A 288,358-nucleotide genomic window follows, 5' to 3' on the forward strand; every position below is an offset into this window, starting at 1 on the left:
TTTTGAACATGGGCTATAGCCCATACCGTACGGCATACTATAGCACGCCGTTTTTCATCATTTTTGAGGATTTGAAAAACAAAAACAAAAAAAACATGGGTTATAGCCCATCGTTTTTTGAAATTTTGAAAAAAATAAAAAACCTTGTTTTTCATCATTTTTGAACATGGGCTATAGCCCATATCGTACGGATAACTATAGCACGCCGTTTTTCATCATTTTTGAGGATTTGAAAAAAAAAACAAAAAAAAAAACATGGGTTATAGCCCATCGTTTTTTGAAATTTTGAAAAAAATAAAAAACCTTGTTTTTCATCATTTTTGAACATGGGCTATAGCCCATATCGTACGGATAACTATAGCACGCCGTTTTTCATCATTTTTGAGGATTTGAAAAAAAAAAAAAAAAAAAAAACATGGGTTATAGCCCATCGTTTTTTGAAATTTTGAAAAAAAACAATTAACCTTGTTTTTCTTCATTTTTGAACATGGGCTATAGCCCATACCGTATGGCATACTATAGCACGCCGTTTTTCATCATTTTTGAGGATTTGAAAAAAAAAAAAAAAAAAAAAAACATGGGTTATAGCCCATCGTTTTTTGAAATTTTGAAAAGAAAAATAACCTCGTTTTTCATCATTTTTGAACATGGGCTATAGCCCACACCGTACGGCATACTATAGCACGCCGTTTTTCATCATTTTTGAGGATTTGAAAAAAATGAAAAAAAAAAAAACATGGGTTATAGCCCATCGTTTTTTGAAATTTTGAAAAAAAAAAAGAAACTCGTTTTTCATCATTTTTGAACATGGGCTATAGCCCATACCATATGGCATACTATAGCACGCCGTTTTTCATCGTTTTTGAGGATTTGAAAAAAAAAAAAAAAAAAAAAAAAAACATGGGTTATAGCCCATCGTTTTTTTAAATGTTGAAAAAAAAAAAAACTCGTTTTTCATCATTTTTGAACATGGGCTATAGCCCATACCGTACGGCATACTATAGCACGCCGTTTTTCATCATTTTTGAGGATTTGAAAAAAATTATTAAAAAAAAACATGGGTTATAGCCCATCGTTTTTTGAAATTTTGAAAAAAAAAATTACCTTGTTTTTCTTCATTTTTGAACATGGGCTATAGCCCATACCGTATGGCATACTATAGCACGCCGTTTTTCATCCTTTTTGAGGATTTGAAAAAAATGAAGACAAAAAAAAAAAACATGGGTTATAGCCCATAGTTTTTTGATTTTTTTTATTGTATAGCAGTGGCTCACAGCCTCAGCCTGATGACCTCAAAAGTCTCATATCTCCCCTGAGCCATAGGCAGTTGCTTTGGCTTAGTGGTTAAGATGTTGTCCTTCAGTCCAGGTGACCTGTGTTCGATTCCTGGGTGTTACACTCTGATGAACGTGATTCTATGTTCAACTCTTGATTCTTTCAACTTTACTATCTGAAGGCTAACATACAAAAGATCGCTTCAACAGTACAAAGAGGCAGATGTTACTGAGTGATGGTGTAGTAGGGGTTATTCCGCACAGAGAGTTCATTTTCAAATCCCACTCTTCCTAAAGTTTAATGCTAGTTATTGAGCTTCATTTACTGCTATTCTAGCAGTGGCTCACAGCCTCAGCCTGATTACCTCAAAACTCTAATTGTCGTAGTGGTTAAGATGTTGGCTTTCCACGTGGGAGACCAGGGTTCGATTCCCGGCTGTTACACTATCATATAAAAGAAGACCTCAACAGCGCTAAGAAGCATCTGATTAATATGATTCTGTGTTATTTAAACTTTACTAACTGAAGGCTAACGAACAAAAGATCACTTCAAAATGACCAGGAGACTTTGCCTGAGAGTGTCTGACTGATGGTGCAATGGTCTAATCATCAGGCTTTCAGTACAGACATTCCATGTTCAAGTCCTGTTCCTCCTACAGCTCAATGCTGCAGTAATGCTGCAGTAATTTGAACTTTTCAAGGCTTGAATGAAAAATAAAAACTCAAAAGCACCAGGAGACATCTGCTGAATGCCCAAAGGTGCCTTGGCGTAATGGTGTGGAGCGCTTGACCCGTTGCCTCTGCTACAGGCAGTTGGCAGGTTCAAGTCCCATGTCATGACATCAAGGTGCTGGAGGACCATCGGGAGAGGGTGCTCTCTCCCCCTGTTTCCTGAGATGTAACGGTTGGGGCTTATGTCTGAAAGAACCCTGTCCAGCTAACCTTTTACCATGAAAATGTCCAATTTAACATACTCTTACCACCTCTCAGTTTGCCCTTTTCCAACTGGCCTGGAAGCCAGACATAAAAGAGGGACTTTCCAACCAAGTTTTGGCCCAGTATGCAAATGCACAGACTATTCTTTCTGTCAGATGATGGGCCAAATTGCTATTTTATTTTTAAACATTTGACCTAATTCTTATCTGTAAAATTTTAGGTGGACAGGGTTCTTTCAAACATAACCCCCAACTGCTACTTTTCAGGAAACAGGGGGAGAGAGCACCGTCTCCCGATGGTCCTCACTAGTACCTTGCATGGGACTTGAACCTGCAGGCAGGTGGTAGCAGAGGCTACCGATCAAGCACACCACACCATTGAGCTAAGGCACCTTGGGGCAATCAGCAGATGTCTCCTGGTGCTTATGAGTTTTTATTTTTTATTCTAGCCTTGAAAAGTTCAAATTACTGCAGCATTGGTTGAGTATTAGTTTTGAACCAGTAACCTTTGGATTATGAACCTCAGATTTATCTTTTGAGCCACATCGGCATGTAAGGTATAATCGGGAACTTATATTTAACCAGCCGTTTAGAATTTAGATGGACAGTGAAAATGTTCTTCAGGAGAATTGAACCCGGAATGTTCTGCTTATAAACCCAAGGTTTATCTACGGTGCCACACTGGCATGTGAGGTACAATCGGGAACTTATATTTAACCATCCGTTTAGAATTTAGATGGACAGTTCTGTTTATAAACGTCTAAAACAAGTCTAAAAATAGACGTGTTTTAGACGTCTGTTTTGAGGATATAAAAAAAAAAAAAAAAAACATGGGTTATAGCCCATCGTTTTTTGAAACTTTGAAAAAAAAAAAAAACTCGTTTTTCATCATTTTTGAACATGGGCTATAGCCCATACCGTACGGCATACTATAGCACGCCGTTTTTCATCATTTTTGAGGATTTGAAAAAAAAAAAAAAAAAAAACATGGGTTATAGCCCATCGTTTTTTGAAATTTTGAAAAAAATAAAAAACCTTGTTTTTCATCATTTTTGAACATGGGCTATAGCCCATATCGTACGGATAACTATAGCACGCCGTTTTTCATCATTTTTGAGGATTTGAAAAAAAAAACAAAAAAAAAAACATGGGTTATAGCCCATCGTTTTTTGAAATTTTGAAAAAAATAAAAAACCTTGTTTTTCATCATTTTTGAACATGGGCTATAGCCCATATCGTACGGATAACTATAGCACGCCGTTTTTCATCATTTTTGAGGATTTGAAAAAAAAAACAAAAAAAAAAACATGGGTTATAGCCCATCGTTTTTTGAAATTTTGAAAAAAAACAATTAACCTTGTTTTTCTTCATTTTTGAACATGGGCTATAGCCCATACCGTATGGCATACTATAGCACGCCGTTTTTCATCATTTTTGAGGATTTGAAAAAAAAAAAAAAAAAAAAACATGGGTTATAGCCCATCGTTTTTTGAAATTTTGAAGAAAAAAAAAAGAACTCGTTTTTCATCATTTTTGAACATGGGCTATAGCCCATACCATACGGCATACTATAGCACGCCGTTTTTCATCGTTTTTGAGGATTTGAAAAAAAACAAAAACAAAAACAAAAAAAACATGGGTTATAGCCCATCGTTTTTTGAAATTTTGAAAAAAAAAATAACCTCGTTTTTCATCATTTTTGAACATGGGCTATAGCCCATACCGTACGGCATACTATAGCACGCCGTTTTTCATCATTTTTGAGGATTTGAAAAAAAAAAAAAAAAAAAAACATGGGTTATAGCCCATCGTTTTTTGAAATTTTGAAAAAAAAAAAGAAACTCGTTTTTCATCATTTTTGAACATGGGCTATAGCCCATACCATATGGCATACTATAGCACGCCGTTTTTCATCGTTTTTGAGGATTTGGAAAAAAAAAAAAAAAAAAAAAAAAACATGGGTTATAGCCCATCGTTTTTTTAAATGTTGAAAAGAAAAAAAACTCGTTTTTCATCATTTTTGAACATGGGCTATAGCCCATACCGTACGGCATACTATAGCACGCCGTTTTTCATCATTTTTGAGGATTTGAAAAAAATTATTAAAAAAAAACATGGGTTATAGCCCATCGTTTTTTGAAATTTTGAAAAAAAAATTTACCTTGTTTTTCTTCATTTTTGAACATGGGCTATAGCCCATACCGTATGGCATACTATAGCACGCCGTTTTTCATCCTTTTTGAGGATTTGAAAAAAATGAAAAAAAAAAAAAAAAACATGGGTTATAGCCCATCGTTTTTTTATTTTTTTTATTGTATAGCAGTGGCTCACAGCCTCAGCCTGATGACCTCAAAAGTCTCATATCTCCCCTGAGCCATAGGCAGTTGCTTTGGCTTAGTGGTTAAGATGTTGTCCTTCAGTCCAGGTGACCTGTGTTCGATTCCTGGGTGTTACACTCTGATGAACGTGATTCTATGTTCAACTCTTGATTCTTTCAACTTTACTATCTGAAGGCTAACATACAAAAGATCGCTTCAACAGTACAAAGAGGCAGATGTTACTGAGTGATGGTGTAGTAGGGGTTATTCCGCACAGAGAGTTCATTTTCAAATCCCACTCTTCCTAAAGTTTAATGCTAGTTATTGAGCTTCATTTACTGCTATTCTAGCAGTGGCTCACAGCCTCAGCCTGATTACCTCAAAACTCTAATTGTCGTAGTGGTTAAGATGTTGGCTTTCCACGTGGGAGACCAGGGTTCGATTCCCGGCTGTTACACTATCATATAAAAGAAGACCTCAACAGCGCTAAGAAGCATCTGATTAATATGATTCTGTGTTATTTAAACTTTACTAACTGAAGGCTAACGAACAAAAGATCACTTCAAAATGACCAGGAGACTTTGCCTGAGAGTGTCTGACTGATGGTGCAATGGTCTAATCATCAGGCTTTCAGTACAGACATTCCATGTTCAAGTCCTGTTCCTCCTACAGCTCAATGCTGCAGTAATTTGAACTTTTCAAGGCTTGAATGAAAAATAAAAACTCAAAAGCACCAGGAGACATCTGCTGAATGCCCAAAGGTGCCTTGGCGTAATGGTGTGGAGCGCTTGACCCGTTGCCTCTGCTACAGGCAGTTGGCAGGTTCAAGTCCCATGTCATGACATCAAGGTGCTGGAGGACCATCGGGAGAGGGTGCTCTCTCCACCTGTTTCCTGAGATGTAACGGTTGGGGCTTATGTCTGAAAGAACCCTGTCCAGCTAACCTTTTACCATGAAAATGTCCAATTTAACATACTCTTACCACCTCTCAGTTTGCCCTTTTCCAACTGGCCTGGAAGCCAGACATAAAAGAGGGACTTTCCAACCAAGTTTTGGCCCAGTATGCAAATGCACAGACTATTCTTTCTGTCAGATGATGGGCCAAATTGCTATTTTATTTTTAAACATTTGACCTAATTCTTATCTGTAAAATTTTAGGTGGACAGGGTTCTTTCAAACATAACCCCCAACTGCTACTTTTCAGGAAACAGGGGGAGAGAGCACCGTCTCCCGATGGTCCTCACTAGTACCTTGCATGGGACTTGAACCTGCAGGCAGGTGGTAGCAGAGGCTACGGATCAAGCACACCACACCATTGAGCTAAGGCACCTTGGGGCAATCAGCAGATGTCTCCTGGTGCTTATGAGTTTTTATTTTTTATTCTAGCCTTGAAAAGTTCAAATTACTGCAGCATTGGTTGAGTATTAGTTTTGAACCAGTAACCTTTGGATTATGAACCTCAGATTTATCTTTTGAGCCACATCGGCATGTAAGTTATAATCGGGAACTTATATTTAACCAGCCGTTTAGAATTTAGATGGACAGTGAAAATGTTCTTCAGGAGAATTGAACCCGGAATGTTCTGCTTATAAACCCAAGGTTTATCTACGGTGCCACACTGGCATGTGAGGTACAATCGGGAACTTATATTTAACCATCCGTTTAGAATTTAGATGGACAGTTCTGTTTATAAACGTCTAAAACAAGTCTAAAAATAGACGTGTTTTAGACGTCTGTTTTGAGGATATGAAAAAAAACAAAAAAAAACATGGGTTATAGCCCATCGTTTTTTGAAACTTTGAAAAAAAAAAAAAACTCGTTTTTCATCATTTTTGAACATGGGCTATAGCCCATACCGTACGGCATACTATAGCACGCCGTTTTTCATCATTTTTGAGGATTTGAAAAAAAAACAAAAAAAAAACATGGGTTATAGCCCATCGTTTTTTGAAATTTTGAAAAAAAAAAAAAACCTTGTTTTTCATCATTTTTGAACATGGGCTATAGCCCATATCGTACGGATAACTATAGCACGCCGTTTTTCATCATTTTTGAGGATTTGAAAAAAAAAAAAAAAAAAAAAAACATGGGTTATAGCCCATCGTTTTTTGAAATTCTGAAAAAAAAAAAATTAACCTTGTTTTTCTTCATTTTTGAACATGGGCTATAGCCCATACCGTATGGCATACTATAGCACGCCGTTTTTCATCATTTTTGAACATGGGCTATAGCCCTTACCATACGGCATACTATAGCACGCCGTTTTTCATCGTTTTTGAGGATAAAAAAAACAAAAAACAAAAAAAACATGGGTTATAGCCCATCGTTTTTTTAAATTTTGAAAAAAAAAATAACCTCGTTTTTCATCATTTTTGAACATGGGCTATAGCCCATACCGTACGGCATACTATAGCACGCCGTTTTTCATCGTTTTTGAGGATAAAAAAAACAAAAAACAAAAAAAACATGGGTTATAGCCCATCGTTTTTTTAAATTTTGAAAAAAAAAATTACCTCGTTTTTCATCATTTTTGAACATGGGCTATAGCCCATATCGTACGGATAACTATAGCACGCCGTTTTTCATCATTTTTGAGGATTTGAAAAAAAAAAAAAAAAAAAAAACATGGGTTATAGCCCATCGTTTTTTGAAATTTTGAAAAGAAAAAATTTACCTTGTTTTTCTTCATTTTTGAACATGGGCTATAGCCCATACCGTATGGCATACTATAGCACGCCGTTTTTCATCATTTTTGAGGATTTGAAAAAAAAAAAAAAAAAAAAAACATGGGTTATAGCCCATCGTTTTTTGAAATTTTGAAGAAGAAAAAAAATAACTCGTTTTTCATCATTTTTGAACATGGGCTATAGCCCATACCATACGGCATACTATAGCACGCCGTTTTTCATCGTTTTTGAGGATTTGAAAAAAAAAAAAAAAAAAAAAACATGGGTTATAGCCCATCGTTTTTTGAAATTTTGAAGAAAAAAAAAAGAACTCGTTTTTCATCATTTTTGAACATGGGCTATAGCCCTTACCATACGGCATACTATAGCACGCCGTTTTTCATCGTTTTTGAGGATAAAAAAAACAAAAAACAAAAAAAACATGGGTTATAGCCCATCGTTTTTTTAAATTTTGAAAAAAAAAATAACCTCGTTTTTCATCATTTTTGAACATGGGCTATAGCCCATACCGTACGGCATACTATAGCACGCCGTTTTTCATCGTTTTTGAGGATAAAAAAAACAAAAAACAAAAAAAACATGGGTTATAGCCCATCGTTTTTTAAAATTTTGAAAAAAAAAATTACCTCGTTTTTCATCATTTTTGAACATGGGCTATAGCCCATATCGTACGGATAACTATAGCACGCCGTTTTTCATCATTTTTGAGGATTTGAAAAAAAAAAAAAAAAAAAAAACATGGGTTATAGCCCATCGTTTTTTGAAATTTTGAAAAGAAAAAATTTACCTTGTTTTTCTTCATTTTTGAACATGGGCTATAGCCCATACCGTATGGCATACTATAGCACGCCGTTTTTCATCATTTTTGAGGATTTGAAAAAAAAAAAAAAAAAAAAAACATGGGTTATAGCCCATCGTTTTTTGAAATTTTGAAGAAGAAAAAAAAGAACTCGTTTTTCATCATTTTTGAACATGGGCTATAGCCCATACCATACGGCATACTATAGCACGCCGTTTTTCATCGTTTTTGAGGATTTGAAAAAAAAAACAAAAAAAAAACATGGGTTATAGCCCATCGTTTTTTGAAATTTTGAAAAAAAAAATAACCTCGTTTTTCATCATTTTTGAACATGGGCTATAGCCCATACCGTACGGCATACTATAGCACGCCGTTTTTCATCATTTTTGAGGATTTGAAAAAAATGAAAAAAAAAAAAACATGGGTTATAGCCCATCGTTTTTTGAAATTTTGAAAAAAGAAAAAGAAACTCGTTTTTCATCATTTTTGAACATGGGCTATAGCCCATACCATACGGCATACTATAGCACGCCGTTTTTCATCATTTTTGAGGATTTGAAAAAAATGAAAAAAAAAAAAACATGGGTTATAGCCCATCGTTTTTTGAAATTTTGAAAAAAGAAAAAGAAACTCGTTTTTCATCATTTTTGAACATGGGCTATAGCCCATACCATACGGCATACTATAGCACGCCGTTTTTCATCGTTTTTGAGGATTTGAAAAAAAAAACAAAAAAAAAAACATGGGTTATAGCCCATCGTTTTTTGAAATTTTGAAAAAAGAAAAAGAAACTCGTTTTTCATCATTTTTGAACATGGGCTATAGCCCATACCATACGGCATACTATAGCACGCCGTTTTTCATCATTTTTGAGGATTTGAAAAAAATGAAAAAAAAAAAAACATGGGTTATAGCCCATCGTTTTTTGAAATGTTGAAAAAAAAAATAACCTCGTTTTTCATCATTTTTGAACATGGGCTATAGCCCATACCGTACGGCATACTATAGCACGCCGTTTTTCATCATTTTTGAGGATTTGAAAAAAAAAAAAAAAAAAAAAACATGGGTTATAGCCCATCGTTTTTTGAAATTTTGAAAAAAGAAAAAGAAACTCGTTTTTCATCATTTTTGAACATGGGCTATAGCCCATACCATACGGCATACTATAGCACGCCGTTTTTCATCGTTTTTGAGGATTTGAAAAAAAAAACAAAAAAAAAAAAAACATGGGTTATAGCCCATCGTTTTTTGAAATGTTGAAAAAAAAAAAAAACTCGTTTTTCATCATTTTTGAACATGGGCTATAGCCCATACCGTACGGCATACTATAGCACGCCGTTTTTCATCATTTTTGAGGATTTGAAAAAAATGAAAAAAAAAAAACATGGGTTATAGCCCATCGTTTTTTGAAATTTTGAAAAAAAAAAAAATTAACCTTGTTTTTCTTCATTTTTGAACATGGGCTATAGCCCATACCATACGGCATACTATAGCACGCCGTTTTTCATCGTTTTTGAGGATTTGAAAAAAAAAAAAAACAAAAAAACATGGGTTATAGCCCATCGTTTTTTGAAATGTTGAAAAAAAAAATAACCTCGTTTTTCATCATTTTTGAACATGGGCTATAGCCCATACCGTACGGCATACTATAGCACGCCGTTTTTCATCATTTTTGAGGATTTGAAAAAAAAAAAAAAAAAAAAAACATGGGTTATAGCCCATCGTTTTTTGAAATTTTGAAAAAAGAAAAAGAAACTCGTTTTTCATCATTTTTGAACATGGGCTATAGCCCATACCATACGGCATACTATAGCACGCCGTTTTTCATCGTTTTTGAGGATTTGAAAAAAAAAACAAAAAAAAACAAAACATGGGTTATAGCCCATCGTTTTTTGAAATGTTGAAAAAAAAAAAAAAACTCGTTTTTCATCATTTTTGAACATGGGCTATAGCCCATACCGTACGGCATACTATAGCACGCCGTTTTTCATCATTTTTGAGGATTTGAAAAAAATGAAAAAAAAAAAACATGGGTTATAGCCCATCGTTTTTTGAAATTTTGAAAAAAAAAAAATTAACCTTGTTTTTCTTCATTTTTGAACATGGGCTATAGCCCATACCATACGGCATACTATAGCACGCCGTTTTTCATCGTTTTTGAGGATTTGAAAAAAAAAAAAAAAAAAAAAACATGGGTTATAGCCCATCGTTTTTTGAAATGTTGAAAAAAAAATAACCTCGTTTTTCATCATTTTTGAACATGGGCTATAGCCCATACCGTACGGCATACTATAGCACGCCGTTTTTCATCATTTTTGAGGATTTGAAAAAAAAAAAAAAAAAAAACATGGGTTATAGCCCATAGTTTTTTGAAATTTTGAAAAAAAAAATAACCTCGTTTTTCATCATTTTTGAACATGGGCTATAGCCCATACCGTACGGCATACTATAGCACGCCGTTTTTCATCATTTTTGAGGATTTGAAAAAAAAGAAAAAAAAAAAAACATGGGTTATAGCCCATCGTTTTTTGAAATTTTGAAAAAAAAAAATTAACCTTGTTTTTCTTCATTTTTGAACATGGGCTATAGCCCATATCGTACGGCATACTATAGCACGCCGTTTTTCATCATTTTTGAGGATTTGAAAAAAAAAAAAAAAAAAAAACATGGGTTATAGCCCATCGTTTTTTGAAATTTTGAAAAAAAAAAAAAATAACCTTGTTTTTCTTCATTTTTGAACATGGGCTATAGCCCATACCATACGGCATACTATAGCACGCGGTTTTTCATCGTTTTTGAGGATTTGAAAAAAAAAAACAAAAAAAAACATGGGTTATAGCCCATCGTTTTTTGAAATTTTGAAAAAAGAAAAAGAAACTCGTTTTTCATCATTTTTGAACATGGGCTATAGCCCATACCATACGGCATACTATAGCACGCCGTTTTTCATCGTTTTTGAGGATTTGAAAAAAAAAACAAAAAAAAACAAAACATGGGTTATAGCCCATCGTTTTTTGAAATGTTGAAAAAAAAAAAAAACTCGTTTTTCATCATTTTTGAACATGGGCTATAGCCCATACCGTACGGCATACTATAGCACGCCGTTTTTCATCATTTTTGAGGATTTGAAAAAAATGAAAAAAAAAAAACATGGGTTATAGCCCATCGTTTTTTGAAATTTTGAAAAAAAAAAAAATTAACCTTGTTTTTCTTCATTTTTGAACATGGGCTATAGCCCATACCATACGGCATACTATAGCACGCCGTTTTTCATCGTTTTTGAGGATTAAAAAAAAAAAAAAAAAAAAAAAACATGGGTTATAGCCCATCGTTTTTTGAAATGTTGAAAAAAAAATAACCTCGTTTTTCATCATTTTTGAACATGGGCTATAGCCCATACCGTACGGCATACTATAGCACGCCGTTTTTCATCATTTTTGAGGATTTGAAAAAAAAAAACAAAAAAAAACATGGGTTATAGCCCATAGTTTTTTGAAATTTTGAAAAAAAAAATAACCTCGTTTTTCATCATTTTTGAACATGGGCTATAGCCCATACCGTACGGCATACTATAGCACGCCGTTTTTCATCATTTTTGAGGATTTGAAAAAAAAAAAAAAAAAAAAACATGGGTTATAGCCCATCGTTTTTTGAAATTTTGAAAAAAAAAATTAACCTTGTTTTTCTTCATTTTTGAACATGGGCTATAGCCCATATCGTACGGCATACTATAGCACGCCGTTTTTCATCATTTTTGAGGATTTGAAAAAAAAAACAAAAAAAAAACATGGGTTATAGCCCATCGTTTTTTGAAATTTTGAAAAAAAAAAAAAATAACCTTGTTTTTCTTCATTTTTGAACATGGGCTATAGCCCATACCATACGGCATACTATAGCACGCCGTTTTTCATCGTTTTTGAGGATTTGAAAAAAAAAAAAAAAAAAAAAACATGGGTTATAGCCCATCGTTTTTTGAAATGTTGAAAAAAAAAATAACCTCGTTTTTCATCATTTTTGAACATGGGCTATAGCCCATACCGTACGGCATACTATAGCACGCCGTTTTTCATCATTTTTGAGGATTTGAAAAAAAAAAACAAAAAAAAAACATGGGTTATAGCCCATCGTTTTTTGAAATTTTGAAAAAAAAAATAACCTCGTTTTTCATCATTTTTGAACATGGGCTATAGCCCATACCGTACGGCATACTATAGCACGCCGTTTTTCATCATTTTTGAGGATTTGAAAAAAATGAAAAAAAAAAAAACATGGGTTATAGCCCATCGTTTTTTGAAATTTTGAAAAAAAAAAATTAACCTTGTTTTTCTTCATTTTTGAACATGGGCTATAGCCCATATCGTACGGATAACTATAGCACGCCGTTTTTCATCATTTTTGAGGATTTAAAAAAAAACAAAAAAAATAAACATGGGTTATAGCCCATCGTTTTTTGAAATTTTGAAAAAAGAAAAAGAAACTCGTTTTTCATCATTTTTGAACATGGGCTATAGCCCATACCATACGGCATACTATAGCACGCCGTTTTTCATCATTTTTGAGGATTTGAAAAAAATGAAAAAAAAAAAACATGGGTTATAGCCCATCGTTTTTTGAAATGTTGAAAAAAAAAATAACCTCGTTTTTCATCATTTTTGAACATGGGCCATAGCCCATACCGTACGGCATACTATAGCACGCCGTTTTTCATCATTTTTGAGGATTTGAAAAAAAAAAAAAAAAAAAAAACATGGGTTATAGCCCATCGTTTTTTGAAATTTTGAAAAAAAAAATAACCTCGTTTTTCATCATTTTTGAACATGGGCTATAGCCCATACCGTACGGCATACTATAGCACGCCGTTTTTCATCATTTTTGAGGATTTGAAAAAAATGAAAAAAAAAAAAGGGTTATAGCCCATCGTTTTTTGAAATTTTGAAAAAAAAAAATTAACCTTGTTTTTCTTCATTTTTGAACATGGGCTATAGCCCATATCGTACGGATAACTATAGCACGCCGTTTTTCATCATTTTTGAGGATTAAAAAAAAAAAAAAAAAAAAAAACATGGGTTATAGCCCATCGTTTTTTGAAATTTTGAAAAAAGAAAAAGAAACTCGTTTTTCATCATTTTTGAACATGGGCTATAGCCCATACCATACGGCATGCTATAGCACGCCGTTTTTCATCATTTTTGAGGATTTGAAAAAAATGAAAAAAAAAAAAACATGGGTTATAGCCCATCGTTTTTTGAAATTTTGAAAAAAGAAAAAGAAACTCGTTTTTCATCATTTTTGAACATGGGCTATAGCCCATACCATACGGCATACTATAGCACGCAGTTTTTCATCGTTTTTGAGGATTTAAAAAAAAAAAAAACAAAAAAAAACATGGGTTATAGCCCATCGTTTTTTGAAATGTTGAAAAAAAAAATAACCTCGTTTTTCATCATTTTTGAACATGGGCTATAGCCCATACCGTACGGCATACTATAGCACGCCGTTTTTCATCATTTTTGAGGATTTGAAAAAAATGAAAAAAAAAAAAACATGGGTTATAGCCCATCGTTTTTTGAAATTTTGAAAAAAAAAAAAAACTCGTTTTTCATCATTTTTGAACATGGGCTATAGCCCATACCATACGGCATACTATAGCACGCCGTTTTTCATCGTTTTTGAGGATTTGAAAAAAAAAAAAAAAAAAAAAACATGGGTTATAGCCCATCGTTTTTTGAAATTTTGAAAAAAAAAATAACCTCGTTTTTCATCATTTTTGAACATGGGCTATAGCCCATACCGTACGGCATACTATAGCACGCCGTTTTTCATCATTTTTGAGGATTTGAAAAAAATGAAAAAAAAAAAAACATGGGTTATAGCCCATCGTTTTTTGAAATTTTGAAAAAAAAAAATTAACCTTGTTTTTCTTCATTTTTGAACATGGGCTATAGCCCATATCGTACGGATAACTATAGCACGCCGTTTTTCATCATTTTTGAGGATTTAAAAAAAAACAAAAAAAAAAAACATGGGTTATAGCCCATCGTTTTTTGAAATTTTGAAAAAAGAAAAAGAAACTCGTTTTTCATCATTTTTGAACATGGGCTATAGCCCATACCATACGGCATACTATAGCACGCCGTTTTTCATCATTTTTGAGGATTTGAAAAAAATGAAAAAAAAAAAAACATGGGTTATAGCCCATCGTTTTTTGAAATGTTGAAAAAAAAATAACCTCGTTTTTCATCATTTTTGAACATGGGCCATAGCCCATACCGTACGGCATACTATAGCACGCCGTTTTTCATCATTTTTGAGAATTTGAAAAAAAAAAAAAAAAAAAAAACATGGGTTATAGCCCATCGTTTTTTGAAATTTTGAAAAAAAAAATAACCTCGTTTTTCATCATTTTTGAACATGGGCTATAGCCCATACCGTACGGCATACTATAGCACGCCGTTTTTCATCATTTTTGAGGATTTGAAAAAAATGAAAAAAATAAAAACATGGGTTATAGCCCATCGTTTTTTGAAATTTTGAAAAAAAAAAATTAACCTTGTTTTTCTTCATTTTTGAACATGGGCTATAGCCCATATCGTACGGATAACTATAGCACGCCGTTTTTCATCATTTTTGAGGATTAAAAAAAAAAAAAAAAAAAAAAACATGGGTTATAGCCCATCGTTTTTTGAAATTTTGAAAAAAGAAAAAGAAACTCGTTTTTCATCATTTTTGAACATGGGCTATAGCCCATACCATACGGCATGCTATAGCACGCCGTTTTTCATCATTTTTGAGGATTTGAAAAAAAACAAAAAAAAAAAAACATGGGTTATAGCCCATCGTTTTTTGAAATTTTGAAAAAAGAAAAAGAAACTCGTTTTTCATCATTTTTGAACATGGGCTATAGCCCATACCATACGGCATACTATAGCACGCAGTTTTTCATCGTTTTTGAGGATTTGAAAAAAAAAAAAAAAAAAAAAAACATGGGTTATAGCCCATCGTTTTTTGAAATGTTGAAAAAAAAAATAACCTCGTTTTTCATCATTTTTGAACATGGGCTATAGCCCATACCGTACGGCATACTATAGCACGCCGTTTTTCATCATTTTTGAGGATTTGAAAAAAATGAAAAAAAAAAAAACATGGGTTATAGCCCATCGTTTTTTGAAATTTTGAAAAAAAAAAAAAACTCGTTTTTCATCATTTTTGAACATGGGCTATAGCCCATACCATACGGCATACTATAGCACGCCGTTTTTCATCGTTTTTGAGGATTTGAAAAAAAAAAAAAAAAAAAAAACATGGGTTATAGCCCATCGTTTTTTGAAATTTTGAAAAAAAAATTAACCTCGTTTTTCATCATTTTTGAACATGGGCTATAGCCCATACCGTACGGCATACTATAGCACGCCGTTTTTCATCATTTTTGAGGATTTGAAAAAAATGAAAAAAAAAAAAACATGGGTTATAGCCCATCGTTTTTTGAAATTTTGAAAAAAAAAAATTAACCTTGTTTTTCTTCATTTTTGAACATGGGCTATAGCCCATATCGTACGGATAACTATAGCACGCCGTTTTTCATCATTTTTGAGGATTTAAAAAAAAACAAAAAAAAAAAACATGGGTTATAGCCCATCGTTTTTTGAAATTTTGAAAAAAGAAAAAGAAACTCGTTTTTCATCATTTTTGAACATGGGCTATAGCCCATACCATACGGCATACTATAGCACGCCGTTTTTCATCATTTTTGAGGATTTGAAAAAAATGAAAAAAAAAAAAACATGGGTTATAGCCCATCGTTTTTTGAAATGTTGAAAAAAAAAATAACCTCGTTTTTCATCATTTTTGAACATGGGCCATAGCCCATACCGTACGGCATACTATAGCACGCCGTTTTTCATCATTTTTGAGGATTTGAAAAAAAAAAAAAAAAAAAAAACATGGGTTATAGCCCATCGTTTTTTGAAATTTTGAAAAAAAAAATAACCTCGTTTTTCATCATTTTTGAACATGGGCTATAGCCCATACCGTACGGCATACTATAGCACGCCGTTTTTCATCATTTTTGAGGATTTGAAAAAAATGAAAAAAAAAAAAACATGGGTTATAGCCCATCGTTTTTTGAAATTTTGAAAAAAAAAAATTAACCTTGTTTTTCTTCATTTTTGAACATGGGCTATAGCCCATATCGTACGGATAACTATAGCACGCCGTTTTTCATCATTTTTGAGGATTAAAAAAAAAAAAAAAAAAAAAAACATGGGTTATAGCCCATCGTTTTTTGAAATTTTGAAAAAAGAAAAAGAAACTCGTTTTTCATCATTTTTGAACATGGGCTATAGCCCATACCATACGGCATGCTATAGCACGCCGTTTTTCATCATTTTTGAGGATTTGAAAAAAATGAAAAAAAAAAAAACATGGGTTATAGCCCATCGTTTTTTGAAATTTTGAAAAAAGAAAAAGAAACTCGTTTTTCATCATTTTTGAACATGGGCTATAGCCCATACCATACGGCATACTATAGCACGCAGTTTTTCATCGTTTTTGAGGATTTGAAAAAAAAAAAAAAAAAACAAAACATGGGTTATAGCCCATCGTTTTTTGAAATGTTGAAAAAAAAAATAACCTCGTTTTTCATCATTTTTGAACATGGGCTATAGCCCATACCGTACGGCATACTATAGCACGCCGTTTTTCATCATTTTTGAGGATTTGAAAAAAATGAAAAAAAAAAAAACATGGGTTATAGCCCATCGTTTTTTGAAATTTTGAAAAAAAAAAAAAACTCGTTTTTCATCATTTTTGAACATGGGCTATAGCCCATACCATACGGCATACTATAGCACGCAGTTTTTCATCGTTTTTGAGGATTTGAAAAAAAAAAAACAAAAAAAAACATGGGTTATAGCCCATCGTTTTTTGAAAATTTGAAAAAAAAAATAACCTCGTTTTTCATCATTTTTGAACATGGGCTATAGCCCATACCGTACGGCATACTATAGCACGCCGTTTTTCATCATTTTTGAGGATTTGAAAAAAATGAAAAAAAAAAAAACATGGGTTATAGCCCATCGTTTTTTGAAATTTTGAAAAAAAAAAATTAACCTTGTTTTTCTTCATTTTTGAACATGGGCTATAGCCCATATCGTACGGATAACTATAGCACGCCGTTTTTCATCATTTTTGAGGATTTAAAAAAAAAAAAAAAAAAAAAACATGGGTTATAGCCCATCGTTTTTTGAAATTTTGAAAAAAGAAAAAGAAACTCGTTTTTCATCATTTTTGAACATGGGCTATAGCCCATACCATACGGCATACTATAGCACGCCGTTTTTCATCATCTTTGAGGATTTGAAAAAAATGAAAAAAAAAAAAACATGGGTTATAGCCCATCGTTTTTTGAAATGTTGAAAAAAAAAATAACCTCGTTTTTCATCATTTTTGAACATGGGCCATAGCCCATACCGTACGGCATACTATAGCACGCCGTTTTTCATCATTTTTGAGGATTTGAAAAAAAAAACAAAAAAAAAAACATGGGTTATAGCCCATCGTTTTTTGAAATTTTGAAAAAAAAAATAACCTCGTTTTTCATCATTTTTGAACATGGGCTATAGCCCATACCGTACGGCATACTATAGCACGCCGTTTTTCATCATTTTTGAGGATTTGAAAAAAATGAAAAAAAAAAAAACATGGGTTATAGCCCATCGTTTTTTGAAATTTTGAAAAAAAAAAATTAACCTTGTTTTTCTTCATTTTTGAACATGGGCTATAGCCCATATCGTACGGATAACTATAGCACGCCGTTTTTCATCATTTTTGAGGATTAAAAAAAAAAAAAAAAAAAAAAACATGGGTTATAGCCCATCGTTTTTTGAAATTTTGAAAAAAGAAAAAGAAACTCGTTTTTCATCATTTTTGAACATGGGCTATAGCCCATACCATACGGCATGCTATAGCACGCCGTTTTTCATCATTTTTGAGGATTTGAAAAAAATGAAAAAAAAAAAAACATGGGTTATAGCCCATCGTTTTTTGAAATTTTGAAAAAAGAAAAAGAAACTCGTTTTTCATCATTTTTGAACATGGGCTATAGCCCATACCATACGGCATACTATAGCACGCAGTTTTTCATCGTTTTTGAGGATTTGAAAAAAAAAAAAAAAAAAAAAAACATGGGTTATAGCCCATCGTTTTTTGAAATGTTGAAAAAAAAAATAACCTCGTTTTTCATCATTTTTGAACATGGGCTATAGCCCATACCGTACGGCATACTATAGCACGCCGTTTTTCATCATTTTTGAGGATTTGAAAAAAATGAAAAAAAAAAAAACATGGGTTATAGCCCATCGTTTTTTGAAATTTTGAAAAAAAAAAAAAACTCGTTTTTCATCATTTTTGAACATGGGCTATAGCCCATACCATACGGCATACTATAGCACGCCGTTTTTCATCGTTTTTGAGGATTTGAAAAAAAAAAAAAACAAAAAAACATGGGTTATAGCCCATCGTTTTTTGAAATTTTGAAAAAAAAAATAACCTCGTTTTTCATCATTTTTGAACATGGGCTATAGCCCATACCGTACGGCATACTATAGCACGCCGTTTTTCATCATTTTTGAGGATTTGAAAAAAATGAAAAAAAAAAAAACATGGGTTATAGCCCATCGTTTTTTGAAATTTTGAAAAAAAAAAATTAACCTTGTTTTTCTTCATTTTTGAACATGGGCTATAGCCCATATCGTACGGATAACTATAGCACGCCGTTTTTCATCATTTTTGAGGATTTAAAAAAAAAAAAAAAAAAAAAACATGGGTTATAGCCCATCGTTTTTTGAAATTTTGAAAAAAGAAAAAGAAACTCGTTTTTCATCATTTTTGAACATGGGCTATAGCCCATACCATACGGCATACTATAGCACGCCGTTTTTCATCATCTTTGAGGATTTGAAAAAAATGAAAAAAAAAAAAACATGGGTTATAGCCCATCGTTTTTTGAAATGTTGAAAAAAAAAATAACCTCGTTTTTCATCATTTTTGAACATGGGCCATAGCCCATACCGTACGGCATACTATAGCACGCCGTTTTTCATCATTTTTGAGGATTTGAAAAAAAAAACAAAAAAAAAAACATGGGTTATAGCCCATCGTTTTTTGAAATTTTGAAAAAAAAAATAACCTCGTTTTTCATCATTTTTGAACATGGGCTATAGCCCATACCGTACGGCATACTATAGCACGCCGTTTTTCATCATTTTTGAGGATTTGAAAAAAATGAAAAAAAAAAAAACATGGGTTATAGCCCATCGTTTTTTGAAATTTTGAAAAAAAAAAATTAACCTTGTTTTTCTTCATTTTTGAACATGGGCTATAGCCCATATCGTACGGATAACTATAGCACGCCGTTTTTCATCATTTTTGAGGATTAAAAAAAAAAAAAAAAAAAAAAACATGGGTTATAGCCCATCGTTTTTTGAAATTTTGAAAAAAGAAAAAGAAACTCGTTTTTCATCATTTTTGAACATGGGCTATAGCCCATACCATACGGCATGCTATAGCACGCCGTTTTTCATCATTTTTGAGGATTTGAAAAAAATGAAAAAAAAAAAAACATGGGTTATAGCCCATCGTTTTTTGAAATTTTGAAAAAAGAAAAAGAAACTCGTTTTTCATCATTTTTGAACATGGGCTATAGCCCATACCATACGGCATACTATAGCACGCAGTTTTTCATCGTTTTTGAGGATTTGAAAAAAAAAAAAAAAAAAAAAAACATGGGTTATAGCCCATCGTTTTTTGAAATGTTGAAAAAAAAAATAACCTCGTTTTTCATCATTTTTGAACATGGGCTATAGCCCATACCGTACGGCATACTATAGCACGCCGTTTTTCATCATTTTTGAGGATTTGAAAAAAATGAAAAAAAAAAAAACATGGGTTATAGCCCATCGTTTTTTGAAATTTTGAAAAAAAAAAAAAACTCGTTTTTCATCATTTTTGAACATGGGCTATAGCCCATACCATACGGCATACTATAGCACGCCGTTTTTCATCGTTTTTGAGGATTTGAAAAAAAAAAAAAACAAAAAAACATGGGTTATAGCCCATCGTTTTTTGAAATTTTGAAAAAAAAAATAACCTCGTTTTTCATCATTTTTGAACATGGGCTATAGCCCATACCGTACGGCATACTATAGCACGCCGTTTTTCATCATTTTTGAGGATTTGAAAAAAATGAAAAAAAAAAAAACATGGGTTATAGCCCATCGTTTTTTGAAATTTTGAAAAAAAAAAATTAACCTTGTTTTTCTTCATTTTTGAACATGGGCTATAGCCCATATCGTACGGATAACTATAGCACGCCGTTTTTCATCATTTTTGAGGATTTAAAAAAAAACATGGGTTATAGCCCATCGTTTTTTGAAATTTTGAAAAAAAAAATAACCTCGTTTTTCATCATTTTTGAACATGGGCTATAGCCCATACCGTACGGCATACTATAGCACGCCGTTTTTCATCATTTTTGAGGATTTGAAAAAAATGAAAAAAAAAAAAACATGGGTTATAGCCCATCGTTTTTTGAAATTTTGAAAAAAAAAAATTAACCTTGTTTTTCTTCATTTTTGAACATGGGCTATAGCCCATATCCTACGGATAACTATAGCACGCCGTTTTTCATCATTTTTGAGGATTAAAAAAAAAAAAAAAAAAAAAAACATGGGTTATAGCCCATCGTTTTTTGAAATTTTGAAAAAAGAAAAAGAAACTCGTTTTTCATCATTTTTGAACATGGGCTATAGCCCATACCATACGGCATGCTATAGCACGCCGTTTTTCATCATTTTTGAGGATTTGAAAAAAATGAAAAAAAAAAAAACATGGGTTATAGCCCATCGTTTTTTGAAATTTTGATAAAAGAAAAAGAAACTCGTTTTTCATCATTTTTGAACATGGGCTATAGCCCATACCATACGGCATACTATAGCACGCAGTTTTTCATCGTTTTTAAGGATTTGAAAAAAAAAAAAAAAAAAAAAAACATGGGTTATAGCCCATCGTTTTTTGAAATGTTGAAAAAAAAAATAACCTCGTTTTTCATCATTTTTGAACATGGGCTATAGCCCATACCGTACGGCATACTATAGCACGCCGTTTTTCATCATTTTTGAGGATTTGAAAAAAATGAAAAAAAAAAAAACATGGGTTATAGCCCATCGTTTTTTGAAATTTTGAAAAAAAAAAATTAACCTTGTTTTTCTTCATTTTTGAACATGGGCTATAGCCCATATCCTACGGATAACTATAGCACGCCGTTTTTCATCATTTTTGAGGATTAAAAAAAAAAAAAAAAAAAAAAACATGGGTTATAGCCCATCGTTTTTTGAAATTTTGAAAAAAGAAAAAGAAACTCGTTTTTCATCATTTTTGAACATGGGCTATAGCCCATACCATACGGCATGCTATAGCACGCCGTTTTTCATCATTTTTGAGGATTTGAAAAAAATGAAAAAAAAAAAAACATGGGTTATAGCCCATCGTTTTTTGAAATTTTGATAAAAGAAAAAGAAACTCGTTTTTCATCATTTTTGAACATGGGCTATAGCCCATACCATACGGCATACTATAGCACGCAGTTTTTCATCGTTTTTAAGGATTTGAAAAAAAAAAAAAAAAAAAAAAACATGGGTTATAGCCCATCGTTTTTTGAAATGTTGAAAAAAAAAATAACCTCGTTTTTCATCATTTTTGAACATGGGCTATAGCCCATACCGTACGGCATACTATAGCACGCCGTTTTTCATCATTTTTGAGGATTTGAAAAAAATGAAAAAAAAAAAAACATGGGTTATAGCCCATCGTTTTTTGAAATTTTGAAAAAAAAAAAAAACTCGTTTTTCATCATTTTTGAACATGGGCTATAGCCCATACCATACGGCATACTATAGCACGCCGTTTTTCATCGTTTTTGAGGATTTGAAAAAAAAAAAAAAAAAAAAAACATGGGTTATAGCCCATCGTTTTTTGAAATTTTGAAAAAAAAAATAACCTCGTTTTTCATCATTTTTGAACATGGGCTATAGCCCATACCGTACGGCATACTATAGCACGCCGTTTTTCATCATTTTTGAGGATTTGAAAAAAATGAAAAAAAAAAAAACATGGGTTATAGCCCATCGTTTTTTGAAATTTTGAAAAAAAAAAATTAACCTTGTTTTTCTTCATTTTTGAACATGGGCTATAGCCCATATCGTACGGATAACTATAGCACGCCGTTTTTCATCATTTTTGAGGATTTAAAAAAAAAAAAAAAAAAAAACATGGGTTATAGCCCATCGTTTTTTGAAATTTTGAAAAAAGAAAAAGAAACTCGTTTTTCATCATTTTTGAACATGGGCTATAGCCCATACCATACGGCATACTATAGCACGCCGTTTTTCATCATTTTTGAGGATTTGAAAAAAATGAAAAAAAAAAAAACATGGGTTATAGCCCATCGTTTTTTGAAATGTTGAAAAAAAAAATAACCTCGTTTTTCATCATTTTTGAACATGGGCCATAGCCCATACCGTACGGCATACTATAGCACGCCGTTTTTCATCATTTTTGAGGATTTGAAAAAAAAAAAAAAAAAAAAAAACATGGGTTATAGCCCATCGTTTTTTGAAATTTTGAAAAAAAAAATAACCTCGTTTTTCATCATTTTTGAACATGGGCTATAGCCCATACCGTACGGCATACTATAGCACGCCGTTTTTCATCATTTTTGAGGATTTGAAAAAAATGAAAAAAAAAAAAACATGGGTTATAGCCCATCGTTTTTTGAAATTTTGAAAAAAAAAAATTAACCTTGTTTTTCTTCATTTTTGAACATGGGCTATAGCCCATATCGTACGGATAACTATAGCACGCCGTTTTTCATCATTTTTGAGGATTAAAAAAAAAAAAAAAAAAAAAAAACATGGGTTATAGCCCATCGTTTTTTGAAATTTTGAAAAAAGAAAAAGAAACTCGTTTTTCATCATTTTTGAACATGGGCTATAGCCCATACCATACGGCATGCTATAGCACGCCGTTTTTCATCATTTTTGAGGATTTGAAAAAAATGAAAAAAAAAAAAACATGGGTTATAGCCCATCGTTTTTTGAAATTTTGAAAAAAGAAAAAGAAACTCGTTTTTCATCATTTTTGAACATGGGCTATAGCCCATACCATACGGCATACTATAGCACGCAGTTTTTCATCGTTTTTGAGGATTTGAAAAAAAAAAAAAAAAAAAAAAACATGGGTTATAGCCCATCGTTTTTTGAAATGTTGAAAAAAAAAATAACCTCGTTTTTCATCATTTTTGAACATGGGCTATAGCCCATACCGTACGGCATACTATAGCACGCCGTTTTTCATCATTTTTGAGGATTTGAAAAAAATGAAAAAAAAAAAAACATGGGTTATAGCCCATCGTTTTTTGAAATTTTGAAAAAAAAGAAAAACTCGTTTTTCATCATTTTTGAACATGGGCTATAGCCCATACCATACGGCATACTATAGCACGCCGTTTTTCATCGTTTTTGAGGATTTGAAAAAAAAAAAAAAAAAAAAAACATGGGTTATAGCCCATCGTTTTTTGAAATTTTGAAAAAAAAAATAACCTCGTTTTTCATCATTTTTGAACATGGGCTATAGCCCATACCGTACGGCATACTATAGCACGCCGTTTTTCATCATTTTTGAGGATTTGAAAAAATTTAAAAAAAAAAACATGGGTTATAGCCCATCGTTTTTTGAAATTTTGAAAAAAAAAATTAACCTTGTTTTTCTTCATTTTTGAACATGGGCTATAGCCCATACCGTATGGCATACTATAGCACGCCGTTTTTCATCCTTTTTGAGGATTTAAAAAAAATGAAAAAAAAAAAAACATGGGTTATAGCCCATCGTTTTTTGAAATTTTGATAAAAGAAAAAGAAACTCGTTTTTCATCATTTTTGAACATGGGCTATAGCCCATATCCTACGGATAACTATAGCACGCCGTTTTTCATCATTTTTGAGGATTAAAAAAAAAAAAAAAAAAAAAAACATGGGTTATAGCCCATCGTTTTTTGAAATTTTGAAAAAAGAAAAAGAAACTCGTTTTTCATCATTTTTGAACATGGGCTATAGCCCATACCATACGGCATGCTATAGCACGCCGTTTTTCATCATTTTTGAGGATTTGAAAAAAATGAAAAAAAAAAAAACATGGGTTATAGCCCATCGTTTTTTGAAATTTTGATAAAAGAAAAAGAAACTCGTTTTTCATCATTTTTGAACATGGGCTATAGCCCATACCATACGGCATACTATAGCACGCAGTTTTTCATCGTTTTTGAGGATTTGAAAAAAAAAAAAAAAAAAAAAAACATGGGTTATAGCCCATCGTTTTTTGAAATGTTGAAAAAAAAAATAACCTCGTTTTTCATCATTTTTGAACATGGGCTATAGCCCATACCGTACGGCATACTATAGCACGCCGTTTTTCATCATTTTTGAGGATTTGAAAAAAATGAAAAAAAAAAAAACATGGGTTATAGCCCATCGTTTTTTGAAATTTTGAAAAAAAAAAAAAACTCGTTTTTCATCATTTTTGAACATGGGCTATAGCCCATACCATACGGCATACTATAGCACGCCGTTTTTCATCGTTTTTGAGGATTTGAAAAAAAAAAAAACAAAAAAAACATGGGTTATAGCCCATCGTTTTTTGAAATTTTGAAAAAAAAAATAACCTCGTTTTTCATCATTTTTGAACATGGGCTATAGCCCATACCGTACGGCATACTATAGCACGCCGTTTTTCATCATTTTTGAGGATTTGAAAAAAATGAAAAAAAAAAAAACATGGGTTATAGCCCATCGTTTTTTGAAATTTTGAAAAAAAAAAATTAACCTTGTTTTTCTTCATTTTTGAACATGGGCTATAGCCCATATCGTACGGATAACTATAGCACGCCGTTTTTCATCATTTTTGAGGATTTAAAAAAAAAAAAAAAAAAAAACATGGGTTATAGCCCATCGTTTTTTGAAATTTTGAAAAAAGAAAAAGAAACTCGTTTTTCATCATTTTTGAACATGGGCTATAGCCCATACCATACGGCATACTATAGCACGCCGTTTTTCATCATTTTTGAGGATTTGAAAAAAATGAAAAAAAAAAAAACATGGGTTATAGCCCATCGTTTTTTGAAATGTTGAAAAAAAAAATAACCTCGTTTTTCATCATTTTTGAACATGGGCCATAGCCCATACCGTACGGCATACTATAGCACGCCGTTTTTCATCATTTTTGAGGATTTGAAAAAAAAAAAAAAAAAAAAAACATGGGTTATAGCCCATCGTTTTTTGAAATTTTGAAAAAAAAAATAACCTCGTTTTTCATCATTTTTGAACATGGGCTATAGCCCATACCGTACGGCATACTATAGCACGCCGTTTTTCATCATTTTTGAGGATTTGAAAAAAATGGAAAAAAAAAAAACATGGGTTATAGCCCATCGTTTTTTGAAATTTTGAAAAAAAAAAATTAACCTTGTTTTTCTTCATTTTTGAACATGGGCTATAGCCCATATCGTACGGATAACTATAGCACGCCGTTTTTCATCATTTTTGAGGATTAAAAAAAAAAAAAAAAAAAAAAAACATGGGTTATAGCCCATCGTTTTTTGAAATTTTGAAAAAAGAAAAAGAAACTCGTTTTTCATCATTTTTGAACATGGGCTATAGCCCATACCATACGGCATGCTATAGCACGCCGTTTTTCATCATTTTTGAGGATTTGAAAAAAATGAAAAAAAAAAAAACATGGGTTATAGCCCATCGTTTTTTGAAATTTTGAAAAAAGAAAAAGAAACTCGTTTTTCATCATTTTTGAACATGGGCTATAGCCCATACCATACGGCATACTATAGCACGCAGTTTTTCATCGTTTTTGAGGATTTGAAAAAAAAAAAAAAAAAAAAAAACATGGGTTATAGCCCATCGTTTTTTGAAATGTTGAAAAAAAAAATAACCTCGTTTTTCATCATTTTTGAACATGGGCTATAGCCCATACCGTACGGCATACTATAGCACGCCGTTTTTCATCATTTTTGAGGATTTGAAAAAAATGAAAAAAAAAAAAACATGGGTTATAGCCCATCGTTTTTTGAAATTTTGAAAAAAAAGAAAAACTCGTTTTTCATCATTTTTGAACATGGGCTATAGCCCATACCATACGGCATACTATAGCACGCCGTTTTTCATCGTTTTTGAGGATTTGAAAAAAAAAAAAAAAAAAAAAACATGGGTTATAGCCCATCGTTTTTTGAAATTTTGAAAAAAAAAATAACCTCGTTTTTCATCATTTTTGAACATGGGCTATAGCCCATACCGTACGGCATACTATAGCACGCCGTTTTTCATCATTTTTGAGGATTTGAAAAAAAATTAAAAAAAAAACATGGGTTATAGCCCATCGTTTTTTGAAATTTTGAAAAAAAAAATTAACCTTGTTTTTCTTCATTTTTGAACATGGGCTATAGCCCATACCGTATGGCATACTATAGCACGCCGTTTTTCATCCTTTTTGAGGATTTAAAAAAAAACAAAAAAAAAAAAACATGGGTTATAGCCCATCGTTTTTTGAAATTTTGGAAAAAAAAAATTAACCTTGTTTTTCTTCATTTTTGAACATGGGCTATAGCCCATACCGTATGGCATACTATAGCACGCCGTTTTTCATCCTTTTTGAGGATTTGAAAAAAATGAAGAAAAAAAAAAAAACATGGGTTATAGCCCATCGTTTTTTGATTTTTTTTATTGTATAGCAGTGGCTCACAGCCTCAGCCTGATGACCTCAAAAGTCTCATATCTCCCCTGAGCCATAGGCAGTTGCTTTGGCTTAGTGGTTAAGATGTTGTCCTTCAGTCCAGGTGACCTGTGTTCGATTCCTGGGTGTTACACTCTGATGAACGTGATTCTATGTTCAACTCTTGATTCTTTCAACTTTACTATCTGAAGGCTAACATACAAAAGATCGCTTCAACAGTACAAAGAGGCAGATGTTACTGAGTGATGGTGTAGTAGGGGTTATTCCGCACAGAGAGTTCATTTTCAAATCCCACTCTTCCTAAAGTTTAATGCTAGTTATTGAGCTTCATTTACTGCTATTCTAGCAGTGGCTCACAGCCTCAGCCTGATTACCTCAAAACTCTAATTGTCGTAGTGGTTAAGATGTTGGCTTTCCACGTGGGAGACCAGGGTTCGATTCCCGGCTGTTACACTATCATATAAAAGAAGACCTCAACAGCGCTAAGAAGCATCTGATTAATATGATTCTGTGTTATTTAAACTTTACTAACTGAAGGCTAACGAACAAAAGATCACTTCAAAATGACCAGGAGACTTAGCCTGAGAGTGTCTGACTGATGGTGCAATGGTCTAATCATCAGGCTTTCAGTACAGACATTCCATGTTCAAGTCCTGTTCCTCCTACAGCTCAATGCTGCAGTAATTTGAACTTTTCAAGGCTTGAATGAAAAATAAAAACTCAAAAGCACCAGGAGACATCTGCTGAATGCCCAAAGGTGCCTTGGCGTAATGGTGTGGAGCGCTTGACCCGTTGCCTCTGCTACAGGCAGTTGGCAGGTTCAAGTCCCATGTCATGACATCAAGGTGCTGGAGGACCATCGGGAGAGGGTGCTCTCTCCCCCTGTTTCCTGAGATGTAACGGTTGGGGCTTATGTCTGAAAGAACCCTGTCCAGCTAACCTTTTACCATGAAAATGTCCAATTTAACATACTCTTACCACCTCTCAGTTTGCCCTTTTCCAACTGGCCTGGAAGCCAGACATAAAAGAGGGACTTTCCAACCAAGTTTTGGCCCAGTATGCAAATGCACAGACTATTCTTTCTGTCAGATGATGGGCCAAATTGCTATTTTATTTTTAAACATTTGACCTAATTCTTATCTGTAAAATTTTAGGTGGACAGGGTTCTTTCAAACATAACCCCCAACTGCTACTTTTCAGGAAACAGGGGGAGAGAGCACCGTCTCCCGATGGTCCTCACTAGTACCTTGCATGGGACTTGAACCTGCAGGCAGGTGGTAGCAGAGGCTACCGATCAAGCACACCACACCATTGAGCTAAGGCACCTTGGGGCAGTCAGCAGATGTCTCCTGGTGCTTATGAGTTTTTATTTTTTATTCTAGCCTTGAAAAGTTCAAATTACTGCAGCATTGGTTGAGTATTAGTTTTGAACCAGTAACCTTTGGATTATGAACCTCAGATTTATCTTTTGAGCCACATCGGCATGTAAGGTATAATCGGGAACTTATATTTAACCAGCCGTTTAGAATTTAGATGGACAGTGAAAATGTTCTTCAGGAGAATTGAACCCGGAATGTTCTGCTTATAAACCCAAGGTTTATCTACGGTGCCACACTGGCATGTGAGGTACAATCGGGAACTTATATTTAACCATCCGTTTAGAATTTAGATGGACAGTTCTGTTTATAAACGTCTAAAACAAGTCTAAAAATAGACGTGTTTTAGACGTCTGTTTTGAGGATATGAAAAAAAAAAAAAAAAACATGGGTTATAGCCCATCGTTTTTTGAAACTTTGAAGAAAAAAAAAAGAATCGTTTTTCAACATTTTTGAACATGGGCTATAGCCCATACCGTACGGCATACTATAGCACGCCGTTTTTCATCATTTTTGAGGATTTGAAAAAAAAACAAAAAAAAACATGGGTTATAGCCCATCGTTTTTTGAAATTTTGAAAAAAATAAAAAACCTTGTTTTTCATCATTTTTGAACATGGGCTATAGCCCATATCGTACGGATAACTATAGCACGCCGTTTTTCATCATTTTTGAGGATTTGAAAAAAAAAAAAAAAAAAAAAAAACATGGGTTATAGCCCATCGTTTTTTGAAATTTTGAAAAAAGAAATAACCTCGTTTTTCATCATTTTTGAACATGGGCTATAGCCCATACCGTACGGCATACTATAGCACGCCGTTTTTCATCATTTTTGAGGATTTAAAAAAAAGGAAAAAAAAAAAAACATGGGTTATAGCCCATCGTTTTTTGAAATTTTGGAAAAAAAAAAGAAACTCGTTTTTCATCATTTTTGAACATGGGCTATAGCCCATACCATACGGCATACTATAGCACGCCGTTTTTCATCGTTTTTGAGGATTTGAAAAAAAAAAAAAAAACATGGGTTATAGCCCATCGTTTTTTTAAATGTTGAAAAAAAAATAACCTCGTTTTTCATCATTTTTGAACATGGGCTATAGCCCATACCGTACGGCATACTATAGCACGCCGTTTTTCATCATTTTTGAGGATTTGAAAAAAATGAAAAAAAAAAAACATGGGTTATAGCCCATCGTTTTTTGAAATTTTGAAAAAAAAAATTAACCTTGTTTTTCTTCATTTTTGAACATGGGCTATAGCCCATACCGTATGGCATACTATAGCACGCCGTTTTTCATCCTTTTTGAGGATTTGAAAAAAAAAAAAAAAAAAAAAACATGGGTTATAGCCCATCGTTTTTTGAAACTTTGAAGAAAAAAAAAAGAATCGTTTTTCAACATTTTTGAACATGGGCTATAGCCCATACCGTACGGCATACTATAGCACGCCGTTTTTCATCATTTTTGAGGATTTGAAAAAAAAACAAAAAAAAAACATGGGTTATAGCCCATCGTTTTTTGAAATTTTGAAAAAAAAAAAAAAACTTGTTTTTCATCATTTTTGAACATGGGCTATAGCCCATATCGTACGGATAACTATAGCACGCCGTTTTTCATCATTTTTGAGGATTTGAAAAAAAAGAAAAAAGAAAAAAACATGGGTTATAGCCCATCGTTTTTTGAAATTCTGAAAAAAAAAAATTAACCTTGTTTTTCTTCATTTTTGAACATGGGCTATAGCCCATACCGTATGGCATACTATAGCACGCCGTTTTTCATCATTTTTGAGGATTTGAAAAAAAAAACAAAAAAAAAAACATGGGTTATAGCCCATCGTTTTTTGAAATTTTGAAGAAAAAAAAAAGAACTCGTTTTTCATCATTTTTGAACATGGGCTATAGCCCTTACCATACGGCATACTATAGCACGCCGTTTTTCATCGTTTTTGAGGATAAAAAAAACAAAAAACAAAAAAAACATGGGTTATAGCCCATCGTTTTTTTAAATTTTGAAAAAAAAAAAAACCTCGTTTTTCATCATTTTTGAACATGGGCTATAGCCCATAATACCGTACGGCATACTATAGCACGCCGTTTTTCATCATTTTTGAGGATTAAAAAAAAAAAAAACATGGGTTATAGCCATCGTTTTTGAAATTTTGAAGAAAAAAAAAAGAACTCGTTTTTCATCATTTTTGAACATGGGCTATAGCCCTTACCATACGGCATACTATAGCACGCCGTTTTTCATCGTTTTTGAGGATAAAAAAAACAAAAAACAAAAAAAACATGGGTTATAGCCCATCGTTTTTTGAAATTTTGAAAAAAAAAAAAAAAACTCGTTTTTCATCATTTTTGAACATGGGCTATAGCCCATACCATACGGCATACTATAGCACGCCGTTTTTCATCGTTTTGAGGATTTGAAAAAAAAAAAAAAAAAAAAAACATGGGTTATAGCCCATCGTTTTTTGAAATGTTGAAAAAAAAAAAAACCTCGTTTTTCATCATTTTTGAACATGGGCTATAGCCCATACCGTACGGCATACTATAGCACGCCGTTTTTCATCATTTTTGAGGATTTGAAAAAAATGAAAAAAAAAAAAACATGGGTTATAGCCCATCGTTTTTTTATTTTTTTTTATTGTATAGCAGTGGCTCACAGCCTCAGCCTGATGACCTCAAAAGTCTCATATCTCCCCTGAGCCATAGGCAGTTGCTTTGGCTTAGTGGTTAAGATGTTGTCCTTCAGTCCAGGTGACCTGTGTTCGATTCCTGGGTGTTACACTCTGATGAACGTGATTCTATGTTCAACTCTTGATTCTTTCAACTTTACTATCTGAAGGCTAACATACAAAAGATCGCTTCAACAGTACAAAGAGGCAGATGTTACTGAGTGATGGTGTAGTAGGGGTTATTCCGCACAGAGAGTTCATTTTCAAATCCCACTCTTCCTAAAGTTTAATGCTAGTTATTGAGCTTCATTTACTGCTATTCTAGCAGTGGCTCACAGCCTCAGCCTGATTACCTCAAAACTCTAATTGTCGTAGTGGTTAAGATGTTGGCTTTCCACGTGGGAGACCAGGGTTCGATTCCCGGCTGTTACACTATCATATAAAAGAAGACCTCAACAGCGCTAAGAAGCATCTGATTAATATGATTCTGTGTTATTTAAACTTTACTAACTGAAGGCTAACGAACAAAAGATCACTTCAAAATGACCAGGAGACTTTGCCTGAGAGTGTCTGACTGATGGTGCAATGTTCTAATCATCAGGCTTTCAGTACAGACATTCCATGTTCAAGTCCTGTTCCTCCTACAGCTCAATGCTGCAGTAATTTGAACTTTTCAAGGCTTGAATGAAAAAAAAAAACTCAAAAGCACCAGGAGACATCTGCTGAATGCCCAAAGGTGCCTTGGCGTAATGGTGTGGAGCGCTTGACCCGTTGCCTCTGCTACAGGCAGTTGGCAGGTTCAAGTCCCATGTCATGACATCAAGGTGCTGGAGGACCATCGGGAGAGGGTGCTCTCTCCCCCTGTTTCCTGAGATGTAACGTTTGGGGCTTATGTCTGAAAGAACCCTGTCCAGCTAACCTTTTACCATGAAAATGTCCAATTTAACATACTCTTACCACCTCTCAGTTTGCCCTTTTCCAACTGGCCTGGAAGCCAGACATAAAAGAGGGACTTTCCAACCAAGTTTTGGCCCAGTATGCAAATGCACAGACTATTCTTTCTGTCAGATGATGGGCCAAATTGCTATTTTATTTTTAAACGTTTGACCTAATTCTTATCTGTAAAATTTTAGGTGGACAGGGTTCTTTCAAACATAACCCCCAACTGCTACTTTTCAGGAAACAGGGGGAGAGAGCACCGTCTCCCGATGGTCCTCACTAGTACCTTGCATGGGACTTGAACCTGCAGGCAGGTGGTAGCAGAGGCTACCGATCAAGCACACCACACCATTGAGCTAAGGCACCTTGGGGCAATCAGCAGATGTCTCCTGGTGCTTATGAGTTTTTATTTTTTATTCTAGCCTTGAAAAGTTCAAATTACTGCAGCATTGGTTGAGTATTAGTTTTGAACCAGTAACCTTTGGATTATGAACCTCAGATTTATCTTTTGAGCCACATCGGCATGTAAGGTATAATCGGGAACTTATATTTAACCAGCCGTTTAGAATTTAGATGGACAGTGAAAATGTTCTTCAGGAGAATTGAACCCGGAATGTTCTGCTTATAAACCCAAGGTTTATCTACGGTGCCACACTGGCATGTGAGGTACAATCGGGAACTTATATTTAACCATCCGTTTAGAATTTAGATGGACAGTTCTGTTTATAAACGTCTAAAACAAGTCTAAAAATAGACGTGTTTTAGACGTCTGTTTTGAGGATATGAAAAAAAAAAAAAAAAACATGGGTTATAGCCCATCGTTTTTTGAAACTTTGAAAAAAAAAAAAAACTCGTTTTTCATCATTTTTGAACATGGGCTATAGCCCATACCGTACGGCATACTATAGCACGCCGTTTTTCATCATTTTTGAGGATTTGAAAAAAAAAAAAAAAAAAAAAAAACATGGGTTATAGCCCATCGTTTTTTGAAACTTTGAAGAAAAAAAAAAGAATCGTTTTTCAACATTTTTGAACATGGGCTATAGCCCATACCGTACGGCATACTATAGCACGCCGTTTTTCATCATTTTTGAGGATTTGAAAAAAAAACAAAAAAAAAACATGGGTTATAGCCCATCGTTTTTTGAAATTTTGAAAAAAAACCTTGTTTTTCATCATTTTTGAACATGGGCTATAGCCCATATCGTACAGATAACTATAGCACGCCGTTTTTCATCATTTTTGAGGATTTGAAAAAAAAAAAAAAAAAAAAAACATGGGTTATAGCCCATCGTTTTTTGAAATTTTGAAAAAAAAAAAATTAACCTTGTTTTTCTTCATTTTTGAACATGGGCTATAGCCCATACCGTATGGCATACTATAGCACGCCGTTTTTCATCATTTTTGAGGATTAAAAAAAAAAAAAAAAAAAAAAAACATGGGTTATAGCCCATCGTTTTTTGAAATTTTGAAGAATAAAAAAAGAACTCGTTTTTCATCATTTTTGAACATGGGCTATAGCCCTTACCATACGGCATACTATAGCATGCCGTTTTTCATCGTTTTTGAGGATTAAAAAAAAAAAAAAAAAAAAAAACATGGGTTATAGCCCATCGTTTTTTGAAATTTTGGAAAAAAAAAAAACCTCGTTTTTCATCATTTTTGAACATGGACTATAGCCCATACCGTACGGCATACTATAGCACGCCGTTTTTCATCATTTTTGAGGATTTAAAAAAAAATGAAAAAAAAAAAAACATGGGTTATAGCCCATCGTTTTTTGATTTTTTTTTATTGTATAGCAGTGGCTCACAGCCTCAGCCTGATGACCTCAAAAGTCTCATATCTCCCCTGAGCCATAGGCAGTTGCTTTGGCTTAGTGGTTAAGATGTTGTCCTTCAGTCCAGGTGACCTGTGTTCGATTCCTGGGTGTTACACTCTGATGAACGTGATTCTATGTTCAACTCTTGATTCTTTCAACTTTACTATCTGAAGGCTAACATACAAAAGATCGCTTCAACAGTACAAAGATGCAGATGTTACTGAGTGATGGTGTAGTAGGGGTTATTCCGCACAGAGAGTTCATTTTCAAATCCCACTCTTCCTAAAGTTTAATGCTAGTTATTGAGCTTCATTTACTGCTATTCTAGCAGTGGCTCACAGCCTCAGCCTGATTACCTCAAAACTCTAATTGTCGTAGTGGTTAAGATGTTGGCTTTCCACGTGGGAGACCAGGGTTCGATTCCCGGCTGTTACACTATCATATAAAAGAAGACCTCAACAGCGCTAAGAAGCATCTGATTAATATGATTCTGTGTTATTTAAACTTTACTAACTGAAGGCTAACGAACAAAAGATCACTTCAAAATGACCAGGAGACTTTGCCTGAGAGTGTCTGACTGATGGTGCAATGGTCTAATCATCAGGCTTTCAGTACAGACATTCCATGTTCAAGTCCTGTTCCTCCTACAGCTCAATGCTGCAGTAATTTGAACTTTTCAAGGCTTGAATGAAAAATAAAAACTCAAAAGCACCAGGAGACATCTGCTGAATGCCCAAAGGTGCCTTGGCGTAATGGTGTGGAGCGCTTGACCCGTTGCCTCTGCTACAGGCAGTTGGCAGGTTCAAGTCCCATGTCATGACATCAAGGTGCTGGAGGACCATCGGGAGAGGGTGCTCTCTCCCCCTGTTTCCTGAGATGTAACGGTTGGGGCTTATGTCTGAAAGAACCCTGTCCAGCTAACCTTTTACCATGAAAATGTCCAATTTAACATACTCTTACCACCTCTCAGTTTGCCCTTTTCCAACTGGCCTGGAAGCCAGACATAAAAGAGGGACTTTCCAACCAAGTTTTGGCCCAGTATGCAAATGCACAGACTATTCTTTCTGTCAGATGATGGGCCAAATTGCTATTTTATTTTTAAACGTTTGACCTAATTCTTATCTGTAAAATTTTAGGTGGACAGGGTTCTTTCAAACATAACCCCCAACTGCTACTTTTCAGGAAACAGGGGGAGAGAGCACCGTCTCCCGATGGTCCTCACTAGTACCTTGCATGGGACTTGAACCTGCAGGCAGGTGGTAGCAGAGGCTACCGATCAAGCACACCACACCATTGAGCTAAGGCACCTTGGGGCAATCAGCAGATGTCTCCTGGTGCTTATGAGTTTTTATTTTTTATTCTAGCCTTGAAAAGTTCAAATTACTGCAGCATTGGTTGAGTATTAGTTTTGAACCAGTAACCTTTGGATTATGAACCTCAGATTTATCTTTTGAGCCACATCGGCATGTAAGGTATAATCGGGAACTTATATTTAACCAGCCGTTTAGAATTTAGATGGACAGTGAAAATGTTCTTCAGGAGAATTGAACCCGGAATGTTCTGCTTATAAACCCAAGGTTTATCTACGGTGCCACACTGGCATGTGAGGTACAATCGGGAACTTATATTTAACCATCCGTTTAGAATTTAGATGGACAGTTCTGTTTATAAACGTCTAAAACAAGTCTAAAAATAGACGTGTTTTAGACGTCTGTTTTGAGGATATGAAAAGAAAAAAAAAAAAAACATGGGTTATAGCCCATCGTTTTTTGAAACTTTGAAAAAAAAAAAAAACTCGTTTTTCATCATTTTTGAACATGGGCTATAGCCCATACCGTACGGCATACTATAGCACGCCGTTTTTCATCATTTTTGAGGATTTGAAAAAAAAAAAAAAAAAAAAAACATGGGTTATAGCCCATCGTTTTTTGAAACTTTGAAGAAAAAAAAAAGAATCGTTTTTCAACATTTTTGAACATGGGCTATAGCCCATACCGTACGGCATACTATAGCACGCCGTTTTTCATCATTTTTGAGGATTTGAAAAAAAAACAAAAAAAAAACATGGGTTATAGCCCATCGTTTTTTGAAATTTTGAAAAAAAAAAAAAAACTTGTTTTTCATCATTTTTGAACATGGGCTATAGCCCATATCGTACGGATAACTATAGCACGCCGTTTTTCATCATTTTTGAGGATTTGAAAAAAAAGAAAAAAGAAAAAAACATGGGTTATAGCCCATCGTTTTTTGAAATTCTGAAAAAAAAAAAATTAACCTTGTTTTTCTTCATTTTTGAACATGGGCTATAGCCCATACCGTATGGCATACTATAGCACGCCGTTTTTCATCATTTTTGAGGATTTGAAAAAAAAAACAAAAAAAAAAACATGGGTTATAGCCCATCGTTTTTTGAAATTTTGAAGAAAAAAAAAAGAACTCGTTTTTCATCATTTTTGAACATGGGCTATAGCCCTTACCATACGGCATACTATAGCACGCCGTTTTTCATCGTTTTTGAGGATAAAAAAAACAAAAAACAAAAAAAACATGGGTTATAGCCCATCGTTTTTTTAAATTTTGAAAAAAAAAATAACCTCGTTTTTCATCATTTTTGAACATGGGCTATAGCCCATACCGTACGGCATACTATAGCACGCCGTTTTTCATCATTTTTGAGGATTTGAAAAAAAAAAAAAAAAAAAAAACATGGGTTATAGCCCATCGTTTTTTGAAATTTTGAAGAAAAAAAAAAGAACTCGTTTTTCATCATTTTTGAACATGGGCTATAGCCCTTACCATACGGCATACTATAGCACGCCGTTTTTCATCGTTTTTGAGGATAAAAAAAACAAAAAACAAAAAAAACATGGGTTATAGCCCATCGTTTTTTGAAATTTTGAAAAAAAAAAAAAAACTCGTTTTTCATCATTTTTGAACATGGGCTATAGCCCATACCATACGGCATACTATAGCACGCCGTTTTTCATCGTTTTTGAGGATTTGAAAAAAAAAAAAAAAAAAAAAACATGGGTTATAGCCCATCGTTTTTTGAAATGTTGAAAAAAAAAATAACCTCGTTTTTCATCATTTTTGAACATGGGCTATAGCCCATACCGTACGGCATACTATAGCACGCCGTTTTTCATCATTTTTGAGGATTTGAAAAAAATGAAAAAAAAAAAAACATGGGTTATAGCCCATCGTTTTTTGATTTTTTTTTATTGTATAGCAGTGGCTCACAGCCTCAGCCTGATGACCTCAAAAGTCTCATATCTCCCCTGAGCCATAGGCAGTTGCTTTGGCTTAGTGGTTAAGATGTTGTCCTTCAGTCCAGGTGACCTGTGTTCGATTCCTGGGTGTTACACTCTGATGAACGTGATTCTATGTTCAACTCTTGATTCTTTCAACTTTACTATCTGAAGGCTAACATACAAAAGATCGCTTCAACAGTACAAAGAGGCAGATGTTACTGAGTGATGGTGTAGTAGGGGTTATTCCGCACAGAGAGTTCATTTTCAAATCCCACTCTTCCTAAAGTTTAATGCTAGTTATTGAGCTTCATTTACTGCTATTCTAGCAGTGGCTCACAGCCTCAGCCTGATTACCTCAAAACTCTAATTGTCGTAGTGGTTAAGATGTTGGCTTTCCACGTGGGAGACCAGGGTTCGATTCCCGGCTGTTACACTATCATATAAAAGAAGACCTCAACAGCGCTAAGAAGCATCTGATTAATATGATTCTGTGTTATTTAAACTTTACTAACTGAAGGCTAACGAACAAAAGATCACTTCAAAATGACCAGGAGACTTTGCCTGAGAGTGTCTGACTGATGGTGCAATGTTCTAATCATCAGGCTTTCAGTACAGACATTCCATGTTCAAGTCCTGTTCCTCCTACAGCTCAATGCTGCAGTAATTTGAACTTTTCAAGGCTTGAATGAAAAAAAAAAACTCAAAAGCACCAGGAGACATCTGCTGAATGCCCAAAGGTGCCTTGGCGTAATGGTGTGGAGCGCTTGACCCGTTGCCTCTGCTACAGGCAGTTGGCAGGTTCAAGTCCCATGTCATGACATCAAGGTGCTGGAGGACCATCGGGAGAGGGTGCTCTCTCCCCCTGTTTCCTGAGATGTAACGTTTGGGGCTTATGTCTGAAAGAACCCTGTCCAGCTAACCTTTTACCATGAAAATGTCCAATTTAACATACTCTTACCACCTCTCAGTTTGCCCTTTTCCAACTGGCCTGGAAGCCAGACATAAAAGAGGGACTTTCCAACCAAGTTTTGGCCCAGTATGCAAATGCACAGACTATTCTTTCTGTCAGATGATGGGCCAAATTGCTATTTTATTTTTAAACGTTTGACCTAATTCTTATCTGTAAAATTTTAGGTGGACAGGGTTCTTTCAAACATAACCCCCAACTGCTACTTTTCAGGAAACAGGGGGAGAGAGCACCGTCTCCCGATGGTCCTCACTAGTACCTTGCATGGGACTTGAACCTGCAGGCAGGTGGTAGCAGAGGCTACCGATCAAGCACACCACACCATTGAGCTAAGGCACCTTGGGGCAATCAGCAGATGTCTCCTGGTGCTTATGAGTTTTTATTTTTTATTCTAGCCTTGAAAAGTTCAAATTACTGCAGCATTGGTTGAGTATTAGTTTTGAACCAGTAACCTTTGGATTATGAACCTCAGATTTATCTTTTGAGCCACATCGGCATGTAAGGTATAATCGGGAACTTATATTTAACCAGCCGTTTAGAATTTAGATGGACAGTGAAAATGTTCTTCAGGAGAATTGAACCCGGAATGTTCTGCTTATAAACCCAAGGTTTATCTACGGTGCCACACTGGCATGTGAGGTACAATCGGGAACTTATATTTAACCATCCGTTTAGAATTTAGATGGACAGTTCTGTTTATAAACGTCTAAAACAAGTCTAAAAATAGACGTGTTTTAGACGTCTGTTTTGAGGATATGAAAAAAAAAAAAAAAAACATGGGTTATAGCCCATCGTTTTTTGAAACTTTGAAAAAAAAAAAAAACTCGTTTTTCATCATTTTTGAACATGGGCTATAGCCCATACCGTACGGCATACTATAGCACGCCGTTTTTCATCATTTTTGAGGATTTGAAAAAAAAAAAAAAAAAAAAAAAAACATGGGTTATAGCCCATCGTTTTTTGAAACTTTGAAGAAAAAAAAAAGAATCGTTTTTCAACATTTTTGAACATGGGCTATAGCCCATACCGTACGGCATACTATAGCACGCCGTTTTTCATCATTTTTGAGGATTTGAAAAAAAAACAAAAAAAAAACATGGGTTATAGCCCATCGTTTTTTGAAACTTTGAAAAAAAAAAAAAACTCGTTTTTCATCATTTTTGAACATGGGCTATAGCCCATACCGTACGGCATACTATAGCACGCCGTTTTTCATCATTTTTGAGGATTTGAAAAAAAAAAAAAAAAAAAAAAAAACATGGGTTATAGCCCATCGTTTTTTGAAACTTTGAAGAAAAAAAAAAGAATCGTTTTTCAACATTTTTGAACATGGGCTATAGCCCATACCGTACGGCATACTATAGCACGCCGTTTTTCATCATTTTTGAGGATTTGAAAAAAAAACAAAAAAAAAACATGGGTTATAGCCCATCGTTTTTTGAAATTTTGAAAAAAAAAAAAAAACCTTGTTTTTCATCATTTTTGAACATGGGCTATAGCCCATATCGTACAGATAACTATAGCACGCCGTTTTTCATCATTTTTGAGGATTTGAAAAAAGAAAAAAAAAAAAAAACATGGGTTATAGCCCATCGTTTTTTGAAATTTTGAAAAAAAAAAAATTAACCTTGTTTTTCTTCATTTTTGAACATGGGCTATAGCCCATACCGTATGGCATACTATAGCACGCCGTTTTTCATCATTTTTGAGGATTTAAAAAAAAAAAAAAAAAAAAAACATGGGTTATAGCCCATCGTTTTTTGAAATTTTGAAGAATAAAAAAAGAACTCGTTTTTCATCATTTTTGAACATGGGCTATAGCCCTTACCATACGGCATACTATAGCATGCCGTTTTTCATCGTTTTTGAGGATTAAAAAAAAAAAACAAAAAAAAAACATGGGTTATAGCCCATCGTTTTTTGAAATTTTGGAAAAAAAAATAACCTCGTTTTTCATCATTTTTGAACATGGACTATAGCCCATACCGTACGGCATACTATAGCACGCCGTTTTTCATCATTTTTGAGGATTTTAAAAAAATGAAAAAAAAAAAAACATGGGTTATAGCCCATCGTTTTTTGATTTTTTTTTATTGTATAGCAGTGGCTCACAGCCTCAGCCTGATGACCTCAAAAGTCTCATATCTCCCCTGAGCCATAGGCAGTTGCTTTGGCTTAGTGGTTAAGATGTTGTCCTTCAGTCCAGGTGACCTGTGTTCGATTCCTGGGTGTTACACTCTGATGAACGTGATTCTATGTTCAACTCTTGATTCTTTCAACTTTACTATCTGAAGGCTAACATACAAAAGATCGCTTCAACAGTACAAAGATGCAGATGTTACTGAGTGATGGTGTAGTAGGGGTTATTCCGCACAGAGAGTTCATTTTCAAATCCCACTCTTCCTAAAGTTTAATGCTAGTTATTGAGCTTCATTTACTGCTATTCTAGCAGTGGCTCACAGCCTCAGCCTGATTACCTCAAAACTCTAATTGTCGTAGTGGTTAAGATGTTGGCTTTCCACGTGGGAGACCAGGGTTCGATTCCCGGCTGTTACACTATCATATAAAAGAAGACCTCAACAGCGCTAAGAAGCATCTGATTAATATGATTCTGTGTTATTTAAACTTTACTAACTGAAGGCTAACGAACAAAAGATCACTTCAAAATGACCAGGAGACTTTGCCTGAGAGTGTCTGACTGATGGTGCAATGGTCTAATCATCAGGCTTTCAGTACAGACATTCCATGTTCAAGTCCTGTTCCTCCTACAGCTCAATGCTGCAGTAATTTGAACTTTTCAAGGCTTGAATGAAAAATAAAAACTCAAAAGCACCAGGAGACATCTGCTGAATGCCCAAAGGTGCCTTGGCGTAATGGTGTGGAGCGCTTGACCCGTTGCCTCTGCTACAGGCAGTTGGCAGGTTCAAGTCCCATGTCATGACATCAAGGTGCTGGAGGACCATCGGGAGAGGGTGCTCTCTCCCCCTGTTTCCTGAGATGTAACGGTTGGGGCTTATGTCTGAAAGAACCCTGTCCAGCTAACCTTTTACCATGAAAATGTCCAATTTAACATACTCTTACCACCTCTCAGTTTGCCCTTTTCCAACTGGCCTGGAAGCCAGACATAAAAGAGGGACTTTCCAACCAAGTTTTGGCCCAGTATGCAAATGCACAGACTATTCTTTCTGTCAGATGATGGGCCAAATTGCTATTTTATTTTTAAACGTTTGACCTAATTCTTATCTGTAAAATTTTAGGTGGACAGGGTTCTTTCAAACATAACCCCCAACTGCTACTTTTCAGGAAACAGGGGGAGAGAGCACCGTCTCCCGATGGTCCTCACTAGTACCTTGCATGGGACTTGAACCTGCAGGCAGGTGGTAGCAGAGGCTACCGATCAAGCACACCACACCATTGAGCTAAGGCACCTTGGGGCAATCAGCAGATGTCTCCTGGTGCTTATGAGTTTTTATTTTTTATTCTAGCCTTGAAAAGTTCAAATTACTATTATTATTACTACTATTATTTTTAATCCTCGTTTTTCATCATTTTGGACCATGGGCTATAGCCCATATCGTACGGCATACTATAGCACGCCGTTTTTCATCATTTTTGCCATTGAGCCCCATTGTAAATTTGAAAGCACTATATTTCTAAAACTATGAAACATTTCAAAGATTCCTTTTCAGGCAAACATGTCCACCGTAAGATGAACCTAAGTAGGCTAGAATGGGGTTGCTAGGTGTAAGTATGTAGGACTAGTAGCATGCCAAAGTTTGTGCTACTGCCATAGAGAATGCATTGTGTTGCGGAGGATGAGAGGAATGCTCTCATAAAAAAAAAATATATATTTTAATAATGTTTTTCATCATTTTGGACCATGGGCTATAGCCCATATCGTACGGCATAATATAGCACGCCGTTTTTCATCATTTTTGAGGATTTGAAAAAAATAAAAAAATAAAATAAACGATGGGTTATAGCCCATCGTTTTTTGAAGAAAAAAAAATCCTCGTTTTTCATCATTTTGGACCATGGGCTATAGCCCATATCGTACGGCATACTATAGCACGCCGTTTTTCTACATTTTTGAGGATTTGAAGAAAACATTTAAAATTAAAAAACGATGGGTTATAACCCATCGTTTTTTGAATTTTTGATTATTTTTTTTATCCTCGTTTTTCATCATATTGGACCATGGGCTATAGCCCATATCGTACGGCATACTATATCACGCCGTTTTTCATAATTGGGTTGCTAGGTGTAAGTATGTAGGACTAGTAGCATGCCAAATTTTGTGCTATTGCCATAGAGAATGCATTGGGCGTTTAAGTTAAACTAGAAAGCAGTTCCCTGCAGAAACTGCGTGGGCTCGCCAAAAGACGCAATGTATATAATGTACAGTAGAAAATGTATTAAGCTGAAGGAAAAGTTTAAAAAATAATGTATAAAAATCGTTAAAAAGAATAAGCATAAATAACTGCATTTTTTATCCTCGTTTTTCATCATTTTGGACCATGGGCTATAGCCCATATCGTACGGCATACTATAGCACGCCGTTTTTCATCATTTTTGAGGATTTGAAAAAAATAAAATAATAAAATAAAATAAACGATGGCCCATCGTTTTTTGAAGAAAAAAAACCCCTCGTTTTTCATCATTTTGGACCATGGGCTATAGCCCATATCGTACGGCATACTATAGCACGCCGTTTTTCTACATTTTTGAGGATTTGAAGAAAAAATTTAAAATTAAAAAACGATGGGTTATAACCCATCGTTTTTTGAATTTTTGATTATTTTTTTTATCCTCGTTTTTCATCATATTGGACCATGGGCTATAGCCCATATCGTACGGCATACTATAGCACGCCGTTTTTCATAATTTTTGAGGATTTGAAAAAAAAAAAAAAAAAAAAAAAACGATGGGTTATAGCCCATCGTTTTTTTAATTTATTTTTTTTCATCATTTTGGACCATATCGTACGGCATACTATAGCACGCCGTTTTTCATCATTTTTGCCATTGAGCCCCATTGTAAATTTGAAAGCACTATATTTCTAAAACTATGAAACATTTCAAAGATTCCTTTTCAGGCAAACATGTCCACCGTAAGATGAACCTAAGTAGGCTAGAATGGGGTTGCTAGGTGTAAGTATGTAGGACTAGTAGCATGCCAAATTTTGTGCTATTGCCATAGAGAATGCATTGGGCGTTTAAGTTAAACTAGAAAGCAGTTCCCTGCAGAAACTGCGTGGGCTCGCCAAAAGACGCAATGTATATAATGTACAGTAGAAAATGTATTAAGCTGAAGGAAAAGTTTAAAAAATAATGTATAAAAATCGTTAAAAAGAATAAGCATAAATAACTGCATAAAGCGGAATAAAGTATGTGGAAGTAGTACGATGCCCAAAAAGTGGCAGAATAAAGTAAGTAAAGTATTACTGTCTACTAATGATTTGTAATGTATGAATAATGCTTTACAATGTATTCTTGATGAATTAAGAAAAGGTAAAAAAGAAAAAGAAAAAAAAGAGTAAATCCAATGGAGTATACATATAAAGCATTCATGAGATTAACAGAAATAGCATACTTTTACATGTAAAAAGAAGGTTCAAATAGCATATAGGCCTATCTTTAAAAGCATAAACACAATGATTATTGATAATGGTCTAAGATTTTTCTTTAAATGTAAAAAAAATAATAATATTAAGTTCTTTATTAAAAGTTTTTCTTTTTAAAGTTTAAAAAAAAGTTAAAGTTTTTAATTTTTAAATGTTTTAAATGTTTTAAATGTTTTTAATTTTTTATTCCCAATTTTTTTCAATTTTTTTCATTTTTTTAATTTTTAGACGTTTTTTAGATGATTTAGTTTCAAAAATGATGAAAACGGCGTGCTATAGTATGCTGTACGGTATGGGCTAGAGCCCATGGTCAAAAATGATGAAAAACAAGGATGTTATTTTTTAAAAAAATCAAAAAACGATGGGCTATAACCCATGTTTTTTTTTTTTTTCATTTGTTTCAAATCCTCAAAAATGATGAAAAACGGCGTGCTATAGTATGCCGTACGGTAGGGGCTATAGCCCATGTTCAAAAATGATGAAAAACGAGGTAAAAGAAAAATTCAAAATTCAAAAAACGATGGGCTATAACCCATGTTTTTTTTTTTTTTTTTCATTTGTTTCAAATCCTCAAAAATGATGAAAAACGGCGTGCTATAGTATGCTGTACGGTATGGGCTATATATAGCCCATGGTCAAAAATGATGAAAAACGAGGATTAAAAAAAATTCAAACATTCAAAAAACGATGGGCTATAACCCATGTTTTTTTTTTTTTAGATTTTTTTCAAATCCTCAAAAATGATGAAAAACGGCGTGCTATAGTATGCCGTACGGTAGGGGCTATAGCCCATGTTCAAAAATGATGAAAAACGAGGTTAATTTTTTTTTCTAATATTCTAAAAACGATGGGCTATAACCCATGTTTTTTTTATTTTTTTTCCTTTATTTTTTAAATCCTCAAAAATGATGAAAAACGGCGTGCTACAATATGCCGTAAGATATGGGCTATTAGACGAGCGTCTAAAAATGGAATAAAAAACGTCTAAAAATAGACGTCTAAAACACGTCTAAAAATATACGTGTTTTAGACGTCTATTTTTAGGCGTTTTCTAGACATCTATTTTTAGACGTTTTTTATCCCATTTTTAGACGCACGTCTAATAGCCGGCTATTGCTCAGTGGGATGGTCAAAAATGATGAAAAATAAAGATTTAAAAAGAAATCTGAAAATCAAAAAAGGATGGGCTATAACCCATGTATTTTTAATTTTTTTTTTTTTTTCAAATCCTCAAAAATGATGAAAAACGGCGTGCTATAGTATGCCGTACGGGAGGGGCTATAGCCCATGTTCAAAAATGCTGAAAAATGAGGTTAAAAGAAAATTCAAAAATTCAAAAAACGATGGGCTATAACCCATGTTTTGTTTTTGTTTTTTTTTAATCCTCAAAAATTATGAAAAACGGCGTGCTATAGTATGCCGTACGGTAGGGGCTATAGCCCATGTTAAAAAATGATGAAAAACGAGGATAAAAAAAAAATTCAAAAATTCAAAGAACGATGGGCTATAACCCATGTGTTTTTGTTTTTTTCATTTTTTTCAAATCCTCAAAAATGATGAAAAACGGCGTGCTATAGTATGCCGTACGGTATGGGCTATATATAGCCCATGGTCAAAAATGATGAAAAACGAGGATAAAAAAAAATTCAAACATTCAAAAAACGATGGGCTATAACCCATGTTTTTTTTTTTTTAGATTTTTTTCAAATCCTCAAAAATGATGAAAAACGGCGTGCTATAGTATGCCGTACGGTAGGGGCTATAGCCCATGTTCAAAAATGATGAAAAACGAGGTTAATTTTTTTTTCTAAAATTCTAAAAACGATGGGCTATAACCCATGTTTTTTTTTATTTTTTTTCCTTTATTTTTTAAATCCTCAAAAATGATGAAAAACGGCGTGCTACAATATGCCGTAAGATATGGGCTATTAGACGAGCGTCTAAAAATGGAATAAAAACGTCTAAAAATAGACGTCTAAAACACGTCTAAAAATATACGTGTTTTAGACGTCTATTTTTAGGCGTTTTCTAGACATCTATTTTTAGACGTTTTTTATCCCATTTTTAGACGCACGTCTAATAGCCGGCTATTGCTCAGTGGGATGGTCAAAAATGATGAAAAATAAAGATTTAAAAAGAAATCTGAAAATCAAAAAAGGATGGGCTATAACCCATGTATTTTTTTTTTTTTTTTTTTTTCAAATCCTCAAAAATGATGAAAAACGGCGTGCTATAGTATGCCGTACGGTAGGGGCTATAGCCCATGTTCAAAAATGCTGAAAAATGAGGTTAAAAGAAAATTCAAAAATTCAAAAAACGATGGGCTATAACCCATGTTTTGTTTTTGTTTTTTTTTAATCCTCAAAAATTATGAAAAACGGCGTGCTATAGTATGCCGTACGGTAGGGGCTATAGCCCATGTTAAAAAATAATGAAAAACGAGGATAAAAAAAAAAATCTAAAATTCAAAGAACGATGGGCTATAACCCATGTTTTTTTGTTTTTTTCATTTTTTTCAAATCCTCAAAAATGATGAAAAACGGCGTGCTATAGTATGCCGTACGGTAGGGGCTATAGCCCATGTTCAAAAATGATGAAAAACGAGGTAAAAAATATATTCAAAATTCAAAAAACAATGGGCTATAACCCATGTTTTTTTTTCTTTTTTTCAAAACCTCAAAAATTATGAAAAACGGCGTGCTATAGTATGCTGTACGGTATGGGCTATAGCCCATGGTAAGAAATGTGGAAAAACGAGGTAATTATTTTTTTCAAAAATTAAAAAAAACGATGGGTTATAACGCATGTTTTTTTAATTTTAGATTTTTTTCAAATCCTCAAAAATGATGAAAAACGGCGTGCTATATAGTATGCCGTACGGTAGGGCTATAGCCCATGTTCAAAAATGTGAAAAACGATGTTAATTTTTTTTTCAAAAATTCAAAAAATGATGGTTTTCTTCTTTTTTTTTTCAAATCCTCAAAAAATGATGAAAAACGGCATGCTACAGTATGCCGTAAGATATGGGCTATTAGACGAGCGTCTAAAAATGGGATAAAAAAACGTCAAAAAATAGACGTCTAAAACACGTCTAAAAATAGACGTGTTTTAGACGTCTATTTTTAGACGTTTTTTAGACATCTATTTTTAGACGTTTTTCATCCCATTTTTAGACGCACGTCTAATAGCCGGCTATTGCTCAGTGGGATGGTCAAAATTTATGAAAAACGAGTATTCAAAACTATGGGCTATAACCCATCGTTTTCATTTTTTTCCCCATTTTTTTCAAATCCTCAAAAATGATGAAAAACGGCGTGCTATAGTATGCTGTACGCCACGGTATGGGCTATATCCCATGGTCAAAAATGATGAAAAACGAGGATAAAAAAAAAAATAAAAAAAATAAAAAAACGATGGGCTATAATAACCCATCGTTTTTTTTTAAATGTTCAACAGCAGTAGATAGAGAAGATGAAGAGCTCTATGTTCAACAGCAGTAGACAGGGAAGATGAAGAGCTCTATGTTCAACAGCAGTAGACAGGGAAGATGAAGAGCTCTATGTTCAACAGCAGTAGACAGGGAAGATGAAGAGCTCTATGTTCAACAGCAGTAGACAGGGAAGATGAAGAGCTCTATGTTCAACAGCAGTAGACAGGGAAGATGAAGAGCTCTATGTTCAACAGCAGTAGATAGAGAAGATGAAGAGCACTATGTTCAACAGCAGTAGACAGGGAAGATGAAGAGCTCTATATATTTTGTTGTGATTTTACATTGAAAGAAAAGGGGATGTTGTGATATGTGCTTTGATTTATAACAGCCACTAGATGGAAATTATGATGACTATACTACTGCTACAGTACACCAGTGGTTCCCAAACTTTTTCATGTCAAGGACCCCCAAATTGACACTAATTAGCTTGCGGACACCCATTACAAAACATATGCCAGGGACCCCCCATACGAGAAGATTTTTTTTATGGCTCTAGCAGTGATTCTCAACCTGTTTAATTTCAAGGACCCCCAGTTTGACATGCATATAGTCTACGGACCCCGATTTAATGGCATATCTATTGGGTCCCCCAATTTATATTTCCAAATCAATGTTAATTTAACTCTGAGAGTACAAATGGAACCAACGGGTCCATTTGGTTCCATTTGTACACTGAGTTATACAGACGCATAAGGGTCCATTTGGTTACTAACTATCAATTAGCTGGGGACCCCCTGGAACTCCCTCAAGGACCCCTGGGGATCCCCAGACCCCACTTAGTCATCTAGATGGAAAGAATTGATCAAAATTCATCAATTAAATCATAACTACTAACAATGTAAATATAAGCAGTATAGAAAATCAAGGGCAGAGAAGAAAGAAACACAGTGGTACAATTATAACTCAACATATTGTTTTAATATTTTACATCCAGGTATGCCATTACCAGGCAGTTAACTATTAATATATCTTCCATGAGGGGGAATCGAACTCTGCAGTCTCCAAATCCCCTACAAAGAAAAGTGAAAAATTCTGATTGGGTGAAAAGGATGGCAAAACTGCCTGGCAACAAAGTCAAGGCTTTTTTCATTGGCTGTCACTCAACCCAGGAGGTAACGAGCCATGTAGTACAGGAAATCTATGGAAAATACAGGATCAACCTCAAACTAATTGCAAAAAAAAACCAAACTCAGTTGATTTTGTATCTTCAATATATCCTGAATAACAGAAAGGTTGCCTGGAATTGTCTGAGGGGAAAGTTTAGAAAATGGCCTGTACAGTATGGCCACCATTGATGTCCAATATAAGGCAAATATTTTCTAGATTTCCTTTAGCTTTAAGTAGAATGTGACATGTCAAACTAGAGGGTTTTCATGATGCTGAATCCATTCCACATTAGTTGGGCTAAAAACAGCCATAGTCGTCATCACAAATGTGATGGATCAGTACATTTGCACGTGACTATGGCCAAATGTAGCCCAATGAGTGTTTTTATGCAAAACTAATGCTAAAACTAAGATTGTTACGGCTCTAGCAGTTACACGGTTAAGCCAGAATTGCTCTTTTTGGCGGAAGAAGAAAGGAGAAGAAAGATCTGGGCGTCTAAAATAAGGGACCAATAGGCCCTTCGGGCTTGGTCCATTAAAAAACAAATAGGGAACAGTGGCAGTGCATTATGACGCGCTGTGAGCTTGTTGCTCTGCCATTTTTTTAAAACTTTTTTACAACTCTCTTATATGTGAAGTGGGGGATTCGTTTATGAAAAAACTAAACGTTGAAATATGAAGATATGAGGTTTCTGCCCAACAACATATATGCGGTAACCGTAAAATAATCTATGTGGTATGAGAAGAAGAAGAAGAAGAATGAATTGTCATGTTTGCAATATCATCCAGGCAACAGAACAGCAAAGGAACACACTAAATTGCTTTGGTGGCAGATTTTAATTTGGAATCTGACACTTCATAGTCACTACGACACAAGAGAATCTCAAATGATAAACAACCAACACTCTGACAAAATATACACACAGCAACAGACGCACTGAAAAGCTCAGTTTAAAAGAAGGAAACAAACACAAACAACAATGCCAAGACTTTTAAAACGTGACCCTCTGTATGCCAATAGAAGTGTGATAAAGTTCCACCATACAACATCATTATAAGCATCATGAACAATGACAAAGTTATGCTCCATCGTACAACGGCAACACAAATGCAAAATAGCCAATTTATAGCCGCGTCACAAACGTGACACGTTGTGAGGTTATAGATCAGGTATTTTTGGACCACGACACAGTTGTACGACAGATTAGATATTTGACTTAAAAGGGTATTTTAATTTAAAACGTTGCTGGGGGTCATTTTCACGTCTATCTGACTTTTGCGTGCACCAATACCGAAACCAGCCTATTAAACTGGAGAGCAGTATGTAAACTAACTACCGTACAGTACATTTACTTAAACCTAGAACACTATTAACATATTTTTTGTTACACCATCACTAAACACGGGTACCCAATGTAAAATATCCCATAAAAAATATTTCAGTACAGCAATACATGGCAACTTGAGCAACTCTTCTTTAATATTTCATCATGACTTTTCACAAAAATAAATGAATAGATATCATGGGGGGGGGGGGGGGGGGGGGGGTTGGGCTATCATAGGGGGGCATCTGTGAAAATTATTTTAAAGAAAAAAACAGAAATTAATTTGGGAACTTTTCCTTTGGTCCACCCATTCCTAGGACATGTGAGAATGGTCCAGTGAAAGAAAAATAAAATCCATTGTGGGTGCATGGGATTTCTCTCTATCACATTATCACTAAACATAAACACCTGCCTGGAGAAAAAAAACAGCAATGTGAGCAGGGAAACAAACCTACATTCTATATGTCGTCACTGAGCATCATGAAGGTACTGAAAGACCCACCCACCTCAGACATTAGCAACATTATAAAAAGTACAAAAATATAATCGGCGTGAAAATCACGCGTGTTTAGTGTTCTAGGGAGTACTGTTCTTTCTTTCTTTTTATAAAAAACTTTTACTGGATTATTTCCAATATTCAGTAGTACTTTTACTTCTACTCCACTACAACTCAAAGGCAAATATTGTACATTAACTGCACTGCATTTATTTGAAAACCTTTGTTACTACTGTATCTATTTTGTAGATTTTGATTATTATTATAAAACCACTTCAGCTCTATATACATTTTGGCAGCTCTACAAGCTCACAATGATGACGATGTGACGCATTGTAGGCTTGTAGAGCTGCTATTTTCAAAAGATTTGTATACATTTGAAAACTTGTGTAAGGGACATTTTGCATAATGAGCACTTTCTACTTTTGATACTAAGTACATTTTGATACCAACACTTTTGTACTTTTACTCAAGTAAATTCTTAATGTTTTACTTGTAACGGAGTATTTCTAAATTTCTGCATTGATACATACAAAAAATGTGAGCACCTTTTCAACCACTGTCTGGAGTGCACACAAAAGCCAGAGTAGATGTGAAAATGACCCCAGAAGTTTTGTTTATAAAGTGAAATATCCCTTAAAGTTGATTGAGTGTGAACATATGGGACGCATTGTGCATTCTTCAGTAATCATTTGAAGTGTGACGTAAAATGTTGTAAATAGCCCTGTCAAATTCACAAGTACCGGTACGAAAAATACCATGGTGCCAATTCTGAACATCAATGAGCTAGAAACACTCTTAAAGGGACCTATTGTTCATCAGGGACGTGCACACATAGACATCAAAGGGGGCTTCAGCCCCTGCCCATTTACCCGTCTGTAAAACAGCTGTCTTTTCCAGCCCACGAACGCAGCATCTCCTATGGTGAAAGAAATGCAAATGCCACTCCTTTCCTTTCCATGCCATACTGGAATGGCAGCATTCAGGATAATTGCTTTCCCCCCCCCCCACGAAGTCTCCTGAACTTGAATGCAGCATTTTGCGTTGAACAAATTTGTTTAGAAATCCATGTCGTACACCGCATCTCCAGTAGATAAAGATTGGGTTTGAGCCCTGAAAATAGCTATTTTCATTTAGCTAAATCTTATGGGATTTCAGCCACTCTAATACTCTCTGCACGTCCCTGTTGTTCATATTCAGCAGATACCGTGATGACATAAAAGAATGACGGACCAGTTTGTATATATTTTCTATATAACCAATTGTCATACTACCAGTTTGTTGATCATATAGCGAATGAAAAACTGACGATGTCGGGACGAAATGTTTCATCATTTTTTTGAGTGGTGCAACCACTCCAAGGAACAGCAATGTCCCTATGTTTAGAGTACCTTGTCCCTATGTTTAGAGTACCAACAGGGGGCCCTGTTGCACCACTCACTTCAGACCCCGGTCTGATTTTTGAGTGGTGCAACCACTCCCTTACGGAGCTGTGTGTGGGTGCCTGGGTGGGTATGAGCACGAAAAGGGTGGGTATGAGCACGAAAACAGCATGGTTGTTTTTCACCACCTGTGCGCAACCTAACACACACACAAACACACGCACATATTAACTGTATATATTATGATGATTTCGGGTGTGCCAGGACAGTACAGTGACAATACAGCACAGTAGAGGGTACAGTAGAGGGACCCCGACACGGTAACCCTGTCATTTCTCAACCGTTTCGGACATGGGGCGGCTCGCCGGAATCGGCCTGGCCCCCTGGGTGCGTTCCTGTGGGTCTAGATGTTCCGGGGACCCCCCCAGGGACTCCCCGGGGACCCCCAGAGACACCCACATGGTAACTCTCATTTCTCTACCGTTTCGGATGTGGGGCGGCTCGCACCCTGGCTGTGGTCCTGTGGGTCTGGAACTTCCGGAGACCCCCCGGGGACCCCCACACGGAGTTGCACCACTCACTTCACACGGGTGTGATTTTATTTCTTCAGACAAAACTCACAAAGGCAACACAAAACAACAATTCCACAGAAAACTGCGACAAAAAAACTGCGAACAAAAACTTCAATTGGTTCTTCATTATTGAAAAAAACACATGAAGTGAAATTATAGCTCACAATCAAGTAAAAACATATAAACAAAAAAACATTGATTGTTCCTTTTTTTTAGATTAACCACAGCACACCTTGGCAAGTAGTCACAAATGATTCCAGAGTCCAGACACCACCAGGCACCTATGAATTTCCAATGAGCAACAATACAATAGCAGGTATACATTTATAATGTACTGCACTGTGGTTACAGTATCATGTCAGTATTGTGGTCAGTATCACGTCAGTATCATGGTCATTAACATGGTCAGTATCATGTCAGTATCATGGTCAGAATAATGTCAGTATCATGGTCAGTACCATGGACCAGACAGTGGCCTTCAATGGTGGGGTTCAATCCCCGGCCGGGTCATACCAAATACTATAAAAAGGGGACCCAATGGCCCTTTTCGAAACCAGTCCCTTAACTTGAAGTGCTCTCGGGAGGTTCCCTCGTCAGGAAGTGCCCCTCCAGCTGAATCAAGTTACCTTGATTAGTGTGCTAAGTATAAAAATACACTCGCCCTCCTTGTGCAGAAACAGCAAACAAAAAGGACATGTCATAATATACATCCATGGTGTTTATAAATCATTGTGTTAAAAGTTATTTTGTTTGTGTAGTTTCATTTATAGTTTTTCACAGTGGGGTAAATAAAGAGTGAACATCAGTTGGAGCGTTGTCTATTCTGCATCAGATGAATATTGTTTAGGAGCAGTTTATTTATCATTTATTTGTGGTGGTACTCACATTTGTAGGTCGCTGTTTCCATGCGAACACAGAGCAGGGCTGCACAAGGCAATGGAGTCTAGATCGGCACAGACTCGCTCTTGAGGGCTTTATAAGCCACTTCCACTTAAGGCTGCTTGGTTTCGGACAACACCTAATATGGCGCAGCCTCGCATGAACGCGTAAGGGACAAGTGTTTCAAAAAGAGGGAATGCCTCCGTGCTTGGCATCAATGGGTTGGATTGGGGCGTCAAATCAACTAATCAAATGATTCCTTGGCTGTGGCTCACCGCTCAAAGACATGGGTAAAATACGGAGAACAAATTTCACTGCGGTAACGTGTGTGACAAATCGTATGACTTCGGTCAGTATCGTGGTCAGTATCACGTCAGTATCATGGTCAGTAAATTCTTTCAACATGTACAACAAAAAACAAAAATAACTTGAAAACAGCGAAAACACATATAAATCTCTATACGGTTTAAAGGACAACTTTAGTTTTTTTCAACCAAGGTTCATGTTTTAGGTTGTTATTAGAGAAACTAAAAGGTGAGTGTTAATTTTCTTTCATTTGCTGCTTTCTTTCGTTTTAGGGATTTTAGCTCTTTTTGACAGGGGGGCGGGGGCATTAGAGCATGGGGATAAATATGTATTTTTTTTACCAAATTTGATGGTGATTTATTTATTTATTATTTACTATAGTCCTAATAAACCCCAGGAAATTACATCTGGCCACAGAAGATAACAGGATCTACTGAATGTGAAGGTAGCCTACTGGGGGAAGGCTTATACTGTGTGTATAGGCTCAATATGTCAGTTTGTCACATTCAATAGATCCTGTGATCTTTTGTGGTCAGATGTAATTTCTTGGGGTTTATTAGGACTATAGTAAATAATAAAATAATAAATCGCCATAATATTTTGTAAAACATTACATATTTAGCCCCAAGCTCGAATGCCCCCCTGTCAGAAACTGCTAAAATCCCCAAAACGAAAGAAAGCAGCAAATGAAAGAAAATTAACACTCACCTTTTACTTTCTCTAATAACAACCTAAAACATGAACCTTGGTTGAAAAAAACTAAAGTTGTCCTTTAAGCAGTTCACTTTCAATTCTTTGGTTTAAATGAATATCAATGTTGGCGTATCTTATTATATCCCAATAGTTCATTTTTAAATATGTTTAGTCCATATTATCATAATTATTTATTTTCCAGCTTCTCTGGGTTAAGCCTACTTTATGCTCCACTGAACATTTATTAGAAAATAATGGATTTTCAGATTAACTATGCATGTTTCGATGAGGCCATACATTACCTTTAGATTTTGGACCTTTTTAACCACACTAAATTGAAAGTGAACATAATCATAGCCGCTTGTTGTCACAGTGGTCCTCAACCTTCTCGGTGTGTGACAAATTACACACGCAGGTCACACTTTTTCACTTCCTGTTGACATTCATCCTATTTCACCATGGGCTCTCTGCACTCTACCTAAAGAGCAGCGACTGCACCATTAAGCCATTAGTACATAAAGCATACCCCGTTGACATTCATCCTATTTCACCATGGGCTCTCGGCACTCTACCTAAAGAGCAGCGACTGCACCATTAAGCCATTAGTACATAAAGCATTCCCTGCAAAATAATTGTCATGATCGTGTATTTGTATATTGTAAAAAATATATTCTGCATGTCATAAATCACATCATATACTCACGGCAACCATAAGTTGTCTCTGGCCGAGAACCACTGCCTCACCATACGTCAGTATAAAAGTCTTTACTATCTGAAAGCACAGTGCCAAGGCAGACTCACAGCTTCACAGAGGGGGCTGGGTGGACAGTATGGAATGGAACTGCATGTGGACCAGTGGTGGAACGTAACTTAACCCATAGACCTGAGTCTGATTGATTTAAAAAACATCTACAAGATGTAGATCTGCAATTTTTCAATGGCTAAAGTATAACATAATCCTTCAAACACCAAAAGAGGTTCCCCGTCCAAAATGGGTTAAGTTTACTTGACTTTACTACTGTACTTAAGTACCATTTTGAGGTATTTGTACTTTACTTGAGTATTTCTGATTTCCAATTACGTCTACTCCAAATGTCGTACTTTAACTCCACTACATTTCCTTGAAAACTTTAGTTACTACTTACTTTGTGGATTTTGATTATTATTACAAAACATACACTTCGGTCCTACATTCAATGTCTTTAACTTTTGTACTTTTACCCAAGTGCATTTAGAATTCCGGACTTTTTTATTTCTACATTGCAGTATTGATACTTTTTCTGAAGTAACAAATGTGAGTACTTTTTCCACCACTGACTGGGACTATGATGATTGTATGTATACAGGCAGGTAAACATGAAGCACGCACACGCACACGCACACGCACACGCACACGCACACGCACACGCACACACACACACACACACACACACACACAAACTGTGTGTGGCATTAACATCAGCATCAACTGACATGGCTCTTCAAATGATGCCATGAAGATATCTAAAAATTATATTATTTCCATTCTTTCCCCACCCACCTCAAAATAGTTCCTGACAAACAACACAACACACAGGACCAATCAAACTCAAGTTAACGCGGTCTGTTATTGTCCGAGTCTTTGTTCAAATTTCCTTTTAAGTACAAAGAAGATCCGTTTCGCAGACAGTATCTTCTGATACTTGCTCACCTTCTGTGTTTAAATCCGTCTTCTTTCCTACAACAAACCGTTACAAACAGAGCAATTCTGTTCATGTCTATTATATAGAAACACAACAAAGTGCAAGATCGTCACTCAGTTCACGTATTTGGGTGTCATCCCAGTACCGTGGGCCTGCCCGCGTCCCCCTCCCTGAGACAGGGACCCCCACCCGTCCCCCTCCCTGAGACAGGGACCCCCACCGGTCCGTTCGAGGCAGAGCAGCGCGCTTCCCTCTGCTGTCCTTTCTCCTGTTGCTTCCCTCCATTCGTTCTTCTTTGTTCCTGATGGGTTGAGTCACATCGGTCGGGCCACGGCCTCACAGAGCGGACACTTTGACGATGCTGACGCCAGCCGAGCTAGCGGTGGTGCGGACACTCGGCGTCGTCGCGGGGCATCCTCCCGGGGGACGCGGGGGTCTCCGTTGGGGGGGCTCGTGGAGGCCGTCGCCTTCAGGGCTTAAGGCGGGGGGAGTTGGGAGGCTGATTATGGCCGTGGTGATCTGTCTGCCCTTGCAGTTGATCCGGCTGACGTCATCGGTCTTCAAGTTGAGACTGGAGCGACTGGGGTATGGGGGGGGGAGAGAGAGAGAGAGAGAGAGAGAGTATGCAATGGAATATCACAGATGATTCTGGGTATTAAACTCTTTTAATTTAGTATCATTCAGTGGTGTAAACTAAAGTAACTAAGTGCATTTACTGTACTTAAGTACAATTTTGAGGTATTGTTTATTTCTTTTGCCAATTTTCAGAACTTTTACTTCTACTACACTCATCTCAGAGGCAAATATTGTACTTTTACTCCACTGCAATTATTTGAAAACTTTACTTTACTAGTTACTTTGAAGATTTTGATTACCATTACAAAACATGCATTACCCACTTCAGCCCTATAATATATAATAGGGCTGTACATTTCGGCCATTTGAAAATAGCCGATCTACAACAAGCTCACATTATTCCAAGGAAACATGGCGCTTCCATGGGCAGAGGGAGAGCTAAGGGCGGCACACTGAACTGGGGGTCCTTGCAATTAAAATGAAAGGTGTAAGAACCACTGCCTTAATTATAGGTTGTCTTTTCACCTGGCAGTTCGCGACGGCAGCTCACCACACTGTATGTGGATGGCACTCAGCTCCTGCAGGGGACCCGGCTGGGCGGTGGCGGCTCCGGGGCGGCCTGCAGGGGGCAGCGCCGTCGCCGCGCTGCTGGTGTCGGGCAGAGCCACGGTGCTCTTGACCCGCTGGGTACAGCAGCAGCAGCAGGTGGCGCCAAAGGAGCTGTCCTGGCTGGACACGGAGGGGCTCTCCGTGTACCTCTGCAGGGACGTCTCCAGACAGTTCTGCTCATAGTATATCTGCTCGTCAACAAACTCATGGGCCTGGAGAAGGACACACACACACACACACACACACACGCACACACGCACGCACGCACGCACGCACGCACGCAGGCAGACAGACAGACAGACAGACAGACAGACAGACAGACAGACAGACAGACAGACTTGAAATTGAGTGATTTCTATTAACTCCTGTCTATAAATAAAGTTATTATCTGCAGTGAAAAGTGGGCCTAAATGGACCGTGTTGTAAGTACATAAAATAAATACATTAATAAAATTAGTAAATGAATAAACCGTTACAATGACTGCGATTGACAGTTCAAGTGGACTCACGGTTGTCTTCTCCAGACAGTGCAGTAGGTGGTGGTGTTGGCATTCTATCAGCGATATGGTCCTACCCAGCTTCTGTTCATCCACCTCTGTACCCTGCACGCACACACACACACACACGCACACACGCAAGCACACACACACACACACACACACACACACACACACACACACACACACACACACACACACACACACACACACACACACACACACACACACACACACACACACACACACACACACACACGCAAAAGCACAGGTGCACATACGACAATTTAGCCACTATATGTCTTAGGCCTATTAAAAGATGACATTAATGGTGTAGTCCCACAGTCATGGAAGGCATTCCATGGTGAAGAACATGAATCATTGTACATATTATAAGCCTTCTCCTCAGTGGGTGGCCGTGGCTGAGTGGGTGGAGAGCCCTTCTGGTCACCAGTGGTTTGTGTCAGTGTCCCTGAGCAAGGTACCTAAACTTCTAACGGCTCCCCAGGTGCCGTAATAATGACACCTACTGCTCCTAAAAGTTAAAAACTTTTTCGTGGACCCCCAAATCAACATTTATTAGGCCACGGACCCCCCCCCCCCCCCCCCCCGCCATTTGAAAACATATGCCAGTGACCCCGATAAGGGATTTTTTACGGCTCTAGCAGTGATTCCGAAACATATTTATTTCATGGACCCCCAGTTTCACATTATGCTACGAACCCCCAATTTAATGGCATTTCTATCTCTGGTACCACAAAACTATTCAAGAGACTATGACTAAAACTACAATAAAAATGTGCTGCCAAAACTCCAATCCAATCTAATTTGCTGCCCCCAATCCAACCCTTGATGCTGAGTACCAAGTAGGGAGGCACTGGGTCTCACTTTTCAGAGCCTTTGCTTTGGTATTACCTGGCTTTGGTATTACCAGCAGCTATAAGCAATAATATGTCAAAAAACATGTGGTATTCAGACAGCCAGCAATGGGTAAAACGCTCCCACATCTGTGACACATCTAGGGGCCACAATCTGCATTCAAAGATTTTCCTATAAGCTTGGTCATTGGTCGATTTGCCTGTCTGCTTCCCGATTGGTTAGTCATTGAGACCAGCTTTTTCCCCGACCAATGACAAAGCTTCTAGGAACATCTATGAATGCAGATTGCGGCCCCTAGGTGTGTCACAGAGACTACATTTGTTTGGGGAGTGTTTTACCCATTGTTGGCTGTCTGAATACCAACAAAATAAAAGGTCATTAAAGTTTTTACATATATTGCTTATAGCAGCTTTAAGTCATCATTATCAGTAATGTCTACGGCCCCGGGCCAATGAATAGTCCATTCAGTAACCTCAGCAGTATGCTCAGTGACTGCCTGACTGTACTAGATGCTGCAAAGAACATTTTAATTCCTTTTTCTCAGCTTTAATGAATAGAGATCCATATACACTCACTCAAGTCTGAGATTGGTTCTTTAAATCTGATTGCTTATTTTGTGCATTGGGCATGTCACATTTTTGGGATAATGCCATCGTTATCCGCCTTGCTTTGTGCAATTTGCACAAGTTTACAAAGCAATTTCCCCTTGCTGAAGCATTCATTTGTAAGGGAAATGACACACTACAGTTTTAAATTCAGTAACTCGAAACATTGAGGCTTTGTACGGTCGAGGATTTGTTTTTGATGTGGAGATTGTGGGGAAATATTAAAATAGAAACTGATCGCTGTATACTATACAAGAATTATCTGAATTTAAGATTTTTCAAAAATAGCAGACCTACAAGCTTGTAGATCTTTTGTTTTTCAATAGCTAAATTATAACAAACACCAAAAGGGGTTCCCGGCTTCCCGCTCAGAATGGATTAAACTGGCATACCGATTGTGGGCATGTCATTACAGTAGGTAAACAGTACTGCTAGCACTAAGCACTGTTAGTGTATTTGAGTTATTATTAGGGCTGTCAAATGATACAAGTTTTTCTTTATCCGATTTAATCACAGCTTAAATATATGCCCCTTTCTTGTGGGAAAGACACTCTCTAGCTCTCTCTCTCTCCATGTCTCTGTCTTTCACCCCGTTATTGTGCTGTGATTTGAGCCTCTATATGTAAATTGTGCAGCCATTTATGGCAATAACCAACTTGTGCTTTCCTCCATCCACATAGGGCTAGCTTCTCTTTCATCTCGTTTCGATCTATCAGCCATCAGATACCAGAGCGATGACTATAGTGCAAAGTGGATGGGATGTATGGGGCGGGTCATCTAAGCATTGTAATTGAGTTACAAATTTAATCTAATTAATTTTTCAAATTGATTTATTATTATTATTATTATTATATTTTCACAATCTGATACAACGCCGGCTAGCCTACTTTCTAATGTTTTGATAATTTGCGCGACAGATGTATGCATGACGGTATAGAGTTTCAACTAGTGTATTGAAGAAGAAGATGATCAGGTAATATAATTGTGAAAAATAACAATAACTAAAATGATTGAAACAAAGAATTAGTGAATTGTTTGCTAGCGTGCTGCTTGTTTATGTTATGGTTATACATACTGTACAACTTTGTCATAAAAAAATAACTTGCACAAGTAAATTGCATTAAACAGTTCTGTGGGGTGGGTCTTTGCGCAACCGCTCCGTCATTTAGATATATGCCGTCTATCTGTGGCATATCTGTTGGATCGGCTGTTCTGGACAAACAGATCTCCATATACGCCTATTTGAATTGAGCAAATTTGGCTGAGGGACTGCCATTGGATTTTTTTGTTTTTTCATGTCATTATGAAAGCAGGGAATCATAGCTTAAAATTGACATTGGTTGTTCAGTTTGACCCACCAGTTTTAGGAGATATGGCTTATAGACTTGTCTTGCAGAAAATGGCGAGTTTAGAAAACAGGCTTGAAAGGTTCACTTCTGTGGACGGTAAGATTACACCTATGTTTAAGCATTTATTCCATATTTACATGTCAATTTCAGCTCTCACATTTATTTCAGACATGCTCTAGTATATATGTGAAGAGTCTGCCTGTGCTATTAAGTCATTTTGGATAAAAAAAATAGTTTTTTCCTCTGGTTAAAAGCTAGAGTTTGTGCGATGGCAGGCTCTCAGTCAAATCTGGTCACATAATTATGGTCGGATCGGATGCAAGTCAGGAACAATGCAAGTTGCATGAACGCAATGCACACAAACTGAACTCAGCAGGTTTTCCTTTATTGTCTCCACCAGGCCGAAGGCATGTGGGGAGAGTATGTTTTGCACTCCGTCCGTCCGTTTGTGTGTCCGTCCGTCCGTCCGTCCGTCCGTCCGTGTGTCCGTGAACAGCTAATCTCGGCCACCGTTAACCCGGTCGATGCCATATTTTGCACACACACTCCCTGGATGCCAACGATGAACCTCTGCCCCAAACTTTCCAGAACGGCCTGTTATAGCGCCACCAGGAGGCCGCTTTGTGCAAAACAAGTTTTTGCACAGTACACCTACAGATTTTGTCCAAACATCACGCAAATTGGTACACAGTCTCTCTAGAGCCATTCAACGAAACGGGTCTTTCAGATTTATCACACTCCATCCTGATTGGTTAAGATTGGCTTCCAAAGTTCACAGGAGTGCTCAGTTTCAAACAAAATGCTGCAAATCATGAACACATCGCGTGATTTCCGTGAAATTGTGCACCCACATTCCCACTAGGCCGAGGACGAAATGCCACATGAACAATTTCAACTCAGCCTCAAGGTGGCGCTATAACTGGCCGAAAAGTGTTTTTACCTCTAACTGCACGGATCTGTGGATAACCTGGTGGAGACCTGTGCCTGGAAGGGCACTTTTTCTAGTTTGTTGTCGTTTGCTGTGAAGGTCTGCCATTGGGGAGAATTCCTCACAAAAAAAAGCTTGTGTTTTCGGAGAGTGGGTCTTTTGATGTACTGCATGATTGATTTAGTACGTATGACCCTGTCCCAGCTGTCCCTGACGTTTCAATGTAGCAAGAGAATCAATCCAGACAACTTTTTTCTCTTCTTTTTCTCTTCCAGAATCAACTTTACTGATCACGGTTTCACAGGGTATACTTTATTTTATTTTGTATTTATGTTGTTGCGATCTCTCAAGTTTGATTTACCCTGTCAATGTGCACAAGAAACGGTTGTTAAACAAAATGTGCTTAAGTGATGTGCTGCAACCTACTTGCTCTACTGGTTGCCAATGATTATTATTATATTAATGATGAATGATGAAGTATTAATATATAGCATGTCTAGAGCATGAATACAGGATACACTGTACAGATAGATGCAGCATACACATACCCTGTTCCTAATCACTGTACTGTATGTTAATACCTATACTACCTATTGACTTTATTTATTTGTATTCTTCTGTCTGTCTGTCTGCATGTCTGTCTGTATGTCTGTCTATATTGCTTTGTTGCATTGTGTGCTTTCACAGTCAATCCTATCTATCTATCTATCTATCTATCTATCTATCTATCTATCTATCTATCTATCTCTCTCTCTCTCTCTCTCTCTCTCTCTCTCTCTCTCTCTCTCTCTCTCTCTCTCTCTCTCTCTCTCTCTCTCTCTCTCTCTCTCTCTCTCTCTCTCTCTCTCTCTCTCTCTCTCTCTCTCTCTCTCTCTCTCTCTCTCTCTCTCTCTCTCTCTCTCTCTCTCTCTCTCTCTCTATCTATCTATCGTACCATTACTCCCTTTAGTAAAACACTACTAATCCTCTATGGTCCTTAAGTCTAACAAGGCTAATAGTTAAAGTGACCTTCTGCACTAAGGGTAAGTGGTACCTCTTTATCGTAATACCTGACAGAGTCTGTAGCTAGATTAAAAAAATCAATGTTGGCGTTTCCCAGATTTCCCCCGGAATGTTCTCTACGAGTGAGCCAGTCATTTTTGACACAAAACAGACCCACTCAGGAGAGTACCGAGCGAGTGACAGCGCTGGTGACACCAGTGTGATTTGATGTGCCAGCACTGCCAGCCTCATCATCACATACACTGACAGCCAGGCTCTGGGTCTCTCAGCGCTCTACAGATGGCATGTATATGGTAATTCTAATCAATCCCAGACATCCATGAGCTTTCAGTACCGGACTGGATTAGATCTGAATGGATTTGTATGTATTTTTTACTGACTGTGTGAGAGAGAGTGGTGATCCCGTGGTGATGTGTTATGTGAGGGTTAAGCCAATGCATATTAAGAGTAAATAGAAATCTGAATACTCGAGAGAGTGAACGGCAAACGGAAAGAGCCGTAGGTAATCCACGGCATAATGAAAAAGAACTGCATCTACAAAGTGTGGAGAAGAGATGAAACGTATACCTGTATAGTGTATACTTTGCTTCCTCAAGAGGACGGACAGAGTTTGGTTAATGGAGTCTTGGGGACGGTGTGTATATACTTTTCCAATTTCACATAGATTACTTATCTAAATATTACAAGAGAAAACCTGCTCGTCATGAGCAACACTGCTGCACACTTCCATGGACACGATCACACGCCACGGAGCACGGCCAGCCCTCCGGGGACCTCGCAAAAAAACACCCTCCGATCCCGCACAAATGTGTGCGCCTGACCCACGCAAAGACTTGCGTGTAATACCCACATTTAATACATTTACCCCAAAACACACACCTAGCCTCGCATTAGCCCCCGCACTGCATGTTGGGAAGGACACAGCTTAATGTAGGGGTCACCGATTGCTGTGCAACATCCCCCTCATGTTCTCACCACCCAGTTCGGCTACACCACACACACTAACCTACACAACTGTCCACACGCAACACAGGGCCCTTAGCTCACATGCCCATCCCCACGCAGCAAAACACAGCTGTGATAGGCCAGCCACCCACTCACATGCACTACATCTCAGCGCCACAACACGAAGAGTTGGATGCCACAAATAGTTGGATGCCACTCTTCTTCCTACAAAGCCATGCCAAAACAAAAGACACCTCTCGGCTATCGTACGGCAAACGCCATCGCGTTTCCCAGTCCCACCACCACGGACTCAGAGCCACCTCGCATCAGTGCCACTGCAGACACATGGGTGTGTGTGTGTGTGTGTGTGTGTGTGTTTAGTTTGATTTCAGCAGCACTAATCAAAATAATACAAAACAAGTTAACAACACATATTAATAATAACCCATCCGTTACTACAGTGGAGTCTGTCAACTCCCGCAATTTCCTTCTTGCCATATTGCGCTGTAGCGCAACTCTTGGATGCGCCGCCCAAAGGGCAGAGAAATTCTAGTATATATATTTTTTCTTTTAAGTTCCCCAGCTATTTTGCAACAGTGGCCAGCTAATCATGCCAGTCACCAGAAAAAGCAACAATCTCACACTGAGGTTGACTCTCTTTCTCTCTTTCGCCAGACATGCAGGGATCTCATTTAGCAGAATCTTACACTGACAAAGTAGTGCTGTACTGTACATGAAGCTCTTTATCTCATCCCCAGACTTTTTTTTTGTTGCCCTGGGTGAGGGAAGTTATTAAAAGGACAGCAAGTGCAATAACTGGTATCAGTTATAACTTAACAGCCCTTGGGCTGATATGGCAGTAACTATATCCGATCACCACAAGTGCCACTGAGTGCTGAACTATCACCATGAGTGACCTGGCTGTGGGACTAGGAGGGACTCGGCATGTCAAACAAGTCAGCGTTGATTGTGACCATATGGCCAGGCTGGTATGTATGTGTGAACAAGCCTTCAGTTGGATGACCTCAGGCAATTACAAATGCCCAATCTTTTTTAGTTACTAGGGGTGCAAAAGTAATTGGCACTATTTGATTGAAATTATTATACAAAATATTTTTTTGGGGGTCCTTGACATGAACATGTTTGAGAACGACTGTTTTTCAGAAAACTATCAGGATTTAGAAGGCATTTGTAGAATGGTCCTCAGGTCTAAATGGGTTAAATATGTGTAATGGTGACAGCCCTATAGCTGTGTCTCACCGTGAGCTCCAGGAGGTCGTTGAGCACTCCGCTGCGTTTGCTCTGGAGGAAGGCGTTGGAGCTGCCCGTCTTGGCCACTCGTATCCTGCACAGTCTGGCTTTCTGCGCATGCAACAGGAGGAAGAAGAAGAAGTAGCGTCAGCCTATGTAGCAGTGGTGGTGTACACGAGTATTCACTATTAAGTGTTTGAAATATTATAATGTACTGTATGCCGGTAATAACAGTGGTTTTCAACAATTTTGATACCTGCAGGGCCCACTATTTATTCTGCACTTTAGCCACGGACCATGAGGTTTAGTCTCTCAGACCCAAAACTAAAGATTTGTTTTGTTTTTGTCCACATTTCCATGCTGAATTAAGGAGAGATAAGAGGCAAACGTTGCTCAAAATAACAATTCTTCTACATTTTCTAATTGTGTAGATTCTTGAAAATTAAGTAATAACAATAATTTAACCCCTAGGAGCATACAATGAAACCAAAGGTTTCATTTTACACTCTCAAGAGTTAAATATCTATAAGGGTCCATTTGGTTTCCAACTCTCCATCATTTAGCTGGTGACCACCTGGGACCCCCTCAAGGACGACTGGTGGTCCCCGGACCACTGGTTGAAAACCACTGGTAATAAGAATGACATATATACTTGTCAGGTTCAGGCTCTGTATTACACTGAATGAATGAATGAATGAATGAGTACAAGCCCCACATATCAGGGCTACATAGTCTTAGTGATACAAGCTGATCACCTGATCACCAATCACATCGATATGCTAAACCCCGTAACACATACAAATGACATACGTACGTAGTACATTTTTTTTTTAATGAGCAGACCTACAAGCACACAACGCATCACTCACACAGCAACGGGCTGTGACCTTCACCTATTTTCAGTATATGGAATAGCGCCAAAGTGATTAATTCATAATGTAATTTTGTAAAGTTTGGGTTCTCAAATTCTGCCCGAACCGATCCAACGTTTTCGGGCCGGGTCTAAAATGTATGTAAATTACTCAGCCGGGCTAGGCGTGCGTGTGTGTGCGCGTGCGTGTGTGCGTGTGTGCATGCGTGTGCGTGTGTGTGTGCGTGTGTGCATGCAAGTGTGTGTGCTTGCGTGTCTTGGGGGTGTTAGGTGGACAGTGGACACAGAGAATTCATATATTTGTTTACTAATGCCTTATTTATCAGCACTAACTAAGTCGGTAGTCGTTGCCAGGGCAATCTTTCTGCTGCAGAAGGACACCTCTTAACAACATGGATCATACCTTCCCTAACCTGGGCATCCCACGGCAGGCAATTTGTGGTGAAGGAGAGATTTGGTGTAGACAGTAAAAACGTGGTCAAAGTCTACAGTTGTAACTCAAAGTTTAAGTGGTTAACTAACAGACACAGAACCTTTCAGACAAGTGCATTGCAGAAGATCCAGAGAATCTCTCAGTCACTAACCAACCGCCTGATGAGAGCCACATGGGGTCCACGATGAAATGCAGGAGTGACGCAAAAAGTCACGTTTCAGTAACAAAATATTAGGGACTTTAAGCAACGACGGCTACGGCAGTCCGCTCCGGCAACCGGAAATGGATCAGTGCTCGATAGATAAACCTGCTTGCCGTCGCAGCCGTTCCTAGTACGGCAGAACCTACACTTATGTCATCACCATGTTTATTGAAATAAACTGTCATACATGCACACCGATTGCTCCATCATCACCTCTCTCTTGTGCTGTGTAATGTGTTGGCCTGCTCTGAATGAAGAAATAACACTAATTCCATATGTCATAACTGTTTTAGAATAACACAAATTGCTCCCGCACCTTCCTCTTTCCACTGCTGATCATGTCCAGCGCATGTAAGAAGCAGGTTATCGGCAAGTCAGCTGACGCAAGAGAGCTGTCGCTTTTAGTTTTTCTCTTATGTCTGTGTTTATGTTTGACACGTGCTGCCTAGACGCGTTGTCACCATGGGAACCAAAAAGCCATGGGAACCCGTCGCCGACGGCTGTCTGCATAATGATTTTGACTGCTACGGCCATTGCGTCATAGCAACCGTACTTCCGCCTAGCGGAGCCGTGCTGAAAACCGTCATTGCTTAACGGCCTGAAAGTCCCCATTGGCCCGTCAGCGACTGAGACGGCCGAGCAGACGCTAATGGATGGTGCTCATTCTTGCCCAATGGAAGGCTGAGGATTTAATGACAATAATGTACCTGTCAGCCAAATATGAAAATGACTTTAATTTCACAGTCTATAGGCTAACATTTGTCAACGGTGTTCCGATCTATACCATTAAAAAAAAACGGGGTTGAAATATGTACTTTGAGTGCAACTTTTTTGCATTTATGTGACCATCAATTTTGGCTAGGAACGATGCGGAACAATCACGAGAGGGAGGGATGGAGCGAGAGAGAGAGATAGAGAGATAAAAAGGGAACAAAGCAAGCAAGAGATAAAAAGGGAACAAAGAGAATGGGAGAGAGATAGATAGCTTGATAAGTGAATAACTGCGTAGGTCAGGATAAACTCCTCTTTGGACCCTATTGTGCTCAACAGCAGCTGCAAACAATTAACAATTGCATTTCAAGGGACGGGAGACAAACAGAGCAATGCCTGCTTCTGGTTTCCGGATTCTTCTGGTTCTGTAAATTGTCATTCAGTGAGAAAATGCCTTTCTTTGAGGCAGTGAAACGATGATGATGATGATACCAACATAATAACTGCTGGGTGTGTGTGGGTGTGAGTGCAGGACAAAGGTAAAAGAAAACGTGTTTGTAGGTGTGTGTGTGTGCGTGCACACGCGCGTGTAGCCCCTGACCACTCCTCTCTCCCTCTGAGCAGTTGACGATGTGATTGAAAGCGTGCAGGTCTCTGCGCACGTGAGTTTCTGTAGACATATACTCTACCATATTGATCAAAGGCCCGATAATGGGGAAAAATTACTCTAGCCTTCGCATTCTTCCATTTTGACTTCCTATTCTGTTAACTGAATTAGGCACTTTAAAGATGGAGAGCCGTGAATCCACCCCCCCCAAAAAAAACATGATTATCAGGTACAGTGATTATAATAGGAGGAAGATGTTTTTCAATAAAGTGTACAGAAAGTGTTAAAATTATGTTTTTATGTGGCCACACCCACCGGTTCATTAACTATGCCTGGTTTTCACCTTAGCACCACCCACCTGAACTTAAGCCTCACACACAGCTGTTGTTGAATGATAATGTGGAGGGGTTATGATGTCACTAAAATGGTGTTATTTCAATTGGGCCTTTGACTTTCAGGAAGAAACCAAAAATACACAGGGAAGACATATTTGAATATTATAACTACACATGGGGGTCTATTAGAGTAATGTTAACTCCATAGACGCATGCAAAACAGAAAAAGGCACTCCATCTTTAAGTTAATTCTAAAGTTGGATCTTCGATTTTTGGTGGTGCTGTGTTGCCAGGTCTGTGTGTCGATCAGCGGGATAACTGCGGTTGAAACGCTGAAGGTTTCTCCAAGAGAGAAATCAGATTTTTTTTTGTGTTTCAGCAAATCTACATAGAAACAATTCTACCAAATGACATTTAACACAGCTTTGGTGTAGCCACGCCAACTGGTGACGTCACAAGTATTCCCATGCCCATTGGTGTCACCACGTCTAATCCTCCAGTGCCATCTCCAGTTACCCATGTATCGAAGCAGAGGACGCTGGGAAATAACGTGATCTAAAAAGAAAATCTAAGCCGGTTTAGTCTAATATTATAGGATTTATACATTTATTTATTTATTTTTCTGTGTTTACATATCCGGAGCCATAAAACTAAATATTCTGTGGGTCTTGAAAGATTAGCCTTTCAAACGTGAAGCGATTTAACGCGCCTATAGTTCATTTCCAATGAGACCTGCGTTTCTGCGCGGAGCACTGGGGAGTAGTTGCGGTGCAACAATGCAAGCGTATTTACGTATGGAGGAAAGCCCCACTGTGATTGGCCAGTAGTCGAACAGCCACAGAGCTTGGTTGAAAACGCAGAGGTAAAGACAGTCACATATCACGGCCACAAACCACAGGCGTGAACGGCACTTCCACAATCTCTGCAAGCTGTGCGCTCCATGGGCACACAATTGTGGGTGTGGAATTATCTCAAATGTAATAATAGATAACAAATATTATTGGGACCACTACAGATAATTGTAGATGAATATTTCAAATAGAGGAACTCATATTATAGGCACTCCCTCTCTCTCTCCCCCCTCTCTCTCTCTCTAATTGCCTATACAATTTCCCTCCAGCCATGCTAGGTTTTGACCCAGTCTCGATTATTTCCGCTGTAAACCTGCCATTTCTCTCTTTATGTGTGTCCCGTTACCACTGTGACCTCAGCAGTGGTGGAAAGTAAGTACTGTACTTAATTATTTGGATGCCCGCTAGGTGGCAGCATAAGCACACCTAATCTGTGCCATCCGTCCACTCTCACTCTACGCTCCTCCGTTTCATTTCCGGGTTATCAGCGAGGTGGGGGCTGTTGTTGCTTGAAGACAGGTTTCTGAACTGCCCACAGCCTTGAGACAGAGTAGTTTCTGAACTTCCCACAACCTCGAGACAGAGTGGTTTCTGAACTGCCCACAACCCTCCTATGAGACACAGAGTGGTTTCTGAACTGCCCTCCTATGAGACACAGAGTGGTTTCTGAACTGCCCTCCTATGAGACACAGAGTGGTTTCTGAACTGCAAACAGCCCTCCTATGAGACACAGAGTGGTTTCTGAACTGCAAACAGCCCTCCTATGAGACACAGAGTGGTTTCTGAACTGCAAACAGCCCTCCTATGAGACACAGAGTTGTTTCTGAACTGCCCACAACCTCGAGACAGAGTGGTTTCTGAACTGCCCTCCTATGAGACACATAGTGGTTCCTGAACTGCCCACAGCCCTCCTATGATACATAGTGGTATCTGAACTGCCAACAGCCTACCTATGAGACACAGACTGGTTTCTGAACTGCCCACGGCCCTCCTATGATGAGACACAGAGTTGTTTCTGAACTGCCCACAGCCATTCTATGAGATACAGAGTGGTTTCTGAACTGTCCACAGCCCTCTTATGAGACATAGACGGAGTAGAAAGTACTGGTGCTGTGCTGTCATGAACATTAGTGAGGACCAATTATATGAAGATAGGTTGAAAAGACACACTGAGTAGACTTCCTGCTGCAGGTATCTCCTCCTCAGGTGATCCAGGAGGTTATCACCAAGCAGGCGGGTGATATTTACAGAGACAAACATGAAGATCATGTGCCTAATAATCCTCTCCCCAACCTAAATCTATTCAGAACAGTAAGCCTATAACTCAAAACATTATTTTCACCCCAGAAAATTACCCTTTTGCTCATGGGGATCAGAACAATGACAAATATTTGTAACTAGAATTTCATCCCAGAGTTACTTTGCCGCGCACTATGGGAAGAAGGAAATTGCGGGAGTTGACTCCACATGTAGTAACGGATGGGTTATTAGTTATGATTATGTGTCGTTATTAGTGTAGTGTAGTGTAGTCAACACGTTATGGCTCATACTCACTGCCCGGTATTTGCTCCGATTATGCTGTCGGGGAGCATTTTTGGCGCTGGCCGAGATCGTGATCTACCTTTTGGGCACCGCTTAACTCAACCTTTTTTGTCCCAGGGCACACTTTTCATAGCCTAAAAATCTGGGGGCACACCTAGATATACGGTTTGTGTACACTGTATATATACCGGTGTGTATATATAGTAAATATATATAGTACATATATATAATATATATATATATATATAAATATATAGAATATTAGTGGTCCATGACATGAAAATGTTTGAGAACCACTGCTCTAAAACAACATTGGACAATGATGTTTGACAGTTTCTGACTTGATCTGGCCTGTTAACATTTTCATAGACCTGGTTGCTTGTTTCCCTCTCAGTCAATGTGGCAACCCTGGTCAGAGCCGTGTTGACTGTTCTGTATGATGATTTAGCTTAGCACACAACAGCTAGGAGGATGCAGCAGGCTGATGCCGACATGTTTAACAGTATTTTGCGCAATTTATGTCCCAGAATTTATGGATATGGACTTATGGCTCCATCGCTGCCTCTTTCTTTAGTAGAAGTAGAAATTTAACGTGTTGCTGACTGTTTATCGTCCCTCTCACACGCGCGCGCGCGCGCGCGCGCACACACACACACACACACACACACACACACACACACACACACACACACACACACACACACACACACACACAGCTGACGTCTTCTCCCACCGACGTCAGCTGTTCATTTATCTCCTTATTCATACACGCTTTGAGCTGAGAGAAGCTATAAAGCGCCTTTTAAATATGACAATGCTGTATGGTTTGACAGCTTAAATCCGCGCGGCAGTGTTGTGTGTGTGTGGGACACGGGGTAGTGTTGTGTGTGTGTGTGTGTGTGTGTGTGTGTGTGTGTGTGTGTGCGTGCAATCAGAAGTACTGGCAATAGCGAAATAACAAATGCGATCTGTCTAATCGTAGTAGTTAGGAACAAACCAAGTAGTTTCTAAGCACAATGTTAATGTAACTAAGACATTCGCTGAGCGACCTATAATTTAAATACAGAGATTTAGAAGGAATAAGCGAAATGGTGAGGCGACTATAGGTAAGGTTTCTCTGCGGAGACGGAGGGAGATCCATAGGGGAGATCACATTACAGCAGCCAAAGAGGAGGGGGGGGGGGGGTTTGCGAACTGTTTTTCATGGGCACATCTTTTCATTGGCACGAATATAGATATCCTTATTCGTGCGCACGAATATAGATATCCTTATTCGTGCACGCACACACACACACACACACACACACACACACACACTGGCTATGACTCATTCCTCTTCATATACCCGCAGTAACCTTGAACTTGTAGGCCTGATGAAGAGCAGGTGTGTGTGATAATGTGGTCAGTTTGCAGGATAGGACTACATTAATATCACATCTAATTGAGGTTCCTGTGCTTTCTATTCTCTGACTGCGAGAGACTGAGACAGATAGATGAGGAGACCTTGTTGTACACCAGAGTCCCCAGGTGGCTGCCTAATTGTAATGGGAGCCCCGAGCAGCCCGCCATTATGGCATAACGAAGACGGATGAGGAGAGGTGGAGGAGGAACGAGAGAGGGCGGAGCACGAGAGCAGTGGTGGAAAGATATTTTTTCCCCCAAATGTACCCATTTCACAAGTTCTCCAATTATGTATAAAATGTATAAACATATTTTTGAAAATAGCCGAACTATCGATCGGCAACTTTCAAATGGCCGACATGTATATACGTAGGGGCTGAATGTATTTTAAATGTTTATAGGGGCTGAATGTATTTTAAATGTATATAGGGGCTGAATGTATTTTAAATGTATATAGGGGCTGAATGTATTTAAATGTATATAGGGGCTGAATGTATTTTAAATTTATATAGGGGCGGAGTGTATTTAAATGTATATAGGGGCGGAATGTATTTTAAATGTATATAGGGGCTGAATGTATTTAAACCCACGGTGAGGCCTTTAGGAGGGCCATGCAAGCCTCAAGCGGAGCCGGCGGCACCACCAAGGGCAAGGTGGGGCCTGCGGAACCGTTGCGGCTTGAGAATCCACCATTCCTGAATAAAGTGCCTGGTGCTGGGAGTCTGGTGCAACGCACAGGGCCTGACCTGGTGAGAGCAGGAGTGGACCTGGTGAGACGTAGGAGGGGCCCGGACAGGTGTCAACCCACAGAGCCTAGTCCTTCCATGTGCCAGAATGGTACCTCCCAGTCCCGGCAGAGTAGTTCAGGAGGAATGGATTGTGTGGCCCTGGTTTTTCCCTAATGGGACTTATTTAGTCTTAGTTTTAGTCATCGTAGCTTAGTTTTCATCTAGTTTCCATTTAGTTTTCGTCAGTGAAAAAAGGTAGTCGACGAACTTAGTTTTAGTCGACAAAAACAAACACTGCTCTCTCTTCAATGCAGTGGTTCCCAAACTCTGGTCCTGCAACCTCGTGGCCCAGTGCATGAGGATATTACGACTGGGCCCCCAAATAATTGCCAAGACACTAAGATGTCAATTTAACATTGAATATAAAACATTTAAAAACCTGAAAAATGACTTTTCCAATAAATAGGAACTTGAAGCATAGCCTAAGATCACTATGTTAATTGATTGATCATTATAATGGTCTGAAAATGCCTGGGCCGTGAAGACTTCGGAGATCTTCCAGTACCGACCCCCCACGCTCTGTCTCTGTCTCTCTCTGGCCAGTAGTCTACAGTGCAAGTCATGAATTACAAATCAGATATTCTCCCGTTCCACCAGAGTCCACCTACACGACTGTCTTGACTCTCCAATCAGTCACGCCAGTCCGCAGAACACGTGGGTGTACTTTTTTTTCCTGGTGTACTTCTGGATTCTGACCTCTGTCTCGAGGCTCCGAAAAAAACAACAAATACAAACTGGGTTCGTAGAGTTGGCACATGTACCAGTACTTTCTATACCCCTAACCTTCATAAAGTTGTCCATGCCCTTATTCCATCTGGCCCAGACTATACTGTGACGCCCTCCACTCAAGTCTCAGCGAGGGATCCATACACCTCCGGCCTTTTTGTGCAGAATGCGGCTGCCAGACTCATTGCTGGGACTAGGAGATAACATAAACAACAACCCCGGTACTGTAGCTGCACTGCACTGGCTGCCCAGTAACCTTTAGACTTTTGATTTTAAGAATGTAGTTGTTAACTTTTAAAGCTCTTAACGGCCTGGCACCTCAATATCTAGCTGAGCTGCTGGAACCCTATATGTGCCTGTCTGCAGTGGTGGAAAGTAATTAAGTTTAAGTACTGCACTTAAGTACAATTTTGTGTAGTATTTCCAATTAACAATAATTTTACTTCTACTCCACTAGATGATCTCGGATCTCGGAAACTGATATTTAGTCGACTAAAACTAGACTAAAACATTCCAGGTGACTAAAATATGACTAAAACTAAATGCAAACTATTCAAGAGACTATGACTAAAACTAAAATCTAAATTTGCTGCCAAAAACAACAGTAATATGAAAAAAAAAATTGTACAATACAATAAGTCGCCTGATGGTTGTATACCGGGGCAATAAAAATAAATTAAATATAACAATGTATTCATAATGTGTAGTAGTGCACATACAAAGTTGTACACAGATCTGTGCAGTTATAGGTATAAACATTTAAGTTGCATTTCGTCCTCTGCCTGGTGGGAATGTGTGTGCATAATTGCACGGAAATCACACACTGTGTTAATGATTTGAGGCATTTGGTTCAAAATGGACCAATCCTACAAAGTTTGGAAGGCAATCTTAGCCAATCAGGATGGAATATGGGAAAGTGGACAGATGTGTGTTGATCTCATTACTATAGAGATAGTGTATACCGATTTGCGTGATGTATGGATAAAATATGTACAGAAATGTGTTTTACCAATATCGGCCTCATGGTGGTGCTATAACCGGCAGATGTGGCATTTCTTCCTCTGCCTAGTGAGAATGTGTGTGCATAATTTCACAGAAATTGCACGCTGTGTTAATGATTTGAGGCATTTTGTTGGAAATGGACAAATCCTGCAAACTTTGGAAGGCAATCTTAGAGATTGGGGATGGAATATGGGGAAGCGGACAGGTCTGTATTGATCACATGACTGTAGAGATAGTGTGTAGCGATTTGCGTGATGAATGGAAGAAATCTGTACGAGTAATATAAATAAATGTCTTTTGCTAAAATCGGCCTCATGGTGGCGCTAGAACAGGCCATTGTGGAAAGTTTGTGACAGAGGTTCGTCGTTGGCATCCGTTTGGCAGTTTGGCATCGACCGGGCCAACTGTGCCGGAGATTAGCTGTACACGGACGGACGTACGCACGCACGCACGCACACACGGACGGAGTGCAGAACGTACTCTCTCCCCAGGCCTTCGGCATCAGCACAGGTCTTGATGACCCGTCTGGGAACATGACATCACCCTTCCCACGGCTGCAGGGTTGACTGTATACAGCTGCCAGGCAGTGGTGGAAAGAGTACTCAATTGTTTTACTTAAGTAAAAGTACCAATACTGCAATTTAGAACTACTTCCTTACAAGTAAAAGTACGGAATTGAAAATGTACCGAAATGGCCGAAATGTATAGGGTTGAAGTGGTTAATGTATGTTTTCTAATTAAAATTAAAATCTCCAAAGTAACTAGTAACTAAAGTTTTTAAATAATTGTAGTGTAGCAAAAGTACACATTTTGGCTCTGTGATGTAGTGGAGTAGTAAAGGTACTGGAAATTGGAAATACCCAAGTAAAGTACAAATACTTGTGCTTAAGTACAGTACTTAAGTAAAAGTACTTGGTTACTTTCCACCACTGCTGCCAGGTTAGCGCTAGCATCGTAGCCTTGTACCGCACATAGAAGGCGGCATTCAGAGATTGTTTGCAAGTGCAGCGTCGGCACTCTCACGAGACGGGTGCTGAACTTTATAGTCTTTGACTCTTCTTTTCCCCTGTCACATGCACTGTGAGATTGAAACTGAGTTAAGATAGTGTGCTCATAACACTACTTTGCGTCATCCATTGGCCACAAAATTCATCTATTTACACAGCAGTCTATATTCCTCTCTTTGATGTTAAAGCAAGATTTCTCTTTCCTCTCTCTGTCTCTCTCTCTCTCTCTCTCTCTCTCTCTCTCTCTCTCTCTCTCTCTCTCTCACATGCACGCGTGCGCGCGGATACCCTGGGCTTAATGTTTAAGATACCCAGTCCTCCTGCCTCTATAGTTTCAATTGGTAAGACCCAGCTTCTTTTTATTTTTTATATATTTTTTATCCCACGATTTTGTAAGCCATTTTTCACCCCTGTGTCAATCATCTAGTGTGATCCTAGGCTCTACACACCCTCCGCCAACCTGGGAGAGCAACGGACTTAACTCATGCTTCCTTCATGCTTGAGTTTCCAAGTTGCTCCTTTACACCTGACAGGGGGGAGTTTCCCTGGTTGGACGTAGCGCGTGGAAGGAACACGTTATTCCAACCAGTTCCTTTCCCCTCCATCAGGCGCCCCGGCTGGCCAGGGGGAGGCAGTTTAGAGACCAGGATTACTGCATGTTTTTGTGAGGGTACCTACCCTAGGGGACACGGGGAGAACATGCAAACTCCACACAGAAAGGCCCTTTCGCCAACCCTGCCTTCGGGTATGGGCACTGATGGAAGGAGGAGGAAACACGCCGCCAGCACCCACAGCGCCCCGAGCGGGAATCGAACCCAGGACCTTCTAGCTGTGAGGCGACAGCACTACCAACTGTGCCACCGTGCCCCCAGCTTCTTATATGTCATCAATTCCAGTGACAGAGGGTCTAAATCACCACGTCAGCAGTCAGCACGTCCAGGTTTCGCCAGAGAAAAAGTTAACCTCCTGATCGACTGTGTTGTAACGGAAGTGGTCTGAATGGTACTTAGACCAACCGGAATGGTTGGTCTAAGTAACTTCCATATGTGGCTAATTTTCTCTCTCAGGGGACATCCATAACCACTTTTAAATGTTGTGCCGCAGACTACCCTGCCTCTTGCTTACGAAGTTCCAGTCTCTCCAGCTCTTTTGCCAAGACTGTCAACTGACAGGGCTGTATTTTGCGTGTCTTAAGTACCAGGTCTTATTACTTAACTTGAGTAAACTAAAGACCTGGAGGCGTGATCAATGCCATTTGGCTATTCTGAGTGGCCAAAGAGCATTGATCACGCCTCCAGGTCTTTAGTTTACTCAAGTTAAGTAATAAGACCTGGTACTTAAGACACGCAAAATACAGCCCACAGTGTCTTATTCTTACAAGAAAGATGGAAAACTCGATAACTTGACAATATGCAACAACTGTCGAACAGCAGTAAACATTAGGTAGTGCGTCTAATCAGAGATGTCATGGATGCCCTGCATGTGGGAGAGAGCGTCACTTTTCAACCACACTTGTAGCTATATAGTGCTGCAGCCCAGTCCATGTACTGTAGCCTATACAGTAGAGTCCAGTAACGTTGTGTGGCAGATATACAGTACTGACACACGCACGTACGTACGCACGCGAACGCCTACAGTGGGGCCCAGTAATGTTGTAGGTCATAGCATACTGTACATGTACAATACAGTAGGGCCCAGTACATACAATACTGAACATACAGTACAGTAGTAGCAGTAGCTACAGTGATGCAAGCTCATATTGAATTGCATCACTGCAGCACAATGAGTAGGGCTGAATCAAATCACACCGGCTCCTTAATTTAGAGCGTGTCTAGATGTATCAGATAGTCAGTCGCTTGCTTGATGATGCATATCGAATCGGTCTTACGGGGTGAGATGCTCACCCCTGGTTAATCACCATCATTTTTCGACCGCGGTCGAGATTATGGATTTCACAATGCCCCGCCAGACTTCCCGGTCTTTCATTGCCATCCCCAGTTCCTGCTTACGGATTCATGACAGTTTTCTACCTGTGGTCTGCTTTGAGGCAGGATTCCAGAGAAGAAGGGAGAGATATAACCTCATGATCAGCTCTGTAGCAGTGGCCAGCAAAATATATGTATATATAAATGTATATATTATAATATTATATATTATGTAGTCGATGGGTGGCTCTTCCAAGAGATATTGTGCGCTCTCAGGCGGGTGCAAGTGCCATCCAGCCGTTTCTCTAATTTCTTTGAAAGTGTCCATGTCTCGGAGCCATAGAGTAGAATCGGCTCTTACTAAGCTGGGATGACCAGATCTTATGCATGTCATTGCATTGCACTAACCCTGGTTAACAGTGCAGAGCTGTACCTTCTGAGCTCGTCTCTTGTCTGCCCTCTGGTTCTAACCCTGGTTAACAGTGCAGAGCTGTACCTTCTGAGCTCGTCTCTTGTCTGCCCTCTGGTTCTAACCCTGGTTAACAGTGCAGAGCTGTACCTTCTGAGCTCGTCTCTTGTCTGCCCTCTGGTTCTAACCCTGGTTAATAGTGCTGTACCTTCTGAGCACGTCGCTTGTCTGCCCTCTGGTTCTGGTGATAGATGCGGCTGAAGTTGGAGACTATGACGGGAACAGGCAGGGCAATTACCAACACTCCACTCAGAGAGCAGATGGAGCCGAAGATCTTCCCCGCGATAGTCTTCGGCACCATGTCTCCATAACTAGAGAGAGACCGAGAGGGAGAGGGAGAGGGGGAGGTGGAGACAGAGAGACAGAGAGGGAGAGGGGGGGGGGGGGAGAGAGAGAGAGAGAGACAGAGAGAGAGAGAGAGAGGAAGAGAGATTTTTCAGAAAGGACAAATACTGAATCTCCACCGCCATATACGTATACACGACAAACCGCAGTGGTATTTTCTCTGCTTGTTATACATTCTGTGCTGTTGATGAACTGAACCCCTTTATCAGCTGTCCCTACGCCATCCATTCCAGCGGCCATTTCTTTGAACTTGGCTGAACAATTGAGCCTTTTGGTCTCGAATGTCTAATGGGAGCTCCCGGCTTCCCAAAATTTGATAAAGCGGTTGTAGAGTCTCTGAACGGGGGCCCTGACGGGCAGCGCCAGATTAGGACCATCTGTGCCACTCAGTCCCGGGCAGAACAAAGCCACACCACGGTGGGCCAGGTAGGGTGCCCCCGGGGTGGTCCTCGGTGCATATTCAAAAAACTGATTCAATAACAGAGACTTGCCAGGGGCTTGTATTGTGATTATAGCCAAGTCAAGTCCTGCCACAATGCGAGCGCCGGCGTGCAGAGGCAGTTGCCATGGAGTTTACATGGGATGATAAGCCCAAAAAGGGGTAACAAACACTGCTTAAAAGAATTAAGCTAACGAGGCAGGATTGACTGTGAAAGCACACAATGTGACGGACAGACAGACAGGATTCAGCAAAGAGAAAAATTGGAAAAGGACAAAAATGTGGGACAGAGGAGAAAACATGTCTTTCATTACCTAGAAAAGGGAGAGCAACTCAACACAGCCATTCCTTTCAAGTGCCTCGTTCAAAACCAATCACAACACAGGATCCTCTCTGATTCTCTGATTTTCCTCTTACCCTCCAACCCGACCCCTTCATCTGATATGTTTTGGCCTCTTTGTCTTGTAATGACTTTCCTCTCCAGTAAATCTTTATACAAAGACAGTTTCGACAAGCAATTTATCTCTCTCCCTCTCTCTCTCTCGGGACCCCTCACTGCCCAGGCGGATCGTGGGTGGTGCAGTGTTCACTTTACTGATTACTGATTCACTTTACTGTCTGGCCCAAATTCCTCTTCCATAGAGAAGAAATACCCTCATAAGTAAACTTTAGCATAGCCTACAATACCTCTGACTGAACTTTAGTTCACTATACGGCACACACTGACTGGAGAGTGGTGTTGGGGGGGAAAACAAAATTGCTCTGTTGGAGTAAATGTGACCAGCTTTTCACCAGAGGAGAAAAACTGAAATGATTTATTTTTTATCCAAAATGAGTTTATAGCACAGTCAGACTCTTCACATAGAGGATGTCTCAAATAAATGTCAGAGCTGAAATCGACTGAAATCCAATAATGTAAATATATGAAATAAATGCTTAAATATGTAGCTAGGTGTAATGTTAGAGACCACAGAAGTGAACCTTTCAAGCCTGTTTTGTCAACTCGCTGTTTTCTGCAAGACATTACTCTATAAGCCATATCTCCAAAACCGGTGGGTCAAACTGAACCAATATGTCAATTTCAAGCTATGATTCCCTGCTTTCATATGACATGAAAAAACGAAAATGTTAAAAAAAATCCAATGGCAGTCCTTCAGTCAAATCTGGTCATAAATGCTCTGTTGGAGGGCGAGGTTCAGGAGAGGCCACGTCGCCATCTGAAGTTTCCCGGTTCGATCCCCGGGTCCGGCCTGAGTTTGTCCGAATCCCTAACTGCTCCCGATGAGCAGGTTGGTGCTTGCATCGTGTGGATGAATGAATGTAATTAAGCGCTTTGGAGAAAGGATATATAAATGCTCCATTTACCATCTTTATTTACCTTTTAAAATGGGAAGGAAAAACTCAAGGCTCTTTATTCCTCTCCTCTAGAGAGCGGATATATCCTCATTTTTTTGTTCCTATGACAAAACGAGAATTTGGGGTTAATTAATTGAACAACTATACGCTCATGCCGGAAGCAGGAGATTATAGAATGGAGCTCTTTTGTTTCTCTCTCAAAAGTTTGAGAGGGGGGCGAGATTAAAAACCCAGTGCTTATAAACCACCCATCATCAGATAGTCCAGGTATAGGACCCGGCCCCGCCCTGGAGTCATTCCTTGTCTCCATGATTGATCAGCTACAGTATCAGTCTCTGGTGTAAAAGAGATAATATTCTTGCTTATCTTTAAGGACTGAACCTCAGGCACCTGATTTGTTTACTTCTCTCTTACCTCTCTCGTACTCGTATAAATCTTCCTAAATTCCAAGCCCACCGAACAGGCTCTGAGTGATCATGACTGAACGCCGACAAGGACATTCAAACCACTAGGCTGGTTGTTAATATTATTTCTTTGCCTCACGACTCAGTGGCGGACGAAGCACACACGTACAGGAGTTCACAGTTCACTCTGCACACCGTCTGTCGGAAAATGAGCACCGACGTCCCCCGTGGACACACCTCCCTCATTTGGCAGTTCATAAAAGACATGGCAAAACAGTTTCACAAACCACAATGCAGTCGCAAAACTACTGTGCACTGCTACTGTATGTCTTGAAGAAACCAAGCTGCTTTCTCCTCCGTCAGCGAGTTGGGAACATGAGACAAGGTAGAGAGACAATACAGTTTTATTTTATTTAAGTAAAAGTATCAATACTTCAATATAGAAATACTTTGTTAAAAGTAAATTCCGGAATTTACTTGAGTAAAAGTACAAAAGTATTGGCATCAAAATGTACAAAAGTAGAAAGTACTCAATATGCAGAATGTCCCATTTCTCTACTTTTCAAATGCCTAAAATGTAAAAAAATAAATGTATAGTGGAGTAAAAGTACAATATTTGAATCTGCCTGCCACATACAGTATAGGCTCTGGCCTGACAACGTGTCGCGTGTTCGAGTCCCGTTCATGACGACCTTTGCTGCATGTCTCTCCCCTTCTATCGCCCTCTTTCCTGTCAATCTTCACTTGAAACTATCAATATAGGGAGAAAAGCCAAAAACAAATCTTAAAAAAATAAAAGATAAATTGGATCTGAGATGTAGTGGAGTAGAACTCAAGTAAAGTACACATACTTTGGATGCTTCTGGCCCTGCATGGCAGATAGTTGATTTCACAGTTTCACACTGTCCGATGGAGACTCACGGGGCCTTTGATGCATCACCAGCTTTCAGCTGATCTAGAGTCTGTTATGAATTAACCTTGAAGAACACAGACATCATGCACCTGTACAGATGCACGGTCCAAACTCATTTCCAACCTTAGACATATTAAACGTGCTCAAACCTGTTTTGCTCATGAGGCAACACAATTATGTTTGCACACACACACACACACACACACACACACACACACACACACACACACACACACACACACACACACACACACACACACACACACACACACACACACACACACACACACACACACACACACACACACAACGCTAATGCCTTCTATGCAACACTTAGTTGTTTTTATTTTTAGGTTGAAAAGGCAGTGGTTGGAGACCCACAGTGCTTTATGAGCCATTTCGTGACTCTCCTGGGTGTGTACTCATGACAATATAAATTTACATCAGCTCTGCGCCGCACAGGACGATGAGAGAGGGATTTGCAGAATTTACGCAATTGGTCAACATTTTTATTTTAATTAATTACTTAATATATATATGTTGATGATCATTGATGTTCAATGTTTAGTCTTGCAATGCCATTTGTTATGATATTTGCATATAATTACCCCCCACAGAGGCAGAAATGCTTAAAAGAAAATATCTGGACTCTTTAACCTTTAACCCTGAAAAAGTAAGTACAATGGCTGTAATATATATGTTTTGTGATCATTATAATGGCTAGAACATGTACATTTATTATTGTGAAAGATATCATTATTATTAATAATTATTATAAATGTGCATAACATTGACATAGAACTTTTTTAACAAGCTCTCAATGTTTGGGGAATTGCAAATAGGGCATAAGTAAGAAATGGCATGGGTTTTTGTAAACAATACTTATCAAAATAATTCAATCTATACTTTATTATGGAGCACTTGCAAAAGCGTGGCTATTCTTGCTGGGGTCCAGCTGGTGCTTGTTTCTCTGAAACAATCCCAGGGCCAGCATGCAGGACTCAAATCCAATCTTTTTAATTCTAAAATACAGCATGATCGAGAAGACGGATAAAGATGAAGGCAGACAAAAGCTACAAGACAAAAGAGTTATTCATGTCTGAGTTAGGACTTTAGGACTTTGTTTCCCCCCCAGGGAGTTGATGATGAATAGCAGCGTTCCGAAAAATAAACACCACTGCTGTCACCACAGGATATCCAGACTAATACAGCAGCATACGTATACCGTTACTGTATAGGGCTTTAATCTCTGCCTGCTATTGATCCAAAAGAGCTAGTATGTTCCATACATAAATGCTTACTTGCAAAGGTACCTCATGTTGACCACAGCTGGGGCATTCTCCTGACTAATGATGCCTGTTTGTTTTACCCGTCTTTGGATTATCTAGTATCTATAGGTTACTCTTTATATGATGAATAGCGGAAATAGCTGATGTACAAGCTTAGCCTACATTGCATCGTGCACAATTGCCTATTTAAGCTACTTTTCAAAATGTCGAAAAAATGATCTCATAACTCTAGACATGAAAAAAAAACACCTAAAAGTATTATTATTAGCCATTATTCAATTGTAAATTGGTAAGACATTATGTTATGTGGTTTCCTGTTATGTGGTTTGCAGGATGCAACTGTTCAGGCAAACAAGCAAACACAATCTTTCATAACGAGCCAATTGACACATTTGAGCAGTGTTGATTTCGTCGACTAAAACTAAGACGAAAAATGTCCGTCGACTATACCTTTTTTCACTGATGAAAACTAACTAAATGTAAACTAAGCTATGATGACTAAAACTAAGACTAAATATACTGACAATTTCGTCAACAAATAAAAACTAGACTAAAATGTTAGGAAGGGACTGGTGGACAAGAGATCCAGTATAAGTCAATGTTTGAGCTTGTAGATCTGCTGTTTTCAGCATGCAACTTTACACTTTATCCAAGTGTAAAAACAGTCATCACGACGGCATCAAGGCCTGCCAAAATACATTTTAGTCGACTAAATCAACCGTAGATTCAGTCGACTAAAACTAGACTACCACTAAAACATTCCAGGTGACTAAAATGTGACTGAAACTAAATTAAAACTATTGAAGAGATTATTACTAAAACTAAAATCAAAATGTTATGCCAAAAACAACACTGCATTTGAGTACAACTTACAGAGTAACACACATATTTGTCCATATGCTGCCCAAAAGTCTGTTTGCCCCAACGCATAGAAATACCCGTGACTCTTTTTGATACAGAGACAGTCATGGCGGCAAGATTAACTGTTCAGGAGGAGAAAAACAGTTCTTCTTACTAGAGCATTTCTGAAATAAATATCAGAGCTGAAATCGACATGTAAACATGAAATAAATGCTTAAACATGTAGCTAGGTGTAATGTTAAGAGACCACAGAAGTGAACCTTTCAAGCCTGTTTTCTCAACTCACTGTTTTCTGCAAGACATTACTCTATAAGCCATATCTCCAAACCTGGTGGGTCAAACCGAACAACCAATGTCAATTTGAAGCTATGCTGCCTTCATATAATGACATGAAAAAACGAAAATGAATAATAATCCAATGACTGTCTCCCATTCATGGTGGGTCACTATTGGCCTGAATATGTTTTTTTTCCAATGGAAATATCCTAAAAAACATATTATCGAGGGACTAGATTATTTGACATTCAATGTTCTTTTTCCACAAATGAGTCTTGAAAAATGGCGGTCGTCTTATAATCAGAATCGTCTTATATTCGGCACAATACGGTAGTTACATTTAAAAAAGATATATACCTGCGTGTGAACACAGATCGACTCCCAGGTCAACCACCCCCACGCATGTATCACTGTAGGTCTCCTGTTTGTTTTCTCTCTTTCACGCTTGGAGTTACATTCACAGCATCCTTCTCTTTTCACCTGTGTCATTGCCGTGGCAACAACACAGAATCCAATCTGGCCTACTAAACGAACCTCGAGAAAGTGAAGGTGAGGCAATAAGTGAAAAACTGCCGGAGGGGAATTGCAGGGTACACAACCTTCTCTGTTAATCTTCCACTGTACCTCTCCTCTCCTGACCAAGCAATCTCACCTTTTCCCTTTTCAACCTGAAGGAGATGATAACAATGGAGAACTAGTGAGAGAGAGAGAGAGAGAGAGAGAGAGAGAGAGAGAGAGAGAGAGAGAGAGAGAGAGAGAGAGAGAGAGATTGAACGAACAAGAGAAAAGAGGCGAGAGCCTGATGATATTATTGCACACAGTATTCTGGCATGTGAGCGATACGAGATATTAGTTTGTGTGACCTGCTGTCACGAGGCGGGAAACGTGATCCATCATGACCTACGTGAGCCCCGGAACGCAGTCGGTTTAAATTAGTGGCTTTTTTATCAAAAAGAGAGAGGTGTCAAAATACAAGGGCAGCACAATGACGTGGAGCTCGAGCTGCACAACGTACTGTATAGGCCTACGGAAGAACTGGTGGACCCTGCACTACAACCAACCCTCAGCAGTAGTTTATTTAAAAGAACCAGTGGACCCTGCACTACACCCAACCGGCAGCAGTAGTTTATTTAAAAGAACCAGTGGACCCTGCACTACACCCAACCGGCAGCAGTAGTTTATTTAAAAGAACCGGTGGACCCTGCACTACACCCAACCCTCAGCAGTAGTTTATTTAAAAGAAGAACCAGTGGACCCTGCACTACACCCAACCGGCAGCAGTAGTTTATTTAGAAGAACCGGTGGACCCTGCACTACACCCAACCCTCAGCAGTAGTTTATTTAAAAGAAGAACTGGTGGACCCTGCACTACACCCAACCGGCAGCAGTAGTTTATTTAAAAGAAGAACCGGTGGACCCTGCACTACACCCAACCCTCAGCAGTAGTTTATTTAAAATAACCAGTGAACACGGCACTACACCCAACCGGCAGCAGTAGTTTATTTAAAAGAAGAACCGGTGGACCCTGCACTACACCCAACCCTCAGCAGTAGTTTATTTAGAAGAACCAGTGGACCCTGCACTACACCCAACCCTCAGCAGTAGTTTATTTAAAAGAAGAACCAGTGGACCCTGCACTACACCCAACCGGCAGCAGTAGTTTATTTAAAAGAACCAGTGGACCCTGCACTACACCCAACCGGCAGCAGTAGTTTATTTAAAAGAAGAACCGGTGGACCCTGCACTACACCCAACCCTCAGCAGTAGTTTATTTAAAAGAAGAACCGGTGGACCCTGCACTACACCCAACCCTCAGCAGTAGTTTATTTAAAAGAAGAACCAGTGGACCCTGCACTACACCCAACCGGCAGCAGTAGTTTATTTAAAAGAACCAGTGGACCCTGCACTACACCCAACCCTCAGCAGTAGTTTATTTAAAAGAAGAACCAGTGGACCCTGCACTACACCCAACCGGCAGCAGTAGTTTATTTAAAAGAACCAGTGGACCCTGCACTACACCCAACCGGCAGCAGTAGTTTATTTAAAATAACCAGTGAACACGGCACTACACCCAACCCTCAGCAGTAGTTTATTTAAAATAACCAGTGAACACGGCACTACACCCAACCGGCAGCAGTAGTTTATTTAAAAGAAGAACCGGTGGACCCTGCACTACACCCAACCCTCAGCAGTAGTTTATTTAAAAGAAGAACCGGTGGACCCTGCACTACACCCAACCCTCAGCAGTAGTTTATTTAAAAGCTTATTCGGTAGTATAAAGTTCATCCAAAGTTCACTGGCAGTGCTGGCGTAACACACAGGAGGTTAACGTTTTGAACCGTTATTTTAATAATATACTGCAAATCAGGTTACAGTGAAGTTTATACAGCTCCTATATTTACCCAACCATGGCTGGCTTTCTAAGCACATACATTATTTTTTCAGCAAAAAGGCCTGCTTAACATTCATACAGTTCTTTATATTCACATTGAAGTGATGGCCAATGCAATTTCCATTGCAGCATCTGGCTAGGAGCCCCTTTCAACCTGGTGTGACTATTTGTTTTTAGGCATGTCATTCATTATTGGCAAACGGTTTCTAAAATGTTCAAAAAAATGTTTTACGGAAATTTATCTATATTCGTGCCGCACTGCGAGCTTGCCTTGTACATCTGCTGTTTTTGCATATTTTAGAAAAATCTTAAAAGTGTTGAATTACGAAAACGTTTGAGAACTACTGATTTAGAAATGTAGGCATTTGTAGAATCGGTCTCAGATCGTAATGGGTTAAACTTAAGGACCAAAGGCCCTCTATATATGGCATTGTCCATTCACAACTTTGCATGCTACACCCGATGGGCACTGACATGCACAGGAGCGATGCAATACCTACCGTACTCATTGGCTGAGTATTCGTCCGTCCGCCCGCCTGCCCGTGCCCGTTTTTACATTTGTTTACATTTTCTCCAAAGCCAGAAAACATCACTGATCTTGAATACTGTGTAGTAACTGTGTTTGTATATCAACCTCTTTACAGGGGTTATTTTTGTTATTAATTATTGTGTCCGTAAGCAAGTAAGTAATGGCTGGGCACACACCTATAGCCCTAAACTATTTTAATTGAAGCTCTCTATACAGATCTGGTCAATATGTCATTTATGTTGACCAGATCTGTAGAGGGACATGCTCTAAATAAAATATTTTGTTTATATTTTATGCCCAAAAAGTATATTATTCTGAGAAGCTGGGTGCTGAGAGGCTTCCCAGCCTGTAGAATTGACTTTCACCAACACAATTGGTGATATATCAATCACTCCACATTATGATGCAGATAATGTCAAATGCTTGATGAGTAGTGGCCAATGTCATCAATATTGGTCTGTGTCCCCCCATATATACACTGGTTTCATTGACAATGTCTGCTCCAATCATCAGGAGTAATGGGGCATGGTGCCCTGCATGGGGATGTGATGGACATTTATATTTGTCTTTTTGTTTTACTCTGCCCTAGGGGAGTAGCATAATAACCTGTCTTTTTGTTTTACTCTGCCCTAGGGGAGTAGCATAATAACCTGTCTTTTTGTTTTACTCTGCCCTAGGGGAGTAGCATAATAACCTGTCTTTTTGTTTTACTCTGCCCTAGGGGAATAGCATAATAACCTGTCTTTTTGTTTTACTCTGCCCTAGGGGAGTAGCATAATAACCTGTCTTTTTGTTTTACTCTGCCCTAGGGGAGTAGCATAATAACCTGTCTTTTTGTTTTACTCTGCCCTAGGGGAATAGCATAATAACCTGTCTTTTTGTTTTACTCTGCCCTAGGGGAGTATCATAATAACCTGTCTTTTTGTTTTACTCTGCCCTGAGTAGCATAATAACCTGCGGCTCAGAGAAGTGCTAGACCAGCAAATATATTATCCACCCAGGAACAATGAATACCAGTACTGCTGAGCAAGGTGATGGGATTGATATTAGCTATGTCATTGTGTACTCTACAGTATATTGAACCAAAAGTGTACCGGAAGTGGACAATAACAAAAGACACACAAACCATGGAATAAGACCATGGAACTTCACAACACATTCCAACACACAGGCTTTTGCTATTCGACTAGTGTTGGCAGCTATACTAGCCAACTATTACACTCATTACAGTATTACTTATTGTGATAGCATAAGTGCTATACCGTTTTATACCACTTTCAAAGTGGTATAGGCCTACCCCTTTTATACCACTTTTTGTAGAGTGGTATACCAAAGACAACGTTTGGGCTATTGCTTATTGTGAGCCTCAATACACTGTATTTTAAAATATTAGTGAAAACTTGTAAGCTTAAAGTTGGACACGCGCGTACGCGCGCACGCGCACGCACACGCACACGCACACGCACACGCACACACACACACACACACACACACACACACACACACACACACACACACACACACACACACACACACACAAAGCAAGGGTTCAGCCTCCAGGAAGAAACCCTACATACAAAGTTAATACACAATTGCACATAAAAACGACTCCAGGGTGTCTGGAAAAATACAAAAACTGGAAAAGTACAAATATGGTGGCACTTGTAGCAAATAATAATGTAATAACTGCTCATAATGTAATAAGGGCTCATAATGTAATACTTTAAATGTAATAAAACTCATAATGGAATAATCAGCTCATAATGTAATAAAAACATGAGCGCATAACGTAATAACAGATTTTTAGATGTAATAATGTAAAAATGTGTACACTGTCATATTTATTGCTTCCGTTGACAAATGTAGACTTTCTTATGGCCCATATAGTCTTACACTGTAATATTTATTACCTCTGTTGCTCTTATGGTCCATATTGTTGAGAAAAGTCTTACACTGTCAAATGTATTAATATATTCGGGTTACTTCAGTAACCTCAGTTAGATTAGTGATTAGAGAGAGAGAGAGTCATATGGGGTCCAAGCCACTAGATGGCGCAGGCCCACAGCCTAACCTACACTCACAGAACAATTCTATTGGGTCGTGAACTGTCGCTCAGTATACCCCACCGACCTGGTATATAACCTGATCGCTCGGAGCGCGTCATTCCTATCAACCTGCTTTCTGACTTCTTGACAAGACAGAAGGGCAACTTAATGACTCTCTCTCTCATCACTTATCTAACTGAGGTTACTGAAGTAACCCAAAGTTAGCTTAAGTCCCTCTCGGAGAGAGTCATATGGGGAACATAACGCTATCTATGATCGCCCTTGGCTGATAAATCGACCCTAGCCTCGGTACCAGGCTTTAATTTTTGTTGGTGCAAAAATTGAAAGCCTGGAGGAACGCATTGGCCGCTCCGGTCTAAAAGTGGGAGTCAACCCTTCCGGGTGGGCGTCGCTCCAAATGATGTGACGTAGCACTGCACTAGGGGGGAGAGGAGGGGCCGGGGGTGACGGACAGATCGATGAGATCCAATCAGGGCGTGCGCAAATCTGAGCCGCGACCCGCCCCTCTAGACCAGAAACCTAACACGTTAGCTCAGGCTAAATCGACCCTAGGATCATCTCTTCTAGAGAAAGACTAACGCAAGCGGTGGCTCATAGAGTACCATCCCTGCGTGTTCACTAAAGAGACATCCACTATGATGATGTCCTTGACCCAGTGGCTGACAGCTTTGTCGTTCCAGCTGCCCTGGTCAAGAAACATGATGGTCATCCATCCCCTCGGTCAGGGGCCAGAAGGAACCTATTGACCAAAACCAGTCAGACTGTCTGACTCATTGAGCGGCAACCTCCAGTCGACCAACTCCCCACGGCGCAGACATCCTGAATCGGGACTCCCTTGGCAAAGGTCCAGGATGCAGACAAACCTCTCGTAGAGTGTGCACATAGACCCTCGGGGGGCTCAGTACCACTTGAGGTATAGGCTAATCTTATAGCTTCCACAATCCATTGCGAAAGTCTCACCTTCGAAATGCCTGTCAGGAAGGACGGGGTCGCGCGTCAATGGCACCCGTTGAGACGTTTACTCTGGACGGGTCAGAGAGCGGGGCGTTCCCCCCTTGGCCACCCTATTTCTTTTTAACCCAGTACAACAAATGAGGTTTTATTCATTCTGGTCTGTTTGAAAAATAAGAAATATAGGCCTCCTTCATATATATGCAATGGTGGAAAGTACCCAAGTACATTTAGTTAATAACATTTTGGGGTATTTGTACTAAATATCTTATCGTTTTGCAATGGAAATAATTGGTGTCGAATCGTTTGGCAATCAATCATCAATTTAATCTGCTGTTAAAATGTATCGTTATGCACCCCTATAAACATAGCCATGACCTTGTGAGAGGGGAAGGAGAAAATGTTAACACCACCAGCACGAGGCAAAGACTCCACAGGAACTATCGGAGCCTCCATGGAGATGCTCCACAGGAGCAGCTAGAATGTCCAGAGCTGCAGCAAAGGGGACAAGGCCAGTAATTGAGAACCACACCACATTTATTCAGCCAGTCCAGGGATTTGAACAGGTGAAAAGATTCTCTACCCTCCATGATATAATACTGCTGCCCATCTGCGCTTCAACAACTACACACCAAGTAGGGCTGGGAGTTACAATGGGATTTTAGATGGATAAAAGAATCACCACAATGTCCAAATACCTCAGGCTGTCAATACTTCGACCTGATGAAGTTTTAGACCTGAGGTCGATTCTACAAATGTCTTCTAAATCCTGAACGTTTTCTGAAAAAACAATGTTTCTATGTCAGTCGTTCTCAACCTTTCATGTCAAGGACCCCCAGGAATTATTATGTAATTGGCCGCCGACCCCCATCTGAAAATATGTAGTCCCCCCCCCCCCAGAAGCAAATATTTGAGTTAAAAATGTTCACTCTGAAAGAATATTTTGAAGATTTGCACGACCTTTTGCACGATTTTTCTAAAATAGCAGATCTACGAGCAATAGCTAAAGTATGCTTAAAACACCAAAAGGGGTTCCTGCCCAGAATGGGTTATATGTCAATTTTAAATATTATTTATTGGCCCATTTATTAAATAAATGTAAACGTAAACTCAAATATTAAACATAAAACCTGCTGCTGCTGCTCCTGCTGTTCACTCCAAGTCATTCTGCGTTAGAGATATTAGCAGTGGTGGAAAAAGTACTCAATTGTTTTACTTAAGTAAAAGTACCAATACTTCAATTTAGAACTACTTCTTTACAAGTAAAAGTACGGAATTTAAAATGTACTTGAGTAAAAGTACAAAAGGACTTCGACTGGTTGCCGTCGCTGCAAAAGAAAGCTGGAACCTAATCGCCTAATAGCCCATGGGTTCCAGTCTGATTCACTAAAAGTTTGCTACTGTATTTGCTACTGTACTCAGACGCAACACAGTGAATTGGGGATGGGGGCTTACACTGTAATCTCCATAACTGTGATATGCGACAAATACAGGTGGTCAATCGTGTGTGTGTGTGTGTGTGTGTGTGTGTGTGTGTGTGTGTGTGTGTGTGTGTGTGTGCGCGCGCGCGCGCGGGTTACACTCTCCTCACATGCACTAAAATTTACAACTCATACTGTAGCTAAATCTGTATGCTGCATTGTGATGATGATGAAATGTATTTTCCAGTTGTCACTTCAGACGAGGAGCAGCATGATGATGATGATGATGAGTGGGAGACAGATGAGGAAGCCTGTTTGTCAAGTAAGAAGTGAAAGATTTTTATTTTACATTTTCAGAAGCTTGCATTGTAGCGTCAATATTATGCATTGTATATGTGGTCCTATAGTGTGCTAAGACCTTCAATGTCTCCCTGCATTCTATGTCTGTTTACATGTGTCGTGCTGTGACGCATTGAGCTTGTAGATCTGCATAAAATGACTTGTCTTTTAGTTCTAAATATGCATGTCCTGCATTTTCACTGTTTTCACTTCAGACGAGGAGGAGGAGCAAGCACAGAGTGATGACACTGTACCCTGTGTGCCCGGTGTTGCAGGTAAGATAACAGCATTCTATGTGATCATATAGTTCACTGAGACACTACACTGTATGTCTGTGCACATTGTAAAAGCTTGTAAGGAAAACAAAATCACACCCGTGTGAAGTGAGCGCTCATAAAGTTTACTGAGACTCTACACTGTCTGCATAAGGAGAAGAGACTGGAGCAGCACGGACATTTAGAGCCTTTTATTTAGGTGCTGAGTATACAAAAACGACTAACGTTTCGACCTTGCGGTCTTCATCAGAGTCATGCACCTGTAAAGCACCGGATCAGCCGTTTCAGGCTTGAGGCGCGTTGGTAGACTCCCTTTGTACTCTACACTGTCTCTCTGCATTCTATGATTCTAGTTTACTGAGACACTACACTGTACGTCTGTGCACATTGTAAACGCTTGTAATAGTGTAAAGTGAGCACGCTCACTTTACACAGGTGTGATTTATTTTTCTTCTGAGAAAATCTTTTACATACAACATGTGCTATATCTCTGCTGTCTTGGTGGGACCAAGCTGAATTCAACAATCAATCACTATAGAACGGAACACATCTAATTTATTTTTCTGATGAAAGCAGAGATTCTGTTCTTTAATTTGTTATATAATATGTATAGGTAGATATATTGAATCATTGTATATAGCTCTGGATAAAGAAAAACATGCAAATACCTAGGCTTCTGTATTTTTACAGCCTTTTTAGCCAAAACCAAGCGGTATTAAACCCTCAGTAACTCAAGAACGGATGATGGGAAAATCTCATTTTTTTTCCAATTGAAGTAGACAACCGCAGCTTTCTTTTGAGGTGGTGTCACTATAGATATAGCATATCATTATCTGTGGGAGGAGACCCCGGGGCAGACCAAGGCGCAGTTGGAGGAAATACATCGACTCACTGGCCTTGGAACGTCTCGGAGTCCCCCGGGAGGAGGTCGCTGATGTTGCTCTGGAGAGGGAAATCTGGAGCACTCTGGTGGAGCTGTTGCCCCCGCGGCCCGACTACGGATAAGCGGTTGAAGATGGATGGATGGATTATCTGTGGGTGTTGAAAGATGACCTTGAATGCCATACTAAGCCCATGGCAGAAGCAGCAGTATAAAGAGAGTTAACCACCACAAATACATTCTAAATCAGAGAAATGCCCTGTGGCAGTTAACCACCACCACAAATACATTCTAAATCATTCAAAGATTACTGGATTCTCTGAGCTCACAACTTGTTGAATCAGCTATTTTTATTACTTCTTAAAAAAAAAGGTTTTCTAATTTATTCATGAATTTACTGAATTTTATCATTTATCATTGAATTAAGTTTTTAAATATTTTTTATTAATTCATTTTTGCTTTTCTGACACACACACACACACACACACACACACACACACACACACACACACACACACGCAAAGTGCAAAACATACTCTCCCCATGCCTTCGGCTAGAGATGTCCCGATACTGTATTGCTATCGGAAAAGTATCGGTATGGGCACTTATTTGTCATATCGGCTCATATCGGTATCGACGAATATGCCAGTCTAACCACCGATCCGTCGGATCTGACACAGGGGTAAGGGGTTGACACTATGGCAGGTAAATAAAATGTTGGGACATGTGGAGTTTGCTTTCGAGTTGCTCAAACTGCAAGTGCACATTTGAGTGAGGAGTCTGCTATAAACACAACACGAGATATAAGCTAGATGTAGCTATAAACACAACACGAGATCACAACACTGGTATCGGTTTATCGGCCAATACAGAAATTGTGGTATCGGGATCAGATCGGGAACGGAAAAAAGTGTATGGGGACATCCATACCTTCGGCTGGTGGAGACAATAACGTTCATCAAGCAGAAATACAGTAACGTAATACAGTTCACGGTCGCCTCAAAATGTGAAAGAGTTCATGAACGACCCGTTCATCCAACGCTCTATGTTGTATCCTGCAGAGAGTTTCATACTCCATTGTACGACGATGTTGGTCGCAAACTGAACACAGCCAATCAACACGCTCACGGTGCTCACAATAATGGGCACCTACGGATTGCTATTTTCAGCGGGCACACGACGTTGTCTTGTTGGAATCGTATACAGAGTGAATCGTATAAGAGTGGTCAAAGCTCAGTGTTGCCAATGTGTGGTTTAGCCCAATGAGGTCAAATGATACACTGTTTGGACTTTTCCTCTTCTTTTACTGGATTTGTCCTTAAAACACTGAAAAAGAGATAACTTGCATTGTTATCATTTAATGAGTTCACCCTCTTTCCTCAAGACTTTAATTAAGATATTTAATTAAAACACTTCTTCGCCGTTTAGCTGAATTTTGTCTAGGCTCTATCGTGAAGTGAATTAGAGGTCTCTTAAACAGTGGACGTTGCAGTCATTTGTCTTCACAGGATTAATGACTGTTTTGTAATTGAATCCTCTACACTGGCCAGCAGGTTGCACAACTATCCAAGGTGCAGTCACGATAACGGACAGTATAGTGCCATCATACAAAACCACCAATAACCGAATGCCATAACTGTGACACGTTGTGAGCTTGTAGATCTGCTATTTTGTGTCCAAAAGTGCCCTCTTACGGGATGTCAACCCCTGCCTCTCTAACACTCTCTGCACGTCCCTGTGTAGGAGTGAGTTTTGGGGCGATTGCTGCACTCCAATGTCACTGCACCCCATCACTAGAGGTGCAACAATTAATTACAAACAAACTATTACTACTCAATTAAGACAAATAATGATTTTAACGAAATAATTGATTAAAACTATTGATATTGAAAAAAAAAAAATGCCTTTTTTGATTTTTACAGAGAGCAAAAAATTTGAAAATAGCAAAACAAATAGCCAATCTACAAGCTTATAGATTGGCTATAGAACAAAGCGGAGATCAGGGCACACAGGATGAAAACTTTTATTGAACCACCTGGTTGCTTCCTTGCCTCTGCCTTATAGATTGGCTATTTTGGATGTTTGTGTGACACCTGTGCCATTGTACGACAAAATATAAGTACAGTAAGTAAGTAGTAGGCCTAAGTAAGATGGTACAGTATAACTATCATTTTCACTTTGATCTGTTAATATAGCATAGTAGATACAGTATTATGAGCAGCCTTGCTGCTATGTTCCTGTTATTTTGACCAGACTTGTGCAACCTCTGATCCAAGAAGCTAGGTCCATTTGCAGTTGTCCCTTATTGTGAATAAACCATTATGACCCGGCATAGGTTTCAGACCAATTATGTTCCACCTGCTGCATCACACACACACACACACACACACACACACACACACACACACACACACACACACACACACACACACACACACACACACACACACACACCTTTCTCTATCCTCCACCTCTCTATGTGGGCTTCTGAAGTGGAATGGCACCACTCTGGAGTGATATAACAGTAGCTCCTAAGGTCTCCCGAGTCTCCCTGGCAGCCTACTTTCTCACGTAACCTACTTAGGATGACAAAGTGCCAGCATGGGATCCCAAAGAAAGCTCTTCATTCCTGTTCTCATGTCACTCTGAGCAGAGAGATGGCAGGACGGAGGCTGGGTGTAAGCAGTGGTGGAAAAAGTACTCTGTCACATGTTGTAGTTTTGTAAGTATCAATACTGCATATAGAAATAGTCTGGAATTCAACATTTACTTGAATAAAAGCACAAAGGTATTGGTATAAAAATTTACTTAAAGTACCGAAAGTATAAAGTACTCTTCATGCAGAGTAATTTTTTTTCTTATTTTTTTTTTGAGTAAAAGTATAATATTACCCCTCTGAAATGTCTTAGGCCTGACTCACACCTTCGTAACAGATTGATGTATGCTTGTTGTATGAGATGTTTAGCTGATGCAAGCTCCCAATGCATTTCCAATGGGAGTCACATGGTTTGACACAACATTTGTGTTGTATGAGGGGGTGGGAGGGAGTCGAAACACAACCGAAAGCCGTACAACACAAATGTTGTGTCAAACAATGTGACTTCCATTGGAAATGCATTGGGGCAAGATGTATCACACCCTTTGTATACATCTAGCATGCATCAATGTTGTATGCTAGATGCGAAGGTGTGAGTCGGGCCTTAGTGTAGAAGTAAAGGCAGTGACAATTTTACATACTCAAGTAAAGTACAAATAGCCTACCTCAAAGTTGTTGTTAAGTAAATGTACTTAGTTACTTTACACCACTGGACTAAACCAAATTATTAAACAGCAAAAGGGAAACTATCTGACACATTGGAAAGAAGCAACACAAAAGCAGAGTAAACTAGAATGCTACTGTATCTGGCCCTTAACAGAAAATTACACTGTGGCAGAATACCTGAGCACCGTGACCGACCCAAAACAAAGAAAATCACACCCCTCTCTCTCTCTCTCTCTCTCTCTCTCTCTCGCACAACAGTGCCACTTTTGCCCCTACTGGTACTCTAAACATAGTCACATCGGTTAGGATGGACATTGTTGTTCCTTGGAGTGGTTGCACCACTCAAAAAATCTTAACTTGGTATAGACTCAGTGAGCACAGTCTTGCGATGGAGAAAAAAAACGTTATAGGCAGACCTGTATCCCGAGAGAAGACAGACTATGCACCCACTGCACGCAAAATAAAGTGGAAACATATACACTTCCTAAACTGTCTGTTGTACCAAGACATCAGAGACACATACTTCCCACAGATCACCCACGGAGATTTTGAAAACATGACTAATGACAAAAAAACTCCCACATCTGCTGGGCGAAGTACGACAATGTGCACACAGCAGCAAGTTTTGTGAGCTGCTGTGACAGGAGAAGGATATTGAATTGAACACAACCACCCTAAAGACTAATCATTGTGTGTATTCATGCATCTATCTGCATCGAGTGATGTTGGTACATAGAAATTGATTTATTGAAGATTCTGACTTTCACATGTACATACAGTTTGTTTTGATTGTATTGTTGTATTGTGCTTTGGCAATGTAAACGTATGTTCTCTCATGCCAATAAAGCCCTTTGCATTGAAATTGAAATTTGAATTGGATGTAAGGATGAGTGGGGGGCGGGGGGGGGGCAGTGAATGAGGGGTTTAATCAGGGTAGAAGTTATTGCGCATTAGAAGGGCAAATTAATAGAGTAGGCCTAATAACTGTAAAGCTTAGGCCTGCGCTGCATGTGATATAATATGTAACGGATATTTTTGTCAACTTCTTTCATTTATAAAAAATCCCTGTCCACACGACAAAATATCTCTGATCACTAATATCAAGTGGTGGAAAGTAACTAAGTACTTTAACTAAGTACTGTACTTAAGTGGCTCACCAGTTAAATGGTTAAGATTGGATCTTAGATAATCTGGGCAGATAATCGGTTCTAATGAGTCTCAAACCACTCTTTGAATGCTGTCAGCGGTCAGTCAATGCTTTCAGCTCGTTGAATGCTGCAGTGTTTATCAGTGTCCTTCTACCACAGCTGAGAGATTCAGCAGATTGTGGACACATGGCCTTCAATTGCATAGACAACCCATTCAACTGGTGCACTTTATAGGCACTTAAGTTGTGTTGCTGTTGTTATTATCTATACTGCTAAAAATAAGTAGCTACACAAGATGTAACAATCTATGTCTCTATATACAATTGAGCGGATGTGCCATATTGCACTGTGATTGGCTGAAGTCCATTGTGTGCGTAGTGACTGTGTGTCAGGTGTCCCGCTGTGCTGCGATTGGCTGGATGGTTGTCGTTGGCCCAGGAGGAGGATAGAGAGAGGGAGGGGGAGAGACAGAGGCCCAGAGCCTTAGATAGACAGAGTTACGCAAACTGCGTTCACTTCATAGGGCCAGTCCAATGGCGGCTCTCCTACAAAGACTTCTATTGAGAATGGGGACAACCAACTGGGACAAGTCCTGGACCGGAAGTAGGCAGACATTGGACTCAGGCAACAGCCCAGCTTTAATGATCTTAAATCCCTTCATTTTAGATTGTTTTGTAGTAATAGTACAACATAAACATTAAAGAGACTTTAGTTGTTACTGTACAATACTTTAAAACAGTTAAATAGCTCTTATTATGTGCGCCACCCTCGTTGAAAACAATGTATTTCCAACTCCAGCTTGTCTCAGTTCAGGCTGCATGAACAACGCTCGAGCGCTCGGTTTCCGCACTCTTCTATTAGATGGATCAGGGCTGGCCTACGTCAGCCTCCTGGCCTAGAGAGGTAGAGAGGGGGGAGAGAGAGAGAGAAGACTGGGAGGAGACAGAGGGGGGAGAGAGAGACCTATAGCATGGGTGCCTATACCTCGTATAGGCTATGGCCTATTCACAAAGACTTCCTGGCTCCGAGCCTGCTCACCAATAACTGCCCGTGAGGTTTCACCTTCCTCACCTTCGAGTGGCAAAGTGAGTTTAACATCATTTAACTTCGTTTAATGCAATCAGATAGACCTTTCTGTTTGGATGTACAGGCTGTCAAGGCCAGAGAGTAGTTTTTTGCACATATCTTCCGGGTATGATGATGTGCATACCCTCTATAGTAGTAGGCCTACCGTATATACAGTACTATCTAGTTGGTCTATTACCAACTGTCTGCTGTGTGACTGAGTAACTTATGGTAAACACACTAAAGCTGGGAGGCGCTTAACGACTCCTTCTGCAAGCCGAATCGGTGGCATTTCGGCTCGGTGGAGAGCTGACTTAACGCTGATCAACAAGCTCACAACGTTACGCGTCAGGAGTTATTTATAGAGCAAGCCCAAAACATGTTGAATGTATTACTCTGCCCCTGCGACGTCATGTGGGTCAATACATCATCGGACGTATAGTACATCATCATCATACTGTACTTACTGTAGCAACAGCACTTGCAATTTCCCAGAATTGCAAATTGTCTAGTTTGATTTGATATACACAGTTGTGTTCTTGTCCAAGCCTTAGGTGTTCAACACACCCATAACCGGTTGCTTTGAACAGTTGCCATGCCATGCCGGTTGCTTTGAACAGTTGACAGTCCTCTCAAGCCCAACACACACCGGCTCCGTCCGACGCGGCGCGTTGCCGCGCGGCGCCGCCTGGAAAATAGAACTGGTTCTATCGGTGCGCCAGGCGACGCGGCGCGACGCGGCGGACGGAGCCGGTGTGCGATAGGTTCATTGAAAATAATGGAGGCGGCTGTTTTGACGCGCGGCGGTCGCAGACGGTGTGTGATGGGCTTCAGTCACTCCACAACCGTCTCACTAGACAATGGCTAATCTACAAGATAACGGATATTTTTGTCAACTTCTTTCATTTATAAAAAATCCCTGTCCACACGACAAAATATCTCTGATCACTAATATCCAGTGGTGGAAAGTAACTAAGTACTTTAACTTAAGTACTGTCCTCCAACCACCTCAAGCTGAACCCAGACAAGACTGAGCTTCTCTTCTTCCCAGCTAAGTCCTGCCCTATGCAGGAGCTAACTATTTCCGTAGACAACGCCCTGGTAACGTCTGTCCCAACAGCCAGGAATCTTGGTGTTGTCCTGGACAGTCAGCTCTCGTTCAAAGCTCACATCACAGCTGTCACTCGATCATGTAGGTTCACACTCTATAACATACGACGAATTAGACCGTTCCTCACCCAGGAATCAGCCCAGCTCCTAATCCAGACAACAGTCTTGTCAAAACTCGACTATTGTAACTCCCTCCTTACTGGCCTACCAGCATGTGCACTTAAGCCTCTCCAGCTGATCCAAAATGCAGCAGCTCGCTTGGTCTTCAACCAGCCAAAATTCTCACATGTCTCCCCCCTGCTCCGCTCCCTCCACTGGCTCCCGGTCGCTGCCCGCACAGAATACAAAACTCTGATGCTGGCATTCAAAGCAACCAAAGGTATGGCTCCCCCATATCTTACAAGTATGATTGAACCCTACAAACCCTCCCGCGCACTCAGATCAGCCAACGCAGGGAAACTGGAAGTACCCTCACTAAAAACGCCGGGACAACGCTCCACACGTCCCAAACTCTTCTCCCTTCTGGCTCCAAAACTGTGGAATGCACTTCCCATTGCAGTCAGAACTGCAGCATCACTCCCAATCTTCCGCCGTAGCCTGAAAACCCACCTTTTCAGACTCCATCATGGCCCATAGCACTTACCCTAACCCCTTAGATAGAATTTCTGTTGGCTTAGATAGCATTTGACTTAGACTTATAGCATGTTATGTAGACAGCACTATAATTGTATTGTATATAGTCATAGCACGCCATAGTACATATGTATAGCATAGTAGTGAATATGTATAGTTTATTATGTATAGTGTATGTAGTTTCATCATATAGATATTCCACTGTTACCTTCTTAGCTTACGCATGTTTCATGATAAATGCTTTTATGTGATGTATTCCCATGCTTTTGTTCTTGCCTAAATGTAAGTCGCTCTGGATTAAGAGCGTCTGCTAAATGCCTAAATTGTAATTGTAAATTGTACTGTACTTAAGTGGCTCACCAGTTAAATGGTTAAGATTGGATCTTAGATAATCTGGGCAGATAATCGGTTCTAATGAGTCTCAAACCACTCTTTGAATGCTGTCAGCGGTCAGTCAATGCTTTCAGCTCGTTGAATGCTGCAGTGTTTATCAGTGTCCTTCTACCACAGCTGAGAGATTCAGCAGATTGTGGACACATGGCCTTCAATTGCATAGACAACCCATTCAACTGGTGCACTTTATAGGCACTTTCAAAGTTGTGTTGCCGTTGTTATTATCTATACTGCTAAAAATAAGTAGCTACACAAGATGTAACAATCTATGTCTCTATATACAATTGAGCGGATGTGCCATATTGCACTGTGATTGGCTGAAGTCCATTGTGTGCGTAGTGACTGTGTGTCAGGTGTCCCGCTGTGCTGCGATTGGCTGGATGGTTGTCGTTGGCCCAGGAGGAGGATAGAGAGAGAGGGAGGGGGAGAGACAGAGGCCCAGAGCCTTAGATAGACAGAGTTACGCAAACTGCGTTCACTTCATAGGGCCAGTCCAATGGCGGCTCTCCTACAAAGACTTCTATTGAGAATGGGGACAACCAACTGGGACAAGTCCTGGACCGGAAGTAGGCAGACATTGGACTCAGGCAACAGCCCAGCTTTAATGATCTTAAATCACTTTATTTTAGATTGTTTTGTAGTAATAGTACAACATAAACATTAAAGAGACTTTAGTTGTTACTGTACAATACTTTTTTTTTTTTTTAAAGATATTTTTTTTGCGGCTTACGCCTTTTATTGATTTTTTGAAGGGACAGACAGTAGGCTGACAGGAAACGGGAGAGAGATGGGGGATGACATGCAGTAAAGGCCGTGTCGGGTCCGGGAGTCGAACCCGCGGCACACTGCGACTGGATTACCAGTCCGGTGCCCAGACCGTTACGCTACGGCCTGGGCCACTGTACAATACTTTAAAACAGTTAAATAGCTCTTATGTGCGCCGCCGCCCTTATGTGCGAAGCCCAACACACACCGGCTCCGTCCGACGCGGCGCGTTGCCGCGCGGCGCCGCCTGGAAAATAGAACTGGTTCTATCGGTGCGCCAGGCGACGCGGCGCGACGCGGCGGACGGAGCCGGTGTGCGATAGGTTCATTGAAAATAATGGAGGCGGCTGTTTTGACGCGCGGCGGTCGCAGACGGTGTGTGATGGGCTTCAGTCACTCCACAACCGTCTCACTAGACAATGGCTAATCTACAAGATAATGTGCAGTTGCTCACTGATAGATTCAACAAGTTGAGAATGCAGCATTCTTTTAAATGTTTATAATTGATTTGTGGTTAAGTGGCACACTAATTAAGTGGTTAAGATTGGATCTTGGATAGTCTAGGCAGAAAATCGGTTCTACTTTTCTAATGAGTCACAAACCACTCTTTGAATGCTGTTAGCATTCGGTCAAGGCTTTCCACTTGTTGAATGCTGCAGTGTTTATCAGTTGTCCTTCTACCACCCTATCAGGAGAGGAGCTGGGTGATTCAGCATTGGGAACGCTGAACACCTGGCCTTCAAATGCATGTACAATCCATTCAGTGCACTTTTATTGACAATTTCAACTTTTTCTGGCAGAGGAATAGAAATGTTTCACTCTAACCTGTTTTACTTCTTGCATCACCCATCTGTTCCCATGACGGGCAAAACACAAGGAACAAAAGCAGAAGGTGCAGAAAACCTTGAAAGAGAGCAACTTATTTTAAGTTGTTTACACAAAGTTCATCTAACTTTGCTTCTAGAGGGACATTCTTGTTTGCACTCTCTTGGTCTTATCTTTTTGTGCTGTTGTTGAGGGGCGCCAGCCCCTCCTATAAATAGGTTTAAAGGGACACTTCACCCTTTTAGCAAAAAAATATATATCAATGACCTTTATAAGATATAGAACACTTTCCTGGCGTTATTTTTTGTGTAATCTCTGGTTTTAGTTATTTTAGATTATCCGATCTGCACTGACGTCAGAGCAAACGTTCCGTATTCTTTCCGGACTACATTTGTCTCTTCACACTGCAGCTAGACCGGCCCCCAAGACACACTCGTCACGGACACTGTTCCACCTACCTACGTTGACTACACCCCCACATGCGCATTTGTTATTGTGTTTGTATCATGTCGCAGCACCAGAGAGAGTATACAGAGAAAACAACTGCTTTAAACGCTTGGTCCAGAACCGTGTGGATGGAATATTGTCTGGCACGAGTAAGTAGGCCTATATTGCTACAAATGTAGTATTGTATAGCTGTTGTCAACTTCTTACGTTGTCTTTTGTGTATGCTAAACGTAAACCAAGCTAACCGTGGTTCTTATCCGAGTGCATTGGTTTGTAGCCCCGCTTGGAACCCTACGTAAAGTTTCTGACAGTTGGATGACAATGTCAGAAACTTTATGTAGGTTGCGAGCGGGGCTAAATGGTTTGTTGCCTAGGATTTAGACTCTCGTAGATATCGATTATGACATGTCAGAATCGACAAATACATCTACGACAGAATAAATCTCAGGCTTTGTAACAATTATGATTGTTAGTTGGCTACGTGTTTCCGCACGCATGTTAGACACCAGGGCAGCAGAGTGAACGTGCTCGAGTGACAGAACCAGACTGTAAACATGCTATGTTATATGTTATGTGAATAAAGTGTAAGCAGCTTGAGTAATGCTTTAATCGTCCGTTCTTGAAGTAAGAGAGGCAAGAATGAAACAGGCTTGTTTGTTCTAGAGACTTGATATGCTATCTTGTAATTGTAGCGTCCGAATTGATATTCAACCCAGTGTAAGTGTTCGTTGTACATGTCAATATTAGGCTACTTTAGGTAGCGGTGTGTATATTACTGTAACTGAAGAGTCAATTCTACTCCACTGCTGTCTTATTAGTGGAATATCAGAACTATCCCGGTCTATATATGTACTATATTAGCTATAGTTTACCGAACTATAATCACGTCTGTTTTATACTTTTATTGTCAATTGTATCTTTCAGTCAAAATCGCTTGGTTGGGTTGCCTACAGACACTTTCTCGAGTGGGTTCTGAGAACTTCTGACTGCAAGGAGATTTGGTGCTGGAAACCGTCTTCGGATTCGAGGAAGTCTTTGCAGCTATAACATCCCAGCTGCAATAATATATTTTTCTTTTATTTCTGTAAATAAAACTGAGCTTCACATTTTGGTTTCAATTCATTGAAGGTATGCATAGGCTATAATAAGTAGGCCTACTGTACATTTATTACTTTACCAGTAATTCAACTGTTTCAGTTTGACATTTGCTAGCATTCAGCATGGCACTGACTGTGTAATGTGAAGGGTTACCTTCATTAGAAATGGTCTGATAATAGTCTCATTTGGCCCAGGATTCATTTGACCATGTCTGATACCAGTGTAAAAATATTAGTCCATGTTATCAGTGAAAACATGTGAAGAGTAAAAATCTGTCCAGCTATATACTGTATGCTGTATTGAATGCTTACAAAGCTTCTAGCTGGAGTTCAATATTTATCACTAATATCAATTTCATGGGTTGACAAATAACATTGGTTATGGAAAAGGACACAGTAATGCAGTACGTTTTTTTCTTTTTACTTCCACATTTCCACAAGAATGTGGAAAATGCACTAAAAGCCAGTGCATTAGAATGACAGTATGCAAAAATCTCCATTCATTTTCATTTCAATTGGCACACCTAGACGTAAACAATAGTAACATTCTATCTATGCTTTTGGTTCCTCAAATTGTAATGTGTAAGCAAATATAAAGCGTGTATGCCACAATGCCACAATGTTCTACCAAATCAGTGTATAACAGTGATGATAGCCACTTTCTTTGTATAAAATATCTGGTTTATTGTCTCCACCAGGCCGAAGGCATGTGGGGAGAGTATGTTTTGCACTCCGTCCGTCCGCGTGTCCGTCCGTCCGTCCGTCCGTCCGTGTGTCCGTGTGTCCGTGAACAGCTAATCTCGGCCACCGTTAACCCGGTCGATGCCATATTTTGCACACACACTCCCTGGATGCCAACCATGAACCTCTGCCCCAAACTTTCCAGAACGGCCTGTTATAGCGCCACCAGGAGGCCGCTTTGTGCAAAACAAGTTTTTGCACAGTACACCTACAGATTTTGTCCAAACATCACGCAAATTGGTACACAGTCTCTCTAGAGCCATTCAACCAAACGGGTCTTTCAGATTTATCAGACTCCATCCTGATTGGTTAAGATTGGCTTCCAAAGTTCACAGGAGTGCTCAGTTTCAAACAAAATGCTGCAAATCATGAACACATCGCGTGATTTCCCTGAAATTGTGCACCCACATTCCCACTAGGCCGAGGACGAAATGCCACATGAACAATTTCAACTCAGCCTCAAGGTGGCGCTATAACTGGCCGAAAAGTGTTTTTACCTCTAACTGCACGGATCTGTGGATAACCTGGTGGAGACCTGTGCCCGGAAGGGCACTTTTTCTAGTTTATTGTCAGTTTGTAAGTTTAGAGGAGAACAATAGGTGAAATGATTTGCAGTTACAAAATGTATTATACAGGAAGGAAGATAGAAGTGATAAAGCTTGATTGCAGGTGGATCTCAGGCATTCCCCTGACATCCGGCTATGACCTCCATACAGTATGTCTGTCAAGGAAGGAGCTGTCATCACCCGTCATCGGCCTCCACATTCACTGGTCTGAATGAAAAACAGAAAAACAACTTGTTAGCAATGTCTTTCATATGAAACTAGGATTGTATTCAAATAAAATAATATTCTATGTATACTGCAACATTTGCACATTTTTCATTACATATTTTCTATGCAGCTATAAATGTATGACTCCTATATATTCAAGTGTTTTAAAATTTTATTTATTTATTTCAGCAAGGCTAACTTACAGTCCTAACTTAGACTAACTTTTTGATTATTGATAATGGACCCATCCGTGGAACTGCAGGGGGTCCCATGGATGCACTAGGCTACTGTACTGTAAATTGGTGCCATTTAATTTACTTTGTTTGCATAATACGTTGCACTGTTGTTTGCATAACTCTTTGCAATAGTCAGATTTAGAATTGTTTATTTCTTTCAGATACTTTTTCTACATGTATATAACCATATAAGCTGAGTAGATAGTATAGAACCCAGGCCATTTCCACCGTTGGAAAGGAAAGCGCCTCAGATAGAGTAGCCTATAAGTAAAAAAAGGTTTTTACCAAAAACAAAATAAGAAGCTACTACAGCTGTATGAGGCCTGGTGCGTAATGGTTCAGTCCACTATAATTAAAACAGTTTCTCAGACTTTCTGTTGTCCAAGCAATGTACAAATGTATCGTTTTATTTTCGTATTATATTATCTATATTAGAAGAGGCAACATTAGCGTTAGCTGCTGATTGGTTAGGCTACTTTAGCATACGTACCCAAAAGACACAGTAGCCTAGAAGTTGTCAACATAGCTACAATACTACAATGTATGTACTTACTCGTGCCTGACATTCCATCCACACCACCCAGTTATTTTTAGTAGGTTTCCAGACATCTGTCATGTGCGTCCAAAGCTGCGTTGTAACTTGTGGTGTTAGCCGGTACATTATTGATTCGGCAGCCCTGGGATGTGTGGCAAGACGAGCGTCTCCTCCTCTGAGGTTGTTTTTTCTCTGTATACTCTCTCTGGTGCTACTCTGATCGGCGACGGCGACATGATACAAACACAATAACAAACAAATGCGCATGTGGGGGTGTAGTCAACGTAGGTAGGTGGAACACTGTCCGTGACGAGTGTGTCTTGGGGGCCGGTCTAGCTGCAGTGTGAAGAGACAAATGTAGTCCGGAAAGAATACGGAACGTTTGCTCTGACGTCAGTGCAGATCGGATAATCTAAAATATCTAAAACCAGAGATTACACAAAAAATAACGCCAGGAAAGTGTTCTATATCTTATAAAGGTCATTGATATATATTTTTTTGCTAAAAGGGTGAAGTGTCCCTTTAATGTTTGTCTTTAGTTCAATGTTTGTTTTGTAAACGCATTGACAATGAAGGGAAAATGTACGTCATAATGTGTCATTTATGTCATATTGTCTCTTTATTGTTAATGGCGTAATGTTTGTGTTTGCACCGTTTGTTTTACATCTAGATCACCTAATCAACATGAGTTAGACTTTAATATATTAGCGCCCTCACTTCACACGGGTGTGATTTTTGATCTATGGTGCTGCATTGTCTGAAGAAGTTTTATTCTTATGTACCTGTATGTACTAACCTGACTCCGCCAGATTGCGGCAGTACTGAGTTCACAAGTTCCCTCCTCCTGCCTGCATCTGGGATCTCTAAGGCAGAAACGATGAACCCGGAAGCAGTCATAAGTCATAAGTCTCACGTTGATCCCGCCTCTAGCGGCCCCATACAGCCGCATATCGCTCCGGACAGAATTCGACCGGAGTACATCGTCTCTGCCTGAGAGATCCCAGACTCACCAAGCTGGCAGAATGCAAATGTTGTCCAGCAGGGGGAGTGGTTCTACCAGGCTACCTGTACACACAACGTAACAATAAACTACAAACTTGAACCTTGAACTTCAGCTCCCACCCGAAGAAATCTTTGAACACGAGAGTTGTCAGAGTCAAGAGTTGGAGTTCACTGACCTATAGGGCTGTATTTTGCGTGTCTTAACCCTTGGCCTACAATTCACGGAAAAAACGGAATTAATCGAAAAATCTAAACCTCCCGTTAACGGAAAAAACGGAATGACAATCAATATCAGTTATCGCGGGGTCAAAAGAGCAAAAAATAATATTTTTTCGCTAATATCACTAATGTTGGATGTAATTTACCAAAAAACGGCCGAAATCCGCGTGATCGTGCGCTATCGTGCACGCGCGCCGTCTCTATGTGCGTCGGTGTAAAAAATGTGATATTTTGCGATCTTTTGGGGTTGATTTGAGGTTAATTTGACTTAGTTATGAAAAATATAGCATTAGCTTAGCAATCCGGACCAGCCAAACTATTGACTAGGGTCAAAATACTACAGGATGTTGTTGATCGTTCAACCGGAAGTGACTTAGGAAGATCCGTCTATTTTAGCCAAAATCAGCATAATGATGCTTTCCCGCCATCTGGTGGCGAATCGAGAGAATACATTTGCAATGAATGAACAAAAAAAAACATCTCTTCAATCCACCAGATCTTTCTTGTATGTTAAAACGATGAATTAAAAATATGCCAATTTGTTACCCAAACAAAAAAATTGGGACTGGCATTCCAAGGGTTAAGTACCAGGTCTTATTCCCTAACTTGAGTAAACTAAAGACCTGGAGGCGTGATCAATGCTCTTTGGCCACTCAGAATAGCCAAATGGCATTGATCATGCCTCCACGTCTTTAGTTTACTAAAGACCTGTTATTCAAGTTAGGGAATAAGACCTGGTACTTAAGACACACAAAATACAGCCCATAGTTTCTCAAGCCAGACGACGCCACAAACTACAGCAACACTGCTCTTCAATGACTTCCACTCAGTGCTGCATTCGACATGGTTGATCACATGTTACTAACTATACCAACTGGAAAAATAAAGAACAGAGACAATACTTAAATGCCAATAGTCAGGGGGAAAAATCTGAGAATACCAATGTGTTCGTAAAGGTGTCTAGTAGTAACACATCTCACAAGGACTGAAATTCTGTTTCCCTAGGGCAGCGGTTCCCAAACCTTTTTGGCCATGCACCCCCTGTTACCTAGCTGACACACCTCCCCACATTAAATATAAATTGCATAAGCTGTATAAAGACATACATTTCCTATTTATCCACTATATGCACATATATGAACCTGAATATGGCTTATATGTGCAGCATAGGCTAAATTCTGCAAATACTTGCCATATATTGGCATACTATGTTAATATATTTAAAATAAAACCATAGCACCACCATTAGCGCTTTTCCAAGTGCTCAAAGCGCTTTACAATGGTTCATTCATTCATACATTGGAAGGTGAAGCGGCAAACAGTCGACGCCAGCTTCCCACTTCCCACATTCACACCAATGGTGGCAAGCTCTAGAAGGATCTAGAAGGTTCTCGCACACCACAAGGGGTGCATGCACCACAGTTTGGGAACCACTGGCCCAGGGGAATCTGTGACAGCTGCTGAAAGTTGGGGTACCGTTAATAACCTACGTGCAGGCAATTTTATCACAACCCCTCACATGTAGAGACAAAGAGGTTTTTCATGATTCTGAATCCATTGCAAGCATTTGTTTAAATAATCAGTTAAATAAAAACATACATATTACGGTAGGCCTACTGTCGAATTATATATGGATGTATGGAAAGTATTATTCAGAATTGGTGGTAAAATATATAGTGGGTCAAAATGATTGATCAGCTGTTCCACACTGATAACTGCAAGGGACTGAAATGGGTCTAACCGGTGCATTCCTTTGCATGCGACCACTCTGGTAGGGGGTTGCTTATTGTCTCCACCAGGCCGAAGGCATGGGGGGAGAGTATGTTTTGCACTCCGTCCGTGTTTCCAGAACGGCCTGTTATAGCGCCACCAGGAGGCCGCTTTGTGCAAAACAACCCGGTCGATGCCAAATTTTGCACACACACTCCCTGGATGCCAACGATTAACCTCTGCCCCAAAATTTCCAGAACGGCCTGTTATAGCGCCACCAGGAGGCCGCTTTGTGCAAAACAAGTTTTTGCACAGTACACCTACAGATTTTGTCCAAACATCGCGCAAATTGGTACACAGTCTCTCTAGAGCCATTCAACGAAACGGGTCTTTCAGATTTCTCAGACTCCATCCTGATTGGTTAAGATTGGCTTCCAACGTTCACAGGAGTGCTCAGTTTCAAACAAAATGCTGCAAATCATGAACACATCGCGTGATTTCCGTGAAATTGTGCACGCACCTTCCCACTAGGCCGAGGAAGAAATGCCACATGAACAATTTCAACTCAGCCTCAAGGTGGCGCTATAACTGGCCGAAAAGTGTTTTTACCTCTAATTTACTTTTGTTGCCCTTTTATCCAACCACCAGATGAAGGCAAGCTGCAATGTCCTACATTCCTATCCTGGTGGAGACCTGTGCCCAGAAGGGCACTTTTTCTAGTCTGATCCTGATGTGAGAAAGAGGTTTATGACTTCCACAGGCAGGCAGAAACTCAGGTCACTGATTAAGGAACATGTCTATGTACTAGGAAGAAAGAAGTCCTTTTCATTTGAAGATGTGTTCTAGTAACCTATTATACTGGGTTGGTAAAAGCCTAGATAAAATATATGTAATGGTTTAAACAGTTAATCTAGACAGTTTGATCTAGAGATAAGCAGCAGCTCACATGACAGGAAGTGATGAGAGCTGTTGCAAAGGGCTGTCCCAGTGGGTGCACAGGCAAAAAGTCAGTGCTTTCTCATTGGCTAAAGACAGGGGCAGAAATACTGTCCCTGTCGATCTGATTGGTTGCAAAGGCAACTCCCTTGCTTTAAGTGTACTGTTTGGTCCAGAGTTGAATTAGATTCACCAGACCATCGTGACAGAAACGAGCAGAAGGCCAGCGGTAATTATAATGATATGATTTGTGCATTATTCATAACTATGTTTTAATGTGTAATATGATAATTAAATTGTAACCAAGTGTTATTGTGTTTCTTTTCTCCAATTAATAATCTTGATGGTAGATTTAAAACCACACAGTTACAAGTGGCCACATACCTGGCACACACTTATTTAGTGGGTGGAACACCACACAAACGTGGAACCACACACACACACATACAAAGTGGCCAATAGCCACACTTATTCAATGAGCATAGTGGAACCATCAAAAGGTGGAACACCACACACATGCACATGACTAGTGGAACCTCACAAGAGGAAGACCGCATAAATATGTTTCAATATAACCACTTCTACCAGATGAGAGCAGGTTAGATAATAGACTGTAAGTTGAACAAACGTGTGAATGTTGTTATTATGTGTTTTATGTTTAAGAATGAACTAATAAAAACCCTATAAAAAGCATGTTTGAAGCGTAAAATAAGGAAATTATTGAAGCATTAAACAAATCAATGTGCGTATTAAACCTAGCTAAATCTGCTTGCATTCTGGGGAATTCGGATCCCGGCAAATCTCACCGAAAACCGAACACCTACTGTATATTACAACTGCATTATTTCCTCCGCAAAACTTTTAAATGAAAGCCATTTACTGGGGTTTTTATTATTTATTGTGCTACACTGTAATTTTATTCTTATACTGTATATTCAGCAGTTTTATTAACTATTTTTAATTGTATTCAAATCCCATTTTATAATCGGTTTCTTTTGATTAATGTTTTTTGTAAAGCACTTTGAACTTTGAGTCTTGCCTTGCTTGTTTTAACTGTTGAATTAATTAACTACTTAATATAAGCCCCAGGAGTGTATACTAGGGGCTCTATTTTCATCCATGCTAAACCCCTTACTATTTTGAAAAACAAATATGAATAGTTAAAATAGCCAATCTACAAGCTCACAACGCGTGGATGTAGATCGGCCAGTTGACCTATTCAAAGATGATTTTCAAATTTGTAAAGAAAGTAAATTTGTAAATAATATAAAGAATATAGTTTTGGGGGGTTTAGCATGGTCAAAATACACATGGATGGCACCGTTATCTAAACAAGGATTCTGATATGATGTCCCTCACAGGCACGCTTCCAGGTAATCCCAGGTCTATTACCATCCGTTTACACTTGCCCATGTTTTAGGCCTTAAAACAAACAATTATTCACGTTTCCCTCAGTGAACAGCTGCTCGTCTGAGATAGGTTTAGGCGGCACAGATTCCACAGAGCTACTTGGTGGTTGCAGAATAAATTACATATGACATTTTTCACATTTATATGTGATTCCGTGCCGTGCAGAAAACTGTTATTTGAATATCTGGGTTGAATTCAGTTTCTGGCTTTGGATGGCACTGTCCGTCTAAAATACCCACAGGGTTCGATGGGAGGCGGTCTGGGAGTTTATTTTAAAGCTGCTATAAGCGATATTATGTCAAAGTTTGTTTCTATTTTTTTTTGGTATTCATGAGCCAGCAATGGGTAAAACGCTCCCAAAATAAAAGTAGTCTCTGTGACACATCTAGGGGTCACAATCTGCATACAAAGAGGCTATCATTTGTAATTCAACATTTCAAACGTTCCTTCACAGAGAAACTGAGATTTCTCTCAGTTTCCCCCCCCCCACACACACACACAATGGCAACGGCGTTACATAACAACCTGTCATATTCTTATACAACATGAAAGCACGCAAAAATAAGTGGAACTGAACCACACTCAGGCTTTGTCACATACTGTATCCCAGCCAAGCTGCACCAGGGACTATAGTAAACACACACAGCGCACGCATGCACACGTGTACACACACACACACACACACACACACACACACACACACACACACACACACAAAGCTCCGCAGCGCACAACCACTTGAGACTCGGCCACACACTGTCAACACGAACAACCACAACAAGTCCACCACCATAGCCTATCAAACGATCAATCATCACTAAGCTGCGTCGCATCGCGTGTATACATATTATATAAAGATCCTTACCATGGCTGCCTGAATCATACCATGGTCTTCCTTGTCCTTTACAATGGCAAGCTTTTCTTAAAAAGTTCTTGCTTCTCGAAAAAGGCTCAGCCGCACATTAGATATACGCCAATTGCGGTCAACCCATATAGTACTCTTTTCAAATGGACAATATCTTTCCCCAGCGATGGGTTACAGGCAAGACATTAAAGTCATCAAAGGCCAGCTAGAGTACCCTGGCACTTGAAAGAAAACGCCCAGCAGGGCAAACTCGAAATCTGATTGGCTAAGGAACCTGTTAATCTCTATATCGCTCCCATAATATTCAACAGCAAGGGGATTCTGTGGAGATGCTGAAGGCCTTACGGTGGAGATGTATGCCCATATATGGAGTTATTTGTCAAGCATGCAAAATGAGGCTTTAGTGCTGGTTCTGGACATGCAGAGTACCCGTTCCACCCACCTGTCTGTGTCCCTTTTATGCCCATATATGGACATTTCTGTACGTGTCTCTCTGCGAACGGTTCTCGAGTTATGTGGATTACACACAAACTGTACGTACAGAGACTTGGTGCATTTATAGATACGATAGAGGATGTATGCCGTTCAGGAATTATTAGCTATTTACCACTTGTTTGAATTTGAAAAACCTTGCAAGCTCTCATAAAAGAGGGGGGGGGGGGGCACCGGTAATTTAAAATGTAGCAGACGTGAATATTATCTTGCCACTCTTGCTCTCTAGGCCTGTCTTCGTGTGAAGGGCTGGTAGCTGTGCTCACACACAGACTCTAATGGCAGAGATAACTAAACGGTTCAAAATGCAGTGACATTTTACTTGAGTTGATTACCACACAAGCATAATGAAAGTAAGGGAGGCAATATAAGACATGTACCAATACACAGTGTTGGGCAAGTTACTTTGAAAGCGTAGCTTGTAAAGCTACAAGTAGCTCACCATGGCAGTAGCTTGATCAAGCTACATAGCTACCACCGGAGAGATGTAGCTTGTAAAGCTACAGCTACATGGAAAAAGTAGCTCAAAGTAGCTCAGCTACTTTTTATTTTTCAGCGTTAAATTGAGAATGTACATGCGGGAGACCCCTCCTCCCCTCTGGGAGACCCCTCCCCTCTGGGAGACCCCTCCTCCCCTCTGGGAGACCCCTCCCACCCTGCTCCCCTCGGGGAGACCCCTCCTCCCCCTGCTCCCCTCTGGGAGACCCCTCCTCCCCCTGCTCCCCTCTGGGAGACCCCTCCTCACCCTGCTCCCCTCTGGGAGACCCCTCCTCCCCCTGCTCCCCTCTGGGAGACCCCTCCTCCCACCCTGCTCCCCTCTGGGAGACCCCTCCTCACCCTGCTCCCCTCTGGGAGACCCCCCCACCCTGCTCCCCTCTGGGAGACCCCTCCTCCCCCTGCTCCCCTCTGGGAGACCCCTCCTCCCACCCTGCTCCCCTCTGGGAGACCCCTCCTCACCCTGCTCCCCTCTGGGAGACCCCCCCACCCTGCTCCCCTCTGGGAGACCCCCCCCACCCTGCTCCCCTCTGGGAGACCCCTCCTCCCCCTGCTCCCCTCTGGGAGACCCCTCCTCCCCCTGCTCCCCTCTGGGAGACCCCTCCTCCCCTCTAGGAGACCCATGCTCCCCCCTGGGAGACCCCTCCCACCCTGTGATACCAGGGCCAATCAGAGGCCAATTAGAGGCAGCTGTCAAGTGCTGATATGCCCTCAAAGCAATCAGAAGAAGGAACAGTCCTTGATTTTTCAAAGGGGGTTCTAGTACAAGAATTAACACAGCAACCAATGGTCAAAATTTATATATTTCTTTCATGTTATTGCCCAAAATTGTAGCTTGTAACTTCAGTAGCTAAGCTACAAAAAATGACCCAAAAGGTAGCTGAGCTACTTGACGAGGTACACAAATATGAATGTAGCTAAAATACCACAAGCTACAGCAAAATGTAGCTCAGCTACGTAGCTCAGCTACATGTAGCTTAATACTCCCCAACACTGCCAATACATCTGTCCAGAAGCAATAACATCATATACATCAGAGTTCACTAAGCTAATAATAATGTATTGCAGTAAAACATTGCTGTTGTTTCTTCTGAGGAAAGAATAATGTATTGTGTAACACTGCGTTCCCCTTACTTTACCAATGAAAATGACTGTTTTACTGTAATACTGCATTTATGAGTCACAACTGTAACTGTAACTGGCTACAACTTGAAAAATAATATCTGACATATTTACAGTAAACCCAAACTTTGAGACAGTTCAAGTTGTTAAAACAACTATAGCACCATCATTTATAATGATGACATGCTAAATCTTGCTCGTCGAAGCCTTCCTCCCCATGAGATTTATTAAGCCAATGCTATTTTTGGCGGAAAAGTCAGAAAAGGGAATAAAATCATTATGATATTAAAGGGTTGATTCGGAGTTTTGGACATAAAGCTGTATGAAATGCTTACCATAAATATTGCGGTTGCAAAGGTATTAATTGACTGGCCGAGTCCGTTGCTGGGAGTGCTGCTCCTGTTTGGGGGAATATCAAGTAGTTCCCAGGGTCACTGGGGGCCACGCATTAAAAATAAACTACAAATCTACAAAACTAGCGTCATTCGTATTGTTGACCTATATCTACCATTATAGACTAACTTTCGTTCAACTTTGACCCCTCTGTCACATGGTACTATTTTCTTTGTGTTCAGTATCACTGCGCCGCATAGAACACCATAGTGCAGCCGCGCCGCGGCACTGCGGCAGGATACACTATCAAGGCTAGGTGCTATGCAGCTGCCCCGGGTCAGCTAGTTAGCTAGGAGGTTTCAACGCGACAGCGCATGAAAACATTACTTTTACTTTACTCGTTTAGCGTTCCGCCTACTTTATAGGTGTTGACAACACTGTGTTGTTGTATTATAGATCAAAATGGTAGGCTACGATGTTGCAACTTTCCGGGATGTCCTAATAAGAGTACGTCTGGATCTAAAACATTTCTTCCACCGTTTCCACAATACAAATAGAGCTACGAGAACGAGACAACTTTGGCTTGCTGCAGTGGGTTTGAACGTCCATACCAACTTGAGAAAAATAAAACAATTTAGCATATGCAGTGATCATTTCGATGCAAAATATGTCCCTAGTACTACTACAGGGAAGAAGCATGTTCTGAAGTGCAGCGCTGTACCTCATGCTTGGGTAGTCGGTCCAAACACAGGCTTCTGCTTCTACAAGTTCTACAACACCCCAGGTAAGACAGACGGACTACTGTATATAACACATCGTATGATAATAATAATAATAATAATAATAATAATAAAAGACGATGGAATGGATTGTTGTTGTCTCCACCAGGCCGAAGGCATGTGGGGAGAGTATGTTTTGCACTCCGTCCGTCCGTGTGTCCGTGTGTCCGTGTGTCCGTGTGTCCGTGAACAGCTAATCTCGGCCACCGTTAACCCGGTCGATGCCATATTTTGCACACACACTCCCTGGATGCCAACCATGAACCTCTGCCCCAAACTTTCCAGAACGGCCTGTTATAGCGCCACCAGGAGGCCGCTTTGTGCAAAACAAGTTTTTCGATGCCATATTTTGCACACACACTCCCTGGATGCCAACCATGAACCTCTGCCCCAAACTTTCCAGAACGGCCTGTTATAGCGCCACCAGGAGGCCGCTTTGTGCAAAACAAGTTTTTGCACAGTACACCTACAGATTTTGTCCAAACATCACGCAAATTGGTACACAGTCTCTCTAGAGCCATTCAACGAAACGGGTCTTTCAGATTTATCAGACTCCATCCTGATTGGTTAAGATTGGCTTCCAAAGTTCACAGGAGTGCTCAGTTTAAAACAAAATGCTGCAAATCATGAACACATCGCGTGATTTCCGTGAAATTGTGCACCCACATTCCCACTAGGCCGAGGACGAAATGCCACATGAACAATTTCAACTCAGCCTCAAGGTGGCGCTATAACTGGCCGAAAAGTGTTTTTACCTCTAACTGCACGGATCTGTGGATAACCTGGTGGAGACCTGTGCCCGGAAGGGCACTTTTTCTAGTTTAGTTCTAAGTTCATTTGAATGCATGTCTTACAAAGCACAAGCTCAGCAGTTGCACCTGAGGCACTGGAGACAAGCCAGAGTTCAGTGGAAACGCCATGTGAAAAGGACAGCACATTTCATACACCAAGCAGTACATGTACTCCTGTGGAAACGTCTTTCTCAGACGATGGCATTCATGTAGCAGAACATAGCAGTGATTTGTCCGAAAGGAAGTGGATTGTAAATTGAATCAGCCCTCATGAAACTGTTTGCCACTTGTCACACATGTGGGAAAATCATTGATGAGCAATGGCATTGAATCCCTACCATGAAATGTTCTATGAGCAGGGCCTGGCTGTAAACAAGTTCTTGAGCTTAGTCCAGTTACCCTGGGTGAACATAGTACCTTTCCTTCCTTTGAGAGAAAAACTACTTGTGACGGATCCATGATCAAGATTGAGTGGACTTGCATTGGTGGCCACAGTGGAGCGTGGCAATCTTGTCCTGATGCTCGTGGAATGCCTGAGAACAATTTATCTTCAGCGGCTATTCTTTTCACTGGGACAACAGACTGAAATTACAGAGTGGGCTGATCTTGTCAACTTACAGCTTCCTAGAAAGACTGCTTATTATTCATTGCAGTCAACCTATCTTATACCAGTTGTCTATGAAGCCTACGCTGAAATGCAGGAACCAACTAGAAAAAGTGCCCCTCGGGGTACAGGTCTCCACCAAGCCAGGTCAGGTTGTGGCCTCCTGGTGGCCACATTTTTAATGCGTGGCCCCCAGTGACCCTGGGAACTACTTGATATTCCCCCAAACAGGAGCAGCACTCCCAGCACCGGACTCGGCCAGTCAATTAATACCTTTGCAACCGCGATATGTATGGTAAGCATTTCATACAGCTTTAGTGTTAAGTGTTATTTAAAAAACTATAATAAGAATAATACACAGCATTCATTTTAAAATTACATTAACTGTAGGCTACATATTGACAATACATTTAACTTAAATGAAAATAATGAAAAGGCAAGATGTGGGAACAAGGCTTGTTAACCACGCATTTTCACAATGGCATCCCAATTTCCGCGTTGTTGTGACGTGTTGTGAGTTTGTAGCGGCCACTATTTCCGCTTGACACCTTTGCACGACAAAGTATAACAGCTAGATTACATGAGAGGGTCTGCTTCAGCCAGTGTTGTTTTCGTCGACTAATACTATGGCGAAAAATGTTCGTCGACTAACCTTTTTTCACTGATGAAAACTAAATAGAAACTAAATGAAAACTAAGCTAGAATGACTAAAACTAAGACTACATATACTGACGATTTCGTCAACAAATAAAAACTAGACTAAAATGTTAGGAAAATAGCCGATCTACAAGTGGGCTTGTAGATCGGCTATTTTCAGCAAGTGAAAAAAAAAACGTCATTACGACAGCATCAAGGCCCGCCAAAATACATTTTGTTCGACTAAATCAACTGTAGATTTAGTCGACTAAAATCTCATGACATTTAGTCGACTAAAACTAGACTAACACTAAAGACATTCCAGGTGACTAAAACTGAATGAGAACTATTCAAAAGACTATGACAAAAACTTAAATAGAAATTTGCTGCCAAAAACAACAGTGTTCAGCATGAGTATTGGCACGACAGTGATGCGGTCAGGATTGAGGCGTTTGTGGACTTTTTCCAAGTAATTGCTGGAGTGCAATTGTGAAGCAGTCATTCATCAGCACAGTGGCAGTTTTACGATAGGCCTTCAGTAATAGATCACTTTAATTAGTTCACATCAAAGCAGATCAGATAAGGTCTTACATCACACCACTACTTTTTTTGTTGCAAAGTGTTACATTAAGATATTTACACTGCAGGAGAAAGCAGGAGGTACAGGATGTCTACTACCAAACATCTATCTCACTGGTGGAAAGTGTGTGTGTGTGTGTGTGTGTGTGTGTGTGTGTGTGTGTGTGTGTGTGTGTGTGTGTATGTGTGTGTGTGTGTGTGTGTGTGTGTGTGTGTGTGTGTGTGTGTGTGTAGAGCAGGGGTTCCCAGACTTTTCAGGTCGAGAGCCAAAAGAGAGACGTTAGACGTTTGCCCTGGACCCAAACTAGTGAAAATAGCTTGTAGCTATTTTTAGTACTTTTTAAATTGTATTTATATTTATTATTTATGGACTTTTAGATTTGTCTGTTCGTTTGCTTGTTTTAACATAATGAAATCGTTATTATTATTAGTTTTTTATTATTATTATTATCCCCCCCCCCCCCCCCCCCCCCAAAAAAAAAGGAAAAAAATGTAGGAAAAAGGATTTTTACTCGAGCCGGCCCGTGACCCACTCACTGTTTGTGGGGAACAGCGGCACAGAGAGAGAGAGAGAGAGCGACGCAGAGAGAGAGAGAGAGAGCGACGCAGAGAGAGAGAGAGAGCGATGCAGAGAGAGAGAGAGAGCGACGCAGAGAGAGAGAGAGCGACGCAGAGAGAGAGACCCCCGACTCACTGTTTGTGGGGAAACAGCGACGCAGAGAGAGAGAGAGCCTCACTGATAATGTCACTCCGCAGGACGTCACTGCAGCAGCCGGCAGTTAATCCATTTAGACCTGAGGCAGATTCTAAAAAAGAAGTGACACTGATGAAGGCTGGATAGCCGAAACGTTTGTCCCTGTTCAAAAATGAAATACATATTTTGAACTGAAGTCTTGGTGTGTGTGTGCGACCCACTTAGTGATACACCGAATATTCGGCCGCAGAAAATATTCAGCAGAAAATTAGTTTTTATGTAGTTTTTGTCAGTGAAAAGTCGACAAACATTCTTCGTCATAGTTAGTATTAGTCGACGAAAACAACACTGCACACCACTGGCACCGCAGGAGAGAGCCGCTCTATCAAAGTCAGAGAGAAAGAATAATGAAGATTATGTGAGCATTAGGGGAGGAGGATGAGGGACATGGCCTGTCTGTCTGTCCCGATGGGGGCCCATTTAGAATGGTGATCATTTTATGGAGTCAGCAGTGCTTCAATGGATCACTCTCTGTGTAAAAAGAAAAGGAGAGTTTAGTCCGCACCATTTGTCTGCACTATACGGCAATAATATAGTCATAATTATAAATTAATGAAGCCAAAGTTTGCTCTGGCAAATCCTTTCCTTGTGTAACGTTGAGTTATGGCTGTGCGGGGGAGCAGACACGGACAGAGATTAGACCTGACACCAGATTCTACAAAATGTCTTCTAAATCATGACAGTTTTCTGAAAAGCCTCATGTTTCTAATGTGTCAGTGGTGCTCTAACTATTTCATGTCAAGGATCCCCAGAATGATCTGTATTTAGCCGCAGACCCCCCCCCCCCATTTCTAAAAATGTTGAAGCAAAGATTTTAGTTAACCCATTTAGACCCGAGTAAGTCTTCTAAATCCTAAATGTTTTCTGAAAAACCTATGTTTCTGTCAGTGGTTCTCAAGCTTTTCCATGTCAATGACCGCCAGAATTATCTGTATTTGGCCGCAGACCCCCATCTGAAACTATGTTGTTCCAGGGATCCCCCCATGCAGAAGCAAAGATATGAGTTATAAACGTTCACTCTGAAAGAATATATATTCAAAGATTTGCGCCACATTTTCACGATTTTTCAAAAATAGCAGACCTACAAGTTCATAGCGCTGCACTTGGTGCCGCGCTATGAGCTTGTAGATCTGCTATTTTTCAATAGCTAAAGTATAACATGATGCTTAAAACACCAAAAGGGGTTCTTCATTCACACCTTTTGCAAGCAGATCTAATGATGTCTGAGAGACAAGAAACACTTTCCTGGGGTCTCACTTCCTTACTGGACTACATCACCAAGCCCCCAGTGAGGCTCTCCAACGTTGAAGCACTATGCCCTAGTGGTAAGAGCGGGGACTGCAGGCGGACCTGTGGAGTTACGGAAACCCCCGTGCAGCTGGGCTTTAACGTTGAGCGCCCGTTTGCACTTCCGCATTTTTGATGCGGAGAAAAAATCAATGCGGAAGTAGACGGTTCCGGGTGCTTCAAAACACCACTAAGCAACTTCCACTGAAATTAATTGTGGGGTGAGTGCAGCAAAGCATTATGGTCATTGTAGTCATCCATAAACCAGTCAAACCCTAGTCAACAACAGTGTTGTTTCACAATATTTTGGCGGGCCTTGATGCCGTCGTAATGACTGATTTCACACTTTCTGAAAATAGCAGATCTACAAGCTCACAACGCGTCGCAGCGCAATGAACCAAGTTTCAAAAGACTTGTGTCTTTTACTTATACTGGATCTCTTGTCCACTAGTCACCCTTCCTAAAACTTTCAACGATGCTACTGAATATTTGCCTGGTGTTGCATCATGTCCATAACAGCAGCCGGGCATAACTCATTCTGAACGGGAACCCCTTTTGGTGTTTTAAGCATTATGTTATACTTTAGCTATTGAAAAATGGCAGATCTACAAGCTCATAGCACGGCTATTTTTTTTAAATCGTGAAAATGTGGCGCAAGTCTTTGAATATATATTCTTTCAGAGCGAACGTTTTTAACTCAAATCTTTGCTAAGCAATCTCAGGCTGGATGGAGATCAGACTGAACAGCCACAACCTCGAACCTCAGTATGTCTGTACAGACGGTACGGACAGTACTGGTGGAAAGTAACTAAGTATCCATCCCAACCCGGCTGTTTGAGCCACTGGAAACAGATTGCAAAAAAAGCTTCTTCCCCCGGACAATCAGATACATGAACGAACTGATAAGAACCAAAGCGAAAGCAGGCAGAGGGAAACACTACTCCCCACCCCTCGCCCTCCTCTTGCACTATCATGATCCTTTTTGCCTCAATTGCTCCTTCTTAACCCATTTAGGCCTTACTCTTTCTTCTTTTTCCGAAATACCTGTTTCTATATCAGTGGTGCTCAAATTATTTCATGTCAAGGACCCCACAAATGATATGTAAATGGCCGCCGACCCCCATCTGAAAATATGTAGTTCCAGGGATACAGATTCTTCACTGTAGTTCTCCTAAAACTGCAGTACAGCACATCCCTCGCCTTTCATCTAAAGACCGGGGGGCTGCTTAACATGTTGGTGCTATTCAGAGCTCTCTATCCCCCCGTGTGAGAGTCTAGAGCCCATATCTGGCCCCTAGCTGTCCCAGGTTGGTTTTGAGGCCTTTGACATTTCCAAGCTTGACCTTGACTTTCAGCATCAAGTACAGGGAAGACAATCTCCCTCCATCTCAGCAATTTCACCAAAAGCTGCTTTTCTGAATAGAAGGCTTATATGTGTTTGTGTGTGTGTGTGTGTGTGTGTGTGTGTGTGTGTGTGTGTGTGTGGATGTTAGGATGCTATTATACAGCTTGGCTACAAATGTAGACTACTTGTGTTCATATTTGGAAGCCTCTGTAATGTCCATAAATCAGTCGTGAGGGGCCTGCAGATTGCAGGCATGCCCAAGCTGAGAGCTTGCAATATACGCCATATATGGAGAAGGCGATGCTTTCTGTACCCGTGATCGTGCGTGCGTGCGTGACTGTGTAGATGCAATGTGTTGTGAGCTTGTAGATCTAAATTTGGCTGATTGTATTGTGAATCTTTGGTCTGAGCTACAGTAGGTGTCAGTGTTGTTGTCTTGGGTTGTGCTTCTAATGTATTACAAAATCAACACAATCTTTTGAGTGGTGCAACCACTCCTATAGATAGCTATGTGTGTGGCTGGGTCCCTGGGTCTGTCTCCGTGTTCCTGGGTCTGTCCCTGTGTCTGTCCCTGTGTTCCTGGGTCTGTCCCTGTGTCTCTGGGTCTGTCCCTGTGTCTGTCCCTGTGTCCCTGGGTCTGTCCCTGTGTCCCTGGGTCTGTCCCTGTGTCCCTGGGTCTGTCCCTGTGTCTCTGGGTCTGTCCCTGTGTTCCTGGGTCTGTCCCTGTGTTCCTGGGTCTGTCCCTGTGTTCCTGGGTCTGTCCCTGTGTCTGTCCCTGTGTCCCTGTGTCTGTCCCTGTCCCTGGGTCTGTCCCTGTGTTCCTGGGTCTGTCCCTGTGTTCCTGGGTCTGTCCCTGTGTTTGTCCCTGGGTCTGTCCCTGTGTCAGTACAGTACAGTACAGTACAGTACAGTACAGTACAGTACAGTACAGTACAGTACAGTACAGTACAGTACAGTACAGTACAGTACAGTACAGTACAGTACAGTACCGCTCACTTTAGACGGGTCAGATTTTTGTCTCGGCCGGGCCGGATGGCAGGAGGCCGGAGAGAATGTTTTCACCACTGTCCATCCACGTGTCCGTCTGTGAACAGCTAATCTCCGGCACCGTTTCACCAATCGACCTCATGGTGGTGCTATAACAGGGCCCTAGCCAAGTCCCATTCAACGACATGAATTAAAATCACACCCGTGCAACTCCCCTCCCCATTGAGGGTTAAAATGGGTCTTAATGCTTCCAACTCAAGTAGAATTATTAATGTTTTGTACAAGTGTCCATGACAAAAAAAAAATATGTGGAGACAATAAAGACTATTATTATCATTATTATTGAAGGTGCACAGTACAATATTTCGGGGGCATATTTAGAATGTGTGCAGGCTTGAGTATGTTGAATCTAGTTTGCATTAATGAGGATTTAGTAAATAAAATGGCGATAGTATCCAGTGTGGGGCAGACACAGCCAGATTTGGGAGAGCAACAGCTTTGTGTTTTGCGAGGAAAGAGGTAAAATGAGACTTTCGTGGTTGTTTTCGTCTCACATTATAACTCTATGGGGACACAAAAGCGACACAAAAGTAGGACCCGGAAGTATCTCTGGAGGGGGCGCTCACGTCACGGCTAAAATACTGAATTGCGCAGGTTTCTTTCCTTCCAGGGAGCAACATGGAGTCCACCGTACGGTCTTCGCTTCCTAACCTTATTTCATTAACCTTGCTTTAGTCAAGGAAGCTTTCAGAACAGGAGTGAAGGAGGAGATGCAGCTATTTGCAAAACAGCATTTGTCACGGGCTGTGCGTGTCCAAACTCATTCCAATGACGTGAGCAATGCTTCACAGAATCACAGGTTCAGGTTTTCGTTCACTAATCTTGTTGTATATTAAATGAATAAATACTTTAATAATTGTATATAGAACTAACAACACACAGTGACAGTGGCTTGCAAGTTGCTTGTGCATGCGTGCTTCTGTGTGTGTGTGTGTGTATGTGTGTGTGTGTGTGTGTGTGTGTGTGTGTGTGTGTGTGTGTGTGTGTGTGTGAGTGTGAGAGGGGGGAAACGTTTTTATTGACTTTTTTCATCATGTAACTATGGGCAAGGCTTGATTTCATAGGGCGTGCTAGATAGATTTCAGCCGTCACATTTATTAACGTCGGAACGAAATTAAGGAAGGATCAGCTGTTTGCGATCACTTTGTAAATGCCGTGGCGACGTGGGTGTACTACGAAACCTACACTCGAATTTGGGGCAGATTTTTCACTCAATTGATAAATGAGGGCCCATACCTCTATAAAAATTACACAGTGTACACATCGAAAAACACACCAGACAATAATGTGTTGTCTTCTGTTGTTTTCCAGAAGTGATTCGTTTACAAAAGGTCTCAGTCATTCTGATTCAGAAATAGTGTTCATGAGCTGGTCACTGAGCTCTCATGACTCCAGTGTTCATGAGCTGGTCACTGAGCTCTCATGACTCCAGTGTTCATGAGCTGGTCACTGAGCTCTCATGACTCCAGTGTTTATGAGCTGGTCACTGAGCTCTCATGACTCCAGTGTTCATGAGCTGGTCACTGAGCTCTCATGACTCCAGTGTTCATGAGCTGTTCACTGAGCTCTCATGACTCCAGTGTTCATGAGCTGGTCACTGAGCTCTCATGACTCCAGTGTTCATGAGCTGGTCACTGAGCTCTCATGACTCCAGTGCATTCTGCCCAACTTCCGGATGTAGTTTGGCTTCCTTTGGCTCCCATGAAAGCATCCATGAAACTGTCATGGCGCAGCCCAGTCACGTGACCATGTTCTTTCCTTCTTGACTTTAGTAAGGAAGCAGGCGCTACTTACAAACAATATATTTTGTTACAATACACATATCGTTGCTGTCGGGAGGAAACCTCATGACTCCGTTTTTAGATATTTTTTGGCATGAATCAGTGCTGTTGAGCACCCTTTACGTCTGTGTGTTGTTTCGAAAATATTGAACCAATGGAAAATTTGTAAAAGGTGCTTTGGACAAAACCTCTTAACTCCATTGGAACCTCAAAATGTCTGCTAAAGCAACTAATTGACAATATTTAAAGTTACAACACCAACTTTGATGAGGTTGTATATAATTTCCTGAAAAATGAACCCTCCCGACAGCAGAGATACAGTATATATTGTTGATATTAACTTATTATCTTGGTAACATTTCCACCAAGCTTTCTGTTCCTACTGGAATATAGAATATGTAAGCACAAACATTCCAGCTGGAGCTGGAATTGTTGATGTTCCAGGTAGGTGACAGAATTTCACCCAATCGGGAGAGAGTAGCTATTATTTCAGTTTCTGTTTAATAAAAAGCTGGAGATTCCTATTACTGAACAAACACTCTATAGTGGTTCCCCTTGTGGTACGTGGGCGCCTGCTAGGGGGTGAGTGACAGGAAAAGGCTAATGGTGGCGCTATGGTTTTATTTTAAATATATTAACATTATGCCAATATATGGCAAATATATGCAAAATATAGCATATGCTGCATATATATGCCATATTCAGGTTCATATATGTGCACGCGGATAAATAGGAAATGTATAGCTTATGCAATTTATATTTCCATGTAGGGAGGGGGGGGGGGGTGTCAGCCAGGTAAGGAGGTAACAGGTGGTGCATGGCCAAAAAGGTTTTGGAATGGCTGCTCTATAGCAATGAGTAGGCCAGCTACTATCACAATATAGAGCTATTTAACACTTGTTTCCAGTGTCTGTAAACAGAAGTGAGTGAGTGTTTCCAAACAGATTCAAAATTAGCTCCACCCCCCTACCCCCGTCATTCTATTGGCCGAGCCAGGTCACTTCAGGCTATGGGGTTGTTGTTGCTGTTGGGAGGGACGCAATGTATATTTGCGCTCGTATGGCTAAATATGGCATTAAAAACTCACTGTGAATGGCTAAAATTCCGCCTCACCCCCCCAATAACCCCTCCTCCCACTCACACCCCGACGTCCCGAGTTATAAACACCTAGAACTCAATTTTGGCTTAAAACTTGTCTATATCTGCACCTTTAACCAAAGAAAATCACTTACACAAACTTTAATGTCAATGGGTGGTGCACACACACACACACACACACACACACAACACATACAGACAAAGTCACGTAATGGAGGCGGTAAATTGGCCCCGCTCAAAAATAATTGATTTTGTTGTTGGGGTTTTTTTGTTCCAGTTTTGTTGTGTCACAGTCTTACAAATTAAAGCTGCACTTTGTTCTTTTGTATTGACTTTGACAGCCAATTATTTAAATAATCTAGTCATACTTTGAAGCGTAGGCTTGGTAGCCTAATTAACATATCAACTTTGCCGTCTGGGGGCTGACTGCAGTTTGTTTCCCCAGCTGCCAGTGTCTGAGGCAGAGACGGTTGTTTATCACAATCACACAGAGTAAGGAAACGGCAGCTCCTCACATCCATTCTCCGCTGAGCTAAATACATCTTCTTTGCACAAATTAAACATACGCATCAACACGGCTCAACCAGATCAACGCTCTGACGCATAGTGGAGATTTCTAAAGAAACTTGGGATCTTTCCTTGCGTGTCTCTCCAACAGTAGTATTAGGGGGATTTCACGTTGTATGGGATATATACATGTAATAGTGGGACACAGGGTTGTTTTTGGCTTGGCTTGGATTTTAGTTTTAGTCATAGTCTCTTGAATAGTTTTAATTTAGTTTTAGTCACATTTTAGTCACCTGGAATGTTTTAGTGTTAGTTTAGTTCTAGTCTACTTTACTTTAGATTTTATTTTAAAAATGTATTTTGGCGGGCCTTGATGCCATCGTAATGACAAATGCTGAAAATAGCCGATCTACAAGCTCTCAACGTGTCGCGCTGCGACGCGTTGTGACGTGTTGAGCTTGTAGATCTGCTATTTTCAGCATGCAACCAAGTGTAAAATTACTTATACTGGATCTCTTGTCCACTAGTCCCTAGTTTTTATTTAGTTTTTATGTAGTTTTTGTCAGTGAAAAAAGGTAGTCGACGAAAACACTGGTGGGACAGCTTTGCTTCTTGTGTTGTGCAAACAATGGTTTGGATACAGTTCAGCAGAATATATACATTTATATGTTTCTATGATGAATTTGTTAGTGGAATTTAAATTGGGTATAACTTGTGTGCATCATAATAAAATAGTTCAGCTACTGGTTGAAACGTTTAACTTAACTCTTATATATTTTATCTTAAAAATTGCACTTTGGAATGCACAAAAAATGTTTGTCCAGGTTTTGTTTTTAGCTTATGTTTCTTAAATTGGTTCTACGTTTTATATTGCACTAACTGAGGGGAAACGGTATTTCATGTTCTTTATGTATGCAAGTACATGGGGAAATGACAAATAAAGTGACTCTGAACTCATTCCCTGCCAATTACTCGGGCTGGCCCGTGCGCCTCGTTTCCGCCGCTGTTGTGGGTTCCTGGCAAATGGCCAATTCAATTCTCCCAGGGGCGGGCAGCGGTGCTGTAAATGCCAGTCGATGTGTTAAACATGCGTGCAAGATTTTAAAATATGCATCACATACTGCAGGATTTATGTGTGTGTGTGCGTGCGTGTGTGCATGCAGCCAGTGAATGGACGATAAGGTCTCGCCGCAGACCTCCGGTCCACTAGGTCTAATTCTGTAATAATTTGGCCTTTCTTAGAGGAAAACCAGCATTGATTTGGAACTTCTAAAAGACAGACATACTGTAGTAGTACTTTCTGGCTATGGATTGATTCACATGAATAAGACATCAATTGATGTAGAACTTCACACACACACACTGGGTGCGAGACAAAGGATGGGCACTACAAAACATAATTACCAACTGTTGTTTCTGCGTGGCTTTGATCTGAAGAAGAGACTGCACAGGAGATTATTTTCAATCCCAAACAGCAGTTTGTTCACTCTTCCAGTACCGTACTTGTTAATGAGTTGACAGTACTGAACAGTGCTGGAGGGACTAAACAAAGCTAAAGATAATGAATGTGTGTAATTGGCCATTTAAGTTCCACTTCAACCATTTTCAAACTTCACCGATTTTTTCAAAATGATCTTCATATAATTCGTCCTCAGAAATTCTCCTTAGTAAGACACCATTTGTGTCTACTCGCCACATCATCAGTGGCAGTGTTGTTTTTGTCATAGTCTTTGGAATAAAACTAGTCTAGTTTTAGCCGACTAAATATAAGATTTTAGTCGACTAAATTGACAGTTGATTTAGTCGACTAAAATGTATTTTGTCAGGCCTTGATGCCGTTGTAATGACTGATTTTACACTTGCTGAAAATAGCCGATCTACAAGCTGATCTACACGCGTGAGCTTGTAGATCGGCTATTTTCAGCATGGAACCACGTGTAAAATGACTTATATTTGATCTCTTGTCCACTAGTCCCTTCCTAACATTTTAGTCTAGTTTATATTTGTTGACAACATTGTCAATATATTCAGCCTTGGCTTGGTCACCATAGCTTAGTTATTTTAAGTTTAATTCACTCAGTAATTCACTGTGGGAACACGCCTTCCAGGCGTGTTCCCACAGTGAATTACGCCTGCATGCGGTTCAACGACGACAATTCCAGAGTGACCATAAGACCGAACCCGGCCTTTATACCCAAGAATGTCCTCGCTCCTTGTGCCGCAGTTGACCTGGCGGCCTTTCATCTGCCCCCTTTCAACTCGGAAGGGTTTGGAGATTGAACAGCCTCTGCCCGGTTCGAGCCCTGAGGCTGTACAGACAGGACGTCCTAGGAGGGGGCACAGTCAACATGTTTGTGACATGGAATCCCCGTACCATAGGAAGACCACATTTTCACGACTTTTCAAAAATAGCGCGCCACCACCGAGTGGAGCACTACGAGCTTGTAGGTCTGCTATTTTTCAATAGCTAAATTATAACATAATGTTTAAAACCCAAAAAGGGGTTCCCAAAATGGGTTAAAAGTTTAAGGCGCCTCTAGGATCAGCAGGAATGTAGACTTTAGTCAAGTTAAAACAAATATTGTTTTATTCTATAAAAATATGTTTCGACCAGTTAAGGGCTCCATCAGGGCTTTCCAAACAGAGCGAGATAGATAGAGATAGAGAAAGAGTTGTCTCCAACACATAATTTACATCAGTGCAGCATTTCATTAATAATTATTATTATTTACGAAATTGCCGAAATTAAGGTTTGTAAATAACAATCAAAATCTTCCAGTAAAGTAGTTTTCAAATACATGTAGTGGAGTAAAATTACAATATCTGGCTCTAAGATGTGGTGGAGTAGAAGTAAAAGTACTGGCAATTGGACATACTCCAGTAAAGTAAAAGGACCTCAACATGTTACTTAAGTACAGCGGTTACTTTCCACCACTCTTAGTGAGGACGAATTAAGTGCTCCTAGAGCCAATCAGTCCAAATCACCAACACTGCTCTACACCACTGGAAGCCAAGGACATTTTGACATAGACTGATTTGATTGGGGAAGGTGGGCAGTATGTATGAAATGTTGATTGGTCCGCGACTGCTGCTGTCAAGACACGTTCATGACTTTTGCGGGCAAGAATTTTCATCAGAACGTCTGTCACTGAATGCGCCACCTGTCAGCTTCTGCAAAGGGAATCAAGAAACTGTCTTGTAACGGCCTCAATGAAAAACAGAATTACAAATAATGCATTTACCTCGATTCTTTCCCCAGATTTGCGTTTTGGAGTTGCTCACCCAGCGCATATGTAGGCTACTCCCGTTTCACCCGTTCTTCCGGGGTCGGAAAAGTGATGGGCGCGGCCGTATTTAGGTCCCATTTACAGTACGTCATAAGAGTTTATTCATGAACGTGCCGCTGGGGCATGAACGAGCACCGCCGCCATCGAGTTTATACCAGCTCAGCTTGGATCGTGCCGTCTCTCCAGCTGCAGTACCCACGATCGGCCAGTATGTCGATTTGGCTTCAATTCCTCCTCTCGGTTCTGGGGGCTTGCCTCTGCCTCAATCTGCTGGGTAATTTACTGTGCGGCCCGGCCCGCCTGCCTGGCACTTGAGGCAATAGCGGTGCTAATCTTATTGCACTCATGAGCTAGTCATTTGGCTCAGTCTATGCTACAGAACTCAGGAGACCATAATCAAATGGTAAATCAATGACAATAAACACTACACAATACAAGAGTTATGCTTAGAAGTGCTGCCTGGGCCAAATTGAACAGGCTGTACAATAATCTTACGCAAATCCACGGGGCCCCTTGTAGGTTGCTGTGAGTATAGGCCCCTCCCTCTCCCTAACTAAAATATGGTCTGCTTCAAATGATCTATTTTGGTGTGTATTCTGTTTACTGAAACACAAGCCTAGAAGACGATAAATCCAACAAAATGTTCAGGTTAATTTGCACTCCTCACAATTTAGCTAACTGATCAAATGCAATAGTCAAATAGACGATCTAAATGCTTTAACGGCTCAGCCCTACAGTATACGGTCCAGTTCCATGTGTTCCTTCTATATACACACTGTCATACAACGAATAGTAAAAATAGGCCATCTACAAGTTTACAATGTGTCATCATGCGACACACTGGGAGCTTGTAGATCGGCTATTTAAGTTCACCTACTTGCATAATGACATACCGTACAATAAGAAAGCTAGATTGAAAATCTTTATGTCTGTTTTTAAAACAACATTAGCATCATGCTGTTAAAGGCTATAGCAGTGGCTCTTATGAGTCTGCAGCTCTTTTTGCATACCATTGAGCAAAATCTAAACCCTCAGTATATTATATAGAAGACTGCAAAGCACATCTGTTTTCGGTACTGAGGGCCAGATTTCAAGATTCAAGAACCACTCAACTGTCTTAGTCATGAGGCACCAAAGGTGACTTTACCTTCAGTCCCCGTCATAACTTGTTATCACCTTTTTAGTTGATAACTTATCACCCAAAATGGTGATAACAGTCGAGGTCATCATACTCGCGGTGATGACCTTAAGCATTGACCCCGCCTCCCTCTGCAACCATCTCTCTCCCTCTCTCTGTACCGCTTGCTAGCTCCGCCATCACATGGCAGGCACGCGCACACACACACACACACACACACACACACACACACACACACACACACACACACACACACACACACACAGCTCTACACAACAGTTTAGCAGAGGGGAGGAGGAGGGAACGACGCAGGAGCGCAAAGCAGATGTATGGAGAACTGGGATGACTGGAAGCAATGATGGAGGGCTCGTCTGAGGACGGCCTAGAGAGAAAACCCCACCTGGGCGAAACTGCTGGGAAAGAGTGAGTCCCACGTGTTGAGGAGATAGGGTTCTGAGAACCTGATAGAGCAGAGAAAGTGAGAATTATTTTCTCCACATCTCTGTATGCCGATAGTTAGGAACTAAATGGACCCTATATTTGGTTCCATTTTGTACAGTCATTCAGACATAAATTGTATAGTGTATAGATTGGAGTCCCAGAGATTAACAATCTCAATATCAAATGGTGGTTAAGTGGCTTAATGCATTATCTAACCGAGGGCCCTTGAAATCCAAACGGTTGGGCATCACTGATGTAAATAATGGCCTGCGTGGCTTTGTTTAACGGCGTGACTGTCTCACTCCCGTCGTCTGCTTGAGGATTCTGATGCATCACTGACTCATCACACACTTATTTCCTCAGAGTTGATGTATTTCCTGGGAGAGCAAATTGGTCTATTTGTGGACTGGAGAGAACAAGATGGAAAGAGAGGTAACGGAGTGAGAAACGCTGCGGGTTGGGTGGGTTGTACGGCGATAAATGGTGCTCAATCCAAAGCCTGGAGCAGATTATTGAGTTTGTAGTGGCCATCTTGTTGTGACCAGTGTTGATTTCGTACGTCGAAATACCATGACGAAATAAATGTTCGCCGACTACCTTTTTACACTGACAAAACACTAAAGAAGTGCCTATAACAGGGGTCTGCAACCTTGTGCCATGTTTTTATTTTCTAGATAATGAGTGTGCCATATAAGATTGACACCACATTAAAAAAGTCATATGGATAAAAAATACTGCAAATACTATTCTTCCTAGACTGGATGGATGATTAGCATCACTTGAAGCGAGAACATGCTAGGGGTGTAACAATATAGTAACTGCATCGAAACGTAAACAGCAACATTGACTTTGTGTCGCATTGTTTTGCAATGCAAATAATCAATTGTATTAATACTAAGCAAGAAGAAAACAGAAAAAGAAGGGTTTAATTACATTTCCATTCAATATCGCTACACTTGATCCCTGTGTTCATGTCAAGGTATGGATTTTGTCAATAATGTGTGTTCAAATATAATGTCCATGTATTTGCCAGAGAATCACTGTTTACTCATTTATATCCATACATTTCCCCTTAAAAATCACACCCGTGTGTCTCCCTCCCCCTCTCTCCCTCTCGCTCTCGCTCCCTCCCTCGCTCTCGCTCCCTCCCTACCTACTGGTACTAATAAGTCATATACTTGTGCTCATGACCACTGCCACTGCCACATAGGTGTACGGACACGGACATTGCTGGTTGTAGGAGTGGTTGCACTACTCAAAAACCTGAACTATCCGAAACTATGTTTCACACAGATTTAATGTATTTGTTAAATAGTTAACTCTTCTATCTGTATAGATTTCAAATCATTGAATCGCATCATATCGGATCGCCATAATCGTCCATGTATCGTATCGTCAACCATGTATCGTGATACGTATCGTATCGCAGTTAAAATGTATCGTTACACCCCTACTAAACAACTATCCTCTCTCTCTCTCAATTCAATGACATTTAAATGAAGGTGAAGTAAAACTAAAATGCACTCAAATTGCGGCGAGTTGGTAAACTGTTGAGTTCGACCGGATACCCATGGAAAATAGCAGCTGTAAATGCTCTCAACGTGTCACTGCGGCGGGCTGGGAGTGTGTATAGGCCTGCTACTTTCCATGCGTGGCACACATCCGCAACGGAGTATAAATGCAGGCATGTCAGCTTGTCTTCAAGACAGTGCAGGCAGACGTATTTATTATTATGCTGCTGCTTCTTCCACAGACAATGACGATGGTGATGATGATGACAGTGGCAGCAGAGAAGTGGATGACTTTAACCCATTTGACAACAAAGACCTGACGATTGATTCTACAAATGTCTTGTAAATCATGACAGTTTTCTGAAAAAACCCATGTTTGTGTCAGTTGTGCTCAAACTATTTTATGTCAAGGACCCCAAAAAATATATGTAATTGGTTGCCGACTCCCATCTAAAATATTTTGTCCGATAATCGCTAAATAATCCCTCGTGTTCATATTTTGAACAAGAGGCAGGTGAGAAGTCAGAAATGAATGTTTAGTATATCCATCAGATCAAAATCACAGAGAGCGCCCTAGATTAGGAGATACGAGGCATTCTTTCTGCAGTGGTAAACTAGGAAGTGACCGGGACCGTGGATGAACGAAGAGCGAAGAGTATGGTGGCCTTGGAGGCCAACTAAAAAAATTGGAAATGCATTGGGGCGGCCATTAAACACGAACAAGACACAACACCAGGCAACACCTCAGACAGACTGAGGTCTTTACTGGGACAGGGAGTTATTGGAATTCTTAAACCTGTTTAATCTTGAGGAATTATCCACAGCCAAATGAGTCTCTATCTGTTATCCTCCTCTGCTAACAACAACGGCCTGGTTTTCCGCAGTCATTTGTTATTGTTATTGTTTGTGTTTATAGGCTGGGGAATGCGGCGTAAGCAAGCAGTCATTAATTAACCTATTTAAGACTGAGACCAGATACGTCTTCCAAATCATGTTTCTATGTCAGTGGTTCTCAAAGTTTTTCATGTCAAGGATAATTGGCCGCCGACCCCCATCTGAAAATATGTGAACAACATATTTTCAGATGGGGTTCGGCGGCCAATTACATATATTTTTTTGGGACGGAGAAGATCTACAAGCTCATAGCGCGGCACTCTGTGGCCGCGCTATGAGCTTGTAGATCTGCTATTTTTCAACATATATAACGGCTAGAGTGGGTTAAAAGCTATGAGGTGACTCAGACACCTCCCCAGGTCTAAATGGGTTAAGGGAGCATACTGGGGGTGGGGGCTGTCTGTCTGGTAGCTCAGCTAAGCCAGTTAGCACGTAGACATGGACCATATGCTCTCATTGTCTCTCATCTCTCTCCCCTTGGTTCCCCGTCTCACCCAGTCAGGTCCCAACGTCAGGTCTGGGGACCACCACGGGGTCCAACACCAAATGGACCCTTATGGGGTTTATAACCGTAACGGCTCTTTCATAGTCTGCATTTTCGGTGGTGAGGTGACCAGTGGAGCTGAAATAACGTTGAGCGGTGGCGAGTAGCGGTGGAGGTTTTAGAATCCGCTATCCCCTTTCCCAAACGTGTGCGCGGGCAAGATAGCAGTTTTAGGGAAAGCGTAATCAACACGCCCACAGGCACACCTTCAGGTGCAAATAACTGAGTCAGCATAAAGAACAGCGGGTAGTGTTGCCCTAAGACACCATTTAGGGACAGTGCAAGCTGCCCTGCCAGGGCAGCGGGTAATGCCAATGGGTGAGGCAATGGCAAAGACCCTTGTAATTTGGGGGTCATGTTGCAGGACGTGAGTTTGTAGATCCCACTATTTTGAGGGACATTGTTATACAGCTATGAAACCAAGCGTATGAACAGTAACAATGGTGTCTATTGTTTTGACAGACAATACGCTGATGAAAAATGAGGGAGCTGGAATCGGTGGTTCAGGACTCGAAATTGCGACCGTTTTAGTTACAAATGAACCTGAATTTTAATCTGTGCAATCTAAAAATAGAATTAGGAGCACCAGTGCCACTGCAAATCATTGCTACAGAGCGACCAAAACTATTGCGACCAAAACGGTCGCGGGCCGGTTCCGTCCAGCGAGATGATTTAATCCGACTTGTAGAGCATAAACTTTAAGTAAGTTTCTAGTGCATTCCTGTCAGAAGTTATTCTTTTTTAAAGAAATATCTCCTTGTTCTGCTGTCCCTCTCCAAAATCTCCCGTGGACATTAATTGGCTGATTGGCCTGCAGCTGAGGTGATTGACCTCTCTCACCTCAGCTGAGAACACACACACACACACCTTTTCCTACATGTTAGACATGCAAATTAATGATGTCAGAAACTAAACTGGTCTCTGCATCTGGAAGCGAGGGACGGAAGTGAAAGGAGACAGAGATGAAATTCCATGCTGGCCATGGCTACCCATTTAAAAACCCACCACACACCACACACCACACAACACACACACACACACCACATTAGTTATTGTTCACTGTTCACCATGTATTGTTTATTACTTCAATAAAAAGCAGGCCTGCATGAAACAAAGGGTTTTGTAGCCATTTACAAATCCAGAAATTATAGCAGTATTTAGAATGTATTCTAAATAGCCTCGTATTCTATTTTCAAATGGTTTATTGGCGCTTCTTATACAAATATAGCATCTCTCATACCAACTGGCTTGTAGGCCAGTGGTTCCCAAAGTGGGGTCCTAGGGGTCCTTGAGGGAGTTACAGGGGGTCCTCAGCTAAATGATAGTTAGGAACCAAATGGACCCTTATGGGGCTGTAACTCTGAGTGTACATGCGGATCGTTGAATTTTGCTCCAGGGAGGCCCCTGGAGACTCGAGGCCCGTTTCAATTGAAACGATTGAAACATATATACAGTAAGGCCGCCAGTGGCTACAAGTGTAATACCAATAAAGAATGTAAAAAAAATCGATTACATATTGGTGCCCTTTACATTTTGGTGGGTGCTCCTAATTTTTTTCTGGTGCTCTTTCATTCTGAAAATGGTAGCATCAGTGCTACCAAGTAAAAAAGTAAATTTCGAGCCCTGTAATACACTTTCTGGATGTCATCTATTCATTATGATGAATTGAACATGGTGTTGTTATAAACCATTGTAATACTTTATGGTGTCGTCCACAGTGAACAGTTTTGTACCGAGTTGTGCTTGAAATGTACTGTAATTCTCCAATTTGTTAATAAATTCATCAATCGACTGATTGATGAATTTATTAACAAATTGGAGAATTAATCAATCTTGAATGAGATTAAAAACGGAGTAGTTATTTAATCAAAAGCACCTGTGTTTGGACTGGAGGACTTTTGATCACTATCACATTTGATATCATGGCTTCATCAGAAGATTCTTTGAAGTGTTCCAACTGGGAAATTAAGCCCCGCTGAAGAGAATAGCCAATTCCAGTTCCCTCTTTTTCTCATCAGCTTATTATCTGTTAAGCAACAGACAAGATTGTTTCTCTTCATATGCATGGAAAGGGTTTCAATATTATGACCAGACATGTCTGTCTGCCTCTATCAGAGCTTGACAACCTGATGTGTGCACCCAGGCTGCAAGTGCAACAAGCACCCTGTCTGGGTCAGCTATTGTATTAAATTTAAAATGAGCACGCCGAGACATCTTGCCTTAGTTCACATCACACGCCACCTTTTAGCTCATTTTAGAGCAGTCAATCCAATCAAAGTAACTATAGGAACGACCATTACTAAAATGAGAAAGGTGAAAAAGAAATTAAATTGAGAATTCAAAGACTTATTTGGGATTGGAACGTAGGACTAATTGTAGTCTTTTGTGGGCCCTATGCACAATCCTGTTTGAGGCCCTCTGCCTCAAGGAGATATGTTTTTTAAACCTGATTACCAGTGCGCGTTATAATATCAGCATGAACATTTTCCACAAAATGCTTATTTTAAATGGCAGAAACAAAGTTTGTTCTTTAGAAATCAAAATCAAGACAAATGTGCAAATTATGAATACAAAAATAAATAGGCTAATAGGCTATAGTATATAGCTTTTTTCCTGGATCAAGGCCTACTTGGAAATCTTGAAAGTGGTCAGCGGTGAGATGGGTCACCTGCCATTCTTCAAATGTTAAAGAAGAAATACCGTGGCTTTTTTTTGCATTATTAATTATTTATTTATAGTCCATATATATACAGTACGTACGTCGACGCTAGGGGGCGCCATATCCCAAGTCTGTATACGTACCCCAACGTGGACTTCTATATGATGGTTGATGCCTACTGAAGCCTTTAACATTGGTCCATTTCCCATAGCAACGCCCCACCGTTCCATCTATGGGATTGCATATATATTCTCAGTGCACAGCAGCGGAAGGGAAGATTTTCAAACAGTCATAACTCTTCTTCTAAAATCGCTGTCCTTGGTGGGTTTTCTGCCATCCACATTTCAGATTTAATTTGTGCCTTTGTACCGCGATTCTGGCACCATGTTAAAGCTTCTGACGAGAGGTAAGGAGCTTGTGTGTGTTCCAATGCTGCGTTTGTGTTTGTAGCGAGTGTGTGTGTGTGTGTGTGTGTGTGGGGGGGAGGGACAGGTAAACACCGTCTATTCAAAGTGAACGTATGCGATGGCCCTTTGAGCTGGGGTTTACAGCTAGCTAGCAGCAATTATAGAGTTAACTAGTTGACTTCTAAACACAGTTAACTAATTGTAGAACACATTCCCTACGGTTCACGAGTTGCCTGAGTTATGTTTTCGTTGTTTAATCCACGTTTTTAATCAGTTTTAAGTCATACAGGCAATCCACCGGACATAATGGGATATGATGAGTTTTGATGACGTCATCGCACAAAAGGTCCGGCGTGCAAAGTGTTGTGGGAAATTGAGTCCCTATTGTTTACAATGGAGAAGCTGCCGGAGGAGGAAGCCGTGCGCTTCTACACTACAACAAGCAATTACACCGTTTTAAAGTGGATTTCCATGACAAGCAACTCAGTGGTCGGCGCAGTAGCTGTTCAAAGGTCACTTTAAACACAGAGTTGGTGTTGGCTAGACCTCACTCTCGCAGCAACTAACTAAACATAGGCAGTCTAGCCTGAGAGACATGTCAATGTAAAGGTTATGTATCATCATTCAAATCTTAGCGTTTTTGTCAATTATTTGGCTTGCAATATCTTCATGGCCCGGTTGGGAATCACGTACTGCACTGCAGTACATGATTGATGACGTTGACACTAGATCTGTCTGAATATCATACCAGCTGTATGGGCTTATACTGTACAGCCTGGGACACAGGGATACACATAGCTGTCTATAGGAGTGACCACTCAAAAACATACGTGTACTGATCTGAAAAGCTCTATAGGCAAATATCCAACTGTCAATGGGCTCCATCAATGCACAGCATCCGTGTTGGAAAGAAAGAGGACCTCTTCCTGACTTCCTCCATGTGTAACCAGTGATAATGGACTCTTGGAAGATACTAATGAAGGCTCTGTTCCATTTAGTGTAGCACAGTGGTTTTCAAACTTTTATTTTCAAGGAGAGTGTGCAAATGAAAGCCTTTACGGGTTTGGATCCATGTCACCATGAGAGGGTCCCTGCCTGGACCCCACTTTGAGACCCACACCCACACACAGGCGTGGAAGTGTTTCCAGTGAGCCAGCATGCACAATAGCAGCACCCTGACTCTGTTTGACCAGAATGGAACAGAGCCTTCATTGTGTAGTATCATTGGTAACACCTGTGAAGGAAGTGAAGAGAAGGCCTAATCTATCTATCTATCTATACAAAGCTAAAGTTACGGCACACACACGGTTAAGGAACCCAAAGTCAATGCCTAACCCGCCGTTCTACCCACAGCACTTACATGTCAGTGACATCACAGGCTTACCCATTGATTGATTGATTGATTAACAGTTTGCAGAATTACAGTACATTTCAAGTACAACTCAATACAACGCGTCGTTCCAACGCTAAAATAGACTGAAAGCATTCACACGCGTGTTGGGACAACATGCCTTCAACAGGCTCCTCATTGGCTACCGTGAAGACATACAGTACGTAATTGACATCCAAGGGAGTCAAAATGTCAATAAATAAATAAAATATGTAGCCAATATCAGTAAAGTCTAAGTCTGTATGTATGAGGACGTTTGCAAAGGCCCCAGCCTTGAAAGGTCTTTGAAAAATAAATGCAGTTTGCAGTGAAAACGGAACACATACAGGAGAGGAGAGATGCTTTTTGAATAGACTTGAGCAGCTGTCTTTTCTCATGGATAAGTGTCTTCACAACCTCAGGTTGAACAACACTCCACGGAACCACAGAACAGCACAGTACTGCAGGAAGATGTACAAAATAAGCAAAACAAATCATAACAGCTTTTTGTCCTGTGCAAGCTGCAGTGAATAGCACTATCATTAACACTTCTTTTGCCAGGGAATTTTTCATAACCCCCCCCCCCCCCCCCAAAAAATAAATAAATCGGGAGACATAAGTTTCTCTTTCACGCTACCTCGTCTTATGTCTCTAGAAGCGTTAATATTCCAAACGAGGTGCTTTCTGAAGTCAGAAATGACCACAGAAACATCAGCGTTCAAAACCATGGAGAGCGCCGTAGATGTAGAGTTATGAGCAACTTTTGTCGGCCCGAAAACAAGGAAGTGAACGGGTGAACCGGTCTAGGATCGCTGAAGAAGGAAAGCGGCCAAATACATTTTTGGGGTTCTTGACATACATTTTAAAAAGACATTTTTTAAATGTCGAGTATTTCAGGCTGTGATTGTTTTCTTTCTTTGTTGTGGATGCCGTGTGGAGCGCAGGTGTCGTTAGCTTCAACTAAATTGTTAATATTCACTATATGAGATGCTGCAATGAGTTTGCAAGTCTTTCACATGAGTAAACTCATACTTCTGTTTAGCCAAAAGCTGCAGACACTGACAATTCTTCATTCTTTAACCAATACAATATATTAATAGATAACAAATTCCAACAGAATAATCACTGCCTGTGTGTTGCGAATGACGAAGATCTACGGGTGCTAGAGCCACTAACCTGACAATTTGCAAGCAATTATGCTGGTTAATCACATACTGTACAGGCCAGGATATTTGATCAAGTTTCACATGAAAATGCATGTCACAAAACAATCTTTGCACAACTCTGTGGTCCTGTAAATCAGAGATATCAATTGCTTGTTTACTTTGGACAGGATACTTACTTTCCTTTATTAGGCCTACTAAATGTAATCATGTTTTTCAGTTTAGTTTTTACTGCAGTTAGTATTATTTTCTTATCCCTCTTTGTAGAGGCTAGAGACACAGATTGTATGGTGCAATTGTAACGGTTTCCTCAGTAGCTTATTTGTGGTGCCAAGCAGGCGTGTACCTACCAGAGAGGAACTTAGCCTCTCCTTTTTTGTGTGTAGCCAGGTGGGTGTCACAAAGGACTCAATAAGGCATCCTGCTGGCGCTATAACATATAATATATGTGCATATTTGTTCTTGGTTACCTGTGAGATCCACTAGGTCAAGTCTAAACAGAAAAATCCTCCTCCAAACAATCAACTCAGTGAATGTTTTTTTAGAACATACTCCCAGAGTATGTTTTGCACTCCTTCCGTGTGTTAACCCGGTCGATGCCAAATTTTGCACACACACACACTCCCTGGATGCCAACGATGAACCTCTGCCCCAAATTTTCCAGAACAGAAAAACATTTTTTTTTGATTACCGGTACTCATCCAGATTCTGTCCAAAAATCCTGCAAATCATTACACACCATCTCTATGGTCATGTGCTTTCAAAGTTAGCAGGATTGGCCCGTTTTGAACAAAAAGCCTCAAAACATGAACGCAGCGTGCAATTTACGTGAAATCTTTCACAGACTTTCCTACTAGGCTGAGGAATATATTCCACCCTTTTGTTATAGTGCCACAAACAGGTTGGCCCGTTTGGAATAAAATTCCTCAAATCATGAACGCAGCATGCAATTTACGTGAAATCTTTTACGGACTTTCCTATAGGCTGAGGAATATATCCCACCCTTTTCACATTTGGCCTGTTATAGCGTCACCAACATGTGGGTTTTTGCAAAACACATTTTTGTAACAAAATGCCTCATACATCCAATTGCCATCCAAGGCGTAAGAAGAAATGGCACCCTTTTCACATTGGCTTATTATAGCACCAACCTGACCTGCCCTGGTGGAGACCTGTGCCCCGAGGTGCACTTTATCTAGTTTAGCAGTGTGGTGTATTATGGAACCACAATTCATTAATAATAGCATAAATAACTGTTTTTAACTAAACGTGTAAACCTGAGTCTCTGTCTTCCCTAAATGAGAGCAACAGGACATGTTTGGACAGACCCATAGGCACCCCCGCACAGCTCGCATGTTAAATAGATCTAGCTTGCCGATAGCAGCAAATGGCCAGGGGTCCTACTGTGCTCCTTTGTGACCTGACCACACCATATATGGATATGTTTGACCACTTGGGGAGTTGAGACTAGACTACAACATGTGTGTTAGTTACCCACAAGCCGTCAGGCTGGTGGGGTGGCTATGCCAGGGCCCATGATGCTGTGTACTCTGTACTCTGAGAATAAAATGGAACTCCTGATTCTCACAAGTTTCAACTTGCCAAAATTGATGCATTGCCAAGTGTTGAAACGAGTATAAATTAGCCTTCAAGATTCATTCCCCTCAGTCTTGGCCACAGCTTGAAAATGACAATGATGGAATCCTAAAATGATTCAGCCGTGTGTCTGAGTTCCTATCCACATATTCCAGCTTCGCAGTGGACTTTTCATTGTCTGATAACGTGGACAACCTCAACTATGCAGGTCCTACAAACGCAATTAATTTAAAGGTTCAGAATCAGAAGCTTTTATTGCCAGGACATGTAAACATGTTAGGAATTTGGTTTGGTGGACAGCAGAGTGCAGTTACAACATTAAGTGCAAAACAGGACAAGACAGTGAAAAAACAACATAAAGCTACGAATAATTAAATATAAAGTGCAGAGATCCTTTCTAAGGGTTACACAACGGCATTCTGAAGCATGCTATTCTGACGAACCACCATTCCGACGTGCTGCATTACTAACCCTGTCCCCAACTATCGGAAGCCACAGAGTCGAAATGGAAGTGCATCAGAATGCCACTCTGTCCCCCTTTCTAATACACCTGTAGCACTCCAAGGAATTATTATTAAAGCATTAAAAGGACCACTTCACCACTTTTCAACCCATCTTCATATAATAGGTCCTCACCAGGCCTGGAATTTAGGGGCAAGGCCACTTGGCCTTTAATGTGGTCAACTTTTTGAGGGCACAAGGCCGAGTGCCAGGGCATGAAGGCCATCAATTAAAACAATGATTGTAAGTATAATAATACTATAATAATTATTTTAGCTTAAATGTTAAGGATGATTACTTTTTTTTTTCTTTTCAAGGCGAACATTGGTTCAGAACAGTGCTTCTTAAATAAATAATCACAGCTTTAACCCTGTAAAACCCGGATTCATTTCTACTTGCAAAACCTTACTACTACTTTTTACTACTAGGACTTATCAGAGGAAATGTAAAAAAATATTTTTTTTTTTCTTGCAAATTTATGCACATTTATAGTATTATAATTTCTTTAAGTATTAAAAAAAATACATTTGGGGGAAATCTTTCACAATAATGAATAAAACATGTTCTAGACATTCTAATGATCACAAAAAAACATATTAGTTATTTTACTTACTTTTATTAGAGTTAAAGTTCAAAGGTCATAGGTTAAAAATTGTTAAAAATTGCATCTTTAAATCTTTTATTTCTTCTTTTATTTCTTTTATTTGTATTTCAGCCTCTGTGGGGGGTATTTATATGCAAATATCAGGACCAATGGCATTGCAATGAACATCAATGATGACGTTTAGGTGAAAATAAATAAATAATAATTAAAATATGTTGTAGTATTGCAACGCTGGGTGTTACAGTTAAATAACAAAATATAAGTAGCTACTGTAAAATATTGTAAACATGTATGTAACATGTATTGGGGTCCCAGTCCAGATGAAATGGCCTAGGACCGTGTCACCCTAGGCTAATTCACTAATTCAGATACATTTAATTTGGGGGTCCTTGAAATTAAAATGGCTGAGGATCACTGGGTTAAACTGAGTTCATTCACAGAAAATACAATGACAGCCTACATAACTTTTGAATGAGGGCTTGGTTTAGAAAAGCCTATATTGTGTGCTAAAGTAATATATTGAACACAGAAATAAGATTTTCACATTCAGACACAGAATTACAGGCCTATGTCTGCATTAAATTGTCTAGGGAAAAAACAAATACCTCATGAGTTGTATCAGTAATAATTTTAAGCTCTGTATAGAGATTCAAAATGTTACTTTCTGTTGTAGTTGTAGTGTAGTTTGTTAAACACGTTCGAAGCTTAACAATGTTTAATTGACTACAGGCGATAGTGAGATACACGTCGTCAACGCTCTGAATCAGCTATCATCTCCCTTCATGTTTGTTATGGAATGTGTGTGTGTGTGTGTGTGTGTGTGTGTGTGTGTGTGTGTGTGTGTGTGTGTGTGTGTGTCTCATGATGACCAGCGGGGTAGTTATTAAGGCAAAGTAACAAAATAATCAAACCACTTGACAAAAACACAACTACAATACACAAATATATCTCTGGTGTCCATGTTCATGTGCGCTACACAGATTTGTTCTGCGCGGGATGTTTGGGGAACATTGGTTACCGTAATAACTGGAAAATTGCGCAGAGGAAAAACGGTTAAATGAACTGCTGTGGGGGCCGGTCGGGGGACCACGGCCACAGTGGCCGTATGGGCATATCATTTTTTGAGCGGCACACAGCCAAAGAGAGGGGCAACGACGGCCATGGCCGCCGTGAAATTCCTGCCCTAGTCCTCACTAATAATCATGATAAAATGGCACGATCTTTTTAGTCTGTATCTCATAGGAGGGCTGTGGGCAGTTTAGAAACCGTCCTCCAGTGACATCATTATTAGGCAGAATATTTTTTAAACAAGATTGTTTTTGTTGATTACCATTTTTTCATGATTATTAGTGAGGACCTATTATATGAAGATAGGTTGAAAAGTGGTGAAGTGGTCCTTTAAGACAATTCAAACAGCCCCATCAGGTCATTTTCCAAACAATCCTTTTGTAAATGGACTTGATGAGGTTGACTGGCTGCGTGGCAGCTGGGGTGAGCAGATTGGTTCCCCCAGTGATGAGTAATAGGGCAATCATGTCACATGACTGTTCTGTAATCTGAATCTGAAAGGCCTTTGATAAACAACAGATGTATAGATGCCTTTAACAGATCATGTGATGAATGTGGATGTGGGGAGGCAGACAGCTGGCTGTAAACAATTGGTGAAAGCTCTTGACTTATTGCTTGCATGAATTAATTGATTATCAGAAGTGAGCATATACTGTAACACTTAGTGCCGATTCATACTCCTATTTTACCGCTGTAGTGCCGAAATGATTTTGGCTCGTCAGAAATTTTCAGTAGCACCCCCGAACCTCAAATGATGTCACATTGTAGGCTCTACAGAGCCGAACCGACTTTTATTCGGCTCTAAAATAGGAGTATGAATCGCACCTTACATCATACTATAATTAACCGAATGTCTGAGTGTGTGTCTGTGTGTGTGTGTGTGTGTGTCCGTGTGTCTGTCAGAAACAGTGCCGTAACTCCTTACTGCCTGCACCAATCACTCCCACTTTTCACACAGGCATTGACCATATGCATATGGAGGGCGTAACGAAGCCCTTTTTTCGATTTGACACGTTAATGATTATGAATAAATTTATTAGTCAATTACAAACGCACCCGGGCGCAGTACCCTACAACGGGTAAGGACTAGTAACTATAATTACATATCTCAGACTCACACTGTATATGCTTCTGAACTTGTGAATTACAAAGTGTGAAAATGCCACATTTTTTTATAAGGTGCAAAACAAACCATCATCCTATTCATTAGGGTGTCAATCTTAAAAATAATATATAGCTGCAAGCAGCGATAAGGCGGGACAAAGCAAGAAGACAATAAGCAATAAGAACAATATGCCCAATAAGCCATAGAAACATGGAAGACTGAACTTGAGAAAAAGAAGACTAAGTAATTGTGACAGGGTCGGTTGTAATTGTGGGGTGAGGGGGTGGGGGGGCAGGGCTCTTGATGACTCATACGCTGAGTTGCCGTTGCCCGGATTTGAACCCATGCATGTGTTCCAAAGGCCTGAGCTCTACCTACTGTTCAAAGGTTTAATAAAAAAAAAAATTAAGAGTAAGACTGGTTTCATTTGGCATGACCCTCTACCATACTGTAACATTTCATAAGCATATGACGCTGCATGTATTAGGGGCAGAAGAAGAAATTTCACAAAACAGCAATTTTCATTGGCTCATCAAACCTTCATTTTTTCACTTCAAATAAATGTACTTGTACGTGTCTATTTCAAGCAAAGTGTTTTTTGACGGGGGGGGGGGGGGGGGTCATATTTTGACAGCAGGAATTGCCTGTCATAATTTGTATCAGGATGTATTAGGATGTTGATATTCATTCATCAGCCAACACTCCATACGGACGTATAGGGCTTTAGTCCTACTCCTCCTCCCAGCCCAAATCACACCTTGTAAAGTATGAGTGTCTATTTCAAACAAAGTAGAAAATTGCAGACCAACACATTACTATAGATTTCTGGATGATATATTTGGGATATGGGAACATAGCAAAGAAGAATTCCAGGAATTCATTGATGTATTAAATAGCCATCATAGATCCATAACGATAAAATGTGACTCACACGGAAAGTATTGACTTTCTTGATGTCGCAATCTTCAAAGGCCCAAACTTTAACACAAACGGGAAACTAGATTTAAAAGTATTCTTTAAAGAAACAGACACTCTACACAAAATGTCATTCCACCCATCACACTGCTACACAGGGATAGTCAAATCACAACTGCTACGATTCCATAGGATTTGCGCGCAAGGAAGTGATTTCAAAATAGCCTGTAAAACGCTATTTAATGCTCTCAGACTAAGAGGGTACACCAGGACATTCCTTCGGAAAGCTCACAATACCTTCTTAGATGTAAGAGTGTGTGATCCAGGCCCAAAATTGGCCCTGATAACCAGTTATTCAACACAGAGCAGACTAGCCAACAACAGATTAAAAAGGAATTTTGAGAACCGAACGGATGATCTTCTAAAGGAATATAAAATTATATCGGCGGCTAAGGCTGTCCCCAAACATTCAGGGTTCGAATGTTCGCTCGTTAGGGTTGGCACTCGAATCTTAATTTATGGCCTTGAACCATTCGTTTTTTTTTATTATTTTTATTATTATAATTCTTTATTATTATAATTATTATTATTATTTTTACTCAGAAATATATCTCGGCGAGAATGTGATATGCATAATAAGAGTACTATGTTCTTGTTGTGTTTACAATAATTTGAAAGTCCTGCATGACGGGCGGCAGAAGAGACTAGCACAGTGACACACACACACACACACTATGCCCACTTCACTTCAATGCGCTTCTGAGAGTACACAGGTGAAACAAATTAATGAACGAGTGACAGCTAACGCAAGCTACACTGCAGCCAGCAAGCTCACAGAGACATTGGGAAGCATTTTTTATCATACGACAAAATATATGGACAGTTGTACAGGTAGGCTACTCACAATTAACATGTTTTGGGGGCTGCTTGAAAAGTAATGGCTCATTTTGAAACCTGGTGCAGATCATTTTCGCGGAGCACAGCAGGCTCTGTGGTGATTACCGCCCTCGGCGCTACCCGCGGCAGTGCCTTCCCCGCCTCCCCGCTCATTGCTTCTCACAAGCGGGCGCCTTGGACAGGTAGACGGCCCTGCCACTGGCTCTGCTGACTCGCCCTCCCTCCCGCCATCTCCACTAGCACTGACCGTGGTGTTATTATGCCCAGCCGGGCTTGCTGTTGCTGAAGCAGCTGCATTGCTGACAGCCTCTCCAGGATTCGATTATTTTATTTAGATTTTTGCGTGTTTTGAAATGATGAATGAACGATGTCAACAACTGTATTTCCTACTTCCGTTTTCAAAAACAGCGCGCTGTCAAGCGGATGTTAACAGACGTCCCAAGTAGCCAATCACACACTGAAGCATGACGCTTTGCGCCCAGATCAGAATGTGATTGGCCATTTGGGATTTCACCTTGGGCTCACACTTAGGGTGCGTTCGGAAATGCACACCGAGAGCGCACTCGCCTATTAGTTTGCATTGCACAGTGCGCTCAGTGCGCTATTTCCGAACGCGCCCTTAGCGTCCCTGATCGTCAGGGACAACAGGGGGCTGTAATATAATGTTGCACGCTGATTGCGCACATAATTATATAGATTTTGAAAAATACCCAGCATAATTTTTGGGAAGGCTAAGCCTTGCCTAGCCTTACATACGCCTATGTACAAGTTGGTTGCTAGTGAGATCGGTGTGAGAAGTACAGATTGTTCATGTGTTTTGGAAGATTGATTCGTTTCTCTAATGGCAAACATTAAGAAGATGTGGTCCTGTCTTTTTCAAGCATTCACAAGGAAGATTATTTATGACATCAATTAGTGAGCAGGCAATTTTGATTGGACCGAGGGAAACAAAAAGGCTATCTCATTTCTGCATTGTCTTGACTGTAATAGTATAGGTATTTGTTTACATTTCTGCCATTTGAAAATAGCAGATCTACAAGTGCACAATGTGTCTTGATGCGACATATTGTGAGCTTTTAGATCTGCTATTTGAAAAAATATATACATTTGAAAACTTGAAATGGGACATTCTGCATGATGAGTACTTTTACTTTTGGTAATTTAAGTACCCCCCCAGGGGGGGGGTACTGCTGGGGTTTTGACAGCAGGAATTGTCTGTCATAATTTGACCCCCCCCCCCCCCCAGTATAGAGCACCGAAGTCCGACATCACTTTCAGTAGAGGGCGCCAGTACACAGGTTCATGTATTTTTTTAGTTGCATTGAAATCCCCATAAGGGTATTTTAGATCGCTTCATATAAGAACAGTTTGAAAAATAAACCGATCATCTCTGCCTTTCTGTCAGGGGGGTGGCTGTGTGTCGTTAATGATGTCCATTAATATTTGATACAGCCAGTTTCTGGAGAAAATTGAATTAATGTGGCCGCAAAAGCCTTGAAACTACATATGCAATGTCGCTGCTAATATACGTCACGCCCAGCTGTCAACACATTGCGTTCCTGAGATTCCTCATTGACGTAAGCTCAGCTGGTGGTGACTTGACTCGTACTAACCACAAAACATTAAATATCAATAAAATTTAAATAAACGTAATTAACATTCAGTTTCTGTTGTGCGACGGGCAGATGCAGCCACCCGCCTACCCGGAAATGTAGTCTCTGGGTTGTTTGACTCATTTCTAAAGCTTATTTTGGTATATTTGTACATTTCCACCTTCAGTCGATGCTTCATATCCATATGAGTGAAAAGGCCGGGATGATCGGTTTATTTTTCAAACGCAGTTCTTAAAAAATTAAAAATACATGAACCTGGGGACTGACGCCCTCTACCGACAGTGACGTCAGGACTTCGGTGCTCTATCAGGATGTATTAGGATGTTGATATTCATTCATCAGCCAACACTCCCCACTCACAGGTAGTAACCCCCCCCCACAGAGAGGACGTATAGGGCCTTAGTCCTACTCCTCCTCCCAGCCCAAATCACACCTTGGAAAGCATGAGTGTCTATTTCACAGATTCTTTTGTCCGTATAGGTCCAAAGTTGACGTGTAGACATTTCCGTGCATTTTGAGTAAAGATCTTAGGTGTATAGATTTTAACAGTTTTTCATATAATTCAAAATGGCGGGTGATCTAAAAGGTCAGAGGTCAAAACTCAGGTCAAAAGTTATTATATTTGTTTGGCATGTGGAGACACATTTGTCTATCAAAGTTTCATTGCCGGCGGTCAAACGGTTCATGAGCTATGCACGTTCAAAGTTTGCATTTTCAATTAAGTGCTATAGCGCCACCCTTTGGCCAATGGTCATGGGCTTCGCATCGTCACCGTTTGGCATGGCCCTCTACCATGTTGCAGAGTTTCGCGAAAACCGAAAACGCCAAAATATGTAATTGTTACATATCCTTTTACTATTCAACATGATTTCTTTCCATTGATGTTCCCTCATACAGTTTGTCGTCCCTTTCCCACGGGGGCCATGCTGCTGATCCTAACTATTATTAAGGAAATCACTTATTACTTAGATCTTTTCTTTTTTTTTTTGAGGGATGAATGGCTTGGGGTACAGAATATATTTTGGAGCATTTAATTAACTTTGTACAGAAATAAAGTATATCTTTAATACTTTACAATTTTTTTAATAATGAAGATCTAGATGAGTTAATCTAGTAAAATGTAGGCCAGTATTTAGTGGGAGCGCTGTACTGTAGGCATGGCAGTGTGGTGGGGCCATGACAGCTTATATGGTATATATGCAGTGGTGGAAAAAGTACTCTTTTTAATTTTTACTTCAGTAAAAGTATCAATACTGCAATGTAGAAATACTTACTGTTACAAATAAATGTCCGGAATTCAAAATGTATTTGCGTAAAAGTACAAAAGTATTGGTGTATAAATGTACTTAAATTACCAAAAGTAAAAGTACTCATCATGCAGAATGTCCCATTTCAAGTTTTCAAATGTTTTTTTTTTTCTTTCAAATAGCAGATCTACAAGCTCACAATATGTCGCATCAAGACACATTGTGCACTTGTAGATCTGCTATTTTCAAATGGCAGAAATGTAAACAAATACCTATACTATTACAGTCAAGACAGTCAAGCAGAAATGAGATAGCCTTTTTGTTTCCCTCGGTCCAATCAAAATTGCCTGCTCACTAATTGATGTCATAAATAATCTTCCTTGTGAATGCTTGAAAAAGACAGGACCACATCTTCTTAATGTTTGCCATTAGAGAAACGAATCAATCTTCCAAAACACATGAACAATCTGTACTTCTCACACCGATCTCACTAGCAACCAACTTGTACATAAGCGTACAAAAATTATGCTGGGTATTTTTCAAAATCTATATAATAGGGATGGGTCCGATTAATCGATTAATCGATTATCGTTGATAGGACCCGAAATCGATTATGAAAATGAATAATCGATAATCGTATTTCTTTTTCTCTTTTTTTTTAAAATGAAAATCTGTTGGAAAGGCAATATTGTCATCCAAACAGGACAGGGCTATAGGCCTACCAAAGTGTGCCTGGGATGTGTCTGTGTAGCTGCATGACTGAGAGGAGTGTGAGTGGAGATTGATTCCAATCAAGATACAGGTTTGGAGGATTTAGCAGGTGTTGGGAATTTACCTAATCAGGCCTAGGCTGGGGTTGCTATGGTGATCAATTGGATCAACAGTGGTCCAGGGACCACCAGTGGTCCTCATTTAAAAGATGGAGTTAGTAACCAAATGGACCCTATTTAACTCTCAAGAGTTACAATTATTATTAATCAACTACATCAGGGGTTCCCAAACCTTTTTGACTTAGGTACCCCTTGGGGGGAAGATCCCCCCCCCCCCCAAAAAAAAACGATTAATCGATTAATCGTTAATATTGAATTATACAAATCGATTTTCATTTTGGACACATTTACACATCCCTACTATATAATTATGTGCGCAATCAGCGTGCAACATTATATTACAGCCCCCTGTTGTCCCTGACGATCAGGGACGCTAAGTGTGAGCCGAGGTGAAATCCCAAATGGCCAATCACATTCTGATCTGGGCGCAAAGCGTAATGCTTCAGTGTGTGATTGGCTACTTGGGACGTCTGTTAACATCCGCTTGACAGCGCGCTGTTTTTGAAAACGGAAGTAGGAAATACAGTTGTTGACATCGTTCATTCATCATTTCAAAACACGCAAAAATCGAAATAAAATAATCGAATCCTGGAGAGGCTGTCAGCAATGCAGCTGCTTCAGCAACAGCAAGCCCGGCTGGGCATAATAACACCACGGTCAGTGCTAGTGGAGATGGCGGGAGGGAGGGCGAGTCAGCAGAGCCAGTGGCAGGGCCGTCTACCTGTCCAAGGCGCCCGCTTGTGAGAAGCAATGAGCGGGGAGGCGGGGAAGGCACTGCCGCGGGTAGCGCCGAGGGCGGTAATCACCACAGAGCCAGCGGCGGCCCGGGCCAGCACACTGACTTGGCATTGGGAGACAAAGACAGTGGCCCATCTCAGCCAGTCCTGCCTGAATACACAAAATCATTGTTCGGGAAACAAAGACATTCATTTTCTGCAGACTATTTTAAAAGGTACAGGTATTTCCAGTCCACCAGTGAGTATAACGATACTGCTTGTGTGAACAATGGTGTGTGTGATTGGAAAAACATTTCGGGCAAGTTACAGAAACACACTGAATGTGGCAGTGTATGGATCAATGTCAATCATATTTATAATCCAAAGCCACGGGTTCTGCTGCTGCACAGTTAAGCAACTCGCACAGGGAAACTGTTAAGTGCAACAGGGAATATGCCAGCACAATTTGTTGAAATGTAGCTCTATCTTGGCAAAAAAGGGCTTGCTCTTCGAGGAAATGAAGAGACACAAATTTCAGCAAACCGTGGGAACTTTTTAGAGCTTTCCAAATGGTTTTCAACACATGACGATGCGTTTTGCGCTCGGCTGAATAGCTCATTCAACCTCACCAGCCATGATGCTCAAAATGAGATGATGGAAATCGCAGCTAAAACTGTCAAAAGCCAAATCATTCGCAGTGTTGAGGAAAATTGATTTTACACCATTCTCGTGGATGAAGCAAGTCAATCACACAGCAATGGGATTTTTCTGCACCCTTGAAAGTCTGTACACCTTCTTTGCACAGCCAGGCACACACCACGCTTACAAGCAGGCTCAGAAAGAGCTTGGTGTCACCGCAGATCTTACAGCACTGAGCGACACGAGATGGGCTTGCAGATGGAGCAACGTGTCAGCTGTAAAAGATGCCATCACAGCCCTGACATCCACTTTGTCTCAACTATCCGTGCCTCCTTATCGTAGGTTTGTGGAAGCATCTGGTCAGCTGAATACTGTGAAAAGCGCAGAGTTTTGCGTCAGTCTTGATTATTTTTTATCATTTGCTCAGCACAGTCCATGTCGCACACACACTGCACTTCAAAAGAAAGACACAACATTGGCTATGGCTGCAGGTACCCTGGGAACTATGATGAAAACCTTTGAAAACATGAGGACCAACAGTGAAAAGTGGGATGACATCTGGAGCGAAATGAAAACATTGGGCGAGTCAGTTGGCGTTTCTATGGAGGCTGAGAGCGAGGGCACCGACGAGGATCAGAGACGTGCACGCAAGCACCCTGTTAAACAGCCAGCTGGCAGCTGCCCTTGACTGTATGGTCGTCACCAGCACTCTTGGCCAGAGAGAGTACCAAATGGAAAGCACCACAGCAGCAGGATCCACTGAAAATATCAGAAGGGAACTTGTGTCTGGACATTACCCTAATTACGAGAAACGTTTTCGTTTGGCTCTGTCATTGCCAGTCGGCACAGCAACATGTGAGCGGTCTGTAAAATGTAAATCGCCTATGAACTTGTACTACATGTGCTGAACTTTGGCTGCTTATCAAGTTTAATTCACACCTGCACTGACGAGGGAGGCTTGTGTTCGTATCCTGGAGCTGCATTTAAGTCTGCAATAGAAACCAATACAGATGATCTTTGTTATGACAGGTAGGCATACTGTACACACACACGCTGGACTGAGTCAATAATTGGCCTCTGACATTTGGCCCCGACAAGCCCACCACAACCGGCACCATTAGCAGATACTCTACCGAACCGCTGCGTCGAGGCACACACAAACAAACAAGCCCTAATACCACAACTTTTACTGGAAAAACAAACAAGCCCTAATACCACAACTTTTACTGGAAAAACATCCCACACACACACACACACACACACACACACACACACAAACAAAACGGTTCCCGACCCACTGTTGGGAACTGTATCTTAGACGAACCTGTGCCAGCTATGTGGCAAGATATAAAGGCTGTAGCTAAAAATGGAGCGCTAATTTCAGAGGGAGCATGCTGTGTCATGCGAGGTGTTATTCTTCTGCGTGCCTTTAATGCACATCTCAATCAACTCAACCTTCTGTTTAACAACAACATATAGCACATTCGTACTGTGCTGGGAGCTTGTACATTTTTGAGCAATTTTGAAAATGTTGAAAGTGTTGAATAATTGTTGAATATAATAATATTCAATAATGTTGAATAATTGAATAAAACTAGGACTGTCAAATGATTAAAAATGTATTAATCACAGGTTCAAAATTAATTAATAATGATTCATCATCATTCATATGAAATTAAAAGGGCTGAGAATCAATGGGATAAACTGTAGACTATAGGTAATTCACAAAATCCAATACATGGCACATAACCATTTTTGAAACAGGGCTTGGTTTAGAAAAGCTTATATTTTGCGCTAAAGTAATATAATATTGAATAACGTAATTGTAGGTTTTAAGGCTAGAATGTCATTGTAGAGAAGTAGACTAGTGAGAGACGAGATTGTCTCCTTCATTGCAGGACTGGAGTTACAGTCGTGAATGATCAGCTTCAGTCAGTGTTTTAGTTCGTACCTGGAATTGTGCATTATCTCCGCTGTGCACAGCAGCACAGGGGAACTGTCTTTATATCCATGGTCGTTTTCAGTCGCTTTCCATGTGCGACACAAAAGTACCATGTGTTTGTTGTGGTAATAGCTTATTGCAGGCGCTTTTAATTGAAGGCGCTTTACATAGATTGTGCCTTACATTCACCCATTCATACACAGATGGCGGCAGAAACCATGCAAGGCACCAACCAGCACATCAGGAGCAATTAGGGGTTCAGTGTCTTGCTCAAGAACACTTCAACACTAACTCTGGGGCAGCCCGGGTTCGAACTGGCAACCTCGTGTTTGTCTGTCTGTCTGTCTGTTGAATGATGATGATGCAAAGCGGCTGGTACCCCCAGTTTTTATAGTAAGTAATTGTGTATTTCTATAACATTTCAGGTCGGGGAAGAGGAAGGGGTGCACGTGGCCAGCCCACTGATCCACTGGCCGCTGTTGGCAGCACAGGCAGGACCAAAGGCAGGGGTACGTTTATTGTTTTCTGCATATCACACTTACACACAATGTCTATCTATCTTCAACCGCTTATCCGTAGTCGGGTTGCGGGGCAACAGCTCCACCAGAGAGTTCCAGATTTCCCTCCAATTTACAATGTATGTATTGGTATTGTAAATGAGCACATACTCATACTAGCACATACCACACCTCTAGCACATATGTTTAGAGCTCCAGATTTCACTCTCCACTTTACAATGTATGTATTGGTATTGTAAATGAGCACATACTCATACTAGCACATACTCTAGCACATAACTCACCTCTAGCACATATGTTTAGAGGTTCCTGCCACTTTGCGGCCCTCACCTCTAGCACGTATGTTTATTAGTAGGTAATTCTGTATTTTTATCATTTTCAAGTCGAGGGCAAAGGCAAACAAGGTTGTGTTGATCCTGAGTGGCGTCCTCTAGATGAACATGGTTGGCAGCCCAGATCCTTTCCCTTCACGGTAACACCAGGACTTCTCAACCAGGCAGCGGCCCTGCAGTCCAGCAAACCATCTGATTTCCTGGAACTCTTCCTCACAGAGGAGTTGCTGACAGTGATCATGAGGCAGACCAACCTCTATGCAGCTCAGTGCATGGCAGCTATACCACCAACGCGTCACTCCAGGGTCAAGGCATGGAAGAATGTCGACATCAAAGAGCTCAAAGACTTCTTTGGTCTCTTCTTCTTGACCGGCATCATAAAGAGGCTGGCAGAGTACTGGTCTACTGATGAAGCGCTGTGTACTCCATATTTCGGTTAGGTGATGGGTCGGAACCGCTTCCAGCTGATCCTGAGATTTCTCCACTACACAGACTGTCAGGAAGACCGAAATGACCGGCTGTTCAAGGTCCGCCCAATCCTAGAGTACCTAGTCAAGAAATGGCCATCACAGGCGATCTCCATAGACGTGAGGATGTTGCTGTGGCGCGGACGTCTCTCCTTCCGCATGTACAACCCGAACAACAACCATTCGTAGAGGCCGATGTCACAGTGGCCACCCTGAAGGAAGGTGACAGGATCACCATGAGTACAGGCAGTGTGATGTCGGTTGCTTGGAGGGACAGCAAAGTGGTGCAGATGTTGTCAACCTACCACCAGGACACAGTGGTGAACAAGCTGAAGTGGCAGAAAGGCGGCACCCAGTACACGTACGAGAAACCTCAGGCGGCGGAAGACTACAACCAGTTCATGAACGGTGTCGACTAAGGTTGTGCGATATTTCGGTTTCGCGGTTTAATAAGGTTTAATTATTTCATTAAGGTTTAATCCGTCAAAACCGGCAAACCGTTTAACCTGACATGGGCGTTGGGTGGCCGTGATTATTGTTTACGGAAGCAGTGGAGAATGGCAGCATCGCATGATCCATCCGTCCGTCTGTGTCTGACTAAATTCTTGTGCCAGTTACCGACATGTGTGTGTGCGTGCGTGCGCTGTATGGTTTACGTCAAGTCACAAAACTTGTTGCTGTGGCACAGACACAGAGCTATGATGGGACAGTCACAGAACAGATTAGTTGCAGCTCAGCATTGCAAAAATATTCCTATCAGCAAGACAGCAACAGCAACTGGCCCACTCTGTGAGGCATGAACTAAACTCAGTTGATCATGCTGAAATAATCTGATGCGAGACAACGGCTGCGTCTCCACTTCCAATCTAGAATTAATTATACGTCGCCGTACTGCGGAGCGCGTGCAGAAAATGGCCGATCTACAAGCTTACAGCGTGTCGTCGCGCATTGTTTATGGATGCGTTCATGACTCGTTTCTGTCACATCATAAGATACTAATGTAATGGGTAAAATAATCACTGATATCAACTCGGAGGAGCCAGCCAGGCAAGAGGCATTGAGGCAACGCTGTTTGCCTGTTCCTGGGGGCTACACTGCTACAGTATACACTACGGTAGGCAGAGAGGGACAAGACAGGCGAACATGACTGACGAGACATTACAATAGCGAAAGGGGCCATCTTGTGGCGATAGACTGTAATTTAGTGTAATAGCAGTCTCTGATTAACAAAATGAAATAATGCGAACGCATGGCCACGTTAAAATGAATTAGACGGTAAAACCGTAAACCGGGGTTTTAAAATGTCCCAAACCGTCCAACCTTAGTGTCGACCTTTTGGACCAGCATATCAACTACTACCCCTGGGCCAGGAGATCGTCCAAGTGGACCACCAAGTTCACAATGTACTTGTTCCAGATCTGCATGTATAACGGCTTTGTCCTCTACAGACAGCGGAATCCTGAGGGCAACTGTAAAACCCTGAAGTCCTTCATACACTCCTTTCATACAGATCTTGTCGTGGTCTACGCCTAAACGAGCCACACGGAGAGTGCCACACAGACCCGAGGATCAGGCTATCGGCCAACATGGCAAAACGATGCAGAGTGTGTAGCGAACACAGACGGGGGGGCACGCCGTGAGACCACTTATCAATGTGTGGTGTGTTTCATCCCTCTGCACAAAGGCGCATGTCACATCCAGTACCACACAGAAAAAGAGCTGGACTTTGCGTGAGACGCTAATGTTTCTTTATTTTTGAGAGAGACAAGAGACATGCTGTACTGAAAAATAATGGAAATGCTGAGTTTTGGGTTTCAAGAGACATGCTGTATTGAAAAATAATGGGCATGCTGGAGTTGTCTGTAAAAAGCTATTTTTATTTAAATGTATTTATTTTGTGAATTACAGTATTTCTCTCCAAGTGAAAAATAAATTATTGTTTGAGAGATTATTCAAAAGTGGTTGTCTCATATTCTTTTCTCAAACCAAGGTGTATGCAACTGCCTAGAAGTAAACTGAACTGAATATGCTAGACGTTTTTTACTGGGTAAAGTAGAGTCCTTGATGTTTCATTTGAGCTATTTTGTGTCTTCGTCATCATATCACATGAGTTTATATTGGCATTGAAAGAGTTTATTCACAAATACCTGGATTTCTCAAAGGGCCTTTTTGCTCAAACTATCGTGTATTCAACTGCCTAGTAAGTAAAGAACCCAACATTCTAGAAACATTTTTTTCCTGTGTAGAGACTTGGAGCTTCCAAATGAGCTACTGTGTGTCACTGTAGTCATATCACACAGTTTATGGGACTTGACAGATTAGTGTAAATAGGGCCTTCTTTAGTCGGAGCATGGTGTTTTCAACGGCCCATAAATAAAGAATGCAACATGCTGGAAACTATTTGTTTCTGGTTAAAGTAGAGATTTAAAGCTTTACAATGAGCTATTGTGTGTCACTGTAGTCAAATCACAGTGTTATATGGGGCTATAAACAGTATCAAACTAAAATGGCTTGTAACTAAAAACGACTTCAAAAATGGGCCTTTTTTCACTCAAACAAAGGTGTAATCAAATGCTTATAAGTAAACAATGAAACATGCTAGAAACAATTATTTCTGTGTAAAGTAGATACTTGCAGCTTTAAAACGAGACATTTCGTGACATTGTGGTCATATCACACGGGCTAAGACCACACAAGGGGTGTCTACAGAAGGGGTTCTCAAACTGTTTTGGCCCAGGTACCCCCTGGAGGGGAGACAATAGGGACTTTAAGCAACGACTGTTTTCAGGACGGCTCCGCTAGGTGGAAGTACGGGAGCTGTGACGCAATCGCCGTAGCTGTCAAAATCGTTAGGCAAACAGTGGTCGGCGACGGCGACATTGGTCCCCATGGTGACGCGTCTATGCAGCATGTGTCAAACTATTCTTTTTAAACACCCCGTCGTGCGTCAGCTAACTCGCCGATATTGCTTAATTATTACATGCGCTGGCCATGATCAGCAGTGGAAAGAGGAAGGTGCTGGAGCAATCTGTGCTATTCTAAAACCGTTTTAACACATTACACAGCATGAGAGAGGTGATGGAGCAATCGGTGTGAATGTATGACAGCTATAATTTAAATAAACATACTTATGACATGGCGTTGTAGACACTATACGTGTACTGCCGTAGTAGAAAGGGCTGCGACGGAGAGCAGGTTTATGTATCGAGCACTGATCCATTTCCGGTTGCCTGCGCCGACTGCCGTCGTTGCTTAAAGTCGCCATTTTCCCAGGTACCTCATCATCCTTGCAACACCTATAACCCATTCTGGACTGGAAACCCTCTTGGGGTTCTGTACAGTATTAAAATTATATATATATGCTGCTAAAAAAATATCTGAAGCGTTTCAGAAAACCTCGGTCAGGATCTAGAAGGCGTTTTTCGGCCTCAGTCCAAAATGGGATAATCATAATATACTTACAACCACATGTGTACTGTACATTTAGATGGCATTAAAACTTTTCAATCAAAATCACTGAGACCCATTTAATTTCAAACCGAAACTACTATTAGCCTACAATATGACTCATGTGCCAATAGCGCCTTCCTTGCCTAACATGCACTGTAGCTAGCAAGGATGCTACCTAGTATACCATACACACTGTTGCTATGGTGTCCGCAGGGACATAACTACTGTTGCAATGACAGTTGAGTTGAACAAAGTTTGGCGGAGCCTGGTGGTGGCTGCTGCTATAGCACACCATACCATATGCATAGCATAGGCACACACGCCTCCCCCAACAGCTCTGTTAGAGTGTAGGGCTGTAGGCTAAAAACGTGAAGGAAGTCAGTAGTGTCTGTGGCGCGCCGCGAGTGTGCATGCAGTGGGCTTTCCCAGTCTCGACTCGCTGATCAGCCTGCGTCAGGGCCCAGTGACGTCTGGTTACGCCACTGGGTGTCCGGTAAGTAACATCCTGCCAATGTGCAATGTTCTACAAGTGGACTGTTTCACTTGGCAGTTGCTAACATCCCGCAGCACTAATGAGTAATTTGCCAGCGTCACGCAGTGAAAAAGCTACAAGGAACAAGGCACAGACTTACTGTTCTGCGATCAAAGAATACGGAGCATACTGTACAATGATACAACCTTATGCATTCACATCACACACAACACACAAAATAACTGCAACATTTTAGTTGAAAACCAGCTATTTGTACGACAAGCATAAATTAGGTTTTAATTAAAGCTTTCCCCTTCCCATCTGTGGCTTTACCGACTAGGGATAAAAAAAAAGCACGTCATGCCTCGGATGTTTTGTCACAAAGGGCTTTGCGTATACCAGTTGCTGCCTCACATGCACTCTGAACACTTATTCAGAGAGTGTAGCAGAGACCAAACCAAATACAGACAGACGGGAGAGTCATCCTCACGACTCACACAGAGCATGTACTGTAGTTAGTTGTGGCACCAGCCAACCCCGGGAGGAGTTGTTTGGAGATTCTACATTAAACCATTCTGGGCAGGAACCCCTTTTGAGCATTATGTTATACTTTAGCTATTGAAAAATAGCAGATCTACAAGCTCGTAGCGTGGCACTCTGTCTGCTATTTTTTTAATCTTTTAATGTATATTCTTTCAGAGCGAACGTTTTTAACTAAAATCATTGCTTCTGAGAGGTCCCTGGAACAACATATTTTCAGATGGGGGTCCGCTGCCAAATAGCCTACATATAATTTAAAACTACTAACATAGAAATATGGGTTTTTCAGAAAACTTAGGATTTAGAAGACTGAATCTGATTTTAGAATCTGATCTCAGGTCTAAATGGATTAATAATGCAGTGTAGTACGAGACAGACTGTGGTGATTTATACAACTGCTATATTCCTCCCTTCATGGTGAGTGTATAATATTGGCTATGAAAGTGCAATATTAGATCTTCTTTGGTATACATGTTCAGGAACACATGGTCTCAGCAGAACAAGAAGTTCCTGCAATCTAATTTAATCTTCACAATAAATCTACATATTTAAATTGAAGTAGCTATAAGCAATAATTTCAACATTTTAATTACCTTTTTTTGGGGGGGGGGGGGGTAGTCAGACAGCCAGCGACGAGTAAAACACCCCCCCCCCCCCCCAAAAAAAAATGTCTGTGACACTAGGGGCCACATTCAAATATTGTCATATAGAAGCTTTGTCATTGGTCCAAAAAATTAAAAATAAATAAATAAACAAATAAAAGCCTGCCAAAATGACTAACCAATCAGGAAGTAGACAGGCAAATTGACCAATGACAGAGCTTCTATGAAAATCTTTGAATGCAGATTGCGGCCCTGGATGTGTCACAGAGACAAAATTTGCTTTGGAGCGTCGGTTTTACCCATTGGTGGCTATATGAAAAAAAAAGAAAAAGAAAGTCATTACATTTTTGAGAAATACTGAAAAAAATATTGCTTATAGCAGCTTTAAATGAATCGCCATAATGTGTGAAGAACGAGCATCATAATTAAATGGCAACATTAAATGGTAAATGGTGCATTTATATAGGGCTTTTATTGTGCATTATACATTCACCCATTCACACACACATTAATACACCAATGGCGGAAGAAACCATGCAAGGCACCAACCAGCACATCAGGAGCAATTAGGGGTTCAGTGTCTTGCTCAAGGACACTAAGGTCAGATTCTCACCTAATACTTCAGTAGACTCGGATGCGTATGGGCGGGGAAATTGAGGTTCGTGCATATTTAATTGGCTGCGGTTTGCCTTCACACTGTCATTCGCAGCAATTGGAAACGCAGCTGGGGGGACCTTTATCAATGTGTTCCATTCATAAACTAGCCTACACAGTGAAATCTATGGTGATAAAATTACACTCATAACGTGCATGTGTCGTGCCGTCTGGGACCCCCCCCCCCCCTCTCTCTCTCTCTCTCTACGCACGCAGCCGCCACACACTGTTCTTTTGGGCATGGAGGCACAGCGCTGCATGAGCGCACTGATATAACTCCCCAGTCCCCACACAGTGACAGCACTCCATAGCACTCCATGTTTACGGCACGCACAGACAGACAGACAGAATATTCTGTAGGCTATAATAGGCTACACTGCAGTGTTTTTATGTGTTTTCTTAAGCAATTGATTAATGTGCACGTCCTCATTTCGATCAGGGCTTCAGTCTCCTTATTCGACCACGTCTATCCACAGTAATGGGACATCTTTGCGCTGCGTAAAATATGCCTTCTCCGTCTCCAACTGTGTTCAGCTCCTCACCCGCCACATTATGTTTGCTTCATTTCCTTTATTTACTGCGGATTGCATTCACACCTGCACCGAATCGTAGTCAAGTGTGATTGGAAGCGAAGCGAAACCCCCGTTTTTGGGCGGAGTAAAATGCGGTTCTTTGCTGCGCATTAGGATTCGAATGAGCCTTCACACCTGCCAAACGAAGCACACTTTCTGAAAATGCGCAGCAGGATTCATTTTAATCGCAGCAAAGCTCTCTGGTGTGAATGTGACCTTAGACACTAACTCTGGGGGAGCCCGGGTTCGAACTGGCAACCTTGCGGCTGCCATCCAGCCACTCTACCCCTGAGCCACCACCACGGCCGGTTAAGTTGATGTTTTCTCTAACTTGTAGGGTTAAATTCACCATACCCTAATTGTGTGTGTAACTACAGTATGTGCACATGGCACATTGAAGTATGTACTGTATTAACAGTTTGGAGAATTACAGTACATTTCAAGCAAAACTCAATACAAAACTTAATTGTGGACGACACCATAAAGCATTGCACTTGTTTACAATAGGGTCCACAATTTTCAATTCATCATAACATTTAGAGACGTACAGATTTATACACCGAAAACAGAAATCATCATAGAGGAGGTAAAAAGGGAAAAAAAAGGGGGAAAAAAGGGGAAAAGGGGCAGGTGGGGGATTCAGATTTTAAGGGGGCCAGTTTCGAATTGCAGCCACAGTATGAGTTCTTATGTCTAATTTAAGCTCCGTCATACAAAAGTGTCACGGACCTGAAATGTCCGAACTACTACTAAGCTCATAACGTGCCGTGAACGAGACATGGTGCTTGTAGATGGGGTATTTACGGTCCTCTGCGCCAGTGTACGACAGAGCATGAATCGGACTTTACTAGTCCAAAGCTGAGAAAAATGAGGGGAAGAGAGAGAGAGAGAGAGAGAGAGAGAGAGAGAGAGAGAGAGAGAGAGAGAGAGAGAGACACACACACACAGAGCATGAATCGGACTTTACTAGTCCAAAGCTGAGAAAAATGAGGGGAAGAGAGAGGGGGGGGGGGGGGGGGGGAGAGAGAGACATAACATGAAACGGAGACAGAAAGGGCAAATGGCGCGAGCACAGGCCGTTAAGCATTCCAGACACCACTATCCTCTGTAAGTATATAATTCTTTTAAAATGAGTTTAGGTGTTAAAAAGGAACCTCTGTTGAAGCTAAATAAAATTCCACAGCCATCATTAGAACGGTTCCATTAAGGAGGCCTGTATTGGGAAATAGCCCTCGGCCTTGCACAGGGAGGAATATCTCTACTGTTCATCGTGACCCCAGGGGTCAGGCTTGCAGGGCCAACAGAATATCCCATTTATTCCATTTGGAAGCAGGCATTTCACTGACAAGTCACCGTATGCACATTCTGGAACCCCTCTGTGATTTGGGTGAGACAGCCTCTCCCCTGTTGCTTATAAAACATGCAGCAATACAGCTCGGTTCCCTTTCATCTAGGCACTGCACTGATCCTGCATTATTTACTAAATGATGTATGCCGTTCAGGAATTGATACATTTACCACTAACACCGTCCGAACGCTCCATCACTTCCTTTACACGTTCATGTATCATTCATGTTCAGCATAATATAATAATGGGCACACGCCAAAGAAAGCCAGGAAAAACACAGCTTTAGGTAAGTTGAACGGCTCAGGGCATGAATGAACAATGACATGAATGGCTAACCGTGGTCTAGTTTACCATTCAAGGGAGACAGCATCATACCTCACAGCCTACGTTAAAATGACACCTTATCCTTCAAAAGAATGTGCCATAGTTTACTTTCCACATAATCTTCTATCAAAATTCTCTCTCTCTTACAAGGAAGCATGGCTTTAAGATCTCGCCAGCCTTCCCGTGTTCTGTAGAGGACTGTAGTTTAGCAGGCGCGAAAGTAGTCGGACCCGCTAGCGTTAAATCTGCTGCCAGGATGAACGGTGGTGTTGTGATTTTTGTCGATGAGATGAATAAAGCAAGCGCTGTGATTGAGAGCGGCGTTGTGGTTAAGGGCACGCTTGTGAAAGCAACACCACTCGCAATGCCAGCGAGTAAAGTGTTCCTGTCAAACGTCCCCCCATTCATTGACAATGAGCTGATAGTGAGAGAGTTGACCAAGTTTGGGAATGTGGCGTCGCCGATTAAAAAGCTCCCGTCAGGGTGTAAATCACCTGAGTTGCGACATGTTGTTTCTCACAGGAGAATGCTGTTCATGATTTTGAGAAACGGGAGTAAAGAGCTGATTACAGGCTTTAAGATCAAAGTGGACAATTTTGAATACACTCTCTTTGCTACAACCGAGAACATGAAGTGTTTTGGCTGTGGGGTGGAAGGGCACCTAATAAGGTCCTGTCCAGAGAGGGTTGTTGACCCTGGCGAGGGGGCAAGCAATGCTACCAGGGGGGGGGGGGGGGTGCTACTGGGGGTGAAGATGAAGGAGGAAATGTTGAACCCAAGGTGTTGGCAGAGAATGTCAATAAGCATGGGGAGGGCACTGAGCAAACAGGTGGAGATGAAGGGGGAAAAGAAAATAATCAGCAGGAAAACAGTGGAGGTGAAGGAGAAGTGGTTAATGCTGAACCTGTGGCTGACACGAGCTCCCAAGAGGACAGTAGTCCTCCTGTCAGTCAAGTGGAGGAGGGAGGGGCTACAGTAGCTGACATGGAGATGGGGGCTGAGGAGGAAGGGGTAAAGGTGGTGGGGCAGAAAAGAAAGGCAAAAGGGTCAAATGAGACAAAAGCAAAAAAAGTGACCGAAGAGAAAGGAGAACTCAATTCAGAAGATAGTACTTGTGGTTGGGTGAGCGATGATGAAATATGTGAAAAGAAAAAGAAAAATGTCTATGGGGTGTCAGAATTTTTTTTTTTTTTGCTGAAAACAAAAAACATGAGACTGATCCGAATTGAAAAGTACTTCCCAGATGTGAAGAGTTTTGTGATGGCTGCCAGGCAAAACATGAAGTTAACAGGAGGAGTATGCTTTAACAAGCAAGAGATTTTCAGAATGAGGAAATTGGTGCTGAGGGTTGATGCGGAATTGGAAATTGAAAAAATATTGAAAAGGCTAGCGTGATGGTGGTGGTGCCGCTGGGTTCCTTTCTGTGCGCTGGGTCCTCTTTTGCACTTGGTTTTGTCTTTAATGGACATGAAGATTTACTGGACAATGATACAGCCGGCCACTTGTGAGCTTGGTTGGCTTTGGTTGACTGAACAATGATGGAGCGGCTGGAGCCTGCTACGTGAAGGCTCTGATTCTCAGACGGGCCTCTGGTTGGAAGGGCCAGGATGGGCCTTCATCACAGTCCAACATCGGGGCTCACTCACAGCCTGTGTGACAGTGGTCATGGTGGAACTGTTGGATATAGCTGGTCAAAGTTTGCTGGATGCAGGAGCAGTAGCTGATCTGCTGGGGCTGATATAATCTTGCCGTGTGGGTTGCTTCCCAGAACTGTGCAGCGGAAAACGGTCTATGAAGGACACTGAAAATGAAAATGACCTTGTACTGTACTGTACTGTACTGTAGTGTTGTGTTGTGCCCAGAGACGGGCTGGGTGTGGAGGAGGACTCGGTGTACAGGGGGGGTTTCAGGGACAGCAGCAGCATGTCACTGACTGGATGAACCCTCTGCATTAGTTTAGTGAAAAAATGAATGAATAACTGTTCAGTTGATGTTATTTTATGTTTTGGTAAAATGCCCTTGGTCAACGACATGAATGTTTGATTGAAAACAAGCGATTGTTGCTTTTTTTAGTTTGTAAATAAAGGGTTTTATAAAAAGTCAACTACCTTTGTTCACTGATGAAAACTTAAACGAATCTATGATGACTAAAACTAAGACTAAATATACTGACAATTCAGTCAACAAATAAAAACTAGACTAAAATGTTAGGAAGGGACTAGTGGACAAGAGATCCAGTACAAGTAATTTTACAATTCGTTGCATAATCGGCTATTTTCAGCAAGTGAAAAAAAGTCATTACGACGACATCAAGGCCCGCCAAAATACATTTTGTTCGACTAAATCAACTGTAGATTTAGTCGACTAAAATCTTATGATATTTAGTCGACTAAAACTAGACTAACACTAAAACACTCCAGGTGACTAAAATGTGACTGAAACTAAATTAAAACTATTCAAGAGACTATGACTAAAACTAAAATCTAAATTTGCTGCCAAAAACACTGGTGGCGAGTGAGTGAATGAAGGCAAGAGCTAGAGACAGAGAAGGGCAGATCCAGAGTACACATTTGCATGCGTGTGTATTTTTGCGCAATTGCAAAGTTGCCAAATCTTGAAAAAGTTGAAATATTAAGTGAATGAATAAATGACCGTGTGTAAAGCCTGGCTTCCCTTCACCCGACCACCCAACATCATGTATTTGTTTGCGTTGACCGCCTTCACTGGTATAAAAGTCACTCAGTTCATCTAAGTGGGCATGAAAACAACGTCCAGCAGACTCACAGCAGCACCCTGCCTTCCCCTCTAACCTCTCTCCAGCATGCCGCCTGCGCGCATGCAGCCCATACACATACCCAGCCTCGAGTGCACGCTCGGTCTGATAGAGATGGTGAGCACAGAGAACACAGAGTGGAGAGCGGCCTTAACATCTCTCAGAAGGAAGGAGCAGATTATATATAGCCAGTGATTAAGGCAGGGACGGGAACATGACCTACATGCATAATGACGTTACTTTTTTCACCCACTTTCTGCTCCGTCCAGGACCAGGACTCCACAACTGGGAGATATCACTCTAATTATAACAACACCCGAGTTAGAATTCCATTGCACACCTCATTAATACGTCTCTTTCTTTAATGGGTTAATAATGGTTTTCTTAGATTCAGAGACACGGGAGAGCCAAGCGAATGGTTTATTTGTGCGTGCAGGGGGGGCAGGCACACGCAGGTATAAATACTAGGCTGGCTCCATCGTGCCTATAGTCTATACTGTGCTAATCAGTTTGCATTTGAAACAAATAATTCACATAAATCACACACAGAGGCCCGTTTTTGTTCCCAAAGTAACTGCCCCCCCCCTCCCCCCCATTCCCCTGTAGGACATACAGGGGAGGAGGGAAGAGTGCACAGAGAGATATTAGAAAGAGGTGTTTTTAGAGAGAGAAAGGGGGGGGGTTAATAAAGTAGCCTGGAAACCAGACAAATCTGCCACAGTGCGGCGCACACACACACACACACACACACACACACACACACACACACACACACGCACGCTTGGGAAAGAAGACAGAGTACTCTGTATAAATCTGAGTTGTACTATAATGAATTATGTAATGTAAACATGCTGTAAATGCAATTGTGAAATGGTGTCTTATAAACCCATGAGGGTTGGACACATTGTGTGCAGGACACGGAAATAAATAAACAATCAATCAAATCAATTAATCAATGGCAAATTGAGTGGCAAAGTGAGTGACAAAGTGAGTTTAACATCGTTTGGAGGACATTTGTTTGGATGTACAGTATGGGCTGTCAAGGCCAGAAAGTATTTTTTTTCCCACTTAGGTGTTCCCGCATAACTTCCGGATATGATGATGATGTCACACGCATACCCTCTATATCCTGGGGAGATTGGTCTGGCACTTCTCAGTTTGAATTACATTTCACTCACCCCAGAGTTGTGGGTGACCAATATCTACGCAGTGATATTATATATTAGTCTGGCCATGACCAGGCTAGAAGGAAAGGACTTTTCTCATTCCTCATATTAAGACCTGAGGACGAATCTGTGTTTAACCGTTATTTAAACTTTAGCTGTTGATTTTTTATTAATTTCTTTATCGTGAAAATTATGTGCAAATCTTTGAATGCATACTCTTTCACAGCAAATGTTTTTTAACTGTCGTATATTAATTTAAGGACACCCTAGTCCTACTTAGAATAGAATATTTCAAACTGGAGAGCACGGAGACGAGTTTGAGACACAGCAGACAGCAGATAGGGCGGCAGTGGCTCAGGGGTAGAGTGCCTGGATGGCAACCGTAAGGTTGCCAGTTCAAACCCGGGCTCCCCCAGAGTTACTGTCGAAGTGTCCTTGAGCAAGACACTGAACCCCTAATTGCTCCCGATGTGCTAGTTGGTGCCTTGCATGGTTTCCGCTGCCATCGGTGTATGAATGGGTGAATGTAATGCACAATCTCTGTAAAGCGCCTTGGATAAAGGCGCTATATAAATGCACCATTTACCATTTACCATTTAGATAGAGTGACGTTTCTCAGGTGGTGATCATTTATTAGCAAGGTACAGCAGCAAAGGCTCCCACACAGGGCTGACCGCCCAACTGACAAAAGTATTCGTATTCTGGTACAAATGCACACAGTAATTCCTTTTCATCCTTCTGTCCCTGCCCGTCAACAAACTTCTTTGGCATACAAATAGCTCAGGACAGTAGGTAGTATAAATGGCATTCACCGTGGTGGGAGCTTAAAGTGAAACAAGCCCCCGGCCAACACCCCAGGTGAAAACAATAAGCTGAGCCTCTGAATAGACTATGTAATTAACACAAGAACACACATTACTTGTATCTGAATTATGAGCAAAAATGAATTATGGGTTCCATGCGATTCCACATAACTACACACACACACACACACACACACACACACACACAACATTCCCACCTTCTCCGTGGCCTTGTGGCTCTAGTCTAGCCCATTACCCACACCCACTGTGGCTCTGTCTGGGCTCACGCAGACGGAGAGGGGACGCCGAGAGGTCACGCAACCCAGACAAGATAAAAATGGAAATGGACGTGCATGTTCCTGTGCGAGTCTGCGTACGTACGCGCTGGCAATAACCATCAAACCCTGCAAATATACCACTGTCTGTTCGTCTATGTATAGACATACATATATTAGGCATGACCTTGATTAGTCAAATAGTCGACTAATCAATCGAGGGAGTCCCAGTTCGACTTCCGATCTCCTAGTCGAAAACAACGGCACCTGATTTGTTATATCAATCATCTAATAGTTTGCCAAAAATAAGATATACAGTATACAGTGTCATGATGTATTGGGAGAAACCAAGCAAGTATAGGTTAAATCAGACATTAGTCGACGACCATGTGTGCGTGCGTGCGTGAGTGAGTACAATAATTTTTTGTTTTGATATGAAAGGAATTTCCATACAGTCCAATATGTGGGCAATTGACTTGGCACAATACTAGAATAACACTTTTAAAGTAGACGTCTCCCCCGCTGATGAAAATTGCACAGTCGTGATTTAGCTTTTAACCCTGCAGCCTTCTTGCACAGAATATTTTAATTCTAGTGGCTGCACCACAACCAATGTCCCTGCAGTGTTGGCAGTGCACACTAATACAAGTGTGTATTTACATTCTTATTTTTTTATAAGGCAGCCCTTGTCTTTATGATCGACCAGTTGCTCTTCTTGACAGGCCTGTCGGTAGATCGCAGAGCAATTAGAAAATCCATACAAAAACACCCAGCTCTCCAATTACACTCGGCCATGAATGTGAATGTGATTTTAGTTATTGAAAAATAGCAGATCTACAAGCTCATAGCTCATATTAACTTGTAGGTCTGCTATTTTTGAAAAGTCGTGAAAATGTGCCTCAAATCTTTGAATATATATTCTTTCAGAGTTTCAGTTTTAAACTCAAATCTTTGTCAGGCCTAAATGGGTTAAACCACAGCTAACAAGACAAGACGAGACAATAGTATTGACTATTGAGACAGAGTTTGGAAAGAGACACCAAGAGACAGAAGTCATTTCAATACAAAATATTTTGCCGAAAAGGTATGCATGCGTCTCATTTGTAACAATGGCAAATTAACTTCACAAAGCTGGTTGGTAAAGTATAATGCGACTACTAATGCGCTATTATTACATTTGAGAGAATTCCACGGCCACAATGCAAATGTATTTGTGCCCATGGAGAGTACAACTGTGGGCATGAAAACAACCTCCAGCAGACTCACAGCAGCACCCTGCCTTCCCCTCTAACCTCTCTCCAGCATGCCGCCTGCGCGCATGCAGCCCATACACATACCCAGCCTCGAGCGCACGCTCGGTCTGATAGAGATGGCGAGCACAGAGAACACAAAGTGGAGAGCGGTGTTTTTTTATTAAGCATTATGTTACACTATCTATTGTAAAATAGCAGATGTACAAGCTCATAGCGCGGCACTGAACCCCCGCGTACAAGCGCGGGGGTTCAGGTGGAAAAGTCATAAACCGTGACCTATGCAGACTAGAGTATGAGGAAGGGACGTTCATGTCTGTGCTGTGTGGCCGTGATACGTCACTGCCTTGACCTCAGTGTTGTTTTTGGCAGCAAATTTCTATTCTAGTCATAGTCTCTTGAATAGTTTATTTAGTTTTAGTCACATTTTAGTCACCTGGAATGGTTTAGTCTTAGTCTAGTTTTAGTCGACTAAATATCATAAGATTTTAGTCAACTAAATCTACAGTTGATTTAGTCGAACACTATTCGAATATAATTTTGGCGGGCCTTGATGCCGTCGTAATGACTTGCTGAAAATAGCCGATCTACAAGCCCTTGTAGATCGTCCATTTTCAGCATGCAACTAATTGTAAAATGACTTATACTGGATCTCTTGTCCACTAGTCCCTTCCTAACATTTTAGTCTAGTTTTTAATTGTTGACGAAATTGTCAGTAAATTTAGTCTTAGTTTTAGTCATCATAGCTTAGTTTTTATTTGGTTTCCATTTAGTTTTCGTCAGTGGAAAAAGGTAGTCGACGAACATTTTTCGTCTTAGTTTTAGTCGACGAAATCGACACTGCCTTGACCTCTGCATTTTCAACACAGCTCTGTGGCTGTTCGACTACCGGTATACTGGCCAATCACAGCGGGGCTTTCCGAGAACTGCAGTGAGCACGGAACGCTCGCTCTCCCTGTAGTTTATAAACAAACAGTAAAAATCTTCAGCAAAATGAGTAGATCATTAAAATTAGTAGATTTAGTACATTTGTTCCTCTGTCAATCAAAACACTAAATCGGAGATTGCTAAATGGCAGCAACCATAACTGACTAGATGCACTTTATTGACTTAGTTGCACTTTATCAATGTGTGCAATATCTCTGAATTTTATGTCGGCATGTTTCATGGTGTTTTTCTTTTTCTTTTCTTTTTGTGAATGTCTATTATGTATGCAGCTGTGACTCTGTCTCCAATACGCATTTCTCCTGAGGGAGACAAATAGAGACAACCTTGAACATTGTGAAGCGCTGTGAGCTAGGGCATTAAGCAACTAGTCGACTAGTAAATCCACTAGTCGACCTTGTTGGCACTAGTTGATAAGAATTTGTTTCCCCCTGATTTTGTAAGCCTCAAGATCAGGTAGATTATAGTTATAGTCACCAATGTACACAGTTTTTTTTTTTTTTTTTTTTAAGATATTTTTTTGCGGCTTACGCCTTTTATTGATTTTTGAAGGGACAGACAGTAGGCTGACAGGAAACGGGAGAGAGATGGGGGGATGACATGCAGTAAAGGCCGTGTCGGGTCCGGGAGTCGAACCCGCGGCACACTGCGACTGGATTACCAGTCCGGTGCCCAGAGCGTTACGCTACGGCCTTGGCCTTGTACACAGTTTTTAAATGTACAAATATAAATAAATAAATAAAAATTTATTTTTTACATAATAGGTAGTTAAACTAGTCGACTAGTTAAACTAGTCAACTAGTAAAAATGACTAGAAGTGAATCCCCTAGTGTGAGCTTGTAGATTATCTATTTATTATCCGACAGATAATGGTCAGACAGCTAGTTTATAAAGGCCAACATATAGAGGTTCGGGTTGCGTAGTGCGTCGATTTTGAATTGGGCTAAGGTCCCATATATGCACATGACCATATACTGAGTGTATGGGCATAGCGGTTGGGTCTGGGGCCCTCTGGACAACGAGATCTCTGTATCCATCAGTCACTTTGATGTTATACAACACACTCCATATTTGGGCGTAGTGCTGCATTGGGATCACCTTAGCTGAGTCAGAGTGATGGCAATCAGAGTTATTTATGTTAAAATAAATCACATCTATAGTATTTGTATTGCAATAGACAGCAACAGATATTGTCTGTCTTTCTCTCTTTGAAATTCAGTAATACCTGCAGCACAATATATTCTGTGGTGTCATGTTGTAATAATATAAACTCAAATCAGCCAAGAATATATATTGTATATGTGCCATGAGCCATCCATCATAATATTCATAATTGTGTGATGCGCTTAACACTTTTCAGATAATCAGAATGTGTCTTGCATATATTATTCATATTAAATCGTTGACTTATTCTTTGTTTTGTATAATTTGAATTTGATTAGTAGATCTCGACAGCCTTGGAAAAATAATATTATGCCTAAAAGAAAGGATGCCCATGCCCTGCCTTAACCCATTTAGACCTAAATGTCTTCTAAATCATGACAGTTTTCTGAAAAACCTATGTTCCTATGTCAGTCGTTCTCAAACACTTCATGTCAAGGATCCCAAGTTTATACGTAAATGGCCGCAGACCCCCATCTGAAAATATGTTGTTCCACGGTTCCACACAATCTTTGCTTCGGGGGGGTAAGATTTGAGTTAAAAACGTTGAAAAAGAAAGAGAAGATTTGCACTACACTTTCACGATTTTCCAAAAATAGCAGACCTACAAGCTCGTAGCGCAGCACTCGGTGCCACGCTACGAGCTTGTAGATCTGCTATTTTTCAATAGCTAAAGTAGAACATAAAACACCAAAAGGGGTTCTCGCCACAAAATGGGTTAAAGCAATCTCGAGATAGATGAATTACCAAAAACATATTGGAGCCAAGCGCTCAGCTAGAGAGAGCGAATGTTTGAATACATTTATGATTATGTGAATGTGTTTGTCTATTAACAATGAAGATGACTAACTGTGGCGTTTACGTAATGGACAGATGGGCTATATTGGGGTCATCATCACCAATTATGTATTATAGCATCATGCCACTTCAGCAGGTGAACTGAATGACGTGAGGGGTTCCGGAAGAATCCCTGTTAAGTAGGAGTAAGACCCTTACTGGCCTACTTTTACACACTCAGTAGTAAAAAATAACACTCTCCACTTTGTTGTGAGAGATCTATAAGAGCTGTGTTTATCACTTACCTCTAATTACACATAAATAGGTGGGCCGCTACTTACCAGCAGCGTTATGTGCAGAGCCGTTTCATTTTCAGTGTGGCAGACAAAACAAACACAGCACTGTCTGTCTGTGCCTTGTGGTTTAACTCATTCTTTACTCTAGAATGTTGAACAAATCCAGTAAAATCAAACTGAAATAGTGAGCGTCACGATAATGGTAAATGGTGCATTTATATAGCGCCTTTATCCAAGGTGCTTTACATAGATTGTGCATCAATTCACCCATTCACACACACACACACACACACACACACACACATTCATACACTGATGGCAGCAGAAACCATGCAAGGCACCAACCTGCACATCAGGAGCAATTAGGGGTTCAGTGTCTTGCTCAAGGACACTTCAACACTAACTCTGGGGGAGCCCACAGGTTTCGAACTGGCAACCTTGCGGTTACCATCCAGCCACTCTACCCCTGAGCCACCGCCGCCCCACATAATGAGAAATGATTTTCCTGATGCTCAAACTCAATCATGAACTAACAAAATGTGGCATCACCTAAAATCTGAGAAAAGAACTAGAAAAAGTGCTCCTTGGAGCACAGGTCTCCGCCAGGTCAGGTAGGTTATTATTGTGGCCTCCTGGTGGCGGCGTGGCGCTATAATATGACAATGTGAAAAGGGCGGCATTTCATCCTCGGCCTAATGGGAAATGGGAATGTGTGTGCAAAAGTTCACGGAAATCGCACGCTGCGTTCATGATTTGAGGCATTTGGTTCAAAGCGGACCAATTAGGACAGATCTGTCTTCATCACATGACTATAGAGATACTGTGTACTGAGACCTTAGATAGGTAGTTGAAGGTTAACTTTCAAACTGAACAACATACTGTATTGCTGTATTTGCATTAACTTCAGACTACTAGATAAGTGTAAACAAAAATCACACCCGTGTGAACCTAGTGGTTCAGCTTCAGCTGTTGAGGCCGTACTCCAAACCGACAGACAGACGTGAACAGTCATTGGAGAGGTTTGGCACCTCTCAAAAAGAGAGATCCCGTCAATTGAATGGAAACCAGAAACTTGCAGAGCTGAAGGGCTGAAATTCCCCGTAAATGGGCAATTTGGCAATGAAATAGCGGAGCTACAAGTAAAGCTCACACGCTGAGAGCTTGTAGATCAGCTATTTTCGGGGCATGACCCCTGCACTCATACTGATGTGGCGTACGTAGGACAAATTCTTTCAACGCAAAATGCTGCATTCAAGTGCCTGAATGGAACAATGCTCCTCCAACATACAGACAAGTAGGTTCAGCCAACCTTTTCATGCAGCAATTTGCAAATAAAACATTTCAATATAAGCGACATTAATCCTCCACCAACGTACTTTCTCACTAATGAGCATGACAGGCAGACTGAGAAGAGAAAGCACAGACAACCCCCCCCCCCTCCCCAAACCACTGGACAGAAAAATCACACCCATGTGAATTGAGGGGCGTGCTTATCATCAGACACTATGCCCATTTGCTTACACATTGTCTAAGCAAATAGTTTCTAAGCACGTTAAAATTCTCCATTCATTGTCAATGGGAGTTCAATGTTTGTGTAGGAAAATAATAAAGAGTAAGCCGATTTGCTCAGACAATATGGCGTAAAATTCTCCATTCATTGTCAATGGGAATTTAATGTTTGTGTAAGACGAATATCTACACTAATAGCTGAATAATAGGAGGGGCTAGTGCCTCTCAAAATAATAAAGCTTAATTTCCAACGAGAATTGGGAAGATGTGATCTCCCTGATTCCGTGCCCGTGATACGAGGTGAGAGGGCGCGTTTTGGACTAACTGTAGTCGTGAGAGGCAGGCTTTGGTAACGTCAACATAAAGTGCATTACAGCAGTGGTTCCCAAAGTGGGGTCCGCGACGCATAGCCAGGGGGTCCGCGAAATCTTAATTTTTTTGCCAGTGAATTATGGTATGTGTGATATGTGAGCTTACCATAATCACAGTAATCCTTAATCATATTCCATTATTCAAAGGCCTTTGGATAGAAATAAAACAGACCCCCTTTCCAATGGCATTCTCGTCTTTACACGAGAATGGTGTTCATAGAAAACGGCAAAATAAAGTATCATTTGCTGGGGTCCATTTAGACGAGAATGGTGTTTTCAGGAGGTGAAAACGCAACAAAGTGAAACCACCTCCCTGAAAAACTGTCTTCCCCCCAAGGGGTACCTGGGCCAAACATTTTTGGGGTTTGGGAACCCCTGCATTACAGTACGTTCAATATCAGAAACGGTTACAGCAGACTTGACTTTGGCTAAAAGCCTCAGCTGATAAAAGCTGGATTTAACAACAGGCTTAATCCGTTTGTCAAACATAAAAGCGACTGTCCAATTTGACACCAAGGGTAGTGACCACCATAAAGGCTGTCTATCACTTCGCCTCTGAGAATAATAGATTTTCCTCTCTGGCTGTGCTATAGGGGGGCCACTTAACACCAACACTAGGAGGACGCAACAATCGGTACCATTAGGCAACAGTTTCTGTCGTGTATGAGAGATAGATCAGCGAGGCAGAGAAAGAGAGAAAGAGAGATAGAGAGAGAGACACAAAGGGACAGATATTTCACCCATGCAATAACCTGAAGAGAGAGACACTGCGCAAAAAACAAGGATTAACAAGGATTAACCTAATAAAACTATTACATTTACAAAAGTATAGCTATGCTTTGCGTCACCAGAGCGAGCCACACACTTCCTTTTTTTGCTCAGCAAGTAGGATATGTGGTGGGAGAATAGTGCTTGATGTCTTTGCGGGGCTGCCTGGAGCCACACATGCAGTCATATGAGCCAGGCGGCATGGGTTTGTAAGGCAAGCAAGCGCTCCCCGCCCCCAGTACAGCTACAGAGCTGCGGAATCAGCAGGGAATGATATTAAGTGATTGAAGGTGTGGTTTATCGGTAACCACGGTAACCACGGTCACGTGGCGGTAACCAGCAAATCAGAATAAAGTATTGGGACTAACCGTTTTAGAAAATGATTTTTTCCTCTACATAAATACAAGGTTGTCTTATTTAGGTTTCATCCTGTGTTTTTTGTGAGATTGCTTTAAATGAGCGTCTGTCACAGACATACACAGAGTTCAGTCAGGAAACCTCAGTGCAGTTGCTGCCGGCCCTTTAATTGCGCCTTCTCAGCATCATGTTCACATGATTCACTTCATCCAATCACACACTCATTCCATCTTCATACCGGCTATTTAAACTGGAAGTTTGCACTGCTCATCCTGCTTGCTGCTGCATTTACTGATACTGCTGCGCTGCTGTCTGCTTAAACTTTAGCTGCTCACCCTCCTCCATCCCAGCTAACACCTGTCGTTTTGGATCCGCTGTTTAGGTATGGGGAGTCCTTATGGTTGGGACTGATGCGCTTGATCTCAGTACCTAAAAGCAGATCCAATTCATCGCCAAACTACAATAAATATATTGCTCATTTGTATTCAATAAATGTGGCCAAATTTGACTGAGGGACTTCCATTGGATTTTTTGGAATTTTCATTTTGTCATGTCATATGAAGGGAATGGAAGCTTCAAATTGACATATTGGTTGTTCAGTTTGACCCACCAGTTTTGGAGATATGGCTTATAGAGTAATGTCTTGCAGAGAAACAGTGAGTTGAGAAAACAGGCTTGAAAGGTTCATTTCTGTGTAACATTACACCTAGATACATGTTTAAGCATTTATTTCATATTTCGATTTCAGCTCTGACACTTATTTCAGACATGCTCTAGTATGTGAAGAGTCTGCCTGTGCTATTAACTAAATTCTCCTCTGGTGAAAAGCTGGAGGTTGCGTGATGGCAGGCTCTCAGTCAAAAAAATATATTTCATCCATTCTTGAGTTGTCCTGACTGAATAAATTTAAGGTTACATTTCAAATTTAAAAAAGTAGCGTGTAATGATGCCATGAGAATTGTACTCAAAAAGCCTAGATGGTGCAGTGCAAGTTAAATGTTTGTGGCTGCAAGAGTCAATACTTTTCAAGCTGTTCTCAAGAACTTCATGCATAGATTCATGTGTCGCTTGGATGAGTCTGTGAATAGCATCATCATCAGTATAAATAACCCTGTCAAAAGTTGCACTAGATACTGTTTTTCATTGGATGTATATTGTATTTTGTATGTTTTTCTATGGACCCTGAGTCTGCAATAAAGGCATTCATTCATTCAAATTGGATTATTATTTAAGAAACTCAATAAATGAAATGGGACAATACTCCAACACACATAAAACACAAAGATTCAGCCAACATTTTCTATGCTGCATACTGTAGGTCAAGGACAAGAGCGCTGTGTCTCCAGACGAGCTGACTCTGGTTCACAACCTCAGAAAACTGATGAATAAGAAGATGAATAATAATATGGACTTCAAATATGTCAGTGCCTGGACTGCTTCGACGGAACAGGATCTGATCGGTCCAGAGGACACTTGCCTCAGGCAACTTCCACACTCTCCTCATCTCATGCAAGGCATTCCAGGCAACTTGCCTGGAATGCCTTGCATGAGATGAGGAGAGTGTGGAAATCTGACATTGGGAGGAGGCCTCAAGAGGTGGCTGTGCATAGCTAAGTGGACTCAGTACTATTATACTGCATGTATGGGGCCGAGACATGGACTCAGTACTATTATACTGCATGTATGGGGCAGAGACATGGACTCAGTACTATTATACTGCATGTATGGGGCCGAGACATGGACTCAGTACTATTATACTGCATGTATGGGGCCGAGACATGGACTCAGTACTATTATACTGCATGTATGGGGCCGAGACATGGACTCAGTACTATTATACTGCATGTATGGGGCAGAGACATGGACTCAGTACTATTATACTGCATGTATGGGGCCGAGACATGGACTCAGTACTATTATACTGCATGTATGGGGCAGAGACATGGACTCAGTACTATTATACTGCATGTATGGGGCAGAGACATGGACTCAGTACTATTATACTGCATGTATGGGGCCGAGACATGGACTCAGTACTATTATACTGCATGTATGGGGCCGAGACATGGACTCAGTACTATTATACTGCATGTATGGGGCAGAGACATGGAAGCTCACGGTACAGCAGGAAAAGGCTGGTGGCTTTTCAACCGATTGTGAATGAGGGACCATGCACCACCCTGACTTAGGACCACTGTTGTGTTGGATGGGGACATGTTCTAAGATTAGTGCTTTTGTAACACTCGCTATATGCATCGGATCTCATGTGTATACATTATATACTGTACATCCCACTGTTTCTCAACCAATGTTCCATTGACTACTAATAATTTCCTAATAATAATGACTCAACCAGACAATCCGGTGCACTTCCCCCTCTTGAGATTCCAACTCCCTTTTTCTGTTTTCTTGACCTCCAACTTGTCAGTAAATTACTACATGGACAGTCATCATAGGTCACCAGGTCATTCAGTTAACTGTTGGAAGGATTCTTTTTTTAACCCATTCTGGGCTGGAACCCCTTTTGGCGTTTTAAGCATCATGTTATAATTTAGCTATTGAAAAATAGCAGATCTACAAGCTCATAGCGTGGCACAGAGTGACGCGCTACGAGCTTGTAGGTCTGCTATTTTTGAAAAAATATGTGTGGCTGCAAGAGTCAATACTTTTCAAGCTGTTCTCCAGAGCCAACCCGAGGCACAGCCAACCGCCAACCCGAGGCCCCCAAAAAACCTGATCGGAGCTGCTCTAGAAAGAGGCTCATCACCACCTACGTAGACTGCAGCGCGACAGCTGAGCGACAGTAACAACACTGCAGAGCTCCAGACCCTGATGCCAGACAGGAGCAGAGCCATCTAATAGAAGAGTTACGAAGACCCTGATGCCAGACAGGAGCAGAGCCATCTAATAGAAGAGTTACGAAGACCCTGATGCTAGACAGGAGCATAGCCATCTAATAGAAGAGTTACGAAGACCCTGATGCTAGACAGGAGCATAGCCATCTAATAGAAGAGTTACGAAGACCCTGATGCTAGACAGGAGCATAGCCATCTAATAGAAGAGTTACGAAGACCCTGATGCTAGACAGGAGCATAGCCATCTAATAGAAGAGTTACGAAGACCCTGATGCTAGACAGGAGCATAGCCATCTAATAGAAGAGTTACGATATAGAGGGGGAAGAAATAGAGCGCTCGAGCGCTGTTCATGCAGCCTGAACTGAGACAAGCTGGAGTTGGAAATACATTGTTTTCAACGAGGACGGCGCAAACAAAATAAGAGCTATTGTAAGCATGTGTGCAACATGACAACTGTTTTAAAGTATTGTACAGTAACAACTAAAGTCTCTTTAATGTTTATGTTGTACTATTACTACAAAACAATCTAAAATAAAGGGATTTAAGATCATTAAAGCTGGGCTGTCCAATGCATTTATGACTACTTCCGGTCCAGGACTTGTACCAGACGTTGTTGTATATAGGTTGAAATAAAAGACGGGGAGCAGAATTATATTGTGTGTGGACATTCCACTTTTTCTTCATGTTATACACTAACAACCGACACATTTCTTTTAATCTGGCGTACTTTTGGGTGATCGTTCTCAGGGGAAAGGGCAGCGACACAGGGAGGGGCGGGGCGGTTGGAGCAAAGGGGACAGATCTTCAAATGAACGTCGCATTGAGCCTCCACACGTTGTTAGCTTGAAGATCTGCTCTTTTTGGCGAACGACACCGCCGTACTACAGAATATAAATGTAGGTATAGAACTGCGACTATAGAATGTGCACTTGCTGTATCAGAGCCTTGTCTTGATCACGATTGACCGGTCAAATTCTGTAGTCGCACCGGTGCTACAAATTGAAATTTACAACTTGCACGGTGCTATTTTTAGTAGCATATGAGAGACTAGTACCTAGTCGCACTGTCAAGCCCTGCTCGTACCAACACACTGAGAATATATTCAGTTTACGAAAACATCTTCTGAAGAGCATACAGTGCGTTTCTGTTCCATTCTCATATTGCAGCTTTCAACAAGGTAAAGTAGGCACCCACACGATCTTTAGTGATTTAAAAGCTGCCATTACAGAGTTCAGTTTGTGACCAGCTGTGTGTGTACAGTGTGGGAGTTCTAGAGCACAGCACAAATCAACAGGAGCATTTAAGGCCTATTCATACTCCAGTTTTAGGTGATAAGGTGACCACTGAAACGGTGGTTAGTAAAAACAGAGAGATGTGTTTGGGTGAGCGGTGAGTCGATTATGAATAGGCCTTTATGCCAGCATTTCTCTCAAATAAAATCTGTTTTGGAATGGAAGTGGTGAATAAACAAAAGTTTCAACAGGAAGCAAAGGTTAATGAGTAAATGACAATCTTGTCAAAAAGGAAAACAATACAAAATAAAAAATAAACACTAGAACTAGCATCATACTACTAATCACGTCCTCAGCGTACAGAGAAAGCTTCCATCTTTTCAATAGGCAGAGTCAAAACACTTAAAATCTGTTTAAGCACTAGCTCTGCTCCAGCACATCTTCTGTAGCCATGTCCTTATTTGGCCAGCTCTAACTCAGGCAAAAACCAAGAGCGTCATGAGTTTACACACTGGTAGATAAATGCAACAGTGGCTGCCATTACTCACTCTGGCAGTCTCACATAAGCTGCTGAGGAGTGAAGTACAGTATAGGGCTACGCTACTTTAAAATTCAAAGTAGTTTTCATTAAAAACACACACACACACACACACACACACACACACACACACACACACACACACACACACACACACTACACAATTTTATTATTGCAGTTATGATATTCCTAAATAATGTTTCTACAATATCCTGCAATGCATGCAAACACAATGACAGTATAGGGACAGAGTGTGTTTTTTTTTGGTGCTCACCCCAGCGTGGTCATGGTGACGATGGTGTACCAGAAGGAGGCGGGGATGCTGGTGAACTTGGTGGAGGAGGAGCCCTTCTCGGCGTAGAACATGACCGTGGCGAAGATGATGATGGCCATGGTGAGCGAGAAGAGCAGGAAGCCCAGCTCCGAGGCGCAGCTCTTGAGCGTGTAGCCCAGGATGCGCAGCCCTTGCGAGTGCCGGGAGAACTTGAAGATGCGGAAGACGCGGAAGACACGCAGCGTCACGAAGGCGCCGCTCACGTCCTCGTTGTCCGTCATCACCAGGCCGATGTAGTACGGCAGGATGGCGACCACGTCGATGATGCTCATCACCGAGCGCATGAAGAAGTAGCGGCTGGGCGCGGCGAACAGCCGCAGCAGGTACTCCACGGTGAAGATCATGACGCACGCCGTGTCCATGCAGAAGAACGCCACCGTGTAGCGCACCCCGCACGGCACGTCCTTCTGCGTGTCCGTGGCGCCGCACGGCACCGTCTCCACCACGTTGGTGATGACCGAGATGGCGATGAAGAAGCCTGTGACGTAATAGAAGACCAGCGCCATGGTGGAGGTGTGCGGGTTCTCGAAGGCCCGCCACATGGCCTCGCGGAAGGTCATGTTGGGCGGCTTGACGTCGCGGTTCTCCTCCTGGTCGTCCTGAAGCCGCTCGGCGTTCTCCCGCTTGCGGTCCTTGTACTCTTCGTAGCAGCAGTCGCCGATGATCTCGGGGATGATGCCGAAGAAGGCCAGCTCGTCGTCGTAGGCTGAGATGCACTCGTAGCGCGGGTAGTGGAGCTTCCCCGTCCGGTAGAAGTTGAGCACGCTCCGGAAGGTGTCGGGGTCCCGGTCGAAGAAGTATTCCTTGGTTTCCTCGTTGAAGAAGAACTCCTTCTCGTTGCTGCCCAGCAAGGTGTCCGGGTAACGGTCCAGGGTGTTTCGCCAGGTCTGGTAACGTCGACCGCTGACGTTGAGGACGATGAGCTCGTCCTGCCTCTTGCTGTGGTCCCTTATCGGGGCGACGGGCATCGGGCAGTTGGCTATCGGCATCCAGCCGATCGCGGCTGCCCTGGCAAAGGGCAGCCAGGCGGATACTCCTCCCCCGGCCATGATTTCAGTCTTAGAAGAAGTGGTCTACCTCCTCTGCCCTTCAGACTTCCTCAAATTCAACTGTCATCTATTAGGATAGAAATTAAACTGTCAAAAAAACAGGGAAATAGTGAATATGAGTTATGCACTGTGCCAATGCTCTGACACACACACACACACACACACACACACACACGTAAACTCAACTCTGACATTGACTGAAAGTCAATGTCAGAGTTGAGTTTATGTTTTCTATCGTACCACTCTCCATTATAGGCTACTGTACTGTCCGATACAGTAGAAATATCCTACTTCCATGCAGGTCAAGCCATTTGTGCCAGAAAAAAGCACAAAAGAGCAATGGAAAGGTGATTGACAGTATGCAGAATGGGTATAGGCTACATTTCAAACAAAAGCACAAGTCAATACTAAAACTGTTACTTTGTGGGTCCACCATTTGCAATTCATCAGAACACTTAGAGATGTACAAATATACACATAAAAAACATTAAATCATCATATAAAGTAACAAAGGGGAAAAAACATGTACAGTATGGGGAGAAAGGGGTGTGTGTGTGTGTGTGTGGGGGGGGGGGGTAGCCTGAACATGTTCCTTAAGTTATGCGACCATAAATATCTGACAGCTATATAGGTAATAGGTTGAAACCAATTTGGTCTCATAAAAGTCAGAACGTTTGGCATAAATACAAAAAGCGGAGGGGGCGTTGTAATAAACTGATTAATTTGATCAGTGGTCTTACAAAAAAAAGTCTAAGGCAAAAAAGCATCCAGTTCAGTGGCTATAAACACATCAGTCACAGTCACAATCAGTCTCAAAGCTATTTGCAGAGTCAGTCAGTGGCTGTAGGATGCGCGGATTGCCTTGAATTGAAACCTGTTGATTCGCAATTCAAGAAGCAGCTCGTTTAGTTATTATCTAAACAAGCTGCTTCTTGAATTGCGAATCATGTGCTAATAAGCCTAATTGCCAACAGCAGGGGTTATTTTTTAAATGGAAATAGCTTAGTCGTTGGACATGTGTGAAACACGAGAACAATTAAAGTAATAGGCCTACACTATAAAAGTAGGCTGTATTAAATATAACCCTACATTAAAATAGAATTACACTCACCGATAAAACCCCACGTGTTTGAACGGCCGGGACCGAAAGAAAGAAACCTTTAAAGAGTCCAATACAAAAGTGCGCTGCGAGTCAGGAAAAACAACCGGAGCCATTCCGTGAAACAAGACAGATATAGGCTTATAGGCTGTACATTACAGCCTACACCTTTCTCTCACGACAACCTAAAACACATATTACAGACAGTAGCCCTATCCCAGTTCGTCTACATTGTATGAAGTCAAACTGAAGGAGTATATGTTTACAAACCTGACAAGCGTCGATCTTTTCCGAGCTGCGGTGAGGGTGACATCCTCTCCGGATTTCTACATTCTGGCTTGTGCGCTTGTTTCAAAGAAGTGCATATGATGAGAGAGAGAGAGCTCTCCACCACACATTTAAAGTCACTCCTCATCTCAGCCTCAGCAGCAGCTAACATCCATCTCACTCTAGCCTGCACCCTCCCCTCCCCTTCCCTTCCGTCCTCTTCCGCGAGCCCTAACCCAGTGGTGGAAAGTAACTAAGTACATTTACTTAAGTACTGCAGGCTTCTTATACGGTAAGTATTAACGTTTCCCAATAAAACCCTAATTTTACTTTTAAGTTTTATATAAATCTCGGGTCCACTCCAAATTATATTGTACTTTTACTCCACTACATTTATTTGAGAACTTTAGTTACTTTGATGATTTTGATTATTATTACAAAACACAGGTTGTGCTGTTGTATATCACTCGACAGCCCTGCGTATAGGCCTACCACCCCCTTTGAATTTGTACATAATGCAGGAGGTAGCTTTACGAAAAACGAGTGCTTCCTAGCCCAAACATGTAGACTCTCGTAGACCGTCTAAATGTTTGAGCTAAGTGCTTCCAAAGTCCAAAGTCCAATACTTAAGAAAAAAGAAAATCACCTGCAAGGAATGTCTTGACAGGATAGCTCATATAACATCTCTATATGGTGGATTTTTATGAAACAAAAAACTTGAAAGAGGATAATTCAAGCGTTCCGTACAGCTGCAATGTTGGTGAGTTTGGATGAATGGGCTGTCTATGGGAAGTTGCACCTAGTTAGCACAATCTTATATAGGCCAAATAAGCCCCTCCCCACTGGACCATACCAAACATGAATTGATTCCACAATTTAACCAATTAATTCCTCAATTCACAATTTAAAATACACATTTTAAGTGTATTTTAAGTGTCACGCATTATGTTGGTATGTTCCTTATACACAAACCCACAGTTGGTATGCTCCCTACACTGGAGCCATGCAACACTCAATCAACAATCACAATATATAAATAAAAGTCAAACAAATATCACTCTGCTACATACACAATAAATAATTCAAATTTGTAACCCATTTGTGTCACAACATTCCTGTTATAGCCTAGGGGGAGTGGTTCCCAAACTTTTTCACGTCAAGGGCCCGCAAATTGACAATAATTAGCCCGCGGACCCCCATTTGAAGCATTTTTATTTCAAGGACCCCTCCAGTTTGACATGCATTAGTCTACGGACCCCCCATTTAATGGCATTTATATCTCTGAGACCCCAATTTCATTGTTAAATCAATGTTGTACAAATGGAACCAAATGGACCCATTAGGGTCCATTTGATTCCATTTGTACACTCTCACTCAAGGACACTTTGAGACCCATGCACTGGTGTAGCAGAGTGTTTCCAGTGAGCCAACACAGCAGCACCCTGACGCTGTTTGACCAGAATGGACCTTCAGAGTCTTTGTTCATAATAGGGAAGTAGGAAAGTGGCCCAAGTTCTTTCCAAAATGGTGTCTATGCATAATAGCCCATTGTAGTAGTAGTATAGTTGTTGTTGTTGTTGTTGTTGGTGATGCTGTGTGGCATTTCCATGCTTTATTTAAGATTTAGGTCAGTGCAGTACATTACAGTATAACCAAGGGCAGAGAGAGGATTTATGTGCAAGAGAAGAAAGACAGGGGTCAGATTCAAATACCAGGTCCTCGCACATAAGGCAATAAGAGCATATTAATGGTACGACTCATGCACAACTGGCTGAGCCACCGGAAAATGGAGTTATTAAACTTCACTTTCATCTCTGTAGGAGTGGAGAGGCCAAAATCTAAGTCATGCACAGTGGGGTTCCACCAGGCCTCAAGGCCATTTAATGTTAGGCTGGTGGTGTGGTGCATCTCAGGACGGGAACAGGACTGGTATAGTAAGGCAATGCTTCTGTCATGACCTCACAGAGAAGCATTGACATCGAAAAACGTTGTCGTTTGTACCTGGAATTAAGAGGCTTTTTAAGTCTTAGTGCCCCCATATATCAGGTACATTTTGTTCATACAAATGTTACATTAATATTTCCCAGATGTCCCATACCATGTCTTGCTGTTCATTAATGTCGTTGCCTTGCTTTTCTTTTATGCTTTGCTTTTATTTTATTCTCCATTGTTCTGTAAAGCACTTTGAGCTGCATTTGATGTCATGAAAGGTGCTATACAAATAAAGTTGTATTTATTATTATTATTGAAGATAGAGATGTCTGAAATTTGTATTTTCTATATTTAGAAAATACAATTGATTGGTATTAATTGGTATTCACATTTTGCATGTATTTCTGCCATCACTGAATGAATAGGCCTACTTGTAAACTCACTGAGCACACTATGTCTCAGCTCCAAACTAATAAAATTTCACTTTTATTAGTATCTCATTAAATGAAATATTGTGAGTGAGAAAAACAGATTTATGTCTTGTAACACACACACACACGTGCGCGCGCACACACTTCACCTTTAAACTCCTCATACTCATGCATTGTTTTTGCTGTAACACAACAATCAAACCCCCTTGGGAAGCAGAGAGTATATGCCAACGCGAGGCCTTATGAGCGTTTGTCGTCATCAGAAGGAGAAAGCAACACCATCTCTGCTTCACATCTCCCACTTCAGTCCCACTCAGCACAGTCTGTGTGTGTGTGTGTGTGTGTGTGTGTGTGTGTGTGTGTGTGTGTGTGTGTGTGTGTGTGTGTGTGTGTGTGTGTGTGTGTGTGTGTGTGTGTGTGTGTGTGTGTGTGTGTGTGTGTGTGTGTGTGTGTGAGTGGGCACCTTAGGGACTGCATGCATGCTGCCTGCAGCTGCGCGCACAATGAAGGCCTCTGGATGGATGGCTGTGGACCTTCAGAGGACAGAGAGAGAAAGAGAAAGAGAAAGAGAAAGAGAAAGAGAAAGAGAAAGAGAAAGAGAAAGAGAAAGAGAAAGAGAAAGAGAGAGAGAGAGATAGAGATAGAGAGATGGGAGGGATACAGGCAGGGTATGTGAAAAGGTGAGACCGGAAGAGAGAGATAGACAGAGGCAGCCAACGAGAGATAGAAAGGGACAATATGGAAAAGCATAGATAAAAAAACGTATCTGTGGAATATCACGGTTGCCAATTGTATTTTTCTAAATCTCATCACGACTTGAACAGCTCTAAGGCGCGATTCATACTCTTATTTTAGCTCTGTAGAGCCTACAATGTGACGTCATTTGAGGTTCGGGGGGATGGGTACTGTCCTAAAGTCGGCTCTTCGGTGCTACTGAAAAGTTCTGACGAGCCGAAATCATTTCGGCACTACAGCGGTAAAATAGGAGTATTTTTATCATCAGAAGCTTTCTCTTAAAATGGGACCATGCATTAATCTTCAACAGATTAGATTACAGTAATGCCCTATAACCTCTTCGCTGGTCAAAAAGCATGTACAAGAGTAATGCTGCATGTGTTCACAGTGCACTAGTGGCGAAAAAGCCCCAGGCTACAAGTCATTTCCAATGGAAGCCAATGGAAGCCATTGACATGAAGCTACAAAGTGACACCTGACACGTTACAACCAGCCGTGTTACAGCCTGCCGTGTTACCAATCAAAGTAACTTTTTTCAGCTCTCCAATCATACAATGTTTCACCATTATCTATCAGGATTATCTATTCCCACAATGCCTGCTCCATTCTGTAAATCAACGGAAGAAAAACATATGCGTGCCATTTAACCCTATGCTAATTTACCCATAGTGTTGTAGCCAGACAATCAGAGATCTCAGAGATCTCTCTACTGTTACAACCTGAATCAGGATTGCAACAAATATATACTGTACGTCTGAAGGGAAATCTATAAATTCATTGAGTGCAGAAAGCCAGCGCTAAGTAAACCTCTGCCTACTGCTTTGAAAATCAACCCTGAATCCGATACAGTACCATCCCAATAGGAAGGACCACCCTAAAAGTATTTGCTGTGATGCAATTTTTTTCCAAATCTCCAAATTGTTTCCACCCAGGAATATCCCATCCATTCAATTTAGATCCTCATATCAGTATATATCTGATCATCGGTGGAAAAAGTACTTTATTTATATTTATTGTTTTTTGTTTTACGTATCAATAGGCTACTGCAATGTAGAAGTACTCTGTTACAAGATGTCCGGAATGTCCGGAATTCAAAATTTACTTGAGTAATATTTGATCATGGGAGTATCTATACTTTGATTCAAGTACTGGGGTTGAATACTTCCTCCGCCACTGCATTTCAGCATGTTACTACCACGTTTCCTAGTGACAGGATCAATCCTGGCGGATGAACTCTGAAGAACACATTCTTTGTAATGTTTCCATTCTTTGCAGAAGACAATGACAGGAGGAGACATCTTTCAGATATTCATGGCAGGAGGATAGTTTACAGGAATATGGAATTGAATAGGGTGTGGGGTGGGGGATAAAATGTCCTCGAAGGAGAGAAGCAGTGGTGTTTTGGAATCAAGTTACTATAGCAACCATCATTCAGATGCAGTACCTTTCAATGTAATGTGATTATGTTTATTGCAAACAGGATATTTCCCTAAATCCTCAATGGTAATCCATCAGGGATTTTGACAGGGACGCGTGGCAACTTTATCTCCAGCAGTATTTTGCTTTGGCATTAAAAGAATACCAAACATTTCGGGGTGCCGTTCATCCATTCAAAATGCTCCAAATGTTTTGACATGCTCTTTATTGAAAGTGCATCATAATATGCTGGTTTGGTTTGGCAGTGCTACTGAAGCATGGAGAGGAAAAAAATGACGAAAAGGAAAAACTGTCAAAATAAACACTAGGGTAAAATCCTAGGGATTCCATTAGCAACTATATGGAATGCATCTACAGAGACAGAACAACATTGTGGGTGAGTGAATAAAGAAAACACCCCCATTTCTGCCTTGTTTGATTTGTTGCCTTCTGGGTGACGATGTCATGCACCCCCTCCTCTATTCACAAAAAACACATCCAAGTTTTCATTTGTTCCACAAGGCATTTGTTTGATTTTAGCAATAAAAGAAGATCTACATACTGTACTTACAATAGTGCTGTCACGATTAGGCTACAAATTTAAGTTGGCGATTTATTCTCACACAAATAATTGTGATTGAAGTGTTGGAGTGTTGCAATATGACAAATAACGTAAAGGTAGATTAAGTGATATTTTCTATGTGTAGCTTTTAGTGTATGTTCAACAAACTGTCCTACACAAACATTAAATTCCCATTGACAATGAATGGACAATTTTACATCAGTGTCTATTTTACGTCATGATGATGTATGATGATAAGAGTGCCCCTTACTCACTTACTATGATTTATTTGGTTTAAACAAAATGTTTATTTTGTTAAAAGGTTAAATCACTATATATTTGAGTGTTTGTTCAGTAACATGCGGGTGTCCCTGTCAGAAAAAAATACATTTTCAGGTATAGGTGACAATTTCAGCCAATCAGGAGAAAGTAGCCATTTATCAGCTTAAAGGGCTTTCAAACGTGAAGCGATATAACCCGCCTATAGTTCATTTTCAAGGAGACCTGCCTTTTTGCGCGGAGCACTGGGAAGCAGTCGCGGTGCGACAACACAAGCGTATTTACGTGAGCACAGTCCCGTGCATTTGTTGTGCGCATGCTCGTTTTGTGCCCACGCCCGCGACTCACCAGACCTGGATACTGTTTAGTTTTTTTTACGCTTGCGTTGTTGTGCCCCTCTTGAGCAGACCTGGAGGAGACCTGTCGTTGATCCAGGCAACAACGCCTGCATTCCTCGCTTCCCGTTGAAAGGTGTATAGTGTTCCAGTTCCAATTTTGTCTGCTCATTTATTTGTGTCATCAGTATACAATTCCACTTGTTTAATCTGTATCCTGACTGCGTTCTCTATCCTGATTGGACTAAATTGGTATCCCGCCCTGAAAATGCATTTTCTGTTTAATACAAAGCTGGAGAGATATGAGACTCCTGTTACTGAACAAACACTATAGCAATGAGTAGGTATCACAATATAGAGCTTTTAACACTTATTTTAACCAAAGAAAAGCACAACTCTTAAGTGATTTAAGTGGACATAAGTTAAGGCCCCTTTGCACTTTAGACCGCTCCGTCCTGGACACAAAGAAAGGAGTCATACCTGTTCATTTTGTTGACTAAATACTAACACTAAAACACTAATTAAAGGCTTATTCATACTCCAGTTTTAGGTGATAAGGTAACCACCGAAAACTGCAACATATATCTCTGTTTTTACTACTGCAAAACCAAGGGGACCGCCCACCCGAATCTAGACCAATCAGTGAATGAGGTGATATAGCTCCAGAGTGAAAGGACTTGTCAGTACAGTAAAAACAGAGAGATGTGTCGGGGTGACGTAATGTTCTAACCTTTAGAAAAGGTTTAGGTTGAGGTTATCACCTCAAACTGGAGTATGAATATGAATATTGTGATATTTAGTCGACTCTTTGCCTGGTATCTACCCTTCGACCTGCTCGGCATGGGTGACCCAGTGACCCAGTGATTTTTCGATGCAGTTACTATATCGTTACACCCCTAATATGTTGGGTATAATGTGCAATATGTCTAATGGTGACCTTTGTGATTGTCTCCACCAGGCAGAAGGCATGGGGAGAGAGTATGTTTTGCACTCCGTCCGTCCGTTCGTGTGTGCAAATCATGAACACATCGTGTGATTTCCGTGAAATTGTGCACGCACATTCCCACTAGGCCGAGGAAGTAATGCCACGTGAACATTTTCAACTCAGCCTCATGGTGGCGCTATAACTCGCTGAAAAGTGTTTTACCTCTAACTGCATGGATCTGTGGATAACTTTTCACATCTGCTCTTTATAGCGCCACCAGGAGGCTGACATATGTAAAACACATTTTCTAATATTACTCCTTCAGATTTGATCCAAATTTCACACAAATCGGTACACATGCTCTCCATAGTCATGTGATCAAGACGCGTTTGTTTGATTTCTCATAATCCACCTTCATTGCCTACGACTGGCTTCCAAACCTTTCAGGAGTAGCCCGCTTTGTACCCGTTTTGTACAAATTGCCACAACTACTCAACGCAGCGTCCGATTGTGGTGAAACTGTGCATGCATATTCCCACTAGGCTGAGGAAGAAATGCCACTTGACAGTTCTCAAATCAGCCTCATGGTGGCGCTACAACAGGCCAAGGTCTCACACACACAGACACACACACACACACACACACACACAAAACATGATTATATTACTCCTAAATAGTTTGCCTAACATCACACACAGTACTCCTATCCTCCTGGTGGAGACCTGTGCCCAGAAGGGCACTTTTTCTTGTTTTGTGATGAAAAGCCTTGTGATTGTGTGTGCAAGGCAATTTCCCCACAGAGACAAACACAGTGTCCATCCATCTCTGTGAGGGTAACTGCACTTATGTTCACATTTCACAGCTGTCTGATACTTATCATGTCACTCTCCTCTGATAACCCATTTTGGGCGGGAACCCCTTTTGGTGTTTTAAGCATTATTGTAGGAGCCAATTGTCAATGTTTTATGTTTAAGTAAATTCATGATTAAGATTAATAATTAGTTTGGTTAAAAAAGGTTAAAAAGCTATTTGTTATTTTTATCAGGTGGTGAAAATCAACCATGCTATTTTCGTGCTCATACCCAGCCAGCTACCCAGCCAGCCATCCTGGCTTTTTGAGTGGTTGCACCACTCAAAAACGTAGCTAACGAGCTACAGTTGGAACTTGCCTGGACATTTTTGGAGGAAAACAAGTTCACCTGAATGAAAGGCAGTAACAGCAGTAATATTTTGAAGTGATTCCCAAGACAAGGTATTAAAAATATTCCCATTTTCTATGTGCTTCGTGACACGAAGATACTACCTGGATTTGTGAAGCTATTCAATGAGTTAAAAAAGTGGATTGGATTGGATTTATCTTTTATGCTTAATTGACTGTGGCTCTCTCCATGTGAGCATAGTGCTTTCAAGCTTTCATTCAACCTATGTGGAGTTTTGCATCACTTGAGAAGTTGTTTTGCACTTGTTTGATTAAGAAGAGTGAAACAAAGTGCATGCAACTTGAGCATTCTACTCTGCAATTGATAAGATGGCTGAAGAAAAATAAAATTTACCTGAAGGTGTGGAGGGAGGAAGGTCACGCAGACAGTCTCGCAGACAGACTGAGAAAGCCGTAGGCTACAAGAGAAATTGCAAAAAAGCATTGCATTAAGGAGACAGAGATTGGGAGCTCTCAGCTCTGACAAGTAAAATTAATAAAAACTTAATGAAAATAAATCAAAACTTGCAACATGTGAAAGATGTGTAGGTGATTTTGCACATGCTTATGATGAGTTCTTTCATTTCAATAATGAAGTTGCAAGTCTTTTGTCTGAGGATGAAAGAATAAGGGATCAAGATATATGGTTCGAACCCAAAAAGGCCAGTTCATGAACACAGTTACAAATTGGATTGCAAGGCAGGATCAGTTAACAATGATGAAAGGTTGTGATGATGAAAGTAACATGCAAGATGGAGTTAAACCAAGTGATAGTGTATCACAGGTTAGTGTCAAGGACAGGTGGGTCTCAAGTAAGTCGTGCTTCTGTGATGGGGTCAGTTTTGCCACTGTATGTTTTATCATTTATTTTACAAGTTAGGTGTGTAATTTGTTTGAATTGGTGTGACAATATGTCGGAGAAACGGGTAAAACAATAGGTACAAGGCTGGGACAACACAGATACAATATTAACAATGGAAAAAAGACAACCACAAGGTTTGTGCAACATTTCATGGCTCACGGCATTGAAGCTCTAAAATGCGCTGGACTTCAACACAATCCCAACTGGACAGTAGGACAAAGACGTTTTAATGAAAAACAGTGGATTAAGAACCTCAACACGGATTTTCCTGGAGGCTTAAACATGCCTAAAATCAGATCTTGAACACAAGTTACACAACAAAAACTTAAACTCAGGATTAAACTGGAGAAATCTAAAAATGATTGGATCAGACTTCCTTCGGATACATGGCGAATGCATTTATTCCTTGCATTGTGCCTACACATGTTGCGACCTGCCGTCGCAACATGTGTAGGCACAATGCACTGAGGTTTTTTAATTCCCCCCTCGAACAGGAGAAAAAAGAAAAAAAAAGGAAATAAAAAATTTGAATTTCTCTGGTCAGCCTGACAGTGCAGTGCTACGAGCTTGTAGGTCTGCTATTTTTGAAAATGTAGTGCAAATCTTTTAATATATGTTCTTTCAGAGCGAACGTTTTTAACTCAAATCTTTGCTTCTGGGGGGTCCCTGGAACAACATATTTTCAGATGGCGTTCGGGGGCCAATTACATATATTTTTGGGGGTCCTTGACATGAAAATGTTTGAGAACCACTGGCATAGAAACAGGGTTTTTCAGAAAACTCTCAGGATTTAGAAGACATTTGTAGAATCGTTTCAGGTCTAAATGGGTTAAAGTACCAACAGTAAACATCTTTTGAAAATAGCCGATGTATACCAGCTCACAATATGTCGCATGTAATAATTGTGAGTTTGTGACAGGCCTAACTTACGTGTTGAATGTGGTACGTTGTGAGCTTGTAGATTGGCTATTCATCGTACGACTACGTATGCAGTTGTTGTGAGCTTAGATCAGCTATTTCCATTATTAATTTTACGAAGAAATATATAGGCTATAGAGTGCTGTGTGCCAAGTCCTGACGTCACTCGCTCATCCCTTGGTTCCAAGGGGATATTAACGTCAGACTTCGATGCTAGTCTATATCGTAAGTGTTTATGTGCACATAAGTTAAGAAAATGTCCCGTATATGCACTTTGGCCACTCCTTCCTGGGCACAAAGGAAGGAGTCTGACCTATTTTTTGGTATGTTTTGTAATACTAATCATATAAGTCTTCAAATAAGTCCAATGAGTCGGTCGGTGCTAGATTGCCACCATTGGTGTGTGAATGTGGGAAGTGAGGACGCTGGCATCCCACATTCGATTCACCTCCCAATGTATGAATGAATGGACCATTGCAAGCGCTTTGAGTTAAAGCACTGCATAGAAAAGCACTATACATTTTCAATCCATTATTATACACAATATGTGAAACATATATGGCCTCCTTGGCCTATAGCTATAGTGGAAGTGTGCACAGAAAGTTTCAGACAACAGAATGTAGTAATAAGTTCATGATTCAATCATTTGCCACACATTCAATTGTGCATTTGTAGTGATCTGTGCCAAGCAACAGGCAGGGATGTCTAGCAATTCATCACATTCAAAGCCTCTGGCTGGCCCAGACATGGGGATGTTGGACAGAAGACAGACAACACTAGTGTTGTTGCTATGCTGCTGCCTCATAGGCAGTACAATGAATTATTGACTCCTGGCCCAAGGACATTGAGTAAACATACTATATACAGAGAGCAATGCCTTCATATCCTTCACATTATTAATCAGTGATTGAACATTTTCATTTAACTTTTTCTATTACGTTATTCATTCCTGTTGGTCATTATATTATATAAAACCTTATCCAAGGTAATCTTTTCAGAACCCTTTTCATCATTTACATGGTTTCGTCTAAGACGCCAAAACAAAGAGAAAAATGCACTCAAGTCAACAGCCTGAAAGGCTTTCTAGACTTTTTGAGACCAGAGTTGTAAAAAGCTGCACGACTTCACCTGGGAAATGAATAAATAAATTCACACTACCACTGTCAATGTTTGCAACCCTTCCTGAAATATGCACACTATAGCACAGCACAGCATCTCTCTGAGATATGAAATATTCGCCCTTGACAACAGAAATTCAAGTAATTTTGACTGCAATACCAATGAAGAATTCGTCAGATGTGCAAATGACATATAAAATAACTCACAATCACATTTGCTAGCATCAAACAGTTTCATTGAATACTGCAAGCAGCACAGCAAATTTGGTATTCAAATGTACCCCTGATACATTTGAAGGATTTTAATTCAATAAGAAGTTGATTTAGAGAGAAATGCTTTGATTTTTCATTCATCGAATGTAGTAGGCCTATCTCACAATGTAGACTCCTCTTCTATCCAAGCCAAGTATAAATATATATGTATTATATATATAACTATAAATGAGCCACATTCATTGTCATAATGCCATTGTGTTTAGTGATGATTGTAAAATACCAAAGTGCCCCAAGCAGTTGTCTTGCTGCCAACAGTGCCAAGCTCCATTTGTCCATCATCATCATCCATGTGCATGGGCGGAATAATGATCACATGGAGGGAGTAGTGTGGTTTTAATGCCCATCTCCATCTGGTACTAAGAATCAGCCTACACCCGTCAATCATAGGCGGAGCTTGAACTTGACGCCTGGGGGTGCGACTGCTTGGCCAATGACACCCTAACCCCTAAAAATGAGTTATTTAGGTAGTACAGCAGCTCACACACTTACACACATGCACTACAGCCATATAGCGAGTCATCATATCATGATAAGAGAGATGATTACAAACTACAGTCAGAAGTTAAGTCGATTATGTTGTATGAATGTACTTGTTGTATTGTTCTGTATTTGCTGTATGTTGCTGGACCCCCTCGAAAACGAGATGATACATCTCAAGGGGTTATCCTTTTCTCAATAAAGGTTGAATCAATATAGGGTCTTAACAACAGACAAACAAAAAGGCAGACAGTCAACAGTCCGACACGGACCATCCTACTATACAACATTATTTCCGTCAAACAGAAAAGGCTTTCAAGAGATACGGTAAAAAAAAAGAAAGGGACAGATCGTTTCACAGCCTTCGGTTGAGACATTCCGAGCATCGACTGTGTGGTGTGTGGCCAAGGACGGAAGCGTGGGGAGGAACAGAACATGATGACACGGAATCACGGACATGTACAGTATAGTCCATGATGTCCTGACTGTCCTGTCCTGAATCACAGGGCGTGACATGTACAGTATAGTCCATGATGTCCTGACTGTCCTGTCCTGAATCACAGGGCGTGACATGTACAGTATAGTCCATGATGTCCTGACTGTCCTGTCCTGAATCACAGGGCGTGAGTGAGAGGAGGAGTGTCGTGTATTTTCTATACAAACAAGAGAAGAATGGAGTTCTCAAAAACAGGACGGCATCAGGTGAAAAGGGCAGAGAGAGGTTTTTCCTCGAGTGTTGAATTGAACAGTTATTCAAAGTTGAAGACAAAACATCAGAGCTTCGCCGTGGGCCTGAGCTGGAGCTCAGGTCCCCATGTTCTACCACTAAGACCAGATATACCTTTTACATCAAACAGAGTTGAATACAGGAAGGATGGTGTTACAGACTTTACATACAGAGCGAAAGGAACATTTGGAGGCTCCTGTCCTACACTTCACCAAGCCTTAAGGGACTTTGAGACAATGGGGTGGCATGGGAAGCTCTAGAGGTGACTGCTCTCAGACAGACATGTCTCCTCACAAAGTAGTTGAATGAACATCAGAAACGTGGTTGAATCATTATTATTAAAATAGTCTAATTATTATGAATATTTTGAAGATATGGACTATCCGTGGGACCACAGGAGCAGAGACAGAAAAGCACTAAAGTGACTAAGTAAATTTACTTATAGGTACCGTTACCGTACTTGGAAAATGGTGGAGGCCAATTTCGTACTTACTCTGCTATACATTTATATTATGGGATACATCACTGAGGGATACGTCCCAGGTGCATCCAAGCGATGTATTTTTGTTCTGAGGTATTCTATTTATAGTGACTCATAGGAATAGACTATGTGTGGGCAATGGCGGCGTGTTCTCTCCTCCGTGTCATCAGTGCCCATACCCGAGAAGGGGTTGGCGAAAGGGCCTTTCTGTGTGGAGTTTGCATATTTTCCCTGTGTCCCCTAGGGTAGGTACCCTCAAAAAAACATGCAGTAATCCTGGTCTCTAAACTACCTCCCCCTGGCCAGCCGGGGCGCCTGATGGAGGGGAAAGGAACTGGTCGGAATAACATGTTCCTTCCACGCGCTACGTCCGGCCGGGGAAACAGCAGCTTGGACTCCTCATGTATAGAAGGAAGCATGAGGTCAGTCCGCTGCTGATGTACATGAGACCCGGAACCCCGATGACCTTGGGATACATCACTGAGGATACGTCCCAGGTGCATCCAAATGATGTATTTTCGTTCTGTTTTGAAAAGGTTACAAGTTACTTTGTAGATTTATTACACAACATACATTACATTACCCATAATTTTACACGTTGGCCATTTGAAAATAGCCGATCTACAAGCTCACGGTGTGTCGCATTGCGACGCACCGTGAGCTTGTACTGTATACCTGTGAGTGGGGCTGATGAATGGAGAGATGAATATCAACATCCTAATACATCCTGATACTGGGGGATCAAACTATGGCCCCCCAGTCAAAAAACGCTTTGTTTGAAATAGACACTCATGCTTTCCAAGGTGTGATTTGGGCTGGGAGTAGGAGTAGGACTAACGCCCTATACGTCCTCTCTGGGGGGGGGGGAGTGTTGGCTGATGAATGAATATCAACATCCTAATACATCCTGATACTGGGGGGTCAAATTATGACAGGCAATTCCTGCTGTCAAAATATGACCCCCCAGTCAAAAAACTGACACTCATGCTTTCCAAGGTGTGCTTTGGGCTAGGAGGAGGAGTAGGACTACTCCTAGTACATTTTTAATTCCGGACCTTGGGTATTTCTACATTGCAGCATTGATACTTACTTTTACATGCACCACAGGTAGGGTGTGAGTTATTAGAGAAGGAGAAATTCAGGAGTGCGTTAGATGAAGTGATACAGAGTATCCCCAGAAGTGAGAGTGTGTGGTGATTGGTGCATGTTGGTGAAGGCAACAGAGGTGATTATGAGGAAGTGATGGGCAAGTTTGGTATCCAGGATAGGAACACAGAAGGACGGATGGTGCTAGACTTTGGAAAGAGGATGGAATTAGCTGTATTGCATACTTTCTTCCAGAAGAAGCAGGAACACAGAGTGACTATTTATGAGCAGGCTACATTAAAACAGGCTCAAAAAATTGTCAGTGATGTTACCCATGTTTTACATGGCGAGTTTGTACTTCTGCCCTCTGGGAGAAGATACAAAGAACCAAAGTGGAAGTACATTAGATTTAAAAAATCGTTTGTATCAGCATCAACTAAGATGTTGAACGAGGCTCTGAAACAGCGGTAACTACGTGAGGCCTGATTATCCACATCATGTGTGCAATTGTGTAATGTTGTGTCTTTCTCTGTAATGTATTTTTGTTGTCATTGATGTTTTATGTGTGGCTGTAGCTGGGGTGAAAGCCCAAGACAAATTTCCCTTGTGGACAATAAAGTTTACCTTGACCTTGACCTTGATGGTAGGAGTAGGAGCGGAGGTAGAGAGCACACAGAAGACTCCATCTTGTAGTCTTACCTGTGAAAACATAGTAGACCTTCAGACTGAATCGTTGAGATGCCAGAAAGAAAAGTAGGCAAAGACAGACAGACCGAGCAGACAGACAGTGATAGCTCGATAAACTGATAAAACAAGAGCAACCTAGAGATAGAGATGTGCGTAGTTGAGTCAGGCTCACGTGCACGTCAGTGCCCATAATTGCACCATAATGTCACTCAGTTTTGAAGTAGGGATGTGATATCACGTTTCATAGCTTTGTGCTGTGAACTTGCGATGTTTGATGCAGTGTTTTGAGTATTTGTGGACAGTGTGAGACTAGACAGGTCTCTGTATTTTCTTAATGGATCTGAGGCTTAGTTCAACTTATTAATGAAATTTATAACTCAGTGTAAATGCAATTGCGATGCTGTGGCTGTGCAGCGGTTTAATGGGCAATCACTCACTCTATCACTCTTTGGTCACTCCTCGCTGTCCTTTGCGTTGTCGATTGGGTTAAATACTGCATGAGCTCTGGTTGGCTGTCACTCAAATGAAAATTACTTTGACTCTTCTTGGCACCTCTCCAGCCAGCTCTGAAAGCTGCAGAGCAAATAAACGCCAAACAACACCCGTCTAGCCACTTTTCAACCTGGTGTCCCTATTTTGGGCATGTTATTATAGGCAAGATTTTTCTTCTCAAAAATCTTGAAAAATAAATAAATAAACAGATTTGATTCAAAATGATCTGTATGAGGAAAAAACACAAGTCATGTATTGCCATAAAAGGCTGCACAATTTACATAGGCACTAGGCAGCTTTAGTTGTAGAGGGAAAGTATAATGTTTTAAGGCATATTAGCCAGGGATCCTTTTAACATTTTCACAATTATAACTTTTTTAGAATCATATCACACACATGATATAATTGTCGTAAGATCACGATTAGCACTATAGCCTCTAGCTATATCCATCTATATCCAGAGCGTGCTTTTAGAGTATTTGGACACTGCGACACAATCTCTGCACGGCAGAAGAGGACATGTGTTGGAACATTTCCAAAGAGCGCTACAGCCATTTTTCGAGAGGTTTTTCATGAATCTGTCCACACAGGCAGATGATTGATTCCCTGTGATTTAACACATGAACCCCGTAAAATTGCCACATTGATTTGTCCAGTAAAAGGTAGCAGTCTTTGCTACACAAACCATGACTCTCCCTCCCTTCTATTATAAAATGTCCCACTTTGACAATTATTGTAGTGCCTCGTCGGTGGGGAAAGGGTATTTGCTATTTAATGTCCTGCCGTGCATGTGACTTTTGAAATGCCTTCAAGTTCAAAGACATCTTAATGTCATCGCAATGTCACACCCGTGTATTGCTTTGATTGTTCATCATGTCCATTGACCCACAGCAGATTTGAAGCACTCTCTCTACAAAGAGCTTGGCATGCACTCCTCCTCGTTCTTCTCACACTGGCAAGCACACACACACACACACACACACACACACACACACACACACAGTCTAGGGGTGGTAAAGGATGCAATATAGATGGCAAGTGAAGTTGTTTCATTATTGGCCTTATAGGCTCCTTTCAAGGTCAACTTCAAGTACAAGTTTACATGAAACTGTTCACATGAATTTTAAAGGATTTCAAACCTAAATGAAAAGTATCTCCTAACAATAAAATAATATGGGGCAACTCAAAGAAACAATCAAAATAGTCTCAACCTCACCTTTAAAAATAAGAAAACACTGGCTTGCCTAGCAAACTCAGGAAATGGCTACACTAACGTACCTTTCCCATATTCTATTTAGCTGTGTTAGAAGTACCGACTCTGACAAGCTCTCACTGCTTAAGCATGACATGTGTTCAAACACTGAATCAAAAGGGATTTTACTGAGGAAGTATTGACCCAAACAACCCAAATGCTCTGGACAGCATGCACACAGCTACAGCAAACTGTTACACAGGGCCAAGGAGCACAAGTGAGAACACTTCTAGTAGTGGACTGATGGGCAGCCCTCTGAATGATTGGTCCGGTCCTGATTGGAGGCGAGGCAAAGCATCAGGTAGGTCTCCTCCCACATACCCACAGAAGGACCAAGGCCCAATCCCAATCCGCTCCCTTGCTGACTTAATGAGCCCTCACTGATTTAGCTGTGCATGTTCATGTGAAGTCTGCGAGGGCTTGAGGGCTGTCCCATTTCAAATGGTCAGTGAGGGCTCCTTTATGCACCATATGCACCCTTTGCCAAAGTCAGCATCGATGCCGGTTGCCTTAATAGTGTGAGATTTATAGATTTTGGGGCCTAAATAGAAGCTTTTTATCAAGAATTGATCAATGTCACCATGGTCCACATACTGTACTGTACAGTGTACACATTTGTCCAGAGGGAAAAGGGCCCTAGTGTCTATGTGTGCACGCCACTGCTGAGGGGTCATTGCCATAGTGTCTTATGGTGGACATACAGAATGAATGGTTAATAAATAATAATATCACCAGAAACACAAAAAGATAGCCCTGAATGACCATAACGGGTCTGTAACTCTGAGTGTTCAAATGGTTCTCAGAGTTAAGGGCATTCCTTGCAAATAAAACATTTGAGAACTACTAGTATTAGTTGGACTCCTACTATGCCATAGTGTCATAGTAAATCATATTCAAGAAAACTAAAAAGTTATCAAATTTGCAACAAACAAGACCACGTCTTTGCTACGGACAATGGGACATAATGATGACCCCTGGATAGAAGGAAGCTAGCAGCTTATTATTTGCAGGGGAAACAACAATGCACCGCACTGACCAAATTGTAAATGATCCTGGAGGTTCATCATGGGCCATGGCACTGGTACCTTTTTACTAATGTATCTCAATACCTTCATGATGAGAAAGACCAGAATTATGATGCCCAATGGCAATGCCACATAGAGATAGCCCTTGTATCAAGGTTTATGATGATGATGATGATGTAGAGAAGCAGAGATATTCCCAGACACAAGGCTAACAGCATGGCCACTTAAATCACTCCCCAGTAGTGGAGGCCACACTGTCTCTCTCCACCTAGCCTCGGAAACCCAGACGTTTTTATTTCCAGGGAGAGAAAAACAAAGTCTGGGGCCGAGTCCACTTCAATTCGGCATACAGTAGCGCAAACGTCGCTCACTCTCAGCTCATTTCTGATCTTCTGCACCTTTGTTCAATTGAAGCAGACACGCACACACGTACACACACAGCTCCTCTCTCTAGCTGTAGCCAGATCTACCAAGGAGCCGCGGACGTTTTCGGCTGTCTGCAGCATCTTTTCCAGGTTTTTAGACAGCTGGTGGATGGAAATTAAGCTCCACCCCCACGGCTGACTGCCGCGGAGGAGCGTTTCTGGGAATCTGTCCGTCGCGGCAGTCAGCCGCGGAGGTGGAGCTTCTTTTCCATCCACCAGCTGTCTAAAAACTCGGAAATTACGTAAAACACAGCTTCTTCTGCCCGTGGCCCGTGTCGTTTTCCGCTCAGGTGTGGAAACACTGTCTCTCTCTCGCTCTAATTAATTAGTCTCATGTCATGCAGCTGTGTCTAGTTACTCCCGGCGGATCCTGCCAGGAGCTGCCTATGCCATAGAAAGCATAGGTGAGTTCCAGTCTAACTCTCGACCTAGAGAGATACACTGTTTGACCAGCAAGATAAAAAAAAGTGCAGGAAAGAAAAAACAACAACACCGTCACCAACAAAAAAACATTACTCTTACACAAGTCACAAGATGGTCTTTCACCACCTGGCTGTGGGGGAGATTCCACAGGCATGTTGTCTACTTCCCCAGTGATAGCAGAACCCCCAAACAGACTCATGTCCGCCGCCCTATACAATAAGGGAGCACAGAGACACTTCATTCTATCCCAGAGGACTTGCCTATAATAAGCACATGGCTGGCGGCATCTTAGCAGGAGTGGGTCAGGCCAACACTTACTATGGGGTTGCCCACCAACATTCTAGGATAGACCCGCCTTACCATGTGTCTGATTGGCTCCCGGGCAGGCATAGTTTTACTGAGGTTAAGGTTAGGTTTAGGTATAGTTTTACTCAGGTTAGGTTTAGGGTCAGGGTTAGGCATAGTTTTACTAAGGTTAGGTTTAGGGTCAGGCTTAGGTTTAGGCCATAGACTGTAAAAGAAATATGGACAAAGCATTCGCCGGGTCTGATATGGACGTAAAATGAAGCCAGTCAGTCCTTGTATTGTAAATCGCCATCTTTCTAGATCCGTTTTGGCCCAGCTGGCCATTGGCTGGCCTAGACAACAAGGCGGGACTTCCCCCTTCTTCTTAGTTGGTTTTTATTTTGACTCGAATGGGGGGTGGCTCCCGTTCATAGACTGTAACGGTAGCCACGCCCCGCAGAACATACGCGACTTCATGGTAAAAAAAAATATAAATGGGACCATAATTTTCCAAAAAGAATATTATGACATGAGAAATGAGAATTTAAACTAGTGACTGGAAGCAGAAAGTATTCATGACCATGTTTATTAAGGTAATACAGTCTAGGTGAAGTTGGGCCCAAATACATGAACCTCTATGGGGATATGGTTTTTTTGGGCCCAATGACAGTGCCACAACAGGCCATTATATGAACTTTCAGGATGTCCCGATTTCCTTAGTGGCTTCACAAAATATCTGTCTGACTGCCCCCCTGGTTTAGGTATAGTTTTACTGAGGTGAGATTCATATGTTATGTTTAGGCATAATTTACTAAGGTTAGGTTTAGGATCAGGGTTAGGTTTAGGCATAGTTTTACTGAGGTTAGGTTCATAGGTTCATATCAGTGTCAAAATATGTGAATAAAGTATTTTGACACTGACGAAGGCCTGCGCGCCGAAACACGTTTGTCTGTCTGGTATGACTGCTGCTGCGGAGCACTATCATTATTAAACAAAGACTCTTACTCGACTGAGAGTGCGGATTTTATTCATTTTCTATGTTCTTTTTTACTCTGCACCCAGCACATGCCTGAACCTTTATAAGACTGTCTGAGTTGAGCGGGTCTTTTCCCGTGACGTTCTTAGCTTACGCATGTTTCATGAACTACTTTTTATGTATATGATTTATTGCCATGCTTTTTGTTCTTGCTTAAAGGTATATTCAGTGATTTCACTCAAAAAACCATAGGTTTCGTTTTTGGCTGTGGGACCCAGCCTTTCGTCCAATCAAGATAGAGAGTCAAAAACGAAACCTAAGGGTTTTTGACCCCAGGGGTTAACTGGGGACAGGGAGGAACTCCTTATATGGTCAGCACACTCTATAGTAGAGAGGATTATCACAACAAAACAAAAAAATAAGTGATATTTGAATTAAGTGAAATCACTGAATATACCTTTAATGTAAGTCGCTGGATTAAGAGCGTCTGCTAAATGCCTAAATTGTAAATGTAAAGTGAGGGAAGCCTCGCCCCTACCATACTTTTTCACCTGAAAACAGCTGCGAACCGAGTTATTTGGCTGCTCCAGTAGTTATAAGTTCAACATGCACTTGACCCAACTCTGTGACGCTAGAAATGGTGCAGTACCATGAAATAAAAGACATCTCTCTGCCGTTGGATCACCACAGATGATCTGTTCCTGCATGCACAGCCTACTCTAAAACACTGATTATCTGAGTGGGGACCTGGTGGTGTCCTTACATATCAGATACAGGTGATGGTATTCCTGCTGGGCTGATTGGTGGTCAGACCCCGACTGACCACCAATCAGTCATATTGATCTGCAGGTGAACTGCACACAACAAGGAGTATTGGCTAAACCTAAATTACTAATCAGGATAGTGCTCTGATCCTGCTTTAATCCGTTTTCACAATTGAATCAGGCTGAAATTGAAGTTTAGTTTCTTTGTAGTCAAAATCATTACTTCATCTTACACTTGTAAATTGAACCATCTAAATCTAAATTAATCTGGACAACCGTGGGTCCGACCAACTCGACACTGGGCACTGCACTCAATTCAATTCAAAGGGCTTTATTGGCATGAGAAAACATACGTTTACATTGCCAAAGCAGAAAGCACAATACAACAATATACATTTGTGAGTCAGAATCTTCAATAGATCAATTTCTATGTACCAAGATCACTCGATGCAGGTATAGTGCAGGAATATACACAATTCTTACCAACAGCGATTAGGCTCTTCAATTCGAAGGCCAGCCGCTAGGTTGATGAACTGGACTGAGGTTTTTTAGATTTTAGTTATTTATGGGCCTGAGTGCAATAGCAAAGGATTTTTAATCATCCCCACTGTTACCTTTTAAATGCTTTTTAATGCCTTTTTAATCTTAACATGTGTCCCCTGTTTTTGTGATGTGTTTTTTAACTAACATGCCTGTACAAGCTCTGGGATAACCTGAATTTCCCCTTGGGGATCAATAAAGTATCTATCTATCTATCTATCTATCTATCTATCTATCTATCTATCTATCTACAATGATTAGTCTTTAGGGTGGTTGTGTTCCATTTGATATCCTTCTCCTATCAACAACACGAATCTTGCTGCTGTGTTTGCACATTGTCGTACTTCGCCCAGCAGATATCCAGATATGGGAGTTTTTTGTCATTAGTCTTGCTTTCAAAATCTCCGTGTGCGGTTGTAATCTGTGGGAAGTATGTGTCTCGATCTGATGTCTTGGTACAATTGACAGATGGTTAGGAAGTGTAGCTCGGTTTCCACTTCATTTTGTGTGCAGTGGGTGCATATAGTGTGGTGCATAGTGTGTGTCTTCTCTCGGGATACAGGTCCCTGTGGGTGTAGAATGTGTGTGTCGAATTTGAAGTCGGTGCCACTGTGGGGCTAACGGCTCTCGAGTTACGTGCATCACAGTACAGTACAGTACACACAGACAGAGACATGGTGCATTTAGAGATAGATAGGCTAAAATCACCCCCGTGTGAACTGAGTGGTGCAACTCTGTGTGGGGGTCCCCGGGGGGTCCCCGTCACTTCCAGAAACACAGGAATGCACCCCGTGTCCGAAACGGTCGGAAAATGACAGTTATACTGTGTCGAGGTCCCCAGGGCGTCCCTGTACTGTACTGTACTGTACTGTACTGTACTGTACTGTACTGTACTGTACTGTACTGTACTGTACTGTACTGTACTGTACTGTACTGTACTGTACTGTACTGTACTGTACTGTACTGTACTGTACTGTCACACCCGATATCATCATATATAGTTGCGAACGCAGTGAGCCACTTACTATGACAGCAGGGGCTGAGTGTCTGTGTGTGTGTGTGTCACGCTGTGTGGTGTCACGCTGTTACACCACCGGCCCGCCACCAGAGGGCGCAGCTGTGGCACGCACGCACGCACGCACACACACACACACACACACACACACACACACAGGGCGCAGCTGTAGCACACACACACACAACCACACACACACGAGCTGCGTTCGCTTCACGCGTTTGCGCGTCTTACTTGTAAATATGTGTGTGTGTGTGTGTGTGTGTGTGTGTGTGTGTGTGTGTGTGTGTGTGTGTGTGTGTGTGTGTGTGTGTGTGTGTGTGTGTGTGTGTGTGTGTGTGTGTGTGTGTGTGTGTGTGTTAGGGTGCGCAACAGTGACACTTGGTGGTGAAAACCAACCAAACGCTATTTTCGTGTTCGGACGGACCCAGCCAGCCAGGGACGGAAACCGCCAGGGACACCCATAGCTCCGCATAGGAGTGGTTGCACCACTCAAAAAACTGATATGCAAAATATTTTCACTACCGACTTACAGTACATTGCATGGTGGTGACACAAAGCCACTCTTTTAGCACACAAACACAAAGTGGTTATTTTGTTTTCCAAATAAAAATGCCAACTAACCTCTCTCACTCACCCACCCACTCACTCTGGTGTTTTACCTCAGACTTGGTGGCTAATCGTAAAACTGACTGGATGATGATATCATTTACATCCAATTTTCCTTTAGAGCTATTATTATACCTCATTTATAAAAGCTCTGTCACTAACCTTATTCTGGGGCTTTAATTTCCAACTCAATTAGATTAGAGAGAAGTACGACCTTTTGCAGCAGGGGAAAGATTTAGACCTCTCTCTCTGCTGTGGTAAACGAAAAATACTGTCCATTTGGTGTTGATAGTGATTTTTAAAGAAGACCTATAAGTCACAATTAAACTCTCCATTCACCAGTTACATTAATTTCATCCACTAATACTAAAACAACACGACATTACGACGGCATCAAGGCCCGCCAAAATACATTTTGTCGACTAAATCAACTGTAGATTTAGTCGACTGAAATGTTATGATATTTAGTCGACTAAAACGGTTTGTAGACTAACACTACAGAAACTACAGAAACACACAAAAATGGTAGATTCACTGAAAAGGAACGTTTCAAAACGTATGCCATGAGAGAAACAAATAAGCAAATGGTAGGCTAAAAGGTTAATTTATCCAATCGCATATTGTGAATTACATTCACACACACCAATGGCGGACGAAACCATGCAAGGCACCAACCTGAAAATCGGGAGAAAATCAGGGGTTCAGGGTCTTGCTCAAGGACACTTCGACAGTAACTCTGGGGGAGCCCATGCCGGCCATGCACTCTATACCCCTGAGCCACTGCTGCCCCTTTAGCCGCCGAACAAACAGCATGCAATCTATTTCAGCATTGGACCTACAAATCAATCTGTCTGCTGAGTGAGAGATAATGAGAAAGCGGTGAGGTAAACACAGCATTATATGAGAAGTCACACTCGGCTCCTCACACTGTAACAGAGCAGAAAGGACTGACCTCTCTGCATTGTGCACAGTTCTACTATAGGTTATATGTTGTTTGCACAATCTTTGCTGTCACCCATGTATGGCTGTATGCAGATATCAAACTTAATGCAGCCTGCATAGCTAACAAAAACAAACAAACAACCTTTAGGCTTGCATTCTCTCCCTATAGCAATACTCAAGTCCTTGTTAGCCTTCCTTTCTATCTTGTGTTCCTCCAACCTTCTCTTCATCCGTCTCCAGGCTGCCGCCAATGAGATAACTTCAGTGTGCAGTTGTGCACCACAGGCCTACATCAATTTCTTGTGGAGCTACATTCTGTTTTTGGTTTTCTGACAAGAAATGCGTCCTTCTGAGAGAAATACATCTCCGAATCCCCTTCAAACAGATCTTTGATGTAGAAGCAGCGGGATATGCATTTTGAAAACTCTCATCATTTTGGGATCTGAGTCGGCAGTCAACTCAGTGCCCCTGTGTGGCTTTGACAATAATATACCAGCCGGAAACCTGCCATGATCTGTCCTGTGGGATACAGCATTGTGGTCAAAGAGGCAATATCACACATCTTATCACATTTGTATGACACACACACACACACACACACACACACACACACACAACCAAGTACTCGGACCTGGCGGCAGAGTGCAGGGAGGCTGGCTGGAATGCTGCTATCTGCCCTGTAGGAGTGGGGTGTAGTGTTATCTGCCCTGTGGGAGTGGGGTGTAGTGTTATCTGCCCTGTGGGAGTGGGGTGTAGTGTTATCTGCCCTGTGGGAGTAGGGTGTAGTGTTATCTTCCCTGTGGGAGTGGGGTGTAGTGTTATCTGCCCTGTGGGAGTGGGGTGTAGTGTTATCTGCCCTGTGGGAGTGGGGTGTAGTGTTATCTGCCCTGTGGGAGTGGGGTGTAGTGTTATCTGCCCTGTGGGAGTGGGGTGTAGTGTTATCTGCCCTGTGGGAGTGGGGTGTAGGGGCTTCCTAGGTTCCTCAACTGCTCGCTATGCTCCGCGACATGGGATGCACAGGAGTGGGGCATCGGGAAGCCATGAAAAAGCTGGCGGAGGAGGAAACATAAGAGTTGGGGGACAATAAACACCTAGGAGGGCATCATTAGGGGGTGGCAGTGAGAGATCCCTGCCATCGCTCCGTCACCATGAGACGTACTGGGGTTAAACCATTTAGGCCTGACGTCAACATCTAAAACATGTCTTCTGTTAATTGGAGTAGTCAGCTGTGGGGTGGGGGTAGGGAACTGTGACGGACATTGTTTGTTTAACTGTATGTAAAGTGTTTTATTTTTAGTTTTGTCATTATTATTTATTTATTTTTGTTCTTTATTTATTGTTGTCAAAACCTTTCGTGATAAGATTTTGTTTGTATTTGTGCTGCCATGGGATGTGGGGGGGGGGGGGATATATGTAAATTGTTTTGGAAATACTTATTTGTAAAGAAAATCAATAAACATAGGCTATTATGTTAAAAAAAAAATTAAATAAAAAAACATGTCTTCTAAATCCTGACAGTTTTCTGAAATACCTATGTTTCTGTATCAGCCGTGCTCAATATTTCATGTCAAGGACTCCAGACTTTATATGTAATTGGCCGCCTGTAAAATATGTTGTTCCAGGAACCCCCCCAGAAGCAAAGATTTGAGTTAAAAACTTCCACTCTGAAAGAATATATATTCAATGATTTGAGGCACATTTTCATGATTTTTCAAAAATAGCAGACCTACAAGCCCAATAGCTAAACCAGGGGTCCTCAACTAGAAATGATGAAGGTCCACAAATATTTTTTTGAATAATACAGAGGTCCGGTCCCATGCGCGGCGTCCATCGGAGAGTGGGGCTCTATGCCCGTTTAGTATGGTCAAGCCAAGCTTATACAAATAAGATCCCCTTCCACCCAACTAATAATGGTGTGCAGAGTGCAGGCCCGGAGTGGAACTCCAAATCAGGCCGGGAGTTATACGCCCTGGCAGGCCACACTGTGTGCGCGTAGAATTTTGGGGGCCCTTGGGGGACATTTTGGGGGCCTTTGCAGCAATTTCACATGAGAAATGTATACCATCTGATGTTATTTATATTATTAACTTAAAAAAAAAAAAAAACTTTTTTTTTTTTTTTTGGGTGGTCCGCAAAGAGGTGGTCCGCGGTCCGGTCGCGGACCGCGGTCCGCCAGTTGAATACCCCTGAGCTAAACTATAACATAATCCTTAAAACACCTAAATGGGTTCCCGCCCAGAATAAGGAGCAAAACGTTGATGAATGGTGGTCCCCAGCTGATGACCGGTTAGGCCCACAGAGGTGTTCAGTGAGGTGTCACAGCACACCTGTTCAAAAGGCACTGGAGGAGGTGCGTCAGTGCAGTGCATGTTCGGCAACCTTAATGCATGTTCGGACTAACGGACTTCGGATCTATGGGCAGTTCCCGGTGCGTCAGGCAGCAATGCCCAGCAGGAATACCATCACCTGTATCTGATATGTAAGGACATCACCAGGTCCCCACTCATGCTAATTCGTGTTTTAGAGTAGACTGTGCTTGCAGGAACAGATCATCTGTGGTGATCCAACGGCAGAGAGATGTCTTTTATGTCATGGTACTTCACCATTTCTTAGCGTCACAGAGTTGGGTCAAATGCATGTTGAACTTAACTACTGGAGCAGCCAAATAACTCGGTTCGCAGCTGTTTTCAGGTGGAAAAGTAATGATCCCTTTCGTCTTTGTCAATAAATCATATTTCAAACTAAACCTACTCTGGCTATAAAGGAGTATTTGATTTTAAGCTAGCAAACATTTCTCATTGGTGGCAAATCCCACAGGCCCACACATAGTACCCTCATATCTATTACATTTACGTACTGTACGATTTTGAGGTATTAGTACTTTACCTTTACTTTTCCAATGCTTTTACTTCTACTCTACTACATCTCAGATCCAAATATTGTACTTATTCACCTCTACATTTATTTTACAACTTTAGTTACTTTGTAGATTTTGAATTAATACAAGCATACATTAATCACTTCGGCCCATATATACAGTACATTTCGGCCATTTGAAAATAGCCAATCTACAAGCTCACAATGCGTCTCGATGCGACACATTGTGAGCTTGTAGATCGTCCTTTTTCAAAAGATGTTTATACATTTGAAAACTTGAAATGGCACATTCTGCATAATGAATTCTTTTAGCACTTTAAGTACATTTTGATGCCAATACTTTTGTAATTTTACTTAAGTACATTTTGAATTACGGACTTTTACTTTACTAAGTCAAAACTTTTTTCCACCACTGCATATATCTCTCCAACTTCTTCAGAGAGACCACAACAGTGGTGTTTAGCCCATTTAGACCTGAGGCCGATTCTAAAGAAATGTCTTCTAAATCCTATAAGTTTTCTGAAAAACCTATGTTTCTATGATCAGTGGTTCTCAACCTTTTCATGTCAAGGACCCCCAGAATGATATGTATGTGGCACGCGACCCCCATCTGAGTTAAAACCCAATCATCAAACTCACAAATGCCATGTTGGGCTTCAGCACACAGAGAGATCGTCCTTACTTTTGCTTCGTGGCTTGGTACTCCCTTATTATCTGTAAACAACTAAAAGAGGATAGCCAAGACAGCAAATATGTCAAGTAAAATAGCAGGGGTGAAAATTGTCTGCTGGCAGCAACCTTTGAGTCCCGAACAGTGCAGATCTTGCAAGTGCCACCATGGCTGGTGGTGCATTTATATACATAATATAATATAATGTAATATAATATAAATTATATATACGTGCGTGCACGCGCACACTCACACACACACACACACACACACACACACACACACACACACACACACACAGTCAATTGACATAATATGTGGCTTCTCACGGCTACAGTGGAGTCAATATTATTGACTCCACTGTAGCCGTGAGAAGCCACCTCTTGAGGTCATATCTCCCATGTGAGATTTCCACTATCCTAATCCCATGGAAATAAATCGCCCTCCCGAACTTCAGATCCCGTTTCGTCGAAGCAGTCCAGGCACTGATAAAGGCCTATTTCTCTTCCTTTCTTTGCTGCCTTTGTCCGAGACTACAGCAATGCCATCTGCATAGCTGGCCGATAAACGTGATGGGATGTAGCCTACTCTGGTGCCTAGTCTTCCTCTCAATCAATCAATCAATCAATCAATCAATCAATCAATCAATCAATCAATCAATCAAATCAATCCAAACTCATGGAGTCAGTTTATTTGTCAGGTCATGGTAAAAGACAGTTTTAAAAGTGTCTGGGTGAGCCACATGCAGGTTTTTGTTTTTCACAGATTTTAGAAGCATACATAATGTTTTATTATTGAAGAGTCAAGACAGCATGCGCATGCATATTACAGTGATTGCAATTATTATTATTATTTGCTTGGTCTTGGTGTTAGTTTTTGATTCCTCAGTGGAATGTCTGTTTGAGCAGTTACCGGTAAATATAGGTTTAATACATGAATGGAAAATATGAAATCACTTATGTGATTTCACATGTTTCATCAAACTTCCCTCCAAAATTAAGGCCTACCCTTTATAGGGGAGAAACGTAAATGATTCACCTGTGCTGTTGCAAGGCCAGACACTTTGAACATTTGAGGACATTGTGCATGACCATTGCCGAGACAAATCAATTTCGGGCACCAGTGTAGTGTTTTTGTCGACTAAAACTAAGACGAAAAATGTTCGTCGGCTACCTTTTTTCACTGACGAAAACTAAATGAAAACGAAACTAAAACTAATATTAAAGCTATGATGACTAAAACTAATATGTTGACAATTTCGTCAATATATTTAGTGTGAGCTTGTAGATCAAGTGTAAAATGAGCCGACGGCATCAAGGCCCGCCAAAATACATTTTAGTCGACTACAATCTTATGATATTTAGTCGACTAAAACCAGACTAACACTAAAACATTCCGGGTGACTAAAATATGACTAAAACTAAATGAAGTTTCATTCCAAAGACTATGACTAAAATACACATGTGCTGCCAAAAACAAAACACTGTTGCAAGGCCAGACACTTTGAACATTTGAGTACATTGTGCATAACCATTGCCGAGACAAATCAATTTCCGGCACCAGCCTTCACAGTGACAGACAGCATGGATTCACTAAAGAGGAACAGACGTCCGTATATTGATGGACACTAAAGGGTTGTATGGAGGTTTCACCCTCACACACGGTTGCATACCTTTTGTCCAATGCAGGGGGAAAAAAGGTGACAGACAGAGTGCTAGATGAATAACTAAACCCCCCCAGAGATCCAGATCCCATGCAGTGCCAGGCAACAGATGCTGCCGATAACAGCCTCAGATTAGGCCCTAGATTGGTGTCTGGCTCCCGCCAAGATGCCGATGCCTATAGGCTATTTACAGCTCTGCATCACCATGCAGTGGCACCCTGCATGGTGCTGTCTGCAGTCTGCACCGCCGGGATTTCAAAACAAATTATTTAAAGACCTTTTAAGTGTCGTACAAAGCCAACTCGAGTTGTGACAAATCATGACAACAAACACAATATTTTGGACCAAACAAATAATTACAAAGAAGAAAAACAACAACAAAAAAAGTGTTGTAAACCTGCCGTTTCTTTCTTGGCCTGGTCAGCCTGCAATGACACGCATAAGATCTGATCATCCAAGCTTAGTAAGATGTTAAAAGTAATAATATTTAGGACGACCGTTGAGCCGATTCTACTCTATGGCTCCGAGACATGGACACTTTCAAAGAAACTAGAGAAACGGTTGGATGGCACTTACACCCGCCTTCTAATGAGAGCGCAAAATCTGTCTTGGAAGAGCCACCCATCGACTAATCTAATATACGGCAACCTTCCCCATGTTTCTTCACTAGTCCGATCCAGAAGAACACAGTTTTCCGGCCACTGCTACAGAGCTGACAATGAGGTTATATCTTCCCTTCTTCTCTGGAGTCCTGCCTCAAAGCAGACCAGAGGTAGAAAACTGTCGTTCCCTGATGTCATCGCTAGGGACACAGGCATCAGTAAGCAGGAACTGGGGATGGCAATGAAGGACCGGGAAGTCTGGCGTAATATTGTGAAATCCACGATCTCGACCGCGGTCGAAAAATGATGATGATGAGGATTTCTTCCTGGAGGATGAAACCTTGACAGTTTAAAAACTGTAATACTGTGACATCACAATATCCCCTCCCCCAAGCCCTTTCGCGTTATCATACAACAACAGCTGTGGGTGCAGCTTCAGTTCAGGTGGATCACCGCCCACCAGGCAAACCAGGCATACTTAATTAACTAGTGGGCGTGTCCACATAAAAACAACATTTTAACAAATACTGTACACTTTTTAATGATGATCATGTTTTACGGTGGAAATCACGGCACTCCATCTTTAAGAAGTGAAGTGAGAGAAGTGAAGGAGATTTTGTTGCTCAGCGATACACTCATTCACAAGGAGCAAGGCTGGGTCGGGCGCACAAAATATCTGGGCTTACAGTCATACGTTAAACAAAGGGTCCCTTGATATTATTATATTTTCATGGGAACTGGAATTGCTAGAGGTGATCCTGCCATTGCCACAGCTTCACTGCAGTCTAGCCTATACCACTGGCAACTTTGAAAAGAAACAGATCTCCAGATCATCTCATATAGGGTTATTTATTTATTTATTATCTGGGGGGGGGGGGCACTGTTCCCATCAGTGTCCAACTGTGCTGGGGTAAATGTCAATGTTCTGTTCAGAGTTCGATTTTGGGCCTTGTGGAAGGTCAAGGGCAGTTACGTCAGTGCGGGGATGAGAGAGACAGCACAAGCACAAAGCCTTTACAGCATAGCTGTGAGAATGAAGATACTGTTAAATCATATACCCAACATGAAAGAGGCATAGTGATATAGGCCTAGTTTTACCTTTCAATCTCTAAAACAAACCACAGAATGTTCCCATACATGTCAGATTTCCACACTCATTCCATAAGTGCCCTTCGGGCATTATAAGTTATAATCAAGCGGATTGTCTGGAGAATATCATTGGTCATGTCTGTGTGACCAGGCACCCACAACACCTATTATTACTACTGTTCTATAATATTTGGGAGAGGCAGGTGAGGACATGTTCTGACTGAGGACACAGATTATCCACTGCAGTAGCCATGCAGTCAGTGGGCAGGAAGACGGGCACAGTTTAATTGAAGAGCCTGAAATAGAGACTCTATTAGTGTCTATGAACTCTCTCTCTCTCTCTCTCTCTCTCTCTCTCTCTCTCTCTCTCTCCCCCCCCCCCCCCCCCCTCCGGATACAAGAGGCAAAGGGACACAATTATCAAATGGAACAAAGATGCTGCAAACGTGTATTTATTTTTCATCATCTCAATAAGTCCATACATTTACATTTAGAATTGCATTTCATGTAATGAATGCATCTCTATAATTAGCAACAAATAGGCCTCGTATAGTTAAATCAGTGGCTCTCCAGGCATTCCATGAGAGAGGGTGTTCAAAGACCCTTACGCATATGTAACTCTTAGAACAATTGTAGACTCGCAGAATTAGAGGGTTACGGGGATCCTTGAACTTGAAATGAAAAAGAAGTCCGAGGGTGAATGTCTCAAACAAGCTAGATAAACTATGATACTTATAACCAGTTATTGCCAGCCATATCTGTTTTAATGAATAGCATTTCATCCGTGCACTGGCAGGTATGAAGAAACTAGTAATTTAAGGTAACATGTATTGTATTGTGTAAGCATTGCTCTCTGCTGGCAGCAATGATATATTACAACATTAGCAGCTCATGAAAAAAGAGCTGCCCCCAGGTTTGCAGTGTTCTGAGCACAGTCGAGTGCTTTGAAAACATCATAAAATTAAAAAAAAGTTTGGTCTGAGTGTCATTTTTTATCATGTTCTCTTGTGACTGACAATGAACTCCAAGTAATCAATTAAAACAAGCCTCATTTCATTTGTCAGTACATGTACTCAAGTACTGTACCATATGTACAATTTTGATGTATATAAATATATTTTTTACTTTACTGGAGTATTTCCAATACTTTTACTTCTACTCCACTACATCTCAGAAGCAAATATTGTATTTTTTAGTTTGTACTCACACTACAATTATTTTAAAACTTTAGTTACTGGTTACTTTGCCAATTTAGATTATTATCTCAAAATACAAACCACTTCAACCCTATAGCCATTTGAAAATAGCCGGTGTAAAATCTCAAAATGCACCACGATGTGATGCATTGTGAGCTTTTTTTTTCTTTTCTTTTTTACATTTTCAACTTGTGAAATGGGACATTCTGCACAATGAGTACTTTTACTTCTGGTATATATTTTTATGTCAATACTTTTACACTTTTACTCAAGTGCATTTTGAACACTGGAATTTCACTTGTAAGTATTTGCAGCATAGGCTATACTTCTCCTTAAGTCAGACATGCAAGTACATCTCCCGCCATCACTGCTTGGTTGTTTCAGAGGCTGTTGCAACCAGCTGAACTGAGATGATGATTGATGAAAGGTAATTATATGAGCCATCTCTCTGTCTCCCTGGAGTTACATGGGAAAACAAAACACTGGGCAAGTCAATGCCTGCATCTCACTCTGCTCTGATGAGAACATCATTTGGCACCACAGTGACCACACCACAACTAGGTGATAGATCTAATATGACTCTGTGACCATAGGGATATGTTGCTGTCGGGAGGAAACCTCATAAGGTTTGAGGTTTTGATTTATTTAGGCATAAATCAGTGATATTGAACTGAACCAATGGAAAGTAGTAAAAAGTGCTGTTAACTCCATTGGACCCTCAAAATGTCTGCTAAAGCAACTAACTCCACCACATCTCCCCCTCTCATGGAAGTCATTAACAATATATAAAGTTAAAACACCAACTTTGATGAGGCTGTATTGCTTTGTCTTAAAATATAAGGTTTTCTTATTTCCTGAAAATGTATATTTTCATTTCTGAAACAGTTATGAGGTTTCCTCCCGACAGCAGAGAATCTACTCAACATTTTTTGGCTGGTGACGCCCGGAAATGCTTTGGCCCATGTCTCGCGACCCCCCCCCCCCCCCCCCCCCCCCATATATCTATAAACTGAAACCAGATATAATCATTAAGGAACGTTTATGCATGTACTATGTGTACTATGTAAACTCTTCATTTCCATTTCTAGTTTTTCAGTTGCACAAAAATAAATAAATAATAAAAATAATATTTGGGGACCCCCAAAAATATTTGGCGACCCCCCCCCCCTAGGGGTCGCGACCCACGGGTTGAGAACCCCTGGACTAATACACCACAGTAGTCTCAAAGTGAGGTCCAACCGTCCAGGGTACCATCAGGGTCCTTAAGGGGGTCCGAAAGGACCCTTACCACCAGTCTGTAACTCGAGTGTACAAATGGAATTGTATGTAGTAGAAATAGTAGAAATATTTGGTTCCATTTGTGCGCTCTAAAACGTTTGAGATCTATTACTTTAAAATCTATTAATGCAGTACTGTAGCCTAGGCCTAAACTATGAGTCTTCAGGGTATTCTAATATATACTGCAGCTACTTCTGATCTCCTGGTGATTAGCCACCAGGTGGCAGTCAATATATAGCTATGTAAAGAATGTGAGTGATACGCCAATAAGTTAATACGGCTAGAATCACACTTCTTAAATTGAAACTGTAGGTAGAATAACATTCACATTCCAGCTGCCTTTAGCAAAGAAACTCAAACTGTACAGATTACTTCAAGCATTGTTATATAATATTAACATTCCTGTATCTGTCTGGCAATGTTATTGAATTACCTAAAAGCCTACTAACTAATCCCTACATACACTAAAACATTCTTTAGAAAGAACTGGGTTTAAAAGAAAGAAAGAAACCCAAACAAGAAATCCATCCAAATCCATGCAGCTACGGGACAGTTTCTTTTCTCCGCCCCATTTCTTTGCAAGAAAACTTTCCTATTGGTCAGTGCTTCGGATTGGCTTCGCCTATTGGCCAGTTCATCTGTCAATCACAGCATATCAAAGCCCAAGTTTGTTCCGCTGTGTGTACAATTCTCCGCACGAACGGCGTCGCGCGACAAAAAAATAGTAGACCTGCAAGCTCACCGCGCGTCGCCTCGCTACGCGCGGTGAGCTTGCAGGTCTGCTATTTTCGCCGAGCGACGGAGCATAAACGAGAGGCTTTGAGTAGGTTATTCTGTCTCTGTGTATGTGTAGACGGTGTGTGTGTGTGTGTGTGTGTGTGTGTGTGTGTGTGTGTGTGTGTGTGTGTGTGTGTGTGTGTGTGTGTGTGTGTGTGTGTGGAGTGGACCCGAATCAAGTCAAGCAAATCGTCTCACTGAAGGAAAAAAGTTCATGTTGGAGTTTCTAAAGAATTCAGACGGACACATGAAGGTGAGTGAGCGATATATAGTGATGTATAAAAAACTACATTAATGTCTGTAGTATTTGCAACGAGAAGCGAGACCAGTTAGTACACATTACAATAATACATTACAATACAATCCGCACAGATGTATAGTCTCTCATCCACTTTGGTCCACCAAAAACAAGAGAGAGAAAATAGATGTGAAGCCGTAAGAGACTAATGCTATGAATAATGAACAACCTTTTCATGTTACAGATAATTATAGGTCATATTGATATCATATCTCCTTAGAAGTCCAAGTGACATTATAAGATTAAAAATGTTCCTTAAAGTGTAACAAAAAAAGCAAATGTTTGTAAGACCGGCGTCACTTCACTTACATTTGTTCCATCATATGGGACGGTCACTCCGGACCTCTCTCTCGTATTAGTGACTGCATCCCATGAATAGAATTCTTTATATCTATATAGCAGATAAATACAAACACATATGGGCGCCGCGCTACATACGTAAACAAGCACGCACGCGCGCGCGCGCACACACACACACACACACACACACACACACACACACACACACACACACACACACACACACACACCTTTTTAATACAATTTATACAAAATGTATGCATTATTGCATTTTATTTCAATAAATATAGATAACACGTAGGCCTACATACACACACTGGTAGGCCTATAGATCCAGAGGCACAGTAGTCTGATATACATCTACTTATTTTGTCATATCAAATTGTATTGCTGTTTATTCATGTACTACTGGTAAATGGTAAATGGTGCATTTATATAGCGCCTTTATCCAAGGCGCTTTACATAGATTGTGCATGCATTCACCCATTCACACACACATTCATACACCGACGGCAGAGGAAACCATGCAAGGCACCAACCAGCACATCAGGAGCAATTAGGGGTTCAGAGTCTTGCTCAAGGACACTTCAACACTAACCCACTAACACCGTGGGTTCGAACTAGCAACCATGCGGTTACCATCCAGCCACTCTACCCGTGAGCCAACACTGTATGTTGTTGTCCTCGTTTAAGATAACATGGAAAACCTGGGTAGAGTCAGTGAGTATATAGGCTAATAAATCACTCTACAGTGGCCACTCTGAGACACGCATCTGTGACCACCTGACCAGCCCTTCATGATTAACGGCAGGAAGGATTGAAGGAAGGGCCGGTCATCAGACAGTTGGAGCTATACTTGATCCCTCCGTTTGACCGTGATAGTCTGACCGCATGCAGGGCAGGCCCAAAGAGTCTGTGGCATTATGTCAACATGTCCTGACTGATACAGTCAGCACTCAGCACTCACCCCGGTCTGACTGGATGACATTTTATAGTCTGTGATGACTCTCTGTGACATATTTATTATGCCATCATGGTTTGACTGACTGACTGACTGAGCAAAAGGTGTGTTGATTTTATAGCTTGACAAATTAACCCATTTAGGCCTGACGTCGAAAAAAAAATCGTCTGACAATATTCTGAAAAACATTATGTTTCTGTATCAGTGGTGCTCAATATTTCATGTCAAGGACCCCAAAAACTATGTAATATGCCTGATTGACATCACACAATAATTGTAAACGTTTATAACGTAATAATTTGAAGTGGCATAACTACCGTATGACAGTGGCAGCTTTGAAGAAAATCGTCGAATAGATCAGGCCTTGCCGCCGTTCTTGTACCGTTTATAGTGACATAATTTTGAATGAATAATGCAAATTCTACTAATAAATCCTTGACCTATATCAAATCATGTATGGCACAAGGACAACACAGCAGGTGACATAAGTAGCCTACAGTATAGGCTATCACTATAATAATGCACGTTTTATTACTTATTCTATGATCCGTTACTTGAGACTTTACCTCGAAACCTCATCTAGACTAGAGTACCTTCAGACTTCAGAGCATGTCCAAGGATATAGATAGGAGACAAAAATCACACCTGTGTGAAGTGAGTGGTGCAACTGTACCGTGTGGGGGTCCCCGCATCAACATCCAGACCCCCTGGGGGCCGGCCCGGTTCTGACGAGCCTTCCCGTGTCCGAAACGGTCGAGAAATGACAGAGTTACCGTGTTGCACCTTTCCGTGCTCGGACAGAGAGACAGACATACACGTACGTGTCGTACGTATGTATGTATGTATAGGGACACACATAGCTGCGCAATGGAGCGGAGGCACCGCTCAAAAATAGGCTAAAATGAGTAGCCTACCGGTAGTTAGGCGTACTGTTAGCAACAAACACAGTACAAGTACATGTTGTATACACAGATTGCAAGCAGCTTGCAGTCACTCTTGCCTGTAGATGTATTCTAGGTCAAGGCTATATGCGCACCGCGGTGTGTTTAATGAGTTTACAGCATTGCAGTTCATGGCACATGGCTGACCAGGCTTAAAACAAACACAGATCAGGGGATTACGGAGGCACATGGTTCTCGAGTCGGAAGTGGAGCTAACGTGGGAATATTTGGATTTCCAGCTCTGCCTTTGAATGCACCCAAGCTTATAGGGTCTAACCCAGAAATGAGGTGAAAGTATACGGACACGATAGAGCTGTTAACAAGAAGAGTGTTGACACACATATGTCGGCCTGCTGTCGATGCTGTGCTGAACCGTGCACCTAATAACACAACAGAACACCCTAACAGTGATTATGGTGGCCGGTGAAATTAGCAAGGTTGTAAACTGCAACCGAGGGAGGTGTGAGAGCGCTGTAATTTAATTTGCATTCTGCGCATGTGGTTAAGCCACAGACCATGAACAGTGGTAAAGAAGGCACAGTTAAAATCGTTCGGCTTCATTCTGAGTGGAGGCTGCTGAAGGGGAGATTCGGCAAAGGCAATGTTGTAAATGTATAGGACCAAATAACCAATTATCATGAATGTCACGGTTGCAGGACAGCGTTTAGGTAAATTATTAGGTACTAGACCCAGTAGACCGTACCCGTTCCACCCATCTGTCCCATTTATGCCTATATAATGGAGATTTCGGTATCTGTCTCTCTGTGTCCCTTTATGTGTCCCTTTATTCCTATATAGGAAGTTCTGTGTCAGACATACCCAGATATGGAGTGTTGTGATGTCAGAACAGGCCAGCTCCATATATGGAGCATGGGCAGGGGCCCTGTCCAGATCCCGGGGCGGGGCCTTTTGTGGCGTGCCCAAATATGTAGTCTATGCAGATGTCAGAACACCATGTCAGAACAACCATTGTGATGTCAGAACAGGCCAGCTCCATATATGGAGATATAGGGTTTGATCAGGTCCAGAGCCCGAGCACAGGCTTTTGTGCCGGTTCTGGACAACAGTGTATCTGACGGACTCGACACCGGGCACCGCACTCCCTGTGATGGTGTGGAACGCGTGTGTCAAATTTGAAGTCGGTGGGGCGAACAGTTCTCGAGTTACGTGGATGACAGACGTATGTACACAACACACACTTGTACGTACACATATATTGAGACTTGGTGCATTCATAGTTAGATAAGATTAGAGAGGACGTTTTGGAGGAAGGAAAAGGAAGCAGTTCTGTTTTACATAGCCATTCTACTATGCTTCTCACTTATTTATACTAGATGTAGTTAATATAAACATCACTACTAGTTGTAATCCACTTGGTAATGGACTGTATCATTTGAGCTGCTCTCAGACCCGGTGGTTCTCGCTCGAGTTGTCGAAGCTGTCTGGGAAAGAAAAAAGGTTTTTCGGTACAGTAGCTCCTAGCTCAGATATGAAAGGACCATAGCTGCCTTCTCTCATTATGCAACCAGTTCTCCAGGAGTGCGGTCCCCCCCCCCCCCCACACACACACTCCCCTCCCCCTGATGACTTCATGATGTGGAAACTTGCGGCGACCACAGGGAACCTTAGAGCGGAGCGCTGTTGAATGACTGGTGGTTCAAGCGTGGATCACAAGCCCAGGGTTACTGAAACCAGGGAGATGAAGTTATAAGGACATTATATAGAACATGCAAGTATGAGATGCTTTAGGCAAAAATTGCTCTTCGTTCGACCGACCGCAGGCACCCCTTTACAGCTGGCTTTTATAGGCGACGCGATGAGTGCCGGGCCGAACCGCGGTTTCCCCCCATATAGCTCCAATGTATGGGGTGCATGATGGATCTTTCTCCACAACGGATGCTCACTGCATACAGGATCAACAGGCTCTGATCTTATTTCAAAGAGGGGAGGAGGGGGGGGGGGGGTGCATATGTTCATTGGTCAGAACGCGGTTGCATGCTCGAGGTGCGGACTCCGCAGACCTTGTCAGCAGACCCAACACAGCTGTGAGATTAGGGTGCAGGGACTGTACTACAAAGAGACCACAGCAGCGGCATTTCAAACATTTCTTTCGTCTAAAGGCAAAAGAAAGAAATCAGCATCAACCAGAAGTCCCTCGTTGAGTCGAGTATGCACTAGCAAAGCATAATGGAGAGGGGGAAAACGCTTTGAAGTGTGAGGCTGTATGAACTTGAGAATGGAGTTAGAAAAAAAGAGAAAAAAACCCCTGCATTATCACCCCTGGACTTAATATCTTATAGGAAGTATTATGAACCCTTTGAATGCTGGAAGCTGAACCATCTGTTATGACCGATCAATATCTGTCTGGTCACCACATGTCAGCCTGTGTTGTTGTTGCCAGGCTTCCAAACGCCTCACTGAGCGGAAATATCCAAAAGCTACTCGCACAAAACCCCAAACCATTTTAATGGAAAGTCCAGGAGCCACTTTCTCAAGTTTACTTTATTAATGTTCATGTAAGACTCAGACTTATATGATGCCTGGTAAAGCATTTACTAGTTTTGTTCTTCATTCTTTAGTTATTCTGGCTTGAGAAAATAGTCATTTTGCCTGTGAAAGAAAAGATGATTTTAAAATGACAATGGTAACAACCGAGGAGGTACTTAAAAAACTGAGTGCCCTCCAACCCCACAAGGCCACTGGCCATGACAATATTCCCTCCAAATTTCTCAGAGACTCAGCCTTTTCCATAGCTCCAGTCATCACCCACATAGTTAACCTCTCCATCAAACAGGGACAGGTCCCCCAAGATTTTAAACTGGCCAAAGTAACCCCCTTGTACAAAAAAGGGAGTAAATTAGAACCCGGCAACTACCGCCCTATTTCTATTCTAAGCTCCATCTCGAAAGTGATGGAAAAAATAGTCTATGAACAGGTTGAAAAGTATCTTGCCTCTAATAAATTGCTGTACGAGTTCCAATCTGGTTTCAGAACATCCCACTCCACTGACACATGCCTCCTCTATTTGAGCGATCACATCAAACACGAGGTGGATGCTGGAAAATACTGCGGCATGGTCATGCTGGACCTCCAAAAGGCTTTTGACACCGTGAACCACTCCATACTGGTTAACAAGCTTAAAGCTATTGGTTTTGATAGCACATCAGTGAGCTGGATGCAATCCTACCTGGAGGGGAGAGAACAGATGGTGGAGGTGAACGGAACACTGTCCCCTCCCCTCCCAGTGAGCTGTGGCGTCCCACAAGGAAGCATACTAGGGCCTTTACTGTTCCTAATTTATGTTAACGACATGACTTCAGCTTGTGACTGCAACTTGTTCCTGTTCGCAGATGACTCAGCACTGCTGGTCTCGGACAGGAACAAACTGCAGGTTGAAAAGACCCTCAGCTCTGAACTCGGTAGAATCTGCACCTGGCTCGCTGATAACAAACTATCCTTACACCTGGGAAAAACTGAATCCATCCTCTTCGGATCAAATAGTAAACTCAGCAAGGCAGATGGCTTCTTGGTTAGAGTGGGTGACAATATTATCACACGAAAAGATGAAATTACCTACCTAGGTTCCATCCTGGAGGCCAATCTTTCCGGTGATAAAATGGCCACCAACGTAATCAAAAAAGTCAATCAAAGAACAAGATTCCTTTACAGGATCTCCTCACTGGTCAGCAAAAACACCTTGAAGACCTTAACAGGAGCCCTCGTACAAGGTTTCTTTGACTATGCATCCACCTCTTGGTACCACAGCACCTCAAAGGCCCTTAAAACAAGGCTCCAGACCTCCCAAAACAAACTGGTCAGGCTCCTACTTGGCCTCACCCCCCGAACCCACCTCACCCCTGCCCACTTTGACAGGCTGGGATGGCTTAGGGTCGACGACAGAGTACAGCATCTTGCAATGGGTCTGGTCCACAAGATTCGATACACCACCAAGATACCCATGTACCTGTCTAAATACTTCCTTAATGTAAACGAAGTCCACACCCACAACACCAGAGGGAGTGCAACAAACCATGTACAACCCAGATTCGGCACAAACAAGGGACTAAATTCTTTTCGCTCCTATGCCACCAAAATGTGGAACGCCCTACCAACAGTCATTAAGACATGTGAATCCCTTGACTCCTTCAAAACCGCTCTCAAAGGGCACCTACGGATGGCTGCAATTCGAAACTGGCCTCTGTAAAATCTGAATCCCCCCCCACCCCCCCCCCCCCCCCATTTTCCCTCACTGTATATTGTATCTTTTCCCTTTTTTGCTTCCCATATGATGAATTCCTGTTCTGTACTTTAGCTACATAGAAATGTCTATTTGTATGTCTCTAAATGTCTGTATGTCTTTAAATGTTTTGATGAATTGAACAATGTGGACCCTGTTGTAAACAAGTGTAATGCTTAATTGGGTCGTCCACTCACAGTTGACAGTCTTTGTATTGAGTTTGTGCTTAAAATGTACTGTAAATTCTACAAACTGTTAATAAATATTTCAATCAATCAATCAATCTGTATAGGACAAGCTCCCTTATCTAGATTAGTACTGATTTATAGTAGGACTTATTACTTATAACAACTTCCTCAAAATACCCGAAAGGTTGATTTGGCTATTTATTATGGGATGCATGCATGTCTTGGTTTCTGACAATATCTACACAACAAGGGATATTTGCTAAATAATTATTATGCATAATGATGAGTATTGACCTATCTATCCCAATATGTAGGGGACGTAACAATAAATTAACTGTATCAAAAAATCTATTTTAATATGGAAATGTAAACAGCAACGTTGACTTTGTATCGTATCTTTGCAATGCAAATAATCGGTATTGAATAGTTTTTCAATGCATATGATCGATTGTATCAAGTCCTTGTGCATTGTATTTAGCAATTTTAAGAAAAAGAAAACAAGAGGGGTTTAATTACTTTCCCATTCAATATCGCTATACTTGGTCTATCGATAAATGTGTGTATTCTCTGTGTTCATGTCAAGGTATGGGTTTGTCCATAATGTTCAAATATAATGTCTATGTATTTGCCAGAGAATGCTTATTTATATCTATATTCATACATTGTCCCTTAAATAACCTGCACTATCCACATGTTTCACACAGATTAAATTTATTTGTGAAATAGTTACAGTATCGATTTGAAATCACTGAATCGTATCGTATCACCATAATGAGGCATGATACATCGTATCGCTGTTATGTGTATTTACTAAGGAAACTTCCCAAACCTTTTCGTGTCAATGTCCAAGGACCCCCAAATCAACATTTATTGGGCCACGGACCCCCCATTTGAAAACATAATAGTTACGGCTCTAGCAGTGATTCCGAAACATTAATTTCATGGATCCCCAGTTTCACACGCATTATGCTTCGATTGAATGGCATTTCTCTCTCTGGTACCCCAATTTATATTGTAAAACCACTGTTATTTAACTCTCTGAGTTACAGACCAATAAGGGTCCATTTGGTTCCTAACTGTCTCTTTTTTTTTAAATATATTTTTTATCCCACGATTTTGTAACCCATCTTAACCCTGGCCAGGGGGAGGCAGTTTAGTGACCAGGATTACTGCATGTTTTTTCCCCTAGGGTACCTACCCTAGGGGACACGGGGAGAACATGCAAAAAATGAAAGGCCCTTTCGCCAACCCCGCCTTCGGGTATGGGCACTGATGACGTGGAGGAGAAAACACGCCGCCAGCACACACAGCGTCCCGAGCAGGAATCGAACCCAGGACCTTCTCCTAACTGTCTCTAATTGGTACCCCCTGGAACTCCCTCAAGTAACACTAGGGGTCCCCGGACCCCACTTTGGGAACCAATGAACATACAGTACACATGGAAATAGAAGCCATCGTTCTCACGATAAAACATATATAACGATGATGTCACTGGTGGACGGGTTTTCTGAACTGCCCACAGCCCTCCTATGAGACACAGACAGAGTATGAAAAAATCACACCTGTGTGAAGTGAGCAGTGCAACTGTACCGTGTGGGGGTCCCCGGGGGTCGCAACAACATCCAGAGCCCCATGAGGGGGGCGGCCTGGTTCCGACAAGCCGCCCTGCATCCGAAACTGTCGAGTTACCTGTGGGGGTCCCTGGAACATCCAGACCCCCAGGAACCCCCCCCAGGGGGCCGGCCTGGTTCCGGCGAGCCTTCTCACGGGTCGAGAAATGACAGAGTTAAGGTCTCCACACACAGAGCGCGAATTCTGATTTTTAAGCAGCGTTTCTCCATCGGTTTTCCGAAAAACGCGGGCGGTGTGCAACCACCTTTACCGTGTTGCAGCTTTCCGTGCTCGGACATACAGACACAGGGACAGACACAGGGACATACATACATACACACATGCTACGTAATGGAGCGGTTAGGCACCGCTCAAAAACTGTGGTATTTACTATTTAACATAAATTAATGAGGACCAATTATATGAAGATAAGTTGAAAGGTGGTGAAGTGGTCCCTTAATGTGTCTTATTTGCCTCTTGCCATAGCAGTCCAAGCTGAACATGGAGAGTTTAAGCAAGCCAGAGTTGCTGATGCTCTTCAGTATCCTGGAGGGGGAGCTGGAGGCGCGGGATCTGGTCATTGACGCACTCAAGGTAAGGATCAATGATGCTATTTATTTTATAAATAGTAATAGTAATCTTTAAGTAATTATGAGTTCAGGGTAAATAATGCAAGTTGGGTGATGAATGAACCGGTGGTTGCCCAAATGCCTTAATGGATCTGCTTATCATTTAGCTATATATATGTTATTATTATTTATTACACGGCTTGGTTGACTTCTTGATTCTGATTGGTCAGTCGCCAAATTCAGCGGTGTGTTATATTTCTTGATAACCGACCGCTCCACTCTATAGCAGACCACTGCCTAATCAAAGGCTCGGAGCAGCTGGCTGCGCTGCTTGGATTTTATGCTGTACCCAACATGACAGCCATGTAAACAAACACACAGTTTGAAAACATTTGAAGCGATTAATAGACGATGCAGATACCCCGAAAATTTATTCCATTTGATCAACACTCACTTCCTTGTTTCCGAGGGGACTCGTTGCGCGCTGCGGGGCCAACTTAGAATACTTTCATTACCGTAAGCAAGGGAATACTTTGTTTTGTTGTCACTTTTGGGTCAATTTATTAATTGATGTATTGAGTAGCCGTGTAATAAGAGGGATAATGTATGGCTGAGTGGTCATTGTTGATAAATCACCCTGTCTGTGATTTATCTATTAACAATGACCACCTAGCCATACATTATCCCTTACATGGTTGCTTGCTGTTGGGTGTAAACCTCATACATGTGTCCATAACAGTTACTTTTCAGCAGTGGTGGAAAAGGTACTCAAATGTTTTACTTACGTAAAAGTATCAATAACTGCAATGTAGAAATACTCTGTTACACTTGTTACACAAGTAAAGGTCAGGAATTCAAAATATTGTAATAAAGTGCAAAAGTATTGGTATCAAAATGGTATCTACCAAAAGATTATGCAAAATGTCCCATTTCACAAGTTTCCAAATGTATACAAATCTTTTGAAAATAGCAGATCTACAAGCTCACAATGTGTCACGTCACGATGCATTGTGACCTTGTAGATCTGCTATTTTCAAATATCTGAAATGTTTATAACAGGCCTGAAGTGATTAATGTACATTTTGTAATAATAATAATCATCGATGAAGATCGTCTATTTTCAGCCTGCTACCGAGCATAAAATGACTTCAAGGTACAGACACAGTACATGTTCTAGATCTTCCTTGAGGACTGGAAAGCCTGTGCTACCTTCAGGCTTGCTGCTTACAGGATTATCAACTTGGTCATACTGTACATTATCTTACTTTAGGTATTAGGTTGCCATGGTCATAGCCTACAGTATGTGCAATGAAAAAGTGTCTGTACACATGGCTTATGCTCTAAAAGGGTCTACCTCAGACACAAGGCTTGAAACGTAATTTTGAAGCATGGCGCAGACTCTAGTTTCCATTGCTGTTTGCAATTTGTTGTAATTGTTGTTAATAATAATACATTTTATTTATAAGGCGCCTTTCAGGGCACTCAAGTTTGCCATACAGGTTAAAAACAGTTAATACAAAAACACAGTTAAAAAACAAAACAAAACTAAGGCACATCTTGCAGCAGAAGACAACAAAGGTCAGCCATATGCCTGGGTATACCGTGTGGGAATGTTGACGTGGACAAGGTCAGACAGGTATTGGGAGGGGGGTTATGAATGGCCTTGAATGTATGGAGAAGGATCTTGAAGTCAATACGGTATTTGATGGGGAGCCAGTGGAGTTGGTGTAAAACAGGGGTGATGTGACTGATAACAGGGGTTCTGGTGACGATACGGGCAGCAGCGTTCTGGACTAGTTGGGAGTTTATGGAGGAGTTTGTTAAAAACTGATGCTAGGTTCCTGGTTTACTATGTGACCCTAGTTTACATGAGGCTACACTGTCTTTCTGGTTAAGAAGAGCGTCGGCTAAATGCTTGCATTTTAAATTGTGTACTGTAAACTATATTATGTAATATCATAATACTTTAATTGCAAAACGTGCAAGACATCATTTTCACCCACAGCAGTTTACACAGCAGTCGTACAGTAGACCAAACACGTTTAGTAGGCTGTCGAGATGCGTCCTGTACAACTGTGGTGATAGAAGCCATTTCCGTACAGAAGCAAGCTTATTTATAGAGCGTGAACATTCCACATGACCAAATATGAATATAACCACAATGTGGGTAACATAACAGAATCTAGCCACATTACTTACTAAAAAGTGGTGAGTGTCTCACACTGATGGGATTAGTTCCCCTATTTCAGTTCCTTATTTCAGGCTATTTTCCTCACACAGCCATGCTTTGTGTTACTGTTTGTGTGGTTGTCAGGACGTCAGGATGTAATGGCATTTAACAGGAACATCTTCTGACAATGCTTACAACAGCAGTGCACCATCATAGCACCAACCACAGAGGAGCGTTAAATAGTGGTGGTTATTGCCTGCAACCTCACGGTAGATATGTATCACGATACAGTGGACACGATACCATGTATATCCATATATAGAGAATCTGAGATTATACCTTAATTACAAATAATGACCATTAGGGCTGGGTATTGCCAACAACCTCACGATCGTTCCGTATGATGGTAGTCCTAGACCACTGGTTGCCGATGTTTTGACAAATATATTGCCAGAAATGTGAGTTTCCAAATCAATTTGAAAAACGTAGTGGATAACATTTAAACAAAAAATAAATGTTAAAGGTATATTCAGTGATTTCACTCAAAAAACCGTAGGTTTCGTTTTTGGCTGTGGGACCCAGCCTTTCGTCCAATCAGGATAGAGTAAAAAACGAAACCTAAGGTTTTTTGACCCCCAGGGGTTAACTGGGGACAGGGAGGAACTCCCTATATGGTCAGCACACTCTATAGTAGGGAGGATTATCACAACAAAACAAAAAAATAAGTGATATTTGAATTAAGTGAAATCACTGAATATACCTTTAAAATGTTTTGATGGATACATACAAAGAGTTATATATCGTAACTGTCAGACAGAAAATGATTCTGATATCTGTTTGTTTTAAAGCCCGCGTCCCGCTCTGCATTTCCTGCCGTATCGATATGGTACGATACGATTATCGGCAAGGAATACGATATGATTATTCCCACATCGCTTATTTGAACCCGCCCTTGCCGTTAAAGTGCCCATAGATGTGTCAATATCCTTTGAGCAGTTTGAAGGTTCAACATAAATAAAGTAATTTGGAATTATGACCGATATGGCGATATACCAAAATAATATGACCCATTATTTGCATGGGTCATATCTGCCGATACCGATTCTGACTGATTCCGATATTATACAGAGGACCACAATGGAAACAAGCCTAGCCCTATAGTGCGTCTTAGTCCCGCCCCCTACCAGGGCCCAGGAAATGATTCTCCGTTCATTTTCCTCATAGAATTAAAAAATAAAATAAAGCGTGACAAATCGTGACAACAAACACCATTTATTTTTGTTTTTCTTCATTGTAATTATTCGTTTGGTCCAAAATATTGTGTTTATTGTCATGATTTGTCACAACTCGAGTTGGCTTTGTCCGCAGCGTAACTGTCTTTAAATAAAAACTTTTTGAAATGTCCATGGGAAAAATGCATTGGGAAACATTTCCGTCGTCATGACAGGGGGCGGGACTGCGACTCTCTATTGGGGTTTGCCCCAAAGCCTGTTAATAAAGTATTCAATCAATCAATAAATAGCATATACTCTTTTCCAAGTGTCTGTTTTCATAACTGAAGTACACAAATTAAATATAGATTTATTTGGATTTTTTCATTGTTTTTGCTGGTGAAAACCGATTAAATAATCTGTATTATTTTGATACCGATATGGCATTTTTATGGCCGATATGGCGATTCCGATTATGCTACCGATTAATCGCGCATCACTAGTAATCATTTAGCTCTAGTCATACATACCGCACACACACACACACACACAGAATGTTACATTCACCACATACAGTAACACCTAATGACCCGCCAGTTAATAGCGGGCAGCCTAGTTTATGGAAAGATATATCCGTTTCCTGATATAAAATGCACCATTGAAAAAGCAAAGGACAAACTGGAGAGGTATAGTTAGGCCGGCCAGCCAGCCAGCCATCCAACAACCATGGAGTTTAAAGTCCCTGCTGGCTCGCTGTGTTGTGTCTGCCTGGACCACATTCCTACACCTCTCCTGGGATCTGGCCATCTAAGGCAAGAGGAGTTAGAGCATGCTGGGGCGCCTGATGACTCAATGTAAGGGAGACCAGAAGTGAGCAAATAAACATTGGCCTTAACTGGGGCTCCGGGGGAGTATAGCCACGCTGCTTTCAGGACTCTACCAGCAGCACACACACTGTTAACCCATTCATGACGCATCGCGGCTTCAATGGCGCAGTGTTGTTTAACAATCTGTCTCAATGCTGTCAATGTGCGTACAAGTACAATACCCTGCCCTGTTGGGACAAATCCTCCTTGTCGGGAGACCAAGGTGGACTTGTTTATATGTCACCCCATAGACCAGTTAAAGCAGTGGTTCCCAAACTAGGGGTTATGCGGCCCCGAAGGCAGGTCCCCATATTATTCTATTTTTTTAGGGGGGCGGGGGTCCACAGGTTGAGAACCAGTGAGTTAAAGGACAATGAAACGGCCAGTGTAGGTATAGGCAAGCCAAGTCACTGATCGTGTTAAGAGCTTGAAATGCACAAAACAAACCTGTCCTACCTTTTACTGTAGAGCAGCTGTGGTTCTCAACATCAAACATCAAATGATGGACATTTGGTAACCAAATGGACTCTTATAGAGATCCTAACTGTTACATTATTGTTAAACATCTGCATTGCTTAAGTTAATTTACAAGAAGTCTACACAATTAGAGAATGTAGAAGAGTTGTTATTTTGATCAACGTCTGCCTGTAGTCTCTCCTATGGAACAAACATCAATACATGGAATTGTGGACGAAATCTTATCCAATGACAACAAAATATTCTAAGTGTTGGGTCTGGGATGCTGAATGTCATAAATCAGGGTCCGTGGCTAAAATGCAGGATAAATATTGGGCCTCCATATGAAAAGGGTTGAAATCCCAATGCTGTAGAGTAAAACTGGTGCTATAGCCTCATCGCCTGTGTTATGTACTGTAGTGTTCATCATCATACAGTCTACTCTTACAAAGCAACATTTCCAAAGCAAGGTACTGTATAGCGAGGCTGAAACCCAGCACAATCACAGTCCAATGAAGGATTTTACTGCGCTGTAAACTGCGCTGTGAAATGCTGTTTACAGCAACAGTCATGCTGTTTAAAGGGATAGTTCCGTTTTTTTTTACTTAAGCTGTATGAAATACTTGCGAGTGGCGCTATAACAGGCCAATGTGAAAAGGGTGGGATTTATTCCTCAGCCTAGTAGGAATGTGCATGCAGAATTTCCATCAAATTTCACTCTGCGTTCATGATTTGAGGCATTTGTTCGAAACAGGCCAATCCTGCAATGTTGGCCAGTTAGAATGGAACTAGAGCGGTGCCTGTTGGGCACTGGCCTATTTGGAACAATGCAAGTTGGAAATGAATGCCCCCCAACAATAGTTATTATGTCTGTGTCCCTTTTATGCCCATATATGGAGTTCTTTGTCAGGCATGCCCAAATATCTATGCAGAGTCTATGCAGATGTCAGAACATCATTGTGATGTCAGAACAGGCCATCTCCATATATGGAGATATAAGGGTTGATCAGGTGTGACCAACTCCTTGGTGGGAGTTCTTAAAAGTACATGAATCCACAAAACTAACGTAATTTGTATTGTTGACCTACTTCTAAAATATTTAGCAACTTTCGTTCAACATTGACCCCTCTATCACATGGAACTATTTTTTGGGCATAGTGATATGGACACAAAAAACATAGTTCCGTGTGATAGAGGGGTCAAAAATCAAGTATTTCATACAGCTTAAGTTAAAAACAATCTGAACTATCCCTTTAAGTTATGTCATGGAAGACATCGGTTATCTGGAATCTTGGGTCTTGCCCTCACATGAAAGTAGAGCATTATCAGTGGAGCGTCTCGTCTCCCACCACAACTCTTTTCTCTTCTCTTCTTTCCCAGCAATCAGATTGCCTGTTGAAGGCACACTAATTAGGCAAAGAGGCCCAGTCATATTGCTCAAGGCAGTCACACTAATCATGTGTCAGCAACACTGCCCTGTCATGTGAGACATGTCGACAACGTCATTGTGATGATAAGCCTCATGATGGATTTGTTAACCGCATTTCTTTACTTGCTTTGCCTTTTAATCCATAACCATTTTTTAGCGCCTAATGTTATTTTAATCAATCTGTACAATTAGAGTATTAATATACAATATAAATAACACAGCACTGCATAACAATCAGAATCTAGGCGCAATTTGCAAGACTAGATTTTTGTCTCCACCAGGCCGAAGGCATGAGAGTATGTCTTGCACTCAGTCCGTGTGTCCGTCCGACTGTGTACAGCTAATCTCCGGCACCGTTGGGCCGGGTGGATGCCAAACGTTACACACACACTCTCTGGATGCCAACGACGAACCTCTGTCCCAAATGTTCCAGAGCGGCCTGTTATAGCGCCACGATGAGACCGATTTCTGCAAAACACATTTGTTTATATTACTTGTACACATTGCATCCATACATCACACAAATTGGTACACACTATCTCTATAGTCATGTGATCAATATGGATCTGTCCGATTCCCCATATCTATAAATGCACCAAGTCTCTGTGTGTACGTCTGTAATCCACGTAACTCGAAAACCAACTTCAAATTTGACACACACATTCCACACCACTGCAGGAAATGCAGTGGCCGGTCATGGTTGTCCAGAACCGCCACAAAAGGATCTGCCCACTGCCTAGGCTCTGGACAGGGCCCAAATTAGCCAAATTGATCACACCTGATCACCCCTATATCTCCATATAAGGAGCTGACCTGTTCTGACATCACAATGGTGTTCTGACATCTGCATAGACTCCATATTTGGGCATGCCTGACAAAGACCTCCATATATGGGCATAAAAGGGACACAGACAGGAGGACGACCTAGAGACATAATAACTGGGTGGGGCATGCATTTCCAACTTACATTCCAAGTAGGCCAGTGCCCAACAGGGAGCGCTCTAGTTCCATTGTAATTGGCTTCCAAAGATTGCAGGATTGGCCCGTTTTGAACAAATCATGAACGCAGAGTGGAATTTGATGGGAATTTTGCACGCACATTTCTACTAGGCAGAGGAATAAATCCCACCCTTTTCACATTGCCTGTTATAGCGCCACCAGCAGGTGCACTTTTGCACATTTTTGGAACAAAATGCCTCAAATCATGACCTTTGAAGTAGCAGATGAGCATTTCTTTCTTTATTTCTTTCTTTGCTGTAATGTAGGCTTTCACTTGCCTTCACATCATATGGTTATTTGATAGGTCACCATAGTTACCCCACTGGATATTGATACCCCATCTAGGGCTCCATATATGGAGCCGGCAGAGACATATAGTGCTGACATCATGCTAATGTAAAACTCCATATATGGATATAATTGACTTATCTTCACATCAGTGTGATGTCACGACATCCAGCCAGGCATCATATAAAGGGTGGGCATCACACGTTGATTGTATCCTTACAACCCAGATATATTCTGCATTATACAGGGATTTAGACCTCTCTGTTAAGTTCTTACCGGACACCACCGCAGCGTGTTTTAGACTCGGACAACCAGTTCCCACTTCAATCCTCATCAACGTCCATTCATAGCAGAAGATTTGATGATGGAAGGAGACTCTCAGGTCTCATATTCTGAATGCCACAATGACCACAACTATTGCCAAACGCTGAGGGAAGAACAGGTGCCTTCAGGAGCCTGTCAGCAAAATAACTGCTCTCTAACCAGCCAGGAACCTAGAGACACCGATGAACCAACATCTAACAGTCATCAACAGTTCACCAAGAATGTATCTCTGGCAGGAGAAGTGAAGACGCATCAGCCGAGTTACACTGGAAAGAAAACACACATCTGTCAACAGTGTGACAAGAGTTTCACTGCATCAAATGACCTGAGGAAACACCAGCGTATCCACACTGGAGAAAAACCTTACCACTGTAAACTGTGTGACAAGAGTTTCAGTCAGTCGGGTAACCTGAAGACACACCAGCGCACTCACACTGGAGAAAAACCATTTCGTTGCGCACATTGTGACAAGGGCTTCAGTGTTTCTGGTGACCTGAAGAACCACCAGCGTATCCACACTGGAGACAAACCTTACCAGTGTAAACTGTGTGACAAGAGTTTCAGTCAGTTAAGTCACTTGAAGGGGCACCAGCGTATCCACACTGGAGAAGTGAAGAAAACCCACATCTGTCAACAGTGCGACAAGAGTTTCACTGCATCACCTGACCTGAGGAAACACCAGCGTATCCACACTGGAGAAAGACCTTATTGCTGTAAACAGTGTGGCAAGAGTTTCACTCAGTCAGGTAACCTGAAGACACACCAGCGTATTATCCACGCTGGAGAAAAACTCTTCCACTGCAAACTGTGTGACAAGGGCTTCAGTGTGCTAAGTAACCTGAAGACACACCAGCGCATTCACACTGGAGAAAAACCATTCCGTTGCGCACATTGTGACAAGGGCTTCAGTCTGTCTGGTGGCCTGAAGAACCACCAGCGTATCCACACAGGAGAAAAACCTTACCACTGTAAACTGTGCGACAAGAGTTTCAGTCAGTTCGGTCACTTGAAGGGCCACCAGCGTATCCACACTGGAGAAAAACCTTTCCAATGTAAACAAAGTGGCATGAGTTCCTCTCAGTTGTGTATTCTGAGGACACACCGGAGAAAGACCTTATTGCCTAGAAAAATCTTACTGCAAACAGTGTGACATGAGTTTCATTGACAGTAATTTTACAGAAACGCCTGCATATCCACACTGGAGAGAAACCCTTTAACTGCCAACAGTGTGACAAGAGTTTTTCCAAGACTCATTTGATGAAAAAGAACATTGAATGTCACATAGTCTAGTCCCCTATTATACATCTTATATTCAGGCCAATAGGGTAATATATCAAACTTATATAGCACTTTTTGGAGTATCCAAAGACACTTTTCATGGACACTTTATTAGGGAAAAAAACACTAAAAGCTAAGGAGTCTGACATCACAAACTCCATATTTGGACATGGTTGATCTAGGGCTCCATATGCTGACATCATGCTAATGTCAAACTCCATATATGGATATAATTTACTTATCGTGACATCAGCATGATGTCATGACATCCAGCCACGCATCATATAAAGGGCACCCATCACACATGCATTTCATATGCAAGCTGTATTTACTACGTCCAGGTGGGACTTCAAGTACCTTGACCAGCTCTCACCAGGAGAGACTCCATCTCCTCCCGTACGAGTCAGGATATCTGGCCTTACAATTCAGGTATTTTCTGAATTATACAGGCATTTAGACCTCTCTGTTAAGTTCTTACCGGACACCACTGCAGCGTGCTCTAGACTCGGACAACCAGTCCCCACTTCAATCCTCATCAACGTCCATTCATAGCAGAAGATTTGATGATGGAAGGAGACTCTCAGGTCTCATATTCTGAACGTCCACATGCCTGTGCCGTCATCTTCCTCCATGAACACATGAAGAGGAGCCACAACGACCACAACTACTGCCAAACACTGAGGGAGGAGCAGGTGCCTTCATCTGCCTGTCAGCAAAATAACTGCTCTGTAACCAGCCAGGAACCTGGAGACACCGCTGAACCAATGTCTAACAGTCATCAACAGTTCACCAAGAATGTATCTCTGACAGGAGAAGTGAAGACGCATCAGCCGAGTTACACTGGAAAGAAAACCCACATCTGTCAACAGTGTGACAAGAGTTTCACTGCATCAAATGACCTGAGGAAACACCAGCGTATCCACACTGGAGAAAGACCCTATTGCTGTAAACAGTGTGACAAGAGTTTCAATCAGTCGGGTAACCTGAGGACACACGAGCGTATTATCCACGCTGGAGAAAAACCATTCCGCTGCGCACATTGTGACAAGGGCTTCAGTGTGCTAAGTAATCTGAAGTCACACCAGCACATTCACACTGGAGAAAAACCATTCCGCTGCAATCGGTGTGACAAGGGCTTCAGAGTGTCTGGTGACCTGAGGAAACACCAGCGTATCCACACTGGAGAAAAACCTTACCACTGTAAACTGTGTGACAAGAGTTTCAGTCAGTTAGGTCACTTGAACCGTCACCAGCGTATCCACACTGGAGAAAAACCTTTCCATTGTGAACAATGTGACAAGAGTTTCGGTAGGCCTGATTACCTGGAGTCACACCAGCGTATCCACACTGGAGAAAAACCCTTCCACTGCAAACTGTGTGACAAGAGCTTCAATGTGTTGAGTAATCTGAATGCACACCAGCGTATCCACACTGGAGAAAAACCCTTCCACTGCAAACTGTGTGACAAGAGCTTCAATGTGTTGAGTAATCTGAATGCACACCAGCGCATTCACACTGGAGAAAAAACATTCCGTTGCGCACATTGTGACAAGGGCTTCTGTGCGTCTGGTGACCTGAAGAACCACCACGCGGACATCCACACGGGAGAAAAACCTTACCAGTGTAAACTGTGTGACAAGAGTTTCAGTCAGTTGTGTATTCCGAGGACACACCGCAGAAAGATGTTAATGCCTAGAAGAAACTTACCACTGCAAACAGTGTGACATTCACACTGGTGGATGTAAAGCTACATGTCACATTTGTAGCTTTGTATCTGCTTCCGAGGGGTTCCAGGGTTGACAAATGGAAAGGAGGAAAAAGAGAGAGAAACAAATGCTTTTGTTGTAGAATAATAATAATAATAATAATAATAATAATAATAATAATAATAATAATAATAAGGTAATATCTCAAACTTACAGTGCTTTTCTGAGTATCCAAAGACGCTTTACATAGCAAGAGGAAGCAACAAAAAAAGAAAAATCTTTATTAGGGCAAAAAACACTAAAAGCATACACGAGCCGGCCAGGAAATCTACATCTGACCTCACTGACACCATATTAATAGTTTAACTTCCTCCTCAACTGTGCCGTATCAAGAAGCTCTGTTGTTTCAGGCCTGAAAACGTAAACCAATTACAAAAATAAGTCCATATATGAGCATTCCCAGACGATGCCCTAATACAATCCCTGTTATGCCCATATATGGAGATCCCTGATGTCATCAATATGAAGCCCATATGGGAATGTCAATATATGGCCATATTGTGACAGTCTCATGATAACCAGTGTTCACTTGCAAATGAACAAAGTTGGTACAACACATGGATCTTCATGGAGCTGACTATCATCACTATCATATGAAGATCAGGACACTGTCAAACCCTGGATAGCCATACATGATTTGACATTCTAGATATGCATGGAGCCGGCCAACATTGGCTTCCAAAGATTGCAGGATTGGCCAGTTTTGAATGCCTCAATTCATGAATGCAGAGTGCAATTTGATGGAAACTTTGCGCACACATTCCTACTAGGAATAAATCCCACTCCTTTCACATTGGACTGTTATAGTGCCACCAGCAGGTGCGCTTTTGCAAAAGACATTTTTGGAACAAAAGGCCTCAAATCATGACTTTTAAAGTAGCAAATCCCCCTTTGAAGCTGTGTCTCTGCTCTCTGAGTATTTCTTTCTTTCTTTCTTTCTTTCTTGTAACTTAGGCTTTCACTTGCCTTCACATGATATCTGTTATTTGATAGGTAATAGTTACCCCACTGAATATTGATACCCCATATATGGAGCTATCCGCCATATCTAACTAACCTATCTGAGTCTGACATCACAAACTCCATATTTGGACATGGTTAATCTAGGGCTCCATATATGGAGCCGGCAGAGACATCTAGTGCTGACATCATGTCAATGTAAAACTCCATATATGGATATAATTTACTTATCGTGACATCAGTCTGATGTCATGACATCCAGCCAAGCATCATATATCCTATATTCAATCCTCATCAACGTCCATTCATAGCAGAAGATTTAATGATGGAAGGAGACTCTCAGGTCTCATATTCTGAACGTCCACATGCCCGTGCCGTCACCTTCCTCCATGAACACATGAAGAGGAGCCACCATGACCACAACTACTGCGAAACGCTGAGGGAAGAACAGGTGCCTTCAGAAGCCTGTCAGCAAAATAACTGCTCTGTAACCAGCCAGGAACCTGGAGACGCCGATGAACCTCAACATCAACATCAACAGTTCACCAAGAATGTAGTTCTGGCAGGAGAAGTGAAGACGCATCAGCCGAGTTACACTGGAAAGAAAACCCACATCTGTCAAAAGTGTGACAAGAGTTTCACTGCATCAAATGACCTGAGGAAACACCAGCGTATCCACACTGGAGAAAAACCTTACCACTGTAAACTGTGTGACAAGAGGTTCAGTCAGTCGGGTAACCTGAAGTCACACCAGCGTATTATCCATGCTGGAGAAAAACCATTCCACTGCAAACTGTGTGACAAGGGCTTCAGTATTTTAAGTAATCTGAAGACACACCAGCGCATTCACACTGGAGAAAAACCTTTCCATTGCGCACATTGTGACAAGGGCTTTTGTGCATCTGGTAACCTGAAGAACCACCAGCGTATCCACACGGGTGAAAAACCTTACCACTGTAAACTGTGCGACAAGAGTTTCAGTCAGTTAGGTCACTTGAAGGGCCACCAGCATATCCACACTAGAGAAAAACCTTTCCATTGTAAACAAAGTGCCATGAGTTCCTCTCAGTTGTGTATTCCGAGGACACACCGGAGAAAGACCTTATTGCCTAGAAAAATCTTACCACTGCAAACAGTGTGATAAGAGTTTAATTGACATAAGTATTTTATAGAAACACCTGCGTATCCAAACCCGTCCACTGCAAACAAGCAAGCGTTTCAGTACATCTGATCACCTTGAGTCACACCAGCGTATCCACTCACTGTGTGCAAACATCGTGACAAGGGTTTCGGTCAGTCAGGTACTCTGCAGGCACACCAGCATCATCTCCACACATACGGGGGGGGAAAAAGCTAACCACTGTAAACAGTGTGATAAGAATTAATAATAATAATGGCCGGGTTTCCCAAAGAGAACATACGCAGCGAGTGGGCGTGGTGGTTCTTAGGGGCGGTCTGCCACAACATGTCCCTTTCACCTATAAGATATAGCATACACAGAAGTTCCACACAACTTTCCTTATAAGGGCTTGTAAATTAGCTTCGCTGTGTAGGCCGCCAGGGCGGCCTGACCTGTCAATAAAATAATGCTGACAATTAACTACAGTATATACAGTGTATTGGAAACTGACCTTGCTTTACCCGCGCTTTTCATGATCTAGCTATATTATTACTCACAAGGATTCAGGGATTAGCAGAGCTCCAGACATATTGTTGAAATATCATATCTTGCCTGTTATTTTTTTAAGGGGCACTAGCCCCCTACTATAAACAGTTTTTGTCCCCGCCCGTCTCAAGATTTGCCATTGACCACGGTAAGAGAATTCCGGTCAAAAGTCCGCTAAATCTGACGTCATATGTTAACAAGCAAATCGGCTAACCAATCACAGGCAACAGGCATTCTGATTGGCCAATGGCCAGTATGAGATGATGCATGATAATGTATCATGTTAATAGCTGATAATCCCGCTAAATATGTAAACGAGCAAATCGGCTATCCAATCACATGTTGGTGGGAGCGCTTGGCTAATAAGGGAACACCTTATATAAGTACCTTATGTATCAATGTCAAATGTCCGCTAACATAAATTGATGTATGATGACAAGAGCGCCCCTCATTTCACACAGGTGTGATTTTTATAGTGGCTTGTGCTGCAAACACCGCTCTCTCTCTCTGTCTCTCTGTTTCAAAATGTGAGAGAGCAGAGATGCACCGCTCTCTGTCTCGCTCTCTGTTTCAAAATGCGAGAGAGGAGATCGCAAAAGGTATGGGGGAGCCAGGTTGTTTAGTGCCTTGTAGGTGGTTTTGAAATGGATTATTTGTTTGACCTTGCAGGGCTTGCTTTGTAAGCCCAACATGGTTAAGACCTTGTGCAGCAATCGAATGGAAATGTTTTCAAAAATATCCCCTAAAGTTAGAAAATAAAAAAGTCAATGCATTGCTCAAAAAGGGAAAAATATATATTCCTCACCCAACTGTCAAGTCAGGAGGCCACAGCACAGCAGGTACCTTTGTTCAAAAGCTCAAAAATCGATTCAGAGCTAAACCCTCAGAAATGTTACTGGACCAAACTTTTCTCCTTCAGATTTCAAAGTTCTCCGGCCCCACTTTATCAATTTCTGATTCTGGTTTAGTATTGACTCTTTTACTTATCACCACCAAACATTATTTTTGATACGTAAAATGGAACTTCCTGTGCTTTTATAACTGTTCCTGGTACCTCACTTCCTGGAACTATTGCTATCATGTTTTTTTTCCCCACATCTCCCCCTATGAGCAAACTTTCCCCACAGCTCCCCCTATGAGCAAACCTTCCCCACAGCTCCCCCTATGAGCAAACCTTCACCAGACAATGAATGACCATGTTCAACTACACACAACTAATTTGTTTCCCCGTACACTACATTTCTCGGTTAAATATTGGACCATATTTTAACCAATATATTCCCTCGTTTTCACCCTTCATTTTCTGTCAATACTCATACCAGGACATTCCTTCACACATGCATGTGCAGTGGTGGAAAAAGTACTCAAATGTTTTACTTAAATAAAAGTATAAATACTGCAATTTAGATAAAAGTCCCGTCTTCAAAATGTACTCAAGTAAAAGTACAAAAGTATGGGCTTCAAAATGTACTTAAAGTACTAAAAGTAAACTCATATTGCAGAATGTACCATTTCTCAAGTTCAAATGTGATCAAAATATTTTGAAAATAGACGATTTAATATACAGTATATATATTTTTTTTTCTTCTGGAGGGTCCCTGGAACAACATATTTTGAGATGGGGGTCAGCGGCCAAATATATATAGCCTAATTCTGGAGTTCCTTGACACGAAATAGTTTGAGAACCACTGACAAAGAAACATGGGTTTTTCAGAAAACTGTCATGAATTAGAAGGCATTTATAGAATCGAATCGTTTTCAGGTCTAAATGGATTAAAGCAGTCTGAACACGCAGAGCCGATCTGATCACTTGGGTCTAGGGTCACTATACCTGGTGAGCAAGGGTCAAGGGTCACAAGGCCAGGGTGGCTCTCAGCTCAAACCCTACAGTTGGTGCTTATAGGCACCGCCGGAGGTGTGTCAGGCAGAAATGCCCTGCAGGTATACCAACATCTGCCTGTCTTGAAATGTAGTCGCATGCCAGTGTTGCTTGCCTGCCCTACAAGCAAAGCTCATATTTTGGCTATTTGTTGTACAACAAAGTACGTACAGTATAGGGGCTTAAGTGGTTAAGATCAAGTGCAGGCTATAAGGTTAATGATGTGCGGTTTCTCTCTGATCTGGTGGTTTATACTCAATGACGCAGAGAACCATGCATCATTGGCATTCTAACCATTCGCTGCATTTCTTTCCCCCCTTGTGACTCACTCGCTCACTCACTCACTCACTCGCAGCTGCTCACGTCTGCTCAAACTGTGGCCTTTCAAGAGGAAGTGAGCATATCTGGCAGTGCTCACGTTTGGCACCATAAAGACACAGCCTGTCCGTCCTCCTGGCTTTGGAGAGATGCCTTCAAAGAGGGAGCGGTGAATACGATAACAAGCCTTTAATTAACGTGTCGACTGTACGTCCGTGGCGTGGCTGCCAAAACCGAGACCGTTTGTTGGCCTTGAGTGGCATTCCGACGCCGCACCGCCATTCCGACTTTGTGGCTTCGGCGTGCGGTTAGGGACTTATAGGGACAGGCAGTGTTGTTTTTGGCAGCAAATCTCTATTTTAGTTTAGTCTTTGGGATGAAACTTCATTTCGTTCCTGTCATATTTTAGTCATCTGAAATGTTTTAGTGTTTGTCTAGTTTTAGTCGACTAAATATCGTAAACATTTTGTCGCCTGAATCTACAGTTGTTTTTTGCCGACAAAAATGCATTTGTGCAAACCTTGATGCCGTCGTAATCTCCGATCTGCTATTTTCAGCATGCAACTGGGGTGTTATGACTCATACTGGATGTTTTGTCTACTAATCCCTTCCTGACATTTTCGTCTAGTTTTTATTTGTTGACAAAATTGTCGATATATTTAGTCTTAGTTTTAATCTTCATAGCTTCGTTTTAATTTAGTTTCAACTGAGTTTTCGTCAGTGAAAGAAGGTATTCGACGAACATTTTTCGTCATAGTATTAGTCGACAAAACCAACGCTGGGGACAGGGCTATAGTAATGCGGCATGGCGTCGGACTAGCGGGCTTTAGGAATGCCGGCGTGTAACCATAAGAGGAACCTCTGTTCTCAGGTTGTGGTCGTTCCTTCCAGCCTTTAGGCCGCATTGCAAACGTCTACTTTAAACACGTTTAAAGTGAAGTTGTTGTGCAAAGGAAAATAGAATAAAGAAAATTTATCTAAAAACAAATCTCACCCCAAAGTCTAATCCAGAGCCAGTTTGTTTTCCCGGCAGAATCTGAATCAGCCTTTATTGTCACTAATAGTAAAGTAAAAAAGTGGGTGAAATTATTATTATAATTTTTTGCATAGTACCCATCGTGTTATTTTGCAGAGAAAACAAAGAAAGGGAAGAAGAGAGGGGGGGTGGGGGTGGAATTAGAAGCACACTCGTCTCTCTCTCTCTCTCTCTCACTCAATCTCTCACTGTATGTTGTGTGATCCTCCTGATCCTCCTAAGTTCATTAAAAGGTTGCACATTTCACCTCTCTCTCTCTCTCTCGCTCTCTCTCTGTGGAAGAAAGTAACTAAGTACATTTACTTAAGTACTGCACTTAAGTACAATTTGGAGTAATTTTGTACTTTTGTACTTTTTCTAATTTGCAGTACTTTTGCTTCCACTCCTCCGCAGAGGCAAATATTGTACTTTGACTCTACTACATTTATTTGAAAACTTTAGTTTAGTTTGTAGCTTTTCTTAACTACTTCAGCTCTATCTACATTTCGATCATTTGAAAATAGCCAATGTACAATGCATTGTGAGCTCGTAGATTTGCTATTTTCAAGTATATGTTTTATACATTTGAAAACTTGAAATGAGAAACATGAGTACCTTTGGTAGTACTTTAAGTACATTTTGAATTCCAGACTTTTACTTGTAACAGAGTATTTCTATATTGCAGTATTGATACTTTTACTTAAGTAAAACATTTGAGTCCTTTTTTCCCCGCCACCACATACTGTCCAGTTGAAATAAAAGGCAAAACCAGCCGGTGCATGTCTAGACTCTAGGACAACACCGCCGCTCATAGCACTGATTAATGCTTGATGTTACAGGCCATTCATTTCATTAATCAGATACACGTTGTTAAAACTCATTCTTATAAAAAAAACTACGGATAACGTTTGGCAAGTGACTCCGTTGTGTGATGGAGCACAAATTCATCTACAATATGTAACTTACTGTAGGGCAGTCACGATTAGTCACTTCCTTCCTGAACTACATGCTGTCTCAGTAATACAGCCCTCTCCCTCACAAGGTGGGGTGAGTGCAGCAAAGCATTGTGGTCATTGTAGTAATCCAGCAGTGAGCCCAGCCCAGTGTCTATGACATCACAGACACTTTGAAATACTATTATAAAAACACACACACACACACACACACACACACACACACACACACACACAAAGTGCATAGGGCACTATATGATAAATAACAGAAATATACAGATTTCTTTTTATCAACTTTTTGGTAAACATAGCGGAAATAGCTGCTCTACGAGCTTAACACAGCACGTTCAGTAAGCTTGACTAGTTGACTATAGGACAAAAATAATTGCAATTATTAGACGAGTATGTAGTAATAGCGACAGCCCTACTTTTATGTTCTATCCGGGCTTGAGAGCGTAAAATGAAACCAAATGGACCCGTACGGGTCCATTTGGTTTCATTTTACACTCTCAAGAGTTAAAGCTGCTATAAGGGGGGGGGGGGGGGGGGGGGTCGCTCAGCCGCTCAGGGGTAGGCTCAGGGGTAGAGTGCCTGGATGGTAACCGTAAGGTTGCCAGTTCGAACCCGGGCTCCCCCAGAGTTACTGTCGAAGTGTCCTTGAGCTGAACCCCTAATTGAGCTGAACCCCTAATTGCTCCCGATGTGCTGGATGGTTTCCGCTGCCATCGGTGTATGAATGTGTGTGTGAATGGGTGAATGTAATGCACAATCTATGTAAAGCGCCTTGGATAAAGGCGCTATATAAATGCACCATTTCTAAGCAATAATATGACATTGATAAATAATGTCAGAGCTTTTCTCTTCTACCCAGCAATGGGTAAAAAGCTCCCAAAAAATGTAGTCTCTGACTGTGACACATCTAGGGGCCGCAATCTGCATTTAAAGATGTTCCTAGAAGTCATTAAAATGTTGACATATTGCTTATAGCAGCTTTAAAGCTCTAATATGGGTCCATTTGGTTACCAACTCTCCATCATGTAGCTGCATGGGGAGTCGACCACTGGTTGGTCCCCGGACCAATGGTTGAAAACCCACTGTTCTAAATGATTGCGTCATAATGAGGGCATGCTGCCTTATAAAGTCTCTACAGGCACTAAAACCAGACAACAATGGTCAGAGCAATGAAAACCGCTCACTGGCCTCAAGCTTCACTAGAGTCCAAAAAAAGCTGAACCTCTGGTCAACTTTGAAGAGAGTTGGAACAGTGGCCACCATTCAGGGAGTCATCACTGTTGCTCGCTAATGACGCCAACTGGCCCGTGGAAATTGAATCACCGTGTGACTCATTTTACTACACACCTATACGGGAATGCTTCCTAGTGGGACATAAATGAATTGGATTTGTCTGTTGTGTGAATTACCAAGGATGAACCTACAGTGAACCTAGATACAGTATATTAGCGACGCATTGTGAGCCTGTAGATTGGCTAATTATTAAATGGCCAAAATTTTATATAGGGCTGATGTGATTAATCTAGATATTTTGTAATAATAATAAAAAAGAATCTAAATTCTACAAAGTAAAAAAAAAAGAAGAAAAAAAGAAAAAGTAACGAGTAAACAAAAGCTTAGTAAAAAGTACAACATTTGGATCCGAGATGTAGTGGTAGTGGAAGTAAAAGTATTGGAGAAGTAGAGTACAAATATGTCAAAATTGTACTTGAGTAAATGTACTCCAGATAATACTTTCCAGTGCCGCTGCATGTCACGGTGTGTACATGTATGAGAGTGAGGCTGGCTGTTAAACATTAGTCACGTCAGGAATGTGCTTCCTGTCATCTCTCTCTTCTCACTCCCTCCACCTTCCTCCTCCTCCTCCTCCTCCTCTACCACTGGAGGATGATGGAGCTGTGGCAGGGTAAACAGCCTCCCTTTGTCCTGTGTGCGTGTGTGCGTGCGTGCGTGCGTGCGTGCGTGCGTGCGTGCGTGCGTGTGTGTGTGTGTGCGCCATTTTACCATTTATCATCCACGTTCACGTTCAATAATTAAGTCTTACAACTGCAGAGACAGAGAGGTCTCTTTAACATGTTACGTTTTCGTGGTTTAATTTAATCCAGACAGCGGATAATGTTTCCTGTTTTTCTTCTTTCTTTTCTAATGATGATTGCTATGGTCTCGTCATCAGTAATATATAGTCATTCCAGTGGAGGTGCTGACTGACTGGTTTAGGTCAGGCTACACGCTGTGCCCATTTTTGGGAGGCATTTCTTTATTCTCTTGAGAACTTCTGCCTTTCCTTCTTGCTGTCTGTCTTCATCCCAGCATCCTGTTGATCCTGATCTCCTCCGTGCCGTGCATGGCTTACATCCAGAGCAGGGCTTCAGTTCAGAGCTTGTAACCACTCATCGGGATCGGGAGTCGAATCCGCGACATGCTGCAAAATGCGTGCAAATCTTTGAATAGATCTTTTTTAAGCGGATTTTTTTTAAGTCAAGTCAACTCTTTGTTTCTGGGGGGGGGGGGGGGGGGGGGGGGTCCCTGGAACAGCATATTTTAAGATGGGGTTCGGCGGCCAATTACATATAATGTTGGGGGTCCTTTGACATGAATTCTTTGGATATAATAGCAATATAACCTTTTTCATAAAACGTACGTTGAAGACATTAAAGAATCAATAGTGTCCGGGTAGCTCAGTCAGTGCTCTTGCCCTTGGACCACAAGATCATGGGGTCAATCACGGCTTGGGTGTACTGGGAGTGGCGCTCCACCTCAGCAAAACATCTCCCAGGGGTCAAGCGCATTGTAGCCTGGGGTCCACCTATGCTTTCTATGGCATAGGCAGCTCCCAGCAGCATGAGACTAATTATGTGTGTACGTCAATTTAACAAAGGTGCAGACGATCAGAAATCAGCAGAGAGTGATCGACGTTGGCACTGTATGCCGCATTGAAGTGGACTTGGACCCATACTTTTTTTTTTCTCCCTGGAAATAAAAAGGTCTGTGTTTCCGAGGCTAAGCGTATTGTAACGGGACAGAACGACAGACTCCCCGTGTGTTTTGCAGAATTCTCGCCTATTTTGACACGGCCCAGAAAAAAGGGTCTCCATACTAGGGGTTCATCATGACGGTTATTGAGACAGATGAACTCATTCAGAAAACCACTGATCTGTCATAGAATTGAGTCATCATGTAATCATGATTGCTACAATATGTATGATTGAATGAATGGCCATTAATTACAGCTGCTGATGGCGGTTTGAAGGAGATCGAGAAATGGGATTCAGTTTTGATCCATTCATTCAAATTAAGTCTAATATGAATGAGTGGGTTCCTGTTCAGTATGTGGTGTCATTCAAGGTCAATTTACTCTCAGTCGTCGTCGTCCCTCCCCCTTGCATCATTTCATCGAGTTTAATGCATCTTTGGTGTTTGGCCACACTGCCCGAGTCTGGCAGTGTGGCGATCCCGACAGCCAGTGAGCTTGTAGATCTGCTATTTCAGCAAGTGTAAAATCAGCCATTACAACGGCAACAAGGACCGCCAAAATACATTCTCATCTCTGCCAAAATCAACACTACAAGAGAGGTTCCAGTACAAGGAGAGGGACTATAGCTCCAAAGAGGTGTAGGAAGAAGTTGAAAAGAGTTACCAAATATAATGCTGTGTCCATATATACAGTATCTGCATCCTGGACAACATTGGTGGCTCAGGGGTGGAGTGGCTGTATGGTAACCGCAAGGTTCCCAGTTCGATCCCAGACTCCCCCAGAGTTAGTGTCAAAGTGTTCTTGAGCAAGACACTGAACCCTATAATTGCTCCTGATGTGCAGGTTGGTGCCTTGCATGGTTTCCGCCGCCATCGGTGTATGAATGAATGGGTGAATGCAACGCACAATCTATGTAAAGCGCCTTTGATAAAGGCGCTATTTAAATGGGGGTCCATGGGGTTAATTGGTGTCTGTCAACGTATGAACCCCCCCGTGCCGGACGTGCTGCCATTAGCCCTCCATTGTGTTCTAACAGAGAACAGAGGTCTGTGTTTTGGCACCAGAACCAGAACCCCCTCCAGCAGCTGAGCTGCCAGACACCCATCTGTTGCTTCTTCCTTCTGCCAGCAACCTTTTCCATGCTCTTTAGATTCCACGCTGTGTGTGTTGACTGCAGTCCTTCTTGCCAACTTCCTATTTTTAAAGTCCATTCGTTCTTTCTTTTCTTAGTCTCTGTTTACCTTTTCCTCCCCCTCTCCCCCACGTGCTGAATTTATATTGCGTTATGGAGCTCTGGTACTGTGTGATTTCCTGTTTAGATGAGGGTGAGGCTGACGGGAGGAGGGTGTTGACAGCAGCCTGAAGGAGCAGAGAACATGACGACTTGGCATGATAGTTATCAGACAGACGCAGTTCAACAGTTTAAAGATGGAGTGCTGTGATATTTTTCCACCCTAAAACATGATCATCAGGTCTTATTGTTATATAAGGAGGTATAATGTTTTCAAAAAAGTGTACAGTATTTGTTAAAATGTTGTTTTTATGTGGGCACGCCCACCAGTTCATTAAGTATGCCTGGTTTGCCTGGTGGGTGGTGATGGGTGGTGATCCACCTGAACTGAAGCCACAGCTGTAGTTGAATGATAAAGGGGGAGGGGTTAGGGGAGGGGCTGATAGTGTGATGTCACTATATTACTGTTTATTTCATTGGCCCGTTTGACTGTCAAGGGTTCAGCATACAGGAAGAAACCCTAAATACAAAGTTAATACACCATTGCACATAGAAACGACTCCAGGGTGTCTAATAAAGTACTGTCACCTCATAGACACATGAAAAACTGGAAAAATACAAAAATTGTGGCACTCTTGTGGCACTCTTTAAGGCAGCCAGGAAGCAAAACTCTTTGATTGCGATTGGAAACGAGACAAACTCACTTTTCTGAGATTCTGAGATGAAGACTCTCTTTTCTGTCCGATGAAGCTTCAGTGAACCGACTATACATAGAACAATTTGCACCAGTGAAGATTTCAGCCATTTTAAGCATGGTGTTGCACACCCAAAATCATTAAAAATATATCATTTTCCGGCGATTAGCCTGGGTATTGCCATGGCAACCCCACACCTTACAATTGATTACTTAACCGGTCCACTTTTCACAGTCAGTCAGACAGACAGGCCCCTTTTCCACCGGTTGGTTCCCAATGGGAACCGGTTCAGTTCTTTTTGGTTCTTAGCCCATGAGCCAGAGCTCCAAAATTGGAACATTAATTATGAATTGAGTGGGCAAAAACCATACCTATATTAGATTGTTATCACCATGACACTTCCCCAATTGATTACTTACACGAAGACAATGATTTATTGTATTACAAATTTTACATTTTTAAATATACAAATGAGGCATTATGTAGGAAAATATGCAAAAATTATAGAAAATATGAAAAAGCTACTACTGTGGAAGGGTTATCATGTATTAATTTACGTGTATTGATCCTATAAACAATTTAATATAGGTCTAGTTTGTCCCAACAATTTTGGAGCTCTGGCTCATGGACTAAGAACCAAAAAGAACTGAACCGGTTCCCATTGGGAACCAACCGGTGGAAAGGGGGTCACAGACAGTTAAAACGGGTGCTATGACAAGTTGACCACGGGTATTATTATTAGGTTCCCAAGTTGCATGGTTCTCAAGTAGGCCGGTAACCGACGGGCTTAAGACTACTGGTGACTGTAATAAAAACTGTCCGTGATGTCGTCTCCCCCTCCCCTCCCCATCACGCAGGCTCAGCGCAAAGACGTGTACGTGCAGGAGCGCTACGGACGCTACGACCTCAGCGACCCCTTCCTGGCGCTGCAGAGGGACGGCGAGGCGGTGGGCGGCGGCGGCGGGGGTCCGAGCGGCAAGGAGACCTCCTCCTCCTCCTCCAACCCTCTGGTGGTCCTCAGGCTGGTGGTGAGCCACTGCAGGAGGATGCAGGACAAGATGCTGGCCCAGCTGGCCGCCGCCGAGAGCAGGCACAGGAGGGTAAGGTCAGAGCCATCTAATAGAAGAGTCACGATATAAAGGGGGCAGAAACCGAGCGCTCGAGCGCCGTTCATGCAGCCTGAACTGAGACAAGCTGGAGTTGGAAATACATTGTTTTCAACGAGGGCGGCGCACATAAGAGCTATTTTAAGCATGTGTGCAACATGACAACTGTTTTAAAGTATTGTACAGTAACAACTAAAGTCTCTTCAATGTTTATGTTGTAGCAGTTGTACTATTACTACAAAACATTCTAAAATAAAGGGATTTAAGATGCTATTTTTGGAAAATCGTGAAAATGTGGCGCATATGTGGCGGATATCAACGTTTATACCTCAAGTCTTTGCTTCTGGGGGGGACCCTGGAACAACATATTTTCAGATGGGGGTCGTTGGCCAAATACAGAAAATTCTGTGGGTCCTTGACATGAAAAAGGTTGAGCACCACTGATATCGAAACATAGGTTTATCAGAAAGACTGTCATGATTTAAAAGACATTTGTAGAATCAGTTTTCAGGTCTAAATGAGTTGACACAAATCGTTACACACTATCTCTAGTCATGTGTTCAAGATGGATCTATCCGATATTTCATATTCCATCCTAATTGGCTAACATTGGCTTTCAAAGTTTGCAGGATTGGCCCTTTGGAAACAAAAAGCCTCAAATCATTAACGCAGCGTGCAATTTCCATGAAATATTTCACAGACTTTCCTATTAGGCTGAGGAATATATCCCACCCTGTATACACATTGGCCTGTTATTGCGCCACCAACAGGTGGACTTTTGCAAAACACATTTGGGAACAAAATGCCTCAAATCATCCAATCCAAATCAATGGTGTATAAAATAAAATATGACACCCTTTTCACATTGGCCTATTATAGCGCCACCAGGAGGCCACAACCTGACCTGGCCTTGTGGAGACGTGTGCTCAGAGGGGCACTTTTTCTAGTTAAGCAGTGTGGAGCAGGGATCCAACCAGGAACCTTCCAATTCCCAAGTAGCCCGTTCCACCTCCTATAATGCCACTGTCACGCTGTGTCTGTGTGTGTGTGTGTGTGTGTGTGTGTGTGTGTGTGTGTGTGTGTGTGTGTGTGTGAGAGAGAGAGGATTAGCTGCATTTGTAGATTATAGAAATAGTTTATTTACGTCAGGTTGAAATGACAGTAACTGTGACTGTGCGTTATAAGTGCTATAATACTTTTTTCATAGTTCAGACCTTCCTTTAAACTGGACCACTTCACCACTTTTCAACCTATATTCATATAATTGGTCCTCATTTGGTTCATAATAATATATAAATTAACTGTTGAACTAATTCTATTTTATTTAGGCTGAATTATGCAGCCGGATGATGAAAATAATGACATTATATAATTTATAATGTTATCATTTTAATATAATAATATCTAATAATATTTTCCAGTTGATTTCGAGGAACTGATATGAAATTGTATTAATCCTGCATTAAGCAAAATAGTCCAAATGCAAAGAACTCAGACCATGTTACTTTGTTTGTGTTTTTCTTCTTGGGACGTAGTATTCATTTTAGCTCAACTTTAAACGGTTGTTTAACTAAATTGCTGTCACGATCTTTGTTTACCGCTCAGTAATTATGTTTCTTCAAAGAAACCATAATTGAACTATAATACTAAACAGACCCAGTCAGTGCTGCTGCTGGGAGTGACTATTACATTTGTGTCCCTCTGTCACCCCCATGTGTCTGTATTGGGTCATTACAGATGTATTATTCCATTCGTGTCCTTTTTTTTTTTTTTTTTTTTAAGATATTTTTTTGCGGCTTACGCCTTTTATTGATTTTTGAAGGGACAGACAGTAGGCTGACAGGAAACGGGAGAGAGATGGGGGGATTGATTGATTGATTGATTGAAATCTTTATGAACAGTTTGTAGAATTTACAGTACATTTTAAGCACAAACTCAATACAAAGACTGTCAACTGTGAGTGGACGACCCAATTAAGCATTACACTTGTTTACAACAGGGTCCACATTGTTCAATTCATCAAAACATTTAAAGACATACAAACATTTAGAGACATACAAATAGACATTTCTCTGTAGGTAAAGAACAGAACAGGAATTCATCATATGGGAAGCAAAAAAGGGAAAAGATACAATATACAGTGAGGGAAAATGGGGTGGGGGGGATTCAGATTTTACAGAGGCCAGTTTCGAATTGCAGCCATCCGTAGGTGCCCTTTGAGAGCGGTTTTGAAGGAGTCAAGGGATTCACATGTCTTAATGACTGTTGGTAGGGCGTTCCACATTTTGGTGGCATAGGAGCGAAAAGAATTTAGTCCCTTGTTTGTGCCGAATCTGGGTTGAACATGGTTTGTTGCACTCCCTCTGGTGTTGTGGGTGTGGACTTCGTTTACATTAAGGAAGTATTTAGACAGGTACATGGGTATCTTGGTGGTGTATCGAATCTTGTGGACCAGACCCATTGCAAGATGCTGTACTCTGTCGTCGACCCTAAGCCATCCCAGCCTGTCAAAGTGGGCAGGGGTGAGGTGGGTTCGGGGGGTGAGGCCAAGTAGGAGCCTGACCAGTTTGTTTTGAGAGGTCTGGAGCCTTGTTTTGAGGGCCTTTGAGGTGCTGTGGTACCAAGAGGTGGATGCATAGTCAAAGAAACCTTGTACGAGGGCTCCTGTTAAGGTCTTCAAGGTGTTTTTGCTGACCAGTGAGGAGATCCTGTAAAGGAATCTTGTTCTTTGATTGACTTTTTTGATTACGTTGGTGGCCATTTTATCACCGGAAAGATTGGCCTCCAGGATGGAACCTAGGTAGGTAATTTGATCTTTTCGTGTGATAATATTGTCACCCACTCTAACCAAGAAGCCATCTGCCTTGCTGAGTTTACTATTTGATCCGAAGAGGATGGATTCAGTTTTTCCCAGGTGTAAGGATAGTTTGTTATCAGCGAGCCAGGTGCAGATTCTACCGAGTTCAGAGCTGAGGGTCTTTTCAACCTGCAGTTTGTTCCTGTCCGAGACCAGCAGTGCTGAGTCATCTGCGAACAGGAACAAGTTGCAGTCACAAGCTGAAGTCATGTCGTTAACATAAATTAGGAACAGTAAAGGCCCTAGTATGCTTCCTTGTGGGACGCCACAGCTCACTGGGAGGGGAGGGGACAGTGTTCCGTTCACCTCCACCATCTGTTCTCTCCCCTCCAGGTAGGATTGCATCCAGCTCACTGATGTACTATCAAAACCAATAGCTTTAAGCTTGTTAACCAGATGACATGCAGTAAAGGCCGTGTCGGGTCCGGGAGTCGAACCCGCGGCACACTGCGACTGGATTACCAGTCCGGTGCCCAGACCGTTACGCTACGGCCTGGGCCCATTCGTGTCCTTTTGATTGATTGATTGAAATATTTATTAACAGTTTGCAGAATTTACAGTACATTTCAAGCACAAACTCAATACAAAGACTGTTAACTGTGAGAGGACGACCCAATTAAGCATTACACTTGTTTACAACAGGGTCCACATTGTTCAATTCATCAAAACATTTAGAGACATACAAATAGACATTTCTATGTAGCTAAAGAACAGAACAGGAATTCATCATAAAGGAAGCAAAAAGGGAAAAGATACATATCCAGTAGTCTCGCGTAGCCAGACAACTATTCCACAATCTCTGCATGCTATATAGTCTGGAACTATAGCCCCCATGAGCTGAGTAAGGAATGCTATATAGAGTCTGGAACTATAGCCCCCATGAGCTGAGTAAGGAATGCTATATAGAGTCTGGAACTATAGCCCCCATGAGCTGAGTAAGGAATGCTATATAGAGTCTGGAACTATAGCCCCCATGAGCTGAGTAAGGAATGCTATACAGTCTGGAACTACAGTCCACATGAGCTGAGTAATGCTATAAATTTGCGCGACTGTAAAGACGAAACGGAAGTGGGGAGGAGGCTCCACTTCCGCTTTATCGCTTACGCATGATAGCTCTTCCGTTGGTCCAGACTGTAAGATGAAGCATTTGGAAATTGCGAGAGTCAACAGTCTGGTAACGTGAGACTGGTACTCTGCCAGTTTCTGAAAAATTCGTCAACAACCTTTTTTTCACTGATAACATGGAAACTAACTGAAAAACTAAGCTATGATAACCAAAATTAAGACTAAATATATTAACAAATTCATCAACAAATTAAAACTAGACAAAAATGTTGGACAATAGATCCAGTCTAAGTAAGACACAAGTCATTTTACACATGTTTGCAGGGCGGAAATAGCCGATCCACGAGCTCAGCACGACGTGTTGTGAGCTAGTGTCATTAATACAATACAAGGCCCGCCAAAATACATTTTAGTCGACCAAATCAACTGTAGATTTAGTCGACTAAAACTAGAGCGGTGCGATTACATACAAAGTCAATGCAAAGACGAGAATCGTGCGAATGTGCACAGCGCGACCTGGCGTGGTACAAACGAGACGAACCGAGGTGAATATATTTATTCAAGTCTGAACGCACCTTAAAACATTCCAGGTAAAAAACTCAAATGTGACTCAAACTAAATATTCAAGAGACTATATGGCTAGAACTAAAATCTAAATGTTGCTGTCAAACTCAACACTGCCCTCTGTCGCCCCCATGTGTCTGCACCAGGTAATTTTGGATCTGGAGGAGGAGAAGAGGAGGCATGCTGAGGACACAGCCGAGGGCGATGACGTCACTTACATCCTGGAGAAGGAGCGGGAGCGCTTACATCAACAGGTAGAAGAATAATAATAATCTAATCTAACTATAAATTAGGCATGTGTAAATGTGTCCAAAATGAAAATCGATTTGTAGTTTTTTTTTTTTATGAACCCTACAAATAAAGAATTCTTCCCCCCAAGGGGTACCTAAGCCAAAAAAGTTTGGGAACCCCTGATGTAGATGATTAACAATAATTGTAACTCTTTAGAGTTAATAAGGGTCCATTTGGTTACTAACTCCATGTTTTGGATGAGGACCACCTGGAACCCCCCCAAGGACCACTGGTGGTCCCTGGACCAGTGTTGAGCCAATTGATCACCATAGCAACCCCAGCCTATATAGGCCTGATTAGGTGAATTCCCAACAAGAGCTGTGTACGTACGTCTGTACGTGTGTAATCCACGTAACTCGATAACCGTTCGCCCCACCGCCTTCAAATCCGACACGCCTGTTCCACACCACCACAGGGGGTGCAGTGCCTGGTGTCGAGTCGGTCGGACCCACGGTTGTCCAAAACCGCCCCAAAAAGACCTCTGCCCGGGGTCTGGACCGGGCCCCTGCCCACTGAGGGTCCATATATGGAGCCGAGCCTTTTCTGACATCATTCTGATGTCTACATAGACGCCATATTTTTGGCATTCCTGACAAAGAACTCCATATATGGGCATAAAACGGACACAGACTTAATATCTGGGTGGGGCATGGATTTCCAACTTGCATCGTTCCAAGTAGGCCAGTGCCCAACGGGCACCGCTGTAGAGGCTCCAACGGGCACCGCTCTAGTAATAATAATAATAATAATAACAACATCCAATTCATACAGCACTTTTCTTGGTAAATCTCAACAAAACCACTATCACTGGCGGAACAACTCCATAGTATATTGAGTTGCCCCCCCCCCCCCCCCCCCCCCCACACACACACACACACACACACACAGGGCCTACAACACGATGAGTGTTACATCGCTTTAAAACAAACACAACTGAGGGTCTTACAAGCCTCAGCTCCTGCATTTTTCTCTCACACAAATTCCATTTCATTCCAAAAAACATTTGAGACATTGCGTGTCCACAGTGCATGGCGGACCCACTTCAATTAATGAACCAACACGTGTATTAAGAATTGGCACGGCGGCCAAGCAGTTCCAAGTACAAGCACTATTTAAGGGCATGCATATAAGCAGGCTAAAGTGAACTTAATAACATCACATTCTTACAGGCAGTGACGGTACTGTAGCCTACCTGTTAATATTTTTTTGGGGGGCAGCTGTTGTTAATGACGATTGTATCAGTTTGAGCCATGAGCATGAGTCTCATACAATGCACTTTACTACTCACCTAATGCTGTGGAGGTTCCATGTTTAACGTACATCCAAAGTGTGTACATTGTTTAAAGTGACCTAGTGAAATGAAAAATATTTTTCACACTTTCAGTCCATATCCGTGGTCATCAACACATGGGCATACCTAACAATGGATGCCAAAACAATGGGGACTGTCATGGCAGCTTGGCTCCAACTGAAACAGACTTCCTCTTCCTCCTTCCTTCAAAATAAGAGCCAGCTTGTAAGAGTTAGAGTTTGTGTTGACCACAAAGGCTAAGAATGTTATTTATATAGCACGTTATCTAAACAGATACTAGGTTTGATTGGAGTCCCAGAGATTAACCCATTCTGGACGGGAACCGCTTTTGGTGTTTTAAGCATTATGTCATGCTTTAGCTAAAAAATAGCAGATCTACAAGCTCGTAGCGCTGCACTCGGTGAGCTTGTAGATCTGCTATTTTTTTAAATCGTGAAAATGTGTCGCAAATTTGGAATATATATTCTTTCAGAGCGAACATTTTTAACTCAAATATTTGCTTCTGGGGGGTCCCTGGAACAAGATATTTTCAGATGGGGGGGTCGGCGGCCAATTTCATATCATTTTTGGGATCCTTGACATGAAATATTGAGCACCACTGGCACTGATATAGAAACATAGGAATTTCAGAAAAAAAAAAAACCAATCAGATGGGGGTCAGACGCCTGATAATAACTGTGGGTTATTAGAAAGGAAAAAGGGCGTTGCATTACATCATGTCATGTCTCTCTCTCTCTGCAGCTGGACTTTGAGAGGAGCCAGGTCCGGCGCTTGGAGAAGGAGCAGCGGAGAGCATCGGAGCAGCTGGAGGAGGAGCGGGCGCAGCACAAGCAGCTGTCCTGTGCCCTGGCCAAGGAGTGCAAGTGGGCCAGCTCCAGGGCTCTGGACGAGGGGCAGCGCGTGGCCGAGCTCAACCGGAAGCTCGACAAGGTTGGGATGGTTTGATTTTATTAAAGCCATTTAGACTTTAGAAAAATGGCTTCTAAATCCGAAAAAGTTTTCTGAAAAAGCTCTTTTTCTATCTGTCAGTCTGCTGCTCAGTCTGAAAGCCGACCCCCATCTGGAAATATGTTGATCCATGGAGACCCCCCCCCCCCCCCCAGAAGCAAAGATTTGAGTTCAAAACGTTCGCTCTGAAAGAATATATTCAAAGATTTGCACTACATTTTGATGATTTTTCAAAAATAGCAGACCTACAAGCTCGTAGCACGGCACTCAGTGACGCGCTATGAACTTGTAGATCTGCTATTTTTCAATAGTTAAAGTATAACATAAAACACCAAAAGGGGTTCCCGCCCAGAATGGGTTAACCACTTTAACCATTGACACTTTGTCTATTATACAACAGGTCATTTTGAGGAAGCAATCCGATTGGTTGAAACGGCTTTCTAGCCGTGATTACACCACGATATAGGAACGGCTAATCAAAACAAAGAATTCAGCCGTGCTCTTCTCTCAGAGCGCAGCAGTCTCGTGGCTAGGCTAGCTAGTTTCTTGGGACATTTGTGGTCGTAGTGACTACATCGGTCATTGATTTTTATTTATTTTTTCAGCTAGTTTTAATGGTACTGTTATATAATTCAAACATTGCAGATATACAAATCTTAAAAATCTTGAACATTCATAAAAATCTTTGAATATATACAAAAGCTAAAAAAATTTACTCAAATCTTCTGGCGGTCCCTGGAACAAAATATCGGTCGTTGACATGAAATGGGTTAAGCACCACTGATTTCTGAACCCTGTGTATTCTTTCTGGTAACTGAACTCGACGTGGTTTTGCTTCCAGGAGAAGGAGGCGTCCCAGGCCTATATTTTTGGGCAGGAACCACTTTGTGTTCTAAACAAATATTCTTTAGCTGTTGAAAAATAACAGATCTACAAGCTCATAGCGCGGGACCGAGTGCCACGCTATGAACTTGTAGGTCTGCTATTTTTTTTTTAATCGTGAATACTCGTGAAAACTCTTTGAATATATATTCTTTCAGAGTGAACGTCAAACCTCAAATATTTGCTTCTGGGGGGGTCCCTGGAACTACATATTTTGAGATGGGGGTCGGCGGCCAAATACAGATAATTCTAGGGGTCCTTGACATGGAATAGTTTGAGAACCACTGCCATAGAAACATATGGGTTATTCAGAAAACTGTCAGGATTTAGAAGACATTTGTAGAACTCAAGGAGGTTTTGCTTCCAGGAGAAGGAGGCGTCCCAGGCCGTGCGCAGGGAGCTGGAGGAGGAGAGGAGGAGAGCCCTGCGGATGGAGGCCAGGGTGGAGGAGACGCTGGCCGAGTTCGACACGGAGCGGGAGCAGCTCCGCTCGCGGCTAAAGAAGGAGGAGGCTCACTGCTGCCAGCTTCAGCAGCAGGTATGAATATGTCGTTAGTGTCACCAGTCGGTTTATATCATTAACCAAACCGCCTGTGTGCCTTAGACCAGTGTTCCGCGGACCACCAGTTGTCCCTGAGGGGGCTCCAGGTGGTCCCCAGCAAAAAATTATGGAGAGTTGGTAACCAAATTGACCCTTATAAATCTTGAGAGCGTAAAATGAAACCAAAAGGGTCCATTTGGTTTCATTGTCCACTCTCAAGAGTTATCTTATCTTATCTTAAGGCCACCTTTGTGATGCAGTCCTGCTCCATTCTCAGTACATGTCCTAGCCATCTCAGGCGTCTGTGTGTAATGTCCTACACAAATAGAACGTAAAACTATTGTTATTTTTGATTAACGTTTGCCCGTTGCATCTCCTAATGGTACCAACATAAATATTGCAGAAAAAGCGGCGACCTGAGCACTCAAAAGGTTAAAAATGAGGACAGGGTGGATAAAAATAGATAGCCAACATGTTTTGACAGAGTCTTGATGTATCATCATACTTGCCCTGATGAAGACTCTTTTGGAGTCACTCTGGATTCACTCTGTTGGAGATTATTAGATTTAGATGACCTTTTCTGTATTCGGGACGTCAGAAAAGGTGATCTATGGAGGTCGCTAACCTGGTGTCGTCTCCTCCCCCTCCCCCCCCCCCCCCCCCCCGACCAGGTAGAGGAGCTGAGGAGAACGCTGGAGTTGGCCAACACCGAGAGGGGAGGAGGAAGAGGAGCGGTGAGGCCGGAGGAGCAGAAGGCGTCAGCGGAGGAGGCAGCAGGGAGGAAGGAGGAGCTGACCAGGAGAGTCCCGCTGGCCAAGACCAGAACAGACGGCGTTCAAGTGGAGGACATGGAGGAGGAGGAGGGAAGCCTCCTGCCCGTCTGGCCGGCCGGCGGTGTGAACGGTCACCACCACTGTCCCGCGACGGAGACCAACGGCCACCACCGCGCTGACGTCGATATAACTAGCGTCCTCCCGGAGAACCCGCCGCGTGCGGAGAACACTCCTGTCCTCGACACCAAGACCTCCTCGCTCTCCCCCGGTGGTACGGACACATCCTCTCTGACCCCCTCCTACTCCCCCCACTGCGCCTCCTCTCCCGTCCCGGACAAGCAGTCGCCGGGTGGCGGCGGCAGCCCCGCCCTCCTCCCCGGAGGCTACCAGTCCTCCTACCAGGCGGGCATCAACCAGCGCTTCCACGCCGCTCGGCACAAGTTCCAGGGCACAGCGGCGGGGGCGGACCCCGGCGAGCCTCAGCCCCTGCAGGCCAGCCAGCCTGCGTCATCATCATCATCATCTGCCCAGTCCTCAAAGGAAGCCTCCCCCTCGCCCTCGCCCCCCAGCCCCTCGCCGCCAGCGGAGGCCAGCCCGGTGAAGCAGCTGGCCCGCAGCACCGTCACCCAGGTCCTGTCTCGCTTCACCACGGTGCAGCAGAGCGCCGTGGCCAAGCTCCCCACCGCCGCCGCCACCACGCCGCCCAACAACTCTCCCTTCGGCACGGACTACCGCAGCCTGGCAGCCCCCTTGTCTCCGGTGGTCGGCAGGGCGTCCGCGTCCGTTCTCCCCCCTCAGGGCGTTCGGTCGCCCACCATCCCCAGGGCGGACAGGGGCAACCCTCCGCCCATTCCCCCCAAAAAGCCCGGCCTGGCCCAGGCTCCGGCCTCGCCCGCCCCAGTGCCCCGGTCGGCCGCCGGGGCCGGTCACTTCTCTGACGGCCCCCTCTCGGCCAGCTGTGGCCTCGTCACCTCCAGCCAGGAGGCGGTCAAGGAACTGGACATGGTGGTCTCCTCCAATTAGAGTTGACCGTCGAGTGACTGATGGGTCAGTTAATGGGCTATATGCACACATAATAACTCTTCCTACTTCCGGGGCCACTTCCTTACTTCCTTCACAGGTGTTGGCAATGATACTAATTAAAGGCGTAGTGAAATTAAAAATATGTCTTTCACACTTTTAGACCATATCCGTGGTCATCATATGAGCATCCAGACAGTGTATTACTCGGTTTCAACTTAATCATCACGCCAAAATATGTATCTGAAAACATTATAGGGTAGAAATAAGCCACATAACAGTAAACTGGTACAGCTGGCCGACTATCTTACTTGTAAACAAACACACTCCATGCGTCCTGCGTATAGCATAGCTACCGCCCCTAGCTACCATCCCATCGCCTGAAGGGATGCGAAAAATAATCAAATGCAGGGCATTTCTTGACAGAAAGTAGCTCATAACGTTTCTATGGTGGATTTTTATGAAACGAAAACTTTGCAGATAGAAAGAGGATAATTCAAGCTTTTCGTACAGCTGCAATGTTGGTGAGTTTAACATTGCTTAATGCAATCAGACAGGATTGATTGGATGAATGGGCTGTCAAGGCTAGAAAGTCGTTTTTTGCCACTCAGTGGGCGTTCCCGCATAACTTCCAGGTACGATGATGTCACGCGCATACCCTCTATAGCAGCACCCTGACTCTGTTTGACCAGAATGGAACAGTAGCCTTCATTAGCATCATCGGTAACACCTGTGAAGGAAGTAGGGAAGGGGCCCCAAGTTCTTTCCAAAATGGCCGCGTGTGCATATAGAGCCCATTAGCCAACTGCTGTGCTGCTTGTGAAATGTGATGCGATCTATATCAGTGATTCTCAACATTCTTCTCTTTTCAACGACCCCCCAGTTTGATATGCATTCATTAGACCACAAATCTCTGCATGGCCTCTCCTCCAGACAGATGGTTTGAAATGCGTCCGTCATACAGTCTGGACTTCGGAAGCGAATCAATGGTCTGTGAGTAAATGTACAGCAGTCGCCAGTACATTTTGTCAAACCCTAATAATAGCTGCTTAATCAGAAATGAAAAATAAATAAATATATATATATTTTTTGTTTTTACGATATTTCCAAATATATTTCGGTGAACGGAAATGACGAACAGATGACAGCTTGCGAAATTGGCTTTCAGGGGCTGTATAGCTTGAGACTGTATTTAGCATTCGGACATTGCGGAATAATAATAGTCTGGGGATAGACTACAAGTCTGGGACAATTCTGTTAATTAATTACCGGTAAGTTAATTTCACTCTCCGATCGGCGATCGAGGCCCCTTTTACACCAAAATAACTTTGGTTGTAGAACAAGCCCCCTTTTGGTTACCACTTCAGGACAAGACTTCTTTTCGTTCCATTTCCGAACCAACTTTTAGTGATCCGAGCCTCGAGAGTGTACAAATGGAACCAAATGGATCCTTACCGATCACGTGGTTCTTTTTGTATACAAATGGACCCTTACCTACCGTCCATGTGGTTCTTTTTGTACAAATGGAACCAAATGGACACTTACCGACCATGTGGTTCTTTTTGTATACAAATGGAACCAAATGGACCCTTACCGACCATGTGGTTCTTTTTGTACAAATGGAACCAAATGGACCCTTACCGACCATGTGGTTCTTTTTGTACAAATGGAACCAAATGGACCCTTACCGCCCATGTGGTTCTTTTTGTACAAATGGAACCAAATGGACCCTTACCGCCCATGTGGTTCTTTTTGTAAACTGTGAGACAGATGGTTCCCAAACTTCTTCACGTCAAGGACCCCCAAATTGACACCAATTAGCCCGTGGACCCCCATTTGAAGAGATATGCCAGAGACCTCCACAAGAGAAGGTTTTTACAGCTCTAGCATTTTAATTTCAAGGACCCCCAGTTTGACATGCTTTAGTCTACGGACCCCCAGTTTGACATGCATTAGTCTACGGACCCCCAGTTTGACATGCATTAGTCTACGGACCCCCAGTTTGACATGCATTAGTCTACGGAACCCCAGTTTGACATGCATTAGTCTACGGACCCCCAGTTTGACATGCATTAGTCTACGGACCCCCAGTTTGACATGCATTAGTCTACGGACCCCCAGTTTGACATGCATTAATCTACGGACCCCCAGTTTGACATGCATTAATCTACGGACCCCCAGTTTGACATGCATTAATCTACGGACCCCCAGTTTGACATGCATTAGTCTACGGACCCCCAGTTTGACATGCATTAGTCTACGGACCCCCCATGTAATGGCATTTCTTTCTCTGGGACCCCAATATTTATATTGTAAACTCACTGTTAGTTTAACTCTGAGAGTGTACAAATGGAACTAAACGGACCCGTAAGGGTCCGTTTAGTTCCATTTGTACACTCAGGTTATACAGACCCATAAGGGTCCATTAGGGGCCTACCTATATCATTTAGCTGGGGACCTCCTGGAACTCCCTCAAGGACCCCTGGGGGTCCCCGGACCCCACTTTGGGAACCTCTGCTGTGAGAGATACAGAAGGGTCCATTTGGATCCCTGGTTGTCCCCCAGACCCTATAGGTTGAGAAACAGTGATCTATACTCATCATTTTGATTACGGTACTGTGTTATCTTTATGCTCGTCATGAGCACAAGTTCCCTTAAACACTGTCCGCTTAATTCTTATTCATATTTATTTTGTTTGTTTTTATATGCAGTTTTCTTGTAAAGTGACTGTTGAAGTAATTTGTGCTGAGTTGGTATACGGTTGAGAAACTGATTCGTTTTAGCCTTGGGTTATGGATTTCTTTTTTAAATGTATACCATTCTTTATATAAAAAGATATATACATATTATTTGTGTTTAATATGAAATAATGTTGTATAAAGCAGGTACGGCTAATCATGTATTTGATGGTGTCATTATATTCCAAAGAAATAGAAAAACAACCAAAATCTATATGGTTCTTCACCTACTTTATCTCCAAGTATTACTCTTATTACACCAAATAGCCTTTGGACCAATTTTGTATATTGTTACAAATGAGTATGCACTCACAACTGTTCTTTTTATAAGAATGTATAGTTTATTTGTTACTACTTTTTCGTGTGTAATAGTCTGTACAGAGCATTCATTATTTTGTACTGCGCTTCATTAATGCATTAAAAGTATACGCGGACTGGAGAGGTGAGAGACTTACTTAACCCATTTAGACCCGAGGACGATTCTGACTTTCTGTCAGTGGTTCTCAACCTTTTCTATGTCAAGGACCCCCATCTGGAAATATGTTGTTCCAGGGACCGCCCCCCCCCCAAGCAAAGTTCAAAATGTTAGATCGAAATAATATATATTCAAAGATTTGCGCCACATTTTTACGATTTTTCAAAAATAGCAGATCTACAAGCTATGAGCTTGTAGATCTGCTATTTTTCAACACCTAAAGTATAACATAATGCCTACAACACCAAAAGGGGCCCCCGTCCTGAATGGGTTAAGCCCTACGGCAGTGGTTTTCAACCAGTGGTCCTTGAGGGGGGTTCCTGGTGGTCCCCAGGCTAAATGATGGAGAGTTGGTAACCAAATGGACCCTTATAGATCTTTAACTCTTGAGAGTGCAACATGTTACACTCTCAAGAGTTAAATTATTGCTAAACATCTGCATTACAAAACTTACAAGAAGTCTATACACAACACAATTAGAGAATATAGAAGAATTGTTATTTTGAGCAACGTTTGCCTCTCTCCTAATGGTACCAACATCAATACAGCATGGAATTCGTATCCAACGATAACAAAATATTCTTACATTTTGGGCTCTGCAAGGATAAATTAGCCTGCACGTTGCGATACTAATATATCACTGCGCTGGGCTACGTGGGCCTCGGGGCATATGCATTATGCATATGCAATAGGGGCGGGTGAACTCCCAGCACACTCAAACTCTCACTATAACTCTGATGAAGCCAATCCCGCGACTACATAGCCGCTGTGCCACTTAAGAATGACTTTAAATATGTGAATTTATCAGACTTACTGAGACTCGTGTTTTTGTCTATTGCTGTCTCAAATTGACTCCAAAAGCTTTGCCATTGACTCACATCTCCAGTGAACTTCTCCATGGTCAGTTTAGGCAGTTTGACGGACTGTTGTCTTGTCACTGTATTTCCCGAGGCCGTGGATGCGATTTCTCCTTCCTCATTTCTCACATAAAATAACTAGGCTAAAAATGCATCACAATTAATTTTGAGCTTGTAGATCAGCTATTTTTTTATTTGAATCCTTTGTGGGAAAAAAAAGGATTCTGACAGCAATGAATATTGTAGCCTATTGTGATCTATTTATTGTAACGATACAGAGGACATTTGTATTATACTTAATTTATTTGCTGAAATGAATACATTTGAGTTTTGAAAAAGTTATGTAGGCCTATTGTGTTTCTCAATGTGCTTTTAGTACAGGATTCTGAATCTTTTAAGCCCCATTTAGAATGTTAAGTCATCTGGTATCTGGCATGACTAACGTGTAAAGTGTAAACAACATAGTGCTATTTGGCACCTCTGGTGCTATATAGCGACTTTTGTTTCCATTTAGCACCATTTTTCTGAAAGGTGCTATATAGCACCCTACAAAGGGTGCTATTTAGCACCTATCATTAAAGGTGCTATAACCCTTTGGCAAAGGTACTATATAGCACCTTTAAAGATTGGTGCTATATAGCACCTTTAACAATCGGTGCTATATACAGCATCATTTGACAAAGGTGCTATATAGCACCAAAAATGGTTCCCCTATGAGCCAAAAAAACACTTTTGGTTGTATACAGCACCATTTGTAGATTCCCTATGTGAGATCTGTGAACAGTGAAGAGGCACCTGTTACCTCCAGCCTTCGTTTCAAATATACAACAAAGGTCAAACATTTATCATAAAAAAAAATATTTCTGAAAGTAGAAAGTAGTGTGTGAGACGCAACTTGGCCTGTTGTAGCGCCACCATGAGGCTGATTTGAAAACTGTCAAGTGGCATTTCTTCCTCAGCCTATAGTGGGAATAGGCATGCACGGCTTGGGAAGCCGTGGATATGCACGGCTTGGGATATCTGTGGATATGCACGGCTTGGGTACACTGCCATGTCTTCCTTCTCAGAATGCATTTCTTTCATGGGGCACGGTAGCACAGTTGGTAGTGCTGTCGCCTCACAGCTAGAAGGTCCTGGGTTCGATTCCCGCTTGGGACGCTGTGGGTGCTGTCAGCGTGTTTCCTCCTCCACGTCATCAGTGCCCATACCCGAAGGCGGGGTTGGCGAAAGGGCCTTTCTGTGTGTAGTTTGCATGTTCTCCCCGTGTCCCCTAGGGTAGGTACCCTCACAAAAAACATGCAGTAATCCTGGTCACTAAACTGCCTCCCCCTGGCCAGCCGGGGCGCCTGATGGAGGGGAAAGGAACTGGTTGGAATAACGTGTTCCTTCCACGCGCTACGTCCAACCAGGGAAACTCCCCCCTGTCAGGTATAAAGGAGCAACTTGGACACTCAGGCATGAAGGAAGCATGAGTTCAAGTCCGTTGCTCTCCCCATGTCCCCATATATGGGGACTAGGTTGGTGGAGGGTGTGTAGAGCCCAGGATCACATTAGATGATTGACACAGGGGTGAAAAATGGGTTACAAAATCGTGGGATAAAAAATATAAAAAGAAAAAAAATAATGCATTTCTTTCATGTGGATTCCAAGGGATTCGATTTCCCAAAAGTTGCGTAACTGATCTGACAGTGCCTGTTCCTCTCCGACGCTGATGTGCATCACTTCAATGTCCACAACTTCAGTTATGATATTTAGCGTGGTGACTTCTCCTTGCACCAGCCATCCAAATACACTTTCCAGTGCAACTAGTCCTTCAATCAGTCTCTCCATTTTTCCTGTGACCATTTTCCAATATTGGTATTGTCATAATTCTGGTCTGATGAAGCCAAACTAGACACTACAAGCTCCAAGTGTTGCGTACACATGCAGCGCGTTGTGAGCTTGCAGATCGTCAGTGCCCCGCTCACCATGAATCCAAGCAGAGGTCCTCACAACTCACAAGTATAGGTAAAACACTGTCACTGCCGGTGCTCAGCAATGGGTTGCAAAGAGGTTGAGATTTTACTTGTGCGATATTCAGATAATCTTCAACCGATTGTTATAATTCGAAGTGGTATATATTCCGTGAAGTTTATATTTTCATTGGGTGTACAAGTCATGTTTTTAATATGCCATTATCAAATGATATAGACTGAGAGATGGTAGGGTAGTGCCCAAGCCCTGTTACCCATGCAGCCTATATATGATCTGTGGTGCGCTTGCTAGGCCTACACTCTCAATTAGGGATGACATTTATTATGCAGCTCGAAAATATAGCCACTCTACAAGCTCACAACTGGTTGTGGACACTTCTATACGTCTGACTAAGATATTAATTTCTGTGCAGGACTTTCCAAGTCGCCAGAGCAATGGTAAAGTGTCTATCATTTAAAAATGATATGGTGAGAAAAGTCGAGATCTGGAGATTTACGCACATAGTGTGACATGCTGACAGACAATGAAAGAAACGTATACTTCCACTCACAATTTAGGTGGCTTTTAAAAGTACTTATTCCTTCATAAGTACTTCATAAGTACTTATGTACTCCTTCATAAGTCCTACTTATTCCTTCATTAAAAAATATGATTGGCACCTCATAAGTGTAAATATAAAATCAAATATAAATTAGCCTACAATTGAAACCTGCTACTGCAGTGATTTTATCCTGTGTTCAATGTTTCTGCGTTTGTGTGTAGACATAGATATCTCTGTATGGCCAGGGATTTTTTCTGGCGAAAATATCCATTTTGCAAAAGATCCAGAGTAGTGTGGCCTGGGCCTTAAAGTCACGGAGGGTCATAAAAAATAAAGAATGATCAAATTGCTTTTGTCTTCTCTTCTACTGTGAAGCCAAGCTGGGTCTCCCATCGCTCTCTCTCCTATGATCCTGTGATAATGCTGGCCGTTGGCCGGAGGCTCCAGGGAGTAGACAGGTCCACAAGTACTTTTTAGGCTTTTTATTTACCTTGAAAGTGCAGTGCGAGTCAGCGACAAAGTACAACAAATAAATAATACTGGCCAAAACAACATTCCAATAAAACAAAACAAACACGTGAAAAACTATATACAATCAAGAGACAAGCAGGAACTGGTAGCCTACAGGCTTTTCCCTGGCTGGCAGTTCTCCCCTGTTGTCTCTTACCTAGCCTCAAGTGAGACTGAACTGCCTCCACCTGCAGCAATCCTGCTCTTAAACAGGTGGGGCAAACCATCCTCTAATGAAGTAAGTGGTCATTATAGTTAACTCGCCACACGGCTAACTATATGAGTAATTCTTCCACATTACTATATACCTTAAAGGAATACAAGATACAGTATACAAACACTCAACTATTTCACAGGTCCAATTCATTTAGAGAACCTAACATAAACAAGACCAAACATAATACAGACAGGAACAAACACCCCTCCTCCTCTACAGTACTTGGCACCCTCCAATCTAGAGAGGAGTGCCAGCACTGCAGAGGGGAGACAGGTGACAGACATACCAATGCAACTTCAGTGTCATTAAATACAAATAAACATTTAAAACTCTTTCAACCATTGTGTTAATTACTAAAAGTGTCATGACTGTGTACAATATATATAAAACCTTACTTCCAGTCCAGCTGTTTGTAAATTGATCAAGTTGACTTAATGTGTGGTCTATTTGCAAGGTCCTTGATATTGTTTAAGGGCACGGGCTGCCCCGTGACAGATCCCATCTCTCACACGTTACAATTCTGGAAATTCCTGGAATAGTGGAATACAACAGGAAAAAAGGTTTCAGCACCACGGAGAGCGCTCTCCGCACTGACAAGGTGCAGCGGTATAAAGCGGACAGATAGACTGATGATCCACAAACAGCATTTTTCCAAGTTGGAACACTGAGGACTCCTTAGCAATCTCTTCTTTAAAACAGACCCTGATTGAAAGGAGTTGAGTGGGAAAGTCATTTGCTAGGTCCCTGTTTTATAGTGGTCAGATAGACGTTTTGCCTTTTCATATAGCTCATCGTTGCCTGTACTGTATGCTGGAGGGTCATGCAGGGTGCAGAGCCTCAAACATGAGAGAGGTCTCGCGCATACTAATTAATCTTTGGGACAGCTGGTTGATTATGTCCAGATTGGCATTGAAAATATGAACTCTGAAATAGCTTTCTGCATTGGATAGTCGCTCATCTTCACACAGCTCGTCAAAATGAGGTTTCTTTCTTCTTACTCTTGTATTTTCTAAGGTATTCTGAGCTCCCCATTTGTCTGCAAGCGTCTGTGCTGTTGTCTTTGCCTCATCAAAAGCATTCCTGTGGCTGTACTCAGACAAGACCTTTATCATATTCTCCAGCAAGTTCGAGGCCTTCTGCATTTCCATGTCTTTGGTTTGGAGTAATTTAGTGACAGCATTAACACCCTCTAATGTTTTCCATTGTTTTCTTCAATCCCGCTGCTTCACCACGCTCATTAGAGCTATTTGGGCAGGCATGTCGCGCGTAATTGTAGAACGCAGGGCATGCACTGTGAAGAGTGCGGTCGCAGACACCACAAAACAGTTTGCAATCAAACAGCCAGTCAATACAGCGCATGATAGACGCGCCGACCACGGCAACGACAGACAGGCTGACCACAGTGTTGCAGATCGATGCAGTTAGTAGTGTAGCAAGCAACTCTGACAATAGTACAGTATTATTATTACAAGCCGTGCATATCTAGTACAGACAGTTTTCAAATCAGCCTCATGGTGGCTACAACAGGCCATGTTGCGTCTCACACACACACACACACACACACACACACACACACACACACACACACACACACACACACACACACACACACCTGTGCCCAGAAGGGCACTTTTTCTAGTTAATTTCTGCATCTCTTAGGGCCCATTTAACCATATAATGCATTTGGATGGCAAAAATGGCAGATCTGCAAGTTCAGTGTCTTCACTTCACTTAATGTGGCCCTCAGGTTAATATCAGAATACTGATATAATATTGGCTCCAGCTGTTTACATTTCCACAACATGCAAAAATGACCTGCTTTAATTAGGCTACTTCAGTCTAAATTAGTAGTTCAATGCTCAACACATGTATAATTAATGATATAAGCAGCTAATTAGCTAAGCCAGTCCACCAGTGGTCCTTGAGTGGTTCCAGGTGGTCCCCATGTAATGCAGCTATGGAGTTTAACCAAATGGACCCTTATCAGATCTTTAACTCGAGATAGAATGAAACCAAATGGACCCGTCAAGAGTAAAACAACATTGTTAAATACCTGCGTTAGGCTAATTAATTTACCAGAAGTCGACAATTAGATAAAAAAATAATTTTGATCAACGTTTGCATGTTATCTGTCCTAATGGTACCAACATCAACACAGCATGGAAGTTTGGACAAACGACAACAACATATTCTTTAGTTTTGGGTCTGAGAGGATAAATGTCATCAAATCAAACTTTATTTACAAAGACCAGACGGTCAACCAAAGTGCTGTAGGCGTAGGGCCGATTCATACTCCTATTTTACCGCTGTTTCGGCGCTGTAGTGCCGAAATGATTTCGGCTCGTCAGAAATTTTCAGTAGCAACAAAGAGCCGACTTTAGGACGGTAACCCCCCCCCCCCCCCCCCCCCCCCCCCCCCCGAACCTCAAATGACGTCACATTGTAGGCTCTACAGAGCCGAACCGACTTTTATTCGGCTCTAAAATAGGAGTATGAATCGGCCCTAAGGGCCGATTCATACTCCTACGTATGGTTCGGGGGGGCGGGTACCTTCGGGTGGGTACCGTCGGGTACCGTCCTAAAGTCGGCTCTTCGGTGCTACTGAAAATTTCTGACGAGCCGAAATCATTTCGGCACTACAGCGCCGAAACAGCGGTAAAATAGGAGTATGAATCGGCCCTTAGGCTACACGAACATGAAACAAGCATACAATCAACACAAACAGCATAATATAAAACAACAACAAAGCAATTATCATTGCAAGCCAGGGAGAAGAGTCATCAAATGGTGGTTCCGTGGCTCAAATGCCCAATAAATAATGGGCCTTGATATGAAGAGGGTTGAAAACCACCACTGATCTAAATGTAGGCTACAAACGAACATACTGTACAGGAACGAAGTTTTCAAATAAATGTAGTAAAAGTACAGAATATTTGCCTCTGAGATGTAGTGGTAAAAGTGAAGTAAAAGTCCTGGAAATTGAAATACCCCTTAAAATACCCCTTTTCTTTTTTACTGTTGTACTTACGATAAAATGATTAAATAATGGGCCTTGATGTGTAAAAGGTTGTAAGGCACTGAGCTAAGCGAACAGGTACACCTGCAAACACTGACTCACCTGAGTTCGATGATCAGCTGATGATCTGTTTAGTGTTTCCACTAGTTTTTCACCAGCCTGGTAAAAACACCGTCGACTCTCATTAACTCCATGTCAATGAAAGTTACATTCCGAGGTGTTTAATATTAAAAGTAAAACAAACGGCTTTCTGTAATAAACACTGTAGCAGCGTGGCGTGCTTGTTTGGGCGTGTGTGTCAGTGATTCTGTCTGTGCGCGTGTGTGGTGTGGGTGTGACCAAGAGGTGGCGCGCACGACCCGATGACAAATACATGCACGTGCGTCATTATGGATCCCAGTCTCACCCATAGAGTGGGTCTCACCACAGCTCAAGCTCAATCCCCCCCCCCCCCCCCCCCCCCCTCACTCAGAACCCCCACTGCAAAGACGCACGCACGCACGCATCACGCACACGCGCACAATCTATTTAAATTATTAATATTTGTATTGACTGACGTTATCTGGCTTGATTGAAGACTAGGCCTATATGATTCAACTTTGAACGTTTGATATTGTTTATAATTGTTTTAAAATGTTAGACGGTCTGGGCACCTGACTGGTAATCCAGTCGCAGTGTGCCGCGGGTTCGACTCCCGAGTCCCGACCCCGACACGGCCTTTACTGCATGTCATCCCCCCATCTCTCTCCCGTTTCCTGTCAGCCTACTGTCTGTCCCTTCAAAAATCAATAAAAGGTGTAAGCCGCAAAAAATATCTTAAAAAAAAGATATATGTTAGAGTGATATATAGGCATATATTTATGTTTGCTGGTTTCAAATTGAACCAACATAATTATACTAAAGGTGCTTACTACCAATGTTGTGATTTTTCTCATGCGTTTGCAGCGTTTTCACAAAACAAAAAAAAACAAAAAAAAGGAAACTCAGAAAATGTCTGTTTGCTGAATTCAAATTGAACAAACAATATTTTGTCAAAAACATCACTTTCTCCTAGAAACTCCATTCACACTTTTTATAATTCAGCTTACTGTGTGGACACACATGCTGGAACCTTTTGCTTTGAAATATGTTGTAGTTTCTGAGTTATTTAACTTAAACGCCCAATGCATTGTCAATGGCAATAGCACACAATTAAAAATATAGGCATTTACTCTTAATCCAGAGCGATTTAACATTAAGCAAGAACATACAGTAAAGCATGGCAATACATAATAATTAGTTATCAGGTATCATATGTATAAGAACGTAATGGTGGAATATGTATATAGATCTATATATCCATAATTAAACTATGCATATATACTATATAGTGTCTACATAAAATGCTATCTAATTTACACCAGAGTAAGACACCTGGGGGCGCGTGTACTATGCATCCGTCTGGGTGACAGCAGACTGCTGGGCGAGCGCTGGCATTTTGGGTCAGATCAACATAGGCTATATGGAAAGAATTCTGTACTGGACATATATGGAGCCTTGAGTGTGTACAGGGTTTGATGAGGTCTGATCAACATAATGGAATGTCAGAACAGATCAGCTCCATATCAGGCATTTAGCAGACGCTCTTAATTCAGAGCGATTTACATTAAGCAATAACAAAAATATGGCATACATCACATATATATAAAAAGTAGTTATCATGAATCATGTATAAACTAAGAACATAACAGTGGAGTATCTATGTAAACTATACATATTATATATTATACATATATACTATAAAGTGCTATGACTACATAAAATGCAATTCTAATGCTGTCTACGTAACAATCTATAAGTCTGTTTAAAATATATCTAAGTCTACATAAAGTGCGGGCCATGGTGGAGTCTGAAGAGGTGGGTTTTCAGACTACAGCGGAAGATTGGGAGTGAAGCTGCAGTTCTGACTGAGATGGGAAGTGCATTCCATAGTTTTGGAGCCAGAAGGGAGAAGAGTTTGGTACGTGGGGTACAGGGTTTGATGAGGGCCCAGGTAAGGCCGGGCCTTCATTTTCGGGCCCGATGAGAACTCTAGTGTGGCAGCGGGGGCATGCAGTGTCTTAAGTGTACAGGGTTTGATGAGGGCCCAGTCAGACTGACATACGTGACCATATATGGAGATGTGATGTCACAATACGTGACCACATATGGAGGCTTGGGTGACTCAATATAGCCATATATGGGGTATTATGTCACATGATGTCACGTGTCTGGTGGGTAACAGGTTTGGTCGCCCCTTTTCCATCTCGCCTCACTACTCTACCTAGCTGTAAATAACAAACATAATTCGTGTTGGTGATTATAGCCTATAAAAGGTATTATCATATTAATGTATCATTGTTAAGTTCACTCTGTATATCATCCACGGGCATAATAGCATGATGATGCCATTACAAAACATGGGCTTTACATGGAAGAAATGTGTTTCTTTAACGAAATTAACTGCTAGAAGGTCCTATTAAAATTTAACTTAATTAAGCAGTCACTTATAATAACTGTGTCAGTTAATCTTTCTTAATTTTGTATATTATATCGACTACTATACAATCAAATAAATCCGTATACAAGATAATTTCAGATTTCAGAGAGGGAGCTATAGGGAAATACAGTAAATACTAAATTAAGCAATGCTCGCTTTGTATTTATATATGTGCGAATGAAGTATGTATATATGTGCGAATGAAGTATTTATATGTGTGAATGAAGTGTGTATGTATGTACAAGTGAAGTATGCATGTATGTGCAGGTGAAGTATTTATATATGTGCGAATGCAGTATGTATGTATACAAGTGAAGTATTTATGTATGTGTGAATGAAGCAAGTGAAGTATTTATGTATGTGTGAATGAAGTATGTATGTATTTGCAAGTGAAGTATGTATGTATGTATGTGTGAATTAAGTATGTATGTATGTGCAAGTGAAGTACCTAAATGTATGTATGTGCAAGTGAAGAATGCATGTATGTGTATGTGAGATATGCATGTATGTGCAAGTGAAGTACCAATATATATGTATGTGCAAGTGAAGTATATGCATGTATGTGTATGTGAGATATGCATGAATGTGCAAGTGAAGTACCAATATATATGTATGTGCAAGAGAAGTATACATGTATGTGCGAGTTGACTATGCATTTATGGCCTAAACGGCTTCCCATACCTCACCGTGGGTTTGTTGGGCTTCTTCACGGAAGACACAGGCTGGGGTGCTAACCCATACTGCTCCCGGGTGCCGTCTACTTTCCGGCTGCCACCCGTCTCTCCGGTGGTCACCAGACTATTCCTGGTTGTCACGTAGTCTATTCCTATGAGTCACTATAAATAGGATAAAAAAGAACAGAACAAAATAAATAAATAATTACTTAATTAAAACATAAATAGTTGTATATTTGCAACGGTCATGATGATGTACGATGATAAAAGCGCCCCTCACTTCACACGGGTGTGATTCTTTTTTTTCTTCTTTTTTTACTTTGATAACTTTTTTTCCTATGACATGCCCCAAATATTGGTTAATCACTTGGTTTTAACCCGCATTTTTGGGTGGGAACCCCTTTTGCATTATGTTATACTTTAGCTATTGAAAAATAGCAGATCTACAAGCTCATAGCCAGCACCAAGTGGCGCGCTACGATTCATTCAGCTTGTATAGAGGTTGGTTCATCATACCTCTGTACGTCATACGTCCATATGCAGTCAGTATTGTTTTGTATTGTATTATACGCTGCATAGGATTTAAGTGAGTCTTATGAGGAATACTCATGTTTGTCTTTTATAAGGAACTGTGAATAAAAAATATACTGCAGTATGATGATGAAGCATTTTACTGACTATATGTTTGTTATCTTATCCTTTTACAATGTTATACAGTACATGCTGGAAAGTGGCTCAATCAATACATTGATTATCATGATTAAGGCTTGTATGTATCCATTCATTCATTCATTCATTCATTTAGTTTGTGTAAAATACTGCAGGAACATGGTGCCGGCACTAGATGGCAATGTGGGATCTGAGTTGTACTTTTACCACAGTTATACTTTCAATTCAGGATGTTATTCCTGATCAGGAATATTAAAATAAAACAATAGCATACTATTATCATGTTGTGATGTATTGTATGTAGGCTACAGGTATACAGGCATATATACTTTAATTAAATATCTACATACAGTAATTAATTAAGTGTGTGTGTGTGTGTGTGTGTGTGTGTGTGTGTGTGTGTGTGTGTGTGTGTGTGTGTGTGTGTGTGTGTGTGTGTGTGTGTGCATGCGTGCGTGTGTGTGCGTGCGTGAAACATGCATATCTGGGAGGCTAATGGCACATGCAGCGCCGATAAGTGACGGAATACTTCAACTCCTGCTAAAGTCACTTGTGCCTGACATTTAGTCGACTAAAACTAAACAAAGTTTAATTCCAAAGACTATGACTTAAAATAAAATAGAAATTTGCTGCCAAAAACAACACTGTTCTGCACCTCATTTGGGGGTCACATTATTGCCACAACCTGAAGCATGCATTGAACATCTTGGGATGGGACTTTATTAAATGATCCCGTCTGACAACATGAGAGAGCTGCATAGGGACAGTGTGGGAAGTTGTGAAACTACAAACAAAGGAAAGTGCATTTTTCCACACACAGAAATATTCAAAAAATGTGAAAAATATTCAGGGATTGTGCCAGGGACCCCATGCAAGACCTGTGTTATTAAACAGTTTCAGAAATATTCCAAATGGTCTTCAACCAGCCAATATTCTGCATGTCTCCCCCCTTCTCCGCTCCCTCCACTGGCTCCCGGTCGCTGCCCGCACAGAATACAAAACTCTGATGCTGGCATTCAAAGCAACCAATGGTATGGCTCCCCCATATCTTGCAAGTATGATTGAACCCTCCCGCACACTCAGATCAGCCAACGCAGGGAAGCTGGAAGTACCCTCACTAAAAACGCCGGGACAACGCTCCACATGTCCCAAACTCTTCTCCCTTCTGGCTCCAAAACTGTGGAATGCACTTCCCGTTGCAGTCAGAACTGCAACTCCCAATCTTCCACCTTTTCAGACTCCATCATGGCCCATAGCACTTATACCCTACCCCCTTAGATAGCACTTTTAGATAGCATTTGATACAGACTTATAGCATGTTATGTAGACAGCACTATAATTGCATTGTATGTAGTCATAGCACTTCATAGTATAGTATAGCATAGTATAGTATATATACATAGTTTCATTAGATAGATATTCCACTGTTACGTTCTTAGCTTACGCATGTTTCATGATAAATGCTTTTGATATAGGCCTATGTGATGTATTCCCATGCTTTTTGTCCTTGCTTAATGTAAGTCGCTCTGGATTAAGAGCGTCTGCTAAATGCCTAAATTGTAAATTGTATAAAATAAATCACACTTGTGTGAAGTGAGGGGCACACCACTTCCTTAATGCAAATTACTTTAAACAAACTTTGCTGTTTGTTAAGCAAACATTAAAAGCCATGTATAGACTTGGCTGAGAATATGACATAATTTCTGAAAGCCAGACGTCGTCGCCCCTCAAAAAAAAAGTAAAACGTGTTGTGAGCTTATATTAGATCGGCTATTTTCAAATAGCCAAAGACCTGGCCTCTTGTTTGTCTCGCAAAATCTGACAACAGCATCCACATTACATCTTACAAGACGGACGCGGTCACCAGACAAAGTCGAAGTCGTACGATTAGTCACACACGTTACCGCATGCAATGAAATTTGCTCTCCGCATTTGACCCATCTCTTGGAGCGGTGAGCAACAGCGTGTGCCGCGCTCGGGAATCATTAGTTGATTTGACCCCCCCCAATCCAACCCATTGATGCTGAGTGTCAAGCAGGGAGGCATTGGGTCTGAGCTTCTGTGACAAGCCTCGCATGGCCACAAGTTGTAGGCTATATATTCTCAAATGTCTTCTTTATATCTTCATGTCTTCTTTATATCTTCATTATCATGTCATTATCACGGCATCATGTCGGCATCATGTCAGTATCATGGTCAGTATCCTGTCAGTACTAAGTTAGTATCATGGTCAGTATCATGACAGTATCATGGTCAGTATCATGACAGTATCATGGTCAGTATCATGACAGTATCATGGTCAGTATCAATGACAGTATCATGACAGTATCATGACAGTATCATGACAGTATCATGGTCAGTATCATGACAGTATCATGACAGTATCATGGTCAGTATCATGACAGTATCATGACAGTATCATGACAGTATCATGGTCAGTATCATGACAGTATCATGACAGTATCATGGTCAGTATCATGACAGTATCATGACATATCATGACAGTATCATGGTCAGTATCATGACAGTATCGTGACAGTATCGTGACAGTATCATGACAGTATCATGACAGTATCGTGGTCAGTATCGTGACAGTATCATGACAGTATCATGGTCAGTATCATGACAGTATCATGGTCAGTATCATGACAGTATCATGGTCAGTATCATGACAGTATCATGACAGTATCATGGTCAGTATCATGACAGTATCATGACAGTATCATGACAGTATCATGGTCAGTATCATGACAGTATCATGACAGTATCATGGTCAGTATCATGACAGTATCATGGTCAGTATCGTGACAGTATCATGACAGTATCATGGTCAGTATCATGACAGTATCATGACAGTATCATGGTCAGTATCATGACAGTATCATGACAGTATCATGGTCAGTATCATGACAGTATCATGACAGTATCATGACAGTATCATGACAGTATCGTGACAGTATCATGACAGTATCATGACAGTATCATGGTCATTATCATGGTCATTATCATGGTCATTATCATGACAGTATCATGGTCATTATCATGGTCATTATCATGGTCATTATCATGACAGTATCATGGTCATTATCATGGTCATTATCATGGTCATTATCATGACAGTATCATGGTCATTATCATGGTCAGTATCATGACAGTATGGTCATTATCATAACAGTATCATGGTCATTATCATGGTCAGTATCATGACAGTATGGTCATTATCATAACAGTATCATGGTCATTATCATGACAGTATGGTCATTATCATGGTCTGTATCATGACAGTATGGTCATTACCATGGTCTGTATCATGACAGTATCATGACTCCCATGGGTCTTTGAGGGGGTTCCAGAGAATCCCCAGGAAAAATCCCCGGGTGTCACCATTTTTGTTTCTTTCACAAAGTATCACAAACAAGCACAAACGTAAAAGCAACAACGTACACCCCCCAAAGAAACAAACGCAACAGGACAAAGGATAAAAATTAAGAAAAAAAAATAAAACAAAAAAGAAGCAAAGGTGACATCATGGGTCACAGTCATAGTATTGTACACATGTGAGAGAGGCACTGTCTGTTCATTCTCAAATCCACTGTCCGCTACGTTTGGGTCACACAGAGCAGTCTAATCCAGGGAGGAACGAATATTAAAGTATTCTATAAAAGGTCTCCATGCCTTAGAGAAGCCTTCGTGGTTCCTCTGAGAGATAATTTTATTTTTTCTATTTTATTTTACATCACATCGTTGAGCCACATTGATTGAGAGAGGTGGTTTTGGGAGACTTCCAAGATAGCAAATATTCTTCTTCTAGCTGTGTTGCAAAAGCAATAATCTATAACTTCTGATTCGTATATTTAAGGGGTTTGATGGTGTGCCGAATATAGCTATCAATGGACAGGGTTGTAGCGCAATTTCTAGCACATCTGACAGTGTGTCAAACACAAAGGTGACCAGAATCGCTCGCTGTATACTGGGGACACGACCAATACATAATGTGTGAGATGTGCTTGTGTGTCTGGGCACATGATCGCACTTCGAGTCTGCCTCAGGATACATTTCAGCCACCCTGCCTTTACTAAGATGTACTACTTTCAGATTCAGCTGAATTAGGCTGAGTCATGCACATGAGGTGGTTGAGTTGACTCTGTATACCATTTTAACTCTTGCCAAACTACAAGCACACGTGTCAGAGCTTGCATAGATCTGCTATTTTCAAAAACTATCATTGTGTCAATGTTTTAATATCAGCACATACCTATTTACACGAATACATGGACGGTGGGGGCTGTGCCAATAAGGCATGATGATGATATGGAAGGAGATGGGGCCGCAGTGCACACCAGCAAAGAATTTACTTTATTTTAGGACAAGGATCTCACAGGATCTTCGTCAGGTCAGTATATGTTTTGATGTAACATTTTAACAACACATCTTGTATGGGGTTGGCGCCGCCGGGGCCGGGGGTCCGTGGCCAAAACACCACTGTCCTGAAGAACGCTGTCATCAGAGATACATTGACAGGATGACAGGATTGAGGTACATCCTGGTATAGGACACCAAAGAAGTACATGAGGAAAAGTGAGATTACAATTCTTATTTGGGTCCCAGACAGTCCTTAAAAATAATGCTCAAGACGGACCAAAATAGCAAGGGACTGATGCAGAGAGATAAAGAACCTCCCATTGAGGACGCTTTGGTAAATTAAGTGGGGCGCAGTGTGTTTCTGTGCGTGCAAGCACGCATGTGCTGCATGTGTGCAGGTCAAGGAGGACACATGTAACGTGACTTGATTTAAAAGGAGAATTCACAGCTGACCCACCAATGATATATGTCTGTCTGTCTGTCTGTCTGTCTGTCTGTCTGTCTGTCTGTCTGTCTGTCTGTCTGTCTGTCTGTCTGTCTGTCTGTCTGTCTGTCTGTCTGTCTGTCTGTCTGTCTGTCTGTCTGTCTGTCTGTCTGTCTGTTCTGTCTGTACTGTCTGTCCTGTCTGTACTGTCTGTCCTGTCTCTCAGCCATGATCAGCTCTATTACAGTCTGTCACAGGAAATTACACAGACTGGTTCCACTGTATGCTAATCCCAGATTCTCTCTCTCTCTCTCTCTCTCTCTCTCTCTCTCTCTCTCTCTCTCTCTCCCCAGTCTTTCTCCCTGTCTCTCTCTCTCTATCTCACCAATCTTTCTCTATCTCTTTCCTTCACTTTTTCCTAAACTTAGACCATGCAGGCCATGAGATGGTCCCAGAATAGGACCCCGGGGCCCCAACACTGAGCCTCCTAAAACACCACAGCTGGAGAGAGAGAGAGAGAGAGAGAGAGAGAGAGAGAGAGAGAGAGACGCCGTTCTCCCCGCCATCACCTGCTCCCTGTAAAGCAATTTGTTATAGAGAATAGAGATGTCAGTGTCAAACCCACAGCTTGTCCCGGGGCAAAGAAAGACAGGGTCACATGTAATGAGGATCCCACTATCTCCATCCAGACACATGACATAACTGAAGGACAAAGGCAAGGCAGCTGCAGGCAGGTCAGTGTGTGTGTGTGTGTGTGTGTGTGTGTGTGTGTGTGTGTGTGTGTGCATTGTGCACGTGCGCGTGCGTACGTGCGCGTGCGTACGTGCGCGTGTGCACGCGTGTGTATCCGTGCGTGCGTCTTTGGCAGGCAGTGTGTGTATGTGCACGTTTGTGGCATGTGTGTGTGTATACGTGTGCACATTAATGCTTATGAGAACGTCCGCTGTCCAGTGTTATTCCAGCACCTATAATTTATACATACATCCCTGTGTCCCTTTGCCAAAATAATTTAGTAGGTCTACGAGATCACGTGTTATTGTTGACTTGATGCATGTACGTGATATTTTATTTTTGGCACACAGTTGTATGACTAGAATATGGATCAGGGAAATATAAAATATTAAACATGCAGTGGTGGAAAAAGTACTCAATTGTTTTACTTAAGTAAAAGTACCAATGCTGCAATTTAGAACTACTTCGTTACAATTAAAAGTACGGAATTGAAAATGTACTTGAGTAAAAGTACACAAGTATCGGCATCAAAATGTACTTAAAGTACTAAAAGTAAAAGTACTCATATTGCAGAAGGTCCCATTTCACAAGTTCAAAATGTGTACAAAATCTATTGAAAATAGCTGATCTACTGTAAATCGGCTATTTTCAAATATGAAATGTAGGGTTGAAGTGGTTAATGTGTTTTCTAAATCACCAAAGTAGCCTAACTAGTTAGCTGTTTTTGAAAAACCTTGAAAAGGTGGTGCAAATCTTTGAATATATCTTCTTTCAGAGCGAACGTTTTTTTTAAGTGGCAGGCCAAAGGGAGAATGAACGTAGCAGAGCAGACCACAAGCCTATAATATCTCCCTAAAGGGGGATTCCCTTTTGGATAAGCGGTAGATGCTTGTGTTTCAGAGACCGTGGTCTGGGCGGGAACCCCATTTTGGTGTTTTAAGCATTATGTTATACTTTAGCTATTGAAAAATAGCAGATCTACAAGCTATATACTTGCAGCGCTTTTTAAGGGCGATGTGGATTTATGCACCTTATGCAGTATTGCTTTCAAATAAGCCACCATAAAAACAATCTTCCAAAAGACAAAATACAAACTCCGGAAAAAAACATTATTTTATTCCAGTATTCTCTTTGAATTAACTTTACTGTATAATCCTTCTGAACAAACCAGACTCCTCTCTGAAGACCTATACAATACTCTATGGTTCTCCTGCACCAGCATCTGGATCTGCCAGATGTTAACCTGACAGCCGGAACCATCAGGCCCTGGTGAAGACCGTTTTCACGACGCCCAGGAGCACGGCAAGGTGGATTGGTTAAGGCTAGTCGGACACCACTGTGGCCGATTAGAACTTAACCGGGATGCCAGAACTTCTAACACAGCGATATTTGGGTTGTAAGACCAGGTATCGGTGAGAATATCTGGGGTTGTAAGGCCAAATATCCTGACTCGTGAAGAAGGCGATGGAGTCTCTCCCGAGGAGCGTCTAACTTGCTGCTAACCTCTCCTCCTCTCAAGGGCAACAACCACTCTTTATATACATTATTAGGGTCTTTATATACATTAGGGTCGCTGCCAGCCAACTGGATGCGTGTCACAATGACGATGCCACCCATCATCCATACCCACAAATAGGGTTTCTACAGTGACTTGATGTCAGCATTAGATATCTCCGTTGTCTCCATATAATATATGGAGCTCTAGGTGAAAGCCTTCACACACACACACACACACACACACACACACACACACACACACACACACACACACACACACACACACACACACACAGACACACACAGACACACACACACACACACACACACACACACACACACACACACACACACACACACACACACACACACCTCCACTGTCTGTGTGGCAGTATTTTTAGGCAGCTGCATTGTTTTTGACCTTTACTTAGGTCATGTGACTAATGCCCCAGGATTTGTTCTGATTAAAATGACCTCACAGGCTCACACACACACTTGCAAGCCCACTTCACACAGACAAATGTAACGCTCTGCCCCTGTCTTCCTCTTTCTTACACGCTCGCACGCACGCATGCACACACGCACGCTAGCCTCTCTCCCTAAACACAGTAGGCCTACCTACTGTAGCAACAGCAGCTGAACTAGCAGGCAGGCCTGCTGAGTGTCCTTGAGACGGGCCATTTGTTTCCACATTATGCTGATTAGATGAACGTCACCTGGTCAGTGGCCACTCAAAACCAGTGGTGCAAAAGTGAAGTGAAGTACATATACTTGAGTACAACTTTGAGGTTAATTTTTTTTCATTACTGGAGAACTTCCGATTTTCAACACTTTTACTTCTACTCCACTTCATCTCAGAGGCAAATGTTGTACTTTTACTTCACTACAATTATTAGAAAGCTTTAATAGTCACAGTTTGCAGGTGTTGTAGGACCCAAGTGCAGGAGATCATAACTTAACTTAACACATGACAACACACAGTATTAACAGTCTCAGGAGCTCATCACCCAAACCAGACTCAGCTGGTCCTCACATGCATTCAGGGAAGAGATGAGAGCAGGAGATTGGCTGAGGGGGAATATAGGAGCAAGGCAAGGTAGGGGCATGACGTCACTTGGGCAGCGATGCAGCGTGCCTTCAGCACTTCCCTATGGCACTCAAGGAAGCTTTGAGAAGGAAGATAAGTGGTCACATGACTGGGCTGCGCCATGGACACTTTCATGGACACTTTCATGGGAGCCAAACTCACACCGGAAGTTCAATGAATACATGGCAGACAGTGAATGGAGCCGGCTGGAGCAGCTCATAACAAACATTATTTATGAACAATTGAGACCTTTGTCATATAATCGGTTCAGGAATATAAAATAAGACATATGACAGGTTGTTTTCTAATCACTTACTTTTCGATGTGCACAGTGCACAGTATATCATTTTATCTGAGGATCTAAACAGCAGCAGGTATCGTTTCTGGCTCCAAAGTATCGCGATATTTGACTGACAGACAGGAAACGGTGGGAAGTCTTGCGATACTTACGTTCAGAAAGGTACTTTGTGCTCTTTAGATACCATATACCTCTATAAAAATGACAGTGTACACATCGAAAAGCAACACAGCAGACAATAATGTGTTACATGTCTTCTGTTATTTTCCAGAAGTGATTACTTTACAAAAGGTCTCAGTCAGTCATAAATAATGTTTGTTCATGAACTGGTCACTGAGCTCTCATTGACTCCAGTGCATTCTGCCAAACTTCCGGGTAGTTTGGCTCCCATGAAAGCATGAAAGTGTCATGGCGCAGCCCAGTCACATGACCACTTCTCCTCCTTCTCAAAGCTTCCTTGATGGCTCTTACACTTGACTTCCTGCCTTCATTGGAGACACGTCGCTCCAATGAACTGCAGCGGCCAATGACGCATCTATATTTTGAGTGGTGCAACCGTGCAACCAGTCCATTGCGGACCTATGTGTGTCTCTGGCTGGCTGGCTGTGTCCAAGCACGAAAATAGTGTCACTGTTGCGCAGCCTAACTAACACACACACACACACACACACACACACACACACACACGGGTGACAGTACAGTACATTACAGTAGAGGGACCCCCTGGGGACCCCCAAACGGTAACTGTCCTTTCTCAACCGTTTCAGTCGTTCACTCGTTGGGACCAGGCCGGCACACTGGGCGCGTTCCTGTGGGTCTGGAAGTTCTGGGGACCCCCTGGGGACCCCCACACGGAGTTATAACATAATGCTTAAAACACCAAAAGGGGTTCCCGTTCTGAATGTGTTAAACCAGAACAGGAACATACACAAGGACAGAAATACAAGATAGGTCTAGGTCTAGGAACTTGGAAAATATCGCGAGGCGCTAACAAACACTGTCACTGACAATTACTAACGAACAAGGAACTGAAAACACATGGGGCATATAAATATAGACAAAGACTAACTAGGCATTGGCTGGGGGACTAAGAGAACACAGGTGATTGGCTGGAGGACTAAGAGGACTCAGGTGGGAAAAAAGAGACTAATCACAAGGCAGGTACAGAACTACATGGGCAGACAGGAAGGCACAAAACAATACTACAAAATAACTAAAACCCAATGAATACAAGAAAAAATACAACAGGCTCAGGCCTGTGAACACTCCAGACCCCAGTTTTTAAGTTGCTCAATTCAGTATATTTCATATACATTTTACCTGCCACGCACCCTTCTTATACAAACCCATTGTCATGAACTACCATTTTAACCATGATAGATTCATCGAAAACAACCGTCCTTTTTTCTGATGACTGCATACTGCCCACCTAAATTAATACGTGAGGTGTGTGTGTGTGTGTGTGTTTTTAATAGGGCCTTATTCTTCCCCTGAATTATTCAAATTAAAAGAAAGATCATACCTGTGTGAACTGAGCGGTACAACTATACTGTTGTTGTTGTTATAGGTACTGTACTGAACTCCATGTACTACTCGTACTGTACTGTACACAACACAACATACGCGTTTCGGCAGTCAAGCCTTCATCATGCTGCAGACCAGAGTAATATAGTAAGAGAGTGGTGAAACTAGCATTGACTCCCATTGTAACAATGGAATGCGGAAGTGCTCATTCTATCTCAATGGGATAGTTCCTGCCATAGGAGCAATGTTTGGAACTACAGCCCATAGGCACTCGCTTTGCGGCGAGATCAAAGCGTGTCGCTACTCTCCTACTCTACACTCTGCTGCAGACAACAGAAGTGTCACATTTGATCAAACCATGTGACTCCCATTGGAAAAGCATTGTGGTGGCCCAAAAGAACAAAAAAACGACCAAACATTGCTTGATTGGTGTTTGGTACGTGGGAATGAGGCCTTTAGAGATTGTTTTTGTCAAGGTGAAGAATGACTTCAGCAGCCTAATCAGAGTTTCATATCTGACACACATGTGATGGTTTGCAATGAGGACCATGCGCCAAGACGTGCTGGATGGAGACCAATCACTGAGTCTAGACCAAAAGATAATCATATCTGAACTGGGGACACCCCCCCCCCCCCCACACCTCCCACCCCACCCCACTCTGACAAGCACTTGGCACTGTAGGCATTACATTTAGTTTGACTCGGTTCCACAGACAGAGTCACAGAACTATTGTGAACATAGCCGAACTACAAACTCACAACCAGTGTTGTAGTGGTACTTTTAGAAGACCTTGCGGTTACCATCCGGCCACTATACACCCCTGAGCCACCGCCCGAAACATGCAGACGTGTAAAGCCTATTTGGAAACAGGCTTAACCGGCTTAACAATGCTTAACCGTGTCCATAAAAGTAAACGACAAGTCAAACAACATGTTTTTGCCAAAATAAATATTTTAGACATGAGAGAAGTGGGGGGGATGGTGCTCCCCTGCTCCACTGCTCACAAGTCACAACGCCTCACACAAAGTCCCTTCAAACAGGTGATATATAGAATATGGATGCTGGGGCTGAATGTATATGGTTGAAGAAAGAAAACAAGTGTCTGTAAATCAGATTAATTTGCTCTTTCCTCTTATCATCGTACATCATCATGACGTAACATGTCGATTTGCTCGTCTACATATGACGTAAATTCTCCAGTCATTGTCAATGACATTTAATGTTTGTGTTTGGACAAAAATCTAGCTGAATATAGGAGGGGCTGGCGCCCCTCAAAAAAGCAAAAGCAAAAGAAACACATTCTTAGGTGAACGATATGTAACAGAAATTTGTGGTTAAATGCAAAAGCTATAAGGGGCGGCCATCACCATCCCCTGGAAACCAAATGATGCCCGGTGTTCACCGTGCAATCATGTTTCCCTGTAGAAACATTGCTAGAGTTATATTATCCCAAAACTACCAACAATATAATGGACTAGGTATAGCATATATAGGCTCCCCAGGAGATCGAGCTTACATACGCATCTCTATGGAGACACCAAAGTTCCTGTTCAATGATGTGTTAAAGCATTCATGAAAGCTCGACCCTTCATAGCTGAAGGTGCCCCGAGCTTAACCTTTCCTCTCTTCAGTTGCCTTGTTGATGGACAACAAGGCAACCTCGTTAATTAATTAACAAACTAACTATCGCTTTATATTCAAACTATCTGAAAAATGAATGGGGCATGGGGGCGTGTTCTCTCCTCCCTATAGGTGGGTTTGGCGAAAGGGGCTTTATGTGTGGAGTTTGCATGTTCTCCCCGTGTCCCCTAGGGCAGGGATTCTCAACCCGTGGGTCGCGAGCCCTCGGGGGGTCGCCAAATTATTTTGGGGGGTCCCCAATTTGTGTGTGTGTGTGTTTGTCCGTCCGTCAGTCTGTTACCAACTAGCCTGAGCTAACGTGTTAGGTTTCTGGTCTAGAGGGGCGGGTCGCGGCTGAGATTTGCGCACGCCCTGATTGGATCTCATCGATCTGTCCGTCACCCCCGGCCCCTCCTCTCCCCCCTAGTGCAGCGCTAGACCAGATCGCTTTTAGACCAGATCGGCCAATGCGTTCCTCCAGGCTTTCAATTTTTGCTAATTTATACTAATTTATGGCACCGTTAAACCGGTCGATGCCACATTTTGCACACACACTCCCTGGATGCCGTCGATGAACCTCTGCCCCAAATTTTCTAGAACGGCCTGTTATAGCGCCACCAGGAGGCCGACGCAAATCGTTACACACTATCTCTATAGTTATATGTTCAAGCCGGATCTGTTCGATATTTCATAATCAATGCTAATTGGCTAACATTGTCTTTCAAAGTTTGCAGGATTGGCCCATTTTGAACAAAAAGCCTCAAATCAGAGCGTGCAATTTACGTGACATTTTTCACAGACTTTCCTACTAGGCTGAGGAATATATCCCACCCTTTTCACATTGGCCTGTTATAGCGCCACCAACAGGTGGATTTTTGCTAAACACATTTTTGGAACAAAATGCCTCAAATCATCCAATTGCCATCCAATTGGCATAAGAAGAAATGGCACCCTTTTCACATTGGCCTACTATAGCGCCACCAGGAGGCCACAATCTGACCTGGCCTGGTGCATGGAGACCTGGTTTCATCCTGGACCGGCCCTGCCCCTGATGGATTGGAAAGATGGAACTGGATGGAATAACGTGTTCCTTCTACACACTATAGTCCTACCGGGGAAACTCCCCCACTAAGATGGAAGTGGCCTGCTCACTCCTCATGCATAAGGAAACATAAACTTATGGTTTGGGGCTCTCCCCAGGTTGGCAGAGGGACAGTGGCGCCCTGCAGGATTACAGGTGTGTGTGTGTGTGTGTGTGTGTGTGTGTGTGTGTGTGTGTGTGTGTGTGTGTGTGTGTGTGTGTGTGTGTGTGCGTGCGTGCGTGCGTGCATGTTTACACAGGATCTGAGGATAATTGATCAAAGAGAAAAAAAAAAAAAAAAAGTATAATTTGTCATTCTAAATAAAGGTATTTAAACTGACGACAGTGACGGATGGCCAAAGTGGAACCGTTGGACATGCTGATTTATAGGTAGGCCTATAGCTAGACCTCGTAACATAATAACATCACTGGGCCCTACTTTCCATCGCTCTAAATATACACATGTATCCACCACCACACCGACTGTCTGTCCTGTCCTGTCCTGTCCTGTCCCACCGACCGTCTGCATATTTTGTCTGACAAAAGCCTGCATTTACGCGCCGTGGCACGACGGTGTCGCGCGCCGAAAACAGCAGACGCGACGCCGCCGCCGTGTTGCTTGCAGCTCTGCTGCTCAGGCAGAGAGTGTGTGTGTGAATCGGTGCTGCTATAGAGAGGCACGGACAGCTGACGCATTGATCCAGGCGCGCATCTTCATTCCGCGCGCGGTTGTTGAGGAAAGAGTAGGTGCGCACAATGCAGTGCAGTCTCCTCATCTTTTTGGATGATCTCGCGAGTCTACAATAGCCTGTTTAACTTCATTTGATCGTTCGTTTTATGTTTTATTTTTTCCCTTCTCCCCAATCAAGATTTTTGTATGCGGTCCAGCGTACGTGCAGTAGGCCATACTATACTATAGCCTATTATTGCAACTTATCGGCCGCTTATCAGTCAGTTGATCTGGCTGAAATTCAACGCGCAACAGCTGAGGGAAAAAAGGGTGGTTTTATATGATTTGACAGTTATAGTGAACATCTGCGGGAGATAATGGGGAATTTGAGACGATCGAAGGACGGATCCCGTGTTCTAGTTTAGTGGAGTCGGACTATGACATAATAAACTTTCATCTCGGATGTAGTAGCCAAAGAAGTTTATTTATGAACACATTTCATTGACAATAATCTACATGGCATTGTTACGCGTCAACAATGCCACCCACCAACCCCGCTGCTGCAGTTTTTAACTCCACTCAATTGTCATTCCCTTTTGTTTTCCAATGATGGACGCCGGCGGACAGCGGTCAAGGAGGACTTTCATACCAGAGTCTGCCGTGTTTGCCAATACGTGAAATGCAATAACTGAAAGGAAACATGTCTTGCACTCGGAGCTCACCTAATAATAATTGCCGCAGGGCTGCTGGGACTATGCACGGGATCAGACACGGCGCGATAAGGCGACAGCACTCCAAACATACCTCCAGGATATTCTTTACCTGTATTCTGCTTCTGCTCATGTTCACGCCGAGGGTCGACTCATCGTGGTGGTGAGTACGTTATGAAGCATGTCAACTTCATGCCGATAATATCATTTCAAATTCAGTCAGTTACTTTTCCTTATAATATTTTACTGTAAATAGTGCATGGATATAGGCCTGTGTTCTTCAACCCTTTCCATATCAATTAAGGCCCATTATGTATTGTGCATTTGAGCCACGGACGGACCTGCACCATTTGATGAGATTTAATTAGCCTCTCAGACCCCAAAACTAAAGAATATTTTGTTGTCGTTACGGTTTTTGTCCACATGATGTATTGATGTTTGTACCATTAGGAGAGATAACGGGCAAACGTTGATCAAAATAACAATTCTTCTACATTCTCTAATTGTGTAGAAGTCTTTAGCAATAATTTAACTCTTGAGAGTGTAAAAATGAAACCAAATGGACCCATAAGGGTCCATTTGGTTTCATTTTTACACTATAATGGTCCATTTGGTTATACCGCCTCTCCATCATTTATCTGGGGACCACCATGGAACCTCCTCAAGTTGTCCCCGGACCACTGGTTGAAAACCACTGTTGTACCATGCAGCTGTGCGGATAGGTCTACTGTAGGCTACATGCATTGTTGTTATATTTTATAACCTACTATGACATAAATGTAGATTATTTTATGATTGACACTAATCAAAAAGTTGATTTAGCCTACTACGCCATTGGTCTGCATTCCAACAATGTCCTCCTCGCCCTATGAAGGACTGGCAGTGGCAACAAAGTGGGAATTATGTAAATCATAAGAAGCTACTTTCAAGCTGACCTCATTTATTTTGTTTATACATCATTCTATTCTTTGCTTCATCAGCTTCTCTTTTATACTAGCTGTCATGCACACCTAAAAAGCCAGAGGCATGTATGCACACCTGACCATTTAATTCGCCTATTGTAAAGATTGAGTTATAGTGGAGACATGCTAAAGGTCACCGACTTAAACTAATGAATATTATGGGGGGACTATTGTTATTTTCAGTGTCACACAATGAGCTATACATTATAGTTTTAATAAATCTATGAAATACTCTGAATGGATGTGAGTGAGTGAGTGTGTCTCAAAACATCAGTGCAAAGTGACACGATGGGCAGTTGTTGGGCACAGTGCAATGTGTTGGTTTTCTTTATGAAGATTAATGGTATGTATGTGTGTGTGTGTGTGTGGGGGGGGGGGACTCCCCTATCCATCCATCTTGCCCACAGTAAGTGGCAGGTGCAGGCGATGGAGCATGAATAAGTGGCCCTTGATGATTTCTCTGGAGGGTTTAAGAAGCCCTGAGGGAAATGCTTTAAAGCAGGTATATAGTCTACTAACACCAACCCACGCACGCACGCATGCACGCACACATGCACGCACTTGACCTGAAACAGTTGTCATACATTCTGTGGACATTTCCAGAAACGTATAAGTAGGCCTATAGGGCTAGGCCATGTAAATGAGCCTATATAATAAATGCAATATTAATGATTTATTTTATTTAATTTTTTTAGTGTTATTGCATGGACTTTATTGTCCCTTGAGAATTCATTATAGCCTGCAGTGTTTTACAGATGGGCTAAAACTGAGAGCATTGATTGTAGGCCTATACTATATATCCATAGTAAAACAAAAGAGAAAAGAAAAGAAAGAAAATTGCAGTTTCTATCCAGAGCTGACATCATATTTTATGGTAGCCTATTTAGTATTCCGTAAATCCTGAAACAGAGGAAAGGAGAATCAGAAACAGATCAACATCTAACTGAGAAAGACTTGGAAGCTTTCTCTCTCTATTCAGTCTCATTATCATCATGATCTAGACTCTACTAGATCAGCCGTTCCCAAACCTTTTTGGCCATGCACCCCCTGTTACCTCCCGACCTAGCTGACGCACCCCCTCCCCCACATGGAACTATAAATTGCATAAGCTATATATAAAGACATACATTTCATATTTATCCACATATATGCACATATGAACCTGAGTATGGCATATATTGCCATATATATATGCACGCACCACAGTTTGGGAACCACTGCATGCTCTAGATGATATTTATTTCATCCAGATTTGTATTTTTAACCACCAGCGATGTACATGTGTGACTCTCTCTCTCTCTGAAGCCCATAGGCCATGCACACGCACGCACACACGCACGTGCGCGCGCACACACACACACACACACACACACACACACACACACACACACACACACACACACATGCGCACGCACACACACACACACACACACACACACACACACACACACACACACATGCGCACGCACACACACACACACACACCCACTGTGCCGCAGCGATGCACTGCTTTACTGCTCAGGCGCACACACACACACACACACACACACACACCCACCGTGCCGCAGCGATGCACTGCTTTACTGCTCAGGCGCGCGCACACACACACACACACACACACACACACACACACACACACACACACACACACACATGCGCACGCACACACACACACACACACACACATGCGCACGCACACACACACACACACACACCGTGCCGCAGCAATGCACTGCTTTACTGCTCAGGCACACACACACACACACACACACACACACACACACACACACACACACACACACACACACACACACACACACACACACACACACACACACACACACACACACACACACACACACACACACACACAGCAGTAGAATGGGACGGACGGGGACATGAGCCTTAACGGGAATGGAAACTCTCTGCTAATAAGTCTTTGTCTGTGTGGCCCGCGGGGTGACGCAAATGTGTGTGCAATTAGTGCCTATAACGATATCCGGATGGAGAGTGGAGCGTGCAGGCTTAGAGGAGGGGGGTCTTACTGCCGTCGTATGGGTGCGCTGTGGTGTTGGAAGAGAACAGGTTTCAGGGGGGTCACTTCTTGTACCGGTCAGTTGACCGCTCCCTTGTCCAATTCATAAGGGCTCTGGAGAAGCCCCCTCCCTGCATCATTCATAATACATCTATACCATGTGA

General features: G+C 41.4%; 3 protein-coding genes across 5 annotated transcripts in view; 2 read left to right on the forward strand and 1 right to left on the reverse strand.

Annotated features, from left to right (window-relative positions):
- Positions 1–55,779: 55,779 nt before the first annotated feature.
- On the reverse strand, positions 55,780–179,337 carry LOC310862936 (A-type voltage-gated potassium channel KCND3-like; the record flags this gene model as incomplete). The annotated part of the gene is made up of 6 exons (XM_083771059.1): positions 55,780–56,023; positions 56,545–56,840; positions 57,138–57,230; positions 64,094–64,195; positions 77,103–77,265; positions 178,229–179,337. The coding sequence occupies 6 exons, from the start codon at positions 179,335–179,337 to the stop codon at positions 55,780–55,782; spliced, it is 2,007 nt and encodes a 668-aa protein (XP_083627185.1).
- Positions 179,338–214,071: 34,734 nt separating this feature from the next.
- LOC310862937 (CTTNBP2 N-terminal-like protein) lies at positions 214,072–259,092 on the forward strand. Its single transcript, XM_083771060.1, has 7 exons — positions 214,072–214,301; positions 223,071–223,178; positions 246,501–246,743; positions 251,382–251,489; positions 253,580–253,768; positions 255,036–255,206; positions 255,881–259,092. The coding sequence occupies exons 1-7, from the start codon at positions 214,263–214,265 to the stop codon at positions 257,003–257,005; spliced, it is 1,983 nt and encodes a 660-aa protein (XP_083627186.1). The 5' UTR covers positions 214,072–214,262; the 3' UTR covers positions 257,006–259,092.
- A 25,465-nt stretch (positions 259,093–284,557) lies between these two features.
- wnt2ba (wingless-type MMTV integration site family, member 2Ba) overlaps positions 284,558–288,358 on the forward strand; it is an 11,179-nt gene continuing 7,378 nt past the window's right edge. For 2 of the 3 annotated variants that reach the window (XM_083771269.1, XM_083771270.1), the window contains exon 1: positions 284,558–285,360. In XM_083771269.1, coding sequence (XP_083627395.1) covers positions 285,188–285,360 — 173 coding nt within the window. In that variant the 5' untranslated portion in view covers positions 284,558–285,187. Of the gene's footprint in view, positions 285,361–286,579; positions 286,662–288,358 lie in introns of those variants that run through there. The other variant, XM_083771271.1, reaches the window with a different exon arrangement.

This window comes from Protomyctophum parallelum (assembly GCF_964188405.1).
Source record: "Protomyctophum parallelum genome assembly, chromosome: 8".
Classification (NCBI taxonomy): Eukaryota; Metazoa; Chordata; class Actinopteri; order Myctophiformes; family Myctophidae; genus Protomyctophum; species Protomyctophum parallelum.

Coding starts and splice junctions, on each gene's coding strand:
- LOC310862937 (XM_083771060.1), top strand. CDS start 214,263: ATGTTGGAGTTTCTAAAGAATTCAGACGGACACATGAAG. Junction 251,490..253,579: donor GGGAGCGCTTACATCAACAG/GTAGAAGAATAA, acceptor CTCTCTCTGCAG/CTGGACTTTGAGAGGAGCCA. Junction 253,769..255,035: donor TCAACCGGAAGCTCGACAAG/GTTGGGATGGTT, acceptor TTTTGCTTCCAG/GAGAAGGAGGCGTCCCAGGC.